General features: G+C 43.3%; 4 protein-coding genes across 12 annotated transcripts; all 4 read left to right on the forward strand.

The window, feature by feature from the left end:
• Positions 1-213: 213 nt before the first annotated feature.
• tie1 (tyrosine kinase with immunoglobulin-like and EGF-like domains 1) lies at positions 214-102,884 on the forward strand. 2 transcript variants are annotated; one of them, XM_067990005.1, is made up of 24 exons: positions 214-516; positions 20,989-21,282; positions 22,681-22,791; positions 23,354-23,509; positions 29,320-29,451; positions 31,486-31,626; positions 37,829-37,957; positions 48,065-48,210; positions 54,653-54,797; positions 55,617-55,778; positions 60,915-61,052; positions 67,323-67,610; positions 72,595-72,873; positions 75,868-76,170; positions 78,626-78,816; positions 80,006-80,216; positions 81,990-82,100; positions 83,251-83,441; positions 86,343-86,456; positions 86,967-87,037; positions 94,646-94,686; positions 95,552-95,648; positions 96,501-96,600; positions 101,592-102,884. In XM_067990005.1, the coding sequence occupies exons 1-24, from the start codon at positions 468-470 to the stop codon at positions 101,661-101,663; spliced, it is 3,672 nt and encodes a 1,223-aa protein (XP_067846106.1). In that variant the 5' UTR covers positions 214-467; the 3' UTR covers positions 101,664-102,884. The 2 variants fall into 2 exon arrangements, with proteins under 2 accessions (XP_067846106.1, XP_067846107.1); XM_067990006.1 differs by lacking the exon at positions 67,323-67,610 and having other exon boundaries at positions 215-516.
• A 5,775-nt stretch (positions 102,885-108,659) lies between these two features.
• On the forward strand, positions 108,660-141,187 carry mpl (MPL proto-oncogene, thrombopoietin receptor). The gene is made up of 12 exons (XM_067990007.1): positions 108,660-108,962; positions 110,435-110,561; positions 113,053-113,231; positions 116,288-116,445; positions 117,982-118,141; positions 118,441-118,549; positions 120,914-121,089; positions 124,493-124,641; positions 127,079-127,238; positions 130,382-130,472; positions 131,897-131,984; positions 136,762-141,187. Exons 1-12 carry the CDS (start codon positions 108,842-108,844, stop codon positions 137,389-137,391), a joined length of 2,148 nt encoding a protein of 715 aa, XP_067846108.1. The 5' UTR covers positions 108,660-108,841; the 3' UTR covers positions 137,392-141,187.
• Positions 141,188-142,370: 1,183 nt separating this feature from the next.
• Positions 142,371-163,589, forward strand: cdc20 (cell division cycle 20 homolog). The gene is made up of 11 exons (XM_067990008.1): positions 142,371-142,492; positions 149,462-149,696; positions 152,345-152,511; positions 155,239-155,335; positions 157,418-157,546; positions 157,764-157,960; positions 158,458-158,552; positions 158,688-158,919; positions 159,758-159,883; positions 161,766-161,883; positions 162,482-163,589. The coding sequence occupies exons 2-11, from the start codon at positions 149,477-149,479 to the stop codon at positions 162,649-162,651; spliced, it is 1,551 nt and encodes a 516-aa protein (XP_067846109.1). The 5' UTR covers positions 142,371-142,492; positions 149,462-149,476; the 3' UTR covers positions 162,652-163,589.
• Positions 163,590-183,652: 20,063 nt separating this feature from the next.
• Positions 183,653-252,906, forward strand: LOC137325197 (very long chain fatty acid elongase 1-like). 8 transcript variants are annotated; one of them, XM_067990010.1, is made up of 10 exons: positions 184,670-184,815; positions 228,379-228,452; positions 236,420-236,530; positions 239,146-239,236; positions 241,145-241,335; positions 242,486-242,566; positions 248,956-249,012; positions 249,846-249,951; positions 250,047-250,183; positions 251,053-252,906. In XM_067990010.1, exons 4-10 carry the CDS (start codon positions 239,179-239,181, stop codon positions 251,335-251,337), a joined length of 915 nt encoding a protein of 304 aa, XP_067846111.1. In that variant the 5' UTR covers positions 184,670-184,815; positions 228,379-228,452; positions 236,420-236,530; positions 239,146-239,178; the 3' UTR covers positions 251,338-252,906. The 8 variants fall into 8 exon arrangements, with proteins under 8 accessions (XP_067846117.1, XP_067846111.1, XP_067846114.1 ...); XM_067990012.1 differs by lacking the exon at positions 184,670-184,815 and adding an exon at positions 185,067-185,085; XM_067990011.1 differs by lacking the exon at positions 184,670-184,815 and adding an exon at positions 228,048-228,066.
• The last annotated feature ends 838 nt before the right edge of the window (positions 252,907-253,744 follow it).

The following is a 253,744-nucleotide window of genomic DNA, read 5'->3' on the forward strand; positions in this document are numbered from 1 at the left end:
GATTTTAAAGAAATATCTTATTTTAGTTGAGTAATGACTCAGGAATGAGGTGATGCGTTGGCAGTGTAACAGTTCCAGAGATGGGTGTTATTTTAGTGATGATCCGGACGGAGCTGATGTGTTAGGTAGTACTGAGTCCTGCTGCTAACTGTACTCATGCTTCTCTCGGCAGAAGTGACGCTTTTCCTCTCTGCTCTCCCAGTACAGAAACTGCATCAGAGAAGAGAAAAAAAAAACTCCCAAAAGAAGATGGAAGTAGGTCCCATTCCCAAAGAAATCTGCCTGGAAGGGATCACTTGTATTCGGCTTAATTAAAGGAATTGCCTCAAATCGAGAGATACTTGGGCGTGGAGAAAAAAACTTCAACAATAGTTTGCAGCAAAGTCTATTTGTGTGGGAACTCCGGGACTTTCTAACGGCAGCTGTTTGCAAACCCTGGATTTTCTCCCAACATTTAATAACGAAAAATGATATTGTTCTGGCTGTATTGGTTCGTGTTTCCTTTTCATATAACAGGTAAGACTTCCAGAGTCAATTAACAGAAGAAAATCTCATTTCATTTTTTTTGTATTAAAGAAATATACTTTTATCACATACTTCCTTTAAAAAAAATTGGTCTCATTTTGTATCCGGAAGGTATTATTATTGAAATAAGTTTTAAAATATTCTACATATATAATTCCCCCCAGCCTGGGCTGTAAGATGTCATTGATGGTGTTGTCCTGGATAGGACTCTTCCTATTTGGAGATTAAAATACTCCAACAGGTTCTGCACAAAGCGCCCACTCCCCAGACCCCCTGAGAGGGGCTGGCTTCTCCTGGAGCAAAAGATTATAGCTGCAGAAAACCAGAGGAGCAAGGTGTGAGAGAGATTTTATTCACAAGTATTTCAGCTGAAAAAAAATTTGGACAGACTGTGCGATGCGATTATTTTCCCCCCAAGCATTAGTTTTGTAATTTAAAGATTTGGACGGAGCCAGGGGACGTTCACCCACAGAGGAATGACTGCTCCCCCTGCAGCCTCGGTGGTACATGTGCACCCTTGGCATTTTTCACTCTAGCTGAACGATATTTGTGCCTTGTCCACATTGGTTCAATGGAACAAGACCACTGTATATGCTAATTTGAATTTGTATTTGAGGAAGCCTGGAAGAAGAGTACAGGTTGAAGAGTTGAAATTAGGAAGAGTTAGGCTAATGGAAAAATATAGAGATAATCCTTAATTTGGGGAATCTTACAACACCAGGTTATAGTCCAACAAATTTATTTTAAAATCACAAGCTTTCGGAGATTATCGATAATCTCCGAAAGCTTGTGATTTTAAAATAAATTTGTTGGACTATAACCTGGTGTTGTAAGATTCCTTACATTTGTCCACCCCAGTCCATCACCGGCATCTCCACACCTTAATTTGGGGATCATGTCCAAATAAAGAGGTCAGCAATTTGGTGGGGGAGGGGAGGTAGTACAGTCAGGTCAGTTTGGGATAAAACCTCCAAACAAGGGACAGGACATGGACTGATGCTGTATTGACACTTTGTGCCTAAATTCCTCTTTCAACTATTTTCAATGTTAAAAGGCACTTTACAAATGCACGTTATTGTTGTTTTGTTGTTGAGGAAAGAGTCCTGTATTAAAAATTGATGGAATTTATAGAGAAAGTATTAATAAACTGTTTATGCGTGTTTTGTATCCCTTCTGTACAAAAATGGATTACTGAACGTTAGTGACAAGTGAGTAACAAATTCCTTGTCTTGGCTTGTTAAGGCCTTGTAAGGGTCATTAATGAGGTGCCACCTTATTGAGGCAAAACCAAAAACGAAAATTGAGCATTTTACTCCAGGCCAGTTCTGGGGTTACTGAGCTGAATGAATGGAAATAAATCAAAGTAATACCACTGGTATCGTCAGAAGTGGAAGAGCAGGTAATTGCTCCACTCTGTTGGCCAGAAAAGATCCCTGGCACATAATCTGTGGGAAAAGGAGAAAAAGCAAACCAAAGATAAAGGAAAAATGTTGATGAAACGAGTTAGCAAACTCATGAGAATCCTATTTTAAAAGCAAACATACGGCAGTGTCAGATGATGGTGTTTCTGAAGGTTACGCGAATGCTGAAGGCACAAGATTTATTTGCTAGGGGATTTTGGGAGCGAGACCACCACCCCTGCCCACCCCCCATTCCCCACCCCCCAAAAAAGTTGATTTTGAATCTCTGCTTTCCAGCATTTTGCAATAGTATTTTTAGAGGTTGAGACAATTACATTTTCATTCTGGGTATTATGAGCTGTTACCTATAAACTCCACAACAACCCTAATGAGCTACTCTGCACTGTTATATAAACATGAAAGCAGTCAAACCATTTAAATTAAATGAGTGTTCAAAATGTTTCTGAACAGCCTTTTCACACAGCAAACCTCACTATAATTGTCCAGTGGAATATTGATTCAGTCCATCAGCCTCTGAGCTATTCATTTCACATCACACACTCGAGTGGTTGTATTTGCCTTGGTATAGCCAGGTTTCCAAAGCTATAACTTAACACGGCCATCTAATGACTGGATGTAATTTATTATTCATTGTGAGTCTGGGTCTTTATTACAATTAAACTCAAAAATTGTCCTAATTTTATATACCAGGTATATTCACAAAAAAACATTTGTTTGTACCAGTTACTGTCTGTGTATATGTTTGTTTATACATTGAATCGATCACATATCTGTCACACTCCCAAGGGTCATACTTCAAAGTATCATATTGTGTTGTTAGAGATGCAAAACAATCTTAATATTGGAAAGGGAGCTAGCCATTCCATGCAGGATTCGTCTGACCTGGAGCCACAAATTTACATTGATCTTAGCAGTTTACAAGTAGATACAAAACCTAGGTTTGCCTAATTGGACCACTTTCCCATGAGGAATACTTGCGCATTGGCCTTAAAGGAACAGGCCAGACTGAACATAAGAACAAAAGAAATAGGAACAGGAGTAGTCCATACGGCCCCTCGAGCCTGCTCCGCCATTCAATCAGATCATGGATGATCTTCGACCTCAACTCCACTTTCCCACCCGATCCCCATATCCCTTGATTCCCCTAGAGATATAACTATATCTTAGCAGCTAATTAGCAAAACTGATGTTTCATTCAAAGTGTCAAGTTTTGTACTAGCACCAACACCCTCAAGTCAGGATTTCCTGTCTGCGAGGCCACTATGCTGATGTCCAACCCTGAAAAACCGCACTATAGGCTGGTCAGTATTTCACTTAGTAGCTGATGTCCAATGTCACCACAGAAGTCTAGCAGTGGGGGTGTCCTTGCCAGTACAGAACTTGACATTTTGAATGAAGCATCAAAAAATTTATGCTTAGAATATTATTTACTTCTTTAAAAACACTGAACAAAAAATATTCCTTCTGGACTCTCCTCTTTTAACTACAACTTAGTGCTTGACAAACCTTTAAAGCCCACTACCTGCTTTTAGTTGATGGCGTTTCATATTTTTTTGATGTTGATAATCTTATTGAAACTAAAGGCTATCCCATGGCATTGCTCTTGAGTATACTGGGGTCCGGACCAGAGTTGTGATGGTTTGCTGCTAACCTGGTCTGTCCCTTTAAAGCCATTGTTAAAATACTCCCTATGGGAATCCAGGCAATTGTAGCTGCTTGTAAATTCTGGAGGTGAATTAGAGGTCAACTTCCAGTTTAGATGAACTCAGGATGAAATGTCTGCCTTTCCTTTTTTGAAGATTGTTTTGCACCTATAACAAAGTGTGACATTTGATGCATGACACGCACATGCTAGACGCAAAACATTATTTAAAATTGGTCCTGATATAGATATTTACAACATACTTGGGCCACAATTCCTTGGGGTTTCCGTCAGCCTCCTGCCTTAACTCCCAGAGGGAGATCAGCGGAACCCCCCAGAAAATGGCACACTGTTTCTGGGAATTTCTGACTTGTCTTGTATGGGGCAAACTCTCCACCCTCCCCTTAGAAGGGACATGTCAGTAGGGTGGAGCCAGAGGCATGGACTCTTACACGTGTTGGGGGGAGATGGTTTCTGATACAAGGGGTCAGTTGGGACCTGATGTATCAGTGGTGGCAAGTGAGTTGAAGCATACCAACTCCAGAGGAAAAAATGTGATCCCCACCAGCAAAGTAGCCTGCACCCCCAAAGACTGGGCGGTTTTTCCTAATTTTTACTGATTTGATTACATAGAGAACATGGACAATGTCGGGTGGAGCCTGTGTGACTGCTTCCCCCTCCCCATTGCTGGGCGGGTGCCAAACCTTTCAGCCACGTGGGACAGGCGTGTGCCTATAGTGGTGCTTGTGCACAAATTAGGTGCCCTCCCATTGACCCGGCGAAATGGGAGGGCACCAGCAGGCGAATTCCCAGCATAACCACTGGGATCGCATCCCAAGAAGTCACTGTGTCTCACACACATGTAGCAATTAATACATTATAGCAAAGAGACAAGTTCAGTACTCACGTCTCTTTAGTTTGTCTTTGGTTCGGTTGTGTTTTCAGGAGTGAATTCCATTGCATTCAGGTCACTATTTGCACAAAAGGGTTAAAATATCCCTGAAACTTCAACCATTGCAATATGTGCCTGATAAACCATTGTAAACAATTTTACAACACCAAGTTATAGTCCAGCAATTTTATTTTAAATTCACAAGCTTTCGGAGATTTCCTCCTTCCTCAGGCAAATGTTTCAAGAGCTCCTTGAAGCCTACGCATTTATACATATAGAACAATACATGGTGTTTACAGACTGCCCCTGCAACTGCCCGTTGCCAAGGCAATCACCATGTTCAGACAGAGAGGTGTCACCTGCAGAACCCCCGAATACACATTCAACAAAAAAACAAACAGGGAAAAAAAACAGAGAAAAAAAACAGAGAGAGGCAGAAACATCCGGAAGGCAGAGAGAGCCAGCAAATGACCCATTATATTAAAAACAGATAACATTTGTTCGCTGGTGGGGTAACGTGTAGCGTGACATGAACCCAAGATCCCGGTTGAGGCCGTCCTCATGGGTGCGGAACTTGGCTATCAATTTCTGCTCGACGATTTTGCGTTGTCGTGTGTCTCAAAGGCCGCCTTGGAGTATGCTTACCCGAAGGTCGGTGGATGAATGTCCATGACTGCTGAAGTGTTCCCCGACTGGGAGGGAACCCTCCTGTTTGGCGATTGTTGCGCGGTGTCCGTTCATCCGTTGTCGCAGCGTCTGCATGGTCTCGCCAATGTACCATGCTCTGGGGCATCCTTTCCTGCAACGTATGAGGTAGACAACGTTGGCCGAGTCACAGGAGTATGAACCATGCACCTGGTGGGTGGTGTCCTCTCGTGTGATGGTGGTATCTGTGTCGATGATCTGGCATGTCTTGCAGAGGTTACCGTGGCAGGGTTGTGTGGCGTCGTGGACGCTGTTCTCTTGAAAGCTAGGTAGTTTGCTGCGAACGATGGTCTGTTTGAGGTTGGGTGGCTGTTTAAAGGCGAGTAGTGGAGGTGTGGGGATGGCCATAGCGAGGTGTTTGTCCTCATTGATGACATGTTGAAGGCTGCGGAGAACATGGCGTAGTTTCTCCGCTCCGGGGAAGTACTGGACGACAAAGGGTACTCTGTTGGTTGCGTCCCGTGTTAGTCTCCTGAGGAGGTCTATGCGATTTTTTGCTGTGGCCCGTCGGAACTGTCGATCGATGAGTCGAGCGTCATATCCCGTTCTTACTAGGGCGTCTTTCAGCGTCTGTAGGTGTCCATCGCGTTCCTCCTCGTCTGAGCAGACCCTGTGTATTCGCAGGGCCTGTCCATAGGGGATGGCCTCTTTGACGTGGTTAGGGTGGAAGCTGGAAAAGTGGAGCATCGTGAGGTTGTCCGTGGGCTTGCGGTAGAGTGAGGTGCTGAGGTGCCCGTCTTTGATGGAGATTCGTGTGTCCAAGAAAGAAACTGATTCTGAGGAGTAGTCCATGGTGAGCTTGATGGTGGGATGGAACTTGTTGATGTTATCGTGTAGTCTCTTTAGTGATTCCTTGCCGTGGGTCCATAGAAAGAAAATGTCGTCGATGTATCTGGTGTATAGTGTTGGTTGGAGGTCTTGTGCAGTGAAGAAGTCCTGCTCGAACTTGTGCATGAAAATGTTGGCGTATTGGGGTGCGAATTTGGTCCCCATGGCTGTTCCGTGTGTTTGGGTAAAGAACTGGTTATCGAAGGTGAAGACATTGTGATCCAGGATGAAGCGGATGAGTTGTAGGATGGCTTCCGGAGATTGGCTGTTGTTGGTGTTGAGTATTGATGCTGTCGCAGCGATGCCGTCATCGTGGGGGATACTGGTGTATAGTGCCGAGACGTCCATCGTGGTGAGAAGTGTTCCTGGTTCAACTGGTCCGTGGGTACTGAGTTTTTGTAGGAAGTCTGTAGTGTCGCCACAGAAGCGAGGACGGCCTCAACCGGGATCTTGGGTTCATGTCACGCTACACGTTACCCCACCAGCGAACAAATGTTATCTGTTTTTAATATAATGGGTCATTTGCTGGCTCTCTCTGCCTTCCGGATGTTTCTGCCTCTCTCTGTTTTTTTTCTCTGTTTTTTTTCCCTGTTTGTTTTTTTGTTGAATGTGTATTCGGGGGTTCTGCAGGTGACACCTCTCTGTCTGAACACGGTGATTGCCTTGGCAACGGGCAGTTGCAGGGGCAGTCTGTAAACACCATGTATTGTTCTATATGTATAAATGCGTAGGCTTCAAGGAGCTCTTGAAACATTTGCCTGAGGAAGGAGGAAATCTCCGAAAGCTTGTGAATTTAAAATAAAATTGCTGGACTATAACTTGGTGTTGTAAAATTGTTTACAATTGTCAACCCCAGTCCATCACCGGCATCTCCACATCATGATAAACCATTGACAAACACAAGTGATGCAAGATAGATTGCACTTTAACTGTGCAATAAAATCCTGTTATGTAAAAAAATTTGGTTCAGTGTAGGATGCCAATATTCATAAGAGAACTTAAAGATAAAAGGAATCAGTAGGACATATGAAGTGAATTTCATTCTTCATTTCTACTGTGTTATGAATTGTTCATGATTTTTATTTTTTAAAACCTTATAGAATCATAGAATCATAGAATGATTATAGCAAGGAGGCCATTTGGCCCGTCAAGTCTGTGCCAGCTCTCTGCAAGAGCAGTCCAGTTACTCCCACTCCCCCGCCCTTTCCCCATAGCCCAGCAAATTTTTTCCCTTCAAGTACTTATCCAATTCCCTTTTGAAAGCCATGATTGAATCTGCCTCCACCACCCTTTCAGACAGTACATTCCAGATCCTAACCACTTGCTGCGTAAAAAAGTTTTTCCTCGTGTCGCCTTTCGTTCTTTTGCCAATCACCTTAAATCTGTGTCCTCTATTTCTCGACTCTTCTGCCAATGGGAGCAGTTTCTCTCTATCTACTCTGTCTCGACCCCTCATGATTTTGTACACCTCTCAACCTTCTCTGCTGTAAGGAGAACAACCCCAGCTTCTCCAGCCTATCCACATAACTGAAGTCCCTCGTCCCTGGAACCATTCTAGTAAATCTTTTCTGTACCCTCCCTAATGCCATCACATCCTTCCTTAAGTACAGTGCCCAAAATTGGACATAATACTCCAGTTGTGGTCAAACCAGTGTTTCATTAAGGTTCATCATAACCTCCTTGCTTTTGTACTCTGTGCCTCTATTTATAAAGCCCAGGATCCTTTTTAACCGCTTTCTCAACCTGCTGTGCCACCTTTAACGCCCTGTGCGCATACATCCCCGGGTCTCTCTGTTCCTGCACCCCCTTTAGTTTATATTGCCTCTCCTCGTTCTTCCTACCAAAATGTATCACTTTGCACTTCTCTGCATTAAATTTCATCTGCCACATTTCTGCCCATTCCACCAGCCTGTTTATATCCTCTTGAAGTCTATCACCGTCCTCCTCTCTGTTCACTACAATTCCAAGTTTTGTGTCATCTGCAAATTTTGAAATTGTGCCCTGTACACCCAAGTCCAAGTCATCAATATATATCAAGAAAAGCAGTGGTCCTAGTACCGACCCCTGGGGAACACCACTGTTCACCTTCCTCCAGTCCAAAAAACAACCGTTGACCACTACTCTCTGATTCCTCTCATTTAGCCAATTTTGTATCCATGCTGCCATTGGCCCTTTTATTCCATGGGCTTCAACTTTGCTGATAAGCCTACTATGCGGCACTTTATCAAACGCCTTTTAGAAGTCCATATACACCACATCAACTGCATTGCCCTCATCTACCCTCTCTGTTACCTCATCAAAAAACTCTATCAACATAGTTAAACACGATTGCCTTTAACAAATCCATGTTGGCTTTCCTTAATTAATCCACACTTCTCCAAGTGACTATTAATTTTGTCTCGGATTATCATTTCTAAAAGTTTCCCCACCACCAAAGTTAAACTGACTGGCCTATAGTTGCTGTGTTTATCCTTACACCCTTTTTTTGAACAAGGGTGTAACATTTGCAATTCTCCAGTCCTCTGGCACCTCCCCCATATCTAAGGACGATTGGAAGATTATGGACAGTACCTCCGCAATCTCCACCCCTACTTCCCTCAGCAACCTAGGATGCATCCCATCCGGACCGGGTAACTTGCCTACTTTAAGAACAGCCAACCTTTTTAGTACCACCTCTTTATCAATTTTTAGCCCATCCAGTATCTAGTTTTAGCTCATCCAAAACTATATATAAAATATCTATTTTAATAAAAGTCTTGCATTTGGATGCACTTCTTGTAAGTGTAGTGCTTGCTTCCTGTAACACGTTGTCCATCAGGCTTTTTTGACACAGTTAAGCAATTTCCAGCATGCTATTGGTGTCACACTTGAGTTTTCATTTTCATTTCAATTGGGGTGATCAATAGCGCTGATTTAGACCCCTAGCTGAACCGCCCTGCTAGGTGGCCTTTTGGGACCAATCTTTCCTGGTACTGGTTGGCTGGAGGGGATCATGATATGGTCTCTCATGCCACAATTCCCAAGTCAGTCTGGCCAGCCATTTTTCTTGCTGCCCTGACTGCTCCCTGTTGTTCCCCTTGTCCTCCCTCCTCCTCCCCCACTACTGCCACAAGCAGTATTTGAAATTTGGGGCCATGCCGCCAACATCTGCCCCCCCCCACTTTTTTTTATATTCGTTCATGGGATGTGGCCGTCGCTGGCGAGGCCGGCATTTATTGCCCATCCCTAATTGCCCTTGAGAAGTTGGTGGTGAGCCGCCTTCTTGAACCGCTGCAGTCCGTGTGGTGAAGGTTCTCCCACAGTGCTGTTAGGAAGGGAGTTCCAGGATTTTGACACAGCGACGATGAAGAAACGCCGATTTATTTCCAAGTCGAGATGGTGTGCGACTCGGAGGGGAACGTGCAGGTGGTGTTGTTCCCATGTGCCTGCTGCCCTTGTCCTTCTAGGTGGTAGAGGTCGCGGGTTTGGGAGGTGCTGTCGAAGAAGCCTTGGCGAGTTGCTGCAGTGCATCCTGTGGATGGTACACACTGCGGCCACAGTGCGCCGGTGGTGAAGGGAGTGAATGTTTAGGGTGATGGATGGGGTGCCAATCAAGCGGGCTGCTTTGTCCTGGATGGTGTTGAGCTTCTTGAGTGTTGTTGGAGCTGCACTCATCCAGGCAAGTGGAGAGTATTCCATCACACTCCTGACTTGTGCCTTATAGATGGTGGAAAGGCTTTGGGGAGTCAGGAGGTGAGTCACTCACCACAGAATACCCAGCCTCTGACCTGGTCTTGTAGCCACAGTATTTATGTGGCTGGTCCAGTTTCTGGTCAATGGTGACCCCCAGGATGTTGATGGTGGGGGATTCGGCGATGGTAATGCTGTTGAATGTCAACGGGAGGTGGTTAGACTCTCTCTTATTGGAGATGGTCATTGCCTGGCACTTGTCTGGCGCGAATGTTACTTGCCACTTATGAGCCCAAGCCTGGATGTTGTCCAGGTCTTGCTGCATGCAGGTACGGACAGCTTCATTATCTGAGGGGTTGCGAATGGAACTGAACACTGTGCAATCATCAGCAAACATCCCCATTTCTGACCTTATGATGGAGGGAAGGTCATTGATGAAGCAGCTGAAGATGGTTGGGCCTAGGACACTGCCCTGAGGAACTCCTGCAGCAATGTCCTGGGGCTGAAATGATTGGCCTCCAACGATCACTACCATCTTCCTTTGTGCTAGGTATGACTCCAGCCACTGGAGAGTTTTCCCCCTGATTCCCATGGACTTCAATTTTACTAGGGCTCCTTGGTGCCACACTCGGTCAAATGCTGCCTTGATGTCAAGGGCAGTCACTCTCACCTCACCTCTGGAATTCAGCTCTTTTGTTCATGTTTGGACCACGGCTGTAATGAGGTCTGGAGCCGAGTGGTCTTGGCGGAACCCAAACTGAGCATCGGTGAGCAGGTTATTGGTGAGTAAGTGCCGCTTGATAGCACTGTCGACGACACCTTCCATCACTTTGCTGATGATTGAGAGTAGACTGATGGGGCGGTAATTGGCCGGATTGGATTTGTCCTGCTTTTTGTGGACAGGACATACCTGGGCAATTTTCCACATTGTCGGGTAGATGCCAGTCTTGTAGCTGGTGTGCCCCCACCTGGTTTCATCTTCTTTCTACTGCAACCTCCACCCCACTCTGTTGTAATTTTCGGGCCTCTGACTGCCTGCGCTGGGCATCCTCCTTCAGGTCTCCAGCCTTGGGCCGTCATTCCTCCTTACCATCCTCCACCCCGGTAGTCGGCCTTCCACCACCCCCATCTACATTGCACAGAGCCCCAAGATAGCCTTTCCCTCATGTAATCTAGCCCAGCCACACAGAGGAAGCCTTTCCCACACTAAACCCACCCCGACCCCCACGGTAGACTTTTTACCTGACCAACCTAACACAGTGTGAACCCTGCACTTCCAAACTCCTGTTTCTGGACCTAACTGGAAACCAGCTTTTGGAATGCAGTGGCAGAATTCATTAAATGGCTTTCCATTGGCTTTGGGTAGCCCTTGTTGTTTAACGTTACTTGCAATTTAAATAACCAGGCACCTCCAAAGTTGTGGGGAAGCATTTAGGGAATCCTACCCGTACAGTTCAAAAGCTGGTTTTCGGGTAGGGCCAGGACTGGGGCTTTTGAAGTGCAAGGGCAGGATCCCTCCATGGCTTTCACACAACCTTGGGGAAGCCCCTGCTATTTAAACTTCAAATGCTTTTAAGTAACATGGACTTTCAAACCAGATGGCAGAGGGGAATTGAAGACTCACAGCATTCATTGTCCTTCATTCCTCTCCCACCTGCTCGCAACCCCTGCCCAGGATGACCATACTCCTTCATACTCTGCCCCTGTCCCGCCCCTCGACTTTCCTTGCTGCCTCTTACTGTCTCTCACCTCGAGGGCCTCTTTTCACTCTTTCCTAACACATTTTGCTGATCCCATCCTGAACACCCATCCCTCTCCACCACAATACTGCCAGCACCCCCCAAATAACATCAAATCCAAAAGCACCCCTGTTCTACCAAACCCATTGTCATCCCCTAGTGCCTCTACCCCAATTCTACCAAACCCGACAACACCCTCCAACAATATCTAAGCCCAGGACATGAGCACTATTGCTCCATGACCCCTCTCCCAACTCCCCAACTGGCTACCTGCATCCGAACGGCAAATATCTTCCCATCATCTTCCTGTGTAGCATGTGCTTTAAAAATGATAAGAGATAGACATTAAATGCATAGGTAAAGAAATATATAACTAAGACTATTCATTTATAGGTTTCATGGAAAAATATTCAAAGTTAACAAATTTGATCCCCAAAATCCCAGAATATTATGCAAGGAAAACAGAATGTCACATAATCAATGGTCCTGATAATACATTGTGTGTTGCATGTCATAACACCCCTGTTATACAATAGCATCAGGTAGAAATTGATTTCGGTTCACCTTTACACGGGGCAGAAGCCAGAGGCCTGGGGCTCACGGAAAATTGGGCCACGGGCCTCATTTCAATAGTATACGTGAGCTGCCGCTGCCAGCTCCCAGGTACCTTCTGGTGGGAGGAAGAAGAATTGGTGGGGGGATGACCTAATTCCTGCAGCAGCCTCAGGAGTACTGAGGAGCCGGGAAGAGCACTCTGGTTCCTCCCGGCTCCACAGGAAGGTAAGTAAAAAAAGAAAATACTTTTTGGTGGCGGTTGCTTCTTAGGCCGCAGCAAACCCACCAAAATCTGAGCAGAGCAGGCCTGACAACTGCTCCACACAGCGCTGACCAATGTTGCTGAGGGCTTTTTAGTAGGCGCTAGACCCCTCATTAGCATATGCAATGGGCCTAGTGCCTATTTAAGGTGGTTGCCTTGGATGCCTAAAAAATGTCCGAGGCCAGTATGATGTTGGCCATATTTCAGGCGTGCTAGGGCCTCAGGGTATATCCCTGCAAAGTTCTTCATTTTTGCCCTGTTTTCCACCCGTATAATGAGCACAATGAGGATCAGTTTCTAACCACGTATCTTCTGACTCACCATGAAAAATGCCATGCAAAATCTGCTGGTAAAGAAAGAGCTTGCATTTATATAGCGCCTTTCATGACCTCTGGATGTCCCAAAGCACTTCACAGCCAATGAAGTAGTTTTGAAATGCAGTCACTTTTTTTTCCAAAAAATATACTTTATTCATAAAATTTGCAGCAATACATACAATACTGTTGTCATATCACATTCCAAATGTACACAATACAGATCATACAATTTGCAGGTTACATCAATTACAGTTCAATGAACACATTGGACATAATTACAGTTCATGACACTCTAGGGTGCTTCATTGCATTACACTCAATACAGATTATTGATTACAGATTCATTACAGCTACATTACAAGTTCATTACAGGTACATTACATCAATTTGAATTTTACATTCTGCCGAGGGGTTTTTTCCCTGATTGCAGTCCCTCGGTATATAATGGCGGAAAGGCTCTAAACAGTTGCCTTTCCCCACAGAGCCTTTGCAGCGGCCGCACCCAGCTTCAGTGCGTCCTTGAGCACATAGTCCTGGACCTTGGAATGTGCCAGTCTGCAACACTCGGTCGAGGACAGCTCCTTGCACTGGAAGACCAGCAGGTTTTGGGCAGACCAAAGGGCGTCTTTCACCAAGTTGATGGTCTACCAGCAGCAATTGATGTGATATATTTGGTCTTGGTGTGCGTCCCCGGGAACAGCCCGTAGAGCACAGAGTCCTGTGTTACGGAACTGCTCGGGATGAACCTGGACAGATACCACTGCATCTCTCTCCAGACCTTCTTTGCAAAGGCATATTCCAGAAGGAGATGGGTGACGGTTTCGTTTCCACCACAGCCTCCTCGGGGACAGCGCGCGGTGGTGCTGAGCCTCCGGGAGTGCATGAAGGATCTGAGGGAAGGGCTCTTCTCACCAACAGCCAAGCTAGGTCTTGGTGCTTGTTTGAAAGCTCTGGCGATGACCATTCTGCCAAATTAAATTGACAGTCTGCTCGGGGAACCAACCGAAAAGATCCACCATCTACTTTTCCCGCAGGGTCTCGAGGACGTTACGTGCGGACCACTTGCTAATCGCCTTGTGGTCAAAGGTGTTTTTCTGCACAAACTTTTCCACGAAGGACAGGTGGGGCAGAACGGTCCAACTGGACGGAGCGTTCCGTGGCAGCGTGGCCAGGCCCATCCTTCTCAACACCGGGGACAGGTAGAACCTCAGCACGTAGTGACACTTTGTGTTTGCGTACCACGGGTCTACACACAGCTTGACGCAGCCGCACACAAAGGTGGCCATCAGGATGAGGGCCACGTTGGGCACGCCTTTCCCCCCTTTCTCTGGAGATTTGTACATCATGTCCCTGTGGACACGGTCCATTTTTGATCTCCAGGTAAAGTGGAAGATGGCTCAGGTGACTGTCACGGCGCAGGAGCGAGGTATGGGCCAGACCTGCGCCACGTACAGCAACACCGAGAGCACCTCGCACCTGATGACCAGGTTCTTGCCCACGATGGAGAGGGATCGTCGATCCCACAGTCCCAGTTTCTGCTTCACCTTGGCAATCCGCTCCTCCCAGTTTTTGGTGCAAGCCCCGGCCCCCCCGAACCAGATCTCCAGCACCTTCAGGTAATCCGACCTGACGGTGAAGGGGACAAAGGATCGGTCGGTCCAGTTCCCAAAGAACATGGCCTCGCTCTTGGTCCCCCGAGGCCAGTTGGAACTGGTTGCAGATGCTCATCAATCTGCGGACCAACAGCTGATCCGAGCAAAAGACGATGACGTCGTCCATGTACAGAGAGGCCTTGACCTGAGTGCCTCTGCTGCCTGGGCTCGTTACCCCTCTTATGCCCGCATCCCTCCTGATGGACTCGGCAAAGGGTTCGATGCAATACACGAACAAGACGGAGGAGAGAGGACAGCGCTGCCTGACTCCATATTTGATTGGAAAGTTCTCTGATTCCCACCCGTTGATTGAAACTGTGCTACTAATGTCTGTGTAGAGCAGTTGGATCCAATTGCAGGTTCCCTCCCCAAACCCCATTTTGGAGAGCACGTCCATCATGTACGTGTGGGATATTCTGTGAAAGGCAGCAGCCAATTTGCACACAACAAGGTCCCACAAACAGCAATCTGATAATGAACAGATAATCTGTTTTAGTGATGTTGAGTGAGGGATAAATATTGGCCAGGACACTGGGGAGAACTCCCCTGCTCCTCTTCAAATAATGCTAAAGGATCTGTTACATCCACCTGGGCTTGGTGATAAATGTTACATCCCTGTTCAAAAAAAGTGGAAAGGGATAATGCAGATAACTATAGGCTAGTTAGCCTCACATCGGTAACAGGAAAACTGCTAGAAACTGTAATAAGGCATAACAATACTGAGCACTTAAAAAGGCATGGGCTAATCAGGAACAGTCAACAGATTTATAATGGGCATGCTCTACTAATTTAATTGAATTCTTTCTGTATATTCCTCAACAAATAGATAAAGGGAATGCAGTGGATGTGATATATTTGGTCTTTTAAAAAAATACATTTGATAAATGTGCCACATAAGACACTTGTTCCAAAGATTAAGGTCCATATTATTAAAGGTAAAGTGGAAGTTTGGATAGAAGGATGACAGAAGGATTGAAAACAGAGATTAGAAGTAAACAGATGTTTCTCACATTAACAAGATGAAGCTAGCAGTGAGCCCAGAGTTCGGTGTTAAGGCCTCTCTTCTCCATATACATAAATAATTTGGATGGTCAGAGAGGGAATAATACCTCAATTTGCTGATGATAAGTTAGGGGGTATGGCTAACTATGCAGAAAAAGGCAGGAAACTGCAGGATGACATAAGAAACTCAGGAAAAATAGAGATTCCATGTATATACCCCAAAAAATGAAGAGCAGAGAATTTGAGGGATGAAGACACATGGATTTTCAAAAAGGGAATTGCAGGTGTAAAATATCATTAAAAAAAGGGCAAATCGGATTCTGGTTTTATATATGGGGCATTCAATATAGAAACAAGGAGGTGATGATGAATTTGTACAGGACGTTGATGAGGTCACACGAAAATTACTTTATGGCGTTTAGAACATTTTGTGGAAAAACATCAATGTGGATTCACTAGGATGACACCAGGGATGAGAGAATTTAGTTATGATGAGACAGTTGGAAAAATTGGGGATGTGTTCACTGGAGCAGAGAAAGTTAAAGGAAGATCTAACAGTAGTGTTCAAAACTATGAAATGGATTGAGAGGATAAATCATGAAAGATTATTTCTACTGGTAGGTGAATTGGTAACAAGGGGGTGTAAGATTAATTACAAGTGAGATTGAGATTTGAACTCATACCACCTCATTGAGAGTCTTAGGGTGAGTGATTGCTGTGCGGGCCACTCCGTGCTGGCATTAGGCCTCATTTGAATGGAATCAGTGAGCTGTGGGTGCTAAATTGGTATCCCAATAGGGGATTGCCAACTCTGGTGGGACATTTTCCTGGAGGTTTCATCACATGACCACCCACCTCCAACCATCCTGCCTAGTCAAACAGTGTTTTTCCCCATCTCCAGTATTTTTATAACTAATATGCAAAAGTGTTCAAAGAAAATGAAAAAAACACACAATTCTTTTTAATACCCCTAGGATTTCTCTCCTGTGTTGCTCGCAGCAATGTCCAGGAAATTAATCTTTAATTCTTGGAGACTCCAGGACAATCCATCTATCATAGTATCATAGTAGGTAGAGCACAGGCAGAGGCCATTCAGCCCATCATGCCTGTGCCGGCTCTTTGAAAGAGCTGTCCAATTAGTCCCATTCCCCTGCTCTTTCCTATTAGCCCTGTAAGTTTTTTCCCATCAAGTATTTATCCAATTCCTTTTTGAAAGTTACTATTGAATCTGCTTCCTCCACCCTTTCAGGCAGTGCATTCCAGATCATAACAACTTTAAGCTTTGTAGCTGAATTTTTAATTGGGTCTTACAATCGGCATAGGACCCTGATCTGCATAGTAAAGCAGCCTTATGTCTGTTTCAGGTGGGCAGGCTCCTCACCCATTTACAGGCCCGCCTGACTATGGCATCAGGGAATGCATGTTTAATTGAAAACTCATTATAAGTACCTGTAGTACCTGCTACTGCTGTGGGTAGGGCTGTGAAAGGCATTTCCAATATTAAAGCGTTTTTCTGTGTGACAGACACTAGTTGTTATTTTAAAGTGAGAGTAGTTGCACAATCTGGCCCCTAGGTTCCCACAAATTGCTCAAAGTGCTTTCTGCGATTTTTTTCATTCCCCAATTTATTTTCCGCAGTAAATGAAAATTCGATGTCCAAAATAAAGGCTTATACAAAATTTGTTAAAAATCCAAAAAATTACATATTCCACAATACCATGACTAAATTTATCCATTGAATTGTCTTTTGTGCCTTTTATGCCTTCATTAAAGTTTTTATTTGAAGGCCTCAGCCTCTCCCAAAAGCCTGAACTTGGATTTAGTGGCCTAGAAATTCAATGATGCTGCGGTCATAAAACGGACGTAAAATGTTAGGCCCTCTGCATGTGTAAATAACAGGATGCCTGTTTGATACCCGTTTACCAAATTGGTTTGCTCTGCGGTCAGTAAAACGTGGTCTACATGCGGCTTTCCTACATTACAATAATGACTACACTTCAAAAGTACTTCATTGGCTGTAAAGCGCTTTGGGATGTCCTGAGGCCATGAAAGGCATTATATGAATGCAAGTCTTTCTTTCTTTCTTTCTTTATTTCTTTAACTAACGGACTTTAAGGGACCGCTGGAGGCTGCCACCAAAAAAGTAAGTTTTGTAAAATATACTTATCTGAATGTGGAGTTGGGAGCAGCAGAAGTGCTCCTCCAGGCTCCATTGCCGCTCTGAAGATCACTGCCGGCTCCCGCTCGGCTCCTCCCTCTCCCGATCGCTGCCCCCTTTCTCTCCCGCTCGGCCCCTCCCTCTCCCGATCACTGGCCCCCCTCCCTCTCCAGATCACTGCCCCCTCTCTCTCCCCATCGCTGCTCCCTCTCTCCTGGTCAACCACCCCCCTTTTCCCCACCTCCCAGAACCTACCTGAGGGCCAATGCTGGCAATGCAGCAGCCCAAAATTCAAATTCTCCTTTCCAGCGAGCTGGCTGAGGACACCCAGCAGGTGTCTGCAGCTTACTGGTCTCATGTAAATGAAGCTCGAAGCACAATATCGGGTGGGCCTCAGGCCTCCCCATTTAGTGCAGGGATCATTCCTGCCAGCATAAACCAATTTCTAGGTTGATATTTTTGTCCAGAGCTGTGATTCTAAATTGTTATTGTGAAGTAGGAACATTTGCACTGTGCCTAATTTCTCCAGGATGCATCAGTATCATTGAGTACAGCTAGGATATTTGTCTTTAACTCTAACACTTTCTACCTAATAGCTTTTCTTCAAATAATTCTGAAAAACAAGAGGACAAATTTCAAAGCTTCATTGAAGTAAATTTATATTGAGTTTTATTTTAAATGAGAGGCTACGTGCATGTGTCTGTGTGAGAGGGAATGAGAAATAAATGTCAGCATTCCAATGACACACCTTTTGTAGCTTTTGTTTTCTGTTCTATTTACTTCAGAAAATGTATTAAGAGAGAAACCTCATGGAAACAGTTGAATATTGAAGCCAACTAATTATCCACCTTGACTTTGTACAGTGGTGTAAAACGGGTGATGGCGAGTCGGCAGCTCGTTTTACATCTCTCCCGATTTTTATTTCCGTGGAAGCTGCTGACTCGCTATCACCCGTTCTACACTATCGCACAAAGAAAGTTAAGATCTACCTCAGAGAGTGCACAAAAGAAATAGAGGGATAGAGATGGAGAAAGACAGGCAGAAGATGAATTGAATTTTGAAGGCAAACAAAGCCTCTTTGAGGGAAATGAAGGGAGGTAGGAGAGAGGGAAACAGGTGGAGGGTGATGGGGTGTCCAGACTTCGCCACCCACTCTTGATGGGGGGGGGGGTGCGGTGGATGGAGGGTCAAGGGTTAAGTGAGTGACAGCAGAGCAAGGGGAAAGGGGAGGAAACAGTAATTCAAAGGGAGGAGTTAAGGTTCATTTTGGGAGTGAGGAGGTGTTAGGAAGGCAAGGAGATAATGGGAAGGTGAAGGGGTAGGAGACCCAACGGGACCAAGGAGGTGGGGAGAAGCATGACTGATTGCAGGAGGGGTTGGAAAGCAATCCAGTGAGGCCATGTTTTCCCCACAGCCCCCACTGTAAGAATATAGATATGTGTTTTAATTGTTTTAATATAGAACGAAAACAAAACAGCTAATGTAGGCAGAATTGGTTTAAACGGTATACTTGCAGATCTGATCTTTTGATCGCAATGGCACTGAGATAACATTGGAAAAGGATGAAACTTTAGACAATGGAACAGGATATATGCCCCTCTGGTTATGTGTGTTCAGCAATTTCTTTAATGACCTAAGGCTCATAAACTTCCCAACAAAGTTAAACTCAGCAAGAATTAGACAATGTATGTCTGTTTTCAAAATGATATAAGTGGGATACAAAGCAAAACTCAGTTAGGAACTTTAGCTCCCTTCAAGGAAACGTACTGTGATCGGTCTGGATAGACAATTGCTCACAATTCCCGGGAAGTTCTTAACATGTAAGTTTCTAGATGTAGGACAGGCGTGTACTGCTCTGTATGTAGTCTTAAGATGAATGTTTTGAAACCATAATAAATGAAGTTAATTGTCAGACATATTACTGTTTCATGCTTTCACGAATCTGTTATTAAAAGGATAAGGATTATCCAACACTCACCTCAAATGCAACCTGTAACCGTTGATCACTCCTTTTTTTATGTACAACCTTGTATAATCCGGAATTGGATTCTGGTTGCAGCTCCATCAACAGCAGTGAAGATAATCATAACAAGTCTGGAAGCTTCTATGCTGCCCTAGCGAGAGGAAACCTCCTGAACACCCCTGCCAAGTGCAATGCTGGGGCTCCAGTTTCCAGTTCACCACCCTCCACCCCTGGCTGTGCTGATTCTTGGGGCTTCTGTTTCCAAAGGCCCACATAGCAGCACCCCTCCCCCAACCTAGCTGAATCATGGGGCCTATGTTTCTGAAGACCCACTCACCGTCCCCCTCCTCCCACCTGCTCAGCTGATTCTTGGTGCTTCAGTTTGCAAAAGCCTGCTCACTGGCAATTCCCCCAACCCCTCCTCTGCTCTCTTGCTCCCCATCTCCCCCTTCACTACACTTCCTCCCTCCTCCCTTCCTTCTCTCCTCCATCCCCTCCTTCCTCTTCCTCTTCTTTCCCCTTCCCGTTTCTCCTTCCCCTTCCTGGGCCCATTATCCCCTTGCCTTCTAACCCTGCTTGACCTCAGTTCTGCAGTTGGTCTGGACGCCCCATGTGTAACACCACAGGGGATTGAATATCACCTTGTGCTACTAGCCACAAAAGTGGCAATGTCAACGCTGTGTCTACTGCACCTTCGCCACATACTATCAGTGTTTTGTAGCTCCCAGCAATATCATAGTTATAGCTTTTGCCAACTTGAGTGTGAATATAAGCTGAACCTGTTTGTGTTCATTTGACGGAGAAAAAATGATATCACTTATCAATGAAATATTTGAAAACACCATGTAGTGATTTATCTATAGTTCAAATTCTGATTTTATATATTATTCCATGTAATGGAAGCAGACTGAATTGCTGGCCATGGATTTATGTACTGGGAAGCAGATGGTCATAGAACTCACACAAAATATATGACAGTATTTGTGCAGCATACAATATTTAATGATTATTCCAAATGGAAATTGATGAAGGTCTTTAAAATTGAGCCTTATTCCAGCTAAGTGTTCATGTAGCTTCTCACGGATTGTGTCTCAAATGCAGCCTAATTCTATAATTTGGCACTTAGGTGAGCAAGATGCATCATATGGCTCCGACTCACGCACATAAAAATTCTGATTAGGTGCTATTTTTAATCAAGCAAATTGAGGAAATGGGCTAGACATCTCTCCAGAATTGTGGTGGTGTAGGAAATGAGAACACTACTTCATCTCCTCTGGGAATGTGTCACAGTTTCCTTTTTCTGGAAGTATCTGTTCCATCTTCTAAAATCCAGCTCGAAGATGTACACACTGAAAGTCAAGCCCTCTGTGTGCTGGAAAGTCCTACGGTGCTTGGGGAATTTGGACTACAACAGCAGGCTAGTGTTCTTGCTGCCAATAGTAACTCATGTAACACTGCTCATGAGAAAGCCCTGCAGTAATGAGAGGATGGGAACGGCTGGATGAAATACTATAGGTAAGACAATCAAACCACTTGGTATATAAAGTGAGAGAGTCGGAAAGATGACAATTCAGAAGGGACTCTGGCTTCAAGGAATTTTTGTTGTAAATTTTCAGATTCTGAAACCCTTTTTTTGTTCTGTATTTTTCTTCATGCAGGAGCAATTTTGGACATCTACCTGATCACTGACCTCAATCCTTCAAATGAGTTTCCCCTTTCTTGTGTGTCTGGTGAGCGTCGCTCTGATGGACCTGAACTTAAAATGGAGAAGGATAGTACAATATTTCAAGTGAAAAAACATAATTTCAATTATGTAAGAGACCCAAGCAGGCACAATGGCATACAGGCAACAGGCTCCAGTAAGGATTGGGAACAGGTGGGGATCTACTATTGTGAAGGAAGACGACAGACGGAGAAAACTCACATTTTAACAATCATTAATAGCAATACAGGTAATTTTTGGAACAATATACGTGACAAAAACAAAACGTCTTTGTCTAAGTTTTAGTTTGGTATTGGAGCCTTTAATTCAGTCATGGTACATAAGGAGTTATAAACCAGCTTCACTCTTCACTGGATAGCTCTTTCAAAGAGTCGGCACAGGCACGATGGGAAGAATGGCCTCCTTCTGTGCTGTATGATTCTATGACTCAGGGGGATGATGGCCCAGCTGAACTCGATACAATGTTTTGATGACAGATGTCCCCAGGCAGCTTGCTTGAGGGAAGAGCTCAACCACACCATTCAAACGTAAGGATGCTGTGTGATTTCCTCGGGTATACACCTGATTGGCAGCTCCTTTTGAACTGAGCAGACAGATATTTAAATCCACAAAGCCTCAGTGACTGCTTTGGGGATATTTATTAGCCTGGACTTTTCAATCAATTATTTTCATTTGGAGTCTTTGAAGACAGCCTATTTGGAACTTCCAAAGAGTGTTAGATAAGGTAGATAACTCCTGTAGTTGATGAGAAAAGGGAAAAAGAATTGCTATGTAAGAAAATTGAATACAATATAGTTTAGCACAGAGTTGTAAAATATTATTTTCTATTATATAAGATAAAGTCTAACAACTGTAAGAATAAATGTTAAGTTCCTACTATTTAGCCTCTTGTTTGTTTACTGTTCAATAAATCCGCTTGGCATTTAAGGCTTAAAACAAGGTCTCGTGTAGTGTCACTCTGCCACTTCTGGAAGCCAAAAGCATCCTGTGGCGTCACAATATGGAACCAGTAGCTAAAGCAGTGGAAAGAAGGGTTTTCTGTTTATTATGCCTGACACCTCCACTAACTCTTGTAATGTTCGCATTTGGTGATTCCTCTTCCTCTGCCATGAGCAGTGTCTGTGTTTGATCAATCTTCTTTAACCGTCATTATCAGTTTGTGTTCAGTAACTGCTCCTTCACCATCACTAACAGTATCTGTATTTGGTAATTCCTTAACCTCCATCACTAGGATTGTCAGTGTTTGGTAACTGCTCCTCCACCATCACTAACAGTATCTGTATTTGGTAATTCCTTAACCTCCATCACTAGCATTGTCAGTGTTTGGTAACTGCTCCTCCAACATCACTAATTGTATCTCTATTTGGTAATTCCTTAACCTCCATCACTACCAGTTTGTGTTCGGTAACTGCTCCTCCACCATCACTAACAGTATCTCTATTTGGTAATTCTTTAACCTCCATCACTAGCATTGTCAGTGTTTGGTAACTCCTGCTGTGACCTCACTAGCAATTTTTATGTTTGGTAAATCCTCCTCTGCCATCACTAGCAGTGTCTGTAACTTTTCCACCATTGTGTCAAACACTTGTTGTTTCTATATTAAAGTTATTTTATTCTGAATTTCCAGCTGAATTCTACCCTAACAAACTCACAACAACAGTTAACAAGGGTGAAAAGGCTCTGCTTGTGGTCCAGAGACAGAATGCAGTGAATGAGGATGTCATGTGGAAGTGTAACGGTGAGTGAAACAATCCTGTTCTTGTCATCTTCTCCTGCAAGAAGAGTGGCAATTGGATAGTGTGTGCTCTGTTGAGGGGTTTTGAAGATATTAAATGCAGCTTAACATAATGTGCACGATGAGAGGAATAAGCAGTAAGAGGGGGAAATAATTGTGAGAGCAGTAGCAGGTGTTGAGTATGAGTAATTTGAGACTTGACATGTGGTAAGTGTTGCATGCTTGGGTGGAACAGGTGATTTAGGATCAATGGTTCCCAAAGCTCTCCAACACTGGGGGGTTTTCCTCGCCTCATGTCTGGTCTGTTGTAGACCAATTGATAGAGATTGATTGCTATGATTAGTTAACAACTCAATTATCATTGTATCATGCGACTACCAGGATGGTAGAAGGCGAACTAGATCGACCTTGGTCTTTTTTCATCAAGCTATTCCTGTGTTCCTATGCACTTTGTGAATTATCCCTCTCGTTCTGTCTCATTGTTCCTATCTACATCTTTCTCTATGTCTGTCTTACTGAGCCCTAGACAGATCCTGTTGTATAAGGTGCTGTCTTGTTTTCTTAGGTACCTACTTCAGTACAATCCACGTTAATGAAATAGAGAATGGGACAGTTTCCTTGGAGATTGAAAATGCTACTCCTTCTCACACCTGTGTTTATAGCACATCAACGCTCAGTGGGAATTTTCTGAAAGGAGCTTTCTTCAGACTTATAGTCCGAGGTAAGGGCCAGTTTGAATTTGACAGAAGAATGAGATAGTTTCACGCTGAAAGAGATAAGACACAGTATTAAACTAATAGATGTAAGTGGCAGTTCACACATTCCCAAATATCAATTCCTTCAGTCAGTTATTTATTTCATAGTACAAGAAAAGTACAGAGAATATAATATAAAAAAATGTTGTATTTAAATGACACAGTTGCTACTTAAATATGATTTTTCAAAAGCTTAAATGTGCAAAAATATAGACTGGGACAGGAACAGTGTGAAGGGCATAGAGGGGAAGTAATTCCTGAAATGTGTTCAAGAGAAATTTCTGGAACTATGTGTTTCCAGCTCAACCAGGAAGGAAACAGTGCTGGATCCAGTTCTGGGAAATGAAGTGGGGCAGGTGGAACATGTTTCAGTGGGGGAGCATTTGGGGAAGAGTGATCATAATATCGTTAGGTTTAGAATAGTTATGGAAAAGAGACAAGGAAGAATCAAACGTGAAAATGCTTAACTAGAGGAGGGCAAATTTCAGTGAGATAAAAAGGGATCTTGCTCAGGTGGATTAGAATCAAAAATTGGTAGGAAAAACAGTAATTGAACAATGGAAGGCCTTCAAGGGCAATTAGGGATGGACAATAAATGCTGGCCTCGCCAGCGACGCCCACATCCCACAAACGAATAAAAAGAAAAGGTTCGGCTACAAAGTAGACACATCCAGTAAAGAACCAGGCTGAATACAGAAAGTACAGAGGAGATCTAAAAAAGGGAATATGAGGGGCAAAGAGAGAGTATGAGAATAGATTAGCTGCTAATATAAAAGGGAACCCAGAAGTTTTTCATAAACATCTAAATAGTAAAACGGTAGTCAAAGGAAGTGTGGGATTGATTAGGGACAAAAAAGGACATCTTGTGGAGGCAAAGGGCATGGCTGAGGCACTAAACGAATACTTTGCATCCATCTTCACTAGAGAAGAGGATGCTGCCATTGTAGCAGTAAAGGAGGAGGTAGCAGCGATATTGGATAGGATAAAAATAGATAAAGAGGAGGTAATTAAAAGATTGGCAGTACTCAAAGTAGAAAAGTCACCTGGTCCAGATGGGTTGCATCCTAGGTTATTGAGGGAAGTAAGGGTGGAAATTGCGGAGGCTCTGGCTACAATCTTCCAATCCTCTTTAGATATGGGGACGGTGCTGGAGGACTGGAGGATTGCAAATATTACACCCCTGTTCAAAAAAGGGAGAGGAATAAACCCGGCAATTACAGGCCAGTCAGCCTAATGTCAGTGGTGGGGAAACTTTTAGAGACAATAATCCAGGACAAAATAAATTGGCATTTGGAAAAGTATGGGCTAATAAATGAAAGTCAGCACAGATTTGTTAAAGGAAAATCGTGTTTGACTAACTTAATTGAGTTCTTTGATGAAGTAACGGAGAGGGTTGATGAGAGTAGTGCGGTTGATGTATAAATGGACTTTCAAAAAGCACCTGATAAAGTACCGCATAATAGACTTGTTGGCAAAATTAAAGCCCATGGGATTCAAGGGACAGTGGCAGTGTGGATACAAAATTGGCTAGGGGGCATAAAGCATAGAGTAGTGGTGAATGGTTGTTTTTAAGACTGGAGGGGACCATTGCTCTTTTTGGTATATATTAATGATCTGGACTTGGGTATAGAGGGTATAATTTCAAAGTTTGCAGATGAAACTTGGAAATGTAGTAAACAACGTGGAGGATAGTATCAGACTTCAGGAGGACATAGACAGACTGGTGAAATGGGCAGACACTTGGCAGATGAAATTTAATGCAGAGAATTGTGAAGTGAAGCATTTTGGTAGGAAGAATGAGGAAAGGCAATATGAACTAAATGAACTAAATGGTACAATTTTTAAAGGGGGTACAGGAACCGAGAGACCTGGGGGTGTATGTACACAAATCTTTGAAGGTGGCAGGACAAGTTGAGAAAGCTGTTAAAAAAGCATATGGGATCCTGGGCTTTATAAATAGAGGCATAGAGTACAAAAGTAAGGAAGTTATGCTAAACCTTTATAAAACACTGGTTAGGCCTGAGCTGGAGTATTGTGTTCAATTCTGGGCACCACAATTTAGGAAGGATGTCAAGGCCTTAGAGAGGGTGCAGAAGAGATTTATAGAATTGTGCCAGGGCTGAGGAAGTGCAGTTATGAGGAAAGACTGGAGAAACTGGGGTTGTTCTCCTTAGAACAGAGAAGGTTAAGGGGAGATTTGATAGAGGTGTTCAAAATCATGAACGGTTTTAACAGAGTAAACAAGGAGAAACTGTCTCCAGTGGCAGAAGTGTCAGTAACCAGAGGATGCAGATTTAAGGTGATCGGCAAAAGAGCCAGAGGCGACATGAGGAAACATTTTTTACTCAGTGAGTTGTAATGATCTGGAATGCACTGACTGAAAGGACGGTGGAAGCAGATTCAATAGTAACTTTCAAAAGGGAATGAGATAAATACTTGAAGGGAAAAAATTTACAGGATGATGGGGAAACAGCAGGAGAATGGGAATAATTGGAAAGCTCTTTCAAAGAGCCGGCACAGATACGATGGGCCAAATAGCCTCCTCCTGTGCTGTACCTACTATGATACTATGAAAAGTATATGTACTGTACTCTAACAATGACACGGTATTACATTCCTTTAAAGTCTAAGGATTAAAAATGACAAAATTCCACAAAGTAAGAAGAAATCAACATGTTGCCAGATCTTTGAAACAATCACAAGGGGCTCAATTTTAAAATCAAATTGCGGGTGCGTTGGGGGTGGGGGGGCTGCGAAAATGGCAAAAATCCCGAGCAGGTTCGGAAGTCGGCTCCAACCCGCCAACTATCGGGTTCCCCGCAGACACGCCTGTGTGTGCGCGTGCTTCACGAATCCGGAAGTCCCATCAGCTTTAATTGCCAGTGGGATGATAGTTAAAGAACCAAATGTACCGAGGTACTTAAGGTACTTTATTTCTGACGTAGTAGATAGTTGAAACGATTTTAAATTTACCTGGGCGGCTTTCCCACGGCTTCCATTTCACACCTGGTGAAACCAAGCACAAAGGGCCAGATCAGGCAAAAATAAACGAAATAAATTAAATAAAAAACTATTGCCCAAAGTTATAAAACAAAATAAACCTGCCTTTCCACCCTGCTCCGATGTCCGATGTTTCCCTCTCTGATGTCATTCTCAGCCCCCAATGTCTCTCTCCGATGTCCCTCTCCTCCCCGCCCCCGATGTCCCTCTCCGATCTCTCCCTGACCCCCCCCCCCCCCCCACGATGTCTCTCTCCAATCTCCCCCCTTCCTCCCCAGGTGTCCCTTTCCGATCTCCCCCTCTCCCCCCCACCGATGTGCCTCCCCAATCTTCCCCTCTCCCCCCGGTCTCCCCCTCTCCCCCCCACCGATGTGCCTCCCCAATCTCCCCCTCTCCCCCCCCCCGATCTTCCCCTCTCCACCCCCCAATCTTCAGCGCCCTCCACTCTCTGTTCCAGCGCCAACCGGGCTGGCTGACGGGCGTGAAACCTGGAAACAACTTTAATCACCATCAATTACATCGCGATCGCGTCGGAACAGGTAAGATTTTTTTATTAGGGTTTGCCACGCGCACCTTCACCTCTCCCCCCCCACCCCCACCCCTCCCCCGCCGCCAAACCACCACCATTTCAAAATTGAGCCTATTGTCTCACAGCAAAAGATAAAGTAACAACTGAATCTTATCTCTTCACAATTCTATACAGTTTCACCAGCAGAGGCTGCTAGAGTCTGCAGTAACACCTACTACATGAACCAGGACTGAACCAAGAGTCGGTCTGCAGCTACAATACCCAATTGCACTCATTTCTGCAGATGAGATATTCCCTGCACATGCCAATATGAATTTCCCAATTTGCAAACAACTGTGCTAACAATTTTCAGATTATTTTGCTGCACTGAATCACTTGCCTTAATTACAATGCAGATAAACACTCATGAATTGTAATAATTTCTCATCTGAGTGAAAGAAGGCGTAAAACCCAGAGATTCATTATAGGTAAACACTTCCTAGAACATTAGTGTAGACCTTAAGAACATAAGAAAATAAGAACATAAGAAATAGAAGCAGCAGTAGGCCATACGGCCCCTCGAGCCTGCTCCACCATTCAATCAGATCATGGCTGATCTTCAATTTCAACTCCACTTTCCTGCCCAATCCCCATATCCTTTGATTCCCCTGGAGTCCAATAATCTATCTATCTATCTACCTCAGCCTTGAATATACTCAATGACTCAGCAACCACAGCCCTCTGGGGTAGAGAATTCCAAAGATTCACAACCCTCTGAGTGAAGAAATGCCTCCTCATCTCAGTCTTAAATGGCTGACGCCTTATCCTGCAACTATGCCCTCTAGTTGTAGGCTCTCCAGCCAGGGGAAACAACCTCTCAGCCTCTACCTTATCAAGCCCCCTCAGAACTTTATATGTTTCAATGAGATCCCCTCTCATTCTTCTGAACTCTAGAGAGTCTAGGCCCATTCTACTCAACCTCGTCTCATAGGACAACCCCCTCATCCCAGGAATTAATCTAGTAAACCTTCGATGTATTACCTCCAACGCAAGTATATCCTTCCTTAGATAAGGAGACCAAAACTGTACACAGTACTCCAGGTGAGGTCTCACCAAAGCCCTGTACAATTGTAGTAAGGCTTCCTTCCTATTCAAGACTTCCTTACTCCAACCCCCTTGCAATAAAGGCCAACATGCCATTTGCCTTTCTAATTGCTTGCTGTACCTCCATGCTAACTTCGTGTGTTTCATGTACCAGGAAACCCAAGTCTCTCTGAACACCAACATTTAATAGTTTTGCACCATTTAAAAAATATTCTGTTTTTCTATTCTTCCTACCAAAGTGAATAACATCACATTTCCCCACATTATACTCCATCTGCCACCTTCTTGCCCACTCACTTAACCTGTCCATATCCCTTTGCAGACTCTTTATGTCCTCCTCACAGTTTACTTTCCCACCTAGCTTTGTATCCTCAGCAAACTTCGATACATTACACTCGGTCCCTTCATTCAAGTCATTGATATAGATTGCAAATAGCTGAGGCCCAAGCACCGATCCTTGCAGTACCCCACTAGTTACAGCCTGCCAACCTGAAAATAACCTGTTTATCCCTACTCTCTGTTTTTTGTCCGTGAACCAATCGTCTAGCCATGCTAATATGTTACCCCCAACCCCATGACTCCTTATCTTGTGTAACAACCTTTTATGTGGCACCTTATCGAATGCCTTTTGAAAATCCAAATATACTACACCCACTGGTTCCCCTTTATCTACCCTGCTAGTTACAGCCTCAAAAAACTCTAATAAATTTGTCAAACAAATTAAATCAATTACAAAATGTTCTGTGTAAATTTCAGATCTGAATATCAATTGATGTGTGTCTTCAAAGTTTTATTTTTCATTTGTGTGAGTTTGTGCTCCAGTTCTTAGTGTTAAATATTCACTCCCAGTCTGTTTTGAAGGCTGCAGTGTTTTCTACATATACACAAGGTATATATGAAGGGAATTCTCTGCATGAAAATGTATTGTTTTGTGAATTGTACTGTCTGATCTATAAGTACAATAACAGGCAAACAAAGGGAAACATGTTGCAGCCACATGTTAAAGGTTGAAGAAGAGACTTGTTTATTGAGTGAAGTGGAATTCTGAAAATGTCACCAGGATAAATATCTGGGAAAATGTTGCATGAGCATTAGTTGTGTTTGTCTCAGTAGTTACTGGATACTGATTTGATACTGTACTAATACCATCATGCTATGTTACAGCTTGTCCTGATAAGAAATGGGGTACAGCGTGCGATAGAGACTGCCCTGATTGTCTGAATGGGGGAATCTGTCATGAAGGAACCGGGGAATGTATCTGTGGACCAGGCTTCACTGGAGAAAATTGTGAGATTGGTGAGGAAACAAAATTATTAATATTGACAGAACGTGATTTTGTCAATCAGTCATCCATGTGAAATTGACATATCAGCATTCATATTTTAATGTGTATACCTTTCTCCATATTAAATCTATATATACTGATATAACTGACCTAATTAGTTGTAATGTTTAGTACTGAAATTCACCTACTATGAACCACTGAGCTACAGCCACCTACAGCCGTGTTGTCCAATAAAAATCATTGACTAGCCATAGGTGTGGCTACGGCGTGTGTCACCACATGCACTAATTTCAGTAGAAAACACCCTACACACAAAACAGGTAAATGTACTTCACGTGTATATTTACAAATATCTACCACCATTCGATAACTAAGGAAGTAAAGTACTCCCAACGATCAAAAAACACCCATGCACCCTGCTTTTCATCTTACCATTTTACCAACAAATGTACAAAAAGATTAAAGTAAGTGCAAATCCCATGCGGATAAGTATTGAGATCACCTGCCTGACAGTGTCTATTACTTATATGTTATTTACTAATCAGAAATGCAATTTGACACATCTGGATTCCCAATTTGCCACATATGGCTAGTTGCTAATATATTGGACAACATTGAACTAAAGTACAAAAACTACAGCCCTGGGACTAATATACTATGCGTTACTGCATTATAGCCAACCTATTTGCTGGAGACACTGACGCTACAAACAGATAGGTAAGAGTGGAACCAAGTAAGGGTCGTCCCACTGTGCTGGACAGTGGAGGAGAGGCATTGGAGGAGGATGGTGTGCTTGGCTGTGTCAAAGGTTGCAGAGAGGCCAAGGAGGAAGAGGAGGACTAGTGCACCACAGTCATTGTCACAGAGGATGCCATCCGTAACCTGTTAAGGCTGTTTCGGTGCTGTGGCAGGGGCAGAAACCTGATTGTAGAGATTCAAACGTTGAGTTGTGGGATAGATGGACACATGCACAGATTTTGGAGAGGAAAATGAGGTTGGAGATGAGGTGGTAGTTTGCGAGGGCAGAAGGGTCAAGGGTGGATTTTCTGAGGAGGAGGCGATGGTGGCGATTTTGAAAGGGAGTGGGACAATACCTGAAGATAGGGAACCATTTACAACGTCAGCTCACATGGGGGCCAGGAGGGGAAGTTAGGTGGTCAGCAGTTTAATGGCAATGAGGTCAAGGGACTAGGAGATGAGTCTCATGAACAAGATGAGCTTGGAGAGGGCATGAGGGGAAATGAGAGAGAACTTAGAGAAAAACTCAGGGGGAGCCTGGGGCTCGGCTGGACATTCGGCTAGGTGGGAAAGTGAAATGGGGGGAACTGCAGAGTCAGCTGAACAGATGATCTCAATTTTAATAACAAACAAGTCCATGAGCTCCTCGCATTTGTTGTTGAAGGTGAGGGTGGAGTGGGCAGGTGAGAGCGGTTGGTAATGGAGAAAAGAAGTCGAGGGTTACCTTTGATCTTCAGGATGGAATAGTGAGCAGTTTTGACAGAGGAGAGTGAAGCCAAGTAGTCCTTGATAATGGCCAGATATGCTCAAATCTGCACCGCTAGAGCTTGAGGGAGTGAATATGGGGTCCAAAGCAGGGGGAATGACTAGGATGGGAGAGTATAAAGGCTTTGCTGGGGCTAAGGGCCTCAAAGGTAGAGGTGAAGGAGTGATTGAGCGAATCAACATCTGCAGAAGTATTGTGGTGAATGAGAACCAAAGGCTAGGTAGTTGGGAGTTTGAAAGTACAGTCGTAACCTAACCTACTGCACACTACAGCACTATAACCCAACCTATTGTACACTTCAGCACTATAACCCAACCTATTGTACACTTCAGCACTATAACCCAACCTATTGTACACCACAGCACTATAACCCAACCTATTGTATACTACAGCACTACAGGCCAACGTATTGGACACTAGAGCTCTAGTGCCAAACCAGTATAATTGTTAAGTGCTCTTAAAAAAAATCAGTTCTCATGTATTTGATTAATAATGACTGTAAAGGTTTCATAATCTTAACAGATTATCATTTTACCTTAAGTCTGTGAAAAGGGAAAATTTGGTCGCAATTGCCAAGAAGAGTGCAAATCTCGGAGGAGCTGCAGTGGGTACAGGTTCTGTCTGCCAGATCCCTACGGGTGTTCATGTGCCGCAGGTTGGCGAGGGATGAAATGCAGTGAAGGTATGTAAATGGAACAACGTTCACTTTATAGAGGTACCTTGAAGCCTTGATATGTGCTGGATAAAACTAAAGAGTATAATGAAATGTGATGCTCATGACCAAGGAATGTGGAAAGGTGAAGTTCTGGGATTGGGTAATTGCATCATAAGAATGCTATCAGACAACAAATTCTGAGTTCAGGCACAGCTATTACACTTGGCACTAATCTTGCTTTGCCCCTAGAATACTAGATTTTCCTGCACTGCACCCCCCAGCCCGCTCCACTGAAAGTACTTGACAGGAGCAGGGCACCTGGTCAGCAGAGGTCTGGGGGCAGGCCACAGCGCCATGTTCTGTGGGCACTCCTGCCCTGGGGTTCCCAGCAAGCCAACAAACAGGGAAAAGAGGCAGCAGGCCTGGAATGTCTCATCTTGTCTCATTAGTCTGCCCTCCAACTGGCCCATGCCTACTGCAGGTGCAGGCCAAGCTCCGTCCCCCTGGTGATCCAGCTCTTTGTCCCTTTTTCCTGACCTTCAAGCCAGAGGAACTGGGTGTTTCTCAGGGGCAAAGGTCAGGAAAGTTTGCCCTCAAAACTCCCTGCATTGGCTTTGATGTTGGAAGACCCAGTGCTGAATCTCTAATCTATTATACAGCAGAAATCTACTACTACAAATGGTAATATCCACCATCTATGATGACACAGCAAGTTTGATTGTCCAAATCCTCTAGAAAGGAACCACGCCTGAAGAGAAAGGGTTAGTGAAAGCTGAGAATTCATTCAATATAGTCCTCGATATGAATAATGGGGACACATTCAATCAGGAACATTGCAGTCAGCTGCCCAACATCCTAAGCCAAGCCAAGTCTCATTGACAAGACCAGAAAACAACTGGCTGGCACCTTCAGTGTTTAAACTCACCAGTACCGTGTTGTGAGGCTATAACTCATTTTCACTCTAGCCTCAACTTACTCAGCTTCACTAAGTTTCCCAGGTCCAGACTATTAATGGTCCTCCTAAACCACGGTGAGGGGGTGGGGAGTTAGTCTGGTCATTAAGTGTAGCAATTTCATAACTGCATTAAAAAAGAATATATTAACTACACCTCTACACAAAGCATCCATAGCAATTTTTCCTTGAACATGAGTACAAATGTCCTTTGGCCCATCGGAATGGACAATCTCCACGAAGTACCTAGTTCTCTCAGGAAGGTGTTTCTATTTCAATTGCCCCAGATTCTTCTGTAGTTTTCCTCTTTGCAACAAAATGCAGGAGGGAGCTGTCTTCCTCTGCCACCACCCTTAAAAAATTCAAGCATAACAGAAAAGATTTGCATTTATATAATGCCTTTCACGTCTTCAAGACGTCCCAAAGCACTTGCGGTCGATGAATTACTTTTAAAGTCCAGTCACTGTTGTTTTATAGGCAAACAACAGTGACTACAAGAAAGAAATGAATCAAGCCAGCCCCTTCCATGGGCCTCTTATAAGATTCATCAGAGAAAGTTCCATATACGTACTCTCTGAGCCCTAAGCAAAACTCCAAGATATTTATCCATCCCCACATCTATATCATTCAACACTAATCACTGTTTTTCACAAATAAAAACCACCCCCTCCCATCATTTCCATCATCAAGTTTCATGGAGCACAACACCAGTTAGCTACCAATGACAGCTGGTTGTTGTACATTCAACTATCCAGTCTGCTCACCAGCATCTTACATAACTAAACAGTGTAAGGGGATATGGGGCCATCCAGTTACTCTGCAGCTATATATACATATTTTTATTGGAATGCTAAGCTTATGTTTCAAGTTTTATTTCTAACTTGGTGAATGCTTCTAAAATGTTCATTGTGATCGTCCTCTGAATCTCCCATGCCCTGCTGAGCAAAATACCATCAGTTTAGCTAGCTCCTCCAGACATCTCGCTGTTTCACTCAGCTAGCGAAAGGACAACTATTCAGGGATTCAGAGGCTGAATATCATATCATTAGTGGGTGTTGTTATATTGTTTACTGCGCTCAGCCTCTGAGTGCCCGTGTGCTACCAATCAAAAAGCCACCAGTTTAGCGAGTTGCCACTTAGTACCTTGCTGTCTCACCCTGCTGGCCGGTTAAGTAACAGCTATTTGGGGGTTCAAAGGCTGAACATTTTAAACCACTTTTAAACAGACGTTGCCGGAAAATGCACCTGTCTGTTTTCTGGTAAATTTATTTGAGCACTAGCTGGAGCCGCCCATTCCTGAAATTGTCACAAATAAATTCACAATTATAGGTTCAAATTCATAAAGAAATTGTAAAAATACAATAGGATTCCCACCTGTTTCACCTTGTTCTAGCAGCTGCATGTCATCCTATAATACAGTACTGTGAATTATCTACTGTGTGTTCTCTTCTGTTTGTAATAAACAACTAGAAGTGTGTTCTCGTCTGTGTAATAAACTACTAGCAGTGTGTTCTCGTCTGTGTGTAATAAACTACTAGAAGTGTGTTCTCGTCTGTGTGTAATAAACTACTAGCAGTGTGTTCTCGTCTGTGTGTAATAAACTACCAGCAGTGTGTTCTCGTCTGTGTGTAATAAACTACTAGAAGTGTGTTCTCGTCTGTGTGTAATAAACTACCAGCAGTGTGTTCTCGTCTGTGTGTAATAAACTACTACAAGTGTGTTCTCTTCTGTGTGTAATAAACTACTAGCAGTGTGTTCTCGTCTGTGTGTAATAAACTACTAGCAGTGTGTTCTCATCTGTGTGTAATAAACTACTAGCAGTGTGTTCTCGTCTGTGTGTAATAAACTACTAGCAGTGTGTTCTCGTCTGTGTGTAATAAACTACTAGCAGTGTGTTCTCGTCTGTGTGTAATAAACTACTAGCAGTGTGTTCTCGTCTGTGTGTAATAAACTACCAGAAGTGTGTTCTCTTCTGTGTGTAATAAACTACTAGAAGTGTGTTCTCGTCTGTGTGTAATAAACTACTAGAAGTGTGTTCTCGTCTGTGTGTAATAAACTACTAGAAGTGTGTTCTCGTCTGTGTGTAATAAACTACTAGAAGTGTGTTCTCGTCTGTGTGTAATAAACTACTAGCAGTGTGTTCTCGTCTGTGTGTAATAAACTACTAGAAGTGTGTTCTCGTCTGTATGTAATAAACTACTAGAAGTGTGTTCTCGTCTGTGTGTAATAAACTACTAGAAGTGTGTTCTCGTCTGTGTGTAATAAACTACTAGAAGTGTGTTCTCGTCTGTGTGTAATAAACTACTAGCAGTGTGTTCTCGTCTGTGTGTAATAAACTACCAGCAGTGTGTTCTCGTCTGTGTGTAATAAACTACTAGAAGTGTGTTCTCGTCTGTGTGTAATAAACTACCAGCAGTGTGTTCTCGTCTGTGTGTAATAAACTACTAGAAGTGTGTTCTCTTCTGTGTGTAATAAACTACTAGCAGTGTGTTCTCGTCTGTGTGTAATAAACTACTAGCAGTGTGTTCTCATCTGTGTGTAATAAACTACTAGCAGTGTGTTCTCGTCTGTGTGTAATAAACTACTAGCAGTGTGTTCTCGTCTGTGTGTAATAAACTACTAGCAGTGTGTTCTCGTCTGTGTGTAATAAACTACTAGCAGTGTGTTCTCGTCTGTGTGTAATAAACTACCAGAAGTGTGTTCTCTTCTGTGTGTAATAAACTACTAGAAGTGTGTTCTCGTCTGTGTGTAATAAACTACTAGAAGTGTGTTCTCGTCTGTGTGTAATAAACTACTAGAAGTGTGTTCTCGTCTGTGTGTAATAAACTACTAGAAGTGTGTTCTCGTCTGTGTGTAATAAACTACTAGCAGTGTGTTCTCGTCTGTGTGTAATAAACTACTAGAAGTGTGTTCTCGTCTGTGTGTAATAAACTACTAGAAGTGTGTTCTCGTCTGTGTGTAATAAACTACTAGAAGTGTGTTCTCGTCTGTGTGTAATAAACTACTAGAAGTGTGTTCTCGTCTGTGTGTAATAAACTACTAGCAGTGTGTTCTCGTCTGTGTGTAATAAACTACTAGCAGTGTGTACTCTTCTGTGTGTAATAAACTACTAGCAGTGTGTTCTCATCTGTGTGTAATAAACTACTAGCAGTGTGTTCTCGTCTGTGTGTAATAAACTACTAGCAGTGTGTTCTCGTCTGTGTGTAATAAACTACTAGAAGTGTGTTCTCGTCTGTGTGTAATAAACTACTAGCAGTGTGTTCTCGTCTGTTTGTAATAAACTACCAGCAGTGTGTTCTCGTCTGTGTGTAATAAACTACTAGAAGTGTGTTCTCGTCTGTGTGTAATAAACTACCAGCAGTGTGTTCTCGTCTGTGTGTAATAAACTACTACAAGTGTGTTCTCTTCTGTGTGTAATAAACTACTAGCAGTGTGTTCTCGTCTGTGTGTAATAAACTACTAGCAGTGTGTTCTCATCTGTGTGTAATAAACTACTAGCAGTGTGTTCTCGTCTGTGTGTAATAAACTACTAGCAGTGTGTTCTCGTCTGTGTGTAATAAACTACTAGCAGTGTGTTCTCGTCTGTGTGTAATAAACTACTAGCAGTGTGTTCTCGTCTGTGTGTAATAAACTACCAGAAGTGTGTTCTCTTCTGTGTGTAATAAACTACTAGAAGTGTGTTCTCGTCTGTGTGTAATAAACTACTAGAAGTGTGTTCTCGTCTGTGTGTAATAAACTACTAGAAGTGTGTTCTCGTCTGTGTGTAATAAACTACTAGAAGTGTGTTCTCGTCTGTGTGTAATAAACTACTAGCAGTGTGTTCTCGTCTGTGTGTAATAAACTACTAGAAGTGTGTTCTCGTCTGTGTGTAATAAACTACTAGAAGTGTGTTCTCGTCTGTGTGTAATAAACTACTAGAAGTGTGTTCTCGTCTGTGTGTAATAAACTACTAGAAGTGTGTTCTCGTCTGTGTGTAATAAACTACTAGCAGTGTGTTCTCGTCTGTGTGTAATAAACTACTAGAAGTGTGTTCTCGTCTGTGTGTAATAAACTACCAGCAGTGTGTTCTCGTCTGTGTGTAATAAACTACTAGAAGTGTGTTCTCTTCTGTGTGTAATAAACTACTCGCAGTGTGTTCTCGTCTGTGTGTAATAAACTACTAGCAGTGTGTTCTCATCTGTGTGTAATAAACTACTAGCAGTGTGTTCTCGTCTGTGTGTAATAAACTACTAGCAGTGTGTTCTCGTCTGTGTGTAATAAACTACTAGCAGTGTGTTCTCGTCTGTGTGTAATAAACTACTAGCAGTGTGTTCTCGTCTGTGTGTAATAAACTACCAGAAGTGTGTTCTCTTCTGTGTGTAATAAACTACTAGAAGTGTGTTCTCGTCTGTGTGTAATAAACTACTAGAAGTGTGTTCTCGTCTGTGTGTAATAAACTACTAGAAGTGTGTTCTCGTCTGTGTGTAATAAACTACTAGAAGTGTGTTCTCGTCTGTGTGTAATAAACTACTAGCAGTGTGTTCTCGTCTGTGTGTAATAAACTACTAGAAGTGTGTTCTCGTCTGTGTGTAATAAACTACTAGAAGTGTGTTCTCGTCTGTGTGTAATAAACTACTAGAAGTGTGTTCTCGTCTGTGTGTAATAAACTACTAGAAGTGTGTTCTCGTCTGTGTGTAATAAACTACTAGCAGTGTGTTCTCGTCTGTGTGTAATAAACTACTAGCAGTGTGTACTCTTCTGTGTGTAATAAACTACTAGCAGTGTGTTCTCATCTGTGTGTAATAAACTACTAGCAGTGTGTTCTCGTCTGTGTGTAATAAACTACTAGCAGTGTGTTCTCGTCTGTGTGTAATAAACTACTAGCAGTGTGTTCTCGTCTGTGTGTAATAAACTACTAGCAGTGTGTTCTCGTCTGTGTGTAATAAACTACTCGAAGTGTGTTCTCGTCTGTGTGTAATAAACTACTAGCAGTGTGTTCTCGTCTGTGTGTAATAAACTACTAGCAGTGTGTTCTCGTCTGTGTGTAATAAACTACTAGAAGTGTGTTCTCGTCTGTGTGTAATAAACTACTAGCAGTGTGTTCTCTTTTGTGTGTAATAAACTACTAGCTGAATTTTATCCTTTATGTAATATACTCATAACTGTATGTTGTCCTATATGTAATACACCACTAGCTGCATATTATTTTATCTATTCTGACCCAGAGATTATGATTTAAGTCACCTAATTATTTTCTTGTTTGGTGTAGATAGCTACCTGATTATATTATGTTCACAGATTGTAGCCCTGACACCTATGGACCAGAATGTAGGCTGAAGTGTCAATGTCAAAATGGAGCATCATGTGATCGATTCTATGGCTGCAAGTGCCCAGTGGGATGGCGTGGCCAATACTGTGAGAAATCAGGTACCAGACAGCATGATTGTACGTGTGCATGTGTGTGTGTGTGTGTGTGTGTGTGTTTATTTTCCTAGGATGAATGGTAGTTTGTTCCAAAATAAATAGCACCACTCCACAGGAAAAGTGATCCACCCATGGCTAACTAAAGAAGTTAAGGATAGTATTAGATTAAAAGAAGAGGCCTATAAGGCTAGTAAGCCTGAGGATTGGCAGAGTTTTAGAAACCAGCAAAGGACGACCAAAAAATTGGCCAAAAGTGAGAAAATAGAATATGAAAGTAAACCAACAAGAAATATAAAAACAGATTGTAAGAGCTTCTACAAGAATGTAAAAAGGAAGAGAGTAGTAAAAGTAAACCTTGGTCCCTTACAGGCTGAGACAGGAGAAATTATAATGGGGAATCAGGAAATGGCAGATGCATTAAACAAATATTTTGTATCTGTCTTTACAGTTGAAGACACAAAAAGCATACCAAAAATAGTGGGGAACCAAGGGGTAAATGAGAGTGAGGAACTTAAAACAATTAATATCACTAGAGAAAAAGTACTGGACAAACTAATGGGACAAAAAGCCGACAACTCCCCTGGACCTGATGGCCTACATCCTAGGGTTCTAAAAGAGGTGGCTGCAGAGATAGTGGATGCATTGGTTATGATCTTCCAAAATTCTCTAGATTCTGGAACGGTCCCAGTGGATTGGAAGGTAGCAAATGTTACCCCACTATTCAGGAAGGGAGGGAGAGAGAAAACAGGGAACTACAGGCCAGTTAGCCTGACATTGGTCGTCGGGAAAATGCTGGAATCCATTATTAAGGAAATGGTAACAGGACACTTAGAAAATCATAATATGATTAGACAGAGTCAGCATGGTTTTAAAAACGGGAAATTCTGCTTGACAAATTTATTAGAGTTTTTTGAGGATGTAACTAGCAGGATAGATAAAGGGGAACCAGTGGATGTAATATATTTGGAGTTTCAAAAGGCATTTGATAAGGTGCCGCACAAAAGGTTGTTACACAAGGTAAGGGCTCATGGGGTTGGGGAGCGTAATATATTAACATAGATAGAGCATTAGTTAAAGGACAGAAAACAGAGAGTAGGGATAAATGGGTCATTCTCAGGTTGGCAGGCTGTAACTAGTGGGGTGCCGCAAGGATCGGTGCTTGGGCCTCAGCTATTTACAATCTATATTAATGACTTAGATGAAGGGGCCAAGTGTAATGTATCCCACTTTGCTGACTATACAAAGCTAGGTGGGAAAGTAAGCTGTGAGGAGGACACAAAGGGCTCAATTTTAAAATCAAATTGCGGGTCCATTGCGGGTGGAGGGACTGTGAAAATGGCGTAAATCCCAAGCAAGTTCCGAAGCTGGCTCCAACCCTCCGACTCTCCACAATTAAAGCCGGTGGAATGATAGTTAAAGAACCAAATGTACCTCATTGAGATACTTAAGCTACTTTATTTCTGACGTAGTAGATAGTCGAAACGATTTAAAACTTACCTGGGCGGCTTTCCCACGGCTTCCGACTCACGCCTGGTGAAACCAGGCACAAAGGGCCAGATCAGGCAAAAATAAACAAAATAAATTAAATACAAAACCATTGCACAAAGTTAAAAAACTAAATAAACCTATCTTTCCACCCTGCTCCAATGTCCGAGTCTCCCTCTCCGATGTCTCCCTCAGCCCCCCATGTCTCCCTCTCCGATGTCCCTCTCCCCCCTCAATGTCCCTCTCCGATCTTCCACTCTGCACCCCCCACGATCTTCCACTTCTGATTGAGATTGTTTCCAATGGCTGAAGAGTCTAAAACTAGGGGGCATAGTCACAGGATAAGGGGTTGGTCATTCAAGACTGAGATGAGGAGGATTTTCTTCACACAGTGGGTTTGAATCTTTGGAATTCTCTACCCCAGAGGCTGTGGATGCTGAGTCAATGAATATATTCAAGGCTGAGATGGATAGATTTTTGGACTCTAGGGGAATCAAGGGATATGGGGATCTGACGGGAAAGTGGAGTTGAGGTTGAAGTCAGCCATGGTCTGATTGAATGGCAGAATAGGCTGGAGGGGCCGTATGGCCTACTCCTGCTCCTATTTCTAATGTTCTTATGTTTTTGTGTTCTTTTAAAAAAGGGGTTTTCTTTCACTCTAATCTTGGATTATCAACAAAAGTGCAATGTGACATCCAGCTCTTCATGTTTTACCCCTCAGTACTCACCACACTATGATTTGCTCCAGTTTTACTTATGACCTGCTTACTGTGTTCTGCTTAACAATTCTTACCACAGCACAGCCTATAGCAGCAATGCTTACACCCTGCTTTCTGTGCTTCACCCATCATATGTTACAACAGTGCCTTCAGCCGTCAATGTAATAAAGCAGTAAGGTTTATCGTTCATTTTCCATTTTATATAAAGTGGAGGAAACCATTTCTTTCAGAGAAGAATCATACTTATCCTTTGAAATTCAGAAAGTTACCATAGTAACCACATATAATGCTCTCAAGCCATGCTTTAAATATTGTGAGGTTTCTGGGACATGCATGAAAGTTAGTAATCCACTGTAATTATTTACTGTAATCAGTAACCCACAGGCTATGTCTGCCCATGCCAATAACCCATGGTAATCAATAATCTATAGACTGTACTGGAGCACGTATAGTAATGAATAACTCACAGACTAGACCAAACCATGTGCAATAATCAGTAGCTGTCATACTAAGCTGCACAATGCAGTGAGCCTGCACAGACCTGGGACATGAGTTTAGAAATCATAATGAGCTGAAAGCCTTATCCTTCTACTAACTGTAATGGTCCTAAATAAAGTGATTTTGGGGAGCTTCAGTCTAGGATCCAGCTCCTTGAGGGTGTAAATCCGGACTACAAAACCACACATTATTCAGTACAGATTGACAATCTCAATCACAGACACAGACCAAAAGAAAAGCTGGTGTGAAATTTTTTTTTAAAAATCACACTAATGCAGTAGAACTCCTCCGTAAAGTTTGCAGGTAAGACCTGCAGTCGAGTCGAAGAAACTTTACTCTGCATCTGGCTAGCCTACACCTGACCTGAGTGTGCTAGATTCTGACACTGGGTGGAGCTAACATCTCTCACCTTCATAAGTACGAAACTCCATCAAGAATAAAAATCTTACGAGCTTGTACAACTGGTGATGATGTTGGTCACTGTAATATTTGTGAGAATGTTGGTGGTGTTAATATTCAGAGTGATGGTGGGTGCAGTGTATTATTTTTATTAAACTTATTTTCATCCTACCCTCCCTCTCCTGAACCTCTCTGCCTTTGCTGCGGTGTGGTTCATTGATACTATTTGCTCTCAGGTACCTTTGCCCAAGTGGCCACTTTTCATTAGTGAGCCTTGAAAGTGAGCGGCGGCAGGCCGTTAAACCATGGAAGGAATCAGAGCCAACCCAATCCTCTCCTCGTGCATGCATTTCCAACAGGAGAGTTATCCGGAACAGGAACCATGGCTGCTTTCCCCTCCTCCATAACCCAGAGGTTCCTGAGTCCAGTTTAGCACTCCCACCATGGCCTGGATGAGGTCAGGATGGAGCAGAGGATAAAACCTGGGACCTTCCCAATGATACCGGGTACGGTAGCATAGTGGTTATGTTACTGGGCTAGTAATCCAGAGGCCTGGACTAAAATCCAGAGTCATGAGTTCAAATCCCGCCACGGCAGCTGGTGAATTTACAATTCAATGAATTAATTAAATTCAATTAATTAAATAAAAATCTGGAATTAAAATACTAGTATCAGTAATGATGGCCATGAAACTACCGGATTGTCGTAAAAACCCATCTGGTTCACCAATGTCCTTCAGGGAAGGAAGCCTGCCGCCCTTGCCCGGTCTGGCTGAAATGTGACTCCAGACCCACAGCAATGTGGTTGATTCTTAATTGCCCTCTGAAATGGCCTAGCAAGCCACTCAGTTGTAAAATCTCGCTACGAAAAGTCATAATAAGAATAAAACCAGATGGACCACCCGGCATCGGACCACTAGGCACCGGACACGACAACGGCAAAACACCAAGCCCAGTCGACCCTGCAAGGTCCTCCTTACTAATATCTGGGGACTTGTGCCAAAATTGGGAGAGCTGTCCCACAGACTAGTCAAGCAACAGCCTGACATAGCCATACTCACAGAATCATATCTTTCAGCCAACGTCCCAGACTCTTCCATCACCATCCCTGGGTATGTCTTGTCCCACCGGCAGGACAGACCCACCAGAGGTGGCGGTACAGTGATATACAGTCAGGAGGGAGTGGCCCTGGGAGTCCTCAACATTGACTCTGGACCCCATGAAATCTCATGGCATCAGGCCAAACATGGGCAAGGAAACCTCCTGCTGATTACCACCTACCGTCCTCCCTCAGCTGATGAATCAGTCCTCCTCCATGTTGAACACCACTTGGAGGAAGCACTGAGGGTAGCAAGGGCACAAAATGTACTCTGGGTGGGGGGCTTCAATGTCCATCACCAAGAAGTGGCTCGGTAGCACCACTACTGACCGAGCTGGCCGAGTTCTGAAGGACATAGCTGCCAGACTGGGCCTGCGGCAGATGGTGAGCGAACCAACACGAGGGAAAAACTTACTTGACCTCGTCCTCACCAATCTACCTGTCGCAAATGCATCTGTCCATGACAGTATTGGTAGGAGTGACCACCGCACAATCCTTGTGGAGATGAAATCCCGTCTTCGCACTGAGGACACCATCCAACGTGTTGTGTGGCACTACCACCGCGCTAAATGGGATAGATTCAGAACAGATCTAGCAGCTCAAAACTGGGCATCCATGAGGCGCTGTGGGCCATCAGCAGCAGAATTGTATTCCAGCACAATCTGTAACCTCATGGCCTGGCATATTCCTCACTCTACCATTACCAACAAGCCAGGGGATCAACCCTGGTTCAAGGAGGAGTGTAGAAGAGCATGCCAGGAGCAGCACCAGGCGTACCTAAAAATGATGTGCCAACCTGGTGAAGCTACAACTCAGGACTACATGCATGCTAAACAGCGGAAGCAACATGCTATAGACAGAGCTAAGCGATTCCACAACCAACGGATCAGATCAAAGCTCTGCAGTCCTGCCACATCCAGTCGTGAATGGTGGTGGACAATTAAACAACTAACGGGAGGAGGAGGCTCTGCAAACATCCCCATTCTCAATGATGGCGGAGTCCAGCACGTGAGTGCAAAAGACAAGGCTGAAGTGTTTGCAACCATCTTCAGCCAGAAGTGCCGAGTGGATAATCCATCTCAGCCTCCTCCCGATATCCCCACCATCACGGAAGCCAGTCTTCGGCCAATTCAATTCACTCCACGTGATATCAAGAAACGGCTGAGTGCACTGGATACAGCAAAGGCTATGGGCCCTGACAACATCCCAGCTGTAGTGCTGAAGACTTGTGCTCCAGAACTAGCTGCGCCTCGAGCCAAGCTGTTCCAGTACAGCTACAACACTGGCATCCACCCGACAATGTGGAAAATTGCCCAGGTATGTCCTGTCCACAAAAAGCAGGACAAATCCAATCCGGCCAATTACCACCCCATCAGTCTACTCTCAATCATCAGCAAAGTGATGGAAGGTGTCGTCGACAGTGCTATCAAGCGGCACTTACTCACCAATAACCTGCTCACCGATGCTCAGTTTGGGTTCCGCCAGGACCACTCGGCTCCAGACCTCATTACAGCCTTGGTCCAAACATGGACAAAAGAGCTGAATTCCAGAGGTGAGGTGAGAGTGACTGCCCTTGACATCAAGGCAGCATTTGACCGAGTGTGGCACCAAGGAGCCCTAGTAAAATTGAAGTCCATGGGAATCAGGGGGAAAACTCTCCAGTGGCTGGAGTCATACCTAGCACAAAGGAAGATGGTAGTGGTTGTTGGAGGCCAAGCATCTCAGCCCCAGGGCATTGCTGCAGGAGTTCCTCAGGGCAGTGTCCTAGGCCCAACCATCTTCAGCTGCTTCATCAATGACCTTCCCTCCATCATAAGCTCAGAAATGGGGATGTTCGCTGATGACTGCACAGTGTTCAGTTCCATTCGCAACCCCTCAGATAATGAAGCAGTCCGAGCCTGCATGCAGCAAGACCTGGACAACATCCAGGCTTGGGCTGATAAGTGGCAAGTAACATTCGCGCCAGATAAATGCCAGGCAATGACCATCTCCAACAAGAGAGAGTCTAACCACCTCCCCTTGACATTCAACGTCATTTCCATCACCGAATCCCCCACCATCAACATCCTGGGGGTCACCATTGACCAGAAACTTAACTGGACCAGCCATATAAATACTGTGGCTATGAGAGCAGGTCAGAGGCTGGGTATTCTGCCGCGAGTGACTCACCTCCTGACTCCCCAAAGCCTTTCCACCATCTACAAGGCACAAGTCAGGAGTGTGATGGAATACTCTCCACTTGCCTGGATGAGTGCAGCTCCAACAACACTCAAGAAGCTCGACACCATCCAAGATAAAGCAGCCCGCTTGATTGGCACCCTAAACATTCACTCCCTTCACCACCGGCGCACTGTGGCTGCAGTGTGCACCATCCACAGGATGCACTGCAGCAACTCGCCAAGGCTTCTTCGACAGCACCTCCCAAACCCGCGACCTCTACCACCGAGAAGGACAAGGGCAGCAGGCGCATGGGAACAACACCACCTGCACGTTCCCCTCCAAGTCACACACCATCCCGACTTGGAAATATATCGCCGTTCCTTCATTGTCGCTGGGTCAAAATCCTGGAACTCCCTTCCTGACAGCACTGTGGGAGAACCGTCACCACACGGACTGCAGCGGTTCAAGAAGGCGGCTCACCTCCACCTTCTCGAGGGCAATTAGGGATGGGCAATAAATGCCGGCCTTGCCAGCGACGCCCACATCCCGTGAACGAATTTAAAAAAATTTAAAAAAAATATGGCTCAGCCATTCCCTCGATAAATCAATGGAGCCAATAGGGAAACTGAATTGGTGTTGATTGTTGTGGTGAAGATGTTGGTGGCTGTTATGAAAGAAATAATGGGAATGGTCATAAAGGTATTGGGAAAGTGCTGATGAAGGTGGCCATGGTGATTTTTCTCATGATGTTAGGTGGGATGATTGCAGGGGTAAAAGTAGGTTGTTGATTAATGATTTCTGCTGATTACTGTACTTGATTTAGTGTAGGACTTGAATTCTTTGTGATGCAGTGATGGTGGTTGTAATGATGGCAGGTCAGTTGCTGAAGGTGGGTACAGTAGTATAGTGGTTATGTTACTAGACTAATAATCTGGACTAATAATTCAGTAGAATGAGAGTTCAAATCTCACCATGGCAATTTGAGAATTTTAATTCAGTTTTTTTTTAAATCTGGAAATAAAAAGCTGGTATCAGTAAAAGTGACCATGAAACTGTTGTCATAAAAACCCATATGTTATTTAGAGAAGGAAACCTGCTGTTTTCACCCGGTTTGGCCTATATGTGACTCCAGTCCTACACTACCCTGGTTGACACTTAACGGCCTTGTGAAGTGGCCTAGCAAGCCACTCAGTTGTATCAAACCACCGAAGAAGGCCCACCACCACCTTCTCAGGGCAACTAGGCTTGGGCAATAAATTTTTTTTTTTTTATCCGTTCATGGGATGTGGGCGTCGCTGACGAGGCCAGCATTTATTGCCCATCCCTAATTGCCCTTGAGAAGGTGGCAGTGAGCCGCCTTCTTGAACCGCTGCAGTCCGTGTGGTGACGGTTCTCCCACAGTGCTGTTTGGAAGGGAGTTCCAGGATTTTGACCCAGCGACGATGAAGGAACGGCGATATATTTCCAAGTCGGGATGGTGTGTGACTTGGAGGGGAACGTGCAGGTGGTGTTGTTCCCATGCGCCTGCTGCTCTTGTCCTTCTAGGTGGTAGAGGTCGCGGGTTTGGGAGGTGCTGTCGAAGAAGCCTTGGCGAGTTGCTGCAGTGCATCCTGTGGATGGTGCACACTGCAGCCACAGTGCGCCAGTGGTGAAGGGAGTGAATGTTTAGGGTGGTGGATGGGGTGCCAATCAAGCGGGCTGCTTTATCTTGGATGGTGTCGAGCTTCTTGAGTGTTGTTGGAGCTGCACTCATCCAGGCAAGTGGAGAGTATTCCATCACACTCCTGACTTGTGCCTTGTAGATGGTGGAAAGGCTTTGGGGAGTCAGGAGGTGAGTCACTCGCGGCAGAATACCCAGCCTCTGACCTGCTCTCGTAGCCACAGTATTTATATGGCTGGTCCAGTTCAGTTTCTGGTCAATGGTGACCCCCAGGATGTTGATGGTGGGGGATTCGGCGATGGTAATGCCGTTGAATGTCAAGGGGAGATGGTTAGACTCTCTCTTGTTGGAGATGGTCATTGCCTGGCACTTATCTGGAGCGAATGTTACTTGCCACTTATGAGCCCAAGCCTGGATGTTGTCCAGGTCTTGCTGCATGCGGGCTCGGACTGCTTCATTATCTGAGGGGTTGCGAATGGAACTGAACACTGTGCAGTCATCAGCGAACATCCCCATTTCTGACCTTATGATGGAGGGAAGGTCATTGATGAAGCAGCTGAAGATGGTTGGGCCTAGGACACTGCCCTGAGGAACTCCTGCAGCAATGTCCTGGGGCTGAGATGATTGGCCTCCAACAACCACTACCATCTTCCTTTGTGCTAGGTATGACTCCAGCCACTGGAGAGTTTTCCCCCTGATTCCCATGGACTTCAATTTTACTAGGGCTCCTTGGTGCCACACTCGGTCAAATGCTGCCTTGATGTCAAGGGCAGTCACTCTCACCTCACCTCTGGAATTCAGCTCTTTTGTCCATGTTTGGACCAAGGCTGTAATGAGGTCTGGAGCCGAGTGGTCCTGGCGGAACCCAAACAGAGCATCGGTGAGCAGGTTATTGGTGAGTAAGTGCCGCTTGATAGCACTGTCGACAACACCTTCCATCACTTGGCTGATGATTGAGAGTAGACTGATGGGGCGGTCATTGGCCGGATTGAATTTCTCCTGCTTTTTGTGGACAGGACATACCTGGGCAATTTTCCACATTGTCGGGTGGATGCCAGTGTTGTAGCTGTACTGGAACAGCTTGGCTAGAGGCGCAGCTAGTTCTGGAGCACAAGTCTTCAGCACTACAGCTGGGATGTTGTCGGGGCCCATAGCCTTTGCTGTATCCAGTGCACTCAGCCGTTTCTTGATATCACGTGGAGTGAATCGAATTGGCCGAAGACTGGCTTCCGTGATGGTGGGGATATCGGGAGGAGGCTGAGATGGATCATCCACTCGGCACTTCTGGCTGAAGATGGTTGCAAACGCTTCAGCCTTGTCTTTTGCACTCACGTGCTGGACTCCGCCATCATTGAGAATGGGGATGTTTGCAGAGCCTCCTCCTCCCGTTAGTTGTTTAATTGTCCACCACCATTCACGACTGGATGTGGCAGGACTGCAGAGCTTTGATCTGATCCGTTGGTTGTGGAATCGCTTAGCTCTGTCTATAGCATGTTGCTTCCGCTGTTTAGCATGCATGTAGTCCTGAGTTGTAGCTTCACCAGGTTGGTACCTCATTTTTAGGTACGCCTGGTGCTGCTCCTGGCATGCTCTTCTACACTCCTCATTGAACCAGGGTTGATCCCCTGGCTTGTTGGTAATGGTAGAGTGAGGAATATGCCGGGCCATGAGGTTACAGATTGTGGTGGAATACAATTCTGCTGCTGCTGATGGCCCACAGCGCCTCATGGATGCCCAGTTTTGTGCTGCTAGATCTGTTCTGAATCTATCCCATTTAGCACGGTGGTAGTGCCACACAACACATTGGATGGTGTCCTCAGTGCGAAGACGGGACTTCATCTCCACAAGGCCTTGTAAGCGACGCCTACATCCGAGAATGAATAATAAAGGAAAAAAGGTTGTGACAGTGTTAGAGACAGTGATGTTGGTGCTTGGGGCAGTATGTGGATTTTGGAGGTGCTGTTAACATAGATGGTGATGCTCTCCACAATATTGAATTACATACTCAATGAAATATTCAGTATCTATTAAGTAATCTAGTAATATATTTAATAACATTTAGTAATACATAGTTGATTTATTTCCCTTAAGACCACATCCCCAAGATAGTGGACACATTTACAGAAGTTGAACTGAACCTTAACTCAAGTCCAGTGATGACGTGCTCTGCCTCAGGAAAACCCCTGCCCGTCAACAAGGAAATTCAGATACGCAAATCTAATGGAGATATTCTGAAGGTGAGTCTCCCAAAGGACATTTCTCTAACTTGCACACCTTAATTAGACTTCAGAACTCGAGGTACAGGCCAAGAGATTGTTACCAATAACATTTTTTTAATATAGGATCAATGGTTGAGGGCAATATTCCACACTCTTGCCTTTCACAGGAATTCCTACATCCATACTATTACATAGAATTACATAGAATTTTAGAGCACAGAAACAGGACATTCAGCTCAACAAGTCAATGCCGGTGTTTATGCCTGAGTCACACACACAGTAGTATGATCATAGGAGGAGAAAGTGAGCTATACATAAAGCAACATGATCGTAGGGAAGAGGCCTGTGATATATAGACACAGCATCATGATCATAGGGGAGAGGCCTGTATTCTATACACACAGCAACATGATCGTAGGGGAGAGGCCTGTGATATTTTGACACAGCATCATGATCATAGGGGAGAGGCCTGTACTCTATACACACAGCAACATGATCGTAGGGGAGAGGCCTGTGATATATAGACACAGCATCATGATCGTAGGAGAAAGGCCTGTGATCTATAGACACAGCAACATGCTCGTAGGAGAGAGGCCTGTGATATATAGACACAACATCATGATCGTAGGGGAGAGGCCTGTACTCTATACACACAGCAACATGACTGTAGGAGAAAGGCCTGTGATATATAGACACAGCAACATGATCGTAGGAAAAAGGCCTGTGATATATAGACACAGCAACATGCTCGTAGGAGAGAGGCCTGTGATCTATACAAACAGCAACATGATCGTAGGGGAGAGGCCTGTGATCTATACACACAAAAACATGATCGTAGGAGAGAGGCCTGTGATCTATACAAACAGCAACATGATCGTAGGGGAGAGGCCTGTGATCTATACACACAAAAACATGATCGTAGGAGAGAGGCCTGTGATCTATACAAACAGCAACATGATCGTAGGGGAGAGGCCTGTGATCTATACAAACAACAACATGATCATAGGAGAGAGGCCTGTGATCTATACAAACAGCAACATGATCGTAGGAGAGAGGCCTGTGATCTATACAAACAGCAACATGATCGTAGGGGAGAGGCCTGTGATCTATACAAACAACAACATGATCATAGGAGAGAGGCCTGTGATCTATACAAACAGCAATATGATCGTAGGAGAGAGGCCTGTGATCTATACAAACAGCAACATGATCGTAGGGGAGAGGCCTGTGCTCTGTACACAGAGCAACATGATTGTAGGAGAGAGGCCTGTGATCCATACAAACAGCAGTATGATCACTGGGAATGGCCTGTGAGTTCCGAACACAACAGTACGACCACAGGGTGAGACACATGAGAGCTGTACACACAACAGTTTGATTGTGGAGTGAAACACAAGAGCTGTACACACAGAAATATGACCACTGGGTAAGAAGTGAAACATTGGGGCAGAAATCTCTAACATGGTCTCATAATGAGATGTGCAAATTGAAGACTTTGAAATACTCAGGCCGCCTGAACCAAACACCACCACCAACTCCACTCCCCACCCCCCAATGCACAAAACAATCCATCATCTACACATATACCCATTGCACAGTCACCCAATAAGTGACATCATGTCTTGTCATTCATGATGAAGCACATGAAAGGGTGAATTCACAACAGGGACTCAACAATGGCCAAGATGTGGCAGTAGTGGCAATAATGGTTAAATTTAATGTGCCATAACATAAAAAAAATATAAATTAACAACATGACAGCTCGTCAAACACCCTTGTGCGTGCCCTTGGTGAATTACAATTGCTAAGCCTTTCTCTTTCTATCACTTCTACATGGTACATCCCCTGCGGCTTCAGCAGAGATAGTGGCCGGTTGCTCAGATCCCTGCCCTGACTGCTGAGATGCTCTCGGCCTACGACTTCTGGGGTTTGGAGCCCTTGAGGGCCCCGACAAAAACTGTTCCACCTGCACCTGTGCAGAGGCAGACTCAGTCATCAGGAGAGAGGGCAGCATTGTGGTTACCGGTTGAGGAGGAGGCAACGGATATGACATGGGAGCATTTTGAGTGGAGTCCCCACTTCCATGTCCCCTTTCACCATCATCCCTCTCCTAGGCCAGTGCAACATCACTGCTGGCCAGCAGTTTGGTGAATAGATGTTGTAAGGCCACGGTGAAAGTATCTGTCTGCCTGTTTAAGGTGACAGACATGTTGGCATCCAGAGTCATTGTCATGGCCTGCATGGAGACTTTTGAGAGCTGTGCTTGAAGCTCAATGAAGGCTACCATTATCTCCATGGCAGACATTCCCACATTTACCTGTGTCATCAATCCACTAGCGATGGAGTTGGACTCCTCCATCCTTTCCATTATTGTGGAGAGTGTGCGTGGCACTTTCTCCATTACCTCGCAAAGTTGCTGCTGCACCTCAATCATTCTCCTTCTCAATGATGGCCCCTGGGGTTCAGCATCTGTGTCCAGCTGAGCAGGGCTTGGAGAGGAGTGAGCCCCCCCGACACGGACTCTCCACAGCTGTCCCTGCCACCTGTGTCTGCTCATGCTCACTTGTGAGTGGTGAATCACCAAGTGACAACCCAACTAACTGTCTAACAGAACCCACCGAAGTGCGAGTGTCAGCGCTGGCGGATGGCTGTATGTCCTGTGATGGTGCACCCTCAGAAGGAATGAGCTCCTCTGAGGAATCGCTTTCTTCCATTTCTGCTGATTCCTGTGAAGGTGTGAAGGCCCTGGAAGACAACAGAAAGCGATATTAATGACTCATCGCAAGAGTGGCAATCTTTCCAATGACCATACTGGGGTCTGGCACAGTTACATCATTGATAAAATCAATTCATCATGTGTTTGAAAGATGTTAAAGTTCTGTCACCAGCCACCTGCGGGTTACCAGTCTCTCCATCTCCGATGGATAGGCATGCTACGGTCCGACTTATTTCCACGGCCTCCTCCTCCACTTGTCACCTTCACTATGTGGTGGACCACCTCCAGTTCTGTTCCTCTCCCTTGCGTTATGCGCTCTCTTCTTCGACAAGGGGAGAAAGAACAGACCTGTGAGTGACTGAAGGTGACATATTCACACCATGAGTGCATTGCTTTGGGTGAGGCTGACCATGAAGGAGATGCATCAGAAGGTGACTATCAGACTACATTACATTGCATCAGGATTGGGGTGAGTGGCAGTGGTGGGTGAATAAATGAGCAGTTGAACAAGTGCATAGAAAGTGAAGGATGGTTGCTGCTGCTGACACTTAAGTGGACAAATGTAAGGAATCTTACAACACCAGGTTATAGTCCAACAGTTTTATTTGAAAATCACAAGCTTTCGGAGTTTACCTCCTTCGTCAGGTACCTGACAAAGGAGGTAAACTCCGAAAGCTTGTGATTTTCAAATAAAACTGTTGGACTATAACCTGGTGTTGTAAGATTCCTTACATTTGTCCACCCCAGTCCATCACCGGCATCTCCACATCATGACACTTAAGTGGGTGTGAGGAGTTATGTGATGGGGTAGATGTGCCAACACAGATGGGGGGTGGAGGAAGGGTGTTGAACAACTCAGGATGTGGATGAATCAGCAACTCTACTCACTTTTCCTGACCTGTTTAGGTCATTAAAACGTTTCCTGCACTGAACCCAAGACCTGGGCACCTCCAGCCAAGCATTTTTGGTTACAGAACCAGGTTTCCTCCTGCCATCCATTGGAAACATTACCTCCCTCCTGGCTCTCACTGCAGCCAACAGTACATCGAGGGAGGCATCATTAAATCTAGGGGCAGCCTTTACTTTCCTGGACTCCATTTCTCCTTCAAAATCCATTCTTGGACTGGCCCTTTAAATAGCAGCTTTAAATCGCATCATTCGGGTAGATGCAAAACCCGGAAGCAAAGATAATTGCCTGCAATCGAGATACGATTGCAGATTTAAATGTGCACACTTGACTTTTGGGTTCCCCACACCCAAATCCACCCACCTGTTGCATTCCCGGCTCCAAGTTAAAATCCAGGCCGTGGTCTCTCAACAGCTCAAATTTAAAATTTTCATCCTTGTATTTAAATCCCTTCATGACCTCACCCCTCCCTCTCTCAATAACCTCCTTAAGCCCCACAGTTCCTTCCTGAATTGTCCATCCTCTGGCTTTAGCCTTTTGTGTCCTTTGCCCCACAATTGGTGGCAGTGCTTTCAGCCACTCTGGCATTACTTACCTAACTCCCTCCACCTCTCTCTCTACTCCTTTTACCACCTTCCATCAAACCCGCCTCTTTGACCAAGCTTTTGGTCACCCCTCCTAGCATTTCCTTCCTTGGCTCGGTGGCTGTTTTTCATTAAATCTCTGTCAAGTTCCTTGAGAAATGTTTCCTCATTAAGGTGCTATGTACTTAATGCAAGTCATTGTTGTCGTGCCAACCCTTCCTGCCCCCCCCCCCCCACACTTTGCGATGTGGCTTATTTGGAGACAAAGGGAATCAACCACAAGCCTCCTTGAAAGCTGCTGAAGTCATTCACCTGGGCCTCTCTTGAGCCATTAACAACAGTTACCCTCCCCCTGGCCACACACCGTCTTTTGGATGAGACATTAAACCAAGGCCCCATCTGCCCTCTCAGGTGGACATAAAAGATCCCATGGCACTATTTCGAAGAAGAGCAGGGGAGTTCTCCCTGCACTCCTGGCCAATATTTATCCCTCAACCAACATCACTAAAAAAAAACAGATTATCTGGTCGTTATCACATTGCTGTTTGCTGTGCCCAAATTGGCTGCCGCATTTCCTACATTACAACAGTGACTACACTCCAAAAAGTACGACATTGGCTGTAAAGCACTTTGGGACATCCTGAGGTCGAGAAAGGCGCTATATAAATGCAAGTTCTTTCTTCTTTTTTTCCATGGCCACCTGGAATAAAAAGAGAAAACTCACAGTCAAACCACCTCCCTCCTGCTATTCCTGCACCATCATTCTTCATACCTACACTTGCTTCTCCTGTTCCTCCTGTGCCTGGCGCCACAGTGCAACATCTTAGCAGCTTGATCCAAGGCAGACTGCAGGGGTGCGAGGCTATTGCTTGGCTTGGGGTGCTGCTGCCATCCCAGCCATGGCACAGCAGCTGCAGATGTTCACAGGGGATTGGAACCTTTGAACAAATTAGTAAGACCAACCAAAATGCAAATCACTGCTTCTGGCATGGATACATTAATTTGAAGCTTACCATCCTTCATCAGAAGGTGTTCAGGTTAAAGTCCTGCCGCATTACCTGAAAAAAAATGGCAAAGTCTTTCAGGCTGTCCCATTGGCTTTTACTGTACCTGCTCCTTTAATGATGCTGCTACCTTTAAGGTGCAAACTGTTTCTGATCTTCCTGGACCTGCACCTAATAATGTGCCTCCAGATGTGCCCAAAGTCTGCCCTTAGTGGTATTACAGGTATATGGTTGATAACTTGCTTCTAGGTCACCATCGTTGCTTTTCCCAGCTTACCACCAAGATGCACATTGCTACGATCCAAGGAAGAAGTCTGTCCGATGTTTTTCTCTACTTCCCTAAGGAAGATGCCTTTCCCCTGCTCAGAGCCTCCCCCTGTAGTGGGACAATTAAGTAGGAAACACAATGGGTTGGGGATTGAACATGTTTCCCATCATTCCATGGTGTTGTTTGTCCTCAAATTAAGGTGGTAGAAAGAACCCACAGCAGTATAGATTGTTCCGGAACTATTGATTGTAGTGAGTTTGGGACATTAGGAAGGATGTGAAAGACTTAGAGAGGGTGCAGAAAAGATTTACTAGAATGGTTCCAGGGATGAGGGACTTTAGTTACGTGGCTAGATTGGAGAAGTTGGGGTTGTTCTCCTTAGAGCAGAGAAGGCTGAAAGGAGATTTGATAGAAGTGTTCAAAACCATGAGGGGTTTAGATAAAATAAATAAAGAGAAACTGTTCCCATTGGCGGAAGGGTCGTGAATCAGAGGACACAGATTTAAGGCGATTGGCAAAAGAACCAAAGGCGACTTGAGGAAAAACATTTTTACGCAGCGAGTATTTATGATCTGGAATGCGCTGCCTGAAAGGGTGGTGGAAGCAGATTCAATCGTGGGTTTCGAAAAAGGAATTGGATAAATACTTGAAGGGAAAAGATTTGCAGGGCTACGGGGAATGGGAATGGGACTAACTGGATTGCTCTTACAAAGAGCCAGCATGGGCTCGATGGGCTGAATGTCCTTCTTCTGTGCTGTAACTATTCTATGATTCTATGAGTTTGAGGGTTTGTTCTCATTCCATGAAAGGAATATGCGCTGTGTAATTGTAAGGCAATCCTTAATATTTTGTAGAATAAGGATTAATTACCATGTTATTGTGTGGAGTTCCATTTTATTCAACAGACAAGAGTTACCATGTTATTATATTGTCAGAAATGATCCAAAGTGAATTGCAATGTATTTTGTATTTTCATCTCAGGCAACTAAATCCATCATGCAAGGAAATATAACCACTTCAGAATTCAAATTGCCACAGCTCACTTCACGGGATGAAGGTGTATGGGAGTGCGGAGTCAGTACATCCACTGGCACTGACTCTAGGAGGTTCAAAGTTATTGTAAAAGGTAGGAGACTCCAAAAGCTTAATCCTTTGGGCCTAGTTTTTCACTTTTGAGTTGACTATGGTGTCTTTTAAAATGGAGTGATTATATGAGCATCATTAATGTAAACATGGTGCTTCCAATCCTGACAAATCCCGTGGCACCTGTAACTTGCTGTTTAATTTTCATTGTTGACCTCTGGCAGCATTACATATGAAGCATAGGAGAGCAGAGCTTACAGTCCTGTCAAGCACAATAGTTATCCATTTCTGAGCTGCACTGAGAAGGAATGGGTGCTGTACATGGAGATGAGTTCCTCTTTTTTTAATACCTTGTGATTTTATTGTCTCGTGATTTCCGACAGATGAGAAACAGCTGAGTTACTTGAGTTTAAGGAAAAGGTGATTAAATGGAACGGTGCCAGAGCTGTGTAATTATTCTTGCCAATGTGTAAGTAAGCACACAATACAACACAAGAAAAAAGAGAAAAGCAGTGAGTGGAAACTCTGTCCCTGAACTCTAAAGCCTGGCTTTAGATCCAGCCAGACCGATGTGTTGAAAGTCTCTTCGATCTGATGGTCTGAATTGGAATGAGTTTAATCAGACTTAACCCAAATCTTAGTGGGAGTTCAAAAACTTTCATCACTGACCAACACAAGATTGTCATCTTCTTTCCTGAATTGTGCATCTTTACCCAAGCATCACCTCTCTTTGGAGCAGTTGATAGGAGTTGTAGAACAGCCATACGTGGATTGCTATTTGTCGTAGTTTTTTGATTGCACCAATGGACTGTCTGTTAGTTTTCTTCTCACTTCAAAAACAAAATACCAATTGTTGTTCCAGCGCCTCCCACCCCAGTCAACACACCAAGAGTCCTGGAAAAGAAAAGCAAGCAGCTGAAAGTGAGTCCGAACAGTGAGAACTTTATTGGAGATGGACCGGTGAAATCTGTGAAACTCCTCTACAAGCCAAATGACAGTGGCGCACAGTGGTCTTCAATAGTAGGTAAGGTCATAACATCATAGAACCATACAGCACGGAAGGAGGCCATTCGGCCCATCGTGCCTGTGCCAGCCCTCTGAAAGAGCTGCCAATTACTCCCACTCCCCTGCTATATCAAAGAAATTGATAATATCAACAGAGAACAGTCAGAGTTTGGAGGTTATATAAATCTTTGCGAACTTTATATTAAATTAAGGGGGTAGAATTTCCACAAGATGAATTTTACTCGACTTAAAAGACCAATTGACAGACATTAGCAGAGAAAACATTTGATAGGAGTGCCCTCTAGTGGAATGCTTCAGTTTTGCAGTTAGCTCTGCACTTAAAAGTTGCTGGGGCCAAATGTCAGGCTAGAAATCCGGGCATGTAGCGCCCGTTTTTAGGCACAGAGAGGCCGCGCAGAGCAGGTCAAGCTACGAGGAGAGGGAGGAGGCCATATCCCATGAGGGCCTTCAGGGAACAATACTCTTACCTCAACATAAGCAAAGATCAGTGCATCCAACGGCTGCAGTTAACAAAAGGGATTGTGAGGGAGTTACGTGAACTGCTGCAGCCACAACTGCAGCCTCAGAGCAGGGCAAGGACAGCATTGCCTGTGGCTGTCAAGGCATTGAACTTTTACGTCTCTGGATCCTTTCAGGCCTCTGCTGGTGACATCTCGCAGTTTGCAGTGCACTGCTGCGTAAGGGAGGTCACTGAGGTACTGTACGAGCTGCACAACAGGTTCAACACGTTCCCTCTTGACAGAGAAAAGTAGAATGAGCGAGCACTTGGGTTTGCTCGCATTGCAGGCTTCCCCATGGTGCAGGGTGCCATTGATTGCACGCATATAGCCATGCGTGCTCCACATCTCAACTCAACCATCTTTATGAACAGGAAGGGGGTCCACTCCCCTCAATGTGCAGCTGGTGTGCGATCACACGCAGTGCATCATGCAGGTCAATGCCCGCTACCCGGCAGCAGTCACGATGCCTTCACTATGCGGCAGTCCACATCCCAACTATCTTTGCACTGGCAAGTCAAAGGCTGGCTACTGGGTGACAAGACCCAACCATCTTCAGCTGCTTCATCAATGACCTTCCCTCCATGGGGATGTTCGCTGATGATTGCACAGTGTTCAGTTCCATTCACAACCCCTCAGATAATAAAGCAGTCCGTGCCCGCAAGCAGCAAGACCTGGACAACATCCAGGCTTGGGCTGATAAGTGGCAAGTAACATTCGCGCCAGACAAGTGCCAGGCAATGACCATCTCCAACAAGAAAGAGTCTAACCACCTCCCTTTGACATTCAACGGCATTACCATCGCCGAATCCCCCACTATCAACATCCTAGGGGTCACCATTGACCAGAAACTTAACTGGGCCAGCCACATAAATACTGTGGCTACAAGAGCAGATCAGAGGCTGGATATTCTGCGGCGAGTGACTCACCTCCTGACTCCCCAAAGCCTTTCCGCCATCTACAAGACACAAGTCAGGAGTGTGATGGAATACTCTCCACTTGCCTGGATGAGTGCAGCTCCAACAACGCTCAAGAAGCTCGACACCATCCAGGACAAAGCAGCCCGCTTGATTGGCCCCCCCATCCACCACCTAAACATTCACTCCCTTCACCACTGGCGCACTGTGGCTGCAGTGTGTACCATCCACAGGATGCACTGCAGCAACTCGCCAAGGCTTCTTTGACAGCATCTCCCAAACCTGCGACCTCTACCACCTAGAAGGACAAGGGCAGCAGGCACATGGGAACAACACCACCTGCACGTTCCCCTCCAATTCACACACCATCCTGACTTGGAAATATATCGCCGTTCCCTCATTGTTGCTGGGTCAAAATCCTGGAAGTCCCTTCCTAACCGCACTGTGGGAGAACCTTCACCACATGGACTGCAGCGGTTCGAAGGCGGCTCACCACCACCTTCTCAAGGGCAATGCGGATGGGCAATAAATGCTGGCCTCGCCAGCGACGCCCACATCCCCTGAACAAATTTTTAAAAAGTGCTATCCCCATATGAGGTGGCTCTTGACTCCAGTCAGGCACGCTCGCACACGTGCAGAGCAGGCGTAGAACGAGAGCCATTCAGCCACACAGAGCATTATCAAGCACACCATAGGCCTCCGAAAGCAGTGCTTCCGCTGCCTGACCGTTCTGGTGGAGCCCTGCAGTACTCCGCTGAGCAGGTGTGAAGATTTGTCATGGTGTGCTGCATGCTGCACAACCTCACCCTTATGAGGGAACAGCCCTTGTCACAGCCTATCCGCCAAGTCCCTGAGCCAGAGGCAGAGGAAGAGGAGGACGAGGAAGAGGCAGAGGAGGAGGAGGAAGTGGAGGAGGACTCAAGGAGGCAACAAGGTGCACAGGTCCGGTCTGCCAGGGCTCTGCGTGCTCACCTTATTCGTGAGCAATATCACTAACCTCCGAAATCAACAACAGTCCTACACTCCCCACCCGTCCTCCCGTATGACCATCAAATCGCCCTTCATATGATTACACATCGCTTCCTCCCACAGCTCATTGCAGAAATAAAACCCACCACCATCTGAGACTTCAAATCCAAATTTATAACCTAACACATTAACTGTAGTATCAAACATTAGACTATTCACCCTTATGCATTCCCTTAGTGCCTGTTGTTCGTGTGCCTTTACCTTTCCTAGTGCTCCTACAAGATGCATCCCCAGTGGCTGGTGCATGGGTGGTGGAAGGCTGCTGACCTTCAACTGAGGAGTGTGCAGATGGTCTTGGAGGACGACCTCAAGCTGCTCTGGGCCAGGAAGTGCCCGGCTTCAGACTGCACCATCTCAGCATGGGCTGCAGCAGTCTCGCCTGGCTGGCCGACAGGCAACAGCAAGGGCACTGGCAGAGTGGCAGGGATGGGAGCAGGAATGCTTTTGTCCAGAGAGAGGACAGTGGGTTCAACTGCCATGGCGCCACTGCCACTCTCCGGGGGCGGCGTCTCACCACTCCTGATGATTAGCTGGAGAACGGATTGCTGGAGTGCTGTGACGCCCTGTTCCACAGTGATATCCAAAGCCACGATAACAGCAGTCTGAGCTGCCATAGCAGCTGTACGCGTTTCAACTGAAGCATGCAGACCATTGATGACATTGGTTTGTGCTGCAATGGAAGCCGTGACATCGGTCATCAGACGCTGTGTCCTGGTGGGTTCCACAGGTGTGCTGATGGAGATGGCCACCTGTTCCACGTGGGTAAGGATGGGCTCCAAGTTCTGAGCCAAGCCCTGTGCCAAGTTCAAGGTGGACTCCTTCATGCCCCTTGTCATTGTGCACAGCCTTTCTGGCAGGCTTTCCAGTACACCAAGCATTTGGTTGTGTACGCCCGTCAGCCATCTTCTGTAGCCTGGCCCATCGAAGTCATCATCTGACTCCTCAGCATTAGAACCATTGTGCAACCTCGCCCTCTGGCGAGCTGGCACCTGTGGTATCCGTTCCCCCCGTCCCGGCTCCAGCACACTTGTGCTCGGTGTCTCACCATGTGCTGATCCCTCCTCTAATCTAGCCTCTAGTGGACGCGCAGTGTCAGTCTCTGAGCTGGTGGATGCGAGTGTCAGATCAAGTGACGGTGCGGTTTCGTTATCACTGTCTTCCTCCTCCTCCACCACCATTTACGGTGGTGGCCCCAGTTGTTGGGCACGTGCAATGACAAAGGGAGACAGGCGGAGTTGTGGAGCGGGGATTGGAGCAAGTAAGGCTTGCGTGCCGACGTCATCTGCAGCACGTGAGTCAGAAAAGATTATAGGAGGAGGGAAATGTGGGAAATGAGAAGGAGCGTTAGATATGCAGAGACCCCCTTCATCGGGACTTCCAGCGCGGCATGTGGTCACAGGTGCAGCAACGGCCTGCCCAATGAGCCGAAGCACAGTCTCCTCCAAGGGGCTGAGGACATGTAGACATGCCCGTCCTCCCTCAGGTCTCTCCTGCTGCCGGCTGTTATGCGCCACCTTCTCCTGCAAGACAGAGGGAAGTGTGTCAGTGAGTGTCCTGCAATGTGTTTGGGTGATGTGCCTGTCATGGTCGAATACCTGCTAGTGTGTGTGACCTGTGAGTGGTGGGTGTATGGATTGAAAGTGTGCTACTATGTGAGGGTGAGATGCAGCATCCGAAGTGCAGCATTGAGTACGGATGGGCAGCGTTTGTTGGTGGGTGGGTGAGGTGGGGTGTCGTGTGTGGAGCAGTGCTGCAGTTGGTTGGATGTGCCACTTGACACTTGCATTCACTCACCTTGACAACTCGTGTCAAATCATTGAACTCTTTCCGGCACTGTATCCACGTGCATGGTGGAAGGTTAAGAAATGGTGCAAATTCCGCCTGAGTGGTAATGTGATAAAATCACTCTTAACAGACCCAGATATCCACTGAGGCAAATGTAGGGAGCTACAAGCAATGCGAGAGAAAATTTGATGGTGAGTGAAATTTAAAGGAGAGGGGACAATTGGAGCCTCCGCGCGCATTAAACCTCTGCCAAGGTCTGGCCTCTTCTGTCTGCAGATGTGGGTGTGCAAGTATTGACAGGTGGGCACAAAGCCCTCACATGCTGCCCAGCCTATCACCTTTCCTGCAATACTCCTTCCTAGTGCAGATGGGGGAATTCCCCTCGGGAAGCTCAATGAATGTCAGTAATGGTGCTGTAGGCATTCACATGCATTATTCAGCGTTAATTTTTTTTTCTTAAAATATACTTTATTCCTAAAATTTGCAGCAATACATACAATATTGTTGTCATATCACATTCCAGACGTACACAATACAGATTATACAATTTGCAAGTTACATCAAGTGCAGTTCAATGAATACATTGTACCTAATTACAGTTCATGACACTCAATAAAGATTATTGATTATAGATTCATTACAGGTACATTACATCAATTTTGGTCGCACACAGGTTGTATGTTGATTGAGTGGAATCCTTTGTGCTCCTATTTGTACAAAGCCTGGGGACTGCAATTCACTTGTAGGTTGCAATAGACTGCAGATTGGCAACAAACAGTAATGAAATGTGATTATCGAGACAAAAGTTCCCCACGGTGTTCACAAAAGACATTGCCATAGATTGGATAATGGAACTTAATAACATCTTCACTTAAATTAAGAAATGTTTTGTCTGTATTATTTTAGTTGATAATAATGAGCCAATCACACTGATGAATTTGAAACCTTCGACAAGTTATCTGGTTCGAGTACAGCTCACTCGCCCAGGAGAGGGAGGAGAAGGACCCCCAGGACCTGATGCTATCTTAGAAACAGATTGCCCAGGTAATTACCTACAACTTTTTAGATTTGTTTGACTGTTTAGTGGAGTCTGTTATTAATCTATCTCACAAAAAAATCACCCAGTGCAAACTCATATCTGTACAATACACAGCAGCTAAAGCAGGTAGTTCACACATGCAGTATACTGTAAGAGTGTTGTATGCCTAGAACTAACCCATGTACATGTAAGGGCCGATATCCCGACTGCATGTGCCTGATGCAGAGCCTTGCCTGCCAGAAACACATATTGGACCCAATAGAGTATAGACAGGATAAAAGGGAATGATGTACTGATGTATAATACCATTCAGCTCATATCTTAGTGTCAGCTCCTGAACACATACCATACCAGCAAGGTAGTAAGTTGCTCATGACTACTACAATGTGGCTTATGGTTACCTCAGTGCCAACTCCTGTCCATATATGACAAGAATAAAGCTGTAGGCCCACCTCAGCAAAGGAGACACTATTTAAGAATGTGCTAATGATAAAGAAACTGATGTTGATTATAGACTCAGAATGATAAAATGGTTACAGCAAAGAAGGAGGCCATTCGGCCCGTCGAGCCCGTGCCGGCTCTCCACAAGAGCAATTCAGTTAGTCCCACTCCCCCGTCCTTTCCCCATAGCCCTGCAAATTTTTTCCCTTCAAGGACTTATCCAATTCCTTTTTGAAAGCCACGATTGAATCTGCTTCCACCACCCTTTCAGGCAGTGCATTCCAGATCGTAACCATTTGCTGCATAAAAAGATTTTTCCTCATGTCACCTTTGGTTCTTTTGCCAATCACCTTAAATCTGTGTCCTCTGGTTCTCGATCCTTCTGCCAATGGGAACAGTTTTTCTCTAACTACTCTGTCTAGACCCTTCATGATTTTGAACTCTTCTATCCAATCTCCTCTTAACCTTCTCTGCTCTAAGGAGAACAACCCCAGCTTCTCCAGTCTATCTGTGTAACTACAGACCGGTGAGCCTGACATCTGTAGTGTGTAAGTTGTTAGAGGGTATTCTGAGGGACAGGATCTACAGGCATTTGGAGAGGCAGGGACTAATTAGGAACAGTCAGCATGGATTTGTGAGAGGAAAATCATGTCTCACGAATTTGATTGAGTTTTTTGAAGGGCTAACCAAGAAGATAGATGAGGGCTGTGCAGTAGACGTGGTCTACATGGACTTCAGCAAAGCATTTGACAAGGTACCGCATGGTAGGTTGTTACATAAGGTTAAATCTCATGGGATCCAAGGTGAGGTAGCCAATTGGATACAAAATTGGCTTGACGACAGAAGACAGAGGGTGGTTGTAGAGGGTTGTTTTTCAAACTGGATGCCTGTGTCCAGCGGTGTGCCTCAGGGGTCGGTGCTGGGTCCGCTGTTATTTGTTATTTATATTAATGATTTGGATGAGAATTTAGGAGGCATGGTTAGTAAGTTTGCAGATGACACCAAGATTGGTCGCATTGTGGACAGTGAAGAAGGTTATCTAGGATTGCAACGGGATCTTGATAAATTGGGCCAGTGGGCCGATGAATGGCAGATGGAGTTTAATTTGGATAAATGTGAGGTGATGCATTTTGGTAGATCGAATCGGGCCAGTACCTACTCCGTTAATGGTAGGGCGTTGGGGAGAGTTATAGAACAAAGAGATCTGGGAGTACAGATTCATAGCTCCTTGAAAGTGGAGTCACAGGTGGATAGGGTGGTGAAGAAGGCATTCGGCATGCTTGGTTTCATTGGTCAGAACATTGAATGCAGGAGTTGGGATGTCTTGTTGAAGTTGTACAGGGCATTGGTGAGGCCACACTTGGAGTACTGTGTACAGTTCTGGTCACCCTATTATAGAAAGGATATTATTAAACTAGAAAGAGTGCAGAAAAGATTTACTAGGATGCTACCGGGACTTGATGGTTTGACTTACAGGGAGAGGTTAGACAGACTGGGACTTTTTTCCCTGGAGAGTAGGAGGTTAAGGGGTGATCTTATAGAAGTCTATAAAATAATGAGGGGCATAGATAAGGTCGATAGTCAAAATCTTTTCCCAAAGGTAGGGGAGTCTATAACGAGGGGGCATAGATTTAAGGTGAGAGGGGAGAGATACAAAACGGTCCAGAGGGGCAATTTTTTCACTCAAAGGGTGGTGAGTGTCTGGAACGAGCTGCCAGAGGCAGTAGTAGAGGCGGGTACAATTTTGTCTTTTAAAAAGCATTTGGACAGTTACATGGGGAAGATGGGTATAGAGGGATATGGGCCAAGTGCAGGCAATTGGGACTAGCTTAGTGGTATAAACTGGGCGACATGGACATGTTGGGCCGAAGGGCCTGTTTCCATGTTGTAACTTCTATGAAGTCCCTCATCCTTGGGACCATTCTAGTTAATCTTTTCTGCACCCTCTCTAAGTCCTTCACATCCTTCCTAATGTCCGGTACCCAGAGTTGGACACAATACTCTAGTTGTGGCCGAACCAGTGTTTTATAAAGGTTCATCATAACTTCCTCGCTTTTGTTCTCCAAGCCTCTATTTATAAAGCCCAGGATCCCATATGCTTTCTAACCGCTTTCTCATTCTGCTCTGCCACCTTCAACAATCTGTGCACATATACCCCCAGATATCTCTGTTCCTGCATCCCCTTTAGAGTTGTACGCTTTAGTTTATATTGCTTCTCTTCTTCCTACCAAAATGTATCACTTCGCACTTCTCTGCGTTAAATTTCATCTGCCATGGGTCCGCCCATTCCACCAGCCTGTCTATATCCTCTTGAAGTCTATCACTATCCTCCTCACTGTTCACTACCCTTCAAAGTTTTGTGTCATCTGCAAATTTTGAAATTGTGCCCTGTGCACCCAAGTCCAAGTCAATAATATATATCAAGAAAAGCAGTGGTCCGAGTACAGACCCATGGGGAACACCACTGTATACCTTCCTCCAGTCCGTAAAACAACCATTCACCATTCCCTCTGTTTCCTGTCTCATAGCCAATTTCGTATCCATGCTGCCACTGACCCTTTTATTCCATGGGCTTCAACTTTGCTGACAAGCCTATTATGTGGCACTTTATCAAATGCCTTTTGGAAATCCATATACACCACATCAACTGCATTGTCCTCAACAACCCTCTCTGTTATCTCACCAAAAAACTCAATCAAGTTAGTTAAACATGATTTGCCTTTAACAAATCCATGCTGGCTTTCCTTTATTAATCTACACTTGTCCAAGTGACTATTAATTATGTTCCGGATTATCGTTTCTAAAAGCTTCCCCACCACCAAGGTTAAACTGACTGGCCTGTAGTTGCTGGGTTTATCCTTACACCCTTTTCTGAACAAGGGTGTAATATTTGCAATTCTCCAGTCCTCTGGCACCACCCCCATATCTAAGGATCATTGGAAGATTATGGCCAGTACCTCTGCAATTTCCACCTTTACTTCCCTCAGCAACATAGGATGCATCCCATCCGGACATGGTGACTTATCTACTTTAAGTACAGCTGGCCTTTCTAGTACCTCCTCTTTATCAACTTTTAGCCGATCCCGTATCACAACCGCCTCCTCTTTTACTGTGATTTTGGCAGCATCTTCTTCCTTGGTAAAGACAGATGCAAAGTACTAATTTAGTACCTCAGTCATGCCCTCTGCCTCCACGAGTAGATCTCCTTTTTGGTACGTAATCAGCCCACCCCTCCTCTTGCTACCCGTTTGTGATTTATATGCCTATAGAAGACTTTTGGATTCCATTTTATGTTAGTTGCCAGTCTATTCTCACACTCTATCTTTACTCCTCTTATTTCTTTTTTCACTTCCCCTCTGAACTTTCTATATTCAGCCTGGTTCTCACTTGTCTTTTCAACCTGACATCTGTCATACGCCCCCTTTTTCTGCTTCATCTTACTCTCTATCTCTTTTGTCATCCAGGGAGCTCTGGCTTTAGTTGCCATACCTTTCCCCCTCATGGGACTATACCTAAACTGTACCCGAACCATCTCCTCTTTAAAGGCTGCCCATTGTTTGATTACAGTTTTACCTGCCAATCTTTGATTCCAATTTACCCGGGCCAGATCTATTCTCAACCCACTGAAATTGGCCCGCCTCCAATTAAGTATTTTTACGCTAGATTGCTCCTTGTCCTTTTCCATAGCTAATCTAAACCTTATGATACTATGATCACTGTTCCTTAAATGGTCCCCCACTGACACTTGCTCCACTTGACCCACCTCATTCCCCTGAACCAGATCCAGCAATGCCTCCTTCCTTGTTGGGCTGGAAACGTACTGATCAAGGAAGTTAGCCTGAACACACTTCACATAATCTTCCCCCTCTTTGCCCTTTACACTATTACTATCCCAGTCTATATTAGGATAATTGAAGTCCCCCATTATCACTACTCTATAGTTCTTGCACCTCTCTGTAATTTCCCTGCAAATTTGCTCCTCTATCTCCTTCCCACTAGTTGCTAGCCAATGGAATTTTTTTTTTATTCGTTCATGGGATGTGGGCGTCGCTGGCGAGGCCGGCATTTATTGCCCATCCACATTGCCCTTGAGAAGGTGGTGGTGAGCCGCCTTCTTGAACCGCTGCAGTCTGTGTGGTGAAGGTTCTCCCACAGTGCTGTTAGGTAGGGAGTTCCAGGATTTTGACCCAGCGACGATGAAGGAACGACGATATATTTCCAAGTCGGGATGGTATGTGACTTGGAGGGGAACGTGCAGGTGGTGTTGTTCCCATGTGCCTGCTGCTCTTGTCCTTCTAGGTGGTAGAGGTCGTGGGTTTGGGAGGTGCTGTCGAAGAAGCCTTGGCGAGTTGCTGCAGTGCATCCTGTGGATGGTACACACCGCAGCCACAGTGCGCCGGTGGTGAAAGGAGTGAATGTTTAGGGTGGTGGATGGGGTGCCAATCAAGCGGGCTGCTTTATCTTGGATGGTGGTGAGCTTCTTGAGTGTTGTTGGAGCTGCACTCATCCAGGCAAGTGGAGAATATTCCATCACACTCCTGACTTGTGCCTTGTAGATGGTGGAAAGGCTTTGGGGAGTCAGGAGGTGAGTTACTTGCCGCAGAATACTCAGCCTCTGACCTGCTCTTGCAGCCACAGTATTTATGTGGCTGGTCCAGTTAAGTTTCTGGTCAATGGTGACCCCCAGAATGTTGATGGTGGGGGATTCGGCGATGGTAATGCTGTTCAATGTCAAGGGGAGGTGGTTAGACTCCCTTTTGTTGGAGATGGTCATTGCCTGGCACTTGTCTGGCACGAATGTTACTTGCTACTTATCAGCCCAAGCCTGGATGTTGTCCAGGTCTTGCTGCATGCGGGCTCGGACTGCTTCATTATTTGAGGGGTTGCAAATGGAACTGAACACTGTGCAATCATCAGTGAACATCCCCATTTCTGACCTCATGATGGAGGGAAGGTCATTGATGAAGCAGCTGAAGATGGTTCAGCCTAGGACACTGCCCTGAGGAACTCCTGCAGCAATGTCCTGGGGCTGAGATGATTGGCCTCCAACAACCACTACCATCTTCCTTTGTGCTAGGTATGACTCCAGCCACTGGAGAGTTTTCCCCCTGATTCCCATTGACTTCAATTTTACTAGGGCTCCTTGGTGCTACACTCGGTCAAATGCTGCCTTGATGTCAAGGGCAGTCGCTCTCACCTCACCTCTGGAATACACCCAGTAGTGTAATGGCACCTCTATTGTTTCTTAACTCTAACCAAATAGATTCTGTCCTTGACCCCTCCAGGACATCCTCTCTCTCCAGCACTGCAATATTCTCCTTAATCAATACTGCCACCCTCCCCCCCTTCCTTTCTTTCCTTCTCTATCTTTCCTGAACACCTTCTGTCCAGGAATATTTAGTACCCAATCCTGCCTTTTTTGAGCCAGGTCTTCGTTATCGCCAAAGCATCATATTCCCATGTGGCTATTTGTGCCTGCAGCTCACCAACCTTATTTACCATGCTTCGTGCGTTTACACACATGCACTGTAAACCTATCTTAGACCTTCTTGTATTCTCTCTTTCCTGATCCCACCTAATCTGATCCCACCTTAGTCTATAATCACTTATGGCTATAGCAACCACATAACCAGCATGTCTTCTATAGAGTTAATGTCATATTTCCATATGATATGTGTGCTAATGTCAGCTTTTGCATAGTTTGTATTGAACATCCCGCATAGGTGTTCTTGCTTTCTATCCATTGGCACTGCACCATTCCGGCTTTGCTCATTCTGACATCTCATCTTCCCAGTTCCCGATGCATCAGAACTTCATTCCTTTCTGTTTTTCAGAACCCACCACGGTGGCAAAGATTGATCGGGTCTTGGCTGAGGGCAGGGACACCATCTCTGTCAGCTGGAACATTTCAAAAGATCATGAGACCGGAAGTGGGTTCGTTGTACGAGTCACTGGCTCTGGGAACTCTATTAAGAAAGAGGTTCGAGTGCAGCCCCTCTCAGTGCGGTCCACACAGATAACCAGTCTGGAACCTGGAAATGAATATAAGGTGGATGTCATGGTGTACCATTGTGGCAGCCTAGGGCCACCGTCTGACTCAGTCACGGTGCGAGTGGACGGAGGTAATCTGGAACACTGAACAGCTTTTTAGTTTTCCATACAATCAAACCTGGCAAATGAGGGTGGAATTTCTGGATAGCTTAACCAATTGAGATGCACAGTATGCTATACGAAAACATTTTTTAAATGTACAAGTAGCATGATGGCGCAGAGGCACCAAATGAAAGCCTGGCATCTCCTTATGATAAGGAAGGGAAGAATCAGATAAATGGTCATTACTAGCCTATTTTCATACATTTCTTAGTCTCAGTTTTATTTTTGTGCTCATCAAGGTGAGGGATGTTAGTGTTCGGGAAATGGACATCTTTCCAGTGTTAACATCAATCCCTCCCAGGTCAGATTTAGCACAGCCAAATGCAGAGGAAAGTTTCCTTTACTCACCCCAACAACATGCCCTAGCCTCAGAAGTGCAATCACCACCTGGACCATCTGGTGGTCTCTCTGACAGAGTACCAATTATTGCCAAATAAGGATAGTTTTATGCTGTGGGGCCATACCCACAAGCAGCTACATTGAGACTGCTCAAACTTGTTTCACACAGGCCAGCAGGTAGAGCAGCCTTTCATCTCATCAGTAAGAGCTGGATTTGAATCCAGGTCCCAGCGTCTAACCCACTGTACCACCCACTTCCCCACCCTCATTTTGTAATGTACATGTTACCCAATCTATCCAGGAGGATCACCTGTGCCATTGCATCAGTTGCCAATTCCCAATATTGCAGACAAACTTGTCAAGTGCATTGCTCCTTTGCCCTGAACCCAACAATGCAGATGGGCGATATACTTGTAAATTCAGGAGTCAGGAACTGGCACTGATGATCTGGGAGGCTTGTAGGTTATAGAGACAACAACCTGAAAACAGGTCCGTACATACATACATCTGGGAAGACCAGAATGAGAGGAAAGTTAAAAATAAAAATAAATAAATGAAATTATTACAATTACGGAATTTGTGCAGGGAAAATTTTTGAACATTTTTGCACATCGACTTTGATCACTAGTGATTTTTACAGCTATTTTTCTTCTCATACCATATGTAAAGTCAACAAACCAGTGGCAAAAATCATTTTATATGACCTGCTTATCCCTTTAAGGTATTTTCATCTGAAACCATATGGTCTATAGCTTTCTATTTTCCTGTTTAAACCTGCATTTCTGGTCAAAGTTGCCAATGAGAAGATGAGAAAGGTCAAATGGAAGATTTGAAGTGCCGAATGGATGATCCATCTCGGCCTCCTCCCGATATCCCCACCATCACAGAAGCCAGTTTTCAGCCAATTCGATTCACTCCATATGATATCAGAAACGGCTGAGTGCACTGGATACAGCAAAGGCTATGGGCCACGGCTGTAGTGCTGAAGACTTGTGCTCCAGAACTAGCCGTGCCTCTAGCCAAGCTGTTTCAGTACAGGTACAACACTGGCATCTATCCGACAATGTGGAAAATTGCCTGTGACCTGCGTATGACCTGTGCACAAAAAGCAGGACAAATCAAGTCCAGCCAATTACCGCCCCATCAGTCTACTCTCAATCATCAGCAAAGTGATGGAAGGTGTCGTCGACAGTGCTATCAAGCGGCACTTACTCACCAATAACCTGCTCATCGATGCTCAGTTTGGGTTCCGCCAGGACCACTTGGCTCCAGACCTCATTACAGCCTTGGTCCAAACATGGACAAAAGAGCTGAATTCCAGAGGTGAGGTGAGAGTGACTGCCCTTGACATCAAGGCAGCATTTGACCGAGTGTGGCACCAAGGAGTCCTAGTAAAATTGAAGTCAATGGGAATCAGGGGGGAAACTCTCCAGTGGCTGGAGTCATACCTAGCACAAAGGAAGATGGTAGTGGTTGTTGGAGGCCAATCATCTCAGCCCCAGGACATTGCTGCAGGAGTTCCTCAGGGCAGTGTCCTAGGCCCAACCATCTTCAGCTGCTTCATCAATGACCTTCCCTCCATCATAAGGTCAGAAGCGGGGATGTTCACTGATGATTGCACAGTGTTCAGTTCCATTTGCAACCCCTCAGATAATGAAGCAGTCCATGCCCGCATGCAACAAGACCTGGACAACATCCAGGTTTGGGCTTATAAATGGCAAGTAACATTCGCGCCAGACAAGTGCCAAGCAATGACCATCTCCAATAAGAGAGAGTCTAACCACTTCCTCTTGACATTAAACGACATTACCATCGCCGAATCCCCCATCATCAACATTCTGGGGGTCAACATTGATCAGAAACTTAACTGGATCAGCCACATAAATACTGTGGCTACAAGAGCAGGTCAAAGGCTGGGTATTCTGCAGCGAGTGACTCACCTCCTGACTCCCCAAAGCCTTTCCACCATCTACAAGGCTCAAGTCAGGAGTGTGATGGAATACTCTCCACTTGCCTGGATGAGTGCAGCTTCAACAACACTCAAGAAGCTCGACACCATCCAGAACAAAGCAACCCACTTGATTGGCACCCCATCCACCACCCTAAACATTCACTCCCTTCATCACCAGTGCACCGTGGCTGCAGTGTGTACCATCCACAGGATGCACTGCAGCAACTCGCCAAGGCTTCTTCGACAGCACCTCCCAAACCCACGACCACTACCACATAGAAGGACAAGGGCAGCAGGCACATGGGAACAACACCACCTGCACGTTCCCCTCCAAGTCACACACCATCCCAGCTTGGAAATATATCGCCATTCCTTCATTGTCGCTGGGTCAAAATCCTGGAACTCCCTACCTAACAGCACTGTGGGAGAACCTTCACCACACGGATTGCAGCGGTTCAAGAAGGCGGCTCACGACCACCTTCTCAAGGGCAATTAGGGATGGGCAATAAATGCTGGCCTTGCCAGCGATGCCCACATCCTATGAACGAATAAAAAAAACAGGCTGTAAAACACAATTCTGTCAGTGTACATATAGTAATAGAGAGACAAAGCAAAGGCTCAAATCAGGGATTTGAAACCCGTATCAAATACGGGTTTCAATATTTTGGCCTTCTGTCCTTTTGAAGGTAAAACCTCTGGCAGTAGCTAGATTTATGATCGGTCTGGCAAATTGGATATTCTTTTAAACCCAATGTCATATTGAAACCTATAGATGTACAAATCTACGCAGTCTCTGTTTTGAGCCTTTGCTTACAATTGTTCTAAAGCGCCTCTTATAGAAAAGTCCTATTTTCATGATACGTTTCTCCAAGAAGGTAGAGTACATAGGCTTATCATTGTACATAGGCTTATCATTGACTAGTTGGTTTGCGCACAGGGCAGACTTAAAACCATATCAGAAATTGATTAAAATGGTGGCTGACCTCTATCTAACCCAAGAAACACCATCTTTCTGCAACACCTTACATAATTCTGAAATGAGACAAAGTTTCTGTCTTATGGATGTCTCTCTGTTACTATATCAATAGAAATAACAATACTCGAAACCTTCCCTCAACTGTTCAATATAAATAGCAGTTTGTGTAAATATTTTGCCAAACCAAAACTATTCTTTGGTAGTAGTTTTCACTCTACCATCTAACAGAGAAAAATCTCCCCTTCTACCTGTAGTTTGGCAGACACATGCCAATCACTGCCTTGGATCCTATGCAGCCGCTACTTTATGAGAGATTCCCATGGAATTCCGCTGCACCTCAAGGCCAATTTCTGTGGCATGAGAATATAAATTAAATGTCAGTCAGTGCAGGGTTTGGATACATCTCATTATATATAAAATAAGTATTTTTAAATACCATATAGAGCAAAGCTAAACTGGTCGCTATTTTGCTTATAAAAATATGCATTTCAAATCATTTCTAAACACGGTTTAATATGGGTTTGAATCTCCATGGTGCTGCATAGCTGTTTACAGTAATCGCTGTTACTTGAGAGCCAGCTGTCTCACCCTGACTTTTCACATAGTCAGATAAAACAGCTAGATGTTAAGTAGCAGCTAGGCCTTAAGTGGTAGATAACCATTACCTGATGTAATAGAACCTGGTGTTTCGATTCAGAATGGTGTCATTGTACATCAGTTTTCTAATCCATTTTGGTTTTCAGTTTGTAAATCTCCTTGCACACTTACCTGCTGTACTAGACTCAGAGCTTCTGCAAACTATTAAGGAGTCGATATCAATAGGATTACATAATCCTCATGCATTTTATACCTTGCACACTTGAGGTGGTGATGAGAAGATGGTGTTCCTTGGCACCATTTGAAATCAGAACACTTGGTATAGGTACACCAAGACAGACATTGATTCAATAACTGCAATGGGGGAAAGTGGAATATGTAAACAAAGTGCGGCAAAGATTTTCTGTGCCAGACCCAGACTCTGCTCTGATTTCCATGGAGCACTGCAGACCCTGCATGTAGTAAATCAAGATAAAAAGACTGCTTTTTCCCCTCAAAATTCTTTTGCTTATCAATGTGAGGGATGTTGGTGCTTCCCAGTTCCAGCACCCAGTACCAGCAACAGTCCCATAGAATGTCTGTTTTATACAGAGTATAGTCCCATTGTATCTCTGTGTTACACAGGGTGCTGTCCATATTACACGGGGTACATTCCTATTGTATCGCCATGTTATACAACGTACAGTCCTGTGGTACTTCCATGTTACACAGAGTATCCATATCCATTTATTACACTGATTAAAGCGCCATGGTATTACACAACATACAAAGTCATGATATTGTGTTACATAAGGTATAATGCTATGATATCACTCTGTTGCACAGAGACAGTGCAATGCTGTCAGTGTGATATACGGAGCGTAATACAATTTTTTTATTTACCCAAGATACAGTATCAGAATATTCTGCTTTACACAGGTTTAGTAGCACAGTGTTACACAAGGTTTGAGTATCGAGGCAGTGCCATGGTTTACCCTTGATTCAGTACCATGAGATCTCTTTGTTCAATTATGACTGTTTTAATACCCTAGGTGGGTCCTCCTTGAGAGTCAATGCAATTAAAATTAAGAAGTTGGTTCTATCTGTGCAGGGCCTCCATCTCCCAGACGCCTAAAGGCCATACCCTTGACACTGACCAGCATATACTTGAATTGGCTGCCGCCTCTCAACGCAAAGGGAATAAACAAATACACCATCGAGCACCAGCAGATGGAGCCACCCAGCAAGCCCACGTGGATCGATACAGCTGCTGGAAATGAAACTGTCAAAGAGCTGAGTCCAAGCACACGGTATCAGTTCCGTGTTCGTGCGCAGTCTGATGTTGCAGGTGAATGGAGTGCTCCTGTCACATCTTGGACCTTCAGTGACTGTAAGTGAGATTTTTCCCTGTTTCGGAGATGCCCTCTTTGGCTCCAAACCACTTCAATATTTTCTTTTTAATGACCCCTCTCTGTTGCTTTGCTTCTTTTGCCATGACCAATTTTCTCATTCTCTGATGGGAAGGAAGATAAGTCATGACAACTAAATTATAAAAGGAGACGTGGTGGTCCTGAAAATCATTTCTGGAATTCCCCAAACCTCTCCACGCCTCTAACTCTCTCTCCTCCTTTAAGATGCTCCTTAAAGCCTACCTTTTTGACCAAGCTTTTGGTCACCTGTCCTAATACCTCCTCATATGGCTCGGTGTCAAATTTTGTTTGATAATGCCCCCTTTGTAAGAGGTTCTCAGGATGGGGGTAGTGGGGGGGTTATCTGCATGATTCTACGGAGGAGGACCAGGCACCACCCTCATCCCACCCCAGCTCAGACTCTTCTGCTGGACCATCCGGCCTCATGCAAATGTGTCCCTAGTGGTGTGGATGCCTGTCATTGCTATGATAATTAAGGGATCTCCCCCGACCATGCATACCTTGGTGGGCTCAGCAGCGGAGGTCTCAGAGAATCATAGAATCATAGAAATTTACGGCACAGAAGGAAGCCATTCAGCCCATCGTGTCTGTGCCGGCCGAAAAAGAGCTACCCAGCCTAATCCCACTTTCCAGCTCTTGGTCCGTAGCCCTGTAGGTTACGGCACTTCAAGTGCACATCCAAGTACTTTTTAAATGCAATGAGGGTTTCTGCCTCTAGCACCCTTTCAGGCAGTGAGTTCCAGACCCTCACCACCCTCTGGGTGAAAACATTTCTCCTCAGCTCCCCTCTAATCCTTCTACCAATTACTTTAAATCTATGCCCCTGGTTATTGACCTCTCTGCCATGGGAAATAGGTCCTTCCTATCCATTCTATCCAGGCCCCTCATAATTTTGTACACCTCAATTAAATCTCCCCTCAGCCTCCTCCAGAGAAAACAACCCTAGTCGATCCAAACTTTCCTCACAGCTAAAATTCTCCAGTCCTGACAACATCCTCGTAAATCTCCTCTGTACCCTCTCTAGTGCAATCACATTTTTCCTGTAATGTGGTGACCAGAACTGTAAGCTGTACTCTAGCTGTGGCCTAACTAGTGTTTTATACAGTTCTAGCATAACCTCCCTGCTCTTATATTCTGTGCCTCGGCTAATAAAGGAAAGTATCCCGTATGCCTTTTTAACTACCTTATCTACCTGTCCTGCTACCTTCAGAGATCTGTGGACATGCACTCCAAGGTCCCTCTGTTCCTTTACACTTCTCAGTATTCTACCATTTATCGTGTATTCTCTTGCCTTGTTTGCCCTCTCCAAATGCATTACCTCACACTTCTCTGGATTGAATTCCATTTGCCACTTTTCTGCCCACCTGACCAGTCCATTAATATCTTCCTGCAGTCTACAGCTTTCCTCCTCACTATCAACCACATGGCCAACTTTTGTATCATCTGCAAACTTCTTAATCATGCCCCCTACATTGAAGTCTAAATCATTGATAGTCTGGGGCGGCTGTAGCTCAGCACTTACCCTGAGATGCATTTCCCTGTGGATTGCCAGGGCCATTACCTTTTTAAAATGGCTAACCATTTGGAGTTCCTATCTATTTGAAAGAGTGAGGACACAAAAATGTTCCTTAAAGCAAACCTATTTAGGTTTCCCTGTGTGCGACCAAACTCAAGCACTTCTGAGTGCAGCCAAACCGCCTTCAGCATCCTTGAGGGTCTCTGATTTTACCCTGTATCCCAGAGAGTAACCTAACCTGCTCCAAATCCATTTGCTTTTACCAAAATGTTGTTCCATTTTCCTTTAAGCATTCTTCCTGTGTCGTTGTCCTGCATATTGTCAAAAACTAATGGCAGCCTAGAACAAAAGCATGTAAAAATTCAATTGTGCAGCTGTTTTGTGCTCAAATAGTGAATAAATACTGCCTATGTCATTGCTAATTATTATGCCCTGTTATCTTATACTGAAGTAACACCACCCTGCTTCCCCACACATAACCCGTTGCTCCCTAGCTGACAAGTTCAGATCTGTCAAGACAGGTCTGAGCTGAACTGGCAGTGGGTAGACTGTTTCTACACAGAGCCAATTTTAAATTCACATTGAACTCAAATTGCTTGCATCCATGTCAAAAAAAATTTAACACAAGCACCAAAAATGTACAGTAGCTTCATAAAATATCATAAAGGTGAATGTAAACTCTTAAAAATTCAATTTAAATTAAAAAAAACTTTTTAAGCTTGAGCTTTCTTATGCACACAGGAATCCTGTTTTAAAGAAAGAAAGAAAGACTTGCATTTATATAGTGCCTTTCACGACCTCAGGGCGTCACAAAGCACTTTACAGCCAATGAAGTACTTTGCTCGAAGTGTAGTCACTGGTGTAATGTAGGAAATGCGGCAGCCAATTTGCACACAGCAAGGTCCTACAAACAATGTGATAATGATCAGATAATCTTTTTAATGATGTTAGTTGATAGATAAATGTTGGCCAGGTCACCGGGGAGAACTCCCCTTCTCTTCTTCAAAATAGCACTACAGGATCTTTTACGTCCACCTGAGAAGGCAGACGGTGCCTTGGTTTAACATCTCATTCAAACGACAGCACAGCACTCAAATGACAGCCGAGATTTTATACTTTTTATACTCAAGTACCTGGAGTAGGAGTTGAACCCACAACCTTCTAATTCAGAGGCAAAAGTGCTACCAACCAAGCCACGGCTGATACCTGGGAGGGTAGCGTTTACCCGTAAACTGAGATGCGATTATCGATAATAGATGAGAGCATGGGAATCAAAGCGTTTATGAATCTAGAATATTGGTATGACATTCTGTTCCCATGGAGCTTTATCAAGATATGTACTTCACTGCCCAGCAAAAACCCTGGACCCTGAGGAAGCTTGCGGGTGCATTTAGTAAACTAAATGAGTGATTATTCTCTTCCTTGTTTTTAACTCCAGCTATTCCGCCAGCACCCAACAATGTTAAGGTATCAAACATTACTGACACTTCTGCGGTGATCTCCTGGGTGGTACCGATAAAACATGCCATCTCCACTGTGGTTATAAGGTGTAAAGTCTATGGGGCTGCAACCTATACTGAGATCACACCGATCAACTTGGCGGAGACGCCAACTTCAGAGTACGTCTTGCATGGGCTGCAGGCCGAGACCCCCTACCTAGTGGAGGTTTTAGCCAAGAACAATAAGGGAGAAAGCCATCCAAACCCAATGAAAGAACTTCGAACAGCGGCAACTCCACCAGGTACCTTTTTCAGTAAGAATTGTAAGAACTCAACTAACTACAGTGCACATCTGGATTTGTGTACACGTGTGTGTATACGTTTATATAAGTGTACATGGGCATATGTTACTGATATTCAATCTGTATATATGGTAAAGGGCATAAGACCAATCTTTGCCTTTTTTCCTAACACAACAACTATAGCGCCTTTAACATAGTAAAACGCCCCAATGCGCTTCACAGGAGCGTTATCAGACAAAATTTGACACTGAGCCACATAAAGAGATATTAGGACAGGTGATCAAAAGCTTGGCCAAAGAGGTAGGTTTTAAGGAGGCTCTTAAAGGAGGAGAGAGAGGTGGAGAAGTGGAGAGGTTTAGGGAAGGAATTCAAGGGCATAGGGCCTAGGTAGCTGAAGGCACGCCGCTAATGGAGGGACAAAGAAAATTGGAGGGGGGTGCGCAAGAGGCCAAAATTGGAGGGACGCAGAATTCCTGGAGGGTTGTAGGACTGGAGGAGGTTACAGAGATAGGGAGGGGCAAGGCCATGGGAGGATTTGAACACAACGATGAGAAATTTAAATTTGAGGCGTTGCTGGACTAAGAGCCAATGTAGGTCAGCAAGCACAGGGGTGATGGGTGAACGGGACTCGGTGCAGTTCAGGATACGGGCAGCAGATCTTTGGATGAGCCGAAAGAAATAATAGGAGGGATGACCAAAAGCTTGGTCAAAGAGGTGGGTTTTAAAAAGGGTCTTAAAGGATGAGAGGGAGACGGAGTGGTAGAGGGGCTTAGGCAAATAATTCCAGAGCATGGGGCCTAGGCAGCTCTCGGCAAGGCAGCCAATGATGGGATACAGGCAGGAGGGAATGCACAAAAGGCTGGAGTTGGAGAAACAGAGGGTTCAGGTGAAGGTTGTAGGGCTGGAGGAGGTTATAGAGATAGGGAGGAGTGAGGCTCTGAAGGGATTAAAACATGAGGATGAGAATTTAAAATAGAAGATGCCAATATAGGCCAGCAAGGAGAGGGGTGATGGGTGAGCGGGACTTGGCATGGAATAGGATATGGACAGCTGAATTGGATGAGCTAAAGATTATGGAGGATGGAGGATCGGAAGCCGGCCAACAGAGCATTAGAATAGTTGAGTCTGGAGGTGACAAAGGCATGGGATGAGGGTTTCAGCAGCAGATGGGTTGAGATAGGGCCGGAAGTGGGTGATGTTATGGAGATGGAAGTAGACGGTCTTTGTGATGGATAGGATATGGGGTTAGAAGCTCAGCTCCGGATTGAATAGACTACCAAGGTTGCTGGTTCAGCCTGAGACATATACTTACCTTTGGTAACCATGACATGTGGTATAACTCAGCTATCAGCATGGAGCCCAGAGCCGGCGAGATGACAGGTAATCTGACAGAACACCAAACTATTAGTGAGACTTTTAGTGGAGTGATTGCATGTGAGGCTGCAAGTGAAGGAACACTTCAAGTTGAAGGCTAGGTGTGTAAAGCACATTTTATTGTCTTCTCAGCATTGAAGATGATCAGCTCAAGTACTTTAGAACGGTGTGAGAGGAGGTCACTGTAAATGGCAAGCATGCTTAGTACAATGTATTCTTGAAAGATGTCACTGGCTCCTCTTATCTTGCCTAACCTAGTAAAGTTATTAAACTTTTTCCGCCATTGAGTGCTACCTGTGGCACGTTCTCATTGGCACCAACTTCTATGGCCATCACCTTCCACCACCTCTGAGCAGTCCTCCATGGAGAACTTTGCCGCTTTGTCCTGAACAAAGGGCCCTTTCCTCTGCCTGATTGGGTCCAGTAGCATTTCCATTGCTGCCTCAAAGAATCTGGGGCTTCCTGCTCTCCCACAGGCATTCTTTCAGAAAAAAACTTTCAGACCTGCAGAACTACTGCTTTTCTGTATGTCTCCCCTGTAAGCTGCCCTAACTATTTAAATCTTTCAACAGCATGCTAGATCCCACCCTCACTGGGGGAGCTTCCAATCTTGGAGCAACCCCAAATTACTGCAAAATGCAGTGGAGTCATTGACATTGAGTGGGTGCAATTTGCACTCTGCTCTACTTTCACTCAGGATCTCACCTTACCCCAAAATTACAAGATTCTGCACCTGACACAGACTCTTGCAGCTTCAGAGCTGATATTCATTAAATGAGCTCAGTCATACAATGATGTCTTACAGAAGGTGCACTTGCACACCCAGAATCCTCTCAAGTCACAGGCACGATGGGCCAAATGGCCTCCTCCTGTGCTGTATAATTCTATAAGTCCAGCAGTGGCATAAACCAATTGTTGCACTTGTATTTGCTTTGTGGCTTAATGAAAGATTTCCCTGTCATTTGGTTGTGTGGCTGATTGAAGAGACCTGAGGACATGTGAAGCTAAATAAGAAAGAGATCTTTCCAAGTTACTAAAAGGACTTCTGTTTCCTCACATTGGATTCATTCCTTTTCCTCAGCTACTTCCAGTGTGGTTCAGACACCAAAGAATTTGGAGCAGCCCCCCGGTGGTGACCAACAACTCTTGATGGCCATTATGGGCTCAGTGTCCGTGACCTGCCTGACCGTCCTCCTTGCACTCTTGGGCCTCTTCTGCGTACGTAAAACCCTCTTCCAGCGACGCCGGACTTTCACTTACCAGTCAGGATCTGTAAGTACCACGCAAATTAAGTTCAATACATAGTTTGACCTGCTGATTCTTTTAAAATTCAAGTTTCAAATTAAATGTTATTCCACGTAAGTCTCACAATGCTGTTATTTATGATCTCTTAGGGGGTTGTACAAATGCACATTTGGATTTGTTGCTGATTCTGGACTGCCAACCAATGTGATTTTATCATGAGAATCTTAATTGTTGGTCATTTTTAATTGGCCTTTCACAAGATCAGGTCAAAACCATGCAAGCTCGTTTCACTATTTCTTTCTCTCTCTTCTTTCTGTATTTTTCTCTGTGCTTTTCTCACTGTTTTTTTCCTTTGGAGTTTGCTTTTCTCATCTTTCTCTGGCAGGCAAAGTAGTAGAGGCAAAAACATAGGCCATTCAAAGGATGAGCTTCGATGGGCCAAGGAATCTTTTTTCATCCTTGACTTTTCTTACATTTTCTCCTTTCTGTCTTTTCTTTCTCTTTGTTTTTTCTTTTTCTCTTTCTGGAACTAGTCTGCCATTCTTTAGTTTTTCTACACCTTTTTGTCCATCAGGCTTCCAAACACAAGCAAAATTAAGGAAACAATACAAGTTAAACAGGCTGTAAAATATGACTGTCTGTTCAACAACAATTATGTTGGCCAGTAACCTTAACATGTAAAGAGTCTGTCTGTCAAGCCAAGATTCTCTTGACTGTTTTAACCACAAACCTTTGTGGTTTTTTAAAAATGGATAGCATGATTTTTGCACTTTGGAGGTTAGCATTCAGAATGAGTGTAGGTCTGTTATTGCCATTGGTTCCTTGGCAGTGCATAAGTTCAAACTGAGACTGAACCATAGAATCAGTTATGTTTCCACTTGCTGCATGGAGTCCAGTGGTATTGTTTAAAATAAGTTCATCCACAGCAGATCAAAGTTACCCTCAAAGCAGTTATCCCATTTCTATCAAGCAGAACTTTATTGTAGGTCTGTGTTATTTAAGAAAGGAATTCCTTGTTGAAATTTTTTCATATATGTTCTTTCATATTCTTAATTGTCACAACTCATTATCCTGAGGTAAAAAGAACCATTTCTAACCTGCATGAACCACTTAAGCCTCTGCTGTTGCTCCGACGTGCTGTTACAATCCTGTATGGCCAAAAGGCAACAAAAAGATAGCAAGTAGGTAACCCTTAGTTTTATTTGTTTGTTCTGAGGGTGAAGAGACAGTCCTTCAGTTTAATTCTGGAACTCTGACGCTCACACGCAGGCCAAAACCACAACCCGAGCCCCTCACCTACCCCATCCTAGAGTGGGATGACATCAAATTTGAGGATGTTATTGGAGAAGGAAATTTTGGGCAAGTCATCAAAGCCTTGATTAAAAAGGATGGACTGAAGATGAACGCTGCAATTAAAATGTTAAAAGGTATCTATTCATTTCAAATTAAAAATGGGGCCTATGTCAGTAACGTTCACTGGTATAGATTTTCTGATTGGCCCTCTGATTGGGCGTTAGTCGGACAGTGCTTCATAATCTTCACTTACATAATTTGGGTGAGCATCTCACTCATATTGGGCCTTGCATTGGAACCTGATGGAGTGGCCTCACATGGGTTGCTGGGCAAATTTAAAGGGATGTAGCCACCTAAAGGTAAATGGCCAAGTAAGGGGGCAAATAAATTGATAGCTTTACAAAGACCTCTAATATTTTTATATATATTCTCCCTTTGCAAAAGCTGTGTGGGTAACAAAAATGGCAAATAAACCCAATGACTAGCACAATAAATGTAGAAGCAAACAGAATGAGTCATTGACCAAGGAATGGAGTGACACAATGTTGTTTAATGGCTGGTGAAGTGGAAGTGATGTTGCAGGAGGTGGTAGTGAGGAGTGTGGCCCTGTTTGGTATTCTATTGTATAGAATGCCTGAAGGAGGCAGAGGCAGATAATTTGAGGGTGCAGCTGACCTTACTACTACTAGCAGTGCCAACCCTATGGTGCATGTTAGCTGTAGATGTCCTTGCAGCAGATGGCACAACTCTTTCACTGCCTCCTTGGTGGCTTGGAGTATCTGCAGGCAAAATTCTTCTGACGAATCCAGGTAAATGTGTCTCTGCCTGTAAACACGGGTGTAAGGGTAACACTGGATGAGTGCAGTCAGCCTCTGGAGCAGCCTAAACTGCCTGGTATCCTTCCATTGCTGCTCCTCTTCTTCCTCCAGATAACATGTGAAGTGGGATTCCCAAGGGGTAAACCATTGTGCCAGTATTGTGGATGTATCAAATAAAAAGGAAGTGGACAAACACATAGTATAACGCTTCCTGATCAATTAAGTGCTAACAGGGGAAAAAAACAAAGAAGCTGGAAAATAGTCTCCGTATACAGCAATTAGTCTTTTTGTAGGCCTGTTTAAATGCATTTCCACATACAACGCAGCCCATAGCAACTCTGGATGTCGATTTTATAGAGGTGAGTTTGTGACTCCTCATGCAATTCTGATGCAAAATCCACGGTGTCGTGTTGACATACAAAGTCATCAGGGCCTCATTCAAATGTTGCAACTGGAAACTGGTTGGTGCTTCCAACTCCACTTGAAAACATAACCAGAAAATTAGATGGGGCACTAAATGGGCAGCGATTGGCCTAAGCAATTTCCACCCACTTTATGCTTGTTAATTAAGTGCAGTTGATTCGAAAATCTAGCCTCCCTCATCTGCAGTTAGGAGGCAACTATGCAAAAAGAAAGTGTTGTCCAATACATTAGCTACTCGCCACATGTGGCTAATTGAGAAGCCAGATGTGGCTAATTGCATTTCTGATTAGTAAATAAAAAATGAGTATCAGACACCTTCGTTGGGCAAGTGATCTCAATTCTCATATTCGCACGGTGTATGCATGTGAACTCTAACCTTTTTCTGTGTTTGTTGGTAAAATGGTAAGATGAAAAGCAGACTGTGCAAGTGTTTTTTGATCATTGTGTGTGCTTTATTTCCTTAGTTACTGAATGGTAGCAGATGGTTGTTAAGTAGACATACATGTGTGAAGTACTTTACCTATACTGTGTAAGTGTATATAAGGAGTTTTTTTACTACAGTTAGTGTATGTGGATAAAACGGTGTCGCCGTAGCCATACCTGTGGCTAGTTAGTGATTTCTATTGGACAACAACACGCTAAAAGTATGTATTGTACTTTACACAGAATTTGCCTCTGACAACGATCACAGAGACTTTGCAGGAGAGCTGGAGGTTTTGTGTAAACTTGGGCATCACCCCAACATCATCAATCTGCTGGGAGCCTGTGAGAACAGAGGTAAGAATTGAAAGCAAACCAAATTCTATATGAAGGTCAAAAAAAAATCAGAATACAGGACTCAGCAATATGAAGGTGGGTCGGTCTAAGTATATCAAACCCCTATGTATTTTCAAATACAGGTCAAAATGCACAGATTTGCACACAGCTAGTCTTCACAATCATAGTTAACTGCACGACACCAGACAATAAATCTCAAAAGACTTTCAGCCTCGCACATATCTGCATATGTTTTCTGTATATTTATTTGAGATTATATCAGGGAGTGTGCAGGAGTCAGGGGTTAGGTCAGAGAATGTGCAGCAGTCAACGGTTACGTCAAGTAGTGTACAGAAGTCAAGGGTTAGATCAAGTAGTGTACAGAAGTCAAGTGTTAGGTCGAATAGTGTACCGAAGTCAAGGGTTAGGTCGGATAGTGTACAGAAGTCAAGGGTTAGGTCGGATAGTGTACAGAAGTCAAGGGTTAGATCAAGTAGTGTACAGAAGTCAAGGGTTAGGTCAAGTAGTGTACAGAAGTCAAGGGTTAGGTCAAGTAGTGTACAGAAGTCAAGGGTTAGGTCGAATAGTGTACAGAAGTCAAGGGTTAGGTCGGATATTGTACAGAAGTCAAGGGTTAGGTCGAATAGTGTACAGAAGTCAAGGGTTAGGTCGGATAGTGTACAGAAGTCAAGGGTTAGGTCGGATAGTGTACAGAAGTCAAGGGTTAGATCAAGTAGTGTACAGAAGTCAAGGGTTAGGTCAAGTAGTGTACAGAAGTCAAGGGTTAGGTCAAGTAGTGTACAGAAGTCAAGGGTTAGGTCGAATAGTGTACAGAAGTCAAGGGTTAGGTCGGATATTGTACAGAAGTCAAGGGTTAGGTCGGATAGTGTACAGAAGTCAAGGGTTAGATCAAGTAGTGTACAGAAGTCAAGGGTTAGGTCAAGTAGTGTACAGAAGTCAAGGGTTAGGTCAAGTAGTGTACAGAAGTCAAGGGTTAGGTCAAGTAGTGTACAGAAGTCAAGGGTTAGGTCGGATAGTGTACAGAAGTCAAGGGTTAGATCAAGTAGTGTACAGGAGTTAAGGGTTAGGTCAAGTAGTGTACAGGAGTTAAGAGTTAGGTCAGATAATGTGCATATGATGACTTAAATTTGTCTGTTCTATGACTGTCCAGGTTACCTGTACATCGCTATTGAATATGCCCCATATGGAAACCTGTTAGACTTTTTACGGAAGAGCAGAGTTCTGGAAACAGACCCAGCTTTTGCAAGGGAGCATGGAACTGCATCAACACTGACCTCTCAACAGCTGCTACAGTTTGCATCTGATGTGACAAAGGGAATGCAGTATCTGAGCGAGAAACAGGTGAGCAATGGTATTGAAGGTGCTATACCTTTTCTTGATTTACTTGGCATCATTATGGTATCAACTGATGAGGATGAATGCAGTCTTAATCATTGTGAGTGTGCAGGTTAGCAGTGTGTGTGTGTACATGCCTGTGTATGTGGTCCATTTATTCTCAGACATATGCATAATCAGTATACAGTTGCTGTGTGCATGTTGGTGCACATTGGATGTGTGTGCATGTCAGTGTGCACCATTTGTGTATGTCTGCCTAAGCTGTGTGTGTGCATCAGCTGTGTATGTTTGCACAGGCTGTGTGTGTGTGCACCCGATGTGTATGTGTGCACAGGCTGTGTGAGTGTGCACCAGATGTGTATGTGTGCACAGGCTGTGTGTGTGTGCACCAGATGTGTATGTGTGCACAGGCTGTGTGTGTGTGCACCAGATGTGTATGTGTGCACAGGGTGTGTGTGTGTGTGTGTGACTATGAATGTCTGACAATGTGCAGTTAGCTGTATGAACGTGAAGGGAGCGGTTGGCAAGTCTGTGCACTGAGTTGATGAAGGTTTTAACCTGGGTGTGAAAGTATGTACACTGAGTACTATATAGGTGTGAATACTAGATATGTATAAAATAGTGTAGTTAACTGAATTGATGTGTGTGTTGTGTGCTACAATACTGGCTGACCATGTCAGTGTGAATAGGTATGCAATGCTGGGTATGTGAATACAAGGTGTGTAGTTTGCTGTATGAAAGTGTGGACTGACCGCAGGTAGGAGCCTGAGATAGATTTGTAAAAGTGTGCAGTTAGCTGTTTGTGTATGCTTGCTGAGAGTATGGCCAAGCTCTGTGTGGGTGTGTATATGTGTGTACATGCCCACAAGTGAATGTGATGGCAGAGTGAGTATAATATACTGGCTCTGTGCGTGTATGTGTGAGTATTTCCTGTCACTATTGTGGCAGAATAAGGATGTATTGCTGTACCTGAGCAAGCTGTTCCAGTACAGCTATAACACTGGCATCTACCCGACAATGTAGAAAATTGCCCAGGTATGTCCTGTCCACAAAAAGCAGGACAAATCCAATCCAGCTAATTACCGCCCCATCAGTCTACTCTCAATCATCAGCAAAGTGATGGAAGGTGTCGTTGACAGTGCTATCAAGCGGCACTTACTCACCAATAACATGCTCACCGATACTCAGTTTGGGTTCCGCCAGGACCACTCGGCTCCAGACCTCATTACAGCCTTGGTCCAAACATGGACAAAAGAGCTGAATTCCAGAGGTGAGGTGAGAGTGACTGCCCTTTACATCAAGGCAGCATTTGACCAAGTGTGGCACCAAGGAGCCTGAGTAAAATTGAAGTCAATGGGAATCAGGGGGAAAACTCTCCAGTGGCTGGAGTCATACCTAGCACAAAGGAAGATGGTAGTGGTTGTTGGAGGCCAATCATCTCAGCCCCAGAACATTGCTGCAGGAGTTCCTCAGGGCAGTGTCCTAGGCCCAACCATCTTCAGCTGCTTCATCAGTGACTTTCCCTCCATCATAAGGTCAGAAATGGGTATGTTCGCTGATGATTGCACAGTGCTCAGTTCCATTCGCAACCCCTCAGATAATGAAGCAGTCCGTGCCCGCATGCAGCAAGACCTGGACAACATCCAGTCTTGGGCTGATAGGTAACAAGTAACATTTGCACCAGACAAGTGCCAGGCAATGACCATCTCCAACAGGAGAGAGTCTAACCACCTCCCCTTGACATTCAATGGCATTACCATCGCCAAATCCCCCACCATCAACATCCTGGGGGTCACCATTGACCAGAAACTTAACTGGACCAGCCACATAAATACAGTGGCTGCAAGAGCAGGTCAGAGGCTGGGTATTCTGTGGCGAGTGACTCACCTCCTGACTCCCCAAAGCCTTTCCACCATCTACAAGGCTCAAGTCAGGAGTGTGATGGAATACTCTCCACTTGCCTGGATGAGTGCAGCTCCAACAACACTCAAGAAGCTCGACACCATCCAGGACAAAGCAGCACACTTGATTGGCACCCCATCCACCACCCTAAACATTCACTCCCTTCACCACCGGCGCACTGTGGCTGCAATGTGTACCATCTACAGGATGCACTGCAGCAACTCACCAAGGCTTCTTTGACAGCACCTCCCAAACCCGCGACCTCTACCACCCAGAAGGACAAGGACAGCAGGCACATGGGAACAACACCACCTGCACGTTCCCCTCCAAGTCACATACCATTCCGACTTGGAAATATATCGTCGTTCCTTCATCGTCACAGGGTCAAAATCCTGGAACTCCCTACCTAACAGCACTGTGGGAGAACCTTCACCACACGGACTGCAGCGGTTCAAGAAGATGGCTCACCACCACCTTCTCAAGAGCAATTAGGGATGGGCAATAAATGCCGGCCTCGCCAGCAACGCCCACATCCCATGAACGAATAAAAAAAAAGTTGTGTGCCTGTTACATGTGAATCCATCCATGTGATTGGTATATGCATGTGTATATATTGGCTATGTATTCATTTGTTGGTGTATTGGCTGGATGAGGATATACTGGTTGTTTGTTGATATTCAAAGCAGAAATAATTGAATACTCCCACTGATTGGTGTTGACAACATCAGTTATGCGCTTACACATCTGAACACATCAACAAACATATCAGCAAACAGAAAGCTGCCCAGACAGCAGTACACAGACCTCCACACAAATAGGCACATCTCTTTCACACAGGTGCCCAAATTACTTAATCATTTTCATACCACAATTCCTGCCACACTGCCAGATTATTCTACCATCCCTGAGCCTCAGTCCCATTCTAATTGTACTCTTTGAGCTCTGATCCCCGTATATTGCCGAAGTACTCTTCTGTTTCCAAGTCTGATGCAAAATTTGTCTCAGTTCATTCACAGGGATCTCGCAGCCAGAAATGTGTTAGTGGGAGAAAATCTCGTGGCTAAAATCGCAGACTTTGGACTGTCCCGAGGGGAAGAGGTGTATGTAAAAAAAACCATGGTAAGATTTAATAAGACAGTATTTTACCCTTCAGATTGTTAGTTTATTTTTCTCTCATTAAAGCCTCCTGTGAATCATGTGACCATATTGCTCTGTACTGATAATGACTCCAGGACTGGAGCACATTATCTAGGCTGACACTTTAGTGCGCTACTGAGGTGTGTTGCATTGTCTCGAGTGCCATCCTTTGGATGAGATGTTAAACCGAGGCCACGTCTGTTTGTTCCTGTGGTTGAGATGGATATTAATGATCCTGTGGCACTATTCAAAGTAGAGTAAGGAATTCTCTTGGTGTTCTGGTCACAAATCGATTAACTGGTAATACATCGCATCTGTTTGTGGGATCTTCCTGTATGCAAATTGCCTACATAACACAAGTTCCTCGATTTCAAAGTGCCATATAAATGTAATTCCCAAAGAATCCATTCCAATTTTGTACCCTGACCTGTAATCATTCTGCTCTAACGAACCTTACTCAGCACACTATTTTTTTCCTTGCTGATTGTTTAGGGGCGTCTCCCAGTGCGATGGATGGCAATCGAGTCCTTGAACTATAGCGTTTATACAACAAAAAGTGATGTGTGAGTAACCAATAATTAGAAAATGGATTTTGTAGAAGTTCTAATTTTAACATATTTCTCATTAATGTACTCGTGCAGCTAATGACCTCTGATCTGGGGTGAAATCTTCGAATGGAAAACAGGATTTAACAATCTCCCAACAGAATCATGGGAATGCGTTGGAACATCTGGAGCGAAACTTTCAGCTTTGAGGGTGCGGGGGGCATAGAACACATACCTGAGATACATCCTGCCTGCTTCTCCTTTCCATTGACCTAAATAGAAAGGAAGAGCGGGTAGAGTTTATAACAGGGAGCCAATCCGCTACCGCCCGTTTTACACTGAAGTTGAAAGCTCCGCCCGTGATTTCTAAGAATGCTGTTTTGTTAGTGGATTGTTAGTTGTGAAGAAAAACAGTCTCCCAATTAATACTAAAGGAGGAATTCCCCTCCTGGTTCTTACTGACATCAAACCAATAGAAATAAACCATGATTTTTTAATGTTTTAATAACATGTTATTTATTAGTTTTATGCATTAAGAAATATTCATGAGGTTACAGATTATACTGTATTTATACAACAAGCAATACCATTTCTTAATATAACAGAAAGATTATTGAAACCAATCCCTTTTCAATACATACAAACAGACAGTAGCGAGAGAAAAGAACTGTTTAAGGCAGCGATGACTGATTCAAGGCCATCCTCCTTTGTAATCTGATATTTTTTGTGAAAATGCTTCAGCTCCCCTCCTCTGCACCCAGCCATATCTCCTTCCATGACTGATGATACACTTTAAAAAGGGAGAGTGGATCATGGTTTAATCATTATCATTAAGCCCCAGGGAGACAGATTCTGGCCATCCCTGCTGCTCGGCCGTAGCTTGGTTCTGGTCATCTCCATCACTGGGCCACAAGCAGGTTCTTGTGCTCCACCAAATTCATTTTACAACACTGTGCGACACAGCGGGGTTTGCAGGCAGTTACTAACGGACCAATGATTACACAGTCACATGATAATTACAGATAATGAAGACCATTCGGCCCATCTTAACTCATCCGTCCAGAAAGACCCTACCTCCCCTAATTCCAGCATCTAATTGTTTCTTAAATGATTCCAGGATTTTAACTTACTCCATCTGGGCGTTCTTTCCGTGGGCTGATCATTCTTTATGCAAAGAATTTCCTGATATCAGTTTTACCTTTTACTAGTTTTATCCTGACAGTTGCATCATCTTAGTTCTGGTAACAGCCTTTTCTGCACTTTTTCCAGTGCTTCAATATCCTTTCTGTAGTATGGAGACCTGACTTACACACAGTACTCCAAGTGTGATCTAATTAAGCTTCTATATAAATTTAACATTACCTCCCTGATTTCATAATCTGTTCCTCTGGAAATGAACCCCAGTACTTTGTTTGCACTCTTTATGGCCTTATCAAATTGTGATGCAACTATGAAGAAAAATTGAGCAGGCTAGGGCTCTTTTCTCTGGAAAAGAGAAGACCAAGAGGAGACCTGATAGAGGTCTTTAAAATGTGAAAGGGTTCAATCGGGTGGATGTGGAGAAACTATTTCCACCCTGTGGATGAGCCCAGAACAAGGGAACATAAATATAAGATAGCCACTAATATTTCAAATAAAGAGTTTAGGAATTTTTTTAATGCAGAGTGGTGAGAATGTAGAACTCGCTGCCACATGGACTGGTTGAAGCAAATAGCATTGATGCATTTAAGGGGAGTCTTGATGCATACACACGGGAGAAGGGAATAGGTGGGAAGGGTGGGAAGAGGTACTTCGAGTCCAGAAGAGGCTCATGTGGATTATAAACACCAGCATAGACCATTTAGGCGAAGGGCCTGTTTCTATGTTGTAGATTCTATGTAATTCTATATTTTATTTTTGAATCTAAGTCATTGATGTAAATTAGAAACAGTAGTGGTCCCAACACTGATCCCTGGAGTACCCCATTCAGTTCTTCTCCCCCTACCCTGACTTACCTCCTCTAACAAGTACTTGTTGTGTTTTACCCTTCAGCCAATTTCTTGTCCATACCTAAGATTTGCCCTGAATCCCCACAGCTTTGAGCTTAACTAATGTTAACTAGTCTTTCATGTGGAGCTTTGTCAAATGCCTTCTATAAATCTAGATTCAACACATCGTGGGTTGTACCACAGTCCATTTGGGATGTCACTTCCTCAATGGCGTAAAGAAGGTTGGTCAGGCAGGATCTCCCTCTTCTGAATCCACACTGACTGGTTTTAATCAAGTTATTAATGTACTGATGATCCTGGATCCATCTTAACAAGGTCAACTTGGATGTTTATAGCACCCTTAATGTCAAAAGACATCCCAAGGCGCTTCACAAGAGATGTAAGGAAATGGATCTGGTTTCCCCCTGCCCTGCCCTCCCACCCCAATTTATCTAATTTAATTGATTTCCAATTCCAAACTCAATATGAAGGGACCGAGTGTAATGTATCCAAGTTTGCTGACGATACAAAGCTAGGTGGGAAAGTAAGCTCTGAGGAGGACACAAAGGGCACAATTTTAATATGCCGGCGGGAAAAGTCCGGCGGGGGTGATTTGCAGGCACCAAGCCCGGAAGGGAAGTGGGTGGGTTTGCGATCGCAACCGTGATGAGGCCAATTAAAACCTCTTCCGGGATTCGCACCCGGCGGCCAGCCTGACTGACAGGCTGGCCGCCGAAAGGAGCTGCACTTCCGAGGGGGGGGAGGGGAAAAAGAGAGAGAGAGACCTCGTCGACCATTGGGAGAGAGATAGTCTGATTATGGATTGTTTCCAAAGCACCTGGACCTGGCACTCTTCCTCAGGCATTATTTTCCTCGTACCATTATCATCCTGGCACAAGAAACTTGCATGAAACAAAACTAGTGTCCAGGCTACACTTGCTTTTCTGTTGGGATTTTGTACTTTAGTGCTGGGAGTTGATTCTTGGTCAGCGACGAGAAAGAAAGAACTTGCATTTAAAGAACCCAGCAACATTTAGGATTTCATAAATATTTGGCCACAGTCATATAATGTGGTTAAAGGGCAGTTTATTAACTTTTCATAAAATATGACAAATTTGTGTAGATATTGCAATGTGTGTTTTTTTCAGAAGTATTAGTCCAAGTCTAAAAATCTGCTGGTTAACATGTATGCTGTAATCTGTCAGTCTTGTCATATTTTCATTCCCCATAGCCCTAGTGCATTAATTTGATGCTATGTCTTCCATCATTGGGAAAGAGATCGGAGGGGTGGGGGGAGATAAAGATCGGAGGGGTGGGGGGAGACATCGGACATTGAGTGGGGGGGGATGCGGGTGATATCGTTTGTAAGGTATGTTTATTTATTTTTTTACAATGGGAAATGTAATTTTATTTAATTTATTTAGTTTATTTTCCACTGATCCGGCCCTTCCCATCTGATTTTGCCAGGCATAAATCAGAAGCCGTGGGAAAGCCACCCAAGTAGCGTTAAAATCTTTTTAACTGTCCAATATGCAAAAAATTAACTCTGTGTTCGTCAGCGGGTTGGAGCCGGGATTCCTGCCCGCTCCAGAAGATCCCAATTTTCTTTGCCGCCCCACCCCTGACGCATCCAGACTTCGGTTTTAAAATTGAGCCCGAAGAGTCTGCAAAAGGATATAGACGGGTTAAGTGAGTGGGCAAGAAGGTGGCAGATGGAGTATAATTTGGGGAAGTGTGAGGTTATTCACTTTGGTAGGAAGAACAGAAAAACAGAATATTTTTTAAATGGTGAGAAACTATTAAATGTTGTTGTTCAGAGAGACTTGGGTGTCCTCGTACAAGAAACACAGAAAGTTAGCATGCAGGTACAGCAAGCAATTAGGAAGGCAAATGGCATGTTGGCCTTTATTGCAAGGGGGTTGGAGGACAAGAGTAAGGAAGTCTTATTACAATTGTACAGGGCTTTGGTGAGACCTCACCTGGAGTACTGCGTAGAGTTTTGGTCTCCTTATCTAAGGAAGGATATACTCTCCTTAGAGGCGGTGCAACGAAGGTTCACTAGATTAATTCCTGGGATGAGAGGGTTGTCCTATGAAGAGAGGTTGAGTAGAATGGGCCTATACTGTCTGGAGCTTAGAAGAATGAGAGGTGATCTCATTGAAACATATAAGATTATGAGGAGTCTTGACAGGGTAGACGCTGAGAGATTGTTTCCCCTGGCTAGAGAGTCTAGAACTAGGGGGCATAGTCGCGGGATATGGGGTCAGCCATTCAAGACTGAGATGAGGAGGAATTTCTTCACGCAGAGGTTTGTGAACCTTTGGCATTCTCTACCCCAGATGGCTGTGGATGCTGAGTCATTGAATGTATTCAAGGCTGAGATGGATAGATTTTTGGACTCTCGGGGAATCAAGTGATATGGGGATCGGGCAGGAAGGTGGAGTTCAGGTCGAAGATCAGCCATGATCCTATTGAATGGCGGAGCAGGCTCAAGGGGCCATATGGCCTACTCCTGCTCCTATTTCTTATATTCTAATATTCCTCACTTGGCTTTAGGTACAACCCTTCTCTCCTCTACAGTCATTCTTACTTGGAAAATGTTCTCAGTTATTTATGAACGTGGCATTGCTATTTTTACATCAGGATGGCAAATATTCGCTAACAACCTGAATTTTCTTGGTGAACCCCCCTCTTTTCCTAAACACTGGGAGTAAACCACAGAACATTACTTTGCATCCCCTAACTTTGAGCTTTTAGGCAATCCTTGTATATTTGGCCTTTATGGTCCGTATATTATTTCTTCCTCTCCCTGTGTTGTTTACCCCTAGGTGGACTATTACCATTGGCCCTGATATTTGCAGGGAGGTAGCTGGGCGGGGAAGCTTAACGACCCATCCTGCCGAGTTTAATGGCAGGACCTGATTTAAATTTTTGCACTCCTTTTCCCGGCCGGCAGCCAGCCAGATTGAGAGGCTGTCGGGCGGGAAGGCTTGTGGCACCAGGCCGCAGCCGGGTAGCAGAGAGGAGGGAGGGAGGGAGAGATCCTGTGTCGGGGGGAGCATCAGGGGGGGTCATAGGTGGGGGGTCAGAGAGAATAGTTGGGGGCCGGAGAGATCGGGGGGGCCGTGGAGAAATGTCAAGGGACGGAGAGATGGGGGGAGGGGGGGAATCATTGATAGATGGGCCGGATAGATCGGGGAGGCGGAGAGGTTGGTCAAGGGCCGGAAAAATCGGGGGAGGGCGGGTCAATAGGTAGCGGAGGTCCGATTGGGGAGAGGGGGAATCCAATCATGGGGGTCCGATCACGTGGAGTGGGAAACAGGTTTGCTTGGGGTTCTGGGGGGGAAGCAGTCCTGCTCCTCCTGGCCCACAAGCAGTGCTGGAAAAGCACTTACCTGCTGGATCCAGCCGTTCTCGCCTCCCTTCAGCTGCCGGGTTTCCCGAGCCCTGGCAAACCCAGCCCGCTGCCATTAAAATTAAAACACAGCTAAAATTTGATGTACGCAGCCTCATTAAAATATTTAAATTAGGAACCCGCCCCTGGAGACCAGGTTAGTTGCCCGCCCCCCAACAACCCGCCTCTGTTAAAACCGGAAGTGGGCACATTGGAAGTGGGTTGGGGTCGGGTTTTCCATTTTTGAATTTTTAAACCCGTGCCCCTCTCCCGCCCGTCCTGGGGGGTGAAATTTGCCCCCATTGGGCCCCTTCCTGCCTCTTTCCATAGGCATCCTATAGGCATCGACTTTACAGCATAGATGGCTATCTACTTTCCTGACCAAAAAACCCCCTAAAACTACAGACTCTCTGTCACCTGCGAACTGCGTCTCAGTCCGGGCTGTCCTTCCTGGTTTCCTTGCTGCCATTTCTTCTAAGACCTATTTTCCTGATGGTCACCATCTTATTAAGTTATTGTTATCCCATTGAGTGATCATTCCCCTCACTCATGGGCATCGTTTATCCTTAGTTTTGTACTTCAGCGGAATACATATCAGATAGGACAGACACACTGCAATGATTAAATGCTGATGATGCAGAGTAGGCCTCCGCTCCTGTGGAGCAGTTTCTATATTTTGTTATCAAGATGGTTCTACAGGAAATATGACTCTGTTCACTGATGCTCTCAGTCGGAACCTTGCAAGTAAAGATAACTTTTCTTAGGAAGCAGCTTGTGCTCATTCAACCACAAGCAGTTGCTGTTTGCATCCAGTGGTGTGAGGCACTGATATTCAAAAATAAAACAAGTGTTTCAGGCCGATATAACTCCAGCTACATGGATAGCGATGGACTGATTACAGGGCAGTGCTTTACCGGGATTCCAATGCAGAGTAATCCCCAGGTAATCCCTGGCCATTGGATTCAGGGTCACTTGAATGAGTGATGGGAACTACAGTCTAGATTTTCTGCTTTTTAGACCTGAGTGGCTATTGATGGGACAAACTCAAATGGAAGTTGGCCGTTTGTACCCAATTTAACAAGGTCAGCTTATTAACATTGCTTCATATGCAGATTTGTTTCAGTGTAGGGAGCACATAAATGGCCTGAGGGAAATTGCACACAGGTGAAATTTAAAGCATCATATTAGGGTGACAAAAATTCTGAAAGCCTTTGGAGAGCCTCAGAAAGCATCTCAACCTATTAGCAGCTCAAGCCAAGGCAGGAGTGCAGGGGACTAAGAAGTGACAGGCATAAAATGAAGGGAAAGGAAACCCACGGTGCAAACATGAGGCTGCAGTGATGGAGCACTCAATTCCCTGTTTGATGGCTGCTGAAGTGGAGGTGTTGTTGCATGAGACTGGTCCTCTGCGCCACTACATGATGCCATCCCCATAGGACAGCACGCAATGTGACACAAACCATTCTAAGGGTGTAAAAGGACTTGTTCTTTAAACTACGTAACACATTACACAGAAAACAACTATAAACTAGGGACTAAATACTCCATTTTTTTCACACTATTAGTTTCAGTTACTGCTCAGAACCATCAGGTTAGTACTCCCCACTGTCAATGCTCAGTTACTGCTCGTAGCTATCAGGTTAGTACTCCCCACTGTCAATGCCCAGTTACTGCTCGGAGCTGTCAGATTAGTACTCCCCACTGTCAATGCCCAGTTACTGCTCGGAGCTGTCAGATTAGTACTCCCCACTGTCAATGCCCAGTTACTGCTCGGAGCTGTCAGATTAGTACTCCCCACTGTCAATGCCCAGTTACTGCTCGGAGCTGTCAGATTAGTACTCCCCACTGTCAATGCCCAATTACTGCTCGGAGCTATCAGGTTAGTACTCCCCACTGTCAATGCCCAGTTACTGCTTGGAGCTGTCAGATTAGTACTCCCCACTGTCAATGCCCAGTTACTGCTCGGAGCTGTCAGATTAGTACTCCCCACTGTCAATTCGCAGTTACTGCTCGGAGCTGTCAGATTAGTACTCCCCACTGTCAATGCCCAGTTACTTCATGGAGTTGTCAGGTTAGTACTCCCCACTGTAAATGCCCAGTTACTTCATGGAGTTGTCAAATTAGTACTCCCCACTGTCAATGCCCAATTACTGCTCAGAGCTGTTGGATTATTGTTTGAGCTATTAGTGATCATGTGCTATTCAATTATATTTTCTGTCAATCAAATTGCAAATGGTTCATATATGAATTTTATCTTTTCCTCAGCTGGTCATTTGGAGTGTTGTTGTGGGAGATTGTCAGCCTTGGTAAGTGACATCAGCAGCGCATTTCTATAATGTGCTGGAGAATTGGTTTCTTTTGCCTTTATTGTTTGTGTGTGTGTGTATCTCCACTATGCATCTCTCTGCTTCTAACTTTTCTGTCTCTCATCACTTCACAATATTTTTGTATTGATTTTTCAAATGTTCAGTGTCACTGCTGGGATTATACAGACACCACTACATATTGTTTCCTTCTGGCTCATGAAGAACAAAGTCACTGTGATCTCATGCTGTTTCAATGGGGAAAATTTTAACTCTACCTACTTGGCGGAAACTGGGTAGGTGGAAAGATAAAATCGGCCAGGTTACTTCCCTGCCCTGGAACCTCCGGGAGCTGGTTCCCGATTTTAACCTGCTCTACTGAGCAGGAGGCAAGGCCACCTGCCTAAAGCTCCTAGGGTCCTTCTTTACATGTCCAGATAATGTCATCAGTTTTAACTCAATGGCCTCATTTTTGGTGCACCAAGTGAGTTTCTAACTCACACCACTACCCACCTGCCCAACACCCAGAGTTAAAATCAGGCTAAGTGCTGTGGCATGTTCTTGGTTTAATTTATATATCATGCCTTCATGGTCACTTTTTACTAATACTAGATTTTTATTTAAACTGAATTCAAATTCTCAAACTGCCATGGTTAGATTTTAACTCAGGTTCTCTGGATTATTAGTCCAGGTCTCTGGATTACTAGTCCAGTAACATAACCATTACACTACCGTAGTCTTCTCTCTTGCTCCTTTCAAACTTGGTGTTGGCCTGTATTATGGATCTTGGTCTTACAAAGGTGTCTTAATTTTAAAAAAGTCTGCCCCATTTCTGTATTTATCTTGTGCTAATTGCTGTCTGTTTTAGGTGGAACACCGTATTGTGGAATGACATGTGCAGAACTCTATGAGAAATTACCTCAGGGCTACCGAATGGAGAAACCCCTCAACTGTGATGATGAAGTGTGAGTAACTACCTGCTGTCCTCTCATATTTGCAGGTTGCCATGCTGACTCTGTTTTGTAGTCACAACATGAGTTGTTCTCACAAAATGTTTGTCTTTTTGACTTCTTTAAGTCTTTATTTCACATTTGTTTTCCACATTTGTGAGCATTTCATTCCATGTGCAGTACAATGTATATATTTCTTTCAAATATCTCACCTCTCATTCTGATCAATCTAAATATGTTTTAATATTAAAGGTCATTCTTCAATCTGACAGTTATCTGTGAGAATTCCATTGTTATTTTTTAGGATTGTTTGTGTGTGTGTGTGTGTGTGTATTTATACGCATGCAAGTGTGCACCTAAAGAGTGCAAGGGAGAAGCCAATTCCAATATAATACCAAACCATTCAATCCAATTTATCTGGAATTCATACCTAACATCTCTATAATAGGGTTACACTCTCCAATGAGATACACTCACTCCTTGTCTTTAAATGCTCTCTTTTGATGGCGAATTCTCATTTTTTGACAGAACATTTTATAACTCTTGGCAAAGAAAAATTCTCCTTTATTTTGAAGCAACACTGTCTCTGTTCAATCAGATTATTTTCTCCTTTCTTCACTTCCTTTTAATGGGAAACTCTTAATCAATTCAATTCAAATCAAAGCACCATGTTTCTGAGTTCACACTTTTTATAAATAGCTGAAAATTCACATTTAACTAAACAGGAAAAACTGAAGCCGGCTTTCTTCTCTTTGAAATTTCTTGTTGCATCAACTTAAAATTTGATGAGAAAATCAGAAGCATTTTTATGAAAATCAACAGTTATTGTTTAAACCTTTCATCTTTGCTTATTTAAAACCTCCTTAGCTACGAATTCATGAGACAATGCTGGAGGGACCGGCCCTATGAGCGACCGACCTTTGCACAGATTTCAGTGCAACTGAACCGAATGCTTGAAGCAAGAAAGGTAATTCATCTGATGTGAAACCTGATGGAAAATAGTTGGGATTATTAACTAACCGTGAGTAGTGGTCAGTCATACAAAGAGCCCAAGAACAGCTGGTATTGACATAATAACATTCACTGTAAGTCCGAAGGGCTCCTGTTGTGAGCTACACAGCAGCTGGTGTGGCTCCAGAGTGCTTGGTGTTAACAGGCGTACACAGGAGTGATGTGTAGAAACCTCAACTAAATATATCTCTGTAAAATAAACATTTGGATTTTCCCCTGATGTAAGTCAAGGGTTTTTAAAAATTATTTTTCTCTCCAGTTTTTTTTCATCTCTACAGATTTTCCTGAGTGTGGGGTGCACAGAGGTCACAGCCCATGTGTTTTCCCTCACTGCGAGACCAAATGCACTGTATTCCCTCTCTGAAGGGCCAGACACAATGGCCCTGAAATTCCACAGGTGGTGACTCCGCCGCCTGCTCCTGGATCACATCCAGCAGTGACATCCAAAATCCACCCACGCCAGAGTCTGTGGGGTCCATGGGAGGAACCTCACTTACTTGGGGCCAGCGGGAGGATATACCACAAGGGTTGTTCTTTGGTGTCCGCCTACACCATACTCCAGGAAATTGGGGCAGCCTCCAAGCTGTGGGGAAGAGGGGTTGCACAGCCCTCCCTCCTCCTCTCCCCCCACCACCTTCTCCGGACACAGCATCGATTGGCCCCAGATTGAAGTAGAGATCTCACCCCAGCATGGGCAGAGGGATCCTGCAAGCCCAAAGGAAATTCAGGGCCTCTGTGTGCATCTTGGTGCCTGTTATGAGGCTGACACACCATATTGATGCTATACCTGTGTTTTCCAGGCAATGTCCAACCTTGCCTCCTGGTTGGTAGAACTGATCGCATGTGTGGTCAGTAAATTGAAGTGTCAAATCCATGTCCTCTGAATTGGAAAGTAATGCTTCTACTCTGTAGCTACTTTGTTAGAAATAAATCTTTAATGGGGAAAGTGGGCAGTGCAGTGGATTGGAACAGTCAGCTCTGGATTCTGGGTTTGGTTCCTACCCACACTGTTGAGATGTAGTCTGGCTGTAATGGTCATATGCAAAATGAAATTGGCAACTCTGAACCCAGACCCTAGTGATTGTGAGTCTGTAGCAAAAACGGCTCTTGTTTTGGCCACATTTGTCACCTAATTGGCAATCTTACTCAAAAAGCTTGTGGGAAATGGTGATGTCACATTTGTGCAATAGTAGGTGCTTTCTTGTTGGTGCAAAGAAGGATTTACTCTGCAGCTGATGTGCTGGGTAAATAAAACGAGAAAATATTTTTCATTGCGCAAGCATCCCTCAGCATGAAGAGTGCCAAAAAATATTTTAAAAGTTTCCCTAATGGCTCTGTGAGTTTACCCAATGAGGGGCTGAGCTACAGCCTGGCTGAGCTCTAGAGTCGCAGAAGGTCCCATGTTGAATCCCTGATATAGGCTGACCTGGCTAATCTTAACTGGGGAGTTGGTAGGGACACTGGTCTCAGTGGTCCTGGGTTAGGTTGAGGAACAGCAAAGCTAGCTAGAGTGCACATTGTGGATAGAAACGTAGAAAATAGGAGCAGGAGTAGGTCATTCGACCCTTCGAGCCTGCTCCGCCATTCAATGTGATCATAGCTGATCCTCTATCTCAATACCATATTCCCGCTCTCTCCCCATACCCCTTGATGCCTTTTGTGTCTAGAAATCTATCCATCTCCTTCTTAAATATATTCAGTGACTTGGCCACAGCATTCTGTGGTAGAGAATTCCACAGATTCACCACCCTCTGAGTGAAGAAATTTCTTCTCATCTCTGTCCTAAATGTCCTATCCCGTATCCTCAGACTGTGAGCCCCCGTTCTGGACCCCCCCAGCCAGGGGAAACATCCTCCCTGCATCCAGTCTGTCTAGCCCTGTCAGAATTTTATAAGTTTCAATGAGATCCCCTCTCATTCTTCTAAACTCTAGTGAAAACAGGCCTAGTCGACCCAATCTCTCCTCATACGACAATCCTGCCATCCCAGAAATCAGTCTGGTGAACCTTCGCTGCACTCCCTCTACGGCAAGTATATCCTTTCTTAGGCAAGGAGACCAAAACTGCACACAATACTCCAGGTGTGGTCTCACCAAGACCCTGTATAACTGCAGTAAGACATCCTTGCTCCTGTACTCAAATCCTCTTGCAATGAAGGCCAACATACCATTTGCCTTCCTAACTGCTTGCTGCACCTGCATGTTTGCTTTCAGTGTCCAGTGTACAAGGACACCCAGGTCCCTTTGTACATCAACATTCCCCAATCTATCACCATTTAAATAATATTCTGCCTTTCTGTTTTTCCTTCTGAAGTGAATAACTTCACATTTATTCACAAAATAAATTTGCATCTGCCATGTATTTGCCCACTAAATCGCCTTGAAGCCTCTTTGTATCCTCCTCACAACTCACAATCCCACCTAGCTTTTGGTCGTCCTCAAACTTGGAAATATTACATTTGGTTCCCTCATCCAAATCATTGATATATATTGTGAATAGCTGGGGCCCATGCATTGATTCCTGCGGTACCCCACTAGTCACCGCCTGCCACCCCGAAAAAGACTCATTTATTCCTACTCTCTGTCGCCTGTCTTAACCAATTTTCAATCCATGCCAGTATATTACCCCTAATCCCATGTGCTTTAATTTTACACACTAACCTCTTATGTGGGACTTCATCAAAAGCCTTCTGAAAATCTAAATACACCACATCCATTGGTTCTCCCCTATCTATGCTACCAGTTACATCCTCAAAAAACTCCAGTAGGTTTGTCAAACATTATTTCCCTTTCATAAATCCATGTTGACTTTGTCTAATCCTGTTGATATTTTCTAAGTGTCTTGTTATCACATCCTTTATAATAAACTCTAGCATTTTCCCTGATGTTAGGCTAACTGGTCTGTAGTTCCCTGTTTTCTCTCTCCCTCCTTTTTTAAATAGTGGGGTTACATTTGCCACCCTCCAATCTGCAGGAACTGTTCCATAATCTATAAAATTTTGGAAGATGACAACCAATGCATCCATTATTTCCGTGGCTACCTCTTTTAGTACTCTGGGATGCAAATTATCAAGCCCTGGGGATTTATTGGCTTTCAGTCCCATTAATTTCTTCAGCACTATTTTTACTAATACTAATTTCCTTTAATTCCTCCTTCTCACTAGACCCTTGGTTCCCTAGCATTTCTGGGAAGTTATTTGTGTCCTCTTCCGTGAAGACAGAACCAAAGTATTTGTTTAATTGCTCTGCCATTTCCTTGTTCCCCATTATAAATTCTCCTGTTCCTGACTGTAAGGGACCTACATTTGTCTTCACTAATCTTTTTCTTTTTACATACTTGTAGAAGCTTTACAGTCCACTTCTATGATCCTTGCAGATTTACTCTCATACTCTATTTTTCCCCTCTTAATCAATCTCTTGGTCCTTTTTTGCTGAATTCTAAGCTGCTCCCAATCCTCAGGCTTGCTACTTTTTCTGGCAACTTTATATGACTCCTCTTTGGATCTAATACTATCCTTAATTTCTTTTGTTAGCCATGGTTGGGCCGCTTTTCCTTTTGTGTTTTTGTGCTAGAAAGGAATGTATAACTGTTGCAATTCATGCATTTGTTCCTTAAATGTTAGCCATTGCTTATCCACCGTCATGCCCTTTAATGAAGCTCCCCAATCTATCATAGCCAACTCACTCCTTATACCTTTGTAGTTTCCTTTGTTTAGATTTAGGACTCTAGTTTCAGATCGGACTACTTCACTTTCTATCTTAATGAAGAATTCTATCATGTTATGGTCACTCTTCCCTAAAGGATCCTGCACAACAAGATTATTAATCAACCCCTTCTCATTGCACAATACCCAATCTAGGATAGCTTGTTCCCTGGTTGCCTCCTCAATGTACTAGTCTAAAAAACCATCTCGTACACACTCCAGGAATTCATCCTCCGCAATATTATTGCTAATTTGGTTTGGCCAGTCTATATGTAGATTAAAGTCACCCATGATTACTGTAATACCCTTGTTATATGCATCTCTAATTTCCTGTTTGATGCCATCCCCTACATTACCACTACTGTTTGGAGGCCTATAGACAACTCCCACCAATGTTTTCTGTCCGTTGGTGCTCTTAACTCCACCCAGACTCATTCTACATCTGGATTTTCTGAGCCAATATCCTTTCTCACTATTGCGCTGATTTCATTCTTTACTAACAATGCCACCCCACCTCCTTTTCCTTTTTGCTTGTCCTTCCTAAATATCGAATACCCTTGGATATTCAGCTCCCAGCCTTGGTCACCCTGCAGCCATGTCTCTAAATTGCAATTATATCGTATCCGTTTGACATCTATTTGCGCTGTTAATTCGTCTACCTTATTAGGAATGCTTCATGCATTCAGATACAGTGCCTTTAGATTTGTCTTTTTAACATTTTTTTGTACTATGGCCCTATTTGTCTTATTACCATTTTTTCTTACCCGGACTCCATTTCATTTGTACACTCTGTCCCTTCCTGACACAATCTGGTTATTCTTACCCCAATCACTTTCCTGCACTGCTTCCTTGTCTTTTCTCTTTAGCATTCTAGATTTCTGTCCACCGGGATCCTCCCCCACCCCCCCATTTAGTTTAAAGCCCTGTCTACCTCCCTAGTTATTCAATTCGCTATAACTCTGGTCCCAGCCTGGTTCAGGTGTAGTCCGTCCCAACGGAACAGCTCTCTCTTTCCCCAGGTCAGGGAGGATAAGATCGTCCCTGGTTGTAGTGCCTCCTGCAGCCAAATAGTCCACCTTTATTCACTGCCACTTGGGCAAGGTACCAGAAAGCGATCATTGCCCACAGCACAATAACCAGCAAGAAGTCAGTGTTTTAAGGAGGCAAGGGAGGTAAAAGGTGAGAAAAAAAGAAAGGAAAAAAATATACCTTCAGTGAGAGTTTGAACTTGTTCATTTCTCCCCAGGCTTACGTGAACACGGCTTTGTTTGAAAACTTCACTTATGCTGGAATAGATGCTACAGCAGAAGAAGTGTGATACACACGCTATCCCTGGGCTCGTGCAAATAGGCACAGTACCTGAGGTCATGTAGTTCCTGCTAATGACACTCACCGACTGTTCCACGGGGAGCAAGTTCCAAGTAACTGCAGTTCCTGTTCAAAGAGACAGCAAGAAGCCTGCTGCTTGCACATTGAGCCAACAACCCAGAGTTATGTATGAAACAAAATGGTTACTGCAGCATTATAAAGATCAATGTGAGTTTAGGACCTATGCATGATCCCCGTGACAGAGTGGATGACTGTGTCTAACCCCAATGATGGAATGGAGATCTTCATACTATCTAAAGTTATGGGATGGAGGCAGCCTGCCCAGCTTCACCTGGAAATCATCTGTGGAAATAGAGCATTTATATCCCATGAACAATGTGTTGTTTCTCACGTTAAATTTAAGGAGCTGGACTTCCTACAACATGACAATAGGACATAAGGACTGAGTTAAATAAAACAATAGAGATGGAGCCAATCGATTGATGTATGGGACTTGAACACTGCTTTCAGTATAATTGGTGTTGTGTACATATGTGTAGATACACTCAAAACATGCACATAAAGTATTTCTTATTGTATAAACACTGTATAAACACAAAGATTATGCATATTGTGTCTGTGTGTATATATACATATTGTACAAATAACGACTTCAGTTGAGAACTGTAGCAATGAACTATTCTGGATCAGACCATTGACTTCTGGGGTACGTGTGAAAGCAGTTTGTTTGAATGGAAAATTTAACAGCAGATGACTGGCTGAGAGCAGCTGAAACCTAACAAGTGACACCAGGCCAATGATTCCATGTCCACAAGGTTCTATACTCCACAGAATGTGTCAGGGATTCTGGGATGGATTTTCTGTGATTTGTTGAATCCCAAATAGTCAAGTTTTAATGTGTCCTAGTCTGTCCAAGTTATGCTGTGATGTGGAGATGCCGATGATGGACTGGGGTTGACAATTGTAAGCAATTTTACAACACCAAGTTATAGTCCAACGTTGGACTATAACTTGGTGTTGTAAAATTGTTTACAAGTTATGCTGGGCTTTAAAGCTGGTGTAAATACTCCTTATAGGTGACATAACGTTTCTCAAAGTTTGGCTCTACTTCCACTGTGTGTATCTCAGTTTTAATGTAAACACAATTCATTTTCCTGATGTTCAATAAATGCATTTATGCAATCACCAACATTTATATGTATGGAGCGAACATCTTTTGTCTTTGTAGCCTTATTTATCTTTACTCCACCCACATTTAATTTTCTCATCTTCTTGTCACGCACCTGTTTCCAGGCCCCTGCAAGTGCTGCTATGTAATGACATATGGATAAGTTTTTGCCAGGTGACTTGCCCTCTTATTTTACCCTCCCACCTCCATGGGGAAACTACTGACTGGGCATCCCTAATGCACAGTCAAGAATCATTGCTCATATGAAATAATACAAGTCTTTGGGGGTAATTTTGACTTTGTGCAATAGTGTAAGATGGCTGCTATAGGATCAGCCGCCCGTTTGAAAATTGGGAAAGATGTATCACGGGCAGCTGATCCGATATTGGCCATTTTACACTAACGACCAAAGTCAAAGTTACCCCCTTTGTGTGTGAGTATGAGTATGTGAGAGATCCCATTTTGTTGTGCCTTTGCAACATCATCTTGTGTGGATAACCCTCAAACACCAATTTGGATATAAATTTGGAAAGTTGACTAGACATGTATTTAACCTTCCACGCGGCCAGTCTTCAGACCCTTTCTGGCAGTCTTCAAACACCAATCTGAGTAGAATAAAGGTTCTAACCTTTGAGTGATGCTTAAATCCTAGTTTACCAAGTGGGATTGGGGTAGTCAAATTTCAATGTAGGTAGTCTTTCTTATGGGGGACTTCTCCAAAGAGATACAAGGATTGAGAAGTTGGTTGCAGAAATAAGGTAAATAGTGTGGCTTTGAGTTTACTGGAGGATAAAGTAACTCATATGTAATGAAGGGTACAAGTTGAATGGAACTGGTAATTCCCCAGCCTAGAATAAGTGAAACAAGCAAAGGGCAATTTGAGGTCCTGAAAGAAAGGTTTTAAGGCTTGTAACATGAAGTGCAATAGTGCTGGCATGCAATAGTGTAAAGTTGAATGGTATAATCAATTCTAACTTGTGTCAGGAACAAAGAAGGGAATATATTAGGAATGGGCGGGGTCTTGAAGCTACGGATAACACCTAATTGAACAGAGATCGAGCACTGAGCCAGAACTTGAGAACCAATTGGGGGAAAAATGGAAGAGGAAAAAAATATCACACTGGTGCAGTGAGGGGTGCTCTTCTGAGGTTGGGGCAGAACAGAGGAGCTTTACTCTGCATCTGGCTGTGTTGTACCTAACCTTGGAGTGCTTGATGCTGACATTGGGTGCTCTAAATGTGAAGAGTTTTATTCCTCACCATTACCGTCCCTCACCTTAGCACAATTTTTTTTTTAAATCCAGTGTGCCACATTAATATAACCCAGTTTTCATTTCCCAAATCACTCTTTATGCACTTCATTTCTTTACTGCATCCCAGGTACTGACTTGCTCTCTCAATGTGTCCCACATGCTGACTCCCTCTTTGCCACTCCCGGTATCTTCTCCTGGCTGCCAATAAGGGAAAGTAACACTGAAGCTATGAAAGGTGATTTTCACCTACCCTTACTCTGATGGAAAGTGCAATGTAACCATAGAATCATAGAAAGGAGGCCATTCGGCCCATCAAGTCCATGCCGGCTCTTTGCAAGAACAATCCAGCTAGTGCCACTCCTCTGCCCTTTCCCCGTAGCCCTGCAAATTTTTTCCTTTCAAGTACTTATCCAGTTCCCTTTTGAAGACCATGATTGAATCATCCTCCACCGCCCCCTCAAACCAGTATAACAGTATCACCAGGGAGCAGAAATACACAGACTTTGATTAAATAGTCAATGTGGATTGTTAAGAAGAACCTAAATGACAGGATGAGTTGTAAGGGATGAGTAGCTTTCTCCCACTCCTGCATTCTTACTATAAGTGAAAGATAAATTGTCAACACAAAGTTGTGATTCAGAGAGGATATCAGTTATAAGATTAATGGTCTGTTTCCTGACAGTTTCCTTCTTCTGGTCGCTGAGCTGTGAGGCCAGTTCCACAAACCCGTTGTCTTGACTGAGTGGGCAGACAAACCTCAACACAATCCTTTGTTTTAAAGGGATGTGTACATCAGAACTGAAACTTATCTGAATTACAGGAAATTTGCTTTGTTGTGAATTAACACAACTTTTTACATAAAATTACATAGAATGTACAGCACAGAAACAGGCCATTCGGCCCAACAGATCTATGCCGGTGTTTATGCTCCACACGAGCCTCCTTCCACGCCTCTTCATCTAATCCTGTCATCATAACTTTCTATTCATTTCTCCCTCATGTGTTTATCTAGCTTCTCCTTAAATGCATCTATGCTATTTGCTTCACTCCTTGTAGTAGTGCATTCCACATCCTAACCACTCTCTGTGTTTTGTCTTCATGGGCTGCATAGATGTGTACTATGGAGCCTCAGAGGACATGTATGGGCTAAATTTCCATCTTCACCGCATGAGTGGTAAGTAAATGCTTTAGAGGGGTGGATCATCCGCCCGTTAGACAACCCGTCCAATTTCCATTCCATTGATTTCATCGCTGGGTGTATTGACCACATTTGAATTGGAATTGAGACCCTAGGAAAGCAACTGTGACATGAAAAATCCAGTTAGTCTCTCCCTCCAATGGTCTAGTAGATATCAGCACCACTTGGTAGTAGCATTAAGCAGAAGGTCCCAGGTTCAATTCCCAGCCTGTGCTGAGTCAGCTGATCTTAACCATACCAACAGAAAGGAGCTACAATTCAGCTCAGCACTTCTGGGCAATTGGGAAATGGAGGGGGGGTGCAATGCTGGTTTTACACCCTGCTCGATTTCACTCAAAGTCAATGGAGAGTAATATTGGGCGGGGTGGTGTTCCACCCAATCCCATGGCTTTCCCACCCGGCAAGTGAGGTTAAAATTATCCCCAATGAGTTAGCTGGAGAAACTTGAAAAAATGTGTGGGAGTGGGTCTTTGGATGCATTCATATGGTGCAAAAATGGATATGCACATGGGGAAACTGTATACAACACACATGTTTATTTAAATTTTATTTAAGCTTGTGTAAGCAGTACCTGCTATTGGAGCTTCAGAGAAATAGATGTTAAGACTGATTCTGTGGTGGAGCACTTGTGGCACTGCTCCTCTCCAGCTGGGCACGCTGCCCACAGAATCAAAAAGAGAGAGGCCTTAGCATACTCAACACTGAACTCCCTATCCTGCTGGAAAAAAAACATTTTTGAAGATTTGAAGGCAGCACTTTGTGTAGGCACTGGCAGACTGCAAATTCACGCAAATGGAATGCAAAGACTCCCACTCAGGATTTCTTGTGCCTTTTTACGGCAAGGCTCTTGATTCGCAGAACGTTTGTTTAAAACGGATGGTGGAAGGTCACCGGTGAGCTTCTCCTTGAGCAATTCCACCAATTAAGGCTTGGTTACTATATTAGTGCCAGTTGTATCTGACTACTGTTTTCGACTTTACCAACTGAATTTTGAGCATTAGAACTAGTGGGCCCGAAAACCTGCGGGCCATCCACCCCAGCGTAAATAACTGTCTGTGCCCACCCGGTGACCTTCACCACTGACTCCACCAAAGTAAGTGGAGTCAAGAGGAGGTCACCCTGTTGCATAATCTGGGCAAGTGACTGCACAACTGGGGCGCATCTCAGACACCCAACAATAGGGGAAGGCCTCAAAATGTGGCAAAGGATACCAGCAGGGGTTCATCTCATTAATAAGTGCTTTATAAGGGGGCCCCTCTCACCGACCCGCTGCCTTTCTGCCAGGGTAGGGCAAAATAAATTCTTGTAGTCCCATCGTTTAGCTAGGCCCCTCTAACGAGAGTAGCCTTGTCGGAACTTCCCTCCCCAATGAGATCCCGCAAAAACTGCCGGAGAAGGCTATTACCTGGTGTAGCTGGTTCTGGCACATTTGAGGTCCTTCTGCTGCACTCCTGCTAGGCTTATGGCAGACATGAACTGGAAGAGCCATAGATGTTTGGCCCCAACCATTCTGGTTTACTTCAATTCAGCACTCCATTGGTTCCTGCCTCCCATTATAAAATTCCTGCTATCACCAGTTCACCTCTGCAGCTACAAGCAGTGCTGACCAGGAGCTTTCCATTGGGTTTTCTCATGGCTGTGTTGGATTTGGAGAAGGAAAAGGAATTTCTCAAGAGGGAGGTGAGGCTGATGCTCTGGCACCGGGTACCTGCAGGCAGTCCAGGAATTACTTTCTTTAACAAAGATTCTATTACTTGGGTATGTGGGCAGAGACCTGGCTTCACCATCTAATCTTTAGAAGGGAGACAGTCACCAGGTTGTGCCATATAATAAAGCTTGACCTGCAGAGTATATCCAATAAGAGGACAACCCTACCTGTTGCAATTAAGGTCACCACCGCATTGAACTTTTTCACTGCCATCTCAATTCAAACCACTACTGTTGACATTTGTCAAGTAAGTCAGTTGTGTGTGCACTGCTGCATCAAGCAGGTCACTACAGCTTTGTTTGCTGGGGCAATGGGATTGTCATTTTCCCAATGGAAAGAACGGAGAAGCTGGAGAGGGCTGGGTTCCCGAGGCTTCAGGGCATCATTGATGGCTCCCATGTTGCCATCAGGGTTCCAAGCAACACTCCATAGATTGTAAGAATTGAAGGCAATTTCATTCCATCAATGTGCAAGTGGTCCCAGGCCACCAGAACTAAATAATGCAGATGACTGCAAAATATCTTGGCTTCAGCCACGATACTTTCATCTTCCAACAGTCAACGGTGCCTTAACTCATTGAAGGAGCAGGAAGAATGAACCAATGGATGCTAGGGGACCAGGCTAGCCCCTGATGCCCAGGCTAATGACGCTAGTTTGAAACCCCAACACCAAGACTGAAAGAAAGAATAAGAGGCCCATTCCCGCACCTGAATTCTGGCATCGGGAGGTTGAAGCAGTGCTTCCAATGCTTGGGTAGATCAGGTGAGGTCCCACTCTAGAGGTCTGCAAAAGCTCTGAGAAACTTTGTCATTACAAGGGGGGAACCCCTACAGCCAGAAGGGCTGCAAGGTGAGACTGTGCCCTTGCCTACAGAGAGGAAGAAGGAGAAAGGGAGGTGGAAGTGGACGAGGGAGAAGTAAGGCCAGCCGATGTACACCCAGGCAGACTGATACAGCAAGGATTGATTGACCAGACTCTTAGTTAAAAGGAGAGCTGCAGCCCCTCCAAAAACTGCCCTGAGGGCCTTTCTTGTACTCCTCTCGTCCTGTACCAACATGCTGCATCAAATTGCCACCCACCTCACCTCCACTATCATCCATGCATGATTTCCTCCATTACCAACAGTCAAAGATTCATCTGGCCAACAAATCATCACCAAACATTCCAAAGAAGATGCAATCACTTTATTTCTCCACTCCACATGTGTCCCGTACTAATCTTTGCTTCCCCGGTGCCTATAGTTGGTGATAGTGTGGGGAGTGTGTCATCCTAATGTTGTGTCTCAAAATGGCCACCTTCCTTGGCGTCACCTTCTCCATTTACACCTCCAGGCTCTCTTCACTGAAAGGACAGTTACGTGAACTACTGTGGCCGGGCTGCCACTCAGCTAACATGACAAGCATGGGGAGCACAGACCATGGAACTGGTCCTGGTATGTGCATTTGCAAACACACACACACTAATATATTGGACAAGGACTCTAATTCTCTGTAACATCTGGAGTATGTTCCCTTTATTCTAAAAACTCTGAGTGGAAAGTCAAGTGCTGGAACCTGTCCCTGTCAGATAAAGAGTGTTCCTACTCTGAAGTACCAGAATTCTTATCCGACCTCTTTCTTATGCCTGGCAGAGCAATGATTTCAGAGCTGTTCACTGCTGGGTGATCAGCATCAGTTCTGCCAGATGAAAGTCTGGAGTGGTTTAGTGAGGGTGTGGGCCCACTCTGTACTGCAGGCCCACTTCACAGTTTGTAGGTTTCCTGAGGATGTGCCTGTTCCCACTTCAACTTGTAAACTACTTCTGTTCTGAGTCAGTCCAACAGCAACAGCGGAGAGTCAGAAATGCCTTCAGTGTCGCTGAGAGAAATGGGTCACTGGGCAGTATGGATCCTGTTTTGGGGGGGTGTATATGTAAACACTATCATGTCTATCTCTGTGGAGAATAAGACTTTTCTCCGGGAAGGTAAGCTGGATATCAAACTTTTTAAATGTTTGAAGACAGAAAGGGAACCGAAAGAGATTGGCAACTTGGCAACATATCTCTGAACACGTTTAGTCCTGAAAGTCTCTGTTCAGACCACTGCAAACAGCTATATTTATTATTTGTATTTAATAACTGCATTCAGAAGATCTGCTTTAAATCATTTCAAATTGTATTCACTTGTTATTTGCAAAACAAAGGCATTTATATGTGTTTAGCAAAAACATTTTAAAAAATGTTTTGGAAAGGTGGTCAGAATAGTTTTTACACTCATAGTGAAAGTATCAGTGAAGGCGTGTTTAAAGGGATAAATTATACCATGGTGGATTAATGCGTATAATATCATTACACTGTAAATGTGGACTATGTAAGGCATGTATAAAGGTGCTTCAACATGAAGTAGCAAATAAAGCGCTTGAGTCACATAATAATGGATTTAATGACTTATGTGTTTCAATTAAGACTGTTACTAACCATTATTATTTGTTCATATTTAATCAGGAAAAGATTTACTTTAAATCATTTCAATCTTTATGAACTAATAATCTTCAACAGATTGTATATTATGTTAGTATATTTTGGGTATGTCGGAATTAATTGGACGTATTCAGCTACATCTGAGTTTGCTTCAATTATTAACGTAGACCAGAGTTATGTATAGTCCAGACCAGGTAGGTTCTCTTCGCAAAAGAACATTAGTTGGATTTTTACTAATATTAAACCATATAGACAAGATAAACCCAGAATTATTACTTCAAAGAACACCAAGAAAGTAGAATTAGAGGACATGAATGGAAAGAGTGATAACTGTTTGCAATAATCTGCCGAGGTGAGAAAAGGATATTCATTCCAACGGATCTCCTCCCTCTCGAACATTAACTCTCTCATCGTGGTATCTCACTGTATTTTGCTAACAAAGAGAAAAGCAATGAGATTACTCAAAACATAATTAGATACCATTGCCAGGAATTTCCTCGGGGGTTTTCCCGATCGGCCACGGTAACTCCGGCGGAATGTAGGTTTACGTGCCGATCTAGAGTTTCCACCAATCTTCCACCAAAGTTAGCGTGGCCAACAGGAAAACCTCTGAGGCGATTCCCACCACCTGATGGGAGAGTTAGGGGGTAATTTTAACCTAACTCGATAGGTGGGAAACCCACGGGATCGGGTAGAACACTGGTTTTACACCCCACCCAATATTACTCTCCATTGACTTCAATCGGGTGGGGTGTAAAACCAGCATTGCACCACTATCATCGGTTTCCTGCCCGGTGCTTTAGGTTAAAATTGCTCCATAATGTCCCAGAGGGATGAGCTCCAATGAAACAAATGTCCTTTTCTTATCCCTGACATTTCCTATGTCCTTATATCTACTATAAGGGTGCCTGCTGTTAACAGGAGGAACAATTATGTAATAAAATGAATGAGTAACCTGTTTCCTGTGTTACCTGCAGATTTTACATCGCTGGTATTACAACCTGAAGAACTGAAATGTTTTACTCGAATGTTAGATGACTTGACCTGTTTCTGGGATGACAGCGAGGAGACAAATTCTACTTACACATTCTTCTACAGCATTGAGTATATCATCATTTTAACATATTAATGTCCACTGTGTTGCTGAGAATGTTACTGTGCAGAGTGTTGCTGAGTGAGTTACTGACTGGCTTGAGGTCGCAGTTGACCAGTACTGTCATTGGCTGTGCTAACCCTATGTGGTGCATGTTATCAGCAGGTACCCTTACAGTAGATGGCACAGCACTACCTCTGACTTGCTGCTGACCTGGTTCTGTTGCCTGGTAATTACAACAGTGCTTGCAAAAATGGTCATAGCCTCTTGCTGGGTGCAGTCAATCAGACTTTTCTGGTTGATGATCACTCTGGTACGCCTTCTTTCACACAGTATGACTGAAAGAGTGATTGGGAAGCTTCAGAGAAAGCATCCATCATAATGGCTGGTCAGACTTTCACACATATCTGAACCATTTTATCTGAACCATTAAAGCCTGTTGCAACAACCTATCTTGAGAGCTGGAGCCTCCATTCATGACTAAGGTCAGAGCATGTGGTAGCAGAATGGATAGAAAACTGGCTACAAAACAGAAAACAGAAAGTAGGGGTTAAGGGTAGCTACTCAGGCTGGCAAAAGGTGGGAAGTGATGTTCCACAAGGATCAATGCCAGGACCACTGTTGTTCACAATTTACATTAACGATTTGGATTCGGGAATCGGAAGTACAATTTCAAAATTTGCAGATGACAACAAATTGGGTGTGTAGTTAATACAAAGTAAGAATGCGCCAAAATGCAAGAGAACACTAATAAACTTGCAGAATAGGCGTGTAATTGGAAAATTAATTTCAATATAGATAAGTGTGAGGTGGTGCATTTTGGTAAGAAGAATAAGGAGGCCACATACTGCTTGGATAATAAGAGTCTAAATGGGGAAGAGGAGCAAAGGCAAACCACTAAATGTAACAACACAGGTTAATAAGGCCACAAAAAGACAAATCAAGCACTGGGGTTCATTTCGAGAGGGATAGATTTGAAAAGCAGAGAAGTTATGTTAAAATTGTATAGAACCTTAGTTAGACCACACTTGGAGTAATGTGAACGGTTCTGGTCTCCATATTATAAAAAGGACATAGAGGCATCGGAGATGGTGCAAAAAAGATTCACAAGGATGATACCAGAACTGAGAGGATATACTGATCAGGAAAGGCTGAACAAGCAAGGGAAGGCTGAGGGGTGACCAGATAGACGTCTTTAAGACAATGGAAGGGTTTGATAGGGTAGACATAGAGAATGTTTACACTTGTGGGAGAGTCCAAAACTAGAGGTCATAAATATAAAATAATCGCTAATAAATCCATTAGGGAATTCAGGAGAAGCTTCTTTACCCAAAGAGTGGTAAGAATGTGGAAGATGCTACCACAAGGAGTAGTTGAGGCAAATAGCATAGATGCATTTAAGGGGAAGCTAGATAAACACATGAGGGAGAAAGGAATGGAAGGGTCTGCTGATAGGGTTAGATGAAGTAGGGAGGGAAGAGGCTCATGTGGAGCATAAACACCAGCATAGGCCAGTTGGGCCGAATAGCCTGTTTCTGTGATGTAGTATCAATGTAACTCGATGCACTAATTCTCTTCCAAAGGCCCGTGTGTGCATCATGTCTATAGATGCAGGTGCGAGGGTTTTGCATGGAAGTCGAGAGCCTAATCAGATTAAAACACAGCTATTGTGCAGGTTCCCAGCCCTCCGTGTGCTTGCCACGTACTTTAGGATTATGCTGGGCATGTCAGGTGTATTGTAGGCCTGAGGCCTCTGTGCCTGATAAGATGGGGAATGGGTGCACAATGTGCTTCAGAGGATTAGGTGTCTGTCATTATTTTATCTGTCCCACAGTATTATTAGGTATGTGAATGTGTATATATTAGGGCTGGTTTTCCTCACCTGACATTGTCCATGGACAAATTGGATGGAGCGCATTGGAAATGTGATCCGCTGGGACAAAGATCCCAGTGCCTGAATTTCCTCTCAGGCCTAATTTAAATAATGCAGGACAGCGCTCATTTTTCCTCTGTGTTGCAGCCATTTTTTGAGTGCTATATGGAAGCAGGGTAGAGAAAAATCCAGCCAATTGTTTACTAAATGTGCAGGTGTCGACACAGTGTTGCACAGTGTGTCACAGGGGCTAATTTTGACTTTGTGTGATAGTGTAAACAGGTGATAGAGGGTTACTTGAATGGAACTAAAAATCGAGAGAGATGTAAAACGGGCTGCTGATTCGCTATCGCCCATTTTATACAATCTTACAAAGTCAAAATTACCCCCACAGAGTGCCAGTGAGTGTCAGTGTACTCGCAGCAGTGTATCTGAGTACACAGAGTGCTATCAAACGTGGTAATGTATCAGGTTGCTACTCCTGATAATGTTGAGTGTACGGGAAGGGAGCTTAGCACCAGAAGCTGGGCACCGCTGGTCTCATCTGTGTGCTGGAGGCAACATTTTAACCTTTCTTCAAATGAATAAAATCCCTCATGTGCCAGACCAAACGCTTTCTTCTCTTACAGACAAAGAATCCAGGAACAATGTCACACAACCTCATACATGGTTCTCAGGAATACAATGCGACATGTTTGTGTTATCCCTGCAGAGGATATTGTGCTCTTTCAGCCATTTATCATCGAACTAAGTGAATCGTTTTCCAATGTGTCTAAAATCAGACAACATGTATCAATCGAATCAGTAGGTGAGTGACATTGTATCTTCTACTCTTTCACTCAATGGACGCACCTTGAATCTGAATTGGCACTAATATAAGTGCCTTGTCAGGCATTATATTGTCCCTGGCACAAAATTGGTACTTAAAAAATTATATTCATTTTATTTTTCCCACTTTTTAGGTCCACTTATTGGGCCTCACGAAGTTAGCCAACTGGGATAATCTTTAACAGTCTCTACTAATGTCACTCTTACATCATCTTCTAGGAAGTACATGAAGCATCATATTTGCCTCCATTCAGTGCCTGCATCAATTGTCCAGCTGAAATTGAAGGAATTAATATTATTGATATAAGCTAGACCAACTCAGAAGCCATATTTAAGTAACAGTGTACACTTATATAGCACAATTAACATAATAAAATGCCCCAAGTCACCTCACATAGGAGGGAACAGATGGCAAATGGTAGTAGAGGAGTTAGGAAAGATTATCAAAGGTATGGTCTAAAAGAAGATAGGCAGGCAAACATAGCAAGGCAAGGAGGTTTAGGAAGGGAACACCAGAGAGTAGTACCGATGGCTAAAGTTCTGCCACTGATGGAGGAGCGATAGATTAAGAATTCCATTGTTCAAAATTGAAGGACCAAAGGGCACAAGCTAGGACATAGGGTTGGAGAAGGTTGAAAAGGTTTCATGGGGTGAGGTATAGGTACAATGGGGAAGGACTTGACGCCAAGGACAAGGATTTTGAATTCAGTGCATTGGGGTACAGAAAACAAGTATAAGTCGGTGAGGCTAAGATTTAGTGAGGGACATGATACGGGCAGTAGAATTTTGGAGGAATTGAAATTTGTGCAGAGTGAAACTTTGGAGGCCAGTGAGGAGGACATTGGAGAAGTCAAGTTTTGAGGCAGGAAAAATATGGGATAAAGTTTCAGCAGCATGGGGGGTGAGGTGAAGCAGAGGCGGACTGTATTGGAGAGCTGGAAGTAGGCAATCTTGATGGTGGATGGTATATGAAGCTCAGGTCAGGGTTGAACAGGGCACTTAGGTTATACACGACCTGATTCAACCTGAATGGGCAGCAGGAGCTTGGGGTAGAGTCAGGGATAGATTTGGTTTTCCCAATATTCAATTGGAGAAACTTCTGGCTCATCTATACCTTGATGTCAGATAAGCAGAGTGACAAATTGAAAATTGAGAATGGTGGTGTTGAGGTAAAGTTGAGTGTCATTAACATACATATAGAAACTAACCCCATGCCCATGAATAATAGCTCTGAGGGGCAGCATGTAAACAAGGAAAAAGAGGCTAAGGATGGAACCTAAGATGGAAAAGTCATTGCCTGAGATATGCGAGTTATATTGGAACAGGTAGGAATGGTACCAATGAAGGGCAGTCCCCAGGATATGGTCCACAGAAGAAAAGTGTGGAGGAGGATGGAGTGGAGATTGAGAGAACAAGGAGGGATAATGTATGATCGTCATAGAATACCATTTGTGACTTTGCCTAGGGCATTCTCAGTGCTGCGGGCAATGCAGAGCCAAATTCATCAGATTTGAAAAGAAATTTTGCGGAGAAGTGAACATGGAGCTGAATGGCTTTGATGCATCCAAAGAACTTGGAGATTAAATATGGGGTGCTAGTTGAAGAGAATGTAATGATCAAGGGTATTTTTTTTGAGGAAGGCATGATAACAGCAGTTTCAAGAGGGAGAGGAAAGCTGTTTGTCTAAAGAAAGCTGTTTACTTTGCCAATGAGCATTAGGGTAAGGAGAGGTAGTTGAGCGGTCAAGGGTTGGATGGGGAGGTGATTAAGTGAACAGAAGCTGGACCTCATTGATGAAATGAGCCTGGTGATTGCTGGGGGACGGGGAGAAAGAGAAGATTCAGAATAATATGGAATCAAGGCTGGGATAGGAGGGAGAGGAACAGGGGAGTGGTGGAAGAGATGTCAGCTGAGGCAGTCGCACGATAGTCTTGATCCTTAAGAGAAAGGAATCCATAAACTCTTAGTATTTGGTGCAGGAAGTGAGGGTGATAAAGGGCACAGGGAGTCAGAGGAGGTGGTTGGCCTTTTCGAAGGAGTCTGGGATTGCCAATACCTTTGGGAATGATTCTGGAATAATAGCTGGATTTTGCTGTGGAGAGGGAGACAGAGTATTACTTCACGAGGACAAGCCAGATCTGGTGGTGTGCAAACAGGCCAGTTGCACGGCAGTTGTGTTTGAGTCTGTGCAGTTCAGACTTCAGGGTGCAGAGATAGGGACTATGTCAGGGGAATGGTGGAGGGAGAAACCATGAGTACTTTGAAAGGGTGAAGGCATCAAGGTTGAATCAAGGAAGATTATTAAGATTAAGACTGAGAGTAAGAGAATCCATTTGTATTAAGTTCTATTTTTATATTAACCTCTATAGTGGAAAACCTAAACCTGAAATTCTGCAAATTGTTAACTGTACAATTTCTGTACAGAGGTCATGAGCAGCCTGCTTCTGGGCTAGGCTACACATTATTTACATTTAGAGCTTAAGTTATCTGTAACTAACCATAACAATACATTCTATGCCTTGCTAGCCCCAAACACCAGTCTGTTAGTCTTGGGACCATGGACGCAAGGAAGGTCTTAATAATGGGTGGTGAAAATTAGTATAACGTTCATCAAAATCATGTGAAATAATGTAGTTAGAAAGATATAAAAATGGCAAAATTGTAATGTGAGATTGGGAGATGAAGAAGGGAGACATCTAGAGGGTTGAGCACAACCGACTGTAATGTGTGTATTTTCTGCAGCAAAGCATCTTTTGTAATCTCGGTGTTGGGTACGTAAGATTTAACTTTTAATAAATTGCAAGTGGTTGATCCATGTCCAAGAACTCATTCTTGGCATTCTTGCCTTATATTCCCAACAATATAAGGCATAAAAAAAGACTGCAAGCTTGGAAAAGAGCACTACCGTAATGACCAATGCAGCCATTTTCAGATACCTCTCTGTAAACAGTGTTAGTGTGGAACACAATTATTAACCCATTAAAGTATAATCAATTTCAATTGCTTTAAATTCTCTTATTGCTTCTCTTTACCCAGTTCTCTTAGACCCACCTTCTAACGTGGTAGTGTATTTAAATGGGAATCCATACCAGCTCCGTATTGGCTGGGTCCCACCAAGAAATCCTGATATAAACGAATTTCTAATATATGAAATTAGCTACTGGAAGGATAATTCTGGCCCTGCTTCAGCAAAGGTGAGTAGATTCCATGATAAGAAAAGCATTTACTTATTACAGTGTGCAACACATCTAAGTTCATATATTTTTGTAGTTAAATTGGTAGATTAACAATAGGGTAATGCCAAAGGCAACAGTAACAATAACAAACATGTCACAAAACTGACCCAATGGATTGCTGAGAGCTCCATGTAACCTGGAGAGTTCCAAGACACAACCTCCCACCTTCACTAGGATCTGTCACATGAAGTGTCTCCTAGAGATTGGGACCATAAAACTCTTAAAAATGGGATTTCAAACTGCTCACCATTTCTTTTTTTATATTTAAATGATAATCAATTCCTCAACAGACCCTTATACTAAGTTTTCTGGCTTTTCTGTTTCTCTCCACCTCCATCCCTCCCCACTGCAACCCCCCCTCCCCCCACCCACTGCACCCCCAAAGCTTCTTCTCAGTGCTTAATGATTTTTAGTTCACAGCCGAACCGTGGTTAGACAACACTTGGAGTACCATGCACAGTTCTGGTCTCCATATTATAAAAAGGATATAGAGGCAGTGGAGCAGGTGCACAAAAGATTCACAGGGATGATACCAGAACTGAGAGGATATACTGATCAGGAAAGGCTGAACAGGCTGAGGGTCTTTTCTCTAGAAAAGAGAAGGTTGAGAAGTGATCTGATAGACGTCATTAAGATAATGAAAGGGTTTGATTGGGTAGACATAGAGAAAATGTTTCCACTTGTGGGGGAGTCCAAAACTAGAGGTCATAAATATAAGATAATCACTAATAAATCCAATAAGGAATTCAGGAGAAACTTCTTTACCCAAAGAGTGGTAAGAATGTGGAACTCGCTACCACAAGGAGCAATTGAGGCAAATAGTACAGATGCATTTAAGGGGAAACTAGATAAGTACACAAAGGAGAAATGAATGGAAGGGTATGCTGATGGGGGTAGATGAAGTAGGGAGAGAGGAGGCTCGGGTGGAGCATAAACGCCAGCATAGACCAGTTGGGCCAAATGGCCTGTTTCTGCGCTGTAGACTCAATGTAGCTCAATGTAACTCAATTCTTTCGTCATATTGTGTGAGTTTAAAAATCAATATTTCTTTTAGGGCATTCAGGTGGAGTCCAGTTTCAGTATTGTACTGTGTGTATGATCTAAGGTGAAACTTGGAGCTAAGTAATATACTGTACATACATAGTTAGGAACAAATCCAGACATGCATATAAATTATCTAACCTTGTGAAATTTAGGAGAATTCAAATTTGCATAGATAGATTTGATGTATTCAGACCCGACTCCCAGAGACCACTGCAGCCCACCCCCCCCTCCCACCTCACCCCCTCATCCCCTCTCCCTGAGAGAGAAAACCTGGATTCAAACCCTGGTACTAGAGGTGAACAGACAGTGTTCTAAAACCTCATTTCTCTTTCCTCTTGAGAGGGAAGAGATCTTGATCCCTTTCCATGTGGGCTGGATTCAAATCCAGATTCCATGACTCACCGTCTCTTTTAACTGCTAGATTAATAACCATCAAATATCTTCTTTCAGACAGAGACTGTCAATACCAAACAGCAATATGATCTTCAAGACCTAAAGGCTGGAATTAGGTACATGGTTCGTCTGCGCACCAAGCCTGATGGCATTTCATTTGATGGGTTCTGGAGCGCCTGGTCAGAAACAGTATCAGCTGTAACTCCCTATTCTTCAGGTGACTTTAAAACAAATCACTGTCAAGTGTTAACTCATTGTAGTCCCCCTGAGTACAGCACAGATATAAAAAAAGGAGCAAAGACCTGCTCAGAAAGACTACAGTATTTTCAAAGAAAGAATACAGACCCTTTAACCCTCCATAAATAATTACAAAAATCATGGCTTTCTATCAGATATTTGCCTTTCAGTGTAAAATGTAATCATTTTAAACTAAGTTACAAACAAATTTCATATCCTTGTTGCATCCTGTCTTTTGTCTGTTCAGTAACTGAAAGCCAATCTTTTTTTTCTTTTCAGGTGAAATAAATCTACGTTGTTCAACCTCTGACCTCCATTTCATAACCTGCCAGTGGAAAGTGAATAAAACTGAACCCAGCGCTCTCTATAGTCTGTACTATCAGACAAGGTAATTCCGCTGTGTAAACAGTGATGATACGGAAGTCTCAAGAGAGGAAGACAGTTTCTATGGGGAGGAGGGGGAGGGAAGGATTTCTGAGACCTACTTTCCCAAAATATATATAGAGAATCTTACAACACCAGGTTATAGTCCAACAATTTTATTTGAAAATCACAAGCTTTCGGAGGCTTTCTCCTTCGTCAGGTGAATGTCTGACGAAGGAGAAAGCCTCCGAAAGCTTGTGATTTTCAAATAAAATTGTTGGACTATAACCTGGTGTTGTAAGATTCTCTACATTTGTCAACCCCAGTCCATCACCGGCATCTCCACACCAAAATATATAACCTAGGGTCTCTCAGTTTAGGACACCTCTGAAGGACTAAATTGGGAGAATGGGGCATTCAGAGGTAAAAAGGTGGAGAAGGTGGGCTGTTACATTTAGCCTTATGCAAATGAGAGGAGGTGGAACATATATCAAATACAAGCAGCTAAAGAAGCTGTGTTTGAATTAAAAGCAAAAGTGGAAAAATTTGAAGACCTGCTGGAATACAAGGTGTGCCTCAAATGTATCTCATCATACATCTCATTCCCGAGTAATAGAAAACCCCTACAATCCACAGTCATTCCTCCCTAACAAAACGTAGGTATAATTAATTACAGAGTAGTGTAAAGAGATGGATGAACATGTATTTAAAAATGGGATTGAAGATTCCATTAGATAAAAATCTAGATGATCAAATACTCCATTAAAAAAAAGACTCTTACCTTATTGGGCGCATGGGAACATCGTCTGTGGGGTGATCAGATGTTCTTGTGGTTTTCTGGGTTCTCTATTCTAAAGTAGATGCCAAAACAGATCTGATTAACTCATCTGACTATGCTCCAATCTGAACAGAATTTCATCTTTTGAATCTATTATGAGGGAGTAAACACTCTCCTCGAGTAAGTGATAAAAGTGGAAAATGTTTAGAAGGAGGCATTTTGGAGTATCTTTAAATTAAAAAGGTTGCCAGAATTCAGTGTTTCAACTGTCTGTTGGAGGAAACTGGTCTGGTTTCCTACAGTCAGCCCTATTAATCCATTTCTTTTTGCCCCCTATGCCATGTGCTCTTGAGGTTTCACCCGTTGTCCAGATTAAAAATTTACTTTGGTGTAATTAATTCCTCTTACATCATCTAAATCTATTCTGTTCTTATGGAAAGGTAAGAAAAGTCTCCAAGTGGCTTTCTCATATTTTTGAAAAGTGAGTTCAATTAACTAATTTTTACAATTAGAGCATCTAGTAAAAATCTTCTCTATTTGAACTGTGAGTCAGACTTGTATGGACATGTACAGAGTCTCTTTGTGGTCAAAGAAAATGGAGCGAATGTCCATGTGGTCAATAAAACTGACTACAGGCTCCCTATGGTCAATAATAGTGAGAACACAGCTTCTTCCCTTGCACAATAAGTGGATGAATCCAAAGATCCTCCTTGTGGTCAGTAGCAGGTATAAGTGAAAGTACATACTTGATACTCAGATGTTGAGTGCATACAGATCTCCAGTCTGGGGCAAAAAGGGTTAAATTGTGAGGACAGGTTGCATACACTAAGGCTTGTATTCCCCTGAACATTGAAGATTAAGGGGTGCTCTAATTGAAGTGGTAAAGATGATTAAAGGATTTGATAGGGTAGATAGAGATAAACTATTGGGAGTCCAGAACAAGGGGTATAACCTTAAAATTAGAGCCAGGCCGTTCTGGAATGATGTCAGAAAGCACTTCATCACGCAAAGGGTAGTGGAAATCTGGAACTCCCTGCCTCCAAAAAGCTGTTGAGGCTAGGGGTCAATTGAAAATTTCAAAACTGAGATTGATAGATTTTTGTTAGGCAAGGGTTATTAAGGGTTTCAGACCCAAGGAGGGTAGATGGAGTTAAGATACAGATCATCAATGATCTAATTGAATGACGGAACAGGCTCGAAGGGCTGAATGGCCTACTCCTGTTCCTATGTTCCCATGAGACTGTTATAATGATTTACTTTGTATATGGGTAGAGGTGAGGAGTATATCAGACTGTGTTATAGAAATTGGCATGTCCCATTTCTGTGGGGCTTTCCTCCTAGATAACAGGCTTTATTTCCATATACTAATGAGCGTGGTCTCACAGCTAGTAGTTCATCTGCCTATTACTCAGTTATTTATAGATTTATGTAGCTTGCAACATATCCTATTGCTGTGCTTGTGCAGCTCGTACCAAAAATAAATAGGAGAAGCCAGAGCAGGGTAAGTGACTAATCCCTAATTTTATCAAAGATTTATGGGCAGGCATCTAACCATTTTCTGCTTTGTATTTTGCTGCAATTTATTTAACAAGTCATTTATTTTTCTGTCAGAGAGGTGGAGTGGAAACTATGCAGCAATCAAAGAAACGCTACCACAGGTGATGCCATCACCTACCATTGCATGATTGCAACATCAGAAGTCAATAAGACTGTCATTATCATTAATGCATCCTACCCACATCACATACAGACGTTTTATAAAAAACCCTTCAGGACTGAAAATGTTGGTAAGTGAGAGAGGATTACAGCTACTATGGATACCGTAACATCACGGTATACAGACCACACCTGTCTACAGTACATATAATTACCATAATTCTGTGATGTCTCTGTTGTAGCAACCATCTCTACCCCTTCCCAGCACACGTATACACCAATTGAAGATTTGCACCCAGATCTCACTTCCTAATGTTATAAAAAGAAACATCATTAATGTAGCGCCTTTCACGACCTCAAGACGTCCCAAAGCGCTTTACAGCCAATGAAGTACTTTTGAAGTGTAGTCACTGTTGTAATGTAGGAAACGCAGCAGCCAATTTGCACACAGCAAGATCCCACAAACAGCAATGTGATAATGACCAGTTAATCTGTTTTAGTGATGTTGGTTGAGGGATAAATGTTGGCTTGGACACTGGGACAACTCCCCTGCTCTTCTTCAAATAGTGCCATGGGATCTTTTACATCCAGCTGAGAGGGCAGACAGGGCCTCGGTTTAACATGTCATCTGAAAGATGGCACCTCCGACAGTGCAACACTCCTTCAGCACTGCACTGAACTGTCAGCCTAGATTATTTGTTCTCAAGTCTCTGCTGTGAGACTTGAACCCACAACCTTCTGATCCAGATGCCAGAGTGCTACCATTGAGCCAAGGCTGACATTATACATGCACAAAATGAATTCATTCCAAGATAAAAATTCAAATGTCAAAAATATTCCCATCCTATGGTTCTTGGTTTTAATCTATGTAATATTTTTTATTTTAAATAATTACAGTTCAATTTTGATATAACAGAAAACATTGGTCCCCAAATTCTACAACCCTGCTCCTAAACTATAACAATGGCAGAGCAGGACTTCTAAAGCACCCAAGAGTGAACTGCTTAATCTCATTAGATTTCCCGGCATCAGGCAAATGCAAGTTGTTGGCACAGTTGAGACACCTGATAGGTGATGGGAAGGGGTTAAGGTAATCATGGTAGTGGAAAGTCACTTGGAAGCATAGCCGGTAGGTCTGGCTGAAGAGTTTGGTGACAAGTGGAAACTGACCCCTTTCTCGGAAAGCCAATTCCACAATGGCTAAGTGAGTTTCTTCAGTGTTCCAAGCTATATAACCAGCCTGAAACACTTTTGTGGGCCCCACTTGTGCTACTGAAAGGTACTGTACATGTGCACCAGGCATACAGTACGTTGGGTGCACCAGAAGTGGGACGAGTGGGATTTCCGGTGGGTGACGTCATCCCTCTGATGCTGCCTCCATTTATGAGGTCACAGATAGACAACACTAGCTTAAACGGGCAGAGACCCAGCACAACTGGGTGCTGTTCCAATTTCCACCACGAGTCTCTGCCTGCCCTGAATGCGCCTCAAATCTGCCAGAAAGTTTGCAGATTTCCAGGGCTATTATTTTTACTGTGAGAGTACATTCCAATTGTCTCTCAGTATTATGAGGCATCACACTTCTAAAAATAGGCAGTATGACAAACTGTAGGCCTCAGACTGCAAGCCTGCCATTTCCCATGATGCACTCCCTGCAAGCCTGGCTCCTCCCCGGGAGCTCAGAATTGGCCTGTATATGTCTCCATCAATATCGCTCCTTGCACTGCTAACATTCTCAGACTTCCACATGCTCTGACTCCTACCCGCTCACCTGGTTGTATCTGCTCCTTTGCTTCAGATATACCCTTGTTGCTGTTTACTCTTTCTTCCAATTTGATCTGTCCCTCTGGCTCATGCTGTCTTCGCCCGCCTCAGTGGTCATCCAGTCCATCAGTGCTCTCTTGTTCTTTTATATCCGCCTTCCCTTTTGGACTCTCCAGCAGCTTAACTATATTTCCACCTCTAACTAGGGTTGCCAACTCTAATTGAACGTACTCCTGGAGGTTTCATCACATGACCTCCCACCTCCAACAGCCCCGTCCCCACGCTCCCGCTATTGGTCACCCAACACATCCATCCTCGAGATGCACCACCTTCCCACACCAATTGGAAAGCGAACAGACTCTTCACTACCCGACTGTCAGTCAAACAACCATTTCTCCCCCATCTCCAATCATTTTTATAACTAATAAACAAAAGTGTTCAAAGAAAATGGAAAACCCACAGAATTTTTTTAACACCCTACAATTTTTCTTCCAGGTTGCTCGAAGCAGTGTCCTGGAGATTAATCTTTAATTCCTGGAGACTCCAGGGCAAACCTGGAGGGTTGGCAACCCTACCTCTAACCTATCTATTTGATCAACTTTTGCATTTCCTTCACAATTCCGTGCTCACCTGTGCTACCCTGTGGCTTTGCCTACATTTGCCTACATATTTCTCGTCTTCATGGGCTCTATTGTACACTCTTTCTACTTGATCCGCCAACCCCCACTGCATACCACCTAATTTCCTCACCTTATTTCCGGCATTTAAATCTTCTCTACCACATTTAAAGAGCTGCCTAGATTTTTTTTTTCAAAAAATATACTTTATTCATAAAATTTGCAACAATACATACAATACAGTTGTCATATCACATTCCAAACGGACACAATACAGATCATACAATTTGCAGGTTCCATCAAGTACAGTTCAATGAACACATTGGACATAATTATAGTTCATGACACTCTAGGGTGCCTCATTGCATTCCACTCAATACAGATTATTGATAACAGGTACATTACAGATTCTTTACAGGTGCATTACAGATTCATTTCAGTTACATTACATCAATTAGAATTTTACATTCTGCCCGATGGGGTTTTTCCCTGATTGCAGCCCCTCGGTATACAATGGCGGGAAGGCTCTAAATGGTTGCCTTTCCCCACAGAGCCTTTGCAGTGGCCACACCCATCCTCAGTGCATCCCTGAGCACGTAGTCCTGGACCTTGGAATGTGCCAGTCTGCAACACTCGGTCAAGGATAGCTCCTTGCACTGGAAGACCAGCAAATTTCGGGCAGACCAAAGGGCGTCTTTCACCGAGTTGATGGTCTTCCAGCAGCAGTTGATGTCCGTCTCAGTGTGTGTCCCCGGGAACAGCCCGTAGAGCACAGAATCCTGCGTTACGGAACTGCTCGGGACGAACCTGGACAGATACCACTGCATCTCTCTCCAGACCTTCTTTGCAAAGGCACATTCCAGAAGGAGATGGGTGACGGTCTCGTCTCCACCGCAGCCTCCTCAGGGACAGCGCGAGGTGGCACTGAGAGTCCAGGAGTTTAAAGAGCTGCCTAGATTTCCTATGTTAAAATTAGTGATAATAATACTCTGTGAAGATACATGCAAAACAGATGGTCCCTTTTGTGCTAGGTGGGTGGTGTCTTTAAACTGTAACTGAGGTAAATCCTAATGAGGTTTCTTGAAACAGCTCTCTTATCTGTTAATATAATAAAACTAATGCATCTTTTTTCCTTTTTATTTAAATCTCATAGTTCGTCCCGATCCCCCAAGAATCGTGAAGACTGATATCAGCCTATCTGGTGGGAAACTACGTCTCTTTTGGGAGCCACCAATCAGGAAGCTCCTGGGACAAATGATTTATCAGATCAGATATTCTGAGGAAAATGGCACTGGCTGGAAGGTGAGTGGATCAGTGGGTGGAGTCAAGGTTCACTTCTATCGCCTGGCGTTAATGCCAGGCGATAGAAGTGAACTTTGCCGCCCCATTAACAGCAATGAAGAGGCCGGTGATGTTCTAAAAGGGGCCTAACCCCGGGCGCCCAAAGCGCCCATCTGTCTCAGGCTGTACGCCCTTTTTATTATGCAAATCAGGGTGCTAGGACCCCGCTTGTCAATTTAGGTCAGAACTGGTCGGAGTGTGCTCTTCCAGGCCCCACAAAAATAATGTGGACCGCTGATGCCCCGGGATTTCCCCCCCCCCTGCTCAATCCTGGTACTTACCTTGATGGTGGTCAGGGCGACCCGATAGTGAGAGGCCTCAATCCGGCAAGCTGCATTGGGACACCCGGTTGCTCACCAAAAAGGTCAAAATCCACTCTGGTGAGTGGGACATGGGCGAACCAGTAAGCCAAGGAAGGGTGAGTCGATAGTGAGACACAGGGGAAAGGGGACAAAGGACTGAGTGAAAGAGTAACAAGCAATGTGTGACAGGAATGGGAGTGTGAGATGGACAAATGGAAAACCACATTGATTGGGGCGGGTGGGGGGGGGGGTGGAATTATCAGGAGCTTGTAATTTTCTGTAAAATCTATTTCATAAAGAAAATAAAATGGAATTAAGAGAGCCATCACCCTGAGCCAGCAAACACTCCACCTAACACTGACAACACTGATACATATCTAGATCAGAATGCTTCCTGCTTAATGAGATTCTCCACTTAAACATCAGTCACAGTCACCGTGTCTGTGTCCATTTTGAATAATTTTGCATACAATAATGACCATGTGGACAAACCTGAGACTTATTGAAGGGAGTGGTGAACTGGTTAATGTTTTTTGAGGCTACTGAAGATTAGAGAATAGTTCTTGTCATCTGGACTTTTAACACGAATCAGAGAATTATAGACAAGCTAAGTTAAAGCAGTGGTGGAGAAGACCAGTGAATTTTACTCGTCTTCTCCAGTGACCAGTGGCGGAGGTCCAGTGAATTTTACCGTACTGTCAGTTAATTTTAGAAAAAGAATGAGGTCAAAGTGAGAAGTCATCATAGTCACCTCTCAAATTTATTAGGACCCTTTGAGGAGGTAACTAACTTTGTTTATAAGAGTTATGTATTTCACAAGGCATTTAATAAAGATCTACAGAGTAAATTCATCAACCCCACATTTCCAGTGAGGGAACGCACTCAAGGGAAGTGCAGGTCAAAGTTAGGGCTACAGCTCAATAGTGCTGATTCACAGGCCCACACTCCCTTTAAATGTGGCTCTCTGCTTGGAGTGTAGCTCCCCAAAGGGAGCATCAGATCACTGAATTTTCCCTTACCACTAAGATTTTCATAAAAGATCAATGCACATATAATTAATTGTCAAATTTTTGTCTTGATTCAAAATTGGTTAGACATAAAAAGCAAAAGGTGATGGTAACTGGACAAGGCTGTCTCTGAGGTGCAGTGACAAGTGTAGTCCACAGCACACTGTTAGGGGTCTGTGGCTATTTATTCTTTTCATATATGATACAAAGGGATCTTTTTGGCCAGGTGCTCTGTTTTGGGAAGATTCGTAGCATTCCACTCAAGTCTATTCCGCTCGAGGAAGTCGGTGCAAGTACACAGTGTACTTACTCCCTGGTATGAGCCTGCAGCATGCTTACTTCATGTGAAGTTAATGTTGTGAATCTGTAATGTTTGATTATTCTTTGAGAAAGTTAATGCATAGTTACCGTTAAAACAGTGTTGTCTAGTACGTTAGCCACACGTGGCTAATTGGGAAACAGATGTGGCTAACTGCATTTCTGATTAGTAAATAAAAGATGAGTAATAACACCGTTGTTGGGCATGTGGTCTCAATACTCATATTCGCATGTGTACTTTAACCTTTTTGTACATTTGTTGGTAAAATGATAAGATGAAAAGCAGAGTCTACAAGTGTTTTTTGATCGTTGTGAGTGCTTTACCTGCTTGCTTGCTGAACGGTGATAGATGTTTGTTAAGTAAATGTACACATGTGAAGTGCATTTACCTGTGCTGTGGGAATATAAATGAGGCTTTTTCTACTAAAATTAGTGCATGTGGCTAAAATGGAGTCACCGTTGCCACACCTGTGGCTAGTCAACAATTTCTGTTGTCCACAGCTCTTTCATTGTGCCTGAAAAAGATGATGAGAGACAGCAGCACTGAGCTTATGTGAGGTACAGCACATGATTAAGATGATGTGAGTTGGTACCACATGGTTAAAGTAATACCAAGATAAATTATTTCAAAAAGTAGAATGCAACAAAATAGAAAATATTAATGCTTTTGCATTATCTCAGTTAGTCACTGTCAGCCTAGTGGTCAATATATTCAGTGAAAGTAAAGACTGGCTTGGACCATGTTTAGAATTTCCTGGTATTCCTTTCTAGACACTACTTACCCAGAAGCCACTGCACAGTGAAGTGCTGGACCTTCCCCACAGTAAAACATATTATATGCAGCTCAGAGCCAAACCCAATGGAGTCACGTACAGAGGATACTGGAGCAGTTGGTCAGACACTTTCACTGCAACAATCCCAGGCCCAACGAGTAAGTGTGACATACTCCAATACAGCAATGCCAATGTTATTGTCAAGACATGCTCTGGACTTTCTTATATTTTGTAGTGCTTATTCTTAACAGAACTTTTTCCAATTTGTACATTTTTGTTCTGAAATGCAAAAAACAAGCAACAATTCCTACTAAGTTGTCGAATTTTGCCCCCAAATTTCCTGGGTTCAGACAGGCAGAAAGCTCAATTTATAGTTGTGAGAAGGCGTGAGAAATTGGGACAGAACACAGTTCCAGGCAGGATTCCACCCCATTTAGACTGACCTTTTAAATTCTGATGGGGGGACCCTGGTTTGATCTTCAGCCCACGTCAAGGGGATGTGTCTGGGGGAGTTCCCAGGTTTCCCCAGGAAATTCTACCCTTTACACGCCCCCCCCCCCCCCCCCATAGGCCTCAGAGGAACAAAGCCCAGCTGCGAGCTGACATGAGCACTACTGAGGCCCCAGTAAAGGCCCTAGAAGTTCCTGAGAGAAAGCTTACATTTTGCATGGCTTCCCTTGGAGCTGAAGACATTCTTTTTTTTCACTACAGCCCTGAGATGGGCTTTGGGCTTCCCCTAGCAGAGTGACTTTAGGCCATTCTACCTTCCAGTACATGGATCGGGGAGGTACAGCTGAAGTGTTCTTGCAGGTGCAGTGCACTGCTCTGGTCATGTAAATAACCCTTTGCCCAGGATTTGGGAGGAAGGGTCTCTGGCTTGGGACTAGAGCAACTGGGGGTTCTGCTCTGCCACACTTATGCTGGTGGAGTGGACCCCCACTGGGGCAGACAGTCCGGGCCCCGTGTAATTTCTCATCTCCTGACAATGCAGCACTGTTACTCAGACTGGCTAAAGGTGGGAAGTGGTGTTCCACAAAGATCGGGGCTGGGACCACTGTTGTTCACAATTTACATAAACGATTTGGACTCGGGAATCGGAAGTACAATTTCAAAATTTGTGGAAAACGCCAAATTGGGAGACATAGTTAATACTGAGGGGGACTGCTACAAAATACAGGAAGACATTAATAAACTTGCCGAATGGGCGTGTAATTGGCAAATGAATTTCAATATAGATAAGTGTGAGATGGTACATTTTGGTAGGAAGAATAAAGATGCCACATACTCCTTGGATAATAAGAGCCTAAATGGGATAGAGGAGTAGAAGGATCTAGGAGTACAGAAACACAAATCACTACAAGTATCGACGCAGGATAATAAGGCCATAAAAAAAGCAAACCAAGCACTGGGGTTCATTTCTAGAGGGATAGAATTGAAAAGCAGAGAAGTTATATGAAACTTGTATAGAACTTTGGTTCAATCACACTTGGAGTACTGGAGTACTGTGAACAGTTCTGGTCTTCATATTATAAAAAGGATATAGAGGCACTGGAGAAGGCGCAAAAAAGATTTACTACAATGATGCCAGAACTGAGAAGCTATAACTAACAGGAAAGATTAAGCAGGCTGGGACTCTTTTCTTTAGAAAAGAGAAGACTGAGAGGTGACCTGATAGAGGTCTTTAAGATTATGAAAAGAGTTTGGATGCTTCCACTTGTGGGGGTGATCAGAACTAGGAGCCATAAATATAAGATAGTCAGTAACAAATCCAATAGGGAATTCAGGAGAAACTTCTTTACCCAGAGAGTGGTTAGAATGTGGAACTTGCTATCACAAGGAGTAGTTGAGGCGAATAGCATAGATGCATTTAAGGGGAAGCTAGATAAGCACGTGAGGGAGAAAGGAATAGAAGGATATGCTGATGGGGTTAGATGAAGTAGGGAGGGAGGAGGCTCATGTGGAGCATAAACACCGGCATGGACCTGATGGGCCGAATGACCTGTTTCTGTGCTGTATATTCTATGTAATTCCCTCAGTACTGTACTGCAGAGTGAGTCTAAAGTATGTGCTAAAGTCCTGGAGTTTGATTTGAACCCACAAGCTAACTCAGAGGCGAGTGAGTTACCAACTGAACCAAGTTGACACTTTCAAAACCTCAAAGCTGGGAATGTTAAAGATCCCAGAGCAGTTTTCGAAGTAGAGCAAGGAAATTTCCCAGTGTCACGGCCAACATTTTTCCCTCAACCAACACTACCAAAAACAGATGAAGGGCATGATTTTAGCCCGGGGGTAGGGGAGATGGAATTCCTGTCGGGAAACCCTGAAGTACGGGTTTCCCGGACGTCCTTACAATTTTGGTGTCGGTTTCCAGCCCAACAGGCCAGCCTGGTTGACAGGCTTGCTCTCAGTCGGACATGAGAAGACCCAGGAAGAGGACGTGATTAGGTAAGTGTTAGATTGGGAGGGGGTCGGGGGTCATGGGGTGGGAGGTCGGGTCACAGGGGTCGAGGGTAACGGGGGGTCAGAAGTCAGCAGGGGGGCCAGTCATCAGGGGGCTGTCAGTCATCACAGGGGTCAGTCACTGGGGGGGGAGGTCAGTCATTGGGGGTGTTCAGTCATCGGGGGAGGGTCAGTCATCAAGGGGGGTCGGGGTCAGGGGTCATCGTGGGGTCAGAGATCGTAGGGGTGAGTCGGGGATCGTGGCAGGGTCGGAGATCATGGGGGGGGAGTCGGAGATCGTGGTGGGGGGTGGCTGCAGGTAGGGTTGTTGGGCCTGGGGAAAGCACTCCTGTTCCTCCAGGCCCACAAGCTGTGCTATAAAGGCACTTACCTGCAGTTTTGAGCCTTCTCATCTCCTCTCACGTATCATGAAGATGAAGGCCAGGGAATCCCGGTCCCCAGGGGCTAAAATCAAAAAAGCTTTGAAAATGAAGGCCCGCAGCCCGAGTTTTTAATGCCCGACCTGCCTCTTGAGAGTGGGTTGGTCGCCCGCCCCTCATCCCGCCTCCGTGAAAACCGGAAATGGGAGGGTTGGAGGCAGGTTGGGAACGGATTTTAAATTTTTGCAATTATTACTGCCCCCCCCAACCCCCAACCCACCCATTTTTCCAGGCTAAAATCATGCCCAAAGCGGTCAATCATTTTGTGCTGTTTGTGATATACATTGATGTGCATAGGATAGCTACTATATTTCCTCCATAACGATATTCACTGCACTTCAAAATAATTTGCTGTATGAAGCTCTGAGTGACGTGATAAGGTGTTATATAAATGCTCTAACTCAAATCCCTTTCTCTGACAGATCCGATTGCAGTGTCTCTTGTTGTTGGTGTCGCACTTCTGTTGGCAATAGCACTTTTTGTGTCCCATCTCATCTTTCCAAATGTTTACAGGTACCAGTAACAATATATTCAGGCAAACCTAATTCAAAATCTCCATAACATAGACTTAGAGGGGCCAATCCGTCTCTCCACCTGCAAAGGATAAATCAGTGGAACTCATTAGCAGACTGTGGATAGGGAGTGTGTCACTGCGCTCAACTCCATACAGTTCGATAGATCGTACCTCTCAATCTCTGATCCAAGCAATCAGGGACACAGCCCACTGAAATCAAGCACACCCACTTTTGGCTGTGCACACAGTGTTAAATGAATTAAGTAGTGTGCTTATTATTTTAATAATTGTACTTTAAAAAGCAGGAATAAAAACTGAAATTAAAAATTATGTTAGAAAGCAGCCAAAGAAGTCGCCAATCTGGGGGCATACAATATTCTGGCAAGTGGTGAGACCTCCTCAAGGATGTAGTTTCCAATGGATTTGGCTTCACACCCGCTGCACTACAACTGCAATGTTAGTAAAGAGCTATCAGTCTCATCAGCTCTTCTCCAAAGCTAAAAAGTTTACTGTCATTTTCACACCAGAGCTGGCACTGTAATGTAACAACTTGAAAGCATGAATCAATCTCAAACCTGTGCATGCAGTTCGAGGGTGCAACATTCAGTGTGCATATAGCACTCAGTATTGAAAGGATACTCTGCACTCTGACCATATTTAACACTGAGAGAATTTCCAGTACTAAATGAGTTTGTAGCTATCAAAGAGCATTATTTTTTTAAGGAGCGCAACACTGGGAGCATGGAAAATACTGTGGTGGAGGGTGGTCCTATTCATTAAAGGAGTGTCAGTACTAGGGAAGTAATCATTAATCAGACAGCATTTAGTACTGTGGGTTACATGGTAATGATAGGATGTGCAGCACTCAGAAAGCAATCATTCCAGCCCAGCACTGCTCCGAATTTAAAATGATCATTCTTGTGTTCAAATCCCTCCATGGCCTGGCCCCTCCCTATCTATGTAACCTCCTCCAGCCCTACAACTCGCTGTGAACTCCGCGTTCCTCCAATTCTGGCCTCTTGTGCATCCCCGATTTCCTTCACCCCACCATTGGCAGCGGTGCCTTCAGCTGTCTAGAGCATAAACTCTGGAATTCCCTCCCTGAACCTTTCTGCCACTCTACCTCTCTCCCCTCCTTTAAGACGTTCCTTAAAACCTACCTCTTTGACCAAGATTTTGATCACCTGTCCTAATACCTCCTTATTTGGCTCGGTGTAAAATTTCATCTGATGACGCTCCTGTGAAGCACCTTGGGACGTTTTACTATGTTAAAGGCGCTACATAGATGCAAGTTGTTGTTGGGGTATTTAGTAATCTGAGAGTATTCAGTAGTCAGAAGGTAATCAGTACTGAAAGGTTGCAATGATGTAACTTTACCAAAAAATGCTAATTTGTTTTGATAATCATGTTCTTTCTTTTTCAGTAACATGAAGAAAAAACTATGGCCACAGATTCCAAATCTGGAAAGGCTGCTGGAAGGATATCTCACCGATTTTCAGAAATACTCCCAAGTAAGGTGATAATTCAGTAATACAAACAATACTGGAAACAAGACACATCTTCAGAGCAGTTGTAGGATGAATCAGAATCTCCTCCTATGAGTTTACAGGGAAAATAGCTGGTAGCTGGGGGATGGGGTAGCAGCTAAATTTTCAATTTGTCTCTCTAATGTAGGGAAGAAGGGATCACTTTTTGAGGATGAAGAAATGGTGGAGATATTGGCATGGAAATTAACTTGGAGCCGGGAAGAGAGCGGGGGGGAGGATTTCCGAACGGGAAACCCGGAAGTAAGGGTTTCCCACACATTCTGCTGATTTTAACGGTAGGACGTCTTTAAAATTTTTTCAACAGGTTTCGCGCCCGACAGCCATCCAGATTGACAGACTGACTGCCTGTCGGGCGGGAAAGCAGCTGGGGAGCGATTGGGGTCTTTGGGCTTTGGATCGGGCGGAGGTCGAGGAGAGATCGGAATCTTCGGAGTTTGGATCCGAGGCCGATCACGGGGGAGGGAGGGGGAAGTCGGCATAGTGGAGGGGGGGAGTAGGACATCGCGGGTGGGGTGAGGCGAATGGGATATCATAAGGGGGGTTGGGGCGCATCATATATCGTGGGGGGGTGGAGGTTGGCCGATCGTGGGGGTCCAATCGCGTGAGGTAAGCTTGGTGGGCCGGGGGGAAGCACTCCTGCTCCTCGTGGCCCAGAAGCAGTGCAGTAAAGGCACTTTCCTCATGATCTGGACCTTCTCACCTCTTTTTACCTGCTGGGATTCCCATGGCCCAGGATTCTTGGCCTCCATGTGTTAAAAGTAAAAATTGAGTCAAAATGGAGGCTTGCAGCCTCCTTAAAAGATTTTAGTGACCGACCGGCCTCCTAGAGCAGATTAGTCACCCAAGCCCTGACCCGCCTCCATTAAAACTGGAAGTGAGCAGGTTGGAGGCGAGTTGGGGCCAGGTTTGAGAATTTTAAGATTTTTACCTTCCCACCCGTCCACAACCCACCCGTCCTTAGGGGTTAAAATTCCCCCCATTAAGTATGTACTTCACCTCAGTTTTAACTATCGTGTGATACTAGGTACAAGAAGAGGATATGCAGCAATTAGATAGAATCACTATAGATAAGGAAGTAGTACTGAACAAATTGGCGGAACTGAAAGTGGAAAAGGCACCTAGCCCTAATGAAATAGCAGAGGCTCTGAGCGCAATCTTTTAAACATCCTTAGGTATGGGAGCTGTGCCAGAGGGCTGGAAGGTTGCCAATGAAACCCTTCTGCTTCGGAAGGGAGAAGTGGATAAACCAGGCAACTATAAACCAGTCAGTCTAACATTAATTGTGGGATGAGGGGGTGGACATATGAGGAGAGGTTGAGTAGATTGGGACTCTACTCATTGGAGTTCAGAAGAATGAGAGGCGATCTTATTGAAACATATAAGATTGTGAAGGGGCTTGATCGGGTGGATGCAGTAAGGATGTTCCCAAAGATGGGTGAAACTAGAACAAGGGGGCATAATCTTAGAATAAGGGGCTGCTCTTTCAAAACTGAGATGAGGAGAAACTTCTTCACTCAGAGGGTAGTAGGTCTGTGGAATTTGCTGCCCCAGGAAGCTACATCATTAGATAAATTTAAAACAAAAATAGACAGTTTTCTAGAAGTAAAGGGAATTAGGGGTTATGGGGAGCGGGCAGGAAATTGAACATGAAGCTGAGTTCGGATCGGTCAATGCCCTGTGGGTGGCGGAGAGGGCCCAGGGGCTGAGTGGCCGGGTCTTGCTCCTACTTCTTGTGTTCTTTAGATTTGTGGTTGGGATCAGATCAGCCATGATCTTATTGAATGGCGGAGCAAGCTCGAGGGGCCGATTGGCCTACTCCTGCTCCTATTTCTTATGTTCTTATGTTCTTATGTAAGCTTCTATAATAGGGGAAAAGCTTGAATGACATGGATAAATAAAGGCCAGTCAGGTAGGCTTTGTAAAAGGCAAGTTGTGTCTGAAAAATTTTATAGAGTTCTTGGAGGGAATACTGGAGTGTATAGATAAAGGAAATGCAGTGCATGTTGTGCATATTTAGAAGATTAAGGGGTGAGTTGATAGAAGTTTTCAAGATATTAAGGGGAACTGATAGGGTAGATAGAGAGAAACTATTTCTGCTGTTTGGGGAGTCTAGGACGAGGGGACATAGCCTAAAAATTAGAGCCAAGACTTTCAGGAGTGAAGCTAGGAAGCACTTCTACATGCAAAGGGTGGTAGAAGTTTGTAACTCTTTTCATCAAACAGCAGTAGGTGCTAGCTCAGTTGTTAATTTTAAATCTGAGATTGATAGATTTTTGTTAACCAAAGGAATTAAGGGATACAGGGCTAAGGTGGATATATGGAGTTAGGTCACAGATCAGCCAGGATCTCATTGAATGGTGGAACAGACTCAAGGGGCTAAATGGCCTACTCTTGTTCCTATGTTCCAATGCAGTGTTCAGTTCCATTTGCAACCCCTCAGATAAGCAGTCCGTGCCCGCATGCAGCAAGACCTGGACAACATCCAGGCTTGGGCTGATAAGTGGCAAGTAACATTCGCGCCAGACAAGTGCCAGGCAATGACCATCTCTAACAAGAGAGAGTCTAACCACCTCCCCTTGACATTCAACGGCATTACCATAAGCGAATCCCCCACCATCAACATCCTGGGGGTCACCATTGACCAGAAACTTAACTGGACCAGCCATATAAATAGTGTGGCTACAAGAGCAGAGAGGCTGGGTATTCTGTGGCGAGTAACTCACCTCCTGACTCCCCAAAGCCTTTCCACCATCTACAAAGCACAAGTCAGGAGTGTGATGGAATACTCTCCACTTGCCTAGATGAATGCAGCTCCAACAACACTCAAGAAGCTCGATACCATCCAGGACAAACCAGCTCACTTGATTGGTACCCCATCCACCACCCTAAACATTCACTCCCTTCACCACCGGTGCACAGTGGCTACAGTGTGTACCATCCACAGGATGCACTGCAGCAACTAGCCAAGGCTTCTTTGACAGCACCTCCCAAACCCGTGACCTCTACCACCTAGAAGGACAAGGGCAGCAGGCACGTGGGAACACCAGCACCTGCACGTTCCCCTCCAAGTCACACACCATCCCAACTTGCAAATATATTGCCGTTCCTTCATCGTCACTGGGTCAAAATCCTGGAACTCCCTACCTAACAGCACTGTGGGAGAACCTTCACCACACGGACTGCAGCGGTTCAAGAAAGCGGCTCACCACCACCTTCTCAAGGGCAATTAGGAATGGGCAATAAATGCTGGTCTTGCCAGCGACACCCACATCCCATGAACAAATAAAAAAAATATGAATTTTCTAAAGGTGCTTTATAAGGTGCCGCATAGGATACTTGCTGACAAATAACATGCGTGGTATTAAAGGGAATTTGGCAGCATGGATAGGAAGTTGGCTAAACCACAGCAAACATAAACAGTGGTGTCTCCCAGAGCTCAATGTTGGGACTGGTGCTCTTCTCAATATATAAATAATCTGGACTTGGGTATTGGGAGCACAATATCAAAATTTGCAGATGGTACAAAAATAGTAAGCATGGTTACCTATGAAGAGGACTTGTGATGTTTTACTACGTTAAAGGTGCTATATAAATGGAAATTGTTGTTGTTGACTGTGACTTCAGGAGGGTAAAAATAGGTTAGTAGATTAGGCAGATATACGTCAGATGAAATGTAATGCAGATAAATGCGAGTTGATATATTTTGGGAGGTAGAATAAGGAGAAGAAATATAAACTAAATGATAAAACTTTAAAAGGATTAGAAGAGCAGAGAGACTCAAAGGTTCAAATGTACAACTCTTTAAAAGTGGGAGGACTAGTTGATATAGCTATATAAATGCATACAGGATCCTAGGTTTTATAAATAGAGACGTCATAGAGACATTGAGCACATAAGTAAATGGTAGTGCTAAACCTAAACAAATTATTGGTTAGGCCTCAGTTAGAATATTATGTCCTATTTAGGGCACTCTACTTTACGAGTAGATCCTAAATTATGCCCCTCCCTCCCCCAAATCCATCAGGTTTGTTTTACTTTAATCACTAATGTAAGCAAAAAAGTTGATGTGAGTATAAAACAAGGAAATGTGCTTTATATGCATACTGACTTTTCTAATCATTAGCTACCAGGGGCCAACATACCCTGGTTCAGCACAAATAACTTCTCCAAATCTAATCCCTTAATTTCTTTCATGATTTAAAAAATTGGATCAGTGCTCCCTTGATGGAATTGTGTATAAATGCACTGCTGCATTGATACTGCTCCGTTCAAACCAGGAGGTTCCCATGTTCAATCCTGGGCTGTGGTGAGTTGGCTGATCGAAGCCAGGCCAGTTCTACAAACTGCCTCAGTGCCCTTGAGCTAAGGAAAGGAAAAATCAGGAACTGCTTAGAGCATTCAAGAATTTTTCTGATTCGACTAACCTTTAATGTACAAGGGAAAAGGAGTGTGAGAAAGTATTGCGTTCTGATGCTCATACTTCGCCATCTCCTGAACAGATCTCTTTTTTAGCCTGAGCGTTTCCAGAGTAGGGAGAGAAATCAACAGCGAGGGTCCCCTAGCTGATCACTAACCAGTGACCCCTTCGAAACATAAAGAATGGCTCTTGGATCAGGTACTGAAGGGAAAACACCCCATGGAACTTTATCCTAACAAGATCCACTGCTTCAATGCAACAAGTTAGTGAAGAAAAGATAGAGGAAAAATAAAATTACGAAGAGTGTCCCTTTTCTGTTCACAGCCTTTGCAGCCCACTTGTGACAAACTTGTTGATGATGAGCTCCTCCCTTCAGTTCTGGAAATAATATCTGAGGTAAAGGAAAATGACAGCACAAAATCTTTGGAAAAGCAAGAGGAAGCTTGTCAGAAACGTCACTTCAGTGAATCCTCCAACTCCAAGCAACACAGAGTATCATTGGATGGAGGGATGTCAAATCATGAAACTGAGAGTTCCAACAACTCTAGTCAGAATTATATTTTTTTGGATCTGCAAGATTCATCATCTCTTCCTCAGGAAGATATCAACTTTCACAAGAGAGACAAAACTAGTTCATTGCAGGATTCTCAGTCAAGAATGGGGCCTCTGTCCCCGGACACACAGAGTCATAAAGAACACATCCAAAAGGATGTCCATTGGAACAAGCAGTTCTCATCAGTGCAGCCAATCAATATCTCCGGCATGAAGCAACAACACCCATCACCATTGGTCAGTTATGATGACATGCTCCATCTCTTTGGTCACTTGCATTTCCCAGCATCATTTGATTATCGATCAGTGAGTGCAACAGACATTTCAAACCATTCGTATCTCCTGCTTCCTGATTTGGAACCAGATATTTTCTCGCATCAGTGCTCATTGGCCAAAGAATAAAAACATCGAGATACGTGTACAGTAATGTGTAGGCAACATAAAAGAAGTGTCGGCGGTGAAGAATTAAATCACCAAATAGGTTACTTGTGCTCATCTTTGTGGTCTGCTACTCTTTTGAATATAGTTGCTAACCCCAGCAATTCATTTGACTGCTTAACTCAGCTTATTGATAATGTGGAAAGACTTAATTAAAGCTTCCTTTCATTGTCAATTAAAGAACCATTCTCCCACCTCACTGTCACATGATGCAGTAGATCTTAATCTCTCTCACCATGACATCTCTGAAAATCAGTTGGAACCAGACACGGGTACACTCATTTCTCTGTACACACCCAACGGGACATAGACCTTGGCATAACATACATTATAGGGGTTTTTTGCTTTATCTCCCACAGGAGAACCCCACCAGCTGGCAGAGTATATTGGAAATTCTGGTGAGCTGCGCTTGATTTTCCAACCATTAATTTAAATAGTTGGAAAATTGTACAAAGCATGTACCTGAATTTTTGATGTACATTGCGTTAGAAGGGCTCCGCACCAGGAGCGCAAAGTCAGAAAATTACCCTTGTTTTGTCGCTTTTAAGACAAAATTACACCTCCAAGAACTGTATACCAGCTACACGTTACTATAGAAAAACTTAGGGTGCACTTTTTTATTTGTTCTTGTCAGGTGGGCAACACTGGCAAGGCTGCACCCATTGCCCATCCCTAGTTGCCCTGACAGCATTGGTGCAAAGTGGTTTCATTTTGCAGCAATGCTAGTTATAGTATAATGGCAGCCTACATCTGCAGTCAGGTTAGGCCCTAACTCTGGATTTAGATTACACAAATGTGGTGTTGTGCAAGGCAGAAACTGCTTCACACTAACACAAAACTTGTGTAAATGCAACCTTAACTTCATAGCCTCTTAATAGTGAAGCGAGAATAAAATTCCACTCCATTCCTAGGCAAATTACCAAGTCAGTGACATTATCAAGTCTATATCATTGTCACATTTGTATCAAGTCTGACCCTCAGTTAGTGATTCTGACAGTTCAATGGGCTGACACCTAAAGATGTGTAATGATAACAGTGAAAATACTGTACCAGTACTGAGTTTTGATGACTCACCTGTTGAGCACTGGACTAGCCTTCATACCATAGGAATCCCTTGGAGGCACTCAGGGACCAGCCTTGTTGCTGACACCAGTGGAGTGGCTCACAGCTATGTAGACCCAAAAAGGTACACCATCTTTGGGGGAAAAAAGAATGTATCTATCCTATCTATAATAGGGGGATGTGTAATATATTTAAAACTATACGTGACGGGAGGGCCAGCAAGCTGACCTTTCACCTCTCAAACCTGGATTTGAACCCGGCTCAAACTAATCAGATGAAAGTCTACTATTTCTAACTGCAAGGGTTCTATGTGAAATTAGCTTGTTAAGTCTGAATCCTGTTTTCAGTTGGTGTGAGCTTATATCACAAAACTGCGCACAATTTGGCATCAATTGACACTAAAGAGGTTACATTGAATTACATCGAAACTACAGCACAGAAACAGGCCATTCGGCCCAACTGGTCTACGCCGGCGTTTATGCTCCACATGAGCCTCCTGCCTCCCTACTTCATCTAACCCTAATTCCAGTGTTATAGTCCCATCTCTAACCTGGGATTGTGGAATTACCACTTAAACTAGCAATCTCATTCAGAAAGACCAGAAGGATAACTGGTGTGAAAAAATACACACTGGTGAAGTACACTGTACACTCACTGTGACAAACATTTTGAGACAGCAAAAACATGCGATATGATAAACGGTTTCTTTTACCAAATTACTGTATTTGTCAGTTCTGTGCACATCACAGTACAACATCAGGAAGTGGTTTATCCATGGACTGATTATGTTCTTATTGAATCAGGGACTTGATTTGGGCTTGTTACAGTCCTACCCGTTTACTTGCAACTCGCTTAATTGTAATTCCTGTTTTAACAAGACCATTTCTAAAGTCACATTTTTCCCCCTATACTTCTAATCGTGAAAAGTTTGTGCTATTGTAATTTAATTTATGCAATTCCTCTTATATGCAACAGACGCACAAAAAATGCACATTAACGAGACTTGTACACCTTAGAACCTAAGGCTTTCACCTCTCAATCTGATTGAGTTTGGCGATCTAAGATTCAGTTTTACCTGGCTTCCATCTGTTGTGTGGGTTAGGGAAGAATGGAAGTTGAATTTCCAGATGGCTCAACAAAAAAAAGCTCCGTGACTTATTGCTGTACGAGCAAATGGATATTTTGAGCAGGAATTGAGCATTCAAAAGCGAGTCACACAGAAGCATGGCCTTTCTGAATCTTGGGTTTCTAGAATTCTGAAAAGAAAAGCGGACATCTTAAAGGAGTGGGAAAGGAATGAGAACCGGGATAGGAAATAAAAGCGTGAAAGTAAAATGGCTGATGTCAATGAAATGCTGCTTAGATCGGTTAATCACAAAAGAGTTCAGAAAGTCACGCTTGACGACTGCCTGTTTTAAGCTAAAGCTAATGAGCTTGCCAAAGAACTTGGCGTGGAAAGCTTTGAAGCATCAAATGAATTCCTGTGCCACTGGAAAATGAGGCATAACTTTGTTTACAAAAATCTGTGTGGTGAAAAAGCAGACAGTGACAAACCCGCTGCAGATGCATGGGGTGAGGCAGTGTTGCCAGGTTTGTTAGCAGAGTATCCACCCAACTGCATTTATAATTGCGATGAGACTAGACTTTTCTATCATGCCATGCCTGATCAAATCTTCCTGGCGGTTTGAGTGAGGCGGAGCTCGACCTTTTTGGTTTCAATGGATGATGACCTTGACATCTGCGGAGAGTTAACTGATGCAGAAATCGTTTCTTCTCTGAAAGACTCGGAAGCAGAGGCTGCAGGGAGTGTAAATGAAGATGTGCCAGAGCCGGAAATTCCTACAGTTAGAGAGGTAGATTCTGCACTGTGTGTTTTGTGTTGATTCATTGAATCAAAAGACAGTGAAACGTTCAATGAATTTTATGCACTGGAAGAGAAAGTGTGGAGATTGATGACTTCTGATCTCAACCAAAAAAAAAATCACTGTATTCTTGACAGCATAAAAAACTCAGGAGACATGAGCATTTTTCTTTAATTTTTAAGATGTTATACTATATTCACCTTTTTAAGATGTTGTAAGATGTTGTAATTTTTAAGGTGGCATACTGTATTCACCCTTGTTGTAAGATGTTGTATGAAATTTAGGCAGATAAAGGTTGTTATGCACCAGACCAGCCTTGATTTTTGTTGCTTTTCTTGCTGCCCACTTAATAGAAATTTCCATTTTATCGCAATTTGTGAGGCTGTCTCGAGCAGTTCCAATTAGCGGATTCTAATGTATAATCGATTATTCCCTATCAACAGTATTCATTATGGCAATGCTGTAGTGTATGTGGGGGGTACTATTGTAGTATTCACGAATTATCCACTGCCTATCCTAAAATGATTGTGCAGCATGTTTCTCTGATATACATTGTGAACGCTGCAATATTTCAACAGCTGAAATTTTGTTATAGTGCAGCTCTACGTGAAATACTAAACAATGAAACTAATTTTTTAACTTTCTATTGTTTGTGGTGTTTATTCACATTCTAATATACTCAATTCCTTGTAAGATTAACCGTGTAAATATTGTTCTGCCTTCCATGTTACAGCTAGTATTGTTAAAGTTGTATTTTTTTTCCTGAGAGTTCTGCCCTAAGGCCCTACTTTGTGCTGTTATGGGATTCCTTGCTTAATTAATTAAATAAAGTAATAATAAATGGCTTTTTAGTAAAATGTGCCTCTCTTTGCAGACAGTATTTGACCTGGTGTGATTTAGGCAATGGAACTTGATTTCTCAGACCATTCATCTTTGGTGCCACCCATTGGATCATTTGTGAAAGACACTGGGCTCAATTTTAAAATGAAAGTCCGGGTGCGTTGAGGGTGGGGGGGGGGGCAAAGAAAATTGGAGAAATCCAGAGCGGGCAGGATTCCCGGCTCCAACCCGCTGAAGCACGCGCACGACCCAGAGTCATCTGGCTGCGCGCGCCGTTCCCGAACCTGAATATTTAAACAATCAAATGTACCTTATTGAGGTACTTGAGGTAGTTCATTTTTGGCATATTAAATAGTTTAAAGGATTTTGACCTTACCTGGGCGGCTTTCCCACGGCTTCTGATTCACGCCTGGTGAAACCAGATGTGAAGGGTCAGATCAGTCAAAAATAAACTAAATAAAATGACATTTCCTATTGTAAAAAAATAAATAAACATACATTACAAACGATGTCACCTGCACCCCCCTGCTCCAATGTCTCTCCCCCCCCCCAATTCCAATGTCTTCTCTCCCCTCCCCCCTTCAAACTTTGTCTCTCCCCCACCACCCCCCCCCACCACGCCCCCCAACTCTCTCTCGCAACGGCCGATGAGACTCGTTGTTTCAAAACATGTTCATGGCAGCAAATATTTAAAGTTCGTCGAAAATTCAGGTCTAAGACTCATAATTGGAGGAAGGGTCTTAGACCTAAAACATCGACTGACTGACTGACTTCTGTTTCTCCACCGATTGCTGCCTTACCAGCTGACTATTTCCAGCATTTTACTGTTTTGTTTTTGTTTTCAGATTTCCAGCATTTTGCTTTTTTTTGTGTGTACTTTAAGTTGCTTGGGTAACACCGTTAGCGGAGCCATAGCTACTGAGCAACTTGAGGCTTTATTGCCTTTATCAAGCATGGCGCCCACGATCTCAAATTGGCACCGGACATAACGCACACGCGCGAGCGCGGTCCCCATAGCGACCGGCGGCGATTGGAACTGGCCAATCCAATAATAGCCTTCGTCCGTTTTGACCAATGGGGTGGCTGTTGTTTTATTTAATTTGCCCAATGGGAGAGCGCGATTTGGGGAGCGGTTGGAGACTGGAATTTAAATCCGTTGTCGCGCGGGGGTGGGGGAGCCATTTTATTACCGAGCACGGGAGAGGCGGGCCTGCTGCACCGAGCCCACATTGTGACAGGCAGAGCTTCCAGACCGTCTGACATCAAACCGCCAGCGGCCGCAGACCCTTCTGAGGAAGCTGGTGAGACTCGCCTCCCGAACGTGTCTTTTTGTTTTGTTAAATCCATGGACTGTGTGGGGGATTCGCTGAGCTGCTGGGTGCCGGCTCTCGTGTTCTGCTGTCCCGGGGGTGGGGGCTTGGATTTCAAGGGCGTTCTATTCCAGCAAGCCCCGGGTGATGGGCAAATGGTGGAAGGCTCGTTACTTTGACGGTGCATTCACTCCAAGGGGGCTGAATGTTTGGTGGTTTTGCACCGGTGACATGCCGATCAGCCACGATCGAATTGAATGGCGGAACAGGCTCGAGGGGCTGAATGGCCTACTCTTAGTTCCTATGCTCTACTGCTGGGCTCGGTGTGTGGACTGGGTGGGTCTGGCTCTGCAAGTCTCATCCTGGAAATGGGTCAGGCATTGACCTTGGACTCTTGCTGCATTTACACCTAAGACTGCGGTATAATTGGGAAAGTGAAACTGCTTTGCACTGATTCTGCAGCTTGAAGTGTGAGTCCACCCTTTATTAGTTGTTAGGCTAAAGTGATTTGTGGCTAACTAAAGAAGTTAAGGATAGTCTTAGATTAAAAGAAGAGGCCTATAATGTTATGAGGCAGACTGAGTGTTGGGAGAGTTTTGGAAACCAGCAAAGGATGACCAAAAAATTGATTTTAAAAGGGAGAAAATAGAATATGAAAGTAAATTAGCAAGAAATATAAAATAGATTGTAAGGGCTTCTACAAGTATGTAAAGAGTAGCAAAGGAAATGTTGGTCCTTTTTTGAGGCTGAGACAGGAGAAATTATAAAAGGAAATCAGGAAATGGCAGAGATATTAAACAAATATTTTACCTGTCTTCACAGTAGAGGACACAAAAAGCATACCAGAAATAGTGGGGAAGCAAGGGGCTAATGAGTGAGGAACTTAAAGTAACTAATATCAGTAAAGAGAAAGTACTGGAGAAACTAATGGGACTAAAAGCTGATAAATCCCCTGGACCTGATTGCCTACATCTGAGGGTTCTAAAAGAGGTGGATGCATTGGTTTTGATCTTCCAAAATTCCCTAGATTCTACAACTGTCCCAGTGGATTGGAAGGTAGCAAATGTAACCCTGCTATTCAAGAAAGGGAAGGAGAGAGAAAACAGGGAACTACAGGCCAGTTAGCCTGACATCATTCATCTGGAAGATGCTGGAATCCATTATTGAGGAAGTGGTGACAGGTCACTTAAAAAATTGTAATTTGATTAGGCAGAGTCAACATGGTTTTATAAAGGGAAATTGTTTGCCAAATTCATTAGATTTTTGAGGCTGTAACTGGTAGGGTAGATAAAGGGGAACCATTGGATGTTGAATATTTGGGTTTTCAAAAGGCATTTGATAAGGTGCCACACAAGGTTGTTATACAAGATAAGGGCTCATGGGGTTGGGGGTAATATATTACCATAGAGGATTGGTTAACACAGAAAACAGAGTAGGGATCAATGGGTTATTTTCAGGTTGGCAGGCTGTAACTGTGAGGAGGACAGAGTCTGTAAAGGGATATTGACAGGTTAAGTGAGTGGGCAAGAAGGTGGCAGATGGAGTACAATGTGGGGAAATGTGAGGTTATTCACTTTGGTAGGAAGAATAGAAAGATTATTTTTTAAATGGTGAGAAACTATTAAATGTTGGTGTTGAGAGACTTGGGTGTCCTTGTAACACACAAAGTTAGCATGCAGGTACAGCAAGCAATTAGAAGGCAAATAGCATGTTGGCCTTTATTGCAAGGGGGTTGGAGGACAAGAGTAAGGAAGTCTGACTACAATTGTACAGGGCTTTGGTGAGATGTCACCTGGAGTACTGTATACAGTTTTGGTCTCCTTATCTAAGGAAGGATATACTCTCCTTAGAGGTGGTGCAACGAAGGTTCACTAGATTAATTCCTGGGATGAGAGGGGTCTCCTATGAGGAGGGATTGAGTAGAATGGGTCTATACTCTCGAGTTTAGAAGAATGAGAGGTGATCTCATTGAAACATACAAGATTCTGAGGGGGCTTGACAGATTCAATGCTGAGGTTGTTTTCCCTGGCTGGAGAGTCTAGAACTAGGGGGCAGATTCTCAGGATAAGGGGTCAGCCATTTAAGACTGAGATGAGGAATTTTTTTCACTGAAGGTGGTAAACCTTTGGAATGCTCTACCCCCAGAGTGCTGTGGATATTCAGTCGTTGAGTATATTCAAGGCTGAGATAAGTAGATTTTGGTCTCTAGGGGAATCAAGAAATATGGGGATCGGGTGGGACAGTGGTGTTGCTGTAGATCAGCCATGATCTTATTGAATGGCGAAGCAGGCTCGAGGGGCTGTATGGCCTTCTCCTGTTCCTATATCTTATGTTGGTGCTAGTGACTGAACTGCTAAGGAGACAGGCTGGTGTTGGCAGCTGCTGCTTTGTCCCATTTATGTTGTACTGTTGATTCTGGCTATGATCAGGGTCATTAGTTTATGGCAGGGGTGTCAGTCATTTTTATATGTCTGGCCTGATCTGATATCCTGGCACTTAGTGTGAGTCACATTCAGTGACAGCTATTAATATAGATAAGGATACTTAATTGCTTTTAGATTTTATTCACGGCTACTGCTGCTCCCTGATAACCTGGCACCATGTAGCTTGAACCATTGCATCAACATTTTGGAGCAAATGATTGGACTGAGACTATCTTGACAATTGAGTTCAGGTTTGTCACAAAGTTGTGTGGTTTGGACTTGATGGAAGGTACTTGTTTGCATGTATGTGGTTCCAAATATAGAAATCTTGATGCAAAGGACTTCAGTTTCAGATAATTTGGTGTGAGGTATGGATAAGACACCAACATCTGAAAACGTTCCTTCAAGTGCACAATATGTTCAATAACTTTCATTTTAGAGCTCCTCTGGTACATTGTGCACATTGACAGATAATGAATGGTGTGCTGAAAATTGCCAACTCTCTATCGTTCTTGAAGTCAGAGAATCATTCTTGAAATTTATTTCTTAGTTCAGCAATTTTGCCCATTTACTGTTCTGTGGTGCCATCACATTGAGTCCCAACAGTGTCACATAATTTCTATGTGGGGAAATGTGTTATCCTGGGAAAGTTGCTTCTCTCACAGCTGAAGCTTAATCTCAAAAGATGCCATTGTATTCTATCACTACTTGGCTGTGCCCCTACATTCTTCTGTTGAATGAGCTCTGTAATATCCACCATGAAAGCAAGGTCTTGAAACCATTCATTGTCCTGTAATTCAGTAATATCTTCCTCTTTATAAGAACATAAGAAATAGGAGTAGGCCATATGGTCAGATCATGGCTGGTCTTCAACTTCAACTCCAACTCCATTTTCCTGCCCGATCCCCATATCCCTTAATTCCCCTAGAGTCCAAAAACCAATGAACCGTTAGATCTCGCCAAGCAATCCAAAAAAGCAGTGTGATATGGCAGTCTGCAGTGAATTTTTCTAGCAGTCAGCTAAACTGCTACTGGTTGAGACCTTGAATAAAATTCTTCCCATAAGGAGGAAAGATAGGGCCTCCAAAGCTAGAGCTCACTGGGTGACAAAGGAAATAGGGTTTAAAATAAAACAGAAAAAGGAGGTTTAAGACAAATGTCAGGTACAGAATATAGTAGAAAACCAGGCAGAATAGAGAGCTGGAGGAAATTGAAAAAGGATACAAGGGCAAAGAGAATGAGGGGATTAGCAGGTAACATAAAAGGGAAGCTAAAAATCTTTTATAAACATGTTAAAGGAATGGTGGGGCCATTAGGGACAAAGAAGGAAATCACCACCTTGTGGAGGCAGAGGGCATAACTGAAGTACTGAATGAGTACTTTGCATCTGCCTTCACAAAAGAAGAGGGATGAAGTTAATCTGAGTAGAGATATTAGAAAGGAGGTGCTAAATAGGTTGGCATCTGAGTTAACAAGTCACCCAGTCCAGGTGGGATGTATCCTAGCTTGCTGGGGGAAGCAGGGATGGAGATAGCCAAAGCTCTGACCACAATCTTTCAATCTTCCTTGGATGTGGGAGTGATGCCAGAGAACTGGAGGATTGCAAATATTGCACCCCTATTCAAAAAAGGGGGGGGGGGGAAAGAGAGAGGGATAAATCTGATAACTACAGGCCAGTCAGTGTAACATCAGTGGTGGGAAAACTACTAGAGACCATTGTCAAGGACAAAATTAATTCTCACTTGGAAGCATGGGTTAATAAGGGACAGCCAGCACAGATTTGTTAAAGGCAAAATGTGTCTGACTAACCAGATTGAGAAGTATCAGTGAGGGTTGATGAAGGTGGTGTAGTAGATGTTGGTGTGTATATATGGATTGTCAAAAGGCCATTTGATAAAGTACCACATAACCAACTTATTTGGCAAATAGAAGGAATTAGAGGGGTGGTGCTAACTTGGGTGCGTAACTAGCTAAGGGATAGGAGGCAGAGTAGCGGTGAACGGATGTTTTCTAACTGGAGAGAAGTATGCAGTGGGGTTCCCCAAGGGTCAGTATTAGGACCATTGCTTTTCTTGTATATGAGGAGGATAGTAGCAGACTTCAGGAGGACATACAGACTGGTGAAATGGGCAGACACATGGCAGATGCAATTTAATGTGCATAAGTGTGAAGTGATGCACATTAAATTGCATCTGCACACTTTGGGAGGAACAACATGGAGAGACAGTATAATCTAAGTGGTGCTATTTTGAAGGGGATGCAAGAGCAGAGGGACCTGAGGGTGCATATTCACAAATCTTTGAAGGTGGCAGGGCAAGCTGATAAGGTGGTTAAGAAAGCATATGGGATACTTGGCTTTGTAAATAGGGGCATTGAATGCAAAAACAAGGAAGTCATGCTGTACCTTTACAAATCACTGGTTAGGCCTCAGCTGGAGTATGTGTACAATTCTGGGCACTGCACTTTAGGAAGGCTGTCAAGACCTTGGAGAGGGTACAGTGGAGGTTTACCAGACCGATACCAGGGATGAGAGACTTCAATTATGTGGAGAGATTGGAGAAACTAGGATTGTTCTTTTTTAGAGCAGAGACGGTTTAGGGGTGACCTAATAAAGGTATTCAAAATAATGAGGGGTTTTAATAGAGCAAGTAGGGAGAAACTGTTTCCTCTGGCAAGTGGGTTGGTAACCAGAGATCATAGATTTAAAATAATTGGCAAAAGAACTAAAGGGGAAATTAGGAGAATTTTTTTGAGGATTGGTAGGAACTAGAATGCACGACCTGAGAGGGTGGTGGAAGCAGATTCCATAGGAACTTTCTAAAGGCAATTGGTTATGTACTTGAAGACTAATTTGCATGGCTGTGGGGGAAAAGGCTGAGGTGTGGGACTAAATGGGACAGCTCTTTCAAAGACCTGGCAAAGGCATAACTGGCTGAATGACCTCCTTTTGGTTATACAATTCTAATGATGTAAAATGCAGTGAAACTATTAAACTGCTAGTTTGGGTTGATATTTGCAATTTGGCCATCAATTTTGTTACAGTCCTGCTTTCTTGCCCATTGTTGAGGGTGCCCTGTATGTGCCTAGACTTACAGCTCTGGCTCAGTCCTCATCCAAGCTGTCAGAGGTCATTTGTCATTGTGTCCCATCAGCACCAATTCTACAAGTTCCTCTGATGTACATGTTCTTATCAACTCTATGAATGAATACAGCTAGCTAAGCCATGGCAGTTACATCAGTGCTGTCATCAATTGCAGTTGAAAAGGCAGCAAAGGACTTTGCTTTGTCTGAGTTGACTGTTCAAATTCTCAACTAAATCATTGATTCTCAGCAATTGTGTTTCTTGAGAGGCTGATATTTGCAAAAGCTTGCTGCTTACCTGGATACACTATTTTTGAAGTTATTATCATGCAGTTCTTCAAAGATTCACCCTCAAATTTGTTTTGGTGACACAGCTATTTCATGGGCAACCATACAGCTCACCTTAACACAGTATCACTCGTAAACCTTTCTGACTGAGCTAATTCAGTAAATTTATCTTCAAGTGTCTATCCTGTGTACTTGTATTTCTCACCATGGTTTGCTTCATATTGTCTTGGAATGTTGTATTCTTTCACCTCAGCTACCTGTTGGTAATAAATCAATACACATAGGCTTTCCATTCATGTTCACAAAGGAATCTGAAATTCTCCTTCTCTTGACAGTGTCCTTGATCTTCTTTCTCTTAGTAAATGTCATGAGGACCACTTGTCACTACAGAACTTAAAATCATGGATTAATGTTAAAAGACGTTGAAAAACTGGCTGAGCAGACTCAATTGCCATCTCGGCAATAATGCCTATTCGATGCAAGGGGACTTGCACTCAAGTGATTTGAACTTGTTATAAAACTCTTCTGACCGTCTTGGCCAGGGGTGTCGCCCCAATAAGCTAAATTTTTTTAAAATGAAGATTCATCGGAAGCCTGCAGGTTGGATTTGGCCCATGGGCCGCGCGTTTGACACCTGGTTTATGGTGGCTGAAATAAGTTTTAAGTTCTGTCTCTGTTGCATGCGATTTTACTGATGTAGGAATTTAATTCTATAATTGTGATGCGATTCAAATGTCCAGTGCGCACAACAAAGGATCTTATTGTTATAGCCTTCTGGTCACTCCAGATTATAGGGACACAAGGCCCACTTATGGGAGTCTGAAAAAAAAAATCTAGTGCAGACCTGAAATTTATAATGATCTCTAGTTGCCACCAGATATGAGGAAGCTAGAATACATTGGGAGCTAGGAATGTGAACCAAGAAGGTTTCTTTTTTACACTGGGGCAGGGTAAAGCCATGCAAATGTACTGATCTTGAGATTTCAGTTTCATTTGAAGTTGGCATCTACTAAACTTGTGCTTGAAGTCTGAATAAACTATAGCCCTAATCCACTTGCTACTGAAATAATGGTACTTGCTGTACTGAATGAAAGGTGTGTATAACAAAATAGGTCTGTTTGTGGATGACCTCCTGACTTGTGTTTTTTAATGTCTTCTTTCTATACAGAAGTGTGTGAGCAGAATGTCTCAGTTTGTTTTTGAGAGTGACGTAAACAACCTCCTGAAATTGGATGCTCCCATAACAAATGGGCCGCTGGCCAGGTGGCAGCGGAAAGCAAAGGAGAACAGTGGTGTTGCTGGGTCAATGTCTACTTCAGCTAATACCAGTGGCCTATCGCCAATGAAAACTACAAACAGGTCGCTGAACACACCCAAGGTGGTGACTCCCACCAGGACACCAGGTAGCTGGAGTAACTTTTAAACTTTGTTGTATTATTTTATTCTAGTCTCTTGTTCGTCTCTTTTTTCAATAATAAAGGGATTTTGGAGAGTTTATTTGTTCAACTTGCAGACCAATGCCTCCCAAATTTTGTGGGGGGTGGTGGTGTAAGGAGAGAAGAGGTAGAGAAACACAACCATATGAATATTGTTCCTCTTGGGTTTGGGCTCATATAAAAAGTGGGGCAGATGTCCAATATATGTATAGACTTGTTTAGGTAATCTTTGGCCTTGGGGACACTTGCTTCTTTGTGTGCCTTATTCTGTTCTTAGTTCACCTAGCTGTTATATGGTGATGGGATTTAGGGAGGGGAAAACATTGAAGTAAACCCATTGTGACAACTTTTCTTCTGCAGAAAAAGTAAAGCTAATTGTACTGCATGAAATGCAATAAATTAATTTATATATTGGAGACTGGCTGGTAGATAGGTGACCTCAAAATAGGTGTACTTTCAGAATGGAATGTGTATTGTACTGGATTACAAATCTACAGAAAATACTTAAGACTTCTAAAATAGAGTGGGCCATTAATATGAAATTCTCCCATTAGTGGCCTAACAGCAGAGCCCAGGACATCCCTTTGTTGCTGGCACTTTCTACACATATCCACAGACAACCAGTTGTCTAAATATGATATTTACTGGATCAGTGTTGTCATTGGATTTATTTAGTGTATTCATAACAATCTGGCATGTGAAATGTTACACTACAGCCAGTATTTTTTTTAAAGAGAAACATGCCAATATTCTTCCTGTCTTCCTTGAAAACAGACTCCTTTGGGCCACAGTTCTGAGTTCCAGGTACCTTCCAGAACTCTGCCCTAGTGGCTATGCCTATGTGAACCTTGATGGTATCAATAGGCTATGTAACCAGAGGGTGCATCACAGCCCAGTGTGGTCATGATGTCCACACCTGCATTTCTAGCAGGGATTGGTGGATGGCTATCAGGGATAAGACAATTTCCTCTTCCCACCCACCCCACTTCTAGTGCTAAGGTCACTGAAGCACTCCTATTGTCTTCTATACAAACAGCTCAGATAGGGATTAGACCTGGAACCTTGCTGGTCTGCATGGCTCAGCTCCTTTTACTGACTAAAATGTGCTCAAGTCATCTGGGGAGCTTTGAGATTAATTGTCCAATTGCTTCTATCATTAGTGTTGGACCTGTAATCAATTATGCTTTAGTATTGTATAGCTTAAAATGTCTTGTCTAGACATCTTTTCAGGTTTGAAAGGTCAAAATTAATAATGCATTACTGTGTATGTACATATATACAGCCTCCATCCTAGTGACTGCACTGCTACATTTGATCGAGAATCCCAATTGGAGGTGGACAGGGTCTGAACTTTTGTGGATTCTTGTCTACTCAGTCTGAGGCAGTGTTGCTAGACAGCTTTGGAACTGAGCCACAACTGAAAACTGCCTACATGTTGACAGTGGTGGTCTGACCATAAGGATGGCTAATATAGGAAATGTTATCACTTGTGCTGTGGAGATTAGAGGGACCTCCTACCTACATATGGCCATGTTGCACTAACCTGGGAGTGCTTATTACTGAGTAAGTGGAAGTGTTGTCTTTCCTCCACACTGACCTCCTTTCCTTGAATACAAAATTTCACTTTAATGGCTGTTCTTATTTCAGTTTGCAGGGTTAGTGAACTTCCTGCTGGAAGTGTGGAAGCACATTGTTTAGTTTGACTTGCAGGCTTGAAATTTGTAATCGCATTTTATTTTCTGGAGGTTCTTTAGCATCCAGAATGCATTGGCATTAGAGTAATAGTTTGAGATCCACAGAACGTTAGTGCACTGTGTAGATTTGGTTCAATGTTTGCCAATCTAAGTTTCATTAGTACGGAGCATCAGGCAAATTCATAATTAAACATTCTGGTAAATGGGTTGCAGAACTTATTTCATCATAAAGTAAATCTTGATGGTAGCAGCTGCTAGGAAACATCAGCTCATTTTACTCATGATGGACATGTCATGGAACAGTATGCATTGGGTTTGTCTGGGTACTATGTAAAAGGTAGTATCTAGAGTAGCGTTATCCAATAGAAATCGCTGACTAGCCACAGGTGTGCCTATGGTGACGTTTTAGCCACCTGCACTAATTTTAGTAGAAAACTCCTTGCATGTACTCCCACAATACAAGAGAAGTACTCCATTCAGTGACTGCTTTACCTCCTTGATTAATGATCAAAAAAAACTCTTGCAGGTGTTGCTTTTGTCTAATCATTTTATCAACAAACGCACAAGTGTAAAAAGTACACATACGTACGTCGTGCAAATGAGTATTGAGGTCATATGCCTGATGGTGTCTAGTACTTATTTACTAATCAGATGCAATTAGCCACATTTGGCTAGCGGCCTAACATATTGCACAGCACTTCTCTAGAGAAATGAGAACTGGAAAAACATGACTTTCATGGTACTAAGCTCTTGAAGTGAGTTGCTGTGGAGTGCTCCTGCTCCTTTCTCTTTTCCCTTTTTTTTTCCCCCCCACCATGAAAAAAATTGGATCACTGTCAATTTTTATGTGAAAGTTGAAATGCACTGAGAAGCCGCACCCAAGATAGATCATTTAATCAAGCCTTTCTGCATCCTTTGCAGGAAGAACAAAAACCCCAAAATCTTCTAAATGTTCCCGAGTTCAGGGAACACCAGCAAAAGTAGGTGGTGATCGCTACATTCCAGCCCGTAATGCAGTACAAATAGATGTAGCACATTTCTTAATCTCTAAAGAAACTGAGCAAGAAAATGAATCTCCAACCAAGAAGGTGAGTACCAAAAATTCTAGTAGTAGAGATTATCAAACCATTCTGATATGATCGTAAGTACTTTAGCTCTGGTTCGGGGGGTGATGACAAAATGTCTTCCTGAATGCTATCGATAATTGTGTAATTCTATCGGTTTTTGCCTATGTTTGTACTTTGACTGCTATTGGAGACAGCTTGTAAGCAGACATTTTGCAGAAGACTCTCTGGTAGGAGGAATAGTTCCTACATCCCACCGTTTTCATTTTTTAAGCTGTTTCAATGGTTGAGATTACTAGGTACCGCTTTTTCTTTGTTTACTAAATCTGTTGGATTAACAAATGCACAAAAAAATTAAAGTATACCTGCATAATTGAATAGTTCTTTCAAAGAGCAGGCACAATGGTCTCAATATATCTTGCTTCAGAGCTATGATTCTATTGGAAACCTAAAATTAGTAACTGAGACTTGGCTATTCTGAGCCCTAGTGCTGCTGCTTGGAATTAAGTTGTCTTACTTTCCACTGAAGTTTCCACTACCAGTCTAATGCGCACTCACTCTTTTTGCCACCCTTTGTTTTGCTTTTCTCTTCTTTTCCCCCACCCCCCCCCTGCAAACCTTAACCCATGAGCTTGGAACCTGCTATTCCATTCCTTGATTGAATAGGTAAGCAGTCTTTCTCATGCTTGCAATGTACCTTTTATTATTTGCCCTACAATGACCATTACTCCGTTGGACTTTTCTCATTCCTCAAACTTTTCATAATGTTACGGCACAGAAGGAGGCCATTCGGCCCATCGTGTCCGTGCCAGCCGAGAGCAATCCAGCTTAATCCCATTTTCCAACACTTGGTCCATAGCCATGTAGGTTATGGCACTTCAAGTGCACATCCAAGTACTTTTTAAATGATTTGAGGGTTTCTGCCTCTACCACCCTTTCAGGCAGTGACCCTGGGTGAGAGAAATTTCTCCTCAGCTTCTGTCTAATCCTTCTACCAATTACTTTAAATCTATGCCCCTCTGCTAAGTGAAATAGGTCTTCCATACCACTCTATTTAGTCCTGTCATAATTTTATATATCTCAATTAAATCTCCCCTCAGCCTCCTTTTGATCCAAAGAAAACAACCCCATCCTATCCAATCTTTTCTCCTAGCTAAAAGTCTCCAGTCCTGGCAACATCCTTGTAAATCTCCTCTGCACCCTCTAGTGCAATCACACCTTTCCTTTAATATGGTGACCAGAACTGTACACAGTACTCAAGATGTGGCCTAACCAATGCTTTATACAGTTCTAGCATAAACTCCCTGCTCTTGCATTCTATGCCTCGGCTAATAAAGGAAAGTATCCCATATGCCTTTTTAATCACCTTATCTACCTGTCCTGCTACCTTCAGAGATCTGTGGACGTGTACTCAAAGGCCTCTGTTCCTCTACACCTCTCACATCCTCCCATTTATTAGGTTCTCTCTTGCCTTGTTTGCCCTCCCCAAATGCATTACCTTGCACTTTGGGTTGAATTCCATTTGCCACTTTTCTACCCACCTGACCAATCCCTTGATCTCTTCCTGCAGTCTACAGCTTTCCTCCTCACTATCAGCCACAGGGCCAATTTTTGTATCCTCTGCAAACTTCTTGATCAAGCCCCCCCCCCCCCCCCCCCCACAATTAAGTCCAAATTATTAATTTATACCACAAAAAGTAAGGGACTTAGTACTGAGCCTTGCAGGACCCCACTGGAAACAGCCTTCCAGTCACAAAAACAGCAGTCAACCGTTACCCTCTGCTTCCTGCCACCGAGCCAATTTTGGATCCAACCAGCCACTTTCCCTTGGATCCCATGGGCTCTTACTTTTTTGACCAGCCTGCCATGTGGGACCTTTGTCAAAAGCCTTGCTAAAATCCATGTACACTACGTCAAATGCATTACCCTCCTTGTTACCACCTCAAAATTCAATCAAGTTAGTGAGACACTACCCTTAACAAATCCATGCTGACTGTCCTTGATTAACCCATGCCTTTCTAAATGACTCTTTATGCTGTCCCTCCAGAATTGATTCCAGTAATTTGCCCACCACTGAGGTTAGACTGATTGTCCTATAATTACTCAGTCTATCTTTCTCCCTTTTTGAACAACATTAGCAGTCCTCCAATCCTCTAGCACCATACTTGTAGCCAGGGAGGATTGAAAAATGATGGTCAGAGCCTCCACTATTTCCTCCCTTGCTTCTCTTAACAGCCTGGGATACCTTTCATCCGGGCCTAGCGATTTATCTACTTTCAAAGATGCTAATCCCCTTAATACTTCCTCTCACTTTGTTTATCCCATCCAATATTTCACACTTCTCTTCCATAACTTCAAAAATGCTGTCTAATATCCTGCTCTTCTCTCTATCTTGAAATCAAGACTTGTTGTACAATCATACTCTTTCACAGGGCCTCAAAAACTTGAACCCTTTTCTTTTGCCTACAATATAGACTTTCAAACCTAAGGAATGTGATGTTTGGCCTCCATTTGTTCTCGAGACTTGCTCAAAATAAAATGCCTTTTCTTTTCCCCCCACCCCGCCAAACCAAATACTGCAATTTTTGGCTGTTGGCCAGATTGAAGCATTTGAAAAAAGGGTTAAGGATTCAATAGGAAATACTGGGATGCTGATGAGTGAACTTTAGTGAGTCAACAAAAATGATTGAGCTAAATGAGCTGAATTGCATCTAGGTTCTTGCAATAAATTACAATATCTTTCTTGTTCAGGAGCAACAGAAGACGTGGTCCTTAAACTTGAATGGTTATGATGTTGAGCAGGCAAAAATTCTGCGTCTGAGTGGGAAGCCCCTTTGTGCACCAGAAGGTATTTTAATTTACATTTTTTTTTAAAACTTAGTTTATTTAGCAAGGGGTCTACTTGCTCTTCTGAATCACATCTAGTCCTTGCTAGTGCATCTGACAGGCTAGTAGAATCAATCCAGTTGAAAGTGAAAATAGGGGCTGGAGGGAGTGGTGGGGGAGAAGAAAGAGGTGGAAATTAGTTATCTGAAAGGACAAACTAAATTGTTCAGATTATGAAATGTAATCATTGCTAGATTGCTGTAGGTTGTGATACTTAATATGCAAGCTAGTGAAGTAACTTCTGACCACTGGCCTAAAAGGAATCTCTTCTGGTCCCTTCCTGTCAATTACTTTCTCCTTTTTGTACTCAACTCTATAGCCACAGCTTGTTAGAAAGTAGTTACAAATTATTAGTACAAAGTGCTTCTAGACAGCCTGCCTTTAGGGACTTCAAGCACTTTCAGGGGTGGCAGCTTATTTATTACTTCTGCTTTAACTGTGGTCAAGAATGCTAAGTAGATGGCTTCTGCTGTTCTGTTGGGCTAATTGTGATTCTGAAAATGAAATACAATAGAAATTACCATCCTGAGACACTGTCTTGTGGGATGTGTTTAAACTATCCAGAATGGTACACCCTAGTGTAGCTGAAGGTGGTGTTGATCATTACTAGAAGATTCAAAGCTCCACTGTAATGGCAGAGTCTGTTTCCCTGAGATGTTGTCCTTTGCTGCTGGATATTATCACAGTCACTATCTGCTCCCCCTTCAATTATCTTTTTTTAGTAAATGAGTTTCCAGAAATTTTTGTACTACTGCCTCAAGTTTAAATATGCAGGAAGTTATTGCAGTCATCCCATGGTGGTGAGTGGATGAAGACTAGGAGGCACCACTATCTAGGAATTCACACAGCTGGATTTTGCATTTATCTCTTGCTTGCTGTATTATATTCTGGGTCTTGCCTTGGTACCTTTCCTCTAGTAATTGTTGCTGGTTGTCTCAACAAAAAGTTGTTGTGCTGGGAGTTATATTCTGGGCACAAAAGTTTAAATCTTGTAAAATGAACTGTCTCCCAAATATCTATCCTTTTGCAACTTCAGTTTGTTATTCAGAGCATCAAAGTAATCAGACTAGATGGACTCCATGTCTGCTACTGGCTACCATTGTCTGAGCTTTCAAATTTGAGTGCTTCAGATGGAGTTTTGATGTTGTAGGTTGCTGGATGTTAAGTGGGTGAGACTATAGATAACCTAACCACACCTGCCATTTTTCTCTCCTAAATTTTAGGAGGCAGTTTATGTAAGCAGTCAAAGACCTCTTTTTGAGTAAGATGTAGATGCAGCTAAACACTGGGGAATGGAAAGGATTTAATTAAGCCTGGAAGATTCTTGGATGGGGGTGACCAAAGACAAGGGGTCATTCTGAAGTATGCATTTGCATAATTGGGATTTGGAGGGTTGGGGCGAGAGGATGACTTGCATCAAAAGTATCTCCGGGATCAGTACATACTGCCAACACTTATCAGCAGAAATGTCTGATGGCTGTTGCCAGGATTTGGTAACCAGGTGTGCGTCCGTCCGTCTTAGATGACTGATTAGAGTGGGTGTCACTCTTGCAGCTACTGACATCTGTAAGAATCATCCCATTCTTGTCCTGAGGCCAAGTTTACTCAAGGTCTTTCCCAGACAAGGAGTGGTATCTTATTTCTACTAGATTGATTTGTGACATGGTCAGGTGGCTGGCTGCCTGCCCAAGAATGAATTTCTTGGGTTGTGCTCCCTGGTGTTCTCCCATGGGATGATATCAATATCTAGTTTGTTATGGGAATCTTAACTTGATGCATAGCATATTTCTAGTTAACATAAAATGGGGTGGGTGGGTTAGGGTGCATGTCATTGGGGCGGAACTTGCCCAAGACTTTCCTGTAAAATAACAGTGCAGAGGATTAAATAGTTTTATTTTATAATTGGATGCTTCTACTAATATCTTGCTGGTTAGCTCTTCCTTGAATCCTCCTGTTCTGTGGTTTTGTCAGCTGCAGTCCCATCCTTTGGGTAGGGGAGCCCTCCAACCATTTCCTGTGGTTTTAGTCTCTGCTTGTTCTCTAGGTTACCAGAATAATCTGAAAGTTCTGTACAGTCAGTCTACAACACCAAGTTCCACCAAGAAGGCCAGCCGGTACATTTCCTCCATGCCGGAGAGAATCCTGGATGCTCCTGAGATCAGAAATGATTACTGTAAGTTGTGAGGTTTAAATGTTCCTTTTGGTTTGTGGAGGGGAAAGGAAATTGTTGGTATCCATAATCCTACCTAATCTATCTTTGATTTGTGCAATGGAGTAGCAAACAATGCAACTTTCCAAACCATCGGTGAGTTTTTTGTGGTTTACTACATATTAGTTAATTTCTTAACAATATTTTTCTCTTCCTATTCTTTCCACCCCAACCCCCATAGATCTGAATTTGATTGACTGGAGTTCACTGAACTACCTGGCTGTAGGACTTGGGAATAATGTGTATCTCTGGCATGCTGAATCAGGTGATATCCTGCCACTTGTACAATTGGAGGGTCAGGAGGACTACATTGCTTCTGTGTCCTGGATAAAAGAAGGGAACTATTTGGCAGTTGGAACAAGGAATGGAGAGGTTCAGGTAAGAGAAGAGTGAGACTTGTAGTCTGATTCAGCTTTGGTTGTAACAGACCAGGAAGCAACTACTGTAATGTTTACAGATGAGTATGAACTGTCGTTACTGTGATCTACCCTAGTGCACCATACAATGGATACGTGTTTGTAGACACTAATTATACTATAGTCTGCTTTGCTTTATGCTCAAGCAAGGCAAGTAACTCGTTCTTAGACCACAAATTTTGACTCCAATTATCATTAGTGTACAAGATAGTTAGCATCCTAAACTCTACTTTATGGGTAATGCAATTAGTCAGTAGCCAGCTATGACAGCTGATAGCACTACACAACTTTTCAATCTCTTCTGAGACTTTACACTGCATAGCTGAATGAAGTTCACTTTTTAGAGTCTGCATCTAGAGCAAAGCCAGGGCTTGTGTAGGAATTAAAATGCTTCTAGTTTGTATTTGAATCCAAAGTGCACACAGTACAGATTTACTGTGAATATTTTTGATTTTTAAGGTTTGGGACGTTGAACGTCAGAAACGTCTTAGGAATATGGTGAGTCACTCTGTACGAGTAGGAGCACTCAGTTGGAGCAGTTACATTCTATCCAGGTAAGATAATATGTATGCTAGTAATAAGAAATGGCAATGCAGTTTTAAAAAGTTATTTTATTTCTCCCTCATAGAATAAGCACATGCAAAATGTTTCTGACTTTTCTTTCTCTCCTCTGCATTTCCCTCCTCCAGTGGCTCCAGAATGGGTCAAATCCATCATCATGATGTTCGTGTGGCACAACATCACATAGCTACTCTGGCTGGACACACTCAGGAGGTCTGTGGCCTGAAGTGGTCACCTGATGGCAGATATCTTGCTAGTGGTGGCAATGACAACATTCTGAATATCTGGCCTAGTATCCTGGGGAATGATGCAGAGTGCACACCATTGCACACATTCACACAGCACCAGGGTGCTGTTAAGGTAAATGACTTTCATTGGCAAATGGATGAGGGCTTAACTAAGCTTGCAATTTATGATCTATAGGATTCAATATTTTTTTCCAAATGTAGAAAGTAAACACTTCATAGCTGTAGTGCATTAGTAGCAGTGGAACTCCTGGTCAGTATTCCTAAATCACTGGTACTGACAACAGAACTGGGATCAAATTTATAAACCTGGATGCAAAGAAAACTGCCTTCTAGGGTGTTCTTGATGGATTAATACTGTGTAGAATTCAGACCCTGAGTTACTTTGTCACTGTCTTTGTCTTTCTTCTTCTCTCTCTCTCTCTCCTTTCTCAACCTCCCTGCCCCAATATGCACTTCACAGTATTAACCGTTTTAGCTGTTGGCTATTCCTCCCAAGACTGTTGGTTTGCTTTTTCAGTTCATGCATTTGATGTTGAAACCAGCTTTAATCTTAAACTACAAAAATGACCACCTTTTTTAAAAGTATAAATATTGCTTGCCCTGTTTTGTCTTTTTTAGTTTGACTATCATTTTTATTTTACATGTCCTTTCATTTTATAAACATACAAAAAGATAAGACTGCCAGGCCCATCAGTGCTTAAGCACTTCCTTAAAGGGTAATGCCACATGCATCACCCTCTTCAATTGCTAGTAATGCTAACTTCTGGGGTGGGGTGGAAAAACTGTCTCTGCTCTTTCGACTGTCTTCTGTAATTTAGCAAGCTACTTGGTAAAGAGATTTTTGCTTTAGGCTGCTATATTGGCAGCTTTGGCATTGCCACTAGTGGTGTCAGTTAGTAATGTTCATACTCAAATTTGATCCATAACTTGCTTCATTTTGTTTTTCCTAGGCAGTTGCCTGGTGCCCTTGGCAAGCAAGTATTCTTGCAAGTGGTGGTGGCACCAGTGACCGGTTTATTCGCCTTTGGAATGCCAATACTGGATCTTGTTTCAATGCTGTGGATACTCGGTCTCAGGTTAGTAATACAGCTGTGGGGTAGTGAGATTATTGCAGTATGGGAGTTGAAACCAGTGTTACCTGGTAAATGATTTTCCTATTGCACCCCATTCTGATTCTTTCAGGTGCTAAATTAGGCTGACTTTAATGCTCAAACATAATTGGATGATTTTTTTTTATTCGTTCATGGGATGTGGGCATCGCTGGCGAGGCCAGCATTTATTGTCCATCCCTAATGCCCAACTGATGTCCAACTTAATGGGCTCATGGGATGACCCATGAGTCACTTGACTCTTGGCAACTAATGTCTAAAAGAAAAGGCCTGCACAAATGCCAGGAAAAGTCAAATAGAGCAGTAAAAAGCAACAAAGGGATACAAAAAGTATCAAGATGTGCAAGAGAAAATATGAAAAATTTGCAAGGGATATCAGTGAACAGTTTTTATAAATATATTGAGATTGGTAAGGGGAATGTGGACTCATTAAAGACAGATTCAGGTGAGACTATAAATGGATGAGGAAATGACAGACTTGTTAAATAAGTGTAGTCACTACTGCTTATAGCAGGCATATCCGTGTCAATGCAATTGTCCACGCTGTGATTGGAATAACCAAGAAATCTTATAAAGCACAAAGGGAATCTTCATCCTCCGTGTCTCCACTTCCCACTCTGTCTAAATGGTTAGTGCCATTTGCCCGCGATCAGTGGTTGTCCGGGATAAGTGGGGACAGTAAGTGGTGGAACTCTTTGTATCACAGTGGAGGAAGAGGACAAAATACCAGCAGTACAAGGGAACCTAAAAATACATCAAGGGAAGGAACATAATGGACTTAATTTTAGTGGACTTAATAGTGGTGAAAATAATGGGACTTACAACAGACAAATATCCAGGACCTGATGGTGTCCACCCTGGGGTATTAAAAGAAATAGGTGAGGAAATTGAATATACAATAGTCATAATTGTCCAAAGTGCTCTAGATTCAGGAATTTTGCATTTGGATTAGAAAATTGTAAATGTCCATTTAATTTATTTAAGGAGGGAGAAAAATTCCATAACTACAGGCCTATCAATTTAACACCAGTTGTGGGGTGGTTACTCGAATCTTTCATTAGAGACAGAGTGAGCACTTGGGTAAATATCACCTAATCAGAGTGCATGGATTTGGGAAAAGTAGGTAGTGTCTGACGAATCTAGTTGAATTTCTTTGAGGAGATCACTAGCATTGTGGATGGGGGAGTGTCTATATATGGACTTCCAGAAGTCATTTGATAAGATTCCACATGAGATTATTAGTGCAAAGTGCACACAGAATTGGATGTAACCTTGTGACATGGGTTGGGAGGTAGGAGATAGTGTCGGGATAAAGGGTTTGTTCCCTGGTGGGGTGTGACAAGTGATGGTCCTTTTGGGATCTGTACTGGAGCTGTGGCGTTTTACCATACATATCAATGACATGGATGCAGGAATAGAGTTGTATATCCAAGTTTACAGATTATACTAATGAGGCACAATAAGTTGTGTGGATGGGAGCAGGGAGTTACAAAAGGACATTGACAGATTAAGTGAGTGGGCAAAACATTGCAGATGAAGTGTGGGGTCATCCCCTTTGGATCGGAGACAAAGCTGAATATTTTCATAATAGTGAGACACTGAGCTATGGAGGTGTAAGTGGATTTTGAGGTCATTAAAAGCTTCCCCACCTCTGAAGAAAGTACCTTACCAGTTTCACTCAGCCTGACTAGGTAAATTGGGATAACCCTGGTAAAGTGCTATACTCAAAATGGACATAAATTAGGTGGTTGAGCTGGGCACATGGCAATGTTTTCATATATAATGCATTTTTTCCTTTTGGTAGTTACAAATTTTAAATTTACCCCTCGCATGGTATTTTCTTCTATAGGTCTGTTCCATAGTCTGGTCAACAGAATACAAAGAGATGGTGTCAGGTCATGGATTTTCACAGAATCAATTGGTAATCTGGAAGTACCCAAACTTGACCAAAGTTGCTGAGCTCAAAGGTAAACACTTCAATTGTGTGAAGAAATGTTTTAAAATGTCCTGTACAAGTACTAGGTCTAATCAAATTTGTTTGTATTTTGAGGCAAGTTTTTGTTGCATTTTTTTCTTTTTGGTGTACCTTTTTTAAGAAGTTCTGAAATGTCTAAGCTATATGTCTGACTTTTTATATATATGGAGTTGACTATACTCCAGTCACATTGACTTGAATTAATGGAAATTTTACACAATTTGAAAATTCTAGCTTTTAACTTGTGTGCAAGATCTCACCTTGAGTGAGCCTAATACAATTATTTGCATTATCACAGGGACTGAACATTCAAAATAACATCAAATAATACTGTAAATAATGTCAGCAACTGAACAGAAAAGGTTAATGTTTTGAGTACAGACCTTTCACCTAAACTTTCAATGCCACTTGATCCTGTAAGCTAGATGTGCTATGATTCAAGCACAGATGAAGTCAAAATGTTCTTATGTGGGCCTTGCTTTTAACAATGCAGCTCTTGCTTCTATTTTCCAGTTGTCAGATTAAGACATAGCATGATATAGCACCTATACTCTGCAATCTAATGTACATTTACTCCATTTCTCCTACAGGTCATCAGGCTCGTGTGCTGGACCTTGCTCTGAGTCCAGATGGCACTACAGTGTGTTCTGTGGCTGCAGATGAAACTATCCGTGTCTGGAAGTGCTTTGCTGTAGACCCAGCAAAAAAGAAAAAGATGGTAGCCAATCAATCCAGTGTGCTCCACCATGGCATTCGATAAAACTCTGCAATTGCTGCTCCAAAAACTTGTAAAACAAATGTGGCAGTTTCCACTTCCTTTCACTCAAAGGAACAAAAACTTGTGTTTTAAGACTGAGGATGACTGGTATTTGTAAATAAAGCACTAAACCTTTCAACTGAAAGGAAAACTTGTTTATCAATGTGGTATTATCCCAATCCTCCTCCTTTCTCCACTTGTTCCTAAATTCAGAACTATTTGCATGATGAACAGCGATTTTTTTTTAATGAGTATTACAGGTTTGGGTGATACTGTTTCTCATACAGAAGTTTAAGTTGCATATGAACAACCATCTTGTAATTTTTAAATGTTTACTGCATCACAAGGCTATTTATTTAAAGGTCTTTTTAAAACACTGTAATTTAATCTATATAGATTTTTATCTTTTTGTTTAAATTTTTCAATAAACTTAGATGGCTTATTCAAGCTGTATGTAGTCTAGTATGTATGTTGCCATCTAGTGACCAAAGTTTATATTTTCCTGACAGACTAGGCTAACACTTGTCAGGTGGTTTTTGCTGGGTTGATCTCAATCATATCAATCATAGCCTCTACATCTGTGATTCTTAGAGCTGATTCTGATCACTCTTGTACTGTGTTGGAATGCAGCATTGGACACTGGTTTTTCAATAGACAACTTATTTTATCAATGCTTGTTTGTACAGTGGAAGGCAAGTTACTTATTTCAGAAGGTATTTGTTGAACTTAAAAGCATATAATCGGTTGGGCCTTAAGACTATAAATCAAAATTAATAAAAAAACTAATTCAAGTAGATCAGGAGGTCATTTGGCTTATCTTGGCTAATCCATCCTAAAACACCTTGGTATTCTGCTTCCTCCCAAATCACAGCATCAAACTGTTTTTATAAATCATTCCTGAACTATTTCCATCTGTACTCGAAGTCCATTCCAAATATTGAGCACTGTGTGAAGAACCTGCTGGCATATGTTCTAAATTTCTTTTGTTTGCTTAAAGCTGAGTTGTCTGACTCCATTTGAAGTAGTGGTTCTAGATTTTTTTTTTCCTTTTCCATACCATTCTTCTCTTGCATGGCTCCAGTCATCTTTTTGCAAAATTGAAAAGCTGAAGATTTTCCTTGTAACTATAGATCAGTCTTGGGGCTCTTTGCTGCTTTGACTCCTGGGTTTGAGTGTTTCTTGTGTGTCTCAGTGACTAGAACTGCACAGCATACACTGTTTTGGTCTAACCAGAACCACTACAGTTTAAACATTACTTTCTCTGACTTGCACTTATGGGGCTATCTTCAGCAAATTATTAGCTGTGTTGATTGATATTCTGCAGTGATTTTGATCTATTGTGTTGATGCTACTAAAGCACGTTGATCTTTTGTTATTTGAACACCATTTATGGAATACTTTGTCACCCATTTTCCCCACCCACTTTGTGCACTCTAATCACTGTTCCCATCCCAACCTAAATCCTAAAATACTTACTACTTCCTACCCTTAACTAGTTTCTTATTGATGCCTGGGAATCTCTATTGTTTCATAGCCTTTCATGAACTTTGACAAATGCCCACTCCCACCGCTGCCCAAACACAGGTTGGAGGAGCCAAGGTGGGCCAACTTGCCTCCTGGAGTAGAGTTTTGAGATTTTTTTCCCCTCCAAGCTAGAGCAACTAGTATGCTTTACTTTCTCTACTACCCCACATCAAAGGATTCTTCACACTCCAAACAAGAGCAGAAGGTTGGTCATGCAGCATCTTTGCATGTTCCTACATTCATTCCCCTTGCCTTTCATGCTGCAAAATTTATAGTTGTAATTTTTCCTCATTAAGAAATGTGTCCAGTTTAATTTACATGTGTTTAACATATGCTTGCTAACACTGTTTATTCTGCATAATTTTAAAAGGTGTTCCATGTGTCCGCTTCTGAATTTTGAACAAATCCCTTGCAATTCATTTTCTTCAGCTGTTCCTTCGTATAGTTAGTGTTAGGCTTTTTAAAATTATAAATTCATTGTTCTTCATGAGACACATCATAAGTAAGATGTTAGTGATACTCAGCATACAGTCTAGATTTGCTAGATGATACTGGGCCTGAGAAACTCTAGTAATTGAGACTTAAAACATGGAATATTGCCACTGGAGCTCAGGAGGTTGAGGAAATGTTTTTTTTAATTATGGGGGGAGTTTTGATGGGGTATCTGCAATGATCAGGGTCATTGAAAGTGAGGCAAGAAGTTCAGAGACATGTCTTTACACAGATGGGTGTTGTGGAGAGGCTGTTTCCCCTGGCTGGAGAGCCTAAAACTAGGGGTGTAGTCGCAGAATAAGAGGTGGGTGATTTAGGACTGAGATGAGGAATTTCTTCACTGAGGGTTGTCATATTTGGAATTCTCTACCCCAGAGGGCTGGGGATGTTCAGTTGAGTATAATCAAAACTGAGATGGATAGTTTTTTGGACACTAAGGGATATGGGGATAGGGTGGGAAAGTGGAGTTGAGGACAAAGATCAGCCATGATCTTATTAAATAGTGGAGCAGGCTCGAGTGACTGTGTGCCCTACTCCTAGTTCTTGGAAGTATGGAATGACTTGCCACAGGGTGTAGGTGAGGCTGAGCACATTGCATCTTTTAAGGGAAATGTGGAGAAACATTTGAAGCAGAAGAAGATATAGGACTAATAGCTAGTAGTGGGATTAGTTTTATTACTCTAGCTAAATGCCACCATACATACAATGTTAAAATGGCTCTGCTGTAAACTTCTATGGTGCTATGATTCTCTTTCTGAATCTTAGATTATTCTGTTCCCTACCCCAAGGGTGCTCTGACTTTCACTTCCTGTAATTTATCTAAATCACTTGCTAATTGATTGTCAAGATGTGCACTGTTTCACATTACCCCATGTGATAGGGAAGTCATGTGTTGCATTTACTGACTCAGATTCCAAACCACTTAGATATTCCCAATTTATAGTTTATTGAAATTTCCTGTGAAAACTCTCTTCCTATTTCATACACTCTTACCCCTAAATTAGCATTTAAATGATTAATTCTGACCTGGTGGTCTGTAACATATACCTACTGTTAGCATTGCTCTTTCTCTAACCAGTGTAGTTCATCATTATGTCACTGTCTACCTCCCAGGTGATCTACTTCTTTAACCTCCCAAATGTCCCTGATTATATAAGGCTACACAACCTCTTTCTGAACAATTTATACCTGCTTTATTCTGTTTTTATCATTATCTGAGGTCAACCATAGTTTCTAATGGTGTTAGCAGTGACTCAGTGGTAATACACTCACTTCTCAGTGAGAAGGTTGTAGGTTCAAGTCCTACTCCAGTGATTTAAGCACAAAATTGAGGCTGACTCAGTTTAGTACTGAGTGCTGCATAGACAGAGGTGCTGTCTTTCAAATGCGATGTTAAACGGAGGCCACGTCTGCCCAGGTGGACGTAAAAGATCCCATGGCACTATTTTGAAGAGCTAGGAAGTTCTCCCCAGTGTCCTGGCCAATAGCTATCTCAGCCAGCATCACTAAAAACAGATTATCCGTTCATTAATACATTGCTATGTGAGACCTTGCTATGGGCAAATTGGCTGCTATGTTTCCTACATTACAACAGTGACTACACTTCAAAAGTACTTAATTGGCTGTAAAGCACTTTGGGAAGTCCTGAGGTTGTGACAGGTGCTATATAAATGCAAGCCTTTCTTTTTACACCACAAATTCAGGCACCTTATTCCCAGTATTCATATACATACTTGTAGATTTGATGCTCAATATCTGCTTGTTGATCCTGAACTTGGGGAACCAGGAATTAGATCATTGGTCATAAGTGCTTTTGTTTCATCCCTTGTGAAAATTCACTCCACCTACACCTACATTTCCTCTCATTGAGTAGGGACCTAATTATTCCTGTATGCAGTGTGCTAACCATGACTTAACTGGCCTGTTTACATTTTGGATATCTATAATCAGATGGTATAGGTAACTGTTTAAAGTTTCTATTTAAAGGGACAGAAGAAAAAAAAATGTAATGATGTACAGTTTAGTGTTGTACTGTTCTTCAGATAAGATGTTAAACCATAAAAGATTCCACAGCACTAATCAAAGAACAGCAGGTTGTCCTGGCCAATATTTATCCTTCAATCCACATCACTAAAACATGAACTTGTCATTCAGATCATTGTCGTTTGTGGGACCTTGCTGTGTGCAAATTAGCTACAAAAGTGATTAATTGACTGTAAAGCACTTTGGGGCATCCTCAGGATGTGAAAAGCACTACATAAATGCATGTTTTATATTTTTAGCAAATGTTTAATGTTTTTAATATAGCATCCGTGGTTTAACGTGTTAATGTGAATTTGAGGTAGAGGCGTGAAAGATTCATCTGATATCCTTTGATATTGTTTACAGTATTTCCCAGTTATGTCCTTTTTAAATCCTGGTATGAGAACCTCCCAATATCATTTGGGGAGCTAACTATTTTGATGTTAGCTGGAGAGTCTAGAACTAGAGGACATAGCCAACCCCTTATCCTGAGACTATTTAAGACTGAGATAAGGCATTTCCTCACTCAAAGGGTTGTGAATCTTCGGAATTCTCTATCCCAGAGGGCTGTGGATGCTGAGTCATTGAGTATATTCACGGCTGAGATAAATAAATTTTTGGACTCTAGGGGAATAGGGCAGGAAAGTGGAGTTGGGGTTGAAGATCAGCCATGATCTGATTGAATGACGGAGCAGGTTCGAGGGGCCGCATGGCCTACACCTGCTCCTATTTCTTATGTTCTTATGTCACTGTAAAATAGTTCATAATTTACATGAGGAAACTTTTTTATGTGGAATGCACTGCCTGAAAGGGTGCTGGAAGCAGACTTTCAAAAGGAAATTGGATAAATACTTGAAGGGAAAAAATTTCCAGGGCTATGGGGAAAGAGCAGGGGAGTGGGACTAATTGGATATCTCAAAGAGCCGGCACAGGCATGATTGGCCGAATGGCTGCCTCCTGTGCTGTACCATCCTATGATACGGTGTAAAAAAATTTCCAGCTAATGTTTCATGTATTTTTCCTATGATTTTCTGGCTCAGACCATGGAGGAAATGTTTATCTAAAGAGTGTAGCAGTTGAATCATTGTTGCCAGTATCGCAGAGAAATTAACTGTACAGTAACTTTTTCCAAGGAGTTCTGCAGAACAGGAAGATCCTTAAAGAAGATTTAAGGTTCTCTGTAAACTCGTGGCTAAAAAACCATAAGACCATAAGAGATAGAAGCAGGAGTAGGCCATTCGGCCCCTCGAGCCTGCTCCGCCATTTAATGACATCATGGCTGATCTGATTTTTACCTCCACTCCACTTTCCTGCCCTTTCTCCATATTCATTGACTCCCTTGCTGATCAAAAATTTGTCTAACTCAGCCTTGAATGTAGTCAATGACTCATCCTCCACAGCTTTTTGAGGTAAAGAATTCCAAAGATTCACAACTCTCTGGGAGAAGAAATTCCTCCTCATTTTCTGTCTTAAACGGGCGACCACTTATTCTGAGACTATGCCCCCTAGTTTTAGATTCCCCCATGAGGGGTAACATCCTCTCAGCATCTACCCTATCGAGTCCCCTCAGAATCTTGTATGTTTCAATAAGATCTCCTCTCATTCTTCTAAACTCCAATGAGTATAGACCTAATCTGTTCAATCTTTCCTCATAAGACAACCCTTCCGTACCCCGAATCAACCTAGTGAACCTTCTCTGAACTGCCTCCAATGCAAGTATGTCCTTCCTTAAATAAGGGCACCAGAATTGTACGCAGTACTCCAGGTGTGGTCTCACCAGCACCCTGTACAGTTGTAGCATAACTTCCCTGCTTTTATACTCCATCCCCCTAGAAATAAAAGCCATTATTCCGTTTGCCTTCCGGATTACCTGCTGCACCAGTATATTGACTGTGTTTCATGTACGAGATCACCCAGATCCCTCTGTACCACAGCATTTTGTAGTATTTCTCCATTCACATAATATTTTGCTTTTTTATTTTTCCTCCCAAAGTGGATGACTTCACATTTTCCCACATTATATTCCATCTGCCAAATTTTTGCCCATTCGCTTAACCTGTCAATATCCCTTTGCAGACACTTTGTGTCCTCATTGCAACTTGCCTTTCCACCTATCTTTGTATCATCAGCAAATTTGGCCACAAGACACTCTGTTTCTTCATCCAAATCATCTTGATAAATTGGGCCAATGGGCCGATGAATGGCAGATGGAGTTTAATTTAGATAAATGTGAGGTGATGCATTTTGGTAGATCGAATCGGGCCAGGACCTACTCCGTTAATGGTAGGGCGTTGGGGAGAGTTATAGAACAAAGAGATCTAGGAGTACAGGTTCATAGCTCCTTGAAAGTGGAGTCACAGGTGGATAGGGTGGTGAAGAAGGCATTCAGCATGCTTGGTTTCATTGGTCAGAACATTGAATACAGGAGTTGGGATGTCTTGTTGAAGTTGTACAAGACTTTAGTAAGGCCACACTTGGAATACTGTGTACAGTTCTGGTCACCCTATTCTAGAAAGGATATTATTAAACTAGAAAGAGTGCAGAAAAGATTTACTAGGATGCTACCGGGACTTGATGGTTTGACTTATAGGGAGAGGTTGGATAGACTGAGACTTTTTTCCCTGGAGAGTAGGAGGTTAAGGGGTGATCTTCTAGAAGTCTATAAAATAATGAGGGGCATAGATAAGGTAGATAGTCAAAATCTTTTCCCAAAGGTAGGGGAGTCTATAACGAGGGGACATAGATTTAAGGTGAGAGGGGAGATACACAAAAGGGTGCAGAGGGGCAATTTTTTCACTCAAAGGGTGGTGAGTGTGTGGAACGAGCTGCCAGAGGCAGTAGTAGAGGCGGGTACAATTTTGTCTTTTAAAAAGCATTTGGACAGTTACATGGGTAAGATGGGTATAGAGGGATATGAGCCAAGTGCAGGCAATTGGGACTAGCTTAGTGGTATAAACTGGGCGACGTGGACATGTTGGGCCGAAGGGCCTGTTTCCATGTTGTAAACTTCTATGATTCTATATAAATTGTAAATAGTTGAGGCCCCAACGCTGAGCCCTTCGGCACCCCACTAGTTACAGATTGCCATTTTGAAAATGACCCTTTTATCCTGACTCTGTTTTCTGTTAGTTAGCCAATCCTCTATCCGTGCCGGTATATTACCCCCAACACCATGAGCTCTTATCTTGTGCAGTAATCTTTTATGTGGCACCTTATCAAATGCCTTTTGGAAATCCAAATATACTGCATCCATTGGTTCCCCTTTATCCACCCTGCCCGTTACTTCCTCAAAGAACTCCAATAAATTTGTCAGACATGATTTCCCCTTCATAAAACCACGTTGACTCCCCTTGATTGTATTGCGAGTCTCCAAATGTCCTGCCACTACTTCCTTAATAATGGATTCTAGCATTTTCTCAATGACCGATGTTAGGCTAACTGGTCTATAGTTACCTGCTTTCTGTCTCACTCCCTTCTTGAATAGGGCTGTTCCATTTGCAGTTTTCCAATCTGCTGGGACCTTTCCAGAATCTAGTGAATTCTGGAAGATTACAACCAATGCATCCACTATTTCTGTAGCCACTTCCTTTAAGACCCTCTGATGCAAGCCATCAGGTCCAGGGAACTTGTCAGCCTTTAGACCTATTAGTTTACCAAGTACTTGTTCTCTAGTGATAGTGATAGTGATTGTTTTTAGTTCCTCCCTCCCTTTTGCCCCTTGATTTTCTAGTGTTATTGGTATATTATTAGTGACTTCTACTGTGAAGATACAAAATATCTGTTCAATTCCTCTGCCATTTCCTTGTTTTCCATTATTATTTCCCCAGTCTCATCCTCTAAAGGACCAATGTTTACTTTAGCTACCCTCTTCCTTTTTATATACTTGTAGAAGCTTTAACTGTCAGTTTTTATATTTCTTGCTAGTTTACTCTCATAATTTATTTTCCCCCTCTATTATTCTTTTAGTCATCCTTTGCTGGCTTTTAAAGTTTTCCCAATCTTCGGGCTTACCAGTAATCTTTGCCATGTTGTATGCTTTTTCTTTTAACCTGATACCATTCTTGACTTCCTTAGTTAGCCATGGTTGGTTCACCCTTTTTGTGGCTTCTTTCCTCCTCACAGGGATATATTTTTGTTGTGAGTCATAAAATATCTTTTTAAATGTTTGCCACTGCTTATCCACCATCATACCATCTAATCTGTTTACCCAGTCCACTTTAGCCAATTCCACCCTCATTCCTTTATAATTGTCCTTATTTAAGTTTAATACAGTAGTTTCAGATCCAAGATCCTCGCTCTCAAACTGGATGTGAAATTCGATCATGTTATGATCACTGCTTCCCAAAGAATCCTTTACTTTGAGATCATTAATTAATCCTGTTTTGTTACCCATTACCAGATCCAAAATGGCCTGTTCCCTGGTTGGTTCCCTGACTTATTGGTCTAAGAAACAGTCCCTAATACACTCTTATGAACTCCTCCTCAGGGTTATTTTTGCCAATTTGATTTGTCCAATCTATGTGAAAGTTAACCCCCCCCCCCCCCCCCCACTGATTATTGCATTACCTTTTTTACAAGCCCCCCTTATTTCCTGATTTATATGTTGCCCTACAGTGTAGCTACTGTTAGGGGACCTATATATTACTCCCACCAGTGATTTCTTTCCCTTGCTATTTCTTACCTCCACCCAAATTGATTCGATATCTTGATCTTCTGAGCCAAGATCATTTCTCACTATTATACCAATTTCATCCTTTATTAACAGAGCTACCCCACCACCTTTACCTTTTTTCCTATCCTTCCAAAATGTTAAATAATCCTGAATAATTAGCTCCCAATCTTGGTCACTTTGCAACCACATCTCTGTCATGGCCACGAGATCATACCCATTTGTTTCTATTTGTGCCATCAATTTATCTAATTACGGATGCTGTGCGCATTCAGATAAAGAACCTTTAATTTTGTCTTTTTACCATTCTTTCCTACCCCGGCCCCATTTGCTAGTGCACTCTTATGTTTGTACGCACTGCCCCTTCCTGACGCACTCTGTTTATCATTACCCCCATCACTTTCCTGTACTACTTCCTTGTCTTTTCTCTTTATCAATCTAAACTTCACCCCACCTGAGCCCTCCCCCCCCCCCCCCCCCCCATTTAGTTTAAAGCCTTCTCTACCGCCCTAGTTATTCGGTTTGCTAGAACACTGGTCCCAGCATGGTTCAATTGAAGCCCGTCCCAACGGAACAGCTCCCTCTTTCCTCAGTACTGGTGCCAGTGCCCCATGAATCGAAACCCACTTCTCCCACACCAATCTTTGAGCCACGCATTCATCTCTCTGATCTGATTTACCCTGTGCCAATTTGCTCGTGGCTCAGGTAATAATCTAGAGATTATTACCTTTGTGGTTCTGCTTTTTAATTTAGTCCCTAGCTGCTCAACCTCCCTCAGCAGAACCTCTCTCTTAGTCCTACCTATGACGTTGGTACCTACATGGACCACGACAATTGGATCCTCCCCCTCCCACTCGAAGTTTCTCTCCAGCCCTGAGGAGATGTACTTAACCCTGGCAACGGGTAGGCAACACAGCCTTCGGGACTCTCGCTCTTGGCTGCAGAGAACAGTGTCTATCCCTCTAACTATACTGTCGCCTACTACAACCGTGTTCCTTTTTACTCCCCCCACTTGAATGGCCCCCTGAACCACAGTGCCGTGGCCAGAACCAGAACCAATGTTCATTCCACCCAGGGTGCCTCTCTAGCATCTAACTGGAAGATACACCAAATGCATGTCCTTTGACATATCCCTGTCACCTTACAGGAGCAAGGATATCTTACTGCAGTTATACAGGGCCTTGTGAGACCACAGCTGGAGTATTGTGTGCAGTTTTGGTCTCTTTAACTAAGAAAGAATATACTTGCCATAGAGGGAGTGCAACAAAGGTTCACCAGACTGATTCCTGGGATGGCAGGACTGTCGTATGAGGAGAGATTGGGTCGACTAGGCCTGTATTCACTAGAGTTTAGAAGAATAAGAGGATCTCATTGAAACATACAAATTCTGATAGGGCTAGACAGACTGGATGCAGGGAGGATGTTTCCCCTGGCTGGGGGGGGGGGGGGTCCAGAACGAGGGGTTACAGGTTCAGGATACAGGGTAGGACATTTAGGACTGAGATGAGGAGAAATTTCTTCACTCAGAGGGTGGTGAACCTGTGGAATTCTCTACCACAGAATGCTGTGGAGGCCAAGTCACTGAATATATTTTAAGAAGGAGCTAGATAGATTTCGAGACACAAAAGGCATCAAGGGGTATGGGGAGAGAGTGGGAATATGGTATTGAGATAGAGGATCAGCCATGATCATATTGAATGGCGGAGCAGGCTCGAAGGGCCGAATGGCCTACTCCTGCTCCTATTTTCTATGTTAATACTGGATGTTTCTTTGAAAGAACCTCAATTAAAGTGAACTAGATGAAAGAATGCATGTGATGGAGATCGGGCTATTTTAGCTGCATCTAGCATGATTCCAATAACCATATCTGCAGGTCCTAGCACAAATACCTGGCAATGACCTTGAAGAACTGGCTCTACAAGCCTATTCCATCTATTGCAAGGACAGCTACAGTCATCCTGAACCGTAGGGATAACATTGTCAGTGACAGGAGAGGATACCAGTGCACTCATTATTTTTGGTCTTTGCTTCCTTCCAGTCAAACATAAGGATCACCTGCAGTACAAAACAAATGACTGTTAGCTTGGCTTAGTGGTAGCACCCCCACATCTGAGTCGGGGTGATGTGTGTTCAAACCCCACACCAGGACTTGAGCACATAATCTAGGCTGACACTTCAGTTCAGTACTAAATAAGTGTTGCATTGTCAGATGCTGTCTTTCAGATTAGACATTAAACCGAGGGCCTGTCTGCCTGCTTTTGGTGGATCCCATGGCCTTAATGGAAGAAGAGTTGGGGAGGTGCCCTGGCCAACATTTAACATTCAGCCAACACCACCAAAAAAAATTTTTTGACGTCTTTGTCACCAAAACTATAATTTAATTAAAATTTAAAAATTACTTCAAAAGTAATTCATTGGCTTGAAGCACTTTGGAATGCCCTAAGAATGTCAAAGGCACTAGATGATACATTAGTCACAATAGCCAACTACTGGGGGAAGGCACAGTCTGAGTAGTATATTCTGGCTATAGTTTCACCAGCTAAAGGTAGGACAAGAAATACTAATCATGCAAATAAGGGAATAAGTGCAACGTGAATTTTACATGTATTAATTAAATGAATGTTTTATCTCAACTGAATCATTTGAACATTGAACCAACTTGTTGGGAGAGTCTGATGAAATCTATATGATTGCTTTTCTTTGCATTTTTCAGGGAGTGGCAGTGAATGCAGGTATTTGATAACATACCACAGCCTGCTGAGTTATACAGGCAATTCTTAAGGGAATCTAGTTCAAAGGGAATGAATACAAAGCCATTTGAAAAGTTTGTAGTGATAAAGGGGAAAATTAGGATTTCATTCAGACACGTGTAGAGATTTGATACAATAGAGCTCAGTGAGGACTTACAAAGTTCACTCTCCTCTGCCACAACTGCCTGCTATACTGGAAATCCCCATCTTCTTTTCTCCTCTGTAACTATCTCCTTAAACCCCTCTCCCCTGCTCTCTCCATCCTCACAAGTACAAGGAACTCATTTGACTTCTTTGTCGCCAAGTTTGAGATCCATTCAACTGCCTCTGCTACTCCCCCCCACCCACCCCTTCCCCCAGCACACCAAGCCAAATTTCCCCCATCCCCTCACCCTGGTCATGCATGTCTATACTTTCCCCTCCATCTCCCCTCATGCCCACTCCAAGCTTGCCTTGTTCATGAGACCCACCTGCTGACCACCCAACTTCCCTTCCTGGCCCACATGTTAGGAGACATTGTAAATAATTCCCTCGCCTCAGGTTCTGTCCCCCCTCCCTTTCAAAACTGCCATTATCACACTCATCAAAAAAAAAACCCATCATTGCAAACTACTGCCCCATTTTAAATCTCCCTTTCCTCTCCAAAATTCTTGAATGTGTTGTCGCCTCCCTTCTCTCCCTCAACTCCCTGTTTAAATCACTCCAATAAGCCTTCTGCCCCTCTCACTGAACCGAAACAAAGTCACAAATGAAATTCTCAACCTCTCTGCAGCCTTTAATACAGTTGGCCACATTATGTCCCTCCGATGTCTCACCTCCTTTGTCCAGCTCAGTAGAACTGAACTCACTTGGTTCCATCGTGATTCCACTGATTCAATTGTAGCCAGAACATCTCCTGCAATGGCTTCCCTTTCTGCCCCTGCACCATTACCTCTGGAGTCCTCCAAAGATCTAACCTTGGCTCCCTCCTCTTCCTCATCTACATGCTGTCCCTTTGTGGCATCATCTGCAGACATGGAGTAAGTTTCTACATGTACGTTGATGATACACCTCTCCACCACTTCTCTCGACCCTCCACTGCCTCTGCAGGGTTATGATGTGGAGATGCCGGTGATGGACTGGGGTGGACAAATGTAAGGAATCTTACAACACCAGGTTATAGTCCAACAATTTTATTTTAAAATCACTTTTATGATTTTAAAATAAATGATTTTAAAATAAAATTGTTGGACTATAACCTGGTGTTGTAAGATTCCTTACATCTGCAGGGTTAGACTGATCTTGGATGAGCCACAATTTGCTCCAGTTAATCTTTGGGACAATCAAAGCCATTGTCTTTGGCCCCCACCACAAACTCTGAACCCTTGCCATTGTTCCCATGCCTCTTCCCAGCCACTATCTCAGACAGAATCAAACACGTCACAACCTTGACATCCTATTTGACCCCCGAGCTGAGTTTTCAATCTCATATACTCTCCATTGCAAAGACTGCCTAATTCCACTTCCATAGCATCAACTGCCTCTGCCCCTACCTCAGCCCATATGCTGCTGAAACTCATCCATGCCTTTGTCACCTCCATACTCAACGCCTCGTTTAAAATTCTCATTATCATATTTAAATCCTCTCTCTGACTCTTTAATCTTCCCCAGCTCTACAACACCTCCTCCCCCATCCCACCAAACTCTCCGTTATTCCAACTCAGGCTCTTGTACATTCCCCCCCACGCCACCCCCCCCCCCCCCCCAACTTGACTTCAGATGCATTGGCTCCATGCGCTGGAATTCCCTCACTAAACCCCTCCACCTCCTTAAAATCCATCTTTTTGTCAAAGTTTTCAATCACCCCTCCTAAGGATATCCTTCCTTGTCTCAGTGACCTTTTTTTGATTATGCCTCTGTGAAGTGTCTTTGGAATGTTTCTCTACATAAAGGTGCAATATAAATGCAAGTTGTGGTTCTTGTTGTTCATTCTTTTTGTATTTATTACTTGCAACAGTCTTCAATCCACCTCACAGACTCAACAAATAGGTTCCTGCTGTCAAATTTCAGGAACAATTCAGCATAAAGTCTGACCTCTGCCAATTCAGCCTGTACATTAAATATGCAGGAGAAATATTTTTACAAAGTCCTGCACCAATTTTCTGAAATGTTCAGTAAAATATTGTTACTAAGTTGAATTACTTTAGTGATGCCCTGAGCTCACAAGTGAGGAATTTAAAATGGAATGTAAACTAATCTGTTTGCTATGAGCCACCACCTACATCAACTCTTACAGCAGATTACAATATTTCATTTTTTTCTGCTCTCCAACTTTTCCATTTGATTTTTCTTCCCTCACCTCCTCACCTGAAGCTGCTGACTCATGACGCTGAATGGCTGAGTGACAGCCCTCTGGTAGCTTTCCCAAGTGACCAGTCATTGTATGAGAACCTAGTATGGACAGTGTCGGTAAACTATTTGACACTGGAGTCATCACAGCAGAACTCAATTCCATTCTTATCTGATCAGACATCTGGCTGCCAAAAAAAGGCTTGATGGGACCTCCCTAAGATATCTTTTGCAGTGAGTCTCACAAAGTGTAAGGCCGTCTCCAACAACATACCAGTCAGCACCTGAAAGGGAAAGAAAGGTTTCTGTTTGGGTGGGATCCCTCATCAGAACCAAAAAAGACAAGGCATACTCCTCTTCCTTTAATATTTGTATTGCCTCCCTAGTAGCTCAGTGGGTAAATGCACTGCATGATCTGGTGCTGAATCACCTAAACCAGGAAGGTTTCTGATTCAAATTAGAAATAACATCAGGACAACTACAATTGGGACTACTTTGGGGATGGCTAGGCTCTGGCAATAATCAGGGATAGATGGCTGGTAAACGGGAGTATCTGCATGATGGGGTGTAAGGCCTGGGAGCACTGAGGAAAATCTGAAGATTGGGAGAATTTATGAAGTCAGGTGTCTGGTGGAACTGAGGATGGATGGTGCTGGAGTCAGTGAGCACTCAGTAGGAGGGCAGCTGGGAGCACGGCGGGGTCAGGAGAAGTATTAGGATTAGATGCACAAGGTTGTGGGAGCACTAAGGAAATCTAGAAGAAACCCAGAATATATACAGAATCCTCAAGCATCGCTCTAGGTCCTGAGAATGGAGCACTGGAACGATAGAAGTTGGAGTTGGAGTTGAGAAGAAATGCTGGACAATGGTTAGAGATACAAGAGAGGTACAAGTATGATTAAAGTGTGGCAATTATATCCCTTAGGAGTGGCTCAGTATCTGTTTGCTGGGGTGGACACACTCATTTTGTTGGAGCAAAATCCTGAAGCTCTGTGGCTTCAGTTTCGCTTCAGTTGCACAGAACCTTCGTCAGCCCCCTTCTGGAGTACTGTGTTGGAGGCGGTGCAGCGCAAATTCATCAGAATTGTCCCCTTGAATTGGAAAATTGCCAACTGAACAATGGGCGGCCTTTAAGGAGGAGATGGTTTAGGTACAGTCTAGGTATATTCACACAAGGGAGAAAGGAAGGGCAACTAAAGCCAGAGCTCCCTGGATGACAAAAGAGATAGAGAGTAAAATGAAGCGTAAAAAAGGGGCGTATGACAGATGTCAGATTGATAACACAAGTGAGAACCAGGCAGAATATAGAAAGTTCAGAGGGGAAGCGGAAAAGGAAATAAGAGGGGCAAAGAGAGAGTATGAGAATAGACTGGCGGCTAACATAAAAGGGAATCCAAAAGTCTTCTACGGGCATGTAAACAGTAAATGGGCAGTAAGAGGAGGGGTGGGGCCGATTAGGGATCAAAAAGGAGATCTACTCATGGAGGTAGAGGGGATGGCCGAGGTACTAAATGAGTACTTTGCATCTATCTTTACCAAGGAAGAAGATGCTGTCAGAGTCTCAATAAAGGAAAATGTAGTTGAGATGGGCTAAAATTGATAAAGAAGAGGTACTGGAAAGGCTAGCTGTACTTAAAGTAGATAAGTCACCCGGTCTGGATGGGATGCATCCTAGGTTGCTGAGGGAAGTAAGGGTGGAAATTGCGGAGGTATTGGCCATAATCTTCCAAACATCCTTAGATATGGGGGTGGTGCCAGAGGACTGGAGAATTGCGAATGTTACACCCTTGTTCTAAAAAAGGGTATAAGGATAAACCCAGCAACTACAGGCCAGCCAGTTTAACCTAGGTGATGAGGAAACTTTTAGAAATGATAATCCGGACAGAATTAACAGTCACTTGGATGAAGGTGGATTAATTAGGGAAAGCCAGCACGGATTTGTTAAAGGCAAATCATGTTTAACTAACTTGATTCTTGATTGAGTTTTTTGATGAGGTAACAGAAAGGGTAGATGAGGGCAATGCAGTTGATGTGATGTATATGGACTTTCAAAAGGCATTTGATAAAGTGCCACATAATAGGCTTGTCATCAAGATTGAAGCCCATGGAATAAAAGGGACAGTAGATGGATATAGAATTTGCTAAGTAACAGGAAACAAAGAGTAGTGGTGAACGGTTGTTTTCGAACTGGAGAGAGGTGTACAGTGATGTTCCCCAGGGGTTGGTACTAGGACCACTGCTTTTCTTGATATATATTAATGACTTGGACTTGGGTGTACAGGGCACAATTTCAACATTTGCAGATGACACAAAACTTAGAAATGTAGTTAACAGTGAGGAGGATAGTGATAGACTTCACAAGGCTGGTGGAATGGGCGGACATGTGGCAGATGAAATTTAATGCAGAAAAATGCAAGGTGATACATTTTGGTAGGAAGAATGAGGAGAGGCAATATAAACTATAGGGCACAATTCTAAAAGGGGTACAGGAACAGAGAGATCTGGGGGTATATGTACACAAATCGTTGAAGGCGGCAGGGCAGATTGAGAAAGTGGTTAAAAAAGCATACAGGATCCTGGGCTTTATAAATAGAGGCATAGAGTACAAAAGCAAGGAAGTCGTGATGAACCTTTATAAAATACTGGTTCGGCCACAACTGGAGTATTGTGTCCAGTTCTGGGCACCGCACTTTAGGAAAGATGTGAAGGCCTTAGAGAGGGTGCAGAAGAGATTTACTAGAATGATTCCAGGGATGAGGGACTTTAGTTACGTGGATAGACTGGAGAAGCTGGGGTTGTTCTCCTTGGAACAGAGAAGGTTGAAAGGAGATTTGATAGAGGTATTCAAAATCATGAAGGGTCTAGACAGAGTAGATAGAGTGAAACTGTTCCCATTGGCGGATGGGTCAAGACCAAAGGACATAGATTTAAGGTGATTGGCAAAAGAACCAAAGATGATATGAGGAAAAGCTTTTTTACACAGTGAGTGGTTAGGATCTGGGAAGTTACTACTATCTGTTATTAGGGACAGAGTGACTGAGCACTCTAAATATGAACTGATCAGTGAGAGCCAGCATGGATTTGTAACGGGTAAGTCATGTCTAATGAACTTAGTTGAATTTTTTGAGGATGTAACTAACATGGTAGATAAGGGAATGTCTATGGATGTTATTTATATGGACTTCCAGAAGGCATTCAATAAGGTTCCACATAAGAGACCGTTAACAAAAATGAGTGTGTGTGAAATTGGAGGCAACCTATTTACACCATGGGTACGGAATTGGTTAGGAGGTAGGAGATAGAGAGAAAGGATAATGGGTATGTATTCAAATTGGCAGGATGTGACTAGTGGTGTCCCCCAGGGATCTGTACTGGGGCCTCAGCTTTTCACTATATTTATAAATGACTTAGATGAAGGGATAGAGAGCCATGTATCCGAGTTTGCTGATGACACTAGGGTTAGGTGGCACAGTAAATAGTATAGATGGGAACAGAAAGTTGCAAAGGGGCTTCGATAGATTAAGTGAGTGGGCAGGTGGAGTTCAATGTGGGGAAGTGTGGGGGTCATCCACTTTGGACCTAAGAAAGATAGATCAGAGCATTATCTAAATGGTGAGAAGCTAGGAACTGTGAAGGAGCAGAGAGATTTAGGGGTCAAAGTAACAGAAATCACTAAAAGCCAGTGGAGAGGTACATAAAAAAATTTAAAGGGCTAATGGAATGTTGGCCTTTATCTCAAGCGGCTGGAATACAAAAAGGGGTAGAAGTTATATATTTTTTTTATTCGTTCACGGGATGTGGGCGTCGCTGGTGAGGCCAGCATTTATTGCCCATCCCTAATTGCCCTCGAGAAGGTGGTGGTGAGCCGCCTTCTTGAACCGCTGCAGTCCGTGTGGTGACGGTTCTCCCACAGTGCTGTTAGGAAGGGAGTTCCAGGATTTTGACCCAGCGACAATGAAGGAACGGCGATATATTTCCAAGTCGGGATGGTGTGTGACTTGGGGGGAACGTGCAGGTGGTGTTGTTCCCATGCGCCTGCTGCCCTTGTCCTTCTAGGTGGTAGAGGTCGTGGGTTTGGGAGGTGCTGTCGAAGAAGCCTTGGCAAGTTGCTGCAGTGCATCCACAGGATGCACTGCAGCAACTTTAGTTATATAAAGCTCTGGTTAGACCCCATTTAGAGTACTGCGTTCAGTTCTGTGCACAGCATCTCAGGAAGGATCTATTGGCCTTGGAGGGGGTGCAGTGCAGATTCACCAGAATGATACCGGGGATAAAAGGGTTAAATTATGAGGCCAGATTGCAGAGACCAGCCTTGTAGTCCCTTGAATATAGAAGGTTAAGGGATGAACTAATTGAGGTGATTAAGATGATTAAAGGATTTGATAGGGTAGATAGAGAGAAACGATTGCCTCTGGTGGGGTAGTCCAGAACAAGGCAACATAATCTTAAAATTAGAGCTCGGCTGTTCAGGGGTGATGTCAGGAAGCACATAAGAACATTAGAAATAGGAGCAGGAGTAGGTCATACAGCCCCTCGAGACTGCTCCGCTATTCAATAAGATCATGGCTGATCTTCAACCTCAACTCCACTTTCCCGCCCTATCCCCATATCCCTTGATTCCCTTAGTGTCCAAAAAACTAAGGGAATAAATACTTCTTCATACAAAGGATAGTGGAAATCTGGAACTCTCTCAACCAAAAAGCTGTTGAAGCTAGGTCAATTGAAAATTTCAAAACTGAGATTGATAGATTTTTGTTAGATAAGGGATTAAGGGATATGGAGCCATGGCAGATAAATGGAGTTAAGATACAGATCAGCCATGATCTAATTGAATGGTGGAAAAGGCTTGAACTGGCTTACTTCTGTTCCTATGTTCCTAGAATGATACCCGGGCTTAATAGATTAAATTATGAGGACAGATTGCATAAAATTGTCTTGTATTCACTTGAGTTTAGAAAGTTGAGGGATGATCTAATTGAGGTGTTTAAAATGATAAAAGAATTTGATAGGGTAGATAGAGAGAAGTTATTTCCTCTGGTGGGGGAATTCAGAACAAGGGGAAACTATCTTAAAATTAGGATCTAGGCCATTCAGGTGTGAAATAAGGAAGCTCTTTTCACACAAAAGGTAGTGGAAATCTGGAACTGTATCCCCCAAAAGGCCATGGATGCTGGGTCAATTGAAATTTTCAAGACTGAGATTGATAGTCTTTTTAGGTAACGGTATCAAGGGATATGGATCAAATACGGGTAAATGGATTTGAGGTAAAGATCACCCATGATCTGACTGAATGGTGGAACTGGCTCGAGAGGCTGAATGGCCTCCTCCTGTTCCTATGTTTCATTGCCTTTGGCCCTCACCACAAACTCTTGTACACTTGCCACCAATTCCATTCTCCTCCCCAACCATCATCTCAGGTTGAACCAGACTACACAATCTCGGAGCTCCATTCAATCCCAAGGTGATTTTCCGATCCCATACCTCTTCATCACAAAGACCGCCTACTTCCACCCGCGTAACTTTGTACACCTCCGCAAATCAGCTGCTAAACCCCCATCCATGCCTTTGCCACGTCCAGACTCAAATTTCCAATGCTCTCCTCCCTCCGCCCACCTTCCGTAAAATTCAGCTCATTCAAAACTCTGCTGCCCGTATCCGATCCTAAGCCAAGTCCCTTTCATCCACTACCCCAACCTCACTGACCTACATCGGCTCCTAGTTCCCCAAAGCCTCAAATTTAAAATTCTCAATCTTAAGTCCCTTCTTGGCCCTCCTTCCCTATCTCTGTAAACCCCCCCCCCCCCCCGAGCTCCCTGTTCTTCCAACTCTGGCCTTTTGTCATCCCCCCTCTCTTCACCCACTACTGACAGCTGTACCTTCAGCTGTCTAGGCCCCACGCTCTGGAATTCCCTACCTTAGCCACTAAGGGTCCCTCACCCCACCTCCCCCTCCTCGATCGTCTTTAAAACCCAACTCTTTCACCAAGCTCTAGAGCACCTTTCCTAACTTCTCCTTCTTTAGTTTGGTGTCCATTGTTTTGATTACACCTCTGTGAAACGCTTTGGGACATTTTTCTATGTTATAGGTGTGATAAATGCAAATTCTTTCTCTCAAACTTTTTTGAGCTGAGCCCCACTAAAAATCGCTCCACCTCTCATGTTTCTTTAACTGGTACTGATAATTATGCAAAAATATTTCTCCTCGCTCTTTCTACTCCTTCATTTGCTTCTCTTTCTCTTCTCCTCAATTTCTGTTCATTTCCCCTTCATTTATGATTTTCTCCTCCTCGTCCTCCACTTTCTTTTCATCCATCCTCCACTTCTCTCTCACTCTTTTGCTCTCATTTATTTTCCTCCTTTCCTCCACTCTTCTTCACTTTTGGCTCTCCCGAGTGCTTTATTGTCTCGTCCCACCCACCTGGTTGTTCGAACCCTCTCTAACCTGTTCCTGCCCTTCATCCATGAACTGGCTCACCCAAAAGTCTTTCTTCATCCATGGTCTTCTGATCAACTATTTCTATTTTTGGTTCTTTTATCATAGTGATCAACTGTAGTTGAAATTGCAATCTACAAGTACTTTAGCAAAATAGAAACGTCTGATGGAAAAATCCATGGGTGAAGGATAGAGTTAGCAACTCTGGTCCGATGAATTCCTGGCGGTTTCACCACACGACCTTCCGCCTCCAACCGTCCCGCCCCGCCATTGATCGCCCGACATGTCCATCCTTGTGGTGCACCACCTTCCCACCCCAATTAGAAAGCAGGCTCTTAATTACCCGATTGGATGATGCTTGACTGCCAGTCAAATAGCCTTGTTATCCCGTCTCCAATGTTTTTTTATAACTAATTCAAAGGTGTGCAAAGAAAATGAAAAAAAAATCAGACACAATTTTTTTTAATGTCCCTATGATTTTTTTTTCCTGGGTTGCTCGTAGCAGTATCCTGGAGATTAATCTTTAATTCCTAGAGACTGCAGGACAATCTCAGAGGGTTGGCAACCCTAGATGAAGGATTCAGGAACTCTGGGCAGGATGGGGCAAACCTGACTGCAAAAAATTATTGGTGGGCTGTTGAAGGAAGCATGGGCTATTGAAGGATGCAAGGGAATTGAGCTGAGCTGGACTGGATTGGCTGTTGGAACTTCAGCAGAGGTGATTGGCAGAGTCAAAGTTAAAAGGTGAGAGGCTGGCCTAATTGACATGCACTTAGTAAGTGAAACACAGCAAACTGGGGTGTTGCTCCTCCTGATATAGGAGTAGATCTTGTCAAGTAAATGTTTTCCATGGATGTACAACGCTGTAGAGGCAACTGAGTAAAAGTAAGCATTTTCTTCAAAATAGTTTTTTTTTTAATGGCTTTCTTATAGATTAGAATTACTTTTTCTGATAAATTTTCAAAGATGGAGACTCAAACCAACTTCACAATTATTAGTTATTTGATTTGATCTTTCTGCTGCTTACCAGTTAAAGGATTGATAGTCTTCCTAAAACCCCAACAAATTTGGTTGCAGTTTTCTGTTGCTTGTTTGTTCCTCGTTAGTAGTTACCGACTGAATCTAATGGCTTTTTATTTGTAGTCAATTGCATATTTAATTGATGGATATACCCTCACTTCAGCTAACTTTTTTTTTGCCCAACAGACATGTGATGTTCTGATATCTGCTGACCTGTAAGGGGTGATGTGATTGATGCTAGACACAAACATATGGCGACATAGATAGTTTCACACTTCAGCGCTACTCGTATGGCCGTTGCTAGCCCACCTCCCTCTAATCTGTTGCTGCTCCACGTGCCTCTGGGTTTATATCCCTAGCCTTCCAACTCCGATATTGGGATATGTTTTATAATAAATTAGTAAAATAAAAATTATTAATTTTCCCATGGTGGGGGGAGAGAAGCAAGAACATAACTGAAATGCTGTGAATTTTAAAACTTATGTTCGAACTGACTTACTCAGACTAGAAAGTGGAAAAAGTTAGAAGCTATTACAAATTTCTACTTTAATACTAAGCTTTCGTTCAGACAAGAGTGGGAGTTCATATCTTCCCACACTACTCGTGTGTAAATCCCATTTTTTTTTCCGCGTCAGTTACTGTCACAAGTTGTCAATTACACTGCCGTTTGAGGTCGTCCTTCAGAGATGATTTCCTTCCCCCACCGTGGTTCCTATTAACAAATGAATGTTCAGATTACCATCACTTCCCCCTCCTGATCACATCTCTCCATCCAACCGGCGAGTCCCTGCTCTGGGCTCAGGGGCTGTCGCTCCATCAGCTGATCTGAGGGTTGGGCGAGACCATCCGGCACAAGTAAACTTTGGGGCCACTTTTTTTTTTCCTTTTGCAGAAACTCCGGCAAGTGCAAGAGTCCCGGTGAATGAGACGGTAAGGCCGGGCAGCGGGCGCCGAGCTCCCCCCCCCCTCTCCCTCTCCTGAGTTTCAGCCCCAGTCAAGGCGGCGACTCGGGGCAGGTCTGAGTGAGAACCGGCCGGTTCGGGCCGATCAGGTGATCGCAGTGTGCAATAAGTTACACTTTCCAACTTTTGCCCCAAACTTAAGCGCCGGTGTCCCGGGTTAATGTAACCCGAGCTAAGCGACCCCGTCCCGAGTCAGTGGAACTTGGGAGAAACTAATCGTGCCCCTGGGTCCGTTCAAGTGAGTAACTTGGGTCTTTCCTTCCATCTGGTTCTCTGGACTGAGCTTAAGTTTTTTTTTCTCTCTTAAAGCAGTGGGGTTTCCAGATTGGGCTCAGAACATTAATCGTCGCTTTTTATATCCGTAATGGCTGCAGGAACTTGAAGGTTATGAAGATTTTCTTTTTAAAAATTCCATTTGTCATTCATTTCCGGCCTTTACTATCACGGCAAAACTTTCTGGTCAAGACACTCATTCATTCCAAAGCACCCCCTCTCTCTCCACGCTACAGATATGACAAAACATTGATCCTCTGGTATAGGATTGGTGGGAGCCCTGCTCCAACCTGGTATGGAGATAGTGGTGGGGGCTAGTGAGGCCAGAAACCCTTGCACAGGGAGAAGTGTTTACAATTATATTAATGAAGCTTTAGCTGCACTTTTCTTGCTTTGTAATGAACAGATGGTCTTAGAGAAAGGGGGGGGGGGGAGGACCATCTGTCTATGCACAAGCAACATGGACAAGATTGACTTTTTTTGCTGAGTCTAAAACTGAGTCAGGGGTAGGAGCTGGATCAGGAGTTGAATTCTAACTTCTTTGCTGATTAATTCATTTAAAACCGTGGCCTGATTGACTCATACTCCCATGTCATTAGACACTGTGTGGGGGAGAAAGAATAGGCTTCTAATTAAGATTGTGTCAAGTTCATTTTAGAAATTTCTAGATAACCAACTTTTTTTATAAGTGCAAATTAAATCTTTGCACTGTATATGAACAAATACAGTGGCAGCTATGTCAATAATGGTGAATATCTGTCTTTGGATATGTGGAAATGGGCTTTCTTCATTTTGCACCTTAATGGAGCACATAGGGGAAAATTGGGCAGAGAGGATGGTGTACCCATAATGGAGCCTGTTTAAATAGACAGAGAATCAAGCAAGCTGTGTTGATGTGTGATTCTGTCCACCTGATTTTTTCCTTTTTGTGGTCCACTCATGTGATTTATTTATGCTCAAGCACAAAAAAGGACAGTCTAGTTTGTGGAGACCTGTGCCTCCATCAAGCAGTCAATGTAACTTTATTTAATCCAGGATTAAATAGAAACCACCAGCTCCTAAGATACCCAGGTTTGTTCTCTAGTTGGTGCTGAATTGTCTGGTCTCAGCAGGGTAAGCTATTAGGATGTTACAACTGGGCACAGTACCTTGATCTGGGGGCTGGTGGGGGAAGTAAATCTGCCATGGTACCTGCTTCTGATTTCTAGCCGCTTTCCTCAGATGGAAAGTGTGTAAGAGGTCAGTTTAACGGCAGGATCAGGCTTGACTGGGAAATCCTGAAGTGTTTGAACAGCCTAGTAACTCCCAGCTTAGAGCCATGCACAGTGGTCACAGTGTGAAGTACTGGATGTTGCAAAGCCATGGAATTGGACCATAGCAGGAGTTGCTGCCTTCAGGTGAGGAGGGGTGAAAACTGGAAAATAATTTAAAATAAAATGTTCCTGATGTGCCTATTTCCACCCCCCAAAATCTGAATATTTGCTTATTTCAAGTTGCATACATAGATCAGGATGCATGTCATGCTACACCATCATACTTATAGTTTAGAGTTAGCCTTGAACTATTTAATGGCAATGTACTGGGGTGCTACAAAATATGGCCTATTGTCAACTGCATTAACAGGTAGGACAGGACCTGCTCCCTGGCCCTTTGGTTTCATTCCATGCAGCTATAGTATTGGTGCAAGTTAAATTTGTTGGATTGCTCAGTGGTGTAGTGGATGTCCAGCTCCATGAATGGTTGCTTCAGTTGAAGGCACTCCATTCCATCTTTGCTAGTACTGAGATATCTTGGTCATGAGACTACTGTAAAGTTTGGACTAGGTCTGAAGATTAGCTCTAGATAATCTTGTACAAATTTGCATCTGACTCTCCCTTCCCCCCCCCCCCCCCCCCCCAAATTTCATATCACAGTACAGATGATTCACAAGATTTAGGTGGGAAAAACAGTGACCATTTTTAAGGAGAACTGCCTGCATCCTGGTTCAGTTCTTCTGGCCCTAAAATAGGTGGTGGATGTGGTTGGGCTTCAATGTTCCTCTTAGAGACAAAATCAGCTGGATTTGTTCTCTAATTATTCCTATCCAGTTACTCCTGCTTGATAGTACACTTGTGTGATATAGTGGTGCTGCCATTCCCCTTCAGGTGAATAGTCACTGTCTAGGCTCACACTTGAGGAATAAGGTACAAGAAGGCTGTCTGTGCTTGTGGTGCCATATCCCAGCATGAATCCAAAGCACTGCTTTGGGCTTCCCTGAAGGTGTTAAGTCCTTAGAACACAACAGCTTTTGGATGTCACTTTTTTATTGTGCAGTTGAAGAATAAGTTACCTACCACATTTTTCATTCTTTAAAAGATGTTTAGTCCCCACAAAGATTCTCTTTCTAGCCTGCTGTAGTTTTTTTCTATTCTATTTACCATCAGGTTTGTGTTCTTGCTGTTTTTTTTAAGGTTAGTACAAAGGGAGTGCTGCATTGTCAGAGGTACCATCTTTCAGGTGAGATGTTAAACTGAAGTCCCATCTGTTTGTTCAGATGGACATAAAAGATCCCAATTCTTCAAGTATGCCATGGGGAGTTAACCCAATGTTCTGACTAATATTTATACCTCAAATATTAGCACTAAGAGATAGAAGAAAAACTTGCATTCATATAGTGCTTTTAGGACATCCCAAAGTCCTTCACAGCCAATTTAAGTACTTTAAGTGTCACTGGCTGCTGTATTTCCTACACAAACAATTTGTGCATTGCAAGTTCCCAAAAAGAGCAATAGATAAATGACCAGATAATGTTTTTGGGGATGTTAGTTGAGATATAAGGAGAACTGCCCTTAAAGTGCCATGGGATTTTTTACATTCACCTCAGGGCAGATGAGGCTTTGCTTTAATTTCTCATCCAAACGACAGCATCTCCAACATAGAAAAAGTAGGAAGGAAGCACTCTCTCAACAATGCATCTTTCCCTCAATATTGCATTGAAGTGTCAGCTTGGATTATGCACTTAAGTCTCTGGAGTGGGTCTTCAGCCCACTACATTCTGATGTGTGTGTGTGTGCAACTACTGAGCCAAGTCTACCATTTAACTGGTCATTTATCTCATTGCTGTTTGTGGGACTTTGCAGTGTGCAAATTGGCTGCTGTGTTTGCCTACATAATGGTGACTACGTTTCAAAGTAATTAATTGGTTGTGGCATACCCTAAGTACATGAAGGGTGCTATATAAATGCACATTCCCTCTTTCACATTTTAATGCAACCTCAAGCATGGGTCATGGGCAAAAAAAAACATTAATATCCAATGGAGTTGAATAGGTGTCTCTGTTGGATAGTTGAGGCCACTGTTTCAGTGACTAAGTCAATTAAATTTTTACTATATGGAATTTTGGAGATTGCTTTCCATGTTTCAATCCACTTATATTAAGGCCCACTGGTTTTATGAATGTCAAATTTTGTTTTATTACATGGGATTTTTACCAGTGCTTTTAAGAATAATTGACAATTGTAATTCTTCCCTTGCAAAAACCAGAACTTGGTGGCTTTGGCTATAAATTGTCAGCTTGTTCATTCAGATAGTTCATACTTCAGTTGGATGCAAATTCATAGTCTTGGCCTGCCACTGGCAGAAGCATTGCTCAGTGGTGATAGTCTCCATTTGGAGACTGTTGCGAAGGAGACCTCTTTCCCTCAATGTACCTTGCCTGAACTACATTTCCCGATAGTTAATTCAGAGTTTGTTTGAGTCATCTGTAGCCCAGCCCATTTTTTTTTGTCAGCTTCATCCTCTGTCCTAGCTAAGGGGAGCTATGTGGGATACATGGCAAGAAGAAAGTAATTTTAATGCTGAGGAGCACTTGTGAGCCATTATTAGCTTAGTGAAGTCTGCTACTATCAGTTCATAATCAGGGTAATGCAAGGGAGTTTGACAGCTTAATTAAGCAAGGAGGGTGGCCATCATCTTTAGTGATGGGAACTAGTGTTTCCTTCCTGCTTTGTAATAGAATGTGTATTTAAAATATTTTTGTATATATTAACGAGATTGGGAAATCATATCTTAGTGGGTAGCTAATGCAGCATGAATTTTACTGCCTCTTGCTTGGGATGTTTTAACTACATTAAATGTGCTATAAAAAGTAAGTTGCTGCTTCACTTTCCACCTTTTGGACTAGGACTCCTATATTGGCATGTCTTGCAAGTGAAAGGAGATGTACCCCCTCATGTAACACCATACATAATCTGCTTAACAAGTGATGGCTGTTGGCATTCATAGTGAGACTGGAGACCTGTTGTGTCTGCTCTATTGACTGGATGGTTTTACATAGGCTAGAATTTTTGGATTAGTGTCAAACTTTTTTGACATAACGTTTTTAATAAAGAATTCTCAGCACTGCTAGGATGGTTGATCAACCAATATTGGATGAACGCCTGTGCTCACTGACCTCCAATTCTGACCTCTTGCGCATCCCTGATTTCCTTCGCTCCACCATTGGTGGCCATGCCTTCAGCTGCCTAGGCCCTGAACTGTGTACCACTTAGTGTCAAATTTTGTCTAAACACTCCTGTGAAGTGCCTTTGGGACCTTTTTCACTACACTTAAAGGTGCTATATAAAATGCAAGATGTTGAACTAACTATATAAACTTCAAATCTGGACTATTCTAGGTGTAGGAGGCAAGAGCTGGTAAAGATAAGCCATTGTGTAACCCTGTGTAGATATCTGGTGTTTAATAAATGGTGGTAAATCTGCAGAAGTAGGTACACATTTTCCAGAAAATGCTGGCGTTCCTTCGATGAATGAATAGGGAAATTTTAAAATGAGACAAATCTCTTCCTCTTGAGAGGAGTACAGAAAGTGAATTAGAAAGTTTCATAACCTTGCTAGCCTGTCAGGTAACAGAGAAAATATCAAAGAATTTTCTAAATATCTAAAATTAAATAATAGGGCTGATTAGAGATGAAAAAGGAAATCCTATGGATGCTGGAATAGTTGCCTAATTTGCCTCAGTTTTCACAGGAGATTTTAATAGTTATCCAAATTGCCCAACTTCCTCCTTGTACCCTTCAGTCCTTCTATCAATAAGTAACACTGAAATTGGTGCAACTTGTCACAATGGTGCTGAGGGGCGTCAGATGAAATAGCAGAAGCTCTGACCACAATCTTTCAAACATCTTTGGTGCAACGTCAATACCCAGAGGACTAGCAGGTTGTCAGTGTAATGTCTCCAAGAAAGGGATAAATCTGTTAGCCCATCAGTAACTGAGCTTTTACTACAACTACTTGCATTTTATATAGCACCTATAACGTAGTACAATGTCCCCAGGCACTTCACAGGAGTGTTATCAAACAAAATTTGACACCAAGCCAAATGCGAAATTAGGACAGTTGACCAAAAACTTGGTCAGAGGTCTATGTGATTGGCAGCACATCTCTAGGTCAAATAGGTTTTAAGGAGGATAGAGAGGCAGAGCAATTTAGGGAGAGAATTCCAGAGCATGGGGCCTAGGCAGCTGAAGGCATGGCTGTCAATGGAGCAGTTAAAATCAGATGTGCAGATTCCAGAATTGGAGGAACACAGCTCTCTGGTTGGAGGAGGTTAGAGATAGGGAGGGGTGAGGCCATGGACAGATTTGAAAACCAGGATGAGAATTTTAAAATTGGTGTCGGACCAGAAGCCAATGTAGGTCAGTAAGCACAGCGGTGATGGGTGAACAGGACTTTGAGTTAGGATATGGGCAGTAGAATTGAAGATGAGCTCCAGTTTATGGAAAATGGGAGGCTGGCCAGGAGGGCTTTGAAATAGTCAAGTCTAGAAGTAACAAAGGCATGAGGGTTTCAGCAGCAGATGAGCTGAGACGGGTGGAGATAAGTGATGTTACGGAGGTGTAAGTAAGTGGTCTATGTGATTGGCAGCACATCTCTAGGTCAAATAGGACGCCAAGGTTGTGAACGGTCTGGTTCAGCCTCAATGGCCAGGGAGAAGGATGGAGTTTGTGGTGGAGACCGAAAACTGTAACTAATCAGGGGTCATGAGAGGTGGTGAGGGAGAGCTGAGTCATCAGCATATGTGTAACCTGACATTGTTTTCGGATGATGTTGCCGAGGTGCAGTGTGTAGATGAGAAATAGAGGGCAAAGGGTGACTCCTGAAGTAATGGAGTGGGCAGAGAAGCCATTGCAGGTGCATCTCTGGCTATAATGGGATGGATAAGAATGGAACCAGATGAGTGAAGTCCCACCCTGCTGGACAATGGAGAGGCATTGGAGGATGGTGTGGTCAACCATGTCAAAGGCTGCAGGCAGGTCAAGAAGGATGAGGAGGGATAGTTTACTACAGTTAGTCACATAGGATGTCATTTGTGACTTTGATTAGGACCTTTTTTCAGTGCTGTGGTAGGGCAGAAACCTGATTGGAGGGGTTCAAACATGGAGTTGAGGGAAAGGTGGCTGCAGATTTGGGAGGTGACAACACATTCAAGGACTTTGGAAAGGGAGGTTGGTGGTGTGGCTGTAATTTGCAGGGGTTAAGGGTGGAGTTTTTGGGAGGGGGTGATGACTGCAGATTTGAAGGGAAGGGGGACAGTGCCTTAGGGAACAGTTAACAATATCAGCCAGCATGGGGACCAGGAAGGGAAGTTGGGTGGTCATCAGTTTGGAGGGAATAGGGTCAAGGGAGCAGGAGGTGAGTCTCTTGGTCAAGAAGCGCTTGGAGCTGGCATGAGGGGGGAAACTAGAGATCGACGTGAGGCTAGGCAGGGGGGATGCTTGGGGCCGTCTGGCTTGGTGGGAGAGGGAAATGGCAGAGGCAGCTGAATGGATGCTCTCCATCTTAGTGACAAGTCCATGAACTCCTTACTCTTGAAGGTGAGGCTGGGGGAGGTGTAGTGGAGAAGCTGGGGTTTATCTTTACATTCCTGGACAAGGCATCAAAGGTGGAGCTGAGGGTATGATTGAGCAGATTGGTAGCTGCAGAAATGTTGTGGTGAATGGAAGGCCAAAGGCTAGAACAGTTAGGAATTTGAGTGCTATTGTAAGTGACTTGGGAGGAGCAAGAGACCAGGGATGGACACAAAGGAGGGGGTTGAGTGGGGAGGGATACAAGGAAGTGATCAGAGATGGCCTTATCTGCAATTGACATGATGGGAGTCGATGCCATGTGGGATGGCAAGGTTGAAGGGGTGGCTGTGAATATGGGTAGTGGAGTTTATATGGAGGGAGATAGTTAAGATATGAGAAACTTGGCATGATACTTGGGTAAAGGATGAGGCTTTTAAAGGGGAGGTAGAGGGTTGTCCTATGAGGAGAGTGAAAAGAATGGACCTATGTTCTCTAGTTTAGAAGAATGAGTTGATCTCATTGAAATGTGTAGAAGTTCTTGGAGGGCTTGACAGGGTAGATGAGGCTGTTTCCCCTCGCTGGGGAGCCTAGAACTAGGGGTTGTTGTCTTAAGGGATCAGCTATTTAGAATTCTCTACCCCAGAGTGAAGAAATTTCTCACAGCCCTAAAGATTCTCAACCCTGAGGGCTGTGGATGCTCAGTTCTTCAGTATATGCCAGACTGAGATCGATAGATATTTGGCCACTAAGGGAATCTAGATATGGGTACAGTTGAGGTGGAAGATCAGCCATGATATTGAATGGTGGAGCAGGCTTGAGGAGCTGTATGGCCCACTTCTGGTGTGAGATTAAGGGCGGCTAGGAGGGCATGATTAGTTGAGATGGAGGTTGAAATTAGGGATGGGCAATAAAGACTGGCCTCACCAGCAATGCCCACTTTCTATGAATGAATTTTAAAAAAATCACCTGAGGTCACTTGGTGCAGAGGCTGAAGGAGGAAAGCAGTGAAGATATATTGGCATGGTACTTGGGTAGAGGATGAGGATTTTAAAGGAGGTAGGGAGTGGAACAAGGTGAGATATTTGAAGGTGCCAGAGGAGTAGGGACAGACCAAAGTGTGATAACAGCCACAGGCTGTAATGCAGGATAAAATCAATACTTTGAGAGAAAGACATGGGTTAGCCAACACACTTGTAAAAGGCAAGTTAAATTTGGTACTTTAAGGAAATAATGGTGTGTATTGATAAAGGGAATGCAGTGAATGTTGCATATTTGGATTTCAGAGTGGTTTGATAAATTTTCTCATGAGGCTTGTTCATAAAATTAAGGTATTGAAGAGCATATCAGAATGGATGAGAAATTGGCCAAGGATTTTAAAGTGTTGGTTGACTTTTAGAGCTATGCAGAGTGGTATTAATGCCATTGCTCTTATCTGCATTGACATAGGAGGCACAAGATCAAAATTTGCAGATGACATTAAAAATAAGGTTGACTTACAAATGACCTAGACAGGTTAGTAAATTAGTCATAGATGTCAGGTGAAATTTAATGCAGAGAAATGAGGTGGTGCATTTTGGGAGGGAGAATGAGGAAATGTATACCAAATGGTAACTTTAAATAGAAGAACCAAAATACTTGAGAGTTCAGATGCACAAATCTTTAAAAATGGTAGGACAAGTTGAAAAGCTGTTGGTTTTTAAGTGTCTGGGATCACAAGCTTTGTAAATAGGGCCACAAAATACAACTACCACTTGCATTTATATAGCACCTTTTTTTACATAGTAAAACATCCCCAGTCACTACTTCAGGAGCATTATCAAACAAAATTTGACAGATATTAGGACAGTGACCAAACTTTTGGTCACAAGATAGGTTTTAAGGGGGATAGAGGTTTAGGGAGGGAATTCCAGAGGTTGGGGACTAGGCAGCTGAAGGCATGGCTGCCAATAGTGGAGCATTGACAATCGGGGATGTGCAAGAGGCAAGAATTGGGTGAGTGCAGAGATCTTGGAGGGTTGTAGGGCTGGAGGAATGTAGAGATAGGGGGGAGGCAAGGCCATGGAGGGATTTTAAAACTGAGGCGTTGCTGGACTGGAATCCATTGTAGGTTAATGAGCAAAGGGGAATGGGATGTGGTGCAAGTTAGGGTATGAGCAGCAGATTTTTAGAAGTAGTGTTTAGCCCACACAAATCGTTGGTTAGGCTGCCTTTCATGTTCTCGGGCAATCCAAAGTGCTCCAGTCAAGTAAATTATTTTGAAGTGTAGTCACTTGTTTTGTATGCAAACATAGCAGCCAACTTGTGAACAGCAAAATCGCACAAACAGCAGTGAGATGTGACCAGAATTTTTTTAATGTTATTGGTTGATGGATAAATGTTGGCCAGGACACAATATTGGGTTTTTAGTTGCTGTACTTCAGGAAGGTTGTCAAGATAATGGAGAGGGTCCAGAAGAGATTTACTAAGATGATTCCAGGGATGAGACTTTGAGGCAAACTTAGATAAAGTGGGGCTGTTCACTAAGTCAGAGAAGGTTAAGAGGGGTGTTTGGTTCTATCTACCCTATTTCCACTAGTTGGTGAATCAGTAACTAGAGGTGATAAATTTAAAATCACCACCAAAAGAATGAAGGGAGAAATCATGATGGAAATGGATGAATATTTGAAAATAAAAATTAAGGGGTTTTGGGGGGGGGCAGGGTGGAAAAGGGAAAAACTGCTTTTTCCCAAGCAGTCACTGGCATGACTGGCAGAATGGCCTCTGTGCTCTAGGAGTCTTCAAAGGAGACTTTGGTCAGATTGTTACTTTAAACATGGAGTCTGCTCTTCAATTTGTCTATGGTATTTCCCAGTATTAAAATTACAGGACAAAGTTAATTTTTGTATTGTAGTCTGCAATATATAGATTCTGAAATTAAACCATATATATCCTATGCTGTTAAATTTCCCCATTCCTGTGCAAATTGGATATTAACCAGATGATCCTGGGGATTGGAACTTGAGTACAGGCAGGATAGATTTTAAAATTAATTTCACAACAAATGTTAAAGGCAGGGCCTGATTAAAGATTTGACAATGGGAACTTCAAACCAACCCCTTCCCACCTAAAGCAATTCATGTTTGCATTTGTTGTACTGTGCCTTTTTGGAAATGATGGCTAAGGTCCACTTCTGACCTGCACCCAGTGACCTTCAAAAGGTGCTTTGTATTTGTTTCACTTTCTAAGAGTCCCTTCTGGTGCATCTGTAATTCTCCACTGCCTCAAGCAATTGGCCATTCTTCATCTGATTGGAGGCAAGATGGTGAGTTATTCGCAGCTGAGCCCAATCCCTATCTTCCCACAACATCTGCTTTCCAGCAGGACCTACTGGATAGCAATCAGAAGTGGCCACCTTGGCTGATTTACTCTCTGCCTTACTCTCTGCCTACTTAGTTTGCACTGTGGCAGCCTTGAGCTTGGGTTAAATGTGGGGTTCAATGCCAGCTATGTGAATGTTGCCAAGTAATTTGGTGGAAGATTTACACTAACTATAGCACAGAAACAGGCCATTTGACCTAACTGGTGTTTGTTCCCCACAAGCCTCCTCCCTACTTAATTTTATCAAGATACCCCTCCTCTCTATCATCCTTAGATATGGGGATGGTGTCAGATGACTGGAGGATTGCAAATGTTACACCCTGATCAAAAAAGAGGGATAAACCCAGCCAGATAAAATTATAGGCCAGTCTGCCTAATGTCAGTGGTGGGGGAATGTTGAGACAATAATCTGGGACAAAGTTAATTGACACTTAGGAAAAGTATGGGCTAATAAATGAGTCAGCATGGATTTGTTGAAGGAAAATAGTGTTTGACTAACTTGACTTCTTTTGAAGTAATGGAGAGGTTTGAGGAGGGTAGTGTGATTGATGTAAATATGGACTTTCAAAAGGCATTTGATAACATACCACATAATAGACTTGTTAGCAAAATTAAAGCCCAAGGGATTAAAGGGACAGTGGCAGCATGGATACACAATTGGCTAGGGGTCAGAAAGCATGAGTAGTGGAATGGTTGTTTTCAGACTGGAGGAAAGTATACAGTGGTGTTCCCCAGGAGTCAGTATTAGGACCACTGATCTTTGATATATTAATGATCTGGACTTGGGTATAGAGGGTATGATTTCAAAGTTTGCAGATGACATGAAACTTTGAAATGTAGTAAACAATGTGGAGGATAGTAACAGACTTAAGGAGGACATAGACTGGTGAAATGGGCAGACACATGGCACATGAAATTTAATGCAGAGAAGTGTGAAGTGATACATTTTGGTAGGAAGGATGTGGAGAGGCAATATAAGCTAAATAGTACAATTTTAAAGGTGTGCAGGAACAGAGACCTGGGGGTGTATGTACACAAATCTTTGAAGGTGGCAGGACAAGTTGAGAAGGCTGCTTGCTTTTTTAAAAAAGCATATGGAATCTTGGGCTTGAATAATGGCAGTGCAAAAGTTATGCTAAACCTTTATAAAACTCTGGGCCTCAGCTGGAGTATTGTTCAATTCTGGGCACTATACTTTAGGAAGAATGTTAAGGCCTTAGAGGGTGCAGAAGAGATTTACTAGAATGGTGTCAGGGATGAGGGACTTCAGTTATGTGGAGAAGCTAGGGTTTCTCTTAGAACAGAGAAGGCTAAGGGGAGATTTGATAGTGGTGCTCAAAGCATGAGCAGTTTTGACAGTAAATAAGGAGAAACTGTTTCCAGTGGCAGAAATGTCTAACCTGAGGACACAGACTTAAGGTGATTGGCAAAAGAGCCAGAGGCAACATAAGGAAACATTTTTACATAGAGAGCTGGAATGCACTGCCTGAAAGGGTGGCTTTCAAAGAGCTGGCCACCTGCTGTGTTGTACCTATTATACTATGTGCTTATCTAGCTTCCCCTTAAATGCATCTGTACTATTTTCCTCAACTGAGTAAAGAAGCTTCTCCTGAATTCCCTGTTAGATTTATTAGTGACTATCTTATATTTATGACCTCTAATTTTGGAAACATCTTTACTGCATCTACCCTATCAAACTTTGTCTTTATCTTAAAAGACCTGTATCAGGTCACTCCTCATCCTTTTCTAGAGGAGAGCCCCAGCCTGCCTAGCTCTTCCTGATGAGAGAGGGTGAAGTCAGCCATTGCCAAATTTTGGCAATAGTCAGTATCCTATGCTTCAGGAGGTTGGCAACTGGTACTTGAAGGTTTTGCTCAGGTGCTAGCCAGTCACACCTAATTGGATCAATGTCAACACTCTCTCTAGATCCTTCAGATTCTAGGCTGATGGTGCTAGTTATTTGCATGGTGTAACAAAGAAAATTTACAGCACAAAAGGAGGCCATTCGGCCCATCGTGTCCATACTAGAATGGTGAATCTTGCACAGTGAATTTAGCAGAGCGGGGGTGGAAGATACTTGTAACCTAGTTGAGATTCAATTGTCAAGCAGAGTATGTCTTTTGAAGTGTTGAACAGAAAAATAATTTCCAAATTCAATTCAGCATTAAGATTGGACTGATAATTTAAACTGACTACATTTAGCCACTAGACTGGAAGTGGGTGGTAGGGCAGTAATGTGACTTGTAATTGCGACTGCCTATTTAGTATCAACAGATTTCTAATGATCTAAGCACTTTAAGGTGTCTGTGGACTAGTCAATGCAAAGGAGATGGGAGGGATAAATTAAATTGGGGGTGATGTGTAGAGTTGCAACAGTGTATTCAGTAAATTAGATGCCACGCCTTTAAGTACTGTCAAGTCTCATTCATTTGGGATGAGTCACTACTTTTTAAAAAAAAAAGTGACATATTTTACTCTGCATAGTGATCTATACTGCTCTGTATTGTTCCTGCTTTACATCAACACTGTAGTTGTAGTGTTAAGTGCAACCTGAGATTCTCTGCCTTTTGTCCTTGACGTTGACCCTGCTGTTTGAGATGTGGGGAGATGACCAGGTGCTGCAATGTATTATGTGGGAGTCCATGGTACTTTTCTACTGGCCCATGGACACCTTGGCATTGTTTAGGAAAGATGTTTTTTTAAAAAAAAGCAAGGAGGAACTATTGAATGATTCAAGCAACATAAAATGAAATAGTCTACAGATATGAATATCAGGATAGGGCCACTAAGGGTACACATGATAAACTCTCAGGTAATGACAGGAATAGTTACTTTGCCTCAGTATACACCAGGGAGATTAACAAGGTGGCCATGACATTGGAAGAAGTGATCAAAAAAGACATCTTAAGATAGAAAGGGGGAGATAACTTGAGAATAAAACCTCTGGTCCAGATGTATTGCATCAAAACAATAAAAGTTAGGGAAGAGATAGCAGAGGCACTATATATAATAGTGCCAGGGGACTAGTGGACAGCTAATCTTCCTATATTTAAAATGGAAGATGGAACAATAGACCAGTTAGCTTAATGTCAGTGGTAGGAAAGATAATAGAATCTTTACACAAAGATTTAATAGCAGAACATCTAGACAATGAAAATATTATAAAGAATAGTCAGATTTCAGAAGGGAAAGCCATGCTTGGCCAACCTTATTGAATTCTTGAAGTGGAGTAGACAGGGGTAATATAGTAGATGTAATATACTTGGATGTTCAAAAGGCCTTTTGAAAATCCATCACAAGGTCAGCATGTGGCGTCGGGTAGCAGAATGGCCAGCAAGCTGGCTACAAGAGTCTGGTTAAAGGTGGCTACTCACCAGCAAGTGGTGGTCCACTGGGATTGGTGCTGGGACCACAATTTACTTTAATTTGGAATAAAGTACAATTTCAATTTGCAAATGACACCCCCCCGCCCCCCCCCCAGGTGAACATTAATAAACTTGCAGAATGGGTGTGTAATTAGTAATGTGTATGTGGACTTTCAAAGGCATTTGATGAAGTGCCACATAATAGGCTTGTCAGCAAAATTGAAGCCCATGGAATAAAAGGGGCAGTGGCAGCATGGATACAAAATCAGCTGACAGGAAATAGCAAGGAACAGTTGTTCTTTGGACTGGAGGAAGGTATACAGGGGTTGGTACTAGGACCACTTTTTTTGATATAAATGACTTGGTGTACAGTGCACAATTTCAAAATTTGCAGATGACCAAAACTTGGAAGTGTAGTAAACAGTGAGGAGGATGGTAATAGACTTCAAGAGGACATGGACAGGCTGGTGGAATGGGTGGACACATGGCAGATGAAATTTAATGCAGAGAAGTGCAAAGTGATACTTGTTGGCAGGAAGAATGAGGAATCATAGAATCATAGAAGTTACAACATGGAAACAGGCCCTTCGGCCCAACATGTCCATGTCGCCCAGTCTATACCACTAAGCTAGTCCCAATTGCCTGCACTTGGCCCATATCCCTCGATACCCATCTTCCCCATGTAACTGTCCAAATGCTTTTTAAAAGACAAAATTGTACCCGCCTCTACTACTGCCTCTGGCAGCTCGTTCCAGACACTCACCACCCTTTGAGTGAAAAAATTGCCCCTCTGGATCCTTTTGTATCTCTCCCCTCTCACCTTAAATCTGTGCCCCCTCGTTATAGACTCCCCTACCTTTGGGAAAAGATTTTGACTATCGACCTTATCTATGCCCCTCATTATTTTATAGACTTCTATAAGATCACCCCTTAACCTCCTACTCTCCAGGGAATAAAGTCCCAGTCTGTCTAACCTCTCCCTGTAAGTCAAACCATCAAGTCCCGGTAGCATCCTCGTAAATCTTTTCTGCACTCTTTCTAGTTTAATAATATCCTTTCTATAATAGGGTGACCAGAACTGTACACAGTACTCCAAGTGTGGCCTCACCAATGCCCTGTACAACTTCAACAAGACATCCCAACTCCTGCATTCAATGTTCTGACCAATGAAACCAAGCATGCTGAATGCCTTCTTCACCACCCTATCCACCTGTGACTCCACTTTCAAGGAGCTATGAATCTGTACTCCCAGATCTCTTTGTTCTATAACTCTCCCCAACGCCCTACCATTAACAGAGTAGGTCCTGGCCCGATTCGATCTACCAAAATGCATCACCTCACATTTATCTAAATTAAACTCCATCTGCCATTCATCGGCCCACTGGCCCAATTTATCAAGATCCCGTTGCAATCCTAGATAACCTTCTTCACTGTCCACAATGCCACCAATCTTGGTGTCATCTGCAAACTTACTAACCATGCCTCCTAAATTCTCATCCAAATCATTAATATAAATAACAAATAACAGCGGACCCAGCACCGATCCCTGAGGCACACCGCTGGACACAGGCATCCAGTTTGAAAAACAACCCTCGACAACCACCCTCTGTCTTCTGTCGTCAAGCCAATTTTGTATCCAATTGGCTACCTCACCTTGGATCCCATGAGATTTAACCTTATGTAACAACCTACCATGCGGTACCTTGTCAAATGCTTTGCTGAAGTCCATGTAGACCACGTCTACTGCACAGCCCTCATCTATCTTCTTGGTTACCCCTTCAAAAAACTCAATCAAATTCGTGAGACATGATTTTCCTCTCACAAAACCATGCTGACTGTTCCTAATTAGTCCCTGCCTCTCCAAATGCCTGTAGATTCTGTCCCTCAGAATACCCTCTAACAACTTACCCACTACAGATGTCAGGCTCACTGGTCTGTAGTTCCCAGGCTTTTCCCTGCCGCCCTTCTTAAACAAAGGCACAACATTTGCTACCCTCCAATCTTCAGGCACCTCACCTGTAGCGGTGGATGATTCAAATATCTCTGCTAGGGGACCCGCAATTTCCTCCCTAACCTCCCATAACGTCCTGGGATACATTTCATCAGGTCCCGGAGATTTATCTACCTTGATGCGCGTTAAGACTTCCAGCACCTCCCTCTCTGTAATATGTACACTCCTCAAGACATCACTATTTATTTCCCCAAGTTCCCTAACATCCATGCCTTTCTCAACCGTAAATACCGATGTGAAATATTCATTCAGGATCTCACCCATCTCTTGTGGTTCCGCACATAGATGACCTTGTTGATCCTTAAGAGGCCCTACTCTCTCTCCCTTGTTACCCTTTTGCCCTTTATGTATTTGTAGAAGCTCTTTGGATTCACCTTTGCCTGATCTGCCAAAGCAATCTCATATCCCCTTTTTGCCCTCCTGATTTCTCTCTTAACTCTACTCCGGCAATCTCTATACTCTTCAAGGGATCCACTTGATCCCAGCTGCCTATGCATGTCATATGCCTCCTTCTTCTTTTTGACTAGGGCCTCAATCTCCCGAGTCATCCAAGGTTCCCTACTTCTACCAGCCTTGCCCTTCACTTTATAAGGAATGTGCTTACCCTGAACCCTGGTTAACACACTTTTGAAAGCCTCCCACTTACCAGACGTCCCTTTGCCTGCCAACAGACTCTCCCAATCAACTTCTGAAAGTTCCTGTCTAATACCATCAAAATTGGCCTTTCCCCAATTTAGAATTTTAACTTTTGGGCCAGACCTATCCTTCTCCATAGCTATCTTAAAACTAATGGAATTATGATCACTGGTCCCAAAGTGATCCCTCACTAACACTTCTGTCACCTGCCCTTCCTTATTTCCCAAGAGGAGGTCAAGTTTTGCCCCCTCTCTAGTCGGGCCATCCACATACTGAATGAGAAATTCCTCCTGAATACACTCAACAAATTTCTCTCCATCCAAGCCCCTAATGCTATGGCTGTCCCAGTCAATGTTGGGAAAGTTAAAGTCCCCTACTATTACCACCCTATTTTTCTTGCAGCTGTCTGTAATCTCCTTACATATTTGCTCCTCAATTTCCCGTTGACTATTTGGGGGTCTGTAGTACAATCCTATCAAAGTGATCTCTCCCTTCTTATTTTTCAGTTCTACCCATATGGACTCAGTGGGCGAACCCTCGGATATATCCCCTCTCACTACTGCCGTGATGTTCTCCCTAATCAAGAACGCAACTCCCCCTCCTCTCTTACCTCCTGCTCTATCTTTCCTATAGCATCTGTACCCTGGAACATTGAGCTGCCAGTCCTGCCCCTCCCTTAGCCATGTTTCAGTAATAGCTATAACATCCCAGTCCCATGTACCCATCCATGCCCTGAGTTCATCTGCCTTGCCCATCAGACTTCTTGCATTGAAATAAATGCAGTTTAATCTAGACTTCCCTTGGTCTTTGCCCTGCTTTCTCAGACCATCTGTCCGGTCATGTTCTGTACACTCTCCCTTACTGCCTTTTGTTTCTGTCACCACTTTATTTCCCACTGACTTCCTGCATCGGTTCCCATCCCCCTGCCACATTAGTTTAAACCCTCCCCAACAGCACTGGCAAACACTCCCCCTAGGACATTGGTTCCAGTCCTGCCCAGATGCAGACCGTCCAATTTGTACTGGTCCCACCTCCCCCAGAACCGGTTCCAATGGCCCAGGAATTTGAATCCCTCCAGCTTGCACCATCTCTCAAGCCACGTATTCATCTTAGCTATCCTGTCATTCCTACTCTGACTAGCCCGTGGCACTGGTAGCAATCCTGAGATTACTACCTTTGAGGTCCTACTCTTTAGTTTAACTCCTAACTCCCTAAATTCAGCTTGTAGGACCTCATCCTGTTTTTTACCTATATCGTTGGTGCCTATATGCACCACGACAACTGGCTGTTCACCCTCCCCCTCCAGAATGTCCTGCAGCCGCTCCGAGACATCCTTGACCCTTGCACCAGGGAGGCAACATACCATCCTGGAGTCTCGGTTGCGTCCGCAGAAACGCCTGTCTATTCCCCTTACAATCGAGTCCCCTATCACTATAGCTCTGCCACTCTTTTTCCTGCCCTCCTGTGCAGCAGAGCCAGCCACGGTGCCATGAACCTGGCCACTGCCACCTTCCCCTGGTGAGCCATCTCCGCCAACAGTATCCAAAACGGTATACCTGTTTTGGAGGGAGATGACCGCAGGGGACCCCTGCACTGCCTTCCTACTCTTCCTCTGTCTGTTGGTCACCCATTCACTATCTCCCTCAGTAATTTTTATCTGCGGTGTGACCAACTCACTGAACGTGCTATCCACGACTTTCTCAGCATCGCGGATGCTCCAAAGTGAGTCCATCCGCAGCTCCAGAGCCGTCAAGCGGTCAAACAATAGCTGCAGCTGGACACACTTCCCGCAGGTGAAGGAATCAGGGATACAGGAAGGAGCCCTGAATTCCCACATCCCACAAGAGGAACATGACACGGCGCTGGGATCTCCTGCCATGACTTAACCCTTAAATTAGCTTAAGAACAACTACAATGTCAAGAGAAAAAAAAAGGAAAGAAAAACTACTTACCACTCCCTTGATGGAAGCAGATTCAAACATCCTTGCAGGCAGCACATTCCATATCATAACTACTCGAGTTCTCATGTTGTCTTTGGTACAATTCTAAAGGAGGTGCAGGAACAGCGTATCTGGGGGTACATGTGCACAAATCTCAAAGGTGGCAGGACAGGTTGAAAGCAGTTTTTAAAAAAAAATTACAGGATCCTGGGCTTTATAAGTAGGGGCATAGAGTACAAAAGAAAGGAAGTTATGATGAACCTTTTAAAAATACTCCAGTTGTGGCTGAAAGTGTGTCCAATTCTGGACACTGCACTTTAGGAAGGACCTGAAGGCCTTGGAGAGGGTGCAGAAGAGATTTTCTAAAATGGTTCCAGGGATGAAGGACTTCAGTTATGTGGCTAGACCTGGAGAAGCTGGGGTTGTTCTCTCAACCTTCTCTGCTCTAAGGAAGAGATTGGATAGAAGTGCTCTATTGTGAGGGGTCTAGATAGAGAAACTGTTTCCATTGGTGGAAGGATTGAGGACACAGATTTAAGGTGATTGGCAAAAGAACCAAAGACAACATGAGAACTCGAGTAGTTATGATATGGAATGTGCTGCCTGCAAGGATGTTTGAATCTGCTTCCATCATGGCTTTCAAAGTAATTGGATAAATATGGGGGTGGGGAAAGTCATTTGCAGGGCTACAGGGAATGGGACTAACTGGATTGCCCTTACAAAGAGCTGGCATGGGCCAAATGTGATTTGAGATTCATTTTTGGTCAGAAGAATGAGGCCACATACTGATTGGATAATAGTCTAAATGGAGTAGAGGAGCTAAAGGATCTCATGGTACAGATGCACAAATCACAAAGTCGTGATGCAGGTTAATAAAGTCACAAAGGCAAACCAAGCACTAAAGTTCAATTCACACCCCCTCTAGAATTGAAAAGCAGAACCTTGGTTAGACCACACTTGGAGTATTGTGCACAGTTCTGGTCTATTATCAAAAGGCTATAGAGGCATTGGAGAAGTTGCAACAAGGATGAAACCAGAACTGAAGATATATTTATCAGAGCAGGCTGGAGCTCTTCTCTAGAAAAGAGAAGGCTGAGGGGTGACCTGATAGAGGTCTTTAAGATAATTGGTTTTGATAGGGTAGATGTAGATAAAAGTTTCCACTTCAGTCCAAAACTAGAGGTCATCAATGAGTCACTAATAAATCCAATAGGGAATTTCAGGAGAAACTCTTTACTAAAGAGGTAAGAATGTGGAACACACAGCCACAAGGAGTAGTTGAGGCAAATAGCATAGATGCATTTAAGGGGAAGCTGGATAAACATGAAGGAGAAAGGATATAGTGGGAGGAGGCTCATGTGGAGTGTAAACACAGCATAGACCAGTTGGGCCAATGGCCTTTTTCTGTGTTGTAGGCTTCATGTAGCAAATCATGAGACTTGCCAATTAAATAAGAATACTAGTGAAGGAGGAATGTGGAACATAATTTCAACAGCAACAAACAGTTTGTGCTACAGTCACATTGTTTTTTAACTAGCCATTGCTAGTTTACTTTTTAAAGAATAACTAGGAATTTGTGGTGTAGTTATCCACCTACCACTGAGACCTGTTTCCCTTCCCCTCAAAGTCTTGCTCATGAGCTCTCTAACAACATCTCATAATTAACCTCTAGTTCCATTCTAAGCTGCTTGAGCATATCAGTCAGCTCCATATGCAACCCTCCCACAATTCCCTTTCAAATTACTTCTGTATAGTTTCTGCCCTCACAGTACAGCCTGCCTTGGTCAAAGTTATCAACGCTGTACTCTGTGACTGTGCTGCATTTGCACTCCTTGTCCCTCGACCTCCATGTTCAACACAGTTGATCACTCCATCCTGTTCCATGGTCCTACTGCCCTTGTTTGGGTCCCTGTCCCAGTGTAGGCCGTACATCTCTGGCAATAGCTTCTTCCATGTACTGGTACATATACCTCTGAAATACCCCAAAGTTCCATCTGTGACTCCCTCTTGTGTGGGGGTCAGCTTCTATATGAATGCTGATGAAATCAACCTCTTCCCCCTCATTATCTACAACTCCACAACCAGCACTTTCCAAGTCATGGATGAATTTGCATTTTCCCCAACTGAACATTGAGCCTGAAGCCATGTGTTCAACTCCAACCATTTCAATCTGGTAATCTGGGCTAGCACCAGGAAAAATGCCTATCAAACTGCTGGGTTGTTAACTGGTTAGCTAATAGTCTTCAGGGAAGAAAGTCTGCCACCCCTCCTCAGTGTGGCTTAACTGTGACTCTAGGCCACTCTGCGTGGCCTAGCAAGAGACTATATAAGGACAGCAGCAATTTACCACAAGGATGGCAGTGATTTCAAAAGGTGCACCTATCAACTTCAGAGTAACTAGGGGTGGGGGACTGAGGTTCAACCTTACCAGCATCCACCACATTTCAAGAACAAATGAAAAGTATTCAAAGAGCTGTGTGTTCTCTGATTGCCCTGGCCAATATTTCCCTTCATCACCAGAACATAGATTAATTGGTCAGTTATCACTTGCTGTCTGTGGGGACTTGTGCACAAGTTGGCTGCTGTTGGGCCTACAGCATGCTCTTAACATGTCAAATATTTAATTGGCTATAAATTATTTTGGATGTTTGGAGGATGTGATAGTGCTATATTTCATTATCGTAGAAACTGAAAGTGAAACCTGCTACTACAGAATTTACTCCTTGGAATAAAATGGACTAGTCAGATTTTCCATTTACTTCCAATTTTGCACTGATTTGAAAACAACTTTACATTAACACAAATAACTGCACTCAAGGACTAAAATCAGATTCACTGTCCCTTCAGCTCTGTTTGGCTGATTATAAAGATTGAAGGTAATGAAGTAGAGTTTCAAAGGCACTGGCAGCTGATCTCAGTACTTCCCTACACATGCTGTCTCAACTCTGCATGGTACCCAGGCTGGGCCATCAAAGGAGACCTCAATTTGTGATTTCTGCACTTGGAAATCTTTTCCATTCCTTTTCTGTACCTTTTTTTAGAAAAGTTATATCTTCTTAAAATATAAAACATGTTATAACAAAACATTCCAGCTACAGACTGTGTCCACTTGAGTAGAATGACCAATATCTCAATGTAGTGGAATAAATTGCTGTTTTTGTTCTTGGGCTGACTGATCTTTCCCCAATTCTGTGCATCACAATAAAAGATAGAATCACACAGCAAAGGAGGTGGCCATTCAGCCCATCATGCCTATGCAATTGGTCTCTTTCCTGCCCTGCAAATTTTTCATTTTTAAAGTATATATCCAATTCCCTTTTTTGACCTGCTTCAATCACCCTTTTCAGGCAATACATTCCAGATATAACAATGGAAATTTCCTGAAAAACAATGTGATTAGTGGCATTTTATGGTGAGAATGGGACCAACACCCTAGTAGAAGTGGCCTATTGCATGGCAGTGTCTGTTGCCAGGTTTACTTCTGCTTCAGTTTATAACAATGCAGACTAGGCCTGCTCCATTCGTGGCCATCAGAACACAGCTGATTCTTAATTATCTGGACAATGACCTTATTGTTGCAGAAACACAGCTGCCTGAGTTGTTAAAATAACATAGTAAATGGACTGAAATATTAGTAAGAAATACTGACATGAATACCCTTGGCATACATTTTTACACAACAGTAATAAACTGCAACAATACTTATTTTTCTGAATAACTAACTCTTGCTGCCTCATGGAGCAGGTGTGCTGACAAATGCCCCTCTGCCCATGGCATCATTGATTTGGACATAGTCCACCTGTGTATGACCATCTAATTTTTGACTGGAACCTGACCTCCAACCCAAACTCTCCAGTATTAAACCACTGGGGTTGTTTGGCTAGTGTATTGTGCAGGGATACTCTGAGAAGGAATGAATGATGCTTTTGACAGTGTCTTTAGACCTAAAGTTTCAATTTTCTTAAAAAAAAAGTTCACACACTTCAGTGTGTGCAGTATTTTTAACATGTGCATTGCTAGTTAAATTCTTGGCCTGTAATGTCAATTTCTCATGACTGAATCAGCTTTTTTGTTAAAAAATGAGCTCTAGTTATTAAGCTGGATAATACTAATGTGCCAGACAAAGTGAGGAATAACTGTCATGTGTTGTGCATAGCCCATGATTTCAACTTGATTGTGTGCTCCTACACAGTTGCCCCTGATTGGCTAAGTATGCAATGAGACATGAGGTGATGTTAGAAACTAGTTATCTACCTGATTCGATGAGATCCTCATGGTGTGATTGCCCTTGGCTTGTAGTTAATGACTCATGCAGCTAAAATTGCTTTGAGTTTCCTGTGATCTTAAATGAGTGTGCTTTTCAAACTCTGAGGGCACTACAGCATTCCAGCAAGTGCAACTTTTGAGCAGTTCTTGGTTCTGGTCTGTTTAGAGAAAAATCTACTTTGTTATCCTGTGGCAGTGTTGTATAAATCCTGTATTGTTTCAATATTTGCCAGTAAGCTACTCCATGATTAAGGGGTTAAAATGTTAGAATCTCACCCAAAGAGAATGCTGTCCACATTCTGATGTGACAGTTATTAAAATTAAATCACTAAGTTTCTCTTAGTCTTGAGTAACATTTCCAGTATTGCCTCTTCAGGCATGGACAATATCATAGAATACTTACACTAGGTTCAGACTATTTGACAATCAACAATTAAGTTTTTGGCTAATTAACATGTCGACACGAATCATTTGGACCATATTTTTGAGTGGCATAAAGTCCAATTTGGCTTTGTCCTTGATCTAGACAAATCACTGGCTATATCTACTGGCATGTTTCAGATCACTAAGTAGTGATCAGCACTGTATAACACAATATTGCTGGAGTGTAGAGGTGCACAAGGGAATCACTGCCCACACAAGCAACACCTCAGGCATGAAGTATGCTACTGTTTGGAAGGGATGCAATAAGTTGAAAGGGTTAAGAACTCTCATCTGGAGCTGGGCCTGATGTGAAGGTGGTGGTGTGGGCTGCAAGGAATGTAGAATCTGCATTTTAGAGCAATGCATGGGAGGGATAACTTCAGCATTGTTTCGAAAGATTTAAAATGCAATAATTATAGATGGAAACGTTGCAGGGTTAAGGGCCAGAAACACTGAAAGCTGTTCTTCTCCCTGCAATGTTAAAACGGGGGGCGGTGGGGGGGGGGGGGTTCTGTGAAGAAAGCTTTCAAGATATTCCTACTCTCTGGTTTGGGAGTTTGCCATTCTAATCTTTAGATTTCTGTAAATTTTGTTTTAAAAATAAATCATGCACTGCATCTTTAGTGGGCTTGGGGTGGTGCTAATGGAGGGTCTTTGCAAGCTTGTCCCTTTGCTAGAGGTAGTATTGGAGAAGTGAACACCAGCCCTATAGAAAGGGATGGAAAATTAGAGGAATTAATGCCCCACTCTGGCTTTATACACTGCCTAACCATTAGTGGAGGCCAGGCAGTAACTAGTGTGCAGCACAGAAGAAATGCCCCCTCCCTGACAATTCTTAAGCCTTGTGCTTTTTCAAGGCTGCAGAGGTCTGTTTGTCATGGGTGGCTGGGATGGAATCATTGTTGCTGCATTTACTTGGCTGTGGGGAAGGAGAATCTGGGCAATGGGTTTATATTTTTTTTTGTAGGGGGGAAGGAAAGAAGTGTGATGGTTTTTTCCCCATTCTTGGCTTGAGTGGGAGGTGGCAGTGACTAAATGTTTGTGGGGTGAGGAGTATGCTGAACACGAGTAAATCAGGATCTGGTGTCTGGGACTGATGGGAATGAAGTTGCTGTGGCCTGACTCGCCTCTGAGGGTGTGTGGCCTTTAATAAATGCCATCTGCTGGCGGTTCTCTTTGGTTTACATAATTAGAACATTGTGAGAGCTTAGAGGCAAGCTGTCCCCTTTCACCCGCCTGGCACACTGGCTGTAGATTGGAGCAGGGACACACACTGTGTGCCTTTATCACATTCCAGACCGTATCCAGCTTTTTGAACCATTTTCTAATTTAAAGTAAAATAGACTCCCTCAGCAGGCCACAGATGAGGAGACAGGAAGCACTCGAGCTTTTTTTGTACTGTTTACGCTTAAATTTGTTGGGCAGTAGTTTAGCGTGGTGGCTGGAGGGAGGAGCTGAGTGGTCCCACATAAATCTGTCCTGTGAATTTTCCTGTTTCCCCAGATATGCAGGAAGCACTGTGCTAGAGGTTAAAGATTGGTTAAAATGGGTGGTGTGATCTCCTGGATGGAATGCACTGAAATGACTTGTTTCTTGTGGGTTGGTCCATTTTGAAATCACTGAATTTAATATTGATAGGAGTAGGTCATTCAGCTCCTTGAGCCTGTTTCAGGCATTCAATTAAATCATGTCTGATTTGTACCTTGACTCCATTTATCCATCTTTGATCCATATCCCTCTGTACCCTTGCCTAACAAAAAAAAAGTCAGTCTTAAAGCTTCAATTGACCCAGCATCCACAGCCTTTTTGGGAGCAAGAATTCCAGATTTCCACCCCCCTTTGTGTGGGGGGGAAGGAAGTGCATCATGATTTCATCCCTGAATGGCCTAGCTCTTAACATTGGGGCCCCCTTGTTCTGGACTCTCCTCCTCCCCAACTAGAGGAAATAGCTTTTATATCCAATCCTTTGTGTCATTTTAAAGACTTCAATTAGATCACCTCTCAAACTTCTAAACTTGAAGGAACACGACCCAAGTTTATGCAACCTGTCCTAATTTTGGGAAGAAAAATTTCTAGCCCGAATGACCTTGCATCCTTGTGTTTTAGTATTTCAATCATTAGAGCATCATGTATTTTACTTAATTTGGTACCTTCTCCACCCTCCACATTGACACTGCTAGGGGTTTCTCCTGTCAAATATTGACTGTCCTTTGGGGCACCCCTCCAAACATTGACAACACTTATTGGGCTTCTGGGAAGGTGTCAGATACCCAAAGGAAAACAATACTCACTTTTTTTTTAATATAAAGCAACAAAACTAATGTGCTAGTAAGTCAAGAAATACAGAAATCTGATGTTCGGCAGGGCCCTTTAGAATGTTCCCTTGAACCCTAGTTTGAAAACCTATATTCAACAACTTTTTGTAACAGTGTTCTTTTAGTTGGTGGCTGGACACTTCTAATGAGGGGCTTGCTTTTATCTTGAATAGGGGAAGTCCTTTTTACCAGGCTCTGTCATATCAATGCTTTCAGTAAATCTATCTTTGCACTCGGGTGGTTGTATGGTTGGTTTGTGGCTGACACTGCAGTTGGTGTAGCTTCAGATGGACAGTGTTCAGCTGATGCTTCAGTTGGGGAAGAGGACAGATCACACCCTTGCCATCTTGGTCTGTGCAGGAAAGCTGAATAACTGGTGTTTGAGGTGGATTGTTGTGCCTGTTTTGTATCCTTTTGAATTGTGACATGTGACACCTATTCAGGTATACAGTTAATGGCACTCAAAGGTAAAACCTCTAAGCCTCAAGGTTGAGAGCTTTTTGAGCAGATACAGCTTGCATTGAAAACTGTTTTACTGAACATGTGTAGCAAGACTTTTTATCTTTTGCAGCAGGAAACAATGTAACATTCTTTTGCATGAACCTTCTAGTTTTGATTTGATCTGAACTCAGCCTTTGTGCTGAAATCAGGTAACTCTACCTTTTTTAAAAAAAAACTTGGCATAATTCCACAACCATCACGTCACTGGAGTAGTGATGCTGCTTTTTAAAATTTGAATCATTCCTAAATTCTCCCAAATGTTTGGCCACATCTGTGTAAATTTCCTGAATTTAGTGTACTTGCTTCTGTTTACTCTAATGAGCAATGCAGTTAGAATAAAACTGAACATCTCCACTCCAAGCTGTATTTTTGTGTACAGTGCTCTTGCCATCCATGACCTTGACCAAAACTTGGCTCATGGATGGCAATGCCTTGCCCCTTACCAAAGCCTCACCACCTGGTTATACTTTCCACTACCTGCTCTATTATCAGTGTGGTCCTTATCACCAATCACTCACTCACACCTTGGTTTCTCCCCCTACTCCTGGCACCTTCTTCAAATATCTACCATTCTCCCTCCACCCTAAGTTTCTCACTAAGATATTCTGCCTCTACACTGAGCAACTCAAGTGATTTCAATATCCATCTCCATTCAACTTTCCCTCATGGTTTTTTTTTTCACTGCCCACCTGTCTTTCCTTGACCACTCCTCCATATACAATCTTGTGCTTGTATTCACAGTCACTCCTTTAACCTTGCCATCTCAGTCTCTCTTCACTAATCATCTTGATCACAGACAAGGCCATCTCTGACCACTTCCTTGTATCCCTCACCACCCAAATCAACCCCACTTCCTTCTGTGTCCACCCCTGGGGGGGGTTCTCTGAGGAGCGATTGTGTAGAATGGGCCTATATTCTAAGGTGATCTCATTTGAAACCTATAAAATTCTTAGGGCTTGACAGAGTAGATGCTGAGAGGCTGTTTCCCCTGGCTGAAGAGTCTAGAACTAGGTCATAGTCTCAAGATAAGGGGTCAGCCATTCAGGATGGAGATGAGGAAAAATTTCTTCACTCAGAGGATTGTGAATCTTTGGCATTCTCTACCCGAGAGCTGTGGATGCTCAATCGGAAAGTATATTCAAGACGGAGATCGATAGTTGTTTGGACACTAAGGGAATCGAGGGCTATGGGGATAGGGTGGAAAAGTGGAGTTGAGGTAGATCATCAGCCATTATCTTGAACGGTGGAGCAGACTCGAGGGGCTATATGGCCTACTCGTGTTTAGTTGCCTCCCAAATACATACCCACCTTTCCCATAATTCCATATTTGAATCTCTGCAATTATTTCCACCCCTGCCACAGCACTAAAATAGCCCTGATCAAAGACACCAATGACAACCTCAGTAACTGCCTCTCCTCCTCAATTGTCCAGCAGAGTGGACTGCCCTTGCTTGCTTTCACTCTTGCCTATTCAATTGTAGCCAGAGCATTGCCAGCAATAGCTTCTCTTCCATGCACTGTTACCTCCATAGTCTGCATGCTGCCCCTTGGTGATATAATTTGAAGTCATGGTCAGGTTCCACATCTTTGACAACACCCAGTTCTACATCTCCATCGCCTCTCGACCCCCTTTTTATATCTTCAGACTGCTTGCATCTCATCCAGAACTGGATGTTGGACTATTTCCTCCAGTTAAATATTGGAAGACTGAAACCATCAACTTCAGACCCTGCCACAAACTCTAACCTTGCCATCAATTCCATCTCCCTCCCTGGCCACTGCCTTGGGTTGAATGAGACTGTTTGCAAGCTTGGCATCATATGGCCTGAACTGAGTTTCTGACTCCATATCCTCTCCATCACAAAAATTGACCTCCATAAACTTCAGCTCATCACAGCTTTGCTGGTCATATCCTGTCCCACTCAGCCATCCCACCTGTGCTCAATGACCTACATTGACTCCCACTCCAAAAGCCTCCAATTTTAAAATTCTCATCCTTGTATTCAAATCTGTTCATGGCCACACCCCTCCCTGTCTCCTGAGGACTGTATATTCCTCCAACTCTGGCCTTCTGTGCAATCCCCACTCCCTTCTTTCCACCATTAGCAGCCCTATGTCTAAGCCCTGTATTCACTGTTCAATGATGGCACTGGAATGCCCTCTCTACCCCTCCATTTCACTAGATCTTCAAAATCCACCTGTTTGACCCCATCCTAATAGCTCCTTTTTTGGCTGTTTCTATTTTTGCTTGATTTACATTTTGTGAAACACCTTGCAGTATTTTTCTATGTTAAAGGCACTATATAAATGCAACTTGCCATTATGTTTAATACTGGCCTGGAGAAGGTGTATTTTGGCCTAGAGCAGGTAGTAAGTGTACCAATTGCTGACAACATTGTGGGGCTGTATTGAGCTTTGTTTTTGGGTTTGTGCCATCATTGAACAGTGAATATTGGATAGTGCTTGTGAGGAATCGCTCTGGTGCCTATGTAAACAAGGACTATAGACCATGAGGATGTTTGGTTTAAATAGACAAATGGAAGTGAAGCCAAGAGCATGACCTTTTTTAATGTGATAAGAGATGGTGTTTGGCTTGGCCTGACTTTGTAATTCCTTACTTTCCAAAGAATGGTCTATAAAATTATTAATGACAGTGATGTAATGGAAGGGAGGAGCCTCTTAAACTTGCTCACAAAGCTGCTGACACCAGAAATGCCTAGAACTTTGTGGTAGAGTTGACCAGTTGTAATTTGTGTGAGCATGCTGTTGGTGACTATCTGTCCTGTGTTGGAACCCCTGGGTGGACATACTCCTGGATGTGTCTCAAAAGCTTGTTTAAAATAAATAAAAGCATCTACTCAAACCAGTAACTTGAATGAGAGGCTATGCTGTCTCCACCTCTCCTCCTTCCCTGGTCCTCACTAACTTAATTTTTATAATGCTAAGATGAAATTGTTGAGCATACTTGGCATTCTTGGCTTTACATTAAGTTTCACGTACACACACACCCAGGCTGCCCCCGGCCTGGGAGAGTGAAGGAATTTCAACTAATCATGTCATTCCTGTTCAACCAGTACAATTTCAGTCAATGGAGACAGTCCCTGCAGTTGAATCACATGCCCATGATCTAACATTGAGCTTCTCTAGACCAGGTAAAGAATCTGACTTTGTTAAGCATAGAGTAGGGAGGCTCTGACATTTACTAGTTTGATCCAGTAGCTCTACAGTCAGCCTAATTTTAAAGAAGGAAAAACAAACTGAACCATTGTGAACCTCAAAAACCCTAGATCATAGACCCCCCTATCTGTACAAACATTGGGGGAAGGTAGAGCCAGGGCAGTGGGGTCTTGCATTGAACCTGTGGTACTGGTGTGATATCTAAAATTTGCTTTAGACATCCTTGTTTTATGTGAAGTTTTGTGTCTTGGTTCTGTAGGGAAACAGGCTGATTGTTGGAACACATCCAGGGAACAATTTGTTTCAAAATAATCATCACTGAAGAGCTCACCCAATAGAGCTTTATGCAACAAAACTATCCTTTTTTGATCAAGAAATCAAAGTGGAGAATTCCCCTTTCACCTCTGCTCATTTGGTTGCACTCTTGCTTGAGTCAGAAGGTTGGGCTCAAGCCCTACTTCAGGCCTTGAGTGCATAATCCAGGCTGACATACCAGTGCTGCATTGAGGAAGGGTGCTGTCTTTCAAATAAGACACTAAACTGAGGCCCCATCTCCCTGCTTGGGTGGGGATAAGACCCATGCTGCAGGTGTCCTGGCCAATATACCTCTGTCTACCAACATCACCTAAAACAGATTAACTCACTGGTTATTCATCTCATTTGCAATTTTTGGGACCTTGGTGTCTGAAGATTAGTAGGTGCATTTGCCTACATGCCAAGTAACTGCTTCAAAAGGATCATGCAGTACCTAGCACACCATTCTCAAGGTGAAGTGGTTTAATGCCATGGGTAACTTGCTGGAGGCAAGTTTCCCACACCATGGATCTTTGCCAGTTAGTTGGGAAGTGCTGAGTGGAGATGCATGTTTTCATGTCCTTTTCAACTGCTTTGCACCCTCTTGACAGTGAAACCTGGCAGCAGGTTCCTTTTTTTTTTCTTGCACCCCCAACCAAACATTCATCTCCAGGTCTCTGCTTAATTTGTTCCCTTGTCCCTGGTGCCTCCTGCTCATTTAGACTTCACACCTTCTACTACCCTGCTCACATCTCCTTGAAGGTACTCCATATCTACCATCCTCAGGCTCCTAGTCTCAATCTTATTTTCCTCATTGCATCTTTGCACCAGGCAACACAATCAGTGCCTTTTTTTTTTAAATTGAAGTTCTTTCTGTCCTCATTCAACCTATCTTGCAGGGCCTGTTCTTCTGAGGTATCAATAACCAGGCCCTTTCTGACCACATCCTCATTTCCTTTGCTATCCATCACTTTACCCACTCCAATTCCTCTGCCATCACTCTAAACCTAGAAACAAATGCTTCCTCTAACTCCCAATGGCCTCCTCCCCAGCACAACATTGCTGCTTGTGTCTATCTATTCAGCAGCTACCTTGCTATCTACTTTTGACACTTTCATCCCCACCATATCCCTTACTGACACCTACTCCCACAGTACAGCATCTACACATCCTCACAGTGCTGTGGGATGTTTTTCTGCATTCAAATGCTGCATAAATGTAAGTTGCACACACAACAGGGGAAGAAAATGTTCTAAAATTGTGCAGAAGTAGTTACTTATCAAAGCTGTGTGGAACCTTCAGTTTCTAACATAACAAAGGGGTATGGTGTGGGGTGGAGCTTGATTCCTCAGTGCAGTCTGACCGGGCAAAGGCACATTAGTGAAGGGTCACTGTCACACTTTTAAAGCCAATACAGGATGTAAGTTGAATATCTAACAGTATACAATTAGAGTAGCACTGTATAAAACTTTTATAAAAAAACCTCTTCAAGGATGTGTTGGTTATCAATAACTGAGGGGATCACCACCCACACTGATACAGTTGACCTTTCGAACAACCATGGCCTGCCCCATTGTCTAAATGTAGCATTATCAGGCAAATATTTCTAAAGACTGCTCCAGTGTAATCACTGCTTGGGCAATCCAGTTGTGTAATCCTGAATGTAAAGATTCTGGTGATAACAATAAAAGTCAACCCTTTTTATAAAAGGGGAATTTTAATACTGACTCAGGAAGCTCTTTCACCAATTTAATGTTATCCCTTTTCTCTGACTTTGCTCTATTTCTCTTCCACCACCCCCCAAAAAAAAACCTGACAGTATTGATCTTTATTGCATTAGTTGTTGAATCTTTATCCACCTATATTTGTAGAATGTCATTCACTTTGAATAAATGACTTAATTTGGCTAGGAATTCCTCCACTTGAATAACCAGATTATTTGGTTATAGCAGAAAGGAGTTGATAGCACTTCTGCTCCATCTCATTCACTAGTCCAAGTGCAATTAGTGTTGAGCTGCATGCACATTCCTAATGAGTGATAAAACAATAATTACAAGGTGTGGTGGATTAGTCATTTGCTATTCCAGATGAAGTGTGATTGTCTTTTTTGGTTGAGCTCCTCAATGGTTTACACTGGGAGAATTTGAAAGTTACAAACTGCAGGCGAATGTTTATCTTAACTATCCATTTTTTAAACCTGGAGGCTTATTCTGATACTGTAGTTCAAGGTTGTAAGAAAACAGAGTAGGCCATACAGCCCCTCGAGCCTGCTCTGCCATTCAGTAAGATCAGGGCTGATCTTTCACCTCAACTCTACTTTCTTGCCTGATCCCCGCCCCCCATATCCTTTTTGATTTTCCCTAGAGTCCTAAAATCCATTTCAGCCTTGGATATACTCTGACTCAGCATCTACAGCCCACTGGGGTAGAAAATTCCAAAGATTTACAAACTTCAGTGAAGAAATTCCTCCATCTGTCTTAAATGGATGACCCCTTATCCTGAGACTCTGCCTCCCTAGTTCTAGACTCTCTAGCCAGGGGAAACAGCCTCTACCCTGTCAAGCCCTCTTAGAATCTTATGTTTCAATGAGATCACCTCACTCAAGTTTAGAATGAATTGGTCCATTGTACTTAATCTCTCCTCATAGGACAACCCTCTCATGCCAGGAATCAATTTAGTGAACCTTTTGTTGCACTGCCTCCAAGGCAAGTATATCCTTCCTTAAGGAGACCTACACTGTACTCCAGGTGAGGTCTCACTACAATTGTACAAGGCTTTGGTAAGACTTCCTTACTCTTTTACTCCACACCCCCCCCCCCCCCCCCCTTGCAATATAAGCCAACATGCCATTTGCCTCTCTTCATTCATGGGATGTGGACGTCACTGGCAAAACCAGTTTAAAAAATTTTTTTTTTATTGCCCATCCCTAATTGTTCTTGAAGGTGGTGGTGAGCCACCTTCAACAGCTGCAGTCCGTGTGATGAAGGTTCTCCCACAGTAGGGAGTTCCAGGATTTTGACCCAATGACTATGAAGGAGCAGCAATATATTTCCAAGTCTGGATGATGTGTGACTTGGATGGGAATGTGCAGGTGATGTTCCCATGTGCCTGCTGCCCTTGCACTTCTAGGTGGTAGAAGTCGTGGGTTTGGGAGGTGCTGTCAAAGCCTTGGTGAGTTGCTGCAGTGCATCCTGTAGATGGTGTACACTGCAGCCACAGTGCACTGGTGGTGGAGGGAGTGAATGTTTAGGGTGGTGGATGGGGTGCCAATCAAGCGGGCTGCTTTGTCCTGGATGGTGTCGAGCTTCTTGTGGTGTTGGAGCTGCACTCATCCAGGCAAGTGGAGTGTATTCCATCACACTCCTGACTTGTGCCTTGTAGATGGTGGAAAGGCTTTGGGGAGTTGGGAGGTGAGTCACTTGCCGCGGAATACCCAGCCTCTGACTTGCTGTTGTAGCCACAGTATTTATATAGCTGGTCCAGTCCAGTGATTTGTGTAGAAACTTAGGCAGTGTATGATCAGCTGTTCAACATCAGTAGCATCACAACTGAGGCTGAGCCTGCTGGAAAGTGTGCACATGGGTAAATCAGGTCACTAGATAGTAATCAGGAATGCAAATAGTGGATGACTTTTCATCCTCCCTAGCCCAGGGGCTCTTAACTGAATAGTGAACCCAACCACTGACCCTGCTTGGATGAGATTCATTAACTCAGCATAGGTGAGGGTTTCATCTTGGGTATTATTGCCTTTTTATTTTTTAAGAAATATATAATTTTGAAATCTTGCCTCTGTTACATTGATTTTCATGCAGATCAAAACATGACACCCAGGTATAAACATTAGGGATAGGACTTTCTGCTCAATAAGCCAATTTGGAAATATTCTGCAAAATTACTTTTTTGTTGCACAGAATATTTTAATTGCATGTCTGGAACTAAAGTTTGAGTACACCAGGTCACCCCTTTTTACCTGAGCAAAAAAAAACAAGCTGCCAGAACAGCAGTGGAAACAATCCCCTCCCTCAGCCTAGTTATTCTGAAACATGGAATATTTTCCATGACTCCTGGTGTACAGACCTTGCTGGTCCCTATGGAATTGGTTCATCATAAGAATTTACCACTTGCACCAAAGCCAGATAGAAGGTACTGTCACTATAGCTTCAGTTTTAGGAACTGTTGCATAGATTGAACTAAAGTATTTCTGCAGGGCTACTATGGTTGAAAGGGACACATTTCAGTGCCAGCCAGATGTTTGATTATTAACGAAGGCCAATTGATTTTTTAAATCATAAGATCATGGGTGTGGGAATAAATTATAGGCCTTTTCCAAATTGAAGTCTGGTTGATTACTAAATGTCATAGAGCAAAAGTTCAGATTCAGGCTCTGAGACCTGGGGGGTATATGTGCACAAATCTTTGAAGGTGGCAGGACAGGTTGAGAAAATGGTTTTAAAAACATTTTTAGCCTATATAAATAGGCATTGAGTACAAAAGCAAGGAAGTTATGTTGAACCTTTTTTTATAACTAGTTTGGCCACAACTGGAGTATTGTCAAATTCTGGGCACTGCACTTTTTAGGAAGGATGTGAAGGCCTTAGACAGGGTGCAGGAAAGATAATTAGAATGGGTCCAGGGATGAAGGACTTTAGTTACATGGATGGACTGGAGAAGCTGGGGGTCTCAGAGCAGACAAGGTTGAGAGGAGATTTCATAGTTCAAAAATTATGAAGAGTTTAGATAAAGTAGATCGAGAAACTGTTCCCATTGGCAGAAAGGTTCAGAACCAGAGGACTGATTTAAGGTGATTGGTAAAAGAACCAGAGGTGACATGAGAATTTTTTTATGCAGTGAGTAGTTATGATCTGGAATGCACTGTCTGAAAGGGTGGTGGAAGCAGATTCAATAGTAACTTTCAGAAAAGGAATTGGATAAATACTTGGGGGAAATTTGCAGGGCTGCAGGGGAATGTGACTAACTGGATTACTCTTATAAAGAGCTGGCATGGGCCAAATAGCTGCCTCCTGTGCTGCTATGATTGAATCATGAGACACCTGTTGGATTTCTGAGTCATTAGGAATAGTGTCTAACAAGAGCACCAGTTTTGTGATCTCAGTCCTTCTCTGGGTTCTACCTCTATGTGCCAAGGGTGCCCTGACTGATCTTTTGGTTAAAATCAGCTTGCCAAATATCCTCTAGCTGCCAAACAAGCCTGTTTTCCTCATGTGTGACTGTTATATTTTCATCCTGACTCCTCCCCAACCCAGAGTGCAGTGTCTGGCTTTACATACATTCTGTCAGTAGGTTTTGGTATGTCCATCATACTGCTACATGGAATACTATATAGGAGTGGTCTACTCTGTTCCCTCTTGAAGGGGCAAAACTAGTTTATAAAGTTGTAAGATCTAATCAGTAACAGCCAGAGACTAAATAAAACTAAGAGAAATAGCTAAACTTCTAATGAGTTTGATATGGAACATAGACAATTCATGTCTCATCTTCAGTAACTTGCAAAGCAATGCAGGTAACTTTTTTTTCAAACACTTAACTTTCCACAGCCTAGCATATAGATGTTCATGATTTTAAGGGAGGAATAGCATTTCTTCAGAGTGTAGAATTTTCTTTATATACATGACCAGTGTGGGGAATTTTCACTCTGGAAACACTTTAGCCCTCACCCCATCTTGTGTGCAAGAAGTCAGACCCTGCTTGGGCCCATTTCAAAGTTGCTTGTATGTAATCCAACTGCTTTTCATTCAGGGAACATCATGTCCTAAACTGTGTTGCATGTTGGTATTGGCCTTTGCTCCATTGAAAAACTTCAGCTGTTTGGCAACTGTTAATGGTAGATCAAGTTCAACTGGTTGGTGCAGTGTTAAATAATTTAAAGAAAACCTTTTACAGTAGCCAAGCCTGCTGTTCACATAGCAGGACTGATCAATCCAGTTGACACAGGTATGGTGATGCTTTAGAAATCTTGTCTTTAAAAGATATGACTAAAGAACAGGAACTTTCTTTTCAAAGGTTATTTTTAATTAAGAACATTAGTTGATTTAAAGTCCAATTTACTCTTTATGCTGGGAATGTTTGATTGGAATAGATGCCTTGTTTGGACTGATTATGCCTGCATCACTGATAAGTGGCAATCTTGGAAATAATTGCCTGTATAGATAAGTGACTATCCCAGAACTGACTGCTTGCCACAAGAGTGGGTGGGTGGCTATTGTGGGTCCATGAGACTGGCAGCTGCCTTGGGGCCAGTGTCCAGAATTAATTTGAGTTCCAGTTGACTCCACTTAAATTAAACATTGAAGTGAGATGTTTGTTTGAGTGATTTTTAAAAATGTAAGCAGTTTTCTTCAATCTTTGAGTGCCACTCTAACCAAGCAGTCAGGGTGGGGAGATAGTTTGGGCAGTGATGTCTTGTTTGGTGATCAGCAGCTAGTGCCTCCCTTTGATTTGATCTGAGATTAGGAATTGATCTTGGCAGGAAGCAGTGTCTACTTTCTACAGTGTGCACAGGACCTCCAACACTGGGCCACTGAGCTGTAAAATACTTTGTCATGTACACCCATCGTATTCACTCACAGGGAATGACTAACTATTTAAACCTGTTCAATTATTATTTCTATCTTGTGTATCATCACCCTGGAAATTACTGTTGGTGATATTAGCATTTGAAGTTTCCCACTTTTTTGAGATGTTTAAACAAATTAACCTCTTTGTGCTAAAATAGCAGTCAGAAGAATATTGTAGGCATGCATTGTGTTTGTCCGTTAATAGTGCCAGTGAGAATTTGACGGCTGTTGTAGTCTCATTTGCCTGTTGCATTTTTTTTCCTTTTTAAACCACAGGGGTAAAATTGGCTGTGACAGTTTACATTCACAATTGTGGATGTAATTATTTCACATAAGCTCTTGATAAGTGAGTAAAATCTTGAATCTGTTATTTGATTAACCAGGTTGTAACAATCTTGTTTAGATCAATATCCATGATTGTACAAGTAGGTGCACGTACACTGAGGTCCTGCTCTTCAATTCAATCCATTCACCTTGGTAGGTGATTGAAATACCAATTGCAGTGGGGGGATTGGGGTGATAGCAGGGTTTATGGGCAATTGTATCTGTCCTTTCACTTTTATACAAACCTTCTGATCAACTCACGACCAGCTCTGACATCTCATTCACCATATCCTTTCGCCTGCCTTCAATCCCTTTATCATCCTGCTGTGGTGGGGGGAGGGAAACCTCATTCATCAGCACCTTCTCTAACTTAACTCCCCTCCCTTGGTTTATTATCTGCCATAACATCCCTGCCTGCAACAGCTCTCCTGCTTCTGCTCTTCCTTCCAGATCCCAGAAAACCAAAAAAATCCAAATACTTGTTTCTGTCTCCTTTGGCCCTTGCTTCCTTTTTCCTCTTTTTTTTTTCTTGATCTCTGCTGATACTGCCCTGGCCAGAGTCATCAGTTATAGCCTTGATGGCAACTGTGACCTGCTGTCCCTTAAGCTGTACAGCTTTAGCCCAAATGATTGCTCCATCCTAGTCTGTTGAAGGAATATTGGGAGATCAGATGGGTGGGGTGGAGGTGAAGCTGTGTCTAGTAAGGGCAGTGTGAAATGGCAAACAAGGAACTTGAGGTGTGTGCAAAGAGCAGATTGTGAAGATGGAGTGCATGTAGAACCCAGAGGAGGATGGAGATGTCAGCTAGTTTTATATTGTGATGGTGTTATTGGTTCCTGTCATGCCAATCACCAATAGCGACAACTTGCATTTATATAGCATTTTTAACATAGGGCAATGTCCTGAGGTGGGTTTTAAGGAGCATCTTAAAAGGAAAGAGAGGCTAAAGGAGGGAATTTGAATTTGGGGACTAGTTGACTTATAGGCACAGCTGCCAATGGTGGGGTGAAAGGAGTGGAGGGTGCACAAGTGGCTAGAGTTGGAGAAAGGCAGAATTCTTGGAGGGTTGTAGAGCTGGAGGAGGTTAGAGATGGTGAGGCCATAGAGCAGTTTAAACACCAGGATGAGCATTTTAAAATCAAGACCGTGATTAACCTGGAGCCAAGAGCACTGGGGTGATGGGTGAGTGGGACATGGTGTGGGTTAGGATACAGGCAGCAGAGTTTTGGATGAGCTCAAGTTTATGGAGGGTGGTGGATAGGAGGCTGGAGGTAACAAGCATAGATGAGTGTTTGAGGAGTAGATGGGCTGAGGCAGGGGTGGAGACAGGCAATGTTATGGAGTGGGAAGTAGGTGGTCTTGGTTGAGGACATGGGGTCAGAAGCTCAGCTTGGTCATAGGAGGCTGAGGTTGTGAACAATTTGGTTTGGCCTCAGTGGGCGGGGGGGGGGGAGGGAGAAGCTTAGCTTGGTGGGGAATTGGGCAATGTGGCAAAGCAGCTGAACAGATGGTCTCCATCTTGGTGACATGAAGTCTGAGCTTTCACTTATTGGAGGGGTTTAAGGAGATGGTTGGGAGTGAAGAAAAGAAGCTGGGGGTTATCTTTGAATTCCAGGCTGATCCTGGAGTAGTGAACCAGTTTGGTAGGAGAGCAGGGCCTGATTCAAGTCTGTACCTCTTTGACTTCAGGGAGTGAAGATCAGGGCTGTCCCAAGGGAACCAGCAGAATGTCCCAGATGGGTTTTACTAGGGATAAGAGCATCAAAGGCAGAGGTGAGGTTGACATTGAGCAAATCAATAGCTGCAGAAGTATTGTGAACTGAGAACCAAAGGCTGGGTGTTTGCGTGACTTGGAGTTTTTTCCCGGGGCAGATGCAGAAAGTAAGATTAGACAGGGGATAGGAATGGTAAAGAAGTGATCAGAGATGGCTTTGTCTGAGATTGAGATGGGAATAGACGGGCCATGTGGGCTGGCAAAGTCGAGGGTGTGGCCCTGAATTGAGGAAGGGGTTCAGGGAGGACAGGAGGGTAGTAAACTCAGGAGAAAAGGCAGGGTGAGTTGAGATTGAAGTTCAAATCACCAAGGATGAAAAGTTGCTCGATGCAGAGGCTGAGTGAGGATATCTGAGAAACTTTGGGTAGGGCTTGGGAGGGCAGTAGAGAATGAAGATTTTAAAGGACAGGCAAGAGGGATGGAACAAGAAGGTTCCAGAGAAGTAGGAGTCACCAGGTGAGCTTGTGATGAGAGCTGCATTGACATGGTGGAAGGTATAGACAGGCAGGGAAACTTTGATAATGGGCAAGGTGCCATCACTGAGCTAAGTTTCCATCAAGGCCATGATGTCAATGCAATCATCCACATTAAGATCATAGATGGCAAGGGCTTTGTTTGCAAGTGAACAGATATTCTAGAGTGAGATGCAGAAAGGGGTGGTGGGTGTTGATCTGCTGACAAGTCTACGGGGTGAGTGGGACAGAAAGGAGGTTGACCAGATTATCCCCCAGTGAGCATGCTGGGTGGAAAGTTCGCCAAGACATGGGGAAGGGATATTGGGTTGCTGCTCGAGGTAGCCAAGTGCCTTGTAGGCCCTTTGGAGACTGATGCACCAAGGGAAGCTGTGGGCTTATCTGAGGGAGTAGAGCCTGGATAGTGGCAGAGTAGGGAGGAATAGTGAATGGATTTTTTTTCTTTTGAGGGGGACAAAGTAACAGGGGAGGAATGATTAACAAGGGGAGGAGACTAGCCTGAGTTTGTGGGGGGGGGGGGGGGGGGAAGAAACAAAAGGAGACAAGTAGTGAGCAGCCACTTGAATGGACAAGAAATATTCATGTTACATAGGCAAGGCCCAGATTGGGACAGTTATGTCCTGGTTGTAAACTGAGATTAGGGATAAGTCCAAAGTTAAGATCTGAGGTCCTGTGGTGGGATGAAGTTGACTTGTAGATTATATATTTACTTGATTCATTGTCAATGGCTAGGAAACCCTGTTTTTAAACTGAAGTTTCCTAGCTGCAGGCCTTGGTGACTAGTAAGTTTATATTTGGTGGTATTGTTTGTGCAAATGGGGAGCCAGCAATATAAATTGCATTTGTTTTTTACCTTTCTGTTGCCAGGAAACATCCAGAAAGAATGTCTGGTTCAAGAAGTGATGTAACGTTCTGGGTTTTCAGTGCTGTGGAATTTGTTACACTGCTTGTCTGACATCTCGTGCTGGATGAGCAGGAATTTCCTCCAACTAAATATTGGGAAGATTGAAACCAATGTCTTTGGTCGCCCCCACAAACACTGTTCCCTGGCCATTGTCTGAGGCTGAACCAGACTGTTCACAATCTTGGCATTCTATTTGACCCTGATTAGCTTCTGACCCCATATCTGCTAAGTCACTAAGACTGTACTTCCAACCAGCTATCTCTGCCCTGCCTCAGCTCATCTGCTGAATCCCTCATCCATGCCTTTGTTACCTCCAGACTTGACTATTCCAATGCTCCCTTAGCTAGCCTCATCTTTCACCATCCATAAACTTGAGCTCATCCAAAATTCTGCCCATACCCTAACTTGCACTAAGTCCCGTTCAACCATCGTCCGTGTGCACTGACCTACAATGTCTCCCAGCCTGGCAATGCCTCTTTTTTTAATAAAAAAAAAATAAAAATTCTCATGTTTTCAAATCTTCCCCGCCCCCCCCCCCCCCCCCCCCATGGCCTCAGCCCTCCCTATCTCTGACTTCCTCCAGCCCTACAACACTGAGATCTGTGCTCCTTCAATTCTGGCCTCTTGTGCATTCCTGATTTTAATCGCTGTACCTTCAGCTGGGTGTTTGCGTGACTTGGAGCTTCAGCTACCTAGGTAGCTGAAGCTCTGGCATTCCCTCCCTAAATATATATCTCTAACATAAATAGGAGCAGGGGTAGGCCATCCGGCCCTTCGAGCCTGCTCTGCCATTCAGCAAGATCATGGCTGATTATCTACTTCAATGCCATTTTCCTGCACCATCCCCATAATCCCTTGATGCCTTTAATATCTAGAAATCTATCTGTTTTGAATGTACTCAGTGACTGAGCCTCCAGCCCTTTGGGGTGGAGAATTCCAAAGATCTGAAGAAATTTCTCCTCATCTCAGTCCTAAATAGCATACCCCTTATTCTGAGACTGTGACCCCTGGTTCTAGATTCCCCAGCCAGGGGAAAAAATCCTCTTTGCATCTACCAAGTCAAGTCCTGTTTGAAACATACAATTTTTAATATTATTAATGAGATCACCTCTCATTCTTCATTCCAGAGAATACAGGCCTAGCCTACTCAACCTCTCCTCATGACAATCCCATCATCCCAGGAATCAGTCTGGTGACCCTTTGTTGCACTCCCTCTATGGCAAGTATATCCTTCAGTAAGGAGAACAAAATTGTACACAATACTCCCAGTGCAGTCTCACCAAGGCCCTTTATAATTGCAGTAAGATATCTTTACTCGTGTACTCAAATCATCTTGTAATAAAGGCCAACATACCATTGGCCTTCCTAATTGCTTGCTGCACCTGTTAGCTTTCAGTGACTCATGCACAAGGACACCCAGGTCCCTTTGAACATCAACATTTCACAATCTCTCCATTTTTAAAAAGAATACTGCCTTTCTGCTTATCCTACCAAAGTGGATAACTTCACATTTTTCCACATTATATTCCTTATGCATGTTCTTTCCCACTCACTTAGCTGTTCTATAATCCCCTTGAAGCCTCTTTGCATCCTCCTCACAAATCACAATCCCACCTAGTTTTGTCATCAGCAAACTTGGAAATGTTACATTTGGTCCCCCTCATCCAAATCATTGATATAGATTGTGACTAGCTGGGCCCAAGCATCAATCTGTGTGGTACCCCACTAGACTGTGGTCTGCCAACCTGAAAAAGACCTGTTTATTACTATTGTTTTCTGTCTGTTCACCAATTCTCAATCCATGCCAGTATATTGCCCCCAATTCCATGTGCTCTAACTTTGTTCACCACCCTTTTTGTGGGACCCTATCAAGCCTTCTGAAAATCCAAATACACCACATCCACTGGTTTTCCCCCTTATCTATTCTACTAGTTACATCCTCCGAGCTCTCAATAGGTTTGTCAAACATGATTTCCCTTTCATAAATCCATGTTTACTCTGCCAAATCCTATTTTCAGTGTCCTGTTATCACATCCTTTTATAATAGATTCCAGCATATAAGGAGTGGTTGAGTAGATTGGGACTCTACTCATTGGAGTTCAGAAGAATGAGAGGCGATCTTATTGAAACATATAAGATTGTGAAGGGGCTTGATCGGGTGGATGCGGTGAGGATGTTCCCAAAGATGGGTGAAACTAGAACTAGGGGGCATAATCTTAGAATAAGGGGCTGCTCTTTCAAAACTGAGATGAGGGGAAACTTCTTCACTGAGGGTGGTATCCTGTGGAATTTGCTGCCCCAGGAAGCTGTGGAAGCTAAATCATTGAATAAATTCAAAGCAGAAATAGACAGTTTCCTAGAAGTGAAGGGAATTAGGGGTTACGGGGAGCGGGCAGGAAATTGGACATGAATTTAGATTTGAGATTAGGATCAGATCAGCCATGATCTTATTAAATGGCGGAGCAGGCTCGAAGGGCCGATTGGCCTACTCTTGCTCCTATTTCTTATGTTTCCCTAGTACTGATGTCAAGCTAACAGATCTATGGTGCCCTGTTTTCTCTCCCTCTTAAATAGTGGGGTTACATTTGCTACTCTTCACCATTATGTATCTATAATCTATCTCTTACCTCTTTGGCCAAGTTGTCACCTGAGCTAATATCTCCTTATGTGGCTTGGTGTCAAATTTTGTTAATATTCATGTGCAGTACGTTACTACATTAAAGGTGTTATATAGGAACAGGAGTAGGCCATTCAGCCCCTCAAGCCTGCTCTGCTATTTGATCAGATCATGGCTGATGTGATCTAACTCCATATACCTTTCGGTTGCCAAAAAGCTATCTCCAATTTAAATTTAGCAATTGAGCCAGCATCAATTGCCGTTTGTGGAAGAGTTCCAAACTTCTACCACCCTTTGTGTGTGTAGAAATGTTTTCTAATCTCACTCCTGAAAGGTCGGGCTCTAATTTTTAGACTGTCCCCTACTGCTAGAATCCCCAACCAGCAGAAATAGTTTCTCTATCCACCCTATCTGTTCCCCTTAATATCTTAAACTTCGATCAGATCACCCCTTAACCTTCTAAACTCAAATACAACCCCAATTTGTGTAATCTCGTAACTTAACCCTTGAAGTCCAGGTACCATTCTAGTAAACCTATGCTGCACTCCCTCCAAGGCCAATATGTCCTTCCGAAGGTGCGGTGCCCAGAACTGCTCGCAGTACTCTAGGTGCGGTCTAGCTAGGGTTTTGTATAGCTGCAGCATAACCTCTGCCCCCTTGTAATCTAGTCCTCTAGATATAAAGGCCAGCATTCCATTAGCCTTATTGATTATTTTCTGCACCTGTTCATGACACTTCAATGATCTATGTACCTGAATCCTTATATAAATGTAAGTCTCAATTATACAGTGGGGCAGATTGCACAGCATCAGTGGCACCAATCAAACTACTACTGTACTTTCACAGGCTTCTGCATGTTTGTTGCTTCATGTCTTGGCCTCCTTTTGTGATGGTTTGTATTTTCTTTCCCCAGCTAACAATTGGGGCAATCACCTCGCAGGCATGTGCTTTCAAACTACCGTTGGTGGCAACTAAGATTTAGGGACTATCGGCTTGAGGTGGTTCTGGGCACCTGTGACAGCAATAATGTTGCCACTATTTATTTATAGCGCTGCTGCTGGCCGGGGCGGCTGTTGCTGCAACAGCGCTGTAATGTAAAAGGGGCTGTTGGCTGTATGATCACTGTGTGCCGATCAAATGAGTTCAAGGGCTCAATACAGACCATTTGTGAGTTTAATGTCTCTGAGCTGAGTAAGGAGGTGTGGTTTGCCCTATTGGCACCTCGATGGTTAATTGCGACTCGGTATCTGAGGGAGGGAGTCCGGATGGATGGATTGTTTATGCGAAAGTGGATTTGTGCAGTGCCGGGTGGGGTGGGGCCCGCACGCTGCTAGCTGGGACTGTTTGTTTAAGAAATTTGCCACTGAATGGATGATTCATGCAGGGGTGGGGCCTTGGCACTGAGCTGTACCAGGCTCTCTCTAACCTCTTCCCTTTTTTTCCTCTTCCCCCACCCCCCCCCCCTTCCCCCACTTGCAGTCTCCGGCAAGTGGAACAGGGACACGGGGTCAGTTAGTTGATCCAGACACACACCAGAGGACTTGTGAAATCAGGTGAGCGCACTCCTCTCTCTCTCTCTCTGACTTTCAGGAACTAGTTGACTAAAGCTGCAGGGGGGGAACTCTACTGGGAGCTGCTGTGTGTGCGGGCAAGGAAGTCTGCTTAAAAACAGGAACTGACTGTAATGGAGCAGCCTCGCAGTGGGGGGAGCAGTTTAAGTTTCTCCAAAGGGGTGACTACAGCTACACTAGTGCTGGGTATATTGATCCTTCAATGTCTGGCAGCTTTGTTTCATGCCAGTTTTTTTTTTTAATTGTAGTTTTCGCCTCTCCGGAGAGAAATGTTTGTTAGAAAAGGGTCTGGTGGTTGAGATTTTGATTGCAAAGTTATTCAGATCTGAATGATTTTTGTCCTGTTTGGAAACCGCTAAGTTTCTAGCTGTGTTTCGTTTAGTGAATATACTTTTAGTTGGTGGGTAGATATCAGACACTTGATTCCCTCGCTGTGGAAGTTATTGTCAGTATGGATGTTATAGTGAAGAACTTGCTTTTTATATCGCACTTTTCATGATCTCCGGATGCCCCAAAGCGCTTTACAGCCAATTAAATACTTTTGCAGTCAAGTCACTGTTGTGGATGCGGCAGCCAATTTGTGTACAGCAAGGTCTTGCAAATAGCCACAATGACCAGATCATCTGTTTAGTGATGGTTGGGTGGTAAATATTATCCAGGATACCAGGGAGAATGCCCCTGTTCCTCTTCGAAATAGTGCCATGGGATAGTTTACGTCCACCTGAGGACAGGCTTGGTTTAATGTAACATAGGAACAGGAGTAGGCCATTCAGCCCCTTGAGCCTGTTCTGCCATTCAATTAGATCATTGCTGGTCTGTAGTTTAACTCCATCTACCTGTCTTGGTTCCACAACCTTTTTAATACCCTTGCCTAACACATCGATCATTCTCCGTTTTGAAATTTTCAATTGACCTAACTTCGCCCTTTGAAAAGTACTTTGACATCACCCCTGTGTGGCCTAGCTCTAATTTTAAGGTTATGCCCCCTTGTGGACTCCCACCAGAGGAAATTGTTTCTCTATCCACTCCTTTGATCATAAACACTTCAATTAGATCAGCCCTTAATCTTCTATATTCAAGGAATACAAGCCATCAATGCAATCTGTTTTCATAATTTAACCCTAAGCCCTTATTCTGGTGAATCTTCACTGCACCCCCTCAAAGGCCAATAAACCTTCCTGAGGTGTGGTGGCCAGAACTGGACACAGTGCTCCAGGTGGGGTCTAACCAGAGCTCTGCACAGCTGCAACATAACTTCTACCCCTTTTTGTATTCCAGCCCCCTTGAGATAAAGGCCAACATTCCATTAGCCTTTTAATTATTTTTGCACCTGTCCATTAGCTTTGATTTCTGCACTTTAAGATTACACAAAGATTTAGGAGTTCAACACGTCACAGGTACTATTCCTTGGGAAGGGTAAACCTTCAGTGAAGGACCACGTATATTGATGGTTGTAGGGGAATAATTAAATGATGGAAGTGTATATATTCAGGGGAATATTAAGTGAGGAACGGCATAGTGTGTGCAGAGTGAGCTGGCTGCAGAGGTTTCAAACAATGCCTATTTACCCAGTTATAGTTTCCAGGAGGTCTGGTTGTGAACCTGCCTTTTTTTGATGTGGAGATGCCGGTGATGGACTGGGGTTGACAATTGTAAACAATTTTACAACACCAAGTTATAGTCCAACAATTTTATTTTTAATCCCACAAGCTTTCGGAGGCTTCCTCCTTCCTCAGGTGAACGGTGTGGAAACAGTTCACCTGAAGAAGGAGGAAGCCTCCGAAAGCTTGTGGGATTAAAAATAAAATTGTTGGACTATAACTTGGTGTTGTAAAATTGTTTACAATTGCCTTTTTTTGAGCTGTTATAGTAGGTGAAAGGTGCTACTGATCAGCCTAAACCTGTTTCTCCACATTTTGGGCATTCCTCACATTTGAGGTGTGTGAGGCTGGCCCCTAGTGACCAACCAGGAAATTGACAGTCTGTGTACCTGGGCCCAAGTTGCTGGATGATGCTGGGTAGGTTTGTCAAGTCTCTTATCTGTATTTAGTGACCACTATGGCCACCATTGTCGTGAATAAGCTCTTGGTTGCGTGTCCATCTTTGCTTGTGACTCGTACTGTTCAGTAACGAGCAGTCGTGCGTCACTTCGTCTAACAGATGCCTCTGACAGATGTGGCCGTGTGAACATTGTGCTGGCTTGCCTGTAATTCTATCAGCACGACCCACTTTTAAATCATTGTTTGACTGCTCATTGACAAAGTAGGCGTATGTAGCTTTGAAAGAGTGCAATTTGACTCTTCAGGCTGCATCCTATTGGGATATGGATTGAAAGGGACCTCTTGGACGCATCAAATTTTAAATATCACTCGAGGCCTTTTGCGTTTAGGATCTGCAGGGAGGGTTTGTTTTCCCCTCTGAAACCAGTACTAGGGCAGTGATTCCTCTAATCGGGCACTGTGTAGTGAACGTGCTACATCAGCCACTGCATTAAGTGTCACCATGGAGTGACTGCAGAAGGGGACATGTGGCCATTGCTTTCCAAAATGACTTCAAAGTTGGTGAGCTTGACTTTAAGGGAGGGAAGGGGGTGGCGAAGTGAAGTTTTGTGCGCTTCAGTTTTTTCTAAGTTTATATAGCTGCTCCACCACAGCATCTAAACACTTTGTAAAATTCAGTCACTGAATGACTGACTGCTTCATCCTAACAAAAAATTCATGGCATCTGGGAGAAGCTGCAGACCCCTCACCTCCCTGGGCAGAACTGCTGTTAATTGAAATGTGTGTGTGGAATTTGCATTGATGTCCCCACCCTCCTTTTGGAAATAGCTTTTCCATTTTGTTGCACTCAATTCCAGGGATTGTCAAAGTGGGATTTAAAAGGTAAATCTTAAACACTGGGAGTAGCAGCTTTAACTTGTACTCCAGGCATGCTCTGCAGCTGGAAGGGGCAACTATTCTGATGCCAAGTTAATCACACAGGATACAAGGGTTTATTCCTATCAGTCACTCTTCATCTCTGCACCATCTAATGCCAGGTTGGTTATATTGGAATAGAGGGAGCACTGTAGGGATCTGATCCCAAATTGGGACTACTGAAGATCTCATCCTACATTGGATAAACCAGAATCAAGAACACAGCAGGCTGAAGGGATCTAATTCTTAATTTGTTGCACCAGGATAGGAACAATCTACCTGGCTGTGTTACACCAAGATTTTTTTTTTCCCTAGAACTCTGGCTGTCTCCAGGATTAAACTGTGTTTAATTTTGGACACTGTGGGGTGGGGGGAAGTTCCAGGATTGTAATGAAATCAATGACCTTGCCTCTGGATTCAATTCTTTTGGCATGGAATGGATGAGCTTGTGGGACTTGCATCTCTTGGTTTACCAAGGCCCAATGTGATTGTCTAGCAGGAAACAAAGCTGTCTTGCATCCTGCTTCAAAGGCAGATCTACATAGAACCAAGGATGTGCCTGAACTGCCTGTGAATGTGTGGCTAAGGGACTTGCAGTGCTCAGAAGAAACCAAGATGATCTTGGGTCCAGTGAACTAGCCAGTGATTGAAGTTTTCATACACACTTGGTAACCGTTTCTGGTTACAATTTACATACGAATACCAGGAAAATGATCTCTATAAAGTTAATTGTCTCTAGCCATCCTAAGTGTAGAGTTCCCAGTCATCGTCCATGTTTTGAGTGGGCAGCCAGGATTTTTTTGAAAAATAGAGCTGTACACCAAAGACCACTTAACACATCTGTGCACTGGTGGTATTTGTGACCTCTGCCCCATTTTGATGCTGCATTGTCTGGGTGATGGGCTCTTTCCAACATCCAGTAACTGGCTGCTGCTGTTTAATATTCAGATTTTGCTGCAAATTACTTCATCTTTGAAGTTTACTATTGAGGCTGCAACCAGAGAGCCCTGCCAAAAATAATCAAGCCTGGCAAAAGGTGCCCAGTGCCCTTTGCCCAAGTGTGAATTCAATCTCTAACAAATCTGGCTGGTAGCCATTTTGTGATGTTTCTTGGTATTCTGACCTTTCTCCCACTTTTCCTCCCTCTAATACACATACTGCAAATAGCAAGCTAGCTCATTCCTAACCAGCCTGTTGAGCATTCATTTTGTGTATTAAAAACTGTTAATTTTATTTCCCTCCCTTTCATTCTGGACCATTGTAAACACTGATATAATGGTCAGTAAGCAGCATTGGAGTGAGTTGATAATCTCAATTTTTGGTGTCCATGATGTGGAGATGCCGGTGATGGACTGGGGTTGACAATTGTAAACAATTTTACAACACCAAGTTATAGTCCAGCAATTTTATTTTAAATTCACAAGCTTTCGGAGGCTTCCTCCTTCGTCAGGTGAACGATGTGAAAATGGTGTCCAATGGATTGGGAATAAACATTTTTTCCTTCAAAATGGATCAGTAATTTCCTTGCCAGATAAGTGGTCTGTAAACTTATTTTAGCCAGTTGCTTGATTTTTTTTTTGGCATTTCCAACATTAAATGTTTTTGCCCTCCAAGTAAATCCCACAATCAAAAGGGACCTTTTTAAATTAAAAATGTCCTTTTTAAAAAATTTTTTTTAGTTTCATGTCCTAGTGGCTGTGTATGGGTGTCTGTGGTGTTGAGATGTAGCTATTGAAAATCTCAGCCACAGGCTGATTCTAGTCTGTTTTCTAGTGAGATCCAAGGTCTGGTGTGAATGGGTGTAATTTGTGTACACTCTCTAGGTTAAATGCTGGCTCAGATCTATTCTAGTGTTTGTAGAACAAGAGTTCTGTCGTCTATGGTGTATTAAGTGAGGGTAGCTATCTGGTGTACAATCTCTAGATTGTAGGCTGGTACTTGTCTGTTCCCTGTACAGTTTTGACTGCAGGAAAAGTAGATTGCTTAAAATAAACTCGGCTTGCCTATTTGGAATTCGTACCTCCCTCCAGTTACAATTTAAGTAAATTATTGAAATGGCCCCGTCCTTTATCTCTGTTTGATAACTGGTTTTGGGTTGATGGATTTTCTTTAAGAACTGTGGTAACAATTTTATTGCTGAGTACATTAGGTAGGTGCTGTCTCCTACGAGAGGTAGGGAGGGCAGTCAGAGCCTATTGCCTGGCTAGTCTTTTGTGTCTCTTGTGACTGGCTGTAGGGCATTACTGGAGTAGGCCTTCAACCAATTTTGATGGGAGTTGAAGAGGGAGGGGGAGTACAGGTAGAAAGAGAAAACATTGTAACACATGATAAAATACCAACTCCCTCCCACCAGTTGGGAGTCTCTCTCCAGATCTGTCCCCATTCCTGAAGTTGGGGCCTGTACATTTGGGGCTCTTGTGTTCCCCACTGTGGTTTGAAGGGTAATAAATTGGAGAGTCTGAAATGTCCTTGACTGAATGGAGCACATCTTTTCTGAAGATGAAGAAACAAAGTCTCACTAACTGAGCACTATACATATAAGGAATTTTAAAACAAGACATTGCCATCAATTTGCACATTAAGTAATGGACTTTCCTCCTTGGACAAACATGACTTGGGTAATCGCTTTGTGTTACTAGGGTTTCAGCACTGTATCCTAGCAATGGTTTATCAGTAATGATATTGCTCCCTTTTTTGAAGATAAGCTGTTTATCCTTCATTCTCAGACAAAGCTGTTTTTACTGAGTTTGAGTCCATGGTGTTCACTTTTCCACAATGCTCTGTTGATTTTTGGTTCTCAACTAATGAGCGGGAACATTTTTAAAACAATGTTGGCTAATCTTTTTGTTCCATCTCCCTTCAGATGCAGAGTTGAATCTGAATTGATAATCAAACTATAGGTGACTAAGTGCTTAATAGAAAGATTTAGGAGAAGACTAAAGAAAAGCCAGTTCTAATTTGACCTTTTCACTACCAGCTCCCATGGAATTCTGTCCCACATCCCACACCGTAGAATATGTAAACCGGAAAACTTGCTGCATTTTACAGCCAAAATGTTCATAAATTTTCCAAGAGCTACTTCGGTTTCCTTTTGACTCATAATTCTCTTCCTGTTTTCTCCCATTCTGACTCATACTGGGGTATAGCTTTATGGTACCGGAGGTCCTGCAATGTTTATCTCTGACAGATATATGCCTTTTATCTCCCTGCTATCTATGACAAAAGTAGTGGTAACTGTTTGTTCCCCACTTCTCTTTTTGACTGTGACTTTGGATATTGCCAAGACTCTTCCCCAAGCATTCAATACAAGCACTATATTGGTATGATAAAAGCGTTAGGCTGTAATAGTTTTGCTTCCCCCACCTTGCCTCCCTTCTCCAGGGGTACAGTTCCATGGGTGTCAGCAGCCCTTTGCTAATTTGACAATTCATGAGTCTACAGGATATTAACAAGCTGTCTGACCACCAAATCCAGCCCTGTCCTTGTGCATGCTTTCCAGCCGAACTCTCTGGATAGTGATCAGACATGAGAAAATGACTCTTACTCCCAGCTGAGGTGCATTATGGTACATTGTAATGGCGCAGCAGTTGCTCTAAGATCACGAAGGGCTAGGCTGAAGATTAGACTCGGGCATTTTTTTAATCGTTATGGGTCCATACCTTATTGGCAATGTATTTACCCAGTTAGCATCAGGGGTTTGCTTCAATGATGTCAATTTCCTGGCTCGTGGGGAAATGTAGAGCATGACTAACTTTCTTTGTCTAGCGACCCATCTGTAAGTGACAAATCCACCCCACACAATATTGCTTAACAAGTGTCCCTGTTTAATTCATAACTTTTGGGTATTAATTTGTGCTTTCCTGGACCTGTACTTTCCCTCCTAGAGAATGCTGCTTTACACTGCAGTTTACATCTGTTGGTCTCATTGCTGGAATTCATAGTGAACAATGTTGCAAGTTTCCAAACTCTTGCTCCTCATGGAATTTACCCAGTTGGCATCTGAAGTTACAATTTTCAATATTAGTAATTTTTAAAAAAGCAGGCTCCCAAATGGTGCTGCACACTTGAAATGGCCACTTGTCCATAAGGGTGTAATCACATGATTTTGATGGTTTAACACAATAAATTCTTTATTTAAACTATTTGTAGGTTTTAAGTGCCTTAGGATATGAGGTCCTATATAAATTCAAGTTGTTGTAGATTCCCATACTGAGGGATTTATGTAGACTTGTGATTGAGTCATCACCTGTAGCTGCAGCTTGTAGGAGTCCCTGATTACAGGATACTGATAGCCCATCTTAATTCATCCTTCCAGCCATTGCATGCAATCTTTCTTCCCCAACCCCAGTTTCTTAAATGCCACCAGGGTTTCTGTCTCCACCACTCTGGCTGGGAATTCATTCCAAGTGTTGATTATTTGCTGTGTAGAACCTCCTGGTATCAGTCCTAAAGTTACCTTTTTTGCTAGTTTGAACCTCTTGTCCTACTCCCACTGTTTAATGTAATGGTCCCGTTAGTCTTTTTCATACCACTTACTATCTTGTGTACCTTTTTTAAGCTCACCTCCCAGATGCTTCCTTTCCAAGCTGAAAAGGCAAATCTTTCCTAATAACTCAGATCACTGACACTAGAGATTAGCCTTGTGTTTAACAGCTCTGCTTGTTTTTAATGTCTCCACATGGCTGGAGGATGGACAGGTTCAGAAGCAGGTAATTGATCAGAATGGGAATGTGTCCTTCAGTGCCATTTGGTCAGTTCCACATCCAGTAATCAGTGATGCCTAATTTGTGGAATGAGCCTTGTTCAGAAGTAAGTCACTGAAGTCTCCTGTCATCCATCAAGTACATCCACAGAGTAAAACATTCAAATCAGGCTGGGAGTGAAGTGAGTTGGACTAAAAGGGAACTCAAGGTGAGATGGATGGGAAGATAAATGTGAACTTCAGTGCACATATGCAATACAGTAGAGGTTCATTGTACTGCATACCTGTAGCTGAACAGTGCCATAAATGGTCTCAATTAAATTTTTTTCCAGATTTCTGCATAAACCACTGCCCTGTTCAGGAGACAGCTGCCATCCCCTTGAATTGTGTCCCCAGCTCAGCTGGTGTTTAAATCTGTGGACACATCCTGTGAATACCTAAAGGTTAGTACCCACTTATTGACTATAGGTTTGAAATTTCTTAGACCTGGATAATGTAGCTTTTGTTGCTTGAAGTAAGTGAGACTTCAGAGGTCAGTGGTGACTGATTTTTAAGGAGGCTGTGAATCATGTTAAATTTACGATCTTGCTTTGAGAACCTTTTTAAAGGGTTTTTTGTTTACTTGGATGAAGATACAGGACTAGGGAAAGTAGGGCAGTGGGCTTAGCCTTTGATTGTTCTAGCAAAGAGCTGACACACAAGATGGGTAGAATGGCCTCCTTCTGTAGCTCTAACCTCTTCAGTGTTAAACAGTAATCTGTGTTTTGCTTTGTTAATGGATCTCTGGATATTTGGAGTGGAGATCTTTCATAGGGGAAAGTCTGTCTAAACCCAGCCAATTCCAACACCCACATGGAATTGTGAATGCGGGTCAGCAATTAAGCACTCTTGTGCTTTCTCATGCTTTTTGTCTTGTGCTCTCTTGTTTGCTCATTTTCCCTGCTGCTGCTTTCCTGGTCTGCTTGCTGCTGCACAATTCTTTCACTATCAATTTTCCTGAATGAACTCTGCAGTTTTTAGCCACTGTTGTCCCTTGTCCCCTGTATGCTCATGGTATAAGAAGTCACTTACGGCACTTTCAAATTCCCTTTGACCCTCTGTTCACTGCACTAGGTCTGCAGCTTAATCACACCCTCACCATTTTTGATGGCCTTGTGCCCAGTAAAACCCTCACTCATTCCCATCCTGGTTAATCCCCTGGTATGGCCTTCCTCTATGCTCCCTTAAATCCATGGGACGCAGAATTGAATGTTTATGGCATACAACTGGCTTAGCCATCTATCACCATATCTGGCTGCACCATATAAAGCATGATCAGGCCATGTTCGCCTCTTGCCAAAACTGCTCACCAATCTCTGATCATCTGGAATGCAAAAGTAAACCCCTGGCTTCTCTGCACTACACTATATGCTGACTTTCTTAAACCCTTCCACCCTCCCCTCCAAGTGCAAGGAGCTAATGTACTCCCATCTCAATTAAGTTTGAGACTCTCTACCTCTGCTGTTCTCTCCTTTCCCCTACCCCACCAAGCCAAACCTCCCCTAAGGTTCCCCCTGCCCTAGCCCGCAACTCACATCTTTCATTTCTCTCCTGTCGCCCCTCGTGCCTCAAAACTCATCTTGACTGAGACCCACCTCTTGCTCTCAACTCTTGCCACTAAACTGCTGACAACCGAACGCCTCTTCCTGGCCCTCGAGCTAGCTGATATAACATTTACCTCTCCTTGGGTACTGTCATCCTCCCTTTCAAATCTGCTGTTGCACATCCCTCAACCCACCTTTGATCACTCTATCTTTGCAAACAACTGCCCCATCTCCAATCTCCCTTTCCTCCAGTCCTTGAATGTGTTGTCTCCTCCCAAATCTGTCCATGTTTGAATCCCTTCAATCAGGTTTCTGCCCCTGCCAACGCACTGAAATGGCCCCAAAATCTCATAATATCCTGTGACTGACCATGGTTTGCACCTCCATCTGAAGGAGGATGGTATGGTCAACCAAGTGGGACTGACCTATCCAGTCATAGCCAGAGAATCTTCTGCAATGGCTTCTCTTCCTGCCCCCTCACTGTTGCCTTGAGTTGCCCAAGGATCTATCCTTGGCCCCCTTCTATTAGTTATTTACATGCTGCCCCTCAGCGATACATCCAAAAATAGTGTCTGCTTCCCAATGCCTGCTGTGGACACCCAGCTCTATCTTTCCCCACCACTTCTCTTGACCCCTTAACTGCCTCTGTCTGCTTGTCTGACATTGTCTTTGATGAACCAAAATTTCCTCCAATGGGAAGCCATTGTCTTTGTCCATTCCCTAGCCTATATCTCAGACTGAACCAGACAGATGCCAAAGTTGTTCACATCAACTTTTTGGCCTGGAGTTCAGCCTCTGACCCCATAATCCTTCCCCATCATGAACACCTACTTCCACCTCCTGTATTGCCTGCCTCAGCCCATCTGCTGAACCCCCTCATCCATGCTTTTGTTACCTCTAGGCTGGACTATTCCAATGTTCTCTTGGCCAGCCTCCCATCTTCCACCCTCCATAATCTTGAGCTCATCCAAAACTTAGCCTGTACCCTAATTCTCTCTCTCTCTCCAAGTCCTTTTTATCCATCATCCTGATGCTCGCTGACCTGTATTGGCTCCTGGTCACCGAATGACTGACTTTAATTTAAAAAAAATTGTGTTCAAATCCCTTCATGGCGTCATGCACGTGCGCGTTCCCCCCCCCCCCCCCCCCCCAAAATCACTTAAGCTCCAATCTGCTGAGAACTCTGCATTTCTCCAACTCTGGCCTCATGTCCATCTCTCCCTTCCACCCCACTATTGGCTGTGCATTCAGTTGTCTAGGCCCTAATTCCCTCCCTGACCTTCTCCATCTCTATCCTCTAAGACCTCCTTAAAACCTACTGTTTTTTACAAAGCTTATGGTCTCTTGTCCTAATGTCATCTCCTTTTGGTTAACTGTTAATTTTTGTCTAACTATGCTCTTTGTGCTGTGGGACATTATATAGCATCTTTAATGTAGTAAAAATGCAAGTTAATACATTTCATGTTGTCCCTTAGGCTTTGAAGGTGCCACTTCTTTGAAACATAACCATGTTGGCAGAGGTGGGAGCAAGAGTGGCCCAAGTATATGGGGATCTCCTGAAAGGAGGTAAGTCATTTGGTCTATTTAACCAATGATCTTTTGACTGACTTATTCCTCCAAGGATCCAGTCAAGTTGGACTTTGTTTTCTAAGTTTCATTAACCTCTTGTATTTTGATATTGATGATTTGTTTAGCAGTATTGGTGATCTGTTTTAATTGCAGTAAAGAGAAATCTTGCTGAGTCATGCCTGATCTGACTAAAAGCAGACTTCTCAATCAATTAGTGATTTGAAGTACTCATCACAATTGACATTTTTAATAAAACTAACACCATTTGGTATGAGAGGATATGACCGCTGTGAAGTCAGCAATTGGAGTAGTGAGTACTGACTCAAATGTGTCCCAGGGAGTAGAAAAATATTCTGGAAGCTCCCCACTGCCTTTATCATAGAATCATAGAATCATAGAAGTTACAACATGGAAACAGGCCCTTCGGCCCAACATGTCCATGTCGCCCAGTTTATACCACTAAGCTAGTCCCAATTGCCTGCACTTGGCCCATATCCCTCGATACCCATCTTCCCCATGTAACTGTCCAAATGCTTTTTAAAAGACAAAATTGTACCCGCCTCTACTACTGCCTCTGGCAGCTCGTTCCAGACACTCACCACCCTTTGAGTGAAAAAATTGCCCCTCTGGACCCTTTTGTATCTCTCCCCTCTCACCTTAAATCTGTGCCCCCTCGTTATAGACTCCCCTACCTTTGGGAAAAGATTTTGACTATCGACCTTATCTATGCCCCTCATTATTTTATAGACTTCTATAAGATCACCCCTTAACCTCCTACTCTCCAGGGAATAAAGTCCCAGTCTGTCTAACCTCTCCCTATAAGTCAAACCATCAAGTCCCGGTAGCATCCTAGTAAATCTTTTCTGCACTCTTTCTCGTTTAATAATATCCTTTCTATAATAGGGTGACCAGAACTGTACACAGTATTCCAAGTGTGGCCTCACCAATGCCCTGTACAACTTCAACAAGACATCCCAACTCCTGCATTCAATGTTCTGACCAATGAAACCAAGCATGCTGAATGCCTTCTTCACCACCCTATCCACCTGTGACTCCACTTTCAAGGAGCTATGAATCTGTACTCCTAGATCTCTTTGTTCTATAACTCTCCCCAACGCCCTACCATTAACTGAGTAGGTCCTGGCCCGATTCGATCTATTGAGGATTACAGGCCAGAAGGGTGGCTGGGTTTTAGTCCTGTGCTGGGTTTGCTGATCTCAGTCAAGACATCAGTGAGTCCTACGTTTGGACAAAGTATGCCTGGGGTTGGAGGAAAGATGTTTCTGGAACATGTGCAAATGAGGACAGATATAGCTGTGATTGCCCTTCCTTCCCTAGCCAACAGTTACTATCTCGGCTCAATTGGCACCCCATCCACCACCTCAACATTCACTCCCTTCAACGGTGCACCATGGCTGCAGTGTGTACCATCTACAGGATGCACTGCAGCAACTTGCCAAGGCTTCTTCGACAGCACCTACCAAACCTGCAACCTCTACCACCTAGAAGGACAAGGGCAGCAGGCACATGGGAACAACACCACCTGCACGTTCCCCTCCAAGTCACATACCATCCCGATTTGGAAATATATCGTCATTCCTTCATCGTCGATGGGTCAAAATCCTGGAACTCCCTACCTAACAGCACTGGGAGAACCTTCACCACACAGAATGCAGCAGTTCAAGGCAGTGAGGCACTGGGGGTGGCAAATGGTACCCATGCAATAATTCCCCAGTATGTTTGCTACCTTCGAGAAGGAGAAAATTGGCACATGGAAGGAAGTCCCAGGACAGTTTCTGCACTTTCCCACTTAGCTTTGGTTCCCAGAATATAAACTGTATTTGATTATGGACCAGTAATAATGGGTTTATTAGTGCTTGTAACTGTATGTATCTCTTTCTGCAGATCCAAGGCTTGAAGAGTATCCCCTAATGATATCTCCACTCCCTATGACTGCTATCCTCTTGTTCTACGTGTATTTTGTACTGTCGCTAGGACCCAGGCTCATGGCTGGCAGGAAGCCCTATGACCTTAAAAAGATTATGGTTTTCTATAACTTTGCACTGGTGTTTTTCTCGATATTCATAGTGTACGAGGTATGCTTGTTTTTTATTTGTTTTTAGTTTGGATGGAAAGTGTTGCTTGTGCAGTTTGACATATCAGATGGCAGCAAAGTTCTTGTGCATTGCATTTGCCAATGTTTTGCTTTGAATTGTTTCAATAATGCTGCATCATAGATGAGCTTTCAGAAATCTGCATTCTCCAATTTTGCAAGTACTGTAACATCTTGGATGCTGATGCACTGAAATGTTGACTTGAGGATAATCCTTTTCCTTAGGCTTCCATATTAATGTGAGCTTAGTGAATACAAACCTGCTGTAGACTTATACATTCTAGAGTTAATGTATGACTATTGGATATGTGTTTGGACACATCACTGTTGAATGTTTGCCCCACAGACCTAATGGGTACTTAATTCATGATCAGTGACTAGTCTAGTTTTTCATGAAAGGAATATTGGGAGGATGTACATTGGGATTATTAGGCTCCACACTGGAGCAGGGCATTGAAATATTGATGTAGTATACCATGGGAATGGGATAAATGCATTTTACAACTGAGGGGCACAAGCTGGAAGAATGAGCACAGATATTGGGACAGTATGTACTGGTGTGGGGAGGGCACTGGGATATTGGGGTACTTAGTCAAGTGAGGGGAATATTGGGGGTATATAGTGGAGTGGTACTTACAGGGAGAGTGTTTGGGTATATGGAGGGTATCTGAAACAATAACTTGCAATTGTGAATATTGCATGCAAGTTGTGAATATCTTTCTAAAGTTAAGGGTGTTCTACGTGTATGATAGTTTTTTAAATGGCAATTGTCACAATCACAGGCTGTTTTAATACGCACCTGTCATGGGAGCTGTTTCTCCCATCTCAAAGTCCTAGATAATTATGGTTTAAACTCACTGGTCTGTCTCTGCCTCCATGTGGACACCAGATCATTTGGATATTCAAATACTGTGACTTTGATTTTCTCACTCATTTTTTGTTACTGTGTAAAAGTCTGCTCTGGATACTTAGCATCTGAATCACAGGATGAAGCAGTTCAGTTGTGAAGTTTTTTTTAAAAAAAAAACCTTGTGGCTGATTTTGTTACTAACGATCAGTCCAGATGGAAACTTGTAAATGTTTGTTTTTTTTGTCTAGATAGAATGTTAATCCTGGTTTTTTCACTCCCACAGTTCTTGATGGCTGGCTGGGCTACAGGATATACATTCCAGTGTGATCCAGTGGATTACTCGAATAGCCCCAAAGCTCTTCGGGTAAGTGGAGAACCTTTGCATTTGTTTGCAGCCATTGTAATGTTCGTCAAATGTCTTCATAGTCTCTAACTCTGATTCAAATAAGATCACTTTTCTCCTGAAAGCATAACTCTTGAAGTATGGATCCACAGGTGCTAGTCACACCTGGTTGCCTCGCCCACAATTTTTAAAATTTGATTTGGCAAGGTTGCATTTATTTATTCTATCATCGTGAGCTGCCTTCTTGAAATAGCAGAGTGGCGTGCTTGACCCCTTCAGAGCGTTGACTGTCAACAACATAGTCTGGACTCGAGCCACATGTAGGCCAGACTGAGGGAGGAGTGGGAAGAAGATGACATTAGTGAACCAGTTGGGTTTTGAATGACAATCTGCAACTTTCATGGTCATCTTGTCCTGGTGGTAACCCACAATAACCAGTTTCACCATTTGCCACAGTGGGATTTGAATTCTTAACTTCTTGGCTGCTCGTTCTATCAGAATCATGACTATGCTGTCTCCCCAAATGACCATTATTCATGTACAATCTTCAACGGTGAGTGTTGGCTGGGTGTTCCAGCCAAGCTCACTTCTGCTTTTGCCCAATGTCCACTTTCCAACAGTGGTCACTGGATTGTGATTAGTAGCTGGGATCCTGGCTTTTTTTCCCCTTTCCCTAGCTGAGACCTACTGTGACCCCAGATGAAATCAGCAGAGACCCTGCAACCTTTAAGTCTGTACAGCTCAATTGTATGTTGGCTTTACTGATCCAACTATCACTGGGAAGCTCTGCATTCTTAAAACACCAGACTGTCGATCAGGAAGGTCCTTGTGAATGTTGCATACTAATTGACTTAGTTTTTAATGCAATGACTATTTCAATTTTTTAAACTTTTTAATTGGTACCCTACATTAATGCCAGAGATGATCTACAAGTCCACAGCTTTTCTGTAATTTCCATAAGGTTTGTTTGAAACTTCAGGTTGTAGGTAGCATGTGACACAAGGCACTGGATGCACAATGCTGAGGCTAGCCACAGTAGAGGAGCTAGTGTTTTAATTGTCATGACTAAATTCTTTGCGTTTTTAATGCAGGAACAATTTAAGATACTGGGACATGATCAAATAGACACTCCTTTGTGTAAATGATGTAATGGGTGAATGTGGGGTCACAAGGTGGATTCATTGCTTAACTGCTGTGCCAGTGACCTGTGCAAACCAGCTCCTCCAGTCACCTCCTGTGAATGTTTAACTTCAGTGTCGGTGACTGATTTCCTGTGTCCGGACAAGCACTTATCAGGATGTCCTAAAAGGAGCTTATCAGTAGAATGCTGGCAGCAATTCAAAATAGCTCTCAAGTCTTTGTGGTGTGAGGAGCTTTACTCAGGCACAAGCTACTTCATGCTGTGGGACCCACCAGCATCAAGCGCTCAAGAATGATGGTACTGTACAGAGCTACAAAGTGTTTCAGAAAAATGACTTCATATTGAAATCTGGTCCATGTGGGGCTGTAGCATGTAAAATAAACCACTCTATTCTATTTTAAAGGGGAACAAGGCTACTGTGGTGAAAGCTATTGCAAGACCTGTCCTTTTTTATAAACCAGGATACAGTTGTGTGATCAATGACGTTCAAACCAAGGCCCTGTCTGCCCGCTCGGGTGGACGTAAAATATCCCACGGCACTATTTCAAAGGGCATTTTCCCTGGTGTCCTGGCCGATATTTAGCCCTCAACCAACTTTTTTTTTTAAAAAGTGGTTTATTTCATTGCGTGCAATTTGGCTGCTGTTTCCCTACATTGCGACAGTAACTACGCTTCAAAAGTACTTAATTGGCTATGAAGCGCTTTGATGTCCTGAGGTCGAAAAAGACACTATTGTAAATGCAAGGCTGGCTTTCTTTCCTGCCAATGATGTCTGGAACAAAATTTTTAAAAATAACAAACTAAATGTCACTGCTGTATCCTAAACACTCAGAACACAGCAGATATATGGAATATTTTTGCCTGCCAGCAGGGAGCCATATCTGTCCAGTCAGAAAATAGTGGGTATTGTCTACCTGAATTTACGATGTGCTCTTAGTGGGTGAGGCTTCCTGTCAGAACTGCAGTCCAAAAGTGACTGCTGTAGTCGTGTCTACTGCAAAACTATATTTAGCCAGTGACCAATATAGTGGCTCAGCAGGTTTTCCAGCAAGAAAACACCTGAATGTGGCTGCCTCTTTGAATCCTTAAGTGCTAATCATGTTTTGTTTCCCTTTTTTTGTAACTTTTCATGGATATTTTCTTTCTCACTGTCTCCTTTTCCCAACACCTCCCTCCAGAGGAGGGGAAACCTGAGCACCTATTCTCAGGCTTCTACCAATTTCATTCTGGTAACATGCCACTTGGAAGTCATGGGGTGCAGTGTAGAGGGACTCCCTCCTTTTCCCTTATTTTCATCCCTCTCCTGAAGACAGTGATGTATTGTCACACTGCCCTCTGGTACCTCATCCAAGTTGTCATTCTTCATAGAATGTTACAGCTAGAAACAGGCCATTGAGCTTACCCATTGTGTTTCTGCACATAAGCCACCTAGTCTAAACCCATTGTCTTGTTGCTCCCTGACTTTTAAAATTCTTACAACTGCATGCACATCCTGTTGTCACACATACTTCCTGACTTGGTAACACCTGAGGTCATGTCTGCTTCTATGACTTTGAGGGGAAATGTTTGCACTTTTATTTACCAGTACATTTGCCTTTCAGATCTGGGTGGCACTTTGATGCAAGTCACATGGTTCATCTGCCAATTTGTTTGCTTTTTTAAATTTAAGTTGGCCTGTGTTGTGCCTCACCTGCTATCTGGCCACTTAATACTGATCTTCCTTCAAGCTGTCCCTACCATTTCCCGTGGCCTACTGCAGTGGATACCCCACAGAACTGTTCTCTATTTGCCCCTCTACCATGGCGGCTTCAATTTAAAAAAAAATACTGCTCCAGTCCTGCTTCTGTCCCTTATCCAGATACTTTTTATCCCCAAACCTCACCCCACAAAAAAACCTCTTCAGCTGCTTGTTCCCTGATTTGAAATAACTGCAGTGGCCAGGATAGCTGCTGTGAGTGGCAGCCCCACTGGTGCCTACTTTTGCCCTGCTCTTGATTGGTTTACTCTTTGCTTTATTGTGGAGTTTAATTACTTTACATCCCCATTCAGTGCCAAACTTAATTTATTTCATGCTCTAGTTCAATGCTGTCTTTTTTTTTTTCCTACCTCCCCCTCAAGTTCAGTGCCAGCTTTATTAAATTAATTTTATCAAACATGTTCAGTGCCTAATTTTATTTAATTAATTTCATGCAGAGTTTATTCAATTGATCCTCCAGTTCAATGTGGAGTTTAATTTTACTTCTCTGCCCCCCTCCTGGTATTTAAACTTGTGCCCTATTGTTAGTCTCTCTGACCAGTGATTGATGTACATATCCAAGAAATCAACCTTGGCACAACCAATCTAATTTTTTCCTTTTTATTTATAGTTTCTGTTTCTCCCTTGGGTCCCCACCCCTCCCCAGCTAATTACCATTCCTAAGCCAAGTGCAGGTACTTTGCTCCCTAGCTCTGCTTGTTCTGTTTGCTTTTACTACCCCCCCCCCCCACCCCATGACATTCTGAATATCAGGAATGTGCTAGCCCAAAGCCACCTGCTCCTCTGGCACAGCTTGTTTAATACACTAAGGGGCTGGGCCAGTGCTCTGCTTTTCTAATATTTATGCAGTTTAATGTTACAATTCAGCTTTATGGCAGTGAAATTCACCTAATTCATGTGCTTCTATTAGGGGTAGCCTGGTGACCGTGCCACAGTGCTGAACTCTGACTTTCAGCAGTGATTCCTACATATGGCAAGTGTTCAGGCCCTAGGAGCAGTGCAGAGAACAATAAGGCTGCTCTGCCTGTGTTAACAGGAAGGGCCCTGAGGATGACTAGATAAGGGCTTTTCGGCCTTGGAGGGGACATTTTTATGTAGAAGTATACAAGATATTGGCTGGAATAAAGAAATAAACCCAGAACAACCTTCTGGATATATCAGTAGTAGGCCTAGAGGGCATAGGTGAAGGGCAAGTTGAAGATCAATATCAGGAAATATCTTCTACAGAGGCTGATCAATAGCTGGAACCGATTGTCAGGGAAGGTAGTTAAGGCCAAGACATTGTGCTCATTTAAGAAACAGCTTGATGGAGAAGGCAGGGTTTGTACTGTGGAATGATCAGATCAATGGGGCTTCTTCACCCTTGTGATTTAAAGTATGATTATTCACATCTCCAAGCTGTTTTGAATTTGGGGTATTCATTCCTTTGCTACATTACATTTTAAACTGTATTTGTAAATCATCTGATCTGACACACTCAAACATCTTAGTTCTTGTGATTTTGCCACTCTGCTGGATTAGAGACAAGAAGGCCACTTGCACCGGTAGATAGGCTTGAGCAGTACATCAATTGAATGGCAGCCCAAATGGCAACTAGCCTTCAAGCTGAACAATCTGCTAACATTGGATAGTGTTAACAGGCTCTGGGCTGGGACATAGCACTACAAAGTCTAACTGTGTACATACTTTCCACTGGGGCTCATTACTTTCGAGGAGGGAGAACGTTCAATGATTTTCCCCCCTCCATAACCTGAGATGCTGAGGACCATTGCAGTGTCCCCTTAACTGAGTTCAGCTGGCTAAGCATAAAGCAGGGATTGAACCTCTGATCCAGGCCCCTTATCACCCCACTGAATATTAGCCTTTTGTTTGCTTTCCTCTGAATCCTAATGGATAAATACTTTGCTTCCACATTCCATGATAGCATGGGTGAGATCATATGTACAGAATCAAGGATCCAGAATTTGCATCTACCAATTCTGGTATGCTGTTGAAGCAGCAATCCAGTGCAGTTCTAGAGCAGCGGTGTTCCTGTTCAGATGAGTAAGTGTTCTTTTTGTTATGCTGGAGATACTTTGTGATTGAAAGGTCTGTTCATGTTTGGTTCTGATTTGTAAGTGAATTATGCTGTACAGTTATTTAACAAAAGATCAGTGTGCTTGGACAGTGGCAAAATTACAATTTGGCTCAAGTCCATAGGGGCAAAAAGTGTTATTTAAAACTAAGGCAATAGTGCCACCTACAGAAATGAAAACCAAAAATGCTGGAAAACACAGCAGGTCAGACAGCATCTGTGGAGAAAGTTAAATGTTTCAGGTCAATGACGTTTCATCAGAACTGGATGATATTGGAGATTTAAGTTTTTTTTAAGCAAGTAGAGCCAGGGAATGGAAAGAACAAAGGTCTGAAAGGGTGGAGGGCAGGCAGTGTTAAAGCAAAAGTTTACCTAGTTTGAATTTAACCACTTCAGATCATAACCACTGCTCCCATTTTTCCAGGTGCTGGTAATGGAGGCTGCACCAGAGCAACTAGGAGTGGAGGAGGTGTGGGCTGGTGTCCACACCCTAGGGCCCATCTGTCTTCTGCCATATTCCTGGGCCACAGGAGCCTTCTCCACCAGATGATTTCCACCCCCCTTGCTATTCCTCGGATCTATCTTTTTGTTTCTTGTCCCATTTACCACCCCCTCCTTGCACCACCATCCCCTCTGTTATTTAATCACTCCTGCTCGCCACCCTTTCAGACCATGCCCTTTTTTTTGTTTTTTTTTTCTCCTCCAACCCCTGTTCCTTGGCTCTGGACCTGGTTAAAAATTTTTAACCTCTAACATCATCCACTTCTGATGAAAGGTCATTGACCTGAAACATTAAACACTGTTTTCTCTCTGCCTGAGTTGCTGATTGTTTTCCAGCATTTGTTCTTCTTTATTTCAGATTTTCAGCATCTGTGGTATTTTTTGGTATGTTCCTGGCAGGAACAGAGCTTTGTTTTCTACCTTTTGCAATATTAGTGGCCATTTTATGTGCATTTGAAACCTCAAAGTAGAATTTAGTGAGGAATGTGGCAGGTGTGATTTGCATGGTATTGTGTGTAATATTCAATTTTTTAAAGAATATCTCTGCTTATTCTCTAAAGAAGTATTCTAGGAGGTTTCATCACCTGACCAGTCCACCCACATGTTCTGGCCATTGGTTATCCAACAAATCCATCCTTGGTGCTTTGCCCTCCCATGGCAACTGGATTTGAAGAAACCCTTTACCAATGGATGATTCTTGACTGTTGGCCTTTTTCCCCAGAATCCAATATTTTTATAACAAATTAAAGTTTTTAAAGAAAATGAAAAACATACTTTTTTTTACTGCCCCATGACTTTTTTTCCTCCCTGGTTGCTTGCAGCAGTGTTCTGGAGATTGATCTCTAACTCCTGGAGGGTTGGCAACCCTAGTAAGCAGGTTTGGATCCAAATGGCTGTGCTTCACATGGTATATGCTCAATTTGATTTTTTTTTTCCAGATGGTGCGAGTAGCATGGCTGTTTTTGTTTTCCAAATTTATTGAACTGTTTGATACTGTGAGTATGACCAAACACACATCATACAAATTTCAACATGTCTGTGCTAATTACAAATTGGAAGCTATCTGCCTTAATTCCACTTCTCTACTATTTCCCACTACTGTTTAATATTTTTCTTCAGGTGTTTAACTAGTTTCCACTGCAATCACTTGTGGAATGCAATCCATGTTTCAATAATCCTTTGCCTGAAAACATTTCTTATCTCCCACATTCTTAAAGTTGATTTTCTTTTGAACAAAAGGGTGTCTTTTTGTCACCACCTTTTTATTGCTCCACCAAGAGGGCACTTTGACATCCTATTTACAGAACCCCATTGGCAGAGGCCTGGGATCAGCTGTTTGGGATGACTCTTTCAGATCTAATTTTTCTCCTCCCAGCAAACAGAAACCCACTACTTCCCCCTCACCATCCTCCCCTACCCCCCCAGTATAATGAGACCAGTGAAATCAGGGATTGTCTGTGATGAATAGAGCTATTCTGTGGTACAGGACTTGAACATCAATGTCACCATATCACTAATCTTGAGTTTAAATTAAAACACTGACTGCTTTGTTTTGCAAACCATAATGGGGCTTAGATGGTAGCAATGTAAGAGATTCTGTATCAACTTACCTGTTTGGTCTCTACCTATTTTTCCCAGCAAAAATAAGTTTCATTTCAAGGGTGGTGACCTATATTGAGACTTGTAGTCTAAGTTGATATCTAAATATTAATCTAACCTGATTTCAATTTCTTCGATTGACATTGTTTGCACATAGTAGCTGTCTTGTTTGCTTTTGGTCCAAGACATTGCTTGGGTTGATGTGTTCTTTCTCTCGTTCTGTCTTTAGGTTTTCTTTGTCTTGCGAAAGAAGAACAGTCAGATTACCTTCCTTCACATCTTCCACCATTCAATCATGCCTTGGACCTGGTGGTGGGGGGTTAAGTTTGGACCAGGTACAGAGATTAAACTGTCTATTGGTTGCTTTATTTGTATGAATTAGCTGGTGAAGAGCCTTGTGCTATAACTGTTACTGTTTTTCTCCTTGCAGGTGGTATGGGATCCTTCCATGCCATGGTGAACTCTGTTGTTCATGTCATCATGTACTTCTATTATGGGCTGTCTGCAGCTGGTCCAGCTTTTCAGAAATACCTCTGGTGGAAAAAGTATATGACAGCAATCCAACTGGTCAGTATCACTGTCTTGGCATTTAGATGTTTATGGGGAGGGGTGTGTGGTATTCCCTCCTTTGTACTTAGTGCAGACCATTACTCTGGTATTGGTTTGGGGGGGGAAAGGAGGGAGATGATCAGTGTGCTGACCAAACCAGTTTGGGGGGAAAAAGGAGATGCTGTTGCTATTTGTTTTAGGGCCAGGTAGTGGGGAAGTATGTAGCACAATAGTATAGTTTGAGGTAGGAAGAGGGTGTTTGCACCCAGTGTGTCAATCCAGACCCTCATGTGATTAGGGGCCTGTAGTAGAAGAGTTCTATGCTACTGTTGGAGTTCAGGACAAGAAAATAAGGAAAGACTTGCATTTATATAGTGCCTTTCAGGATGTCTCCCAACACTTTACAGCCAATGAAGTAATTTTGAAGTGTAGTTACTGTTGTAATGTAGGACATGCAGCATCCAATTTGTGCACAGCAAGGAAACAGCAATTTGATGATCATATAATCTGTTTTAAGTGATGTTTGTGGGATAAATATTGGCCAGGACACCAGGGAGAACTCACCTACTCTTCAAAAAGTGCCTTGGGATCTTTAATGTGCTTGAGGGCAGATGGGGCCTGGGTTTAATGTCTCATCTGAAAGACTGATGTATAGCACAAGCAGTGCAGCAACTTGGATCGAATAGTAATCATGGAGTCCACTTGTGCCAAAGCATTAATGATATCTGGACTAAAATCTGTTGATCTGTGCTCAATCCCTGCCATGTGGGTGATCATCCAGCATTAATTTCAGTGTCCCTATGAGTTTAAACTGTTTCCAGTCCACTTACTGTCTTGTGGTGTAGCACCTGTTGCTACTGTTTTTTTTTTACTTTTCCATCTTTCAGGTCCAATTCATTATTGTCTCGCTGCACGTCACTCAGTACTACTTCATGGATCACTGTGATTACCAGTTCCCTATCTTCATCCATCTTGTGTGGATGTACGGAACATTCTTTTTTGTCCTCTTCTCCAATTTCTGGTACCAGGCCTACACCAAAGGCAAGAGGCTGCCCAAAAGCACGGAAGAAAAGCAGAAAGCAGCCATGAAGAATGGAAAACTAGTGGCGGAGAATGGAAGGCATTTGCTGGAAAATGGGGAGGTGATGAATGGAAAAGTGAAAACAAAGTAACAGGAAAATAACTTTTTAATACCAATTATTGTATTTTTGTTTTTGGAAAGTTTTCAGAAGGGAGGGTGCAGCGATTTATCCGGTTTTGAACTTGACTTAAGAATTTCATGCAGTCGATTAATCACTCTGTGGCACCATGTTGAAATTCAGCATGGGGGGGGTGGGGGGAGAAGCTGTTTGACTAAATGTTTAAGGATTCTGTGTAATCAACAAATGATGGTTTGTGGTTAATCAAGTCTGGATTTTGTTGGCATAATTGCACTTATCTAACTGACATTGGCTAAAAGGATAAAGCAGACTGACGTGGGAGAGGTGGTGTCCCATGCCCCTAAGAAAAGGCTGGTTCCACACTAGTCTGTGCATGAGACCAGTCCATGGACTTGCAGTTTACTGAGCGGTTGAATGTGCCATTGTCTCGTCTCTGCTACCCTACTTACCACCATTAGTGTCGCATTTAATAATTCCCTAGATCTGCAAAGAGCTAAAAGTGTACCGGTGTTGCTTTTAACCCTTCCTCTGAAAACCTGCAAACTATTAAACCCATAATGCTGTTGACTCAAGCCACCATCACTCAGCAGTTGAAAGCCACATGAGATTCCCTTCAAATGGCCCATCTGTTGGGTCTTGCTTTAGTAATTTATAATATCTAGTTACAAAAGCTTCAGCCTCCATTTATAAGATGTAACATTATACTAATTAGACATTTTAGGAACTTTTATTTGCTTAATTCTAGCAGTGTTGCTGTATATTTTGGTAATGAAGGAAACCACAATTTTTTTAAAAAAGCTGCTAGTTGGGACAGTGTTAATGTGGTCCATACAGCAGGGAGGGAACTTTTTTGGAGGTGGGTGGGGAAGAGTCAGTTTCAAACATTCAGTACTTGCTGAATACCCCGTAGGTGGTGAGTCCCATGAGTAACCCTTTTCCTCTTGATCTGTCATTACTGGGGGCTGAATAACAAGCCAATTGAGGGGTAGTGCTGAACACCCCTTCCACAGTGAGTTCTAATTGGTCCCTGGGGAGAGACCTACTGAAATGGCAACTGTCTAGGCATTCTTAACAGCCAGACAGTAGATAGTGGAGCAGTAAGCTCCAATCTGCATCCCCTTTAGAAAACAATGCAAATTGAAATGAAGTGTAGGAGCTGCTTAATTAGGAATATACCTTTTTCACTCCATTCTGAACAGCCTATTGCTTTTCTCTCCTGCCCTACCATCCCAACCTGAAGTTGCAGAATTAACATAGAACCCAGGTTGATGCTGTATGTACAGGTGGTCTCCCTTCAGTAGGTGCCAGCTGTATGTGGAGATGAGCATTGTGAAGCAGCCCCTGGGTATAAACTGTCAATGGCACCCCTTGGGCATATCAAGCTCCATTTAGGAGTTTAAAAAGTACAGTAATCAAAGCAGTATGGATATATCTTTAGTTCTTTGCAAATCTTTTTCTTGTTAGTCAAAACCAATCCCCATAAGTTAAACAGTGAAGGAAGATCTCTGGGATTATGATAACATGGGAGCAAGTTTCAATAGAAATTCTGACTCTGAAATAAACTCAATTTCAAAACTTGAACGTTTGGTCTGATTTTCTTAGTGTAATCCATGAATAGTAGCAGCTGACAACTCATCTCAATTTCTCAGCATTTTTTAATGTTTATGAATTCTAAAACAGGCTTATTCCTTGGGTCTTCTAACAGTTTACCAGAGTCCCTTGGTAAAGCCATATCCCTAATCTGTTGACTTTTGCTTCACATTTGTTCCATGTAAGCTGTTTAGCACTGGAACTTGAGCTTTTGTGGGGTTGATGCTTGTTTCTTATTAAATTAAATCCCCAGTGAAACTTCACTGAGGTTATTTTGTTAAATCAGTTCATATTTAGAATTTATACATTTGTTCTTCCTTCCACATCTCCTCCTGTAAGAACCATTTTAACAGAATGGACCTATAATGGGGTAAGCTAACCAGGGAATGTATAACTGGTGGATTTCTAACAGCCTAGCAAAAGTTGTCTGAGCTGGTAAGTTAAAGGGAGAATTGGAGTTAAGGATATGATCAGTGCCTTGTCCTGGGTTTCTATGATCGTTCCCTCAAGATTTTGAAAGGAGGAATACAAAAAATCTTTGTACTGTCCAATCAAGATCTTTGCTCAGATGTGAAGTGGCAGTGTTTGTTGACCAGACGACTGGCCCAAATCCATCTGTAAGGTGGATTCTGATTCTGATGTACTAGTTGTCTGAACAATTCTCAATAGCAAATGAAGTAAACAAGGTGGTATCTCTGGCTGAGGCAATCATTACCAGCTCCTAATTTACCACAGTAGGCTTACACAGCTGGGCCTTTTTACTCTCAAAGCATAGACATTGAGGAGATTTGATTGAGATTTTAAAAGGCATAGACAGTTCAAGTGGATA

The sequence above is a fragment of the Heptranchias perlo genome, chromosome 9 (genome assembly GCF_035084215.1).
Source record: "Heptranchias perlo isolate sHepPer1 chromosome 9, sHepPer1.hap1, whole genome shotgun sequence".
In the NCBI taxonomy this organism is placed as follows: Eukaryota; Metazoa; Chordata; class Chondrichthyes; order Hexanchiformes; family Hexanchidae; genus Heptranchias; species Heptranchias perlo.

Excerpts from the sequence above, each read along its gene's own strand:
- tie1 (XM_067990005.1), top strand. The coding sequence starts at position 468 with ATGATATTGTTCTGGCTGTATTGGTTCGTGTTTCCTTTTCATATAACA. Across the intron at positions 31,627-37,828 it reads AGGGATGAAATGCAGTGAAG|ATTGTAGCCCTGACACCTAT; the intron begins GTATGTAAATGG and ends TTATGTTCACAG. Across the intron at positions 54,798-55,616 it reads GTTCAAAGTTATTGTAAAAG|CGCCTCCCACCCCAGTCAAC; the intron begins GTAGGAGACTCC and ends TTGTTGTTCCAG.
- mpl (XM_067990007.1), top strand. The coding sequence starts at position 108,842 with ATGCCTTCAGTGTCGCTGAGAGAAATGGGTCACTGGGCAGTATGGATC. Across the intron at positions 116,446-117,981 it reads CTGGCCCTGCTTCAGCAAAG|ACAGAGACTGTCAATACCAA; the intron begins GTGAGTAGATTC and ends ATCTTCTTTCAG. Across the intron at positions 127,239-130,381 it reads AACAATCCCAGGCCCAACGA|ATCCGATTGCAGTGTCTCTT; the intron begins GTAAGTGTGACA and ends TTTCTCTGACAG.
- cdc20 (XM_067990008.1), top strand. The coding sequence starts at position 149,477 with ATGTCTCAGTTTGTTTTTGAGAGTGACGTAAACAACCTCCTGAAATTG. Across the intron at positions 157,547-157,763 it reads TGAGATCAGAAATGATTACT|ATCTGAATTTGATTGACTGG; the intron begins GTAAGTTGTGAG and ends CAACCCCCATAG. Across the intron at positions 159,884-161,765 it reads CTGTGGATACTCGGTCTCAG|GTCTGTTCCATAGTCTGGTC; the intron begins GTTAGTAATACA and ends TTTCTTCTATAG.
- LOC137325197 (XM_067990016.1), top strand. The coding sequence starts at position 239,179 with ATGTTGGCAGAGGTGGGAGCAAGAGTGGCCCAAGTATATGGGGATCTC. Across the intron at positions 242,567-248,955 it reads ATAGCCCCAAAGCTCTTCGG|ATGGTGCGAGTAGCATGGCT; the intron begins GTAAGTGGAGAA and ends TTTTTTTTCCAG. Across the intron at positions 249,952-250,046 it reads GGGGGTTAAGTTTGGACCAG|GTGGTATGGGATCCTTCCAT; the intron begins GTACAGAGATTA and ends TTCTCCTTGCAG.